Source organism: Anser anser (assembly GCF_964211835.1).
Source record: "Anser anser genome assembly, chromosome: 2".
NCBI lineage: Eukaryota > Metazoa > Chordata > Aves > Anseriformes > Anatidae > Anser > Anser anser.
This window is the reverse complement of record NC_139721.1, coordinates 26165623-26440200: the sequence shown is the minus strand read 5'-3', so window position 1 is coordinate 26440200 and position 274578 is coordinate 26165623. Positions and strand designations below refer to the sequence as shown.

Below are 274578 nucleotides of genomic sequence, written 5' to 3'. Positions count from 1 at the left end.
GCCTCCTGAAAGGCTGATGTTTCTTCTGGGCAGCCCTTGCAGGACAGCTTCCCTGACTTCTTTTTCCTCTGCCAAAGCAACCTGCTGTGACCCATATTCAACCTCTTGCTCACAAGACCACCCCAGATGCACCATTTCCTCCACTAAGAGTTACTGCCTCTGACTCAGTCGATGCTGTTGAAAGCTTTGTCCCCTTGCAAACAAGTTACATTACTTTTTGCTGCTAACACCGGCAGCATGAGGTACCTGAGAGCAGATTTATCTGAACCATGCCTAGATAGACATTTATTTCCCAAACACAACATGTACTACAGTGGGGCAAAGGAAATGCCAGGACTGCAGACACAAAAGGATTGGTTTCAGTCTGAAAGGGCTCACTTCCCCTGCACCTTTCCACTTCAAACAGCTTAGTGGAGATAATTGCTGCTTGAATACACTCTGGCTTGTAAACCATTTTTGTGCAATATGTAGCACCCTGTTTTTTCTTTCAGTATTTGCAAAGATGTTTTCGATGATAAAAAGAAACTGGTCCATAACTTGCCTCAGACCCAAACTGCACAGAAGCCTACACTGACAAAAAATAGAGATGTCAGTGAATAGTTCCCAATGAACCAAACACAAGAAAACAGGTAGGCTTTGCCTGGCAGTGCTGACTGTGTGTATTTGCCCTTATTACTCCAGGTTATTTTGTTGTTGTTTTCCCCCTGTGAAAATTGCTATATGAATCTACGGTGGCTCTTCCAGCTGGAAATAATATATATTACTTTACATTTCTTGGGAGGAGCAATCATTTGCAATTTAGTCATGCTGTGTCATTCCAGAGGAAGCAATATGGTCTGACACCTTGTTTACAGTATAATGATGAAATAGAAATAAGCCTGGTATGGTATAGAATTATCCTGATCTGAAAAAAATGATGTCTGTCAGTACATGATAGCTGCCAGATACGAAACAGGGAAGGAAAGACTGAAAGACAGATGTTCATATAATACATACATTTGGAAACTTTTCCCTCTTTTTAGAAATGACATGAATATGAAGGGAACCTCATTTACAGTTATAGACAGAGGCTCTTCACTGCAGGAGGTTTTTTGAGAGGCTGTAAAGTTACAACCACCTTCAGCAAATCTGTTTTTTCTGGTTGACCTTTAACCTGAACTCATAAAATAAACCATAGGAAACCACAGTAAAAATGAGAAAGAAGGAAAGTAGGTAAAACATCTTGGTTTGGCAGAATATGGCACTGACGTTTTGGAAAGGGATATTTCCCCCACCCCACTCCCCCCAAGATTGTTGTAGAAATTATCCTATAGACTGAACTGATGTGAGGGAAAGGGCAGAATGACCCTTTATTGTTGATTCCATTTTCTGGATGAGATGTTACAATGTGGTACTACTAAAATCTGATTGTCCAGCAATTTTTTCCTTAAGTATAATAGCATTAATTTTTTAGCAAAGCTCAAGGCTAGGAAAGTAACATAATACCTAGTAAAAGAACTTTCTATCTTCTGATAGTTTTAATTTTATTTCTGATCCTATTTTATCTCCTATTCCTTTGTATTGCTGGTGTTCATGTGGGGGGGTGAGAGTGAGCTCATGCTAAATTTCAGTGCCTGTATGTGCTCTGGGTGTCCGAGTTCCTGCTACAATGGATGAAAATCTTGTCATCAGCTGACAGCAGACCAGAGAGCGATGCAGATGGTCACCCATCAAATGCCCATGGAAGGAGGAGCTGTATTACCTCCTGGGCTCTGAAGTGCTGAAGTGTCCTCTTCCTGGGCTTCCTAGATCTCCCCCTACCACGCCAGGTGACGAAGCACCGAGTGTGTAGGTGAACACCCACCAGTAGACCCCTACATCTTAGCATCATAACCTGCTCAGTCACCCTCACATCTGAATGCTCAGTAGTGAGAGAACCAGTGAAGCACTTCCCAGAGGCACCGTTTTCTGACTGCTTCTCACCTAGCTGTTGTCACCTGAAGATCACACATCCACCTAGCTGTCTGGAGTCCTCCACAGCCCTGGTGAGAGGGTTGAGTGCAGATAGGGAAACAGTTTGGTATTCTGACACTTCCACTTTGGTGTAGTGAATCACCTCTTATAGGTGATCATCTCTTTCTGCCACCTAAAAGGATACTCAGGTGTCTAACTATTTTTGACTATATACCTGAATCAAAGGCTAGCATGATGAAACACCCTATGCCAGATTCTCTGAAGCAATATATCAACAATAGCTACAAGAACCTCACTGTTCTCACTCTGCTGGTGACAGAGGCAATATTTCAGTGTAAGGAGATCTACAAAGCCATCTGTGATGTGTCTTTGGGCAATGGGAAATGCATCACTTCACTCATTTCTCACTGATGGCTGTGTCAGAGGCTGACGGCCACCGGCACCGCTCTGGGAAGCTGCCCTCACAGAGTGGCTGGGGCTATGAGCAGCACTGAGACCTGTGATGTTCCTCATCTTTGATTTCAGTTGATAAAGCTCCAAGAGATGTAAGGATCCAGGTTGTTGAGGGCAACCTGTGTGTGGTTGACTTGGCAGCACCTGAATTAAGTATATTACATACAAATAAAATATCTTCATGTATGAAAAGTGTGATATTGGTTATGGATGAGATCTGAGAAGCTGCTGACCACAGTTCACTCTGAAGTCATCTCAGTGGCCATGCTCATGTCAAAAGTGATTTGAACCTGCTCCTTGCTCCTCTGACCTGAGCAGTGTCCAGGTACCATAGCAAACAAATGGAGGATGGTAACAGTCATCCTCCATGAGATGCTCCTACTTGCAACACTAAATTAAAAGATTCATTTTTCTATATTCACAAAATGCTAGAACAGCATAAAACGGCTACTGGGACAAAGGAAATGTGTAAGGTTTCTTCTATCGGTCCTCTACGTATGGATGTTCAAATAATGTAAATTGATAACAATTCTTCATACAGAAAGTACATTGATCAGTGTATGAAACATAATTTGATGCTTCTCAAGTACTGTAAGAACATACAAATAAAGAGAAGAGGCAGTGTACAGAGATATACAGTCTTGATGTATAATATTGCAGCTCTGAGATCTGTGGTTGTGTTGGCTGTATTTACTGCCTGTAAGCAGTCTTTGCTGTTAAGTATATTCATTGCATCTTACTCGAGCCAGCATTGCTCAATATTCATTAAGCCTACAAATTAAATGTGAAGAATTAAAATTGGATAATCTCACTATCCTGCCATCTGTTCCTCAACTTGAAAGGATCAGAGCATCGTGCTGTTTTATTTTCTCAAATATTTGTTGCAGACAACAAACCTCTACAGCACCTCAGGCACACAAGCTTCAGGATGGTGCCCAAAGCCTTTTTTCAAAAGCTTTAGAACAGTTTCAGAACAAAACTTTCAGCAAGAAAACAAAGATTTTTCTGTTAAATGGGCCTGAAGCGATGATGGAAAACTGTCCACAATGCACTGACAAACCTGACCACCAGAGGGAGGCAAATATGTCACCGCAGCAAGGGGGCAACGCAGCACATAGGTTTTTCATCAGTGCAGAGAAGGAAATGGCACGGCCAACCTCCAGCTCTCTTGGGGTTGTTTTGTAAGGGCAATGTAGGCAGTGATTCTTTTTGAACATTTTAATAGTTAGAAGTTTTCTTTAAATAGTGTAATGTAAGAATTTGGTAAAAACAAAACAAAACAAAAAAACAGTTACTTCAGTTAAAAAATTGATATTAATTTTTAATAACTTTTACAACTGACTTCAAACTTTTAAACCTCAGTACTTTGAACCTTAATACACTGTTATTACTGTTTTGTATCACCTCCTATTCCTAGAGATTGGACGAATGTCTGTGGGAAGAATTTACTGCAGTGATTATCCAGAAAGGATAATTAAAATGTAGGTAAAGTTAATACACAAAATTATTTATTTAATTATTATTTATTTTTGTCTAGAAAAGGTAAACCAGGCCATCATATCATATGACGGTATCCCTAGAGATCCATAGCCCACTGGAAATTCAGCTCTGAACAGAGGGCCAAGAGAAGTCTAATTTTAGTGCAGAAGTCATTTTTTTTTTCCCCAGACACAGAGTGAATCAAGGCTAAAGGGGCATAAAGGCCACCTCTGTCTTCTCCTTTTTGAGCTGTCGCAGCTACAGATCTGATTATTGCATAAAGGATCGCCTTTGATAATTGCAGCAAAGGATCAACCTTGCCGAGACGTGAATTTCATCCTAATGTGGAGGCTCCAGTTCTTGTTCCAGTGATACAAAAAGGTACAAGATGACTGTCGGGAGAGGTTAGTGACCCCTATTAAAATAAATAGACTGTGATGGGTATTTGGAATTCCCAGTAACTTTTGTTAGTTTTTGTTGCTTCTGTTACAGCAGGATTCACTTTTTGATCTCTGCAAAGTCCTCTTCTGAACTCTGTAAATCGTTAGTATCACGGTGGCCATATAAGATTAACTGCTCTGAAGCTGTGATGGAGCAACCTCAATTACTGGGAAGCACCTGGGTAAGAAAGGTTAATAGGAACAGCTAAGGGAAGGCACATATGACACTAAGCAGTAGTAAAATATTGTTTCAGAGGTATATATCATGGAAAATCTCTTCTTGGGTTTTCTGTTGATGTCTGCCTTGCCTAGTCCAGTCCTACAAAGGCAGCAAATTCTTGTGTGACTAGTAACTGCTTATTACATTTCATGTGTAGATTCATCCTCTTCCCTTCTCTGAAGAATTAATAATTTTTTTATATATTATTCTGTAATGGTTAGGAGAGATTTTCTGCCATACTGCGATTTCCTTTAAAACCACTATCTGTAGTAGTTTAAAGCAATTTTAAATTATGTCTGATGGATACTGAAATGATAGTGCAAAGATTTAAAACAGTCATAGCATGACATTGGTGTTTTAAAGAATTTCACAAGAAGTCTGCTCCATTAAGTGATTTATAAGGAGAATAAAAGGTCAAGGAACTTGTTCTTATTGCATCCCTGTAGTCTGAAGGTCTATTAAACTCTGAAGTCTCAGGCAACTTAAAACAAAACCAAACCAAACTGTGTGGCAGCTAATTGTGCCTCAAGGCATTTTTTTAAAGGTTACAGCTTGAGCTGGACAGGATCTGGGAGAGCTGATGAGACACCCGCCCCTCCCTGTGCACCATGGGGATCGCTGGAGCTGAACTTTGCAAGCTGAGCTGCAAACTGTTGAGCATTTTCTTTCTTACACAACAACGATAACCAGAAGAAACTTGTGTGGGGAAAAGGCCCAAATAAACATACTCACCAGGACATTTCAAAATCCTGGGCTAAAGTACATAAGCACATTGCTATATATTCAGATCACATCTAAAACAAAAGTTAGGGAAGTTTATTCAAGAGAGTACAAATTACTGGAAGGCCGCACAATGGTCTGACATATTATGTAACCTCGCATTTAGCCTAAGGCACCACCAGTCCCTTTCTGGGACAAGGTCTTGAGTAATGCTGTAAGGTAGATTGCTCCTGCGAGGGAAAGAGTCCTTTAAAATAGCCCTGTCCATTTGCAGTATGTGGTGTGCAGGGGACTGTTTATGTGTGCATGCCTATGAGGGGAATTTTGACTTCCCAGGATCCATACAGTAAGATGCTTGCATATATTTGCTCAAAGTGTCATCCTCCTCTGCAGGAGCAGACATGTTGAGATGCCAAAAGGAGTCACCCTGGTTCCTCAGCTCCCCTGCCCGCCCCTCTCCTAGACATTGCTCTTTCCACTGCAGGGAAGTCTGGGAGGATTGTCTATCCACCCAAAACCACTGGAACTTTTATCTCCTTTTTTTTTTTCCGCACAGCTGAAATGTTATAGTGTGCCGGGATGTAAATGCAGCCGTGCAGGTTCAGCCACGTGTTCTGCTCAGATGTTCCTTCAAGGGCAGCTGTCACCTGACAGCAGGAAGGGGACAGAGGGAGAGCACACACAACCTGCATTACAGGCCCAGTGCAGACTTGCTTGATACCCTAAAACTTTTTCTGTGTGAGGGTTTGATGACAGCATCACAAACACCAAGGATTTTGATTATATTTCTGCTACACCACTCTCAGTGGAGTAATTTACATCCACCCCAGAGATGTCAACTCTGTCCAAGGGCTCTCCAAGCCCTTGACTGGGAAGGAGTGGGAAATAGTTACAGCATCCCATCTGTTCCCCACCGCCACTTGGAGTTTAAGATCAATAAACACAAATGCCCTGTTCAACAATTCTTGCTGGTAACTTCCAGCTGTGTTCAGGCTTGATGTCGCCAGGTCGGCCCCAAAGTTTCCTGTTACAGCCCTTTAAAATCACTTGCCAAACAAGACGAATAGCTGTGTGGAAAACCTGCAGAGCCATGGAAAGCTAATCAATGCCTGCCTCATTCTCCAAATGCTTTATGCACTTTCAAGGTAGTGGCAAAGTCAATATCTAAACAGGAGGCCATTGCCACACGTTGTCATGCCCTTCTGAGCAATTGTTTTGATTTGCAGATGGCTTTTCTGTCCCCTGCTCTGTATGGTACAGCAAGTCATGGTCTGTCAGGCTCTGTCCAGACGACATGATGCATTGTGTTTCTTGTAGGCCCCGGTGTCTGAATCTAGAGAAAGTAGGCATTAAAAAATAAACCCATCCAGGGGAGGATGCTGATAAATGATGAGAGACTATCTGCAGAAGGTTAGATAAGATCCCTGGATTTTAGTGACAGTAAAGTAGAAGGAAGTGACAGTGAAATTCATCTTACTTAACTTTAGTCCTCCAAAAGGCATTTCATCTAAACTAGTTACCTGGGATGCATCCTCAGTTAATGGAGAAAAAGATCTCTTCAGAATGCAGTCTGTGCCTTCATCGGAACACATCTCAGACAGGAGAGAAGAATTTCCTGTTGAATGACCCATTCTCCCCCATGGATAGCAGCAGGAGTCTCTGACCAGCAGCCTAACTTCTAGAGAGTTAAAGGGTCCTCCCAGGACTCCCAAACCTCAGGGAAGAACACATACACAGTGACTTAGTGTAATAGCCTCTAAGGATGTAGGAGCTCGAGTGTCATTTCCAAGGATGTTTTAGGCAGCAAAACATATCATGGCCTTGGAAATCAAGGGAGCAAAGCTCCTATATTCCTGTTGCCTCTGAAAGTGGAATAGAAGCTCCAAAATTGCTTGAGCCTTTGGGAAATCACAGCTACTTCTGAAAGACTTTGAAATTAATGGCCTTTGGACTATACAGCCGAAGCTTCAAATGATAAGTTGAATAATCTTATAGTTTGAAAAGTTAAATGAGGGGTGAGTTGTTTTGTGTTTTTTTTTTTTTTTAACTCAACCTCCAACAAGGAATAAGTTTCCTGACTAAAACTGTTTCATAATTTCTAGACAAATTTGTCAGAACAGGATTTCAAGGAATTTATCTTTTCACAATGTCACCCCACTGAAGCACTGAAAAAGTTTTTGTTTTGTTTTGCTTTGTTTTGTTTTGTTTTTAAATGGTTCCCATTTTATTTTTTGGGACGTTTTCCTTTTGATTTCCAGCATCCCCACAGAAATGACCCAGGGTCTGTGGTAGAATCATTGGATCTCATGTGTTGTCTAGAAGGATTTAAAGTCTGGTGGCCTTGGCTGCCACTTTAGCTGTCACCAGGAGGGTCAGGAGCCAAAGCTCCTATGTCTCATGGTGGCTTTCTAGACAGAAGCTGTACCTAAGCTTATATTTATGAACAAGGTTAGTGTATACTATAGTTACTTGAGTCCCAGCACGAGGGCTTGTTCACCAGGAGCTGTTGCCAAGATCTCAAGGTTTGCCAGGGCGTTTGTGGCTTGTGTTTTAATTCAGCAGCACTGAACACTAAGTGCTTTCAGCAGCTGCTCACTGAGGAAAGAACATCTAGAGTGTCACACAAGGGCTCAATGTGGGACATCTTTCTGCACTTTCAGAATTAAAATCCAAAAAGTGATGTCAGAGACTGCAATCTGTCAGGACTTGACTTTCAAGTTCTGCAATCAGAGACAATAAAAATGAAAAAAAAAAGAAGTAGGAAAATACAAAAACAAAGCAAAAGATAAATAATCATCATGCTGGCATATCTAGATCAGATGAGCATGAATAGGAATATAATTAGAAATTGTACATAATTTCAAATACAAATGGAAATGGAAAGAGGTCAGGGTAAAAGAGGAAAAAAGAATAAGAGTAATTGTACTGTCACATGCTCTACCCACAATGCACTATATAACCAAAAGAGAAAAAAAAAGGAAAAAAAAAAAAAAGGAAAACTTTAGAATTGTTTGATTCCATTGAGGTATGTTGTCATAAATGTACAGAAACACCAGATCCCCACATTACCAAACCACGTTAGTCACCAATTCATGCAGCTGAAGTAGGTCTTGAAGGATTAGGAATAAGGGACAAAGAGTTTCTATGTGAAAGCATGGAGGATGTAAACAGACTGACCCAGGCTACAGCTATGAGCAAACTTAGTGAATAACCTCTTATACAGATGCAGGGAAAAATAATTCTCCAAGTAGCAAAGCTCAAAAATGTAAAAGGAAAGATTGTGCCAATTATATGCAAAATGTATAAAAACAGAAGAGGAAATAAAGAATAAGTAAAGGAAGACATTTGGAGAAAAAATTTCTCATAGTTAATGCTCAATATATTGAGTCATTTGCAATAACTATGGCTAGGGAAATCATTATGCCAAAGTCTGTAGGCAAGAAAAGCAAAGTGAAAATATACCATACCGAGGAAGCAAACCATGACTCACAGGAAGACCTCAAAATAATGTGTTATTAATTAAATATAAATAGTTGGAAAGAACAGGTTGGCCCTAGATACAAAGACAAAACAACAGCATACACACAAAAGCAAACTGAATGCCAAACATGCAACACAGATTATGGTATTTTAGTGATTATGCAAAGCTTCAACAAAGCACCAACAAATTAAATAATAAGATAGCATGATCATTACAGTGCTAAGATGAACTCAGCCAGACCACAACAAGGAAAAGCATTCAGATTGGAAGATTAGACAGTGCAAGCAACTCAGAAATTATGGTCTTCACCTAAAATGAATATATTCATCAACTCATAGATGCTAAACTTGGATGAATAGTTCATACCATAGACAAATTCATCTATCCAGGATGGCAGGCTGTGACTCCATGTGGTACTATAGCACTACTGTTGTCACATTAACTCATTTGGATATCCAGGCCAGACACATATGAGGAAAGAAAGCTATTTCTGAAGAGGCTATTTAGCTATACTTGAGACCACAGGCTTTAGGGTAAAAAAATGAGAAGAAATGGTAAATGCACTGTCTTGCATCTTTCTCTACTCCCACCTCCACTATGCTTGAACATCAGCATCTAAAAGGGATTTAGAAATTTTGTCTTATTTGTCCTTTTCTTTGTAATGTATTAGTACATGCTGATAGCATACATGGGAAAACACTTGACTGCCCCTGTTCTCCCAAAACCATTATGCCTGAGAGACAATAAAACAGCAAGAACAGACCAGCATGGACAAAAACTGTGTGAGTCTTACTGAAAGATCATCTTTTAAAAGGCCACTGTAACACTTTTTTTTCCCCTCCATTTGTTCTTCTTTGAGGCAATAGTGAACACTGCCAGCTGAAATCACTTCAGTGGCCACCACAGTAGAGCAATAGATCAGCTGAGCTTGCCACAGCAGTTATAGTGTCACAAGCTGTTTGGTTTAGGTGGCTGTGTTTTTAAAACCAATGAAATATGAAATGTACTTTACTTAGGACCCCAAGCTGGGATAGCCTTTTTTTTTTTTTAATTATTATTTATTATTATTATTATTATTCAGAGAGAGAGAGAGAGAGAAAGAGAAGGAGAGAGAGAATGTAGCTGTAGTGGTGAAAACCTGCACAACAAGGAACTAATATACAGTTTTCTCTAGCACTGTGCAAGCGTTGCATGATAGAAGAGGAAGAAGAAAGATGACTGGTATACCCAAACAGTTAAGTAGAGGTTTCCAGCTGTTACTTATCTTTGTGCAAGGTATACTAATTGTCTTTAGCTATTGATCTGCCAATAATTTTCCATATTTCAAATCCTGAATGATCTTGTTTTTAATTATTTATTTATTTGACTCTTCGTGATCCTACATTGCATTGCAAATGAGCCTTTATATTTTCCTGAATTATAACTCTTGCTAAAGCTGCTAGGTCATTGAATCATAGAATCAGAGAACAGTACAGGTTGGAATGCACCTTTAAAGATCATCTTGGTCCAACCCCTCTGCTGTGGTGTATTGGGTTTATGTGGCAAGGGCTTGGTAGCAGGGGGGCTGCAGTGGTGGCCTGCATGAGGAGAGCCCAGCAAGTGCCCCATGTCAGATCAGAGCCAGATCGAGCCAGCTTCAAAGGGACCCACTGCTGGTCAGAGCCGAGCCAGTAAGCAACATCGGTTGGGCCTCTAGGAGATCAGATTGAAGAAAGGGAAAACAAAACAAAACAAAACAAAACAAAACTGCTGCACAACAGCAGCTGGGAGAGTGAGGAGTGAGAAGCAGCTCTGCAGACCCCCAGGTCAGTGCAGAAGGAGGGCAGGAGGTGCTCCAGGCACGCAGCAGCAGTTCCCGTGCGGCCTGTGGAGAGGCCCCTGGTGGAGCAGGCTGTCCCCCTGCAGCCCATGGGTCCCACACGGAGCAGATCTCCACGCTGCAGCCCGTGGAGGAGCCCCCGGTGGAGCAGGTGGATGTGGCCTGGAGGAGGCTGCGGCCCATGGAGAGCCCCCGCAGGAGCAGGCCCCGGGCCGGAGCTGCAGCCCGTGGAGAGGAGCCCACGCAGGAGCAGGGGGTCTGGGGGGGAGCTGCCGCCCGTGGGGGACCCGTGCTGGAGCAGTTTGCTCCTGATGGATGGACCCCGTGGTACGGAGCTGTGTGGGAGCAGTTCTTGAAGAGCTGCTGCCTGTGGGCAGCTCCCACAGGATCAGTTCGGGAAGGACGGCATCCCGTGGGAGGGACCCCACGGGGAGCAGGGGCAGAGAGTGACCGTGAGGGAGTGGCGGAGACGAAGTGTCAGGGACTGACCATGACCACAACCCCCATTCCCTGTTCCCCTGCACTGCTCAGAGGGAGAAGGTTGAAGAGGGTGAATGAGGGGGGAAGGTGTTTTTAGTTTGCTTTTGGTTTCTCACTGTTCTAGTCTGCTAGTGATAGGCAATAAACTAGATTAATCTCCCTATCTTGAGTCTGTTTTTCCCATGACGATAATTGGTGAGTGATCTCCCTGTCCTTATCTCAACCCTTGAACCCTTTCCATCGTAATTTTCTCCCCTTTTCCTTTGAGGAGGGGGAGTAAGAGAGCATCTCTGATGGAATTCAGCAGCCCAGCTGTGTAAAACCACGATAGGGGGAGCTGTGGTCATTGCTGTTTGCTGCAAGGACTGGCCAAAATTTTCAGCCATAATTACCTAATCCATCATTAGTCTACTTAGTAATGGACTGGCTTTTAGCATGTTTAATATTCTGGGAGGAGACATCTAGAGATGTGACAGGAGGCAGTTGTATGGTGGAGTTCAACTGCCCAGCACCTCCCTCTAGACCAGGTTGCCCATCCACAGCTTCTCTGGCGAACCTGTGCCAGTGCCTCACCACCCTCACAATAAAGAATGTCTTCCTAATGTCTAATCTATGTATGTCCTTTTAGTATAATCTTAGTATATCCTTATATCTTTTTAAAACCATTGTCCTTTGTCCCATCACTACAGGCCTTGATAAAAAGTCTTTCTCCATCTTTCTTATAAGTTCCCTTTGTATATTGAAAGGCCATAATGAGGTCTTTCCAGAGCCTTCTCTTCTCTAGGCTGAACAACCCCAGCTCTCAGCCTGTCTTCATGGGAAAAGTTCTCCAGCCCCCGATCACCCTTGTGGCCTCCTCCAGACACACTGTAACAGGTCCATGTTTTTCTTATGCTGAGGGCCCCAGAGCTGAAGGCAGCACTCCAGGTGGGGTCTCAGGAGGGTGGAGTAGAGGGGGAGAATCACTTCCCTTGACTGAATGGCCACACTTCTTTTGACGCAGCCCAGGATACAATTGGCTTTCTGTGCAATTGCAAATAATAATTATAATAATATCCATGTTTTGGATCAGTTAACTTTGCAAAACACAGGAATGTGAAAGACAAAATATTAACTTTGATCCGTCTCAGTCCTGGAATAAATTTGCATGTTCAACAACTGAGCTGCTCTCAGCATCACTCAATCCACTAATGCCACAGCTTAGTGTGGCCTGGGTACAATGCTCCTGAACACTTAGATGTAATTTCTCTGCATTGTCCAATGTCTCTGTTCTCACAAACCATTGTTTAAACCAGGAGAAACTTTATTTTGAATGAATGAAAGTCCTGATATAAAGGGACCGTCACACTAAATGTTGCCACAAAGGCAGTTCCAGAGAGCACCTGCCTACTAATAGCTCTCTGTATTTCCTGAAGCCACAGGCAGAAGTGGGTGACCTTCTAGCATCTTCATTGTCTTTTTACATCCCAGGTTCACAACAAGCACCTTCTTTTTTTTTTTTTTTTTTCTCCCAGTCAGAAGCATCTAAAATGAAAACCTAGTACAAATAATTGCTCTACAGATTTAAGGAGTTAATGCTACAAGGAGAGCTTTTTCTCCCGGGGTATGTGGCCTTGCAGTGTAACTTCTCAAAGTGGAACAAACAGCAGTTACTGAAAATCATAGGAAGAAGCTAAGTACATTTCCATGCCCGTTTTTCTAAACAGTCTTGTGGATAAAACTGCTAATAAGTGAAATTCACTTAAGAAAAAGAAGAAAAAGAGAAAGAGAAAGAGAAAGAGAAAGAGAAAGAGAAAGAGAAAGAGAAAGAAAGAGAAAGAGAAAGAGAAAGAGAAAGAAAAAGAAAAAGAAAAAGAAAAAGAAAAAGGAAAAGGAAAAGGAAAAGGAAAAGGAAAAGGAAAAGGAAAAGGAAAAGGAAAAGGAAAAGGAAAAGGAAAAGGAAAAGGAAAAGGAAAAGGAAAAGGAAAAGGAAAAGGAAAAGAAAAAGAAAAAGAAAAAGAAAAAGAAAAAGAAAAAGAAAAAGAAAAAGAAAAAGAAAAAGAAAAAGAGAAAGAAAAAGAAAAAGAAAAAGAAAAAGAAAAAGAAAAAGAAAAAGAAAAAGAAAAAGAAAAGAAAAAGAAAACCACAACATAATGGTTCAGTTAATTGTAACATCTTATCTATCTGACTAAAAAGGTCACACTTATGACTAAAAAAAGGAAGAATAACATAAATGTCCATGTGCAAAGTTACTTTGACAAAAATATCTCTATAACGAAGCTTGCTTATAGAAGTGAAATATAATAATTGGAGTGAAAGTTTCAAATATCATTGGAATCAAATTAAATAAAAAATCCAGCTTAAATTAAAGTGATATTTCCTTTAGTCATGACTAGATAAATAAATTGCTTATTTATCACATATCTAGTGATACTGCTGTCCTGAGAGGTAGAAATGTAGCGTCCTACCAAACATAAAAACAATGTACTAATTACAAAAATGGAAGACTGGGGAACATCATTCCCTACAAACATGAGATCAAGAAGTCCAAATCTACCCCTGTACACCAAAAAAAAAAAAAAAAAAAAAGAAAAAAAAGCTGTTACAGCCACAGGAAAGTAGTATGTGTTGTGGAAGGAGGTTGTTAGGACAATTTTGCCAGCTCATGATGAGCTGTTACCTTTTGAGGTATGACATAGACTTTAGACAGACTTTTAACATGCAGTAATTAACCTTCCTGTAACATTTTACACGTTATATTTCTGTCTTCTGCTTAAAATGTTTTTTCACTTAGGAGATGGATTGAGCAGTTCTGGTTTGAGTCACTCTCTTTTCTCTCTTTCTTTTTCACTGAACAATTTATTCACTGTTACCATGGAAATGATTTCATCTTTCCAATAGAAGGATTCCAGCCCTGCGGTCCTGTTTTTGTCAAGTGTCCAACCCCCAACATTCCTCCTTTATTAAAGTCACTCTTAGATGAGACTATATACCTATGTCAAGGAAAAAAAAAAAAAGACTTAAAAGAGGTTTTTTTGTTTTTGGTTTTTTTTTGCCTGACCATTGAATTTGAATACTAAATCTCTCAGTCAGTTTCTTGTCCTGTATAGATGTGATATAAATACGTACTGCTCCTCCCTTCTCCATTCTTAGTGGGCAGAATACCACTGTGTGACCAGCCCCCTATTCTATATGGTCATAAATGGGCATAAATGGACATCACCCTACAAAAGAGAAATAGGCTTTGGCCCCGTCCCTTCCCTGGTTCAACATGGCAAGAAACATGGCATGGAGAGGAACATGATACAACTGAATATGTTTGTAGCAGCAGGATATAAAGCCAACCTTCTCCATAAATGGCCTGTGCTATGTGCCATGATTTTGTTTTACAACCCAAATGGTGCCTGGACTGGACTTTTGATTGCCCTGGTTTGGTTGGATTATAATGTTGGCAGTACTTTAAGGCCTATTAAACGTGCAAATCTAGAAAAACTCATGATATTTGCTTGGATTTACTGGATCGAGAATATTGCCATAATGGAAGAATTTAATTCACTAAAGACTCAAAGAACTTGATAGCACTTGAAATTTAACAGATCATACAAAACTTGACTGTTCTTTCTTTCTTTCTTTCTTTCTTTCTTTCTTTCTTTCTTTCTTTCTTTCTTTCTTCTTTCTTTCTTCCTTCCTTCCTTTCTTTCTTTCTTTCTTTCTTTTTCTTTCTTTTTCTTTCTTTCTTTCTTTCTTTCTTTCTTTCTTTCTTTCTTTCTTTCTTTCTTTCTTTCTTTCTTTCTTTCTTTCTTTCTTTCTTTCTTTTATGTGATAGTAAGCCTAAGCAGATATTTTTATCTAAACAAAGTATTCTACAAAACCTCTTATAATCTTTCAGAAGACATCAGTTCACTTCCAGAGGACATATTAGAATTAGTATTTTAGTTTTGAGGAGTCTGCTATACTCCTGGGAAAGGTAACTTAACTTTTGAGAGGTAAAGAGGAGGTGCGAAGGCAGCAGTCAAGTGCAGAACTAAACAAACCAATTTCTTCCATTTGTATAAGTGCATCAAGAAGATTTCTGGGACTGAAGTTACCATGAAAGTAGAAAGGGAAAGGAATATTAGAATATCACTTCATTTCTGGTCAGGCTTAACATCTCAGTGCAAATTTTTGGTGCCTCTCTTCCTTAAAGGAGAAGAAAGGACCCTGGAAGCGGGGGTCTAGGGAGGTTTATTTTCATGAACTTTTAATGAATTCACTGGCATTATGTTTCTCAGTGTTGGTTGGGTGCCATGATCTTCTGAGCTGATCTCAGAGCTCACTGTCCCTGGGGAATATGGGGGGTCTGTCCTCTGCTCTGCTCTCCTTCCCATCTCCCTTACTCTCATTTACTGTGGAAATTAGAAAGGAACCAGAAAAAAAAGAGATTCATAACATAGAATACTGCCAACACCTGCATATATTTAACGCATGTCTGGCTACAGAATTGTGCACCATGGTGCTAGACCTGTAGCTCTGCTAATGCAGCCATAGATTGAGGATTCCCAAGCAGGAGACACAGGTTTCAGAGAGGTGGGCTGAGAAAGAACTCTCTATTAATGAATACTTTGGCAAAAAAGGAAGAGGATAAAACAAGTGCTCCAAGTTCACTTCTTACTGTACATAATTGTATTCTAGTCAAGATACTGAAATGTCACAGAACAGAATCCTAGAATAATTCAGGTCCAAGAGGACCTCTGAAAATCATCTTGTTCAACCCCTGCTCAAAGCAAGAACAACTTCAAAGAGACATTATGTTTGTCAGGTTCTTGCCCAGTGAAATTTTGAACCTGTTTTTGTGTTTAAAATTTTCCTTTTTTAAGAGACCAGTTGAGCTTTTCCTGCATACTCTTCTGATATCTCTCATTTTGACACAGGATTCACATTGTTAATAAGAGGGAATAACAGTATATTTTTATTATTCTTTGAAATTCATTTTCCTGAAGAACATAAGAAAAAGCATTAATTTCACTATTTTATTAGGTCAAATGCCAGCAGATCAGTTCAAGCAGCTCTTCATGCAATCATGATTCAAATCACTGTTACAAGACTACAATCTGACCCTTTTTATAGTTTCAGAAAGTCCTGGAAGATAATTATCTCACATTTATAATCTTTATTTTGCTCAGCTGATTTTGCTCAGTCTAGAGGACTGTTAAGTCCTCTAGATGATGCTGAAGGGTGGTTTAGTTGTTCTTAGCTGCTTTAGCTTAAAAATCAGCCACACTCCTGCCAGTCACTGGCACTATAATCACCTCCCTACCTTTGAGGTTCAGCATGAGTTGACCGGTATTATTCTGGTTGCCTTCAGTCCTGGCTCCCCGTCGGCTCTGTCTGAGAATGAGCTTGGGCTACATACCACAATTGCAAACGAAGAGGCAAACACAACACTTATAGACCAGCTGATGGTCTATAGCAGCATACATACACACATGCACACAAGCACAATTAATCAGGGCCACATAACAGTAATGATTTCCTCACAATTTGCAGTGCTTCATCTGTGACTCCTTTGCAAAACACCTGCCCCAGCCACCATACGTGTGGAAAATAACAAATTATTTTCTCCCCTTTATGTTAACCGGCAGATTTTAAGAGGCTATTTGGGAGATGATGGGAGACAATGAAGAGTGACTTGAAGTTCAATCTGGTTTTGTTTTTTTTTTTTTGTTTGTTTGTTTGCAAGTATTGTGTGTCTAACAGCAAAATATGAGATTTCTCTTTAAAGTATAACAAACTGAAAGCACTTGGATGAAAATCTTCTGCCCTATCCACTACCATGTCATTGACTGGAGTTGGACTCAGGATTTGGACTCAGGAGTTGGACTCAATGATCCTTATGGGTCCCTTCCAACTTGGGATATTCTATGATTCTACGATTCTATGACTGTGCTTCTGATGGTAGTCTCCTGGCCTTCTCCAACACAAGGCAGTAATATTGAACACAGTGACTGGATCAGCTGTAGTGCCATCACTCCATTTGAAACTACAGCTCAAAGCAGGTTCAGCACTGCTAAGCTCCTGGCCCATCCTCTTCAGCCTTTTGGAGTGTTTTGTTCAAAACTCAACTGCTGGATGAAGACCTTTCATTAAAAAAACCCTCACTGCCTCTCTTTCTGAATACTGAAGTTCAGAAATTCCATGTTAGAGCAGCTTCTGCAGGGAAGGATAAATTACATCATTGATTGAAGACTTCAAATTAGCAAGGCAGAACTGGTGATCATGAATGAATGTGTCCTTTTAGTACTTTAGGTCTCTCTGTACATAGTATGTCATAATATTACATTAATTTTTCAGATGTCTTGTTGCCTTCTATGGCAAAAAATAGATAGTGAGAGAAGAGGCAAAACCATCAAAGATAAGAAAAGTCTGAAGAAAAAGACTATCTGTTCCAAGATGCTGCACATTTTGACTGTGTCATTCCTTTTTTATACAGCCTGGTGGAACACAGTGTGGTGGTGTGCCAAGTGCTGGTTTGAATGTCTCTGCTGGTGACAACAGTCAGGAGATGACAAATGTATCTGATAGCACTAATGGTGATAAAGGTCACATAATGTTTCCTGTTGTATTTTCAGCTGTTTACAACTTTGCAGACTTTTAGCAGTTTGAGGTTTGAGTGGAAGCTTCCCATGCTGCCATGCTGTCCTTCTGCTCATGGAGGCCTTTTTTTTTTTTTTTTCCCCAATTTATGTTTCACCTAACATAGTCTGGCTATTTCTGATGAGAAAGCTTCATTTCATGCATGAAATGAAAAGTCCTGCATCTGGGGAGCAATAAACCCTGGCACCAGAACAGGCTGAGGGCGGGCTGGCTGAAAAGAAGTTCTGCAGAGAAGGGGTCCTGGTGGACAAGTTGGCCATGAACCAGCAACATGCTCTTGCAGCAAAGAAGGCCAACAGCATCCTGGGATGCATTAGGAGGTGTGTTGCCAGCAAGCAGAAGGAGGTGATCCTTCACTACTCAGCACTGGTGAGACACATCTGGAGAGCCAGGTCCAGTCCTGGACTACCCAGTACAAGAGAGTCACAGACTTACTGAAGCAAGCACTTTACTGTGAGTGATGTTGTGGAGTTTCCATTCAAAAAAGATATTCAGAACCCAACTGGACATGGTCCTGAGCAAACGGCTCTAGTTGACCATGCCTGAGTTTGAATTAGATATCTTGAGAGGTTCCTTCCAACCCCACCAATCCTGTGATTCTGTGAATGAAAAAATCTTGCCAGTCCTTCACAGATAATTTCTAGTTTGGGAGCAGAACCTCTAAATGCCTTTATAGGAGTCACCTGGCATCAGTTGTCTTCCTGTTTTCACCAGATACCTTCTACATTCACAACACATTGGAGTTGTCAGGAATAAGAAGCCCTGGCAAATGGATTGATAGGTGAATTCTGCCAGTACCTCCCGCAAGGAGCACACTCCATGCTGGGGCTGCAAGCACTGATTACACCTTACCTTAGGTTTGTTGCTTGGGGCACTGTGGTACAAAGCTCAGAAAGAGAGAACAGGCCCCCTTCAGGGCTGCAAGGCTTCAATTGCTGGTGCCCAGGATGGAAAGAAGAGGAAGAAGCTTAGACTGACTACAGCAAAGTGATATTTCCCTCACAGATTGCAAGAGCCAGCAAACAACGTGGAAAAAAATATTAAAGAGGAATGAAAAGGAGCAATATGTCTGTAGCCTAGGGGGATTTGGAGGGGATGGAGCAGCCTGCACCCAGTGCAGGTGTGGAGGGAGACCACGGAACAACTCCATAGAAAACCCAAGCTACAGCATTTTATGATCCTAATGTGATTTATCAACTAATTATTTTAATGCACTGGTTTAAAGACAATACACGTCTTCCTCCCTGCCTCCACGCCCCATACACAGATGTGTACATGTGAATTCACCCCACCAGGCTTGTCAAAGAACCCTCTCAAGATGCTTTGAAAAACCCACTCTTAATATATAAAGTGCTATAGGATCTTTTGAGATAAAATTCTCTAGAATGTCCCATTCATCTCATCTTCCTTACTTTATGGAAGTAGTTAGTCTTTATATAATATTCAGCTCTGATTACATGGTGCAAGACTTTTTTTTCTGTCTAAAGAACTAGTTATGAAAGAAGGCTAGGTTTGGGCTTTCTGCTTTTATGCATAGCAAACATGCAATTTTGTTACCGGTAGCAACAACCAACTCAGAAAATGATTAGGCTTTTAAATGTCTGGGTTTTGTGAAAAAGCATAAACAGGAAGGTGTGGGCTGTTTCTGAGGTTATAGAGACGACACTAGAAGGAATTCAGTGAAGAAACAGAATGAGTGAGACATCTACACCAGTTTCCATGTGGACTCTGTTAAATCAGAGGAATTCCTCCAAATTTATGAAATTTACAAGATTGTAATTGAGTGTAGAATTTGGACCTGGCTGTTTTTCAGGGCTAGAGTCCCATTTAATCAAACTAACTGATAATTCTTTTGCAATTTTGAAAGGTTAATTATATTGTTGAGCAATATTTTAATTTATTCTAATTTGTCTCTTCTGGATTCGTTTGCCTAATAGTTTTGCATATCTTTACATTCATTACAGTCCATTAAGGTAAAACCTTTTAACAAATACTCATTTGTGGCCACTTTCACCACTTTCAGCTTGAAACTCATTCTTTTCCAAATGTCAAACTCTTTAAAAATCTTGGCATGAAAGGTTACCTTTCTGTGAAATAAGTCGTCGTATTCAACATTTTAGCTCTGGCATAGAATGACACGTTATACAGAAGTCTCATCCTTTTCAAGAGGAATCTTAGGGACAACTTTTTTTTTTCTTTTTTTTTTTTTTTTTTTCTTAAAATTACAGTTTTCACACCAATTTGTAGCAGTTTGTCTCTGACAAAACTAATGTGTCTACTGAGCATAGTTCACATCAGAAATTATTTAACTTGAACAAGTGGAGGCTCAGAAAGTATGCAGTCATACTTCTTGTGCTTTGGTGAAGCACCCTGCTCTTACACTCTGCAGCACAGACCCACCAGTCTCACCAGTGCTCATTCATGACCCATGATAACAAACAGCATGTATAATGACTGAAAAGACTGAGGTGCTTATGCAGGGGACATAGTCAACCACGTAAACTTGGACTGCTTACATTGACTTTCATACATGTTGTGAGAAGTCAAACATTTTATTCCGTTATTTGGTAATTGCACTGTGGTCATGCCTGCTACCCAGGTAAGCTTGTACTCTCCAAAAGTACAGTAAAAAGATGTTCCCTGCTTTAAGACTATTCTGAGTTAAAAAAAAAAACTCAGCAAAGACACATGGCCACTAAGAAATAACTATTAAAACTCGGCAAAAAATGCCACAATAGTAATATGTTTGTAGTTTTTTAGAAGCTCGATAGAAAAGATGAGGTTGTGCTTTCACATGGGTCTGAAATGGTTGTTTGGGAGAGCTGCTAATGATATCTGCCCCTTTTTAAAGTCTGGGTAAAATTGAGAAGGAATGTTTATTGAGTTAGCTGATATTTTCCAAACAAGCATGCAAAAACTACATGAAAAAACAATAGTATTTATTTTTGCAAGGTGCCTTAGGTACCTTTGTACCTCCTGCTGTTCCCAGCTCTGACATTTTCACCCAAGTTACTGTGACGCTATCTCTGAAGAGTTTTGGTAGTGGTATTTTTCTGCTATTATTCTTGTACTATTCTTGTGGCCCTGCATGCAGAAACCCCAATAATGTTGTCAGGGCAAGTTCTCATGGGGAGCATCTCACACTGGTGTGAGAATAACCCTTCTTTTTCTTCACTGTGTATTTCTTGATTTGTATACCTCACATCATATTGGAGAAAATGAAACATATTAAATAAACAAAAACAAAAATAAAAAACATGGAGCCATAATTTCAATATTCAGTAAAAGCTATCCAAAAATATATGTGCAGAGAAGTTTAATTTCAGAATTTGCACCCAAACTGATGAGTGTTAATAGCACCATAAAGGAAGACAATAAGAAGTATGAGTGTCTCACAATGAAAAATAGATACTACTAGGGTAAAAAAAAAAAAATCATCATTATTCTCATCATCTTCATCCTCACCACATGCTGCACTAGACAGATCCCACACCCAGACTTCCTCAGAGGAGGACACCCACCTGGGATCTACTTGGTGGAGGGCCACTGGGAGAACTTTCCCTCTTCCCTTCTCTATTTCTCTCTCCTTCTCTCTCTCTCCCCCTTATGTTTTTATTTTTCCCCAAGAGTAACTTCCACTGTTAGAGTGGATAGATGTCATCAGCTATAAATCCTCCTCACTAATAAGTCTTTGTGTATGTGAACCTGTCTCATTGTCCCTTGTGCAACATTACCATTTTCTCAGTTTTACTGTCTACCTTCAGAATTTCTGGGCTTGATGTGAGTTTTTAGTATCTTCTGCACTTTGACGTAAAGGTTGATTATCTGACTGAAGTGCCTGCAATGTACACTCTGTTATTGTACCCTCTATATTTGAATCAACCAAATCAGTTTCCATCTTTTCTATCTGATTTGCAGTGATCCATTAAAATTATCCTCCTTCAATATCTTGTTGAAAATAGCTTTACTCTCACTTTTGGAAGATGCTGCCAATATCTGAATGGCATCAGAGTATGACAGTTGCAATTTGTTTATCAGTGCATTAGGTTTTAACCACAGTGTGCCCTCTCATCACACAAAAAACAATTGCAAACTAAAGTCTTATATCTATATCATTTCTATGAATAATATGTATAACTGAATTTAGTTCATCACTTGATATCATTCTGTCACATGAATGTCAAAGCAAAGAAGCTCTAAAGAAAACAAAAAGAAGAAAAATTATAATCATAAGGTAAACAGTTCCAAGAGAAAAAGAGAACCATGGGCTGAATATTCATTAGAAAGCTTATTCTTTTTTTCTTCCCAAGTACTAGGGAAAGTAATATGGCTTGTCAAGACCCAATACAAGAAGGATATTAAAGAGTTGATGCATTTTTCCTGGAAGGCAGATAGGAGAATTAGCCTGCAGGCCTGTTTGGGAAGAGCAGAGTGACTGAGACATTAGCTGTAAAGAATGGCCTAAGAAGCTGCATCAGTCCCCATTTCAAGATTAAGAAGTTTTCAGCATGAAACTCAAGCACATAGACCTTACACTACCATATGTCACACTTCTAGATAACTTTGACTGAGTAAATGAGAATAATTTGACGAAACTATCTTGAATCACTTAAGATGACTGGAACCAAAGGTAACACGTTTGTCTTTTTTCAAAAGTCAAATTGTGGAATTCTGCCTTCAGACAGTGAAGGAAGAGAAGCCCATCACTGAGAAGATGTCCCATGACATGTGAGATGCAGTTCACACTGTGCCTGCAACAATACCTTAGTCAGAAAAAGTCTGAAAGCATGTTTTTATTGTAGTAACTCAGGGAATGTTGTAGAATTACTACAGCTATCGTGCTAACATCACTGTCATGTAGCCTCATGATCTGCAGTCTCTGGTCATCCTCACACCTTTGTAAAGTAGGGATATAGGTTTATTTGGCCCTCATTATAGGTCAAATTAAGAATTGAGGCTTCCAGTGAAATGAGCAAGAGAGCTGTGTGCCAAAAGGATATACTGATAGGCAAGAAGCTGATGGAAAAGGCTTATTTGATTCCTAATTAGGTTTGCAGACTCTCCAGCACTTGGTCCAGCTGAAGGAAGAAAAAAATATTTTTTCAATATTTTTCTTCTTAAAAAAAAAGTCTTAGAATCTTACAATAACTGAAATTGGAGCAGGCCTCCAGAGGTCATCTAAATCAATGAATTTTGAAGACCTCCAAAGACAGAAATTCTACCCTTAGTGCCTAATGGATTTCATCAGTCTATCACTCCTTATTTGCTTCTGGCAAGTTTCTAACCATAGAGGTGGAAAGAATCAGTATCTTGGCAGTTCTTCATAACTCAACTTACAACCCTCATAGGCCTACAAAGATGATGAAGGGCCTAGAGTGCAAGATGTGTGAGGAGCAGCTGAGGCCCCTTGGTTCATTCAGCCCAGAGCAGAGCAGGCCGAGGGGAGGCCTCATGGCGGCCTGCAGCTCCCTCACGAGGGGAGCGGAGGGGCAGGCGCTGAGCTCTGCTCCCTGGGGACAGCGACAGGACCCGAGGGAACGGCATGGAGCTGGGACAGGGGAGGGTCAGGCTGCATGTTAGGAAAAGGTTCTTCACCCAGGGGCACTGGGACAGGCTCCCCAGGGCAGTGGACACGACACCAAGCCTGCTGGAGTTCAAGAAGCATTTGAACAGTGCTTTCAGACGTGGTCTGATTTTTGGGAGCTCCTTTGTGGAACCAGGAGTTGGATTCGATGATCCTTGTGGGTCCCTTCCAACTAAGGATACTCTGCGATTCTATGATTCAGCAGTAGTCTGTGAGTGTTGCACATTGTCAAAACAAACCAAACATACAACAACAACAACAAAAGGACACAAACATTTCAAAAGCAATGAAATTGAAGAAATAGTAATAATGGTGTTACTGAAACTAGAACTATTTTTCATAGCAAGACACATACATTTTCAAAAGGATACAACCAAAAATTTCCATTTACCAAGCTGGTCCTGGGAGTATGATAGGCAGAAAAAGGTTTCAGTCTTCAAAAGTAAAAGAAGTACAGGCTGAACTATTGGAAAAAACTCTGTGACTTCAAAGCTCAAAACAAAACTTGACTGCATCAAGATCTGGAAATGTAAATCTCAAAACAAGTAAGTGGCATTCAAAAAATCCAGCTGAAACTGACACATTGCTCTGTGTCACTAATGAATCTCTTCTGAATTCTAAACTTCCTTATTGTTATTATTTTTCTTGTGCTATTTTAAATAATAAAATAATATTAAATGTAATATTTAATAGTTTAATATTTAATAGTTTAATATTTAATAAGAAATACTCATGAAAAGACTCTTTACTTGAAAAATAATCATGAACTTTCAAATGGATTTTAAAATTCTGGGATTCACCCCTCTGAATCCACATTCAGTGAATAACATCATTATAGAAATTTGCTTTGTATGGTCTTCACTTTCAGATATCACTTTTGTTTGTGCTTCTCTTTGGAGCAAACCATTAACTGAAAAGAATCCAAATAATCTCAGAGTTTTAAGGCAAGTACCTTTTGTCATGAAAAAGTAGCATTAAATAAAATTTCGTTTTCTTCTAACAATCATTTAATTTACTAGTTTAATTTTTTTGAGAACTATTCAATTATTTTAAGCCTGCTGCATTTTACAGTGTGCTGCAGATGACATATTGAAATTATATCAAGGTCATTGTTTGTGATTGACATTATCACTGTCTTTCTTTGGTTTATTACACTTTCTGTGAGCAGGAAATCCTGATGTTGTCATGTCAAGTGCCTACTGAATTTCTAGAGACTTATGCTGCCACCCTGCTTAAGCAGGAAATAAATTGCTCTTTCAGTGTTGTATAATCTGATTGGCATACCTACATTGAATGGCTTCCTTTTTACCACGACAATGAATCCCATTTCTCTTGTCATATTTCATAAATTCCACACACTTGCATTACAGTAATCTGTAAGCATTGTAAATTATGAATACGGCAAAAGGCAGTCATGGTTGGCCACTTTTTATAATGAAGGATGAAATTTAAATGAATTCCAGTGATTGCGATATATTTCCTTGTTGGCATAAAAACTGTCACAATCTCCTTCTGCCTTTTTAATGGACATGTTCTGAAATAGATATTCTAATGAAGCAATTTCCTTTTAGCTAGTTTAAAAGATTTTTGTTGTTTTTGTTTTAGAGCTGTGATGTGTATTTAAAATTGTACTACTTAAGAGTAAGGATGCACAACCTCTTTTTGATTATTATTTGGTATTGAGCAGTTCTCCTTTTGCAGCACAAGAGAGTGTTTTGTGTATTAAGCTCTTTGGGGAGAATCAGATGATCAAGTTTCAAATTTTACTTCTCTTACAAGTGTTCCTGCGTGGGGGGAAATTCTGTGATTTGAAATCACAGAATCACAGAATCACTAAGGTTGGAAAAGACCTCCAAGATCATCTGGTCCAACCATCACCCGACCACCAATGTCACCCACTAAACCATGTCCCTAAGCACCACGTCCAACCTTTCCTTGAACACCCCCAGGGACGGTGACTCCACCACCTCCCTGGGCAACCCGTCCCAGTGCCTGACTGCTCTTTCTGAGAAGAAATGTCTCCTAATTTCCAACCTAAACCTCCCCTGGAGCAACTTGAGGCCATTCCCTCTAGTCCTATCACTAGTTACCTGTGAGAAGCGGCCGACCCCCAGCTCCCCACACCTTCCTTTCAGGTAGCTGTAGAGAGCAATAGGGTCTCTCATTTCAAAAACCTAGTTCTGACCTGAACTACATGATTCATGGGATCATAGAATATCTTAAACTAAAAGGAGCACACAAGGATCATTGAGTCCAACTCCTGTCTCTACACAGGACCACCCAAAAATCAAAACATATTTTTGAGAGCATTATCCAAACACTTCTTGAAAATGTTAGTGTAAAATGCTAATGTAAAATGTTGTCCTGGCATTGAAGAAGCTCAGCAAGAAAAATGTCAGCATCATTCTTCCTTGTTACCATTGGAGGAAAAAAGTAACTTTTCAGGGCTGCAAAACCATTTAAACTGGACAAGTTCAGAGCAAATATGCAGTAAGGGCATTGGTTTACGTGGACCCTAGATGTGGTGGCTGTCTCATCTAGATTGTTCTTCATATGGGCTGTTAGCGTATGAATTAGTGGTTAGTGTGCAAACTGACACATGGCTCTTCAAAGTCAGAGAAAAATAATTTTTTTCAATAGGCTACTGATTAGATGTGGCTGAGTCAGAAGGGTATGAGTCACCACTCAAATGACAAGTGTAAATTTAGTGCCATGGGGAAGGGAGGAGGCTTTTAAATGCAAACACATTGTTTGGAGCTGAAGAAATTGAAGCCAGGTCTCCACCACAGGATTTTTCTGGCATACCTGTATTGTCTAGAGGTGTAAGAAAATCGCCCACAGAGTTGACACTGCTTTATTGGCAAAATCCATGGTGAAGACACAGGGAGGCATAAAGAAGAATGCTTGTCACAAAGCTGTTGCTATACAGGGGAAGAATATAGCTATGCTGACCAAAAGAAAAGTGTCTTTGGGTGAGATTTGTTAACACATACTTGGGGTGCTCCTGCCTCAATTAAGCCTCTCAGAAAGCAGGAATCCCTATGTCTAGTTTCAAGATCCTGAATGGATTTAGGAATGAGCTAGCTCTCAGCTACATAGCTTAAGCATTTGAAGATGAACAGATCTAGGTGCTAAGCAACTTCGTAGCCTCAGAGTCAGGGCTCAGGCATTAGCAGAGAGGGTGTTGTTTAGACTGAAGTATTGGACCTTAGTGTCTCAGTTCCCCCTGAACTGGTGCCCATGTTCTTTAGGTGCCCATGTTCTTTAGGTGCCCATGTTCTTTAACATTGTTAAAGGAAGCAGGAGAAAAGTGGTCTAGATCAATTTGTCCAAAAGTGGCTTTGCAGCATATTATTCCATAACAAATATGAGTAGATCACACCAAACTAGCACAACATTTCAAGTGAAATCTAAATAACAGGGCACTTGCCTGAGTTCCTGAGTGTCAATGCACATTTTGATTAATGAGTAAGTTGATGGAACAGAAACTCTTACAAACTGTGTAGACATCAGTGCACAACGCAGACTGTAAACACTGCTGAGGACAAGATTAGAATTCAAGACAATTACCTGAGACTGGAAAAAAAGGGTTTGAAAACAACAACAACAACAACAAAAACAAAAATCAGTAGACAGCAAAAAACAACTCAGGAAAAGAAAAAAACAACTGCATAAATACAAAAAATGAGACAGATGAGTGAAACAGTACATTGGAGGAAAGGCATAAAAGTCTGTTGTGGACCACAGAGTGTATGACAGGACTACAATCCAATGTTGTTACAAACAAAGCAAATCACCATCCCAAATGAACCGGCGTGTCATCTGCAGAACTTATGAAGCAATTCATCTTTTTGTCTCCTCATAGCTTGAGGCACTAAACTTTAAGAGAGATGCAGTCACACTAAGAAGAATAACAGGAATGCTGAGAGACTTTAGAAAATGTGGTCTATCCATCAATTCAGAGGTAATTCAGTTTATTTTTGGAATAAAAAAAGTATGAGAGAACATGATAGACATTCCAATGTTGAGAACATAGTTGAAAGGGTGATGATACTTGAATCTTCATTTCCAGGGAGTGGAAGAAAATAATAATAATTAATTTTCTAGGACAAGATATAACTTAGATATTAGGGAATTTGTTCCTAATCACAAGGAAAAGCAAGTATCAATAAACTATCCAAGATGTGACAACCCTGTTACTGGAGTTTTAAAGACCATCTCAGTACATTTTTGTAGGGGAGTATGTGAAGTTTCTTGGTTCTCAGTCAGAACAGGGACACAAACTAGCTGTCCTCTGAAAGTAACTTCCAATTTTGATATCTAATGGAAAGGCATATAGAACATTGAACCTGACTCTTCCCAGAAGCAAGCAGCAAAAGAACAGGCACAGGTTGCAGCAATGGAAATTACAATTATATAAGAGAATCCTTGTGTTTAGTTCAAAACTGGTTGCCCAGAGGCACTCTGAAATCTTCAAGTTTGGAAATTTTCACAGTTCTGCTGGACAAGGTCTTTGTTGCTTCTTTGAGCCATGGGTTGAACAAAGGTCCCATCTGAACAGAATTATTCTGTGATACTGTGATTCTTTTTTATAGCTTCTACATGGAAGGAGCATGTCATATCACCCTGGGTGTAAAAGGTTGCTTTTATTCCAGAGAAGGAAGATATTGCCTATATTGGCATTAGCAATGCATTATCTGCAGTTAGTCTGGGATCATTTCTGTAAAATAAAAGAAGTTATTGTCCATAATTATCTTCAACCTACATGAACAAAAAGTTTATTCATTAAAATACCTTTCCACTCCTCACCCATCCCCACCTCTTTCTCTTTAGATATCTAAGTGTGTTAATATTTTTAATCAGAGAAGAACACAGAAAAGAGTATTATTAAAAGCTGCCTTTGGAAAGTGACTTTACTGATTTCCCTTTGATTCTAGTCATCAGGTAATTAGGTTTAAAACTGTAATGTCAAAATGTCTGGTGAAAAAAAAAAAAAAGGCTGAGAAGCTATCTTTTATGACATATTTTTTCAGGAAAGCTAGCCTCAGACTTGAACTGAGCTTAACTACATTACTATGAGGTAACCAGAAAGGCAGAAACCTCTTTTACTATAACTAAGTTGCCTAGTGTGTAGGAGTAGCTGCTTCCTACATTGTTATTATAAAAGGTTCCTTGGACACATAACATGTTGTTTTCAATGAAGGATAAGAACTTTACTGTCTATAAGCTAGAATAGAAGTGTGCTCTTTTTAGACTTATGTGAGTGTAGATGAAAACAGCATCTGGTTCATCATCACTTGAAGCAAAGCACTGGGTTATTATTTTCAGTTCTGACTACATGCACAGCAGCTCATAAGAAGTGGGTAGGCACTCAGACATGATGGCAGAAAGCTGCTCAATCTACCTCTGCAGAGCTCTTACCAGTGAGTTGGGATGCCATCAGTCATTCAGAAGGGTTGTCCATTTTCCCTTCTGACTTGTAGGCAGTTAATCTTATGCCAGTGTTGCTTTTCAGGAGCAGAAAAGGAGGCTTGTAAAAACATTCAGGAATGGAGAGAGGCATGCAAACAGAGAACTAGGGGTGTAGGAGAGTTTTCAAACAAAATTTGAAACCTTTTAGGAAAACTGTAGAGCAAGGATGCCTGCATTTGCAGAAATACGTGCTTTACTAAACTAATCTGGAAATATCTGTTGTGATCACAGCACAGAGGAACAGGGAGGAATGTTGATACAGACAAGAGAAGGTGCCTACAACAGTGAGTGGTACTCACACACTTACCCTTACATGCTTGGTACTTGCCTTGTCCTGCCTCAGCACTTGTGAGTCTTTACCATGAGCCATTCTGACTTTTTCCACCTAGCAGAACACTAAACTAGAAGAAAACACTTACTGCGGGGTGAACAACTTCAAACAACGTGCAGAGGGTTGACCTGCTGAGGGTCAGAGCCAGTGCAGCAAAGTAAAATGACAGCACAGGTACAGGAGAAATGGAAGAGAAAAAGTGAAGTCTACACAGGGATTTGCCCTCTTCAAGGTCACCCAGACACTAAATCAGTTCAGCTGCTTAACAGATCTCAGCTTTACACACTTTTCTTGGGATGCAGCAGCTCCATAGGTACAATTTTCTCTCCAGAAACTCTAAAGGGAACCTAGAGTAACTATCTCAGTTAGACATCCAACTTTTAGATGCTTACATTAGTACATATTAGATACCTGCATCTGTATACATCTTTCAGGTGATATAACATCCTTCAGGTGATACAACATGTTCAGTATTGTATAGATATGCTGTTTGCAAGACTGTCCCTAGAATGATGTGTTTTATTAGTGGTCTGAACTCTATCTGCCTTAAAAGTGTCGTCAGTGTGAGCTGACCTCAGAAACTAGGTAGGAGAGGGGAGGGAGAGGGTAACCAGCAGCCCTGGGAACAAGTGGCAGACAGGGTTGCTGACAAAGGGCATGGAGTGACATGATAAGGAGGGATCACAAAATCAACAAGATAGGGATTAAGCAGGGTTACCTCCAGCACTTGCAGGTTAGCAAGGAAATGCCTACAAGACACCATTATTGAGAAAACCCCCAAACCTTTCCTTGAACACCCCCAGGGATGGTGACTCCACCACCTCTCTGGGCAACCCATTCCAATGCCTGACTACTCTTTTTGAGAAGAAGTAAGATATTCCCTATAAGATCCTCATATAGAATCTGTTCAAGTATGGGCTTGATGGGTAGACAGAGAAGTGGACAGAAAACTGGCTGAACAGCCAGACTCAGAGGGTAGTGGTCAGTGGTGCAAAATCTAATTTGAGGCCAGTAACAAGCAGTGTTACCCCAAGGATCAACTCTGGGTCCAGTCCTGCTTAAGTCTGTAGATGGCCTTGTTTGAGGGGTGTGGGGGGTGGATTGGACCAGATGACCTCCAGAGGTCCCTTCCTACCTCAAGAGTTCTGTGATTCTGTGATTCTATGATACCATCAGTTGGCTGTCCTTACCACAGGAACCAAACATACAGTACTGTGGATGTACTGAGATGGATATGGAAGCAATGGAGGAAACCTGTTAAAGCAGTGCTTCCTGGTACTGCTTCCTAATGCCAACGTAGTATCACCAGTGACACCTTACAAATCACACACTCCAACCTAAAGCAGATGAGTCATGGCCAGGATAATGTCACGGAATTAGGTGCAGTGCTTTCAGTTCTCACGATTTGTCTCCAAGGGCAGTCAAGATTATACACAGCATTTCACCACAACAAATGAGAAACTGATAGGATACAATAAAACAACATCATAAATTATCCCTGTAACTGGAAACAAAGACTTGAAAGAGAAACCATAAAAGGTCATCCTAATAACACTTTCAGAACAGCTCAGTTGTTTTGGGGAAATATATTTGAACGTCAGAAGAGCCCTCAAGCTAAGGCAATAACATACAGAGCTGCTATGTACTGATGGCTCTCCTAAGAGTCAAGTCGTATCACCAGCATCGCTTCTGAAATTGCCACAAAACCAGCCACCTAGAGAATGAAAGAGATCAAGTCATTCCTCCGTTAGGCTTGCTTGGGCAATAATCATCTGACCTGCTGATGCTGTCTTGTTGTACTTACATTCAGCTGAGTAGCTGAGACAAAGTCCAGACGGCCAAGTTAAGTGCATAAATCAGATGTTGCCATGCTCAGAGTGCATCCCTTTGGCATCACAGCAGGGATCCACATCACTTGGCTTAAATACACAGCTGCTCTACACAGGTCACAGAGGGAAACATCTGCCCTGAAGAACAACCCAAAAAGCCTAATTGCTGTGTAGAGTGATGCCTAAAATTGCCAGTAAGAAACACTACATTCGGTCTGAACTCAGGACTTACGTGGAGTGATTGAGGATTGAAACTAGATCTCCAATTAGTAGGACAGCTAGACTACATAGAAAAAAAAAAAAAAAAAAAAAAACAGGAAGGCCTCGAAGCCACATTTACTATGTCCATGTTAAAGCATGAACTAAGGGAACACCAGAGAGCAACAAGAAGCTGTTTTCCCAGTTTTCATGGAGTCCATCCTGTACCTCATCTTAAGCACCTACCTGAATTTCAGGATGACCATAGGTCCCTCTTGTTTCAGGAAAACAGTGGGTAAGTGGTATTGAAATTTAGCTCACTGGGACTCAGAAATCTAGAGTTCATCTAATTCATACAGTGTGAATCTGATTGTTTGTTTTAATCAGTTCTACGGATTATTCACAGGTATTTTAATGAGAACATGCTGGGTTTAGCTAATTCTGTGGATTAGCTTCTCTGTTTGCCATAGCATATATTATAGAGGAAAATCTCTTCAATCAACTATAAAAACTCTACCAGATGCAAATGTTAGTATTGGAAATAACAATAAAACCATAAGAAAATATGAAAACTAATTTTCAGCATATGATCTTCAAGTTTCTTACCAACATTATCTCATCAATGTGCACAACAGCTCTCTGAAGAGACGGAGGTCTCAAATAGAGACTATTTCACCTTTACTTAACCAGAGCTACTCTGGGGTAGAACACAGGTACCCCAGGAAACTTAGACTTAAGATATAGTCAATGCATACACAAGAAAAAGATGGCTCTAGAATGCAGTCAGTTGAGCAGGAGTTTGTGCACGTCACCTACATCAGTCTGAATTTTTTAATAGGTAATGTTCCTGTATGTTCTATCACACTCAGTGGGCAGCATCTCCCATGGTGCTAAGAGGTTATGGCTGGGTCTTGACTCATTTCTTGCCTGCAAGGAGCACCACTGACTCACTGGTGTCCCAGGGCAGACTTATTTCATCCTGACTGTGCCTATCTCAGGAGAAGAGCACAAGGTGATCTGCTGTGAGGCCTTTTGCATAGGGCTGTAATCACAAAAAACATCACAAAACATCACAAAAACAAAGACCAGCAAGAAAATCACGATGGTGCTTATAAGTCATAGAGCACTGACAATGTCATCCCCATTTGGAGTTGAACTTGGTCCTACCTACATCACTGCAAAGAACCTACTAGAACTAACATAAAAGTAGTATAACTTAGTCCTGTGTAATGTGAAAGAGTTGCAATTAAAAGCAAAGTCCTGTCTCCTTCAAACATTTAAATTACTTATCTGCCAGGGTGTTGGTGACAGTCTGTAGGTTTCTTGCTGCCCTGGTACCATTCACTGCACAAGGTGTGGAGGTGCCATGTGTGTGGAGGTTATATTCCATATTTGAGGAAGCAGAAGATACTCTGTCCAAAGCCTAAAACAGATGAATGACTTCTACTCAAAGATGAACTTAAGAAAATAGGAAACGAGAGAGTTTTGTTTGTTTGTTTGTTTGTTTGTTTGTTTTTCAGGATTTGGGGAGTATATTTCAAGGATGGGGGTTGGATGCCCTTTGTCTCTGCCCTTTGAGTTCACAACTAGCAAATTTAACTCAATGAATTGATGGGAATTATAATGAGACTTACTCCACATTGGCTACATCTGTAATGACACTGTATATATTAATGAACCTTGCCAATCAAAAACATGCAGCCCTAAAATCCCCGCAGTTTTTACTACCCGTACAGTTACAGGCTTTTGTCAAGCCCACCTCACAGCCTGTCTCCTTTAACTGCACAAAACTGACTGCTAGAGTCTCAGCACAATTATGGCTGGAAATAAACAGTATTACACAGCGATTTCAGTTCATGATCGGTAGGCATGGCAACGCCAAGCAATAAGGCTTAAAAAAGGAAATGGCCTTAAAGGGCAAATATGTGCATCTTGAATCCAGAAAAGTGGGATATTGAGGAGGTGGTTGTTTTTTTTTGTTTTTTGTTTTGTTTTTTTTCAGAATGAAACATTATTTTTTTTTCTGCCCAGTCAATTTTTAGGTTCTATTTTAAGGCAATTAACTCCTTCATTTACCTCACAAAAACCTAGCACATACCTTTTAGTATTTTCAATTTCATGTTCACGAAAGTCTTCATATTTAGTTGCCTATCGTTTGAAGCACTTGTATATCACGGTCCATATTTCTATGTGGCCAATGATATCAATAAAAAATCCCTTTCATCTGTGCTTTTACTTTTAGCCTATGATATGTTATTAATGTGTTTATTTTGGTGATCAGTGCAAGCTTGGTCCCAGTTACATTAAAATAAGAAACTCTACTGTAAGATAATGTGATTTTGGTGGCACAGTCAGTATTTCTGAAACCCAGCCCTGAGCACCTATAAAGCTAGCATCAGTCTCATTGCCTGCAATTGTTTTGAAATGTGGAGTTAGTCCTTAAAATCCTTTGGAAGCTTTCATACCACCACTTTATTAGCTTAAATTGATACTGCATTTTTGCTCTGTGAGCAACATTGAAAGTATAAAGAAATCAAATAGACAAACAGCTGTTTTTCAGAGAACTGCAGAAATTAACTATAAACAAACAAGTCTGTTAGGTCTGTCTGTTTCTGTCACAGGAGATAGATACTGGTAACTTTTTTAGGTGATCATTATATAGAACCTAAATATTTGTTTGTTTGTTTGTTTTCCTCTATTCAAAAGCCAGAGACACTGCTGCAGAAGAAAAATATACTGGTCTGATGATTTGCTCTGAAGAAATCCAAGTCTGCTGCTGCTACCTATCTCCTAGTTATTCTTCCAAAGTTTCTAATCATTTCATTTTCTGCTAGATTTTTTTCCCCTTAGGACTGAGCTTAAACCGAGTGTAGAACAGTTACTGTATCATCACTTGGATCCTTTTTTCCTCCCTTCACTAAAGATGCTGATAAAGGTCCTGATAAACAATCTGTTCTCCACCAGGGCACAAACACTGTTAATTGTTCCACGTAGCTACCTTCCTTCACTTCTTCATGGATCTTACCAAAAAGCTTGTCAGATTCAGCTAAGCTGAATCCTCTAGTTTACCTCATGTGCTCTCTAATTAGTTCTTCCATATTCTCATCTGAGACCTTGCCCCTTGGATGCTGGCCATAGCTGTGTTAGCTCACAGTTGACCTTTTCAGTGAAGACAGGCTCTAAAATGCATAAAACACTTTCGCCTTCTCAATGCCATTTTCCTTTCCATTAGCTAGCAGAAAAGTATGGGCTTTGGTCTTCCTTTTGCTTTTAATATACTGCTTGAAGCTGCTGAGGATTTCTAGTCATTACTGATATTTCCTCACAACCCCTTTTCATTTATGCTCTGTCTTTCTGATGTTGCTCTTACTTGCTCAGATTGTCTTTTTATATCTATCTTTAGTGGTTTGATCTACTTTCCACTTTCTCTATTCTCTTCTTGGACTTGATGTTAATGAAGAGTTCATAACTTAACTAACAGGATTTCTTACAATGTCTTTTATGCTTCTGCTTTGGGACAGGTTTTTTTTTCTGGCTTTAGTAGAATTTTCTTGAAGAACAGCCAGATCTCTTACACTCCTTTAAAAATCCACTGACATTTCCAGAAATGCAATACAATCCCAAAGCTGAACAACACACTCTTCATTAGAATTTTGTATTTCCTGAATACAGTTGATGCTAAGTCCAGCTAAAAGGATCAGTCTGAACATTTGCAGCACAAACAAAGCAAATAATCTCCTGCCAGGTGTCCCCATTAAACCCTTCCAAAACCATTTTTACCTAAAGAGGTCTGCTGGAAACCTTCACCAGTGAAGTTCTACTCTCACTGGATGGGTTTTTAAATGAAGAAATAATTCAATGTCCTTCCAGGAACACGAAGAATATGAAAGATTAAGAATTCATTCTTTTTCACATCTTGGGTGGGGGATTTATTGTGTTTTGTTAGTTTGTTTGTTTTTCTAAATTTAATCTACCTAACAATAATCTACCTATCAGTTTATTAATTACTACCTGCATAACTGCACATTGGCTTCTTTTGCATTTGACATTGCTTCTTTTCTGTAAATGGTACGCTTGGGGTATAACTATTTGCTGCTAGATGACAGTGGCTCTTGTGCTGGTCATGATAATCCTCTTATAGTGGAAAGACAGTCACATCTTAATTACAAATCTCTTGTTATATACATTTGCAAAAGCCATGTCAGAGAATAGATTTTAATGGAACCTATTTGCTTTTTGCTACCTGATTTTGAGTACTAAGTGCCTTAAGTGGTCCCTTTAAATTCTCCTGTATCCAGATCCTTCAACACTAGTGAACACTGAGATAATATTACAACAGGCAGCTGTCATCCATTTCAATCTCTAAACTAATCAATAGCTATGAGTCTAGATGATTTATAGCTCCTTTCACTCTAGAACATCATCATTCATATACACTAAAGACTTTATTTTTACAAGACATTTCTAGAGCACTATCGTGCTCATAGGAAATTCAATGAATAGGAGGTCAAATGAACAGGGCATGGCAGAGTCACGAGAAGAACTGGGGTTTCCTCTGCATTCTAACTCAGACCCCAAAACAACTTCTACAGACTGCAAATGTCCTCTCTTATGGAATTGCATAGGAGCTATAGAAGATTGCTCAAATGTAACTTTAAGGCTTTAAATTCATAACAGTTCACCGTGGAAATGCTGGGGCTCAGACATAACAGCTGGAAATTTAATTTGCTGTACAGAGGAGTGAGTATCTTAATTCCACCATCCATCTTATATATCTAAATTTTCTGCAGCCTTGGTTTGAAGACTAGTTTACAACCTGCAGAACTTTCTTCATTAGGAACGCATTTTCCAGCACGTTGGATATTTGGGTGCTTCACAGAAAAGCATTTTCAAAGCAGGTCATCTTACCTAGTAATTTCAGTTATCCTAAAAAGCATTACAGGGAACATCACAAAGGACAAAACTATGAGTATACTACAAAGAAGCCACTTAGTAAGCAGGCTTGAGTAGCAGAGCACAAATAAGAGCAGAACTGCGAACAGAGCAGACCTCTGCAGGAGAGGGGAATAAAATGGAACTTGATAGTGACAGAAGTGAAGAGGTAATGAAATGTAAGAATCATTTTAAATCTGTGGTTTATTTTGATTATATTGACAGATTGAAGAGGGAACTAGACTGAATTTAGAAAACAAGACCTACAGAAATTAGTGATGATCTGAAATGTAGGCCATTAAAATTTATTGGCATGAAACCAAGTCTTTGTTTTGCAACACTAGGCTTAGAAAACATCCTACTTTCCAGCCTGAAAGCAGACACCAAACCTCTACTCTGTTTTTTAAATTGCTTATGTATCGATTAGCTCTGGACTCTGAAACTTGGCTAAGTGTTTCAGAGAAGGTCTGCGATCTGTTTACCAGTGGCACTGACACCTAGTTCGCAAGACCGTCTGACAGCCGAGCTTCCTTGTATGTAATTGTACTATTCAACTCTGCAGAGCATCCTGAAATAGCTTTTGTGAAAGATGTTCTATGCAAATAATTACAAAATGCAGCTGGCTTAACAGAGTCACTCCAGTGGCAGAGCAGGTCGGTTTTTAGTGGCCAACAGCTCCCTGTAGACAGCATCTTTCTCAGGCCTAACTGCAGTTGTGTTTTGAGGGGAAGTTTTAGTGATGTTAGGGGATTTTTATCTGTCAGGCAGCCCATAAATGCTGCTGCAGTTCAGCTGTATGAAATAAACTGGATTATCTAGCCTGAAAATAAAGGCTGAGTACCTGGTGCAATCAATAGAAGAAATTAGATTCCCAATGCAAATCAATCAGCAAACCTAGACCAGAACTCATTACTCCCTTAATTCCAAAGCACTCTGTGTTAGTGACATAAACCAAACCACAAATTCTAGAAACATAACCCTAAAGCCATGGGTGCATAATTGAGAGGTGGCTGTGACTTCTCTGTGATAGGTTTTACCTTCTTTGAAGCCTTTGTTGTCTCTCAATATGTCCACACTCATCTCCAGATTTTGATTTTCTTTCTCCCACACTTCCCCCAGATCTCAAAAACTCTGATTTGATTAAACCTCATAGAAAGTCAGACTCCAAATGCGCCAGCTGGGGGCACTGGAACTGCTAAAGGAAGAAGACAGATTACAGCAGATTTAGAAGTCAGAAAGTCTGGGTGCCACTTCTCTCTCTGGATTGCTGCAATGCTACAAAAATTAATAATAAGCCATCTCCTAGGCATGCCACAGAGATCAACTATGTGTTTTTGTAATGATACTTTAGAATACATCTTGGTATGTATAGTAAAGATATTAGGATCAGCCCAGTAGCCCTAAACCCCACACCAAAAAGAGCTTTACTCTTCCAGAAACCTCCCCCTCCTTCTCGAGTTGCCAGCCTCAGCTGTTACGCCATCCCGCAGTGTCTGACAGGGGCAGCACTGTCCGTGCTGGAAATCGGGAGACCCAGCTTCTACCCCTAAAGCTGGCAGTGGCTTTTCAGGTGAGGCAGAGCACATCAGGTGATCCACGTGCCCCAGCATAAGCGATGTGAAGAGGAGGAGGGAAGGAATGACATCCTTCTCTCCTGTAGCACACCTGGAGGGTGGTCAGCATTAAAGGGGGTGTTCAAGGAAAGGTTGGACGTGGTGCTTAGGGACATGGTTTAGTGGGTGACACTGGTGGTAGGGTGATGGTTGGACCAGATGATCTTGGAGGTCTTTTCCCACCTTAGTGATTCTGTGGTTCTGTGATTCTATGAAGGATATTGAAGTGACAACGTACGCTGGGATCAGACAGGCAGTTCTGCATGCTGGTTTTAATACCCAAGGATAGCCTTGTGATGTGGAGTGCATCACGAGCCCATAGCTTAGCAGGATACCCGTGCAGACATCATGAAGGATGGTTTATACCCCTCTCCTAGGAAGCTACACTACGTTATCTGTAGAGAAGCAGGCCCAGGCCAGGGCATGGACAAGGCCATACAGCAGAGGTGGCTGATCTCCCTCATGCTCCCTGTTGCCTCCAGGCTCCATTTCAGCTTCCTTGCTGCTCTGGCACCTTGCTGTGCCTCACCCACCTGGTCAGTGCATCACAGGGACTCACCAGCCAGCTGGGCCTTGCATGTCAGGCCACAGAGTGAGGCAGAAGCTCAGCCCATGGGAATTAGTAACAGAAGGGGACAGAGTAGGGCAGCAAGTGGCAGGATAATACAGGATTTCTGCATATGAGTCTTGCACTCCAGAAGAGCCTCAGCACGTCTGCCATGGAGGCATGCTGCTGCAGGAGGACGTACAGCCACATCTCTATGCAGGGCTCCCTGCAGATGCATCTCAAACCCACCAGGCTCCAAGGCACGGCCCACGAAGTACAGCAGGGCACCGCGTCTGCTGAACAGCATGTGTGTGAAGTCCTTAGCATGGGGTAGAGCAACGCACCAGGCTCTGCTTTTTTCTGGACTAAAAAAGTGAATTTCATGCTTTAAGTGTGAGATCTGACAAACCCCTGCTAGTACCATGCCACAGCTGCTGCCCTAGTCCCAGACAAAGCAACAGACTTTTTGCCCTCACAGCCTTCTGAGCACTCAGATAGTCCCCAGGTACCTCTTGTTTTTCTCCCATTTTGGACCATAAAATGTTTTAAACTCAATCTGCAAAATGAAAAATACAGTTCCTGTCCTGCTAATGCAGGGTTTTTCATTTTGTACTCTGGATTCAGAAAATACTGTGTGTTCTAAAGCAGAATGAAAGTCATAAATAAATCCACACACAGAATATAAAAGTCTACCTTGTGTGCAAAATAACATTCAGAAAACCATATTTTGGATTGATAGAAATAGTATTTCACCAGAAATTAGATGTTTCATTCTGTTTTTGATTAACTTGATTCATATGAAATGAAAACTTGATCAGGAAACGTAATTTGAAAATAGAAAACTTCAAAAGAGAATGTTAGGCTGAATCAAAATGCTTTCTCTTTAATTTTACTTTTAAGCAAACTTTTGTTAAAATAAACACATTTAAACTGTAAATCTTACTCCAGATCACGAAGCCACATTGCTCCATTGCTTGCCTTGGGAATTTCTAACTTGGTAGCCACTGCACCTTGTAGATGTGACCAAAATCTCACAGCAAGAGCAATGTGTTCATTCTTCCAAGCTGCACTTGTTCCATATAATCAGCACTTGGTAACATGCCTAACACACATTTGGACACTGCAGGTAAGAAAAATTAATTACAGCAGAAGTCACAAGCAAGGAAAAATCAGAGGCTTAAAGGAGTGAAAAGGGAGAAAGCGTGTAAAGTCAAAAAATAGGGAAAACAAGTTGGAATTTTTTCAGGTTTGGTACTGAAGACTGTGGAGGAAAAGGGGGCTACGAGGAAGCCACAGCATCCTCTAGAGAGCAGGTCTGCTTTGGTGAAGCAATCCTTCAGGTGTCATTGGATAGGACTTCAGATCAGCAGTGCATCTCCCTGTTTGAAACCTTGCAGGTGCCACAAGCCACTTCACTGGCAGCACACCTGTACCTGGGCAGCCGCTGTTGTTATCGAAGCTCCTCTCTTTAGCCTTTCAAGACATTTTCCATATTAATCCACAACTGAAATAAATTTGACTATTAAACAAATGAGTTAGGGAGTAAACAGTTTTATTTGATTCATCCTTGACAGAAAATCTATTATTCCCTAAAGCTGAACACTGCACTGCTCTAGGCAGTGTTAAAATATGAGGTCTGTGGGCCATTCCTGCTGTCCTTACACATGCTTAGACAGTTCCTGTGATGCTCTATGTTTGTCTACACAAAGCTCATTAAAAATACTCTGAAAGAACATTATTAACTTTGCTAGTCAGTTATTAAAAGCTGAGGAAATACCAAGTTTAAAATTTTTCCCCTTGTGCCCGTTCATTTTGTTAGAGATTATGCTAATATGAACACTTTCTCCTCTCTCCTCTCCTCTCCTCTCCTCTCCTCTCCTCTCCTCTCCTCTCCTCTCCTCTCCTCTCCTCTCCTCTCCTCTCCTCTCCTCTCCTCTCCTCTCCTCTCCTCTCCTCTCCTCTCCTCTCCTCTCCTCTCCTCTCCTCTCCTCTCCTCTCCTCTCCTCTCCTCTCCTCTCCTCTCCTCTCCTCTCCTCTCCTCTCCTCTCCTCTCCTCTCCTCTCCTCTCCTCTCCTCTCCTCTCCTCTCCTCTCCTCTCCTCTCCTCTCCTCTCCTCTCCTCTCCTCTCCTCTCCTCTCCTCTCCTCTCCTCTCCTCTCCTCTCCTCTCCTCTCCTCTCCTCTCCTCTCCTCTCCTCTCCTCTCCTCTCCTCTCCTCTCCTCTCCTCTCCTCTCCTCTCCTCTCCTCTCCTCTCCTCTCCTCTCCTCTCCTCTCCTCTCCTCTCCTCTCCTCTCCTCTCCTCTCCTCTCCTCTCCTCTCCTCTCCTCTCCTCTCCTCTCCTCTCCTCTCCTCTCCTCTCCTCTCCTCTCCTCTCCTCTCCTCTCCTCTCCTCTCCCCTCCCCTCCCCTCCCCTCCCCTCCCCTCCCCTCCCCTCCCCTCCCCTCCCCTCCGGAATAGATAGATTTTCAAAAAAGCCTCAAAAGATAAGAGAGTCTGTCTCTGCATAATGGATGAAAGATTCCAGTTAGCCCAGTTATTCTATTCCTGTAAAGACAAACACCTGTGGCACAGAGATCAAACAGAAAATTATCAGCTGTCTTGGGGTACCCAGTTTAATATATCTCAAACCTGATATAACGACAAGCAAAATAGCATTTTTCACACATACAATAGGTCTCTGTATCTTTGTAGCTTCAGCTCAACAGTAATGCCATCTGAAAGATCTCCAAAGCAGATACTGCTCTGCCAAATCTTAAATCTTGGTCCCAATGCGGAGAGAACCTAGAACTTTGTAACACGATGTAATACATTTTTTTTTTCCACTTGAGCGAAACAACAACCCTATTTTTCCGTATTCTAAATCACTAAAATAGCTGAAATATTTTGGATGAAATTTAAAAGAAAAAATAATCAAGCTGAGCAGTCACCCAACACAGGATACTTCAACCCAGGGGAAAGTTTGGCTAAAATTACAAGGCCATCAGGCTTACCAAGGGAGTATCACCCAGTGCTGACAATAGGTAGGGCTAAAAGTCTTCCCAGTAATGTGAAGGTGCTTACTTTTGGACACAGTTATGGAACCACAGAGATCAACATTGCAGCACAGGTATTAGCTCTTCCTTCAAAATAACTTGTATTGCTGGGGAAAAAAGCAGCACCGTGACCCTACCACAGAGCTTGTTACCCTGCGAGTAACAGCAGGTGGCTGGTTAGTCACCTAGGCACCCAGAAATGTTTTGTTCAGAGCCCTCTTCTCACTATGAAGTAAAATTATGAAGAGTGGTGACCTGCTGAAAAGCTCTGCTTTGCCTTGGGGCTCCCCGAGGAGCAGGTGAGCAATGCTGTCCTTCCATTTAACCATAACATTTTCCATTTGGCTGGCAAGCAAAGCTGCACCACGCAATAAATAAATGCTACCTCAGCAAATATGACAATGCCTCAGCATCTGCAAAATGGTATTGCTGACAGTGCAAAGCTCCTTCCAGAGGGATCTCAGATGGGGCAAGGAAGTTTCCCTTCCAAAACGGTAGAGAAGGCCAGAAGTTAAGTTCCCTAACTTTCCAAACACATGACTGTTGTTTTTCTCTCCTTATTCTATATTTTATAAAGAAGCAGTTCTTTGAGGACGATTCAGATTAGCCCCTCCACCCTTCCCCAGCTGAATATGTGATAAAATTAGAGTCACGTATACAGAATGATTTCCCTTCTCTGCAAGACTCTGTTGCAGACCCCGATTGGTTCTTTGCCGAGGGCAACCTCCCAGTTTCTTCAGTCTTTGAACATGAATAAAGGAGCATACAAAGCAGGAGATCATATGACTCCATTTTATATCAGTTCTGTCTCAAGTAATTCAATGGATACCAGTTATAGAATCAGATGAGGCTGTTCCATATATTCCACTTAAATACTGCATCCATGGCACTATTAAATAGGAACTGGACAAAGACATAATTCATTTAATTCCCATTTCTCTCCTGTTTCGTATTCCCGTTGATCATCTTCCAAGTTGCCTTAGATCCAATAAAAAACAACTAATGTCCAAAGAGGGAAGCCCACCTTAGAGAGTTTACTACAGCACGTGGTATACTGGGAGAAATTTAGCTCAGAATAAGAGCTCGAACACCCAGTACCCTGAGACAGAAGGAAGGTAAGACAAATTGTGTAAAGCCAGGATTATGTCAGAGAGTTTGGTGATACAGACAAGTCACAGAGTTAAGGAAGAAGCACTTCTGTCCATTTAATATCCACAGCTGTGAACCCTTTCAGGAAGGGGTCTGTCCCTTCTTTTCAAGAGCCAAGCTGAACTCAGTCTTTGAATATATAAAAAATGTAGAAATATAAAACATATTAGTAATGTATGTTGTATATATAAATAATGTATTAAAAATGAACTGGATATCCACGGTCTTCTTTTATACAATAGCATGTTGGCTGTGGCAAAATTCCCAGAAGAGCGCAAGTCAGACTCATTTCTTTCCCCTCTCTAAGGGAATTTCGTGCTACAATTTCACCATTCAGTTCAAGCACCTTTGGCAGCCAGACTGAAATTGTTCTGCAGTAAGGATAAAGCAGAGTCATCAGCAGCCCTCCAGCAAACCTGTGTCAGGAAAGCACAGAACAGAATTCGGGATTTATTGGTTCCTACTGAAAGCATTGACCCTGTGCTTTCAGTGGTTAGGAACTCTCTAGGGGAAACTTATCCAGCACATTCTTGTTTAATTATATGACCCTATTCTATTTCAGTTTTTTTCTTCCTATGGTATTTCTTTCTTTTTCAGACTGCTTTTTTTTTTTTTTTTAATAGCCTATAAAAGGCAACTCTTGCTTCCAAGAATTTTTCTGCTTAACCACTCAAAGTGCTTTAAAAATGTCAACAAACAGATATTGCTAAAGTGGTAGGTGTTTCTGTGGCATCCTTTATAGCAGAAGCTGTCTGATTCATTTTACTCCTTAATGTGTGCATTACTAGCTCCAGTTGTCAACCACAATGTGACTTGAATTGTGATAGAAAATGCCTTTAAACATCAAATACTTGTTATAGAATATTATATATCATGAAAGCAGAAATAAAAGCAATGAAACCAACACTTTAATTAAGACTGTTTCTGTGTCACTGTTAGCTCAAGCTATAAATTGAATTTGGCTTCAAAGATGGCTGCTATTCACATGCAAGAATTGCTAGCATAAATGTGAAGGCTTGCTGGGCCCTGAAGTTGACTTATTGGGGCTGAGAGGGTCTAGAAGCTTTTGAGATTCCCAGTTTCAGGTTCAGATGAAGTCCCTTTGTATAGATTTTTTTTCCCCCCAGTGGAGTAACTCTGGTACAATAGGAGTTGCTGTGAAGAGAACCTCATAGGAGAGAACCTACCTACTTCTGCACATTTGTTTTCTGCACTGCCCATTTGATGAAATAATCAAAAGGTAATTCTAGTGGATATAAGCCTAGAACATCTCTCACATAGGAATTCTTCAATTTCATAAGGATTCTTCAAACAGAAAAGGTCTGCCACAGGTATTTCATATTACTTAATTTTGGATTATTCTTTTTAGATGTTATTATGGAAAGGAAAGTTCTGTAGACAGGCAGCATTAAAAAATAATTATGTTGTATGCAATTTAATCATTTAAGGAACTAAAATTATATGCATTACCATACACACTTCCATTTCTCAACAATTCTCATAACATTTGTTTTACTCACTAAATACATAAATATAATTGTAACTCACTTAGCTTTTGAAGGATTAAGGTCTCAGTGGTAATTAGGGTTCTGCAGAGCTGTTAAGTGATGCTGTATATAGATGTCACTGAAAAGAATTGAAATGAGGCATGGAATGAAAAAGTAGAAGACCTTTGCTGTAAGAAACAAATTTTAACTCCAGTTAGGAACAACGTCTCTGCTGATCCACGTATCACAAAAGCGAAGTAGCTAGTTACAATTTTGAAATACCCTGTGAGTAACAAAGTCAGAACTAGTATTTTGATGGAGCAGAATGGGAGAATAAGATGGGATAATCCCCAGAAGGTGAAATCATACTGGTAGGTTGCCAGGGATCTTAATTTTCCTAGACTTTTTAGAGTTGTGGGACTTCAAGAAGTTTAAGAAAAGGAAATTTTCCCGACAAAAGTTTTGGATTTAGAATTTAAATGCATTACAATAAACAATTCTGGGCTCTCTCAAGGGTGTTTGTTTGAGTGGGAACTGTTTTTCAATAGAAGTAGTACCTAACAGAAGTAGTACTTGACAGAAATTTTACAAAAATAGCCAGCTTGCAAGTAAAGAATTGTAAAAGCCAGCACAGTGTTTGATTATCTGTATTTTCTTTCTTTTTGGATTACATCTTCCCAGAGAGCCATTTACAGAGACCAAAACAGCCATACTTTATTTGTGAACTTCTTATAAACAGAAATATTAATTGAAAGATATAATGATGTAAGTAGATTGTATTCTGAGAATACTAGTTGAATAGGTACTAGTGTTATATGTAAGAAATATATTGCCCAGCTGGTCTTGTTCATAAGCCATGAGTACAAAAATCTGCAGTCAGTATAAAAAAGAAACAGATTCTACTAGTTAACCATTTGCAGTGTGAATTTTGTTGTAAAATGACATCTCAATGTAATGTGAGACTACATTTCTGTCTGATGGGAAGTACCATATATGAAAAGAATGAATCTTGAATGTTTTGGGCTCATTGGGGTAGTTCTTAGATCATTCAGGTTGGAAGGGATCTCGGGAGGTCTGTAAACCAACCACATATTCAAAGCAAGGCCAGCTATGAAATGTGATGTTTAAAGGAAAGCTCAGGAAACAAAATAAAAATAAATATAGTATATTCCTGCGATGTTGCTTACTGCTAGGTTACTGCTATGCTGGTCTGATCCTTTCCTAAAGTTTATGGTAATAGAAATCTTTGGCATATGAAGTCCCACTAGCTTGCATGGGACTGACTCCACATAATCTGTAGTGTAAAAAACAAACAAACAAACAAACAAATATTTAGCATCATATTAGTTAACTGATTCTATTCTGTTAAAACACAATTTTCAGCCTTCAGTCATATACTCCCAACCCTGACTCCACATGAGAAGCCTCACTGACAAGAACTTTATTCATTCTCATTAACAGGAAACAAAAATTACCACCGTGTTAGATGTTTAATGTTAAAAATCTGAAACTGGCAAGTGTGCGAAATGAAAATAATACTCTGATTTTTTATTTTTTTTTTAACATCTTAAAGTCTTGTTTTATAGAAATTAATACAGTAAAAATGAGAAACCACACCAGTTATAGTATGGCAAATCAAATTTCTCATCTTAATACATTTAAAAATGAAGCTTTCTGGTATTATCAGACTAGCTACAGAAGTGTCTGAGACCTTGCCTTTATTGAGAGATGAGTGCTTTCTGCCAGTCACCATACAGTCCCAGTACACCCAAGGACATCGTGGTAGATGACCAGGATGCAGTACATGCAGTACATGCAAAAACTCTGAATAATTCCTTGACCTACTACAGGTGGCTATAAGTGCATTAATTCCATCTGGTATGATCATAGTAACAAAGTGCAAACAGTTTTAATAGATCAAAAGTTATCAACCTCAAAACTATTAAGAAAAAAATCATTTTTAGGATAATGATGTGGAAAAAAAAATGCAACCACTTTTTATTACCATCAGCACTATATTTTATCATACTAATGGAAGCAATAAGAAAAAACAAATTTGCCCATACTAGTAGAATAAGGGCTTACAGTGCATCTATTTATCAACTGATATTAATCTATTAATCAGTGGATTAGATAAGCCATAAGAAAAAAAATAAAAATCCAATTGTTGGGATGTTGATACACTGGAATTATTGTTTGTGACTTTCCAAATCTCCATCACCAACATATTTAATTAAATGTTGCACAATCTGACACTTTTTTGTAGATAACTGGACTTTTCTTGGGGAAGAAAGATGGGATAGATCATATTGGAGCCTCACTGTACCCTGAATTTATAGTGATCCAGAATCGCTTGGGAGCTTGGTTGTCCTCTGAACAGTTCTGAAATTTACGTTAAGGAAGTTAGAAATTCATCCCTAATCTGATCTGCACAGTCCCTCTATTAAGATGTGAAAGTAAAAATGCTAAATGCTTATGACCTTATGTAGACTCCAAGTAAGAGAAATAAAATGAAGATAAATGATATAAATGATGTTTGAGATTCCCAGATAGACCCAAAATTTACTGTACCTTGTATGACGAATGAGCTCATTATTTAAATTGTGGCCAAAAAAAACCCAAACTCCAACATGTTACTACAAAGCTGAGCCAGGTGGACAGATGGGAATAATACTATTGAATACTTCATTGCCAGAGGCAATGCAACCAACAGCCAATAAATGGAAAACCTTCAACAGACAAGAGACAGACATTTCAGTTAGGAAACAGCATGCTCTGCAGGTGGTGTAGGTAGACATATTGCTTCTTAATTAAATCAAAGCATTGGTTTATTTTCTTGATTTGACACTTACTATTAGAAATGATTCTTGCTAATATTTGAATATCATTTGTTTAAAGTCCTAAAGAGTAATCCAAGATTAACCTAACAGTATCCTAAATGGAGAACAATCAAGAAGTCTCTGAAATTGAGATTTCTTTTCTTTTTTTTAATATGGACATTGTTTCTATTACTTACCTTTGTAAGTACATTTTGTACATTTTTATTTTTGTAGATGTTTTGTGTACAAGAATATGGGAAATGTGAGTGTCAACCATTGTTTTATTGTGGCTACTGGACACTTCAGATCTCAATCCTAACTGAGTGAGAATTGGGTGTATCCAACAGTAAAAAACTCATCTGTGTTTTGCCAGTCCACACACAACTTCAGCAGTCGCTTCCCAATCTTTTAAATGTTCTCTCAGATGCTGAAATGTGTCAACTTTCTTAATTAAACAAAATATACAATTGCCCATTCAAAAAAATGTAATGAAATGCTTTTATAGACACTAATGGTAGAGAATCCCACAACTGGATGTACTATTTTGCTTGATTTTCTTATTGTAAGCCTGTCAAATTTTAACTGTTCAGATTCAAACTTTTCCTATCAGGTCCTTCCTCAGGCTGGATTTTGTTGGAAAAGTTTCTGATAAAAGGACTGAACCATTGCCATAGTTAGAGGAAATGTTATGCTTATACTGCAAGGTTTTAAAAATCTATGGCTGTTTACTGAGATGTTCAAGCTGCTCTGTACATTGAAGCACATTCTTGACATTAGACAAGAATGCTCCTGTCAGGGTTGTGTCTTTTTTTAACCCCATGAAAATCCATCCCAAGCTGACCAAATGGGAAGATTTTGGAAAATCTCAGTTCACATATGGTCAATCGTGATTTCTTACATGCTGGCAGTTTCCAAAGACACCATCTGCTCTAAGTATGTTTCCTCTCTTCCCAGCATCTAAAAGCCAACCAGACATGTCATGCATCTTTCCCACAGACTGACGGCATGTTGTGCCCTATGGGGTGTGAGGTCTGCAGGAACAAAAGCATTTACCTGCAAGTGTTCTTCTTGTCTGCTGAGAACTGTTCGATGGAACTAAATCCAATATTATACTGAGCCAAATACAAGTTGTACAGAATCTTTCCCCCCCACCAGGGCATGCTGAAAGTATAAATCAGGCCCAAGCTTCACAATCCTTTTGATTTTGTGATTATATCCTTTACTGTACATGTTTTGTGCCAGTAAGGCAATGCATACATAACAGGCTATTTTTAAAGCAGGGTTCTAGTAATTTTCTCAGCTCTAAATAGAGTTCCCCAGGAGTGAGAAAGCTTGCTAGCGTTGTCCTTCCAGAGCCTCACGAAGATCTGATGAGGTATTTCCACACCGTTTTAATAGATTGTATGACTCCAACATGGCTAATGGAAACTATACAAGCTCCCATTAGTTCTCACTTTCCACCTTTTCAAGACGGCATTGCAATACTTTCCAGGCTGGACCTCCCTCTCTTTTGAGTAGGGGCATAAACTATGTGGAGAGTGAGTAGGTAGGGCTACAAAATACTTTCCTTTGTTAAAAGAAGCTCTTAGGACCAGGATTAAGTTCACTTTAACTGTTTAAAGTTAGAGATAAAATTCAGATCTCCTGCATATGTCTGTATTACTTGTCAGCTACATGTTAGCTGCTGAAAATCAGCAAAATCAGTGGAAATCCACCGAAATCAGTGGAAATCTAGTCAATACAGTCAATAGAGCCTAGGGAGTGATTTGGCTCACCCTGAAGTAGATATCAATGACTTGGTTCAGCTGCTGACACACAAGTAACTACAGCCACTTCAGATGCCCCAGGGTTTCCTGCCTGGCCTCCTGCCACAGAGCCAAAGCCGACTCTATAGGGCTGGCTGCAGGGACCAAGGTTGACTTAGACACTTCTAGGGCATCAAGTCAGAAATCTGGGGCAATTCCCATGGCACTGCAAGCTCAGATGCAGGGAAATGCATTGAAGTCTATATATCAAAGTGTCTGAATTAGTCACTCTGGGAAGCTCCTGACTATCAGTGGAGACAACCAGGCAGCTTCAGACGGAAATCCATCTGACCTGTCCTAGGATGAAAAAAGGTATTCTCTGGAGATGTCTATTTATCTTGATTGACCCTGAAGGGAGCTTAAGAGTGACTAGCTCAGACTCAAGGGAGGTATTCAGATACTTTAGGAGGGTGTCTACAAGCACTTTTGACACTACCAGGTAAGATATTGGCTTCCAATATAATATATAAGGTTTCCAACTACTTCCTCAGAACTGTGAAGGCCTCCTGTAAGCCCTGCATCATGTTTCCAAAGCTATGCAGATGTCTTGTGTATATCAGGGCATCCAAAGGCACTGTGTGGCCCTGTTCACACTCCCCTAAAGTTAACTGACCCCATTCTAGCTGTACAGTTTTACTATAATTTTCAACTTATTTTTGCCTTTCTTCTATAAAATAATGTAAAGTAATACTTTTGCTTTCCAGCCTTTCTTCTTTAAGTCTTTGAGCAGTCACTAGTATTATTTTATATCAATAAAAACTAGCTCTCTCCTGTGCAGCTCTGCTTACGTAATCTCCCTCTTCTGCTTGATCATATGAAAATGGAAGGTGTATATATATAAAGCTTAGATATAGACACCTCTTGTTCTAATATAACCTCACCTCAATATTATTCTCATACTTGGAGTGCCCCAGCTTAAAACACTGAAAGCTTTGTAAAGTATTTTACCTATTCTGAGAGTACTGATTTATTGATTGTTTGGTTAAGAAACATAGATGTTCATCATACACATGAAAACTTAAAAACAAAAACAAAAACAAACAAAAAAACTATCATTCATATTGAACTGAGATGAGATGCCCCACTTTGCAGCTTTTATCATTCAAAAACCAAATCTTCACAGTTTTTCTCAGTCTTTGTTGAGTTTCTTTCTTCCTCTTTTTCTTTATTAATCTCCCTCTTGCAACAAACTGAGTCAGTTAATTATCTTTGTCTAGATGACAGGCAGAGCATAATATTCTTTTTGTGAGTTAACACCCTCCAGGTTTTTCTGGTAACTGTGAAAGAAAGATATGAATGGGATAAGGCCTACCACACAGAAAATTTGGTATGAAGTACAGTAATAGGTTACAAATATTTTAATCCCTTTTGGAAACAGCTGAAACTACAGTCTTAAAAGCCTATTTAAAGTGTTATAAACACAGTTCTAAATAAATAAATAAATAAATAAATCCTTGAGGGCAGGATTTTGCAAAGCTAGTTTTGCAAAGCCGAAGTGCTTACAGTATACCTGGAAATGGATGAACAACATAACCAAACAGTGCACCCACAGACTCATGGTTTACACCTGCATGCAGATTAATAAAGTCAGTGCAAATTCATGCAGGTTTTCTACTCACTGCAAAAATAAGTAAATACTAGAAAGAAGAGATTTAAAAAAATATTTTAAGTATTATATTGAAACTGCTGTCACAAAATATTATCTAAGTGCAGAAACACTGAGTTTGCAATGATGCAGAACAAAAATGTGGTATGATATATACAAATATGAAAGTTAAATTTAGAAAATTTAAGAGTGAAAACTTAGATAATTAAAAACAAGATCAATGGTGCCAGATCCTAAGAGTTCAACAAAACTGCACTGTTCACTTTATATCTTATTATGATTATTCCTAAATCACTAGTCTAAGCCACGGAGTGCTCCCCTGCAGCTGCCAGAATTGCCCATCACTTTATCAAAAAGAAACACAACTTCTACTAACCCTCACAGAAGTATCAGGTTTTAACGAGAGTACTTTTCAAATTGTGTTAACGGTACAGATGATCAAAGAAAAATCAATGAAAAGCTTTTCTATGTGGGAAAGATTAATATAAAGCCTTGTTTTCCACAATGCTAGACAAATTTTCACAATTTTCTAATTAAGAATAAAGGAAAACTTTTTCATATTATAATGTGTCATCTGTAGCGGGTAAAAAATATTTTTGTCTTTTCCAAGGGCAGATGGAGAGAGAGGCCGCCCACCCCTGCCCCTGCCAGTGCCATGACACCCCAGCTGGCAGTATGGCCAGGCCTGGCCTGAGGCCTCTTCCTAACCTCACCCAGCGCAATGGCTCTTTCAGTTCTGATTGGCTGACAGCACCTGCTCTCAGGCACCCCGGCTTCTCATTGGCTGATAGATGTGGGTGCAGCCATGACCAGCCAATCAGCACGGCGGCAGAGGCCCTGCTGGAGAAGCAGCCTGATGTCATGGCATCCATGATGGCTGGCTGCCTCTGAGGAGATGGCAGCAGCATGGGGTTTGCTTGGGCTTTCTTGCTAGCAGCACCCCAGCTGCCATCTGAGAGAAAATATTTTGAATAGCACAGATTAACAGCATCTAATTTCCCACCACCAACCACTGTCACTGGTTTGGGCCACTTCCTTCGCCTGACTTTAACTTGAAATCGTTTATCTCAGAACAGATCCACAGTTCAGAGAAAGGAAACACTGAAATAAAACACCTTGCTGTCCCTGCATGTCTTCCCAATATAATAAGATCTGAATAACTGTCAAATAGGACAAATAAGAATCAAAATGTCTCAGGTGGTTTCCTTTTTATTAACGATGAGGGGTAATGCCCACATTCATAATCTCCATTCGAGGCCTACAGATTATTTAAAACTTGTGTGGCGAGTACGTGGGCTTTGTGCCATCACACCTCATGTCACTGTGAACAGCAAAAAGGTGTCTAAAATCCTTACTATTGGGATCATGAGGTTTAGGTAAACCAGCATGTTTTTTCTACAGTCTGTTAACTGAACTCTCAGTACTGGCCTCACAATTATCACACTTCCATAAATGCACGCATATGCACCTGTGTGTTTTTCATTTATAATTATGAACATTATATACATTTTCAAATGTTACTTTTCACATATTTAGCAGAAGAAAAATGAAGAAAAAGGAGTGCCACAAGGGAACACCACAGGTGCAAGGGACAGCTTGTGTGTGTTTAGACAGAAGGTGGAAGATTAGCTAATGTGAAGGTCAAAGCCTATGAATTTGCTGGTAGGAAAAAAAAAAATATGTATTTTGCCTGGGAATAGGAGGATTTAGACTGGAGCCAAAATGTTGACTGCTTCAGCTTTAATTGTTTAGAAAAAATCTTATTCCTTCTGTGGTTCTGTAGATCAAGCTGTATTATTGGCATTTTCTTAGAAGTTAGGATGAATGTAATGTCTCCAATGTATTTATTGTGTTTTGTATGCAAAACTGTCTTTGCTTTGCCTGAAAGGTTCTGTCCTTCTGTACAGATTACATTTTTATTTCAAAGTACACGAAAAATTATTTCAGTGTGATATTGTCAGAGTAATTTTGGATCACTGTGCTCCTGTGCTCTCATTTGCCAATCTCTTTCCCACACACATTCTGTGCAATGAATTGGACCTCAAAAATACATTAAAACATATTGGCATTGGGGATTAGAATTTGGGGATTAGAATTATAGTAATATGTAAACGATGGTTCTACTTGTAAACAGAGACTCTGCTTTGTGTGGGATCAGTAAGTCAGAAGTAAGAATACCACAAGTGTTCACGTGAGCTATGTGCACTGCTTTCCCACCCATACTGCCAAAGGTAGCCTTCAGTGGAAATGCATGGAAACTACCTAAAAGAATGTGAAGCCATTGAGAAATAGATTCCATTCATAGAAGAAATATTGATGGATGTAATGAGTCCAGCTCAGTAACTGCCATGATATGGTCAATTAAGATGATTCACACCCCTAATAATCTTCCAGTTTCTACAGTTGATAGCTTTCTGAGGTTCTCTCTGGGATGCTGACCTCTCTCAAGCTTGACTTTTCCTCAAAGGGATCTCCTGTTTTTCCATATGCAGATAAAAGAAAAAAATAAAAATAAAAAAATCCACACAACAGTGAATGAAAATATAAATTCTTACTTAAGAAAATACTGATATAATCTTCCCGTTTTTCTTTCACAACCTAATAGACTGAGGTTGAAAGATGAAATTCATCCTGAAAAGAGCGCTCTTTGAAGGGCTTTGCTGTGACAGAAACTGGTTTTTTCAATTAAAAATAATATAATGAATGTGTATGTCATATTCATATTTTAGCTAAGCTCACGTGAGTATGCAGGTAGCTTAGATGAACAATGGAATCGGCATCCTCAAGGGTATTTAGGTATCTATCTGCATACCCTTAAACATCTTAAGCTTTTTAAGTCTTTAAATTACTGACCTATCAATAGTATCCATTTCAAAACATGTCAGGTTAAATTTCTATTGCTGGTACCCATCCTATGATAAGAACTAAGGGAGGCCCCAAATTTTATTCCCACACATCTCAGGAAATGCCTTTCAAAATGATCTTTCTCATCCTAACATTAATGTTGACCTTTATCCAGAAAAGAGTACAATCAGTTTCTAAGCACCTCTCGTGTATCCGTATTTTCTTTGGCAGTCTAGATTTACATCTGTGTGTTTCTTCTGTAGCTCTTAAAAATGCCTTGGGTCAGTTCCTCCCAGTAACCCTCAGCTCCCTGCTGACGCTGTACTGTAGCTCCTTTTATTGGCTTTTTTTTTTTTTTTTTCCCACTATCATCTTAGCATACAGCAGTTTCTTTTCACAATATACTGGATTCCTGTAGTCATTTAGATTTAGCGCAATAATATTTTACGGTCTCTCTGTAAATGCATCAGCCAAGAATTCCTTCCATTGCTGCCAGCTAAAGATCACTTGATCACAGTTTGTTTGTTTATGTCTCATGGTTTCTCCAACAAAAGCAACCAATGAAAAGAAACACGCATTTGTTAAAGTTCCTCAATATTTTATAAAGCTTCTTAGTTAACGATATGATTTTCAAGAACAGAGAAAGGATCAGTTCTTACTCATAGAGATGTGCTTTCCAGCTCTCTTCTTAAATAGTCACCCATTATATAGGCAGCTAGGCCAACAGCCATTGTGATAAACTCCAAAGACTATTTCTCTCAGGAAGCATACTCATTGCCGTAGTGTTCCTCCGAAAGTTTCCTGTGGTCTCATCTCTCAGAGAAGATGCTGAAATACTATTGAACATTCCTGAAGTTAATAGATCTGAATTCTTTGTCAGCTGTTTTCTGGGACTGCATTAATTCATCTGTGGTTTCTGTCACTGCTGTAATGGATAGCTGAGCTTTTGGTTTGTGGCAAAAGAGACTTTGGTTCGGTTTGGTTTCTGAAGGGGAGGTAATTTTGCTTGTCAATTCTCAGCCCAGAGAGAGAGAGAGAGATGCCATTGTATGCTTGGTATGTGCACCTGATATTTGAGAGCCAGCAAGAAATAGAGAAATAGAAAGTAAACGGCTCAAGAAAATGAGAAAAGGAACTGTTTTTTGCTAGGTTGCTTCTGTAAATGTTCAAAACTGAACAAAAAAATGTTGCTGTTACTAGAAGAGGAGCAAAGAAAAATGGAAGTATACATCTTCCAAATATTCCTGCTGTCCTCCAAAAAGAGTTACTAATTTTGGAATCTTCTCAGAAGAAGACCTCATGAAAGGCCAGTGCTAAAGTAGGGCAGAAGGTTGTGTTCTAGGATGAACTCACCCACATGGTTTTGCAAAGGACTCTGTCTAGCACAGACAAGGAAAATCACATTTCTACACATTATCACATCAGAAACAGCCCTGTGGATCTGAAGACAGGTATTGGAAATGGACTATAGGAATTATAAGCTAGCAGTAACAGAGACAATCGGCCTACTACAAAAATGTTTTAATTGAAATATGTCAAATTAGGCACTGACAGCACAGGAAGATGGCACATTCGTCACCATTTATGACATGTTTTGCCTTTAATGGCAAGCAGTTTCAGTGATCTGCCAACACTCTGCTTTTGGTTTGAAAGCAAATAGCTATGCTCAGTGCTGTTGGGTTTCAGTTTAGAGCAAGTGAGTCATTGCTACGGCCAAAGATAATAGCTGAGCTGAAAGGATATTTCATAAGAACTCTTTTTCACAGAATTCACTAGGTCCCATACTACAAAAAACACCCCCTCTGTCTTGATGGAAGATGATTTTAATCTTGAATAATAACCTATAACTAGTTATCTTGAGATTAAGTGAACTACCAGCTGATAATGCTTAATATTTATGAGTTTTAAAGGGTGGCAAAATTTTATGTTCTGGCCTTCTTTTCTCTTAACTTTCTTGTATTACTGTCCTTCTTGGACACTCGCCAGCCTTCTTTGCTTCTTCCCTCCTTTGCTGTGAGAGGTTTTCATTATTTGACCTGACTTAGTTTTGGAGGAAGTTCTGATTAAAAGGAGACGAGTCAATAGTTTGACCACATCCTTTGCTGAACTTCACAAATACACAAAGGCCTACTTTCACTACTGGTAAGAACATTGTAAACGTAGCCCAATGCACGGCACCTGGTAGATTTTGGAAACCTGCATCCCACCTGCTCAAAGGAATGAATATACATTGTTGCTCGTACATTATTCATCTACAGAACCACAAATGAAGATAAGCTTGTAGCTGTTCTTGTGTCAGTTGTTCCCTCCTTCAATCCAAAACATCTATTGCTTCCTCTATTTCACAAAAAAAAAAAAAAAAAAAAAAAAAAAAGTTGAAACATTATTTCATTATTTTCCTAGAGTTCTTTTTATATTTTTTTTTTCAAGTTAGGCCAGTGTTATCTCAGCATTATATTTCCACATCCCCCTAGCCTCAACTGTCCTGGTGCATTCCCCGTTTGCCACACCTTTCCCCCTTCCCGGGCTAATAGGACAAGCAGCAGTCACAGAGAAGTTGTTGGGATCCATCATTGCAGAGCATCCTATGGAAGACTCGGAAGGCCAGCTGGAAGCCTAGTTTATATGGTCTCTGTTGGAAGGGTGTCCATAAGCCACCATTGAGGACAGCTTGGGGGAGAAGAACATAATGCCTCTGGCTATCCTATAATTGACTTTACCCCTGATTTTTTTTTTTTTGCTTTTCTCTCATAACCTGAGGATTTAAAAGCCTTGGGGGAACTAGTGGAGGGAACAGAAAAACCCGTTGCTCCAGATGCAAAAATACTCACTGCAGCTCTACATACAGCAAACTCATAAATTCAGTCAGAAACAAGAAGACTGCTCAACAAGATCCCCAGTTTTTCACAGGATTATCACAATGTGTGTTGCAACATAACATTATCATATCTTTTCTCTGTGCAGCTGTTGAGGTCACTTGCAGGAAGGATGGGCTCAACAATCCCAAAAAAGAGACTTGCAGATATTAATGAGTTTAGGATTCATCTAGAGAAAGAAAACTCTCCTGAGCAATGCAAAGAATAATATCATTCAGGAAAAGACCTTTCAGTAACATCACTGAGTGTTTTGGCAAAGGATGGCAATTTCTTAAAGTCCACTAACAATTTCTGAAACCTTGGCTTGTGGGTCTGACCATACTGTCTCCGACTTAGACATTTCACTTTTACAGCTTCTTTGTTTAGAGATATAGATTATTTTTTTTTATTTTTATTTTTTCATTTTGCCATTGAGTATTAATATTTAGATCTTGTCTGACTGTTGGCCTGGAGGGCTCCCTCAGCAGTATTTAATCTTTGTTACCATTGCAGTGGAGTGGAGAAAAGAGGTTTATGTAGACTGTAACGTTTATGAATTTTCGGAGATAGATGCTTTTGTATCTCGTGAGAGATACTAAACAGGGTTTAGTCAGTGAATCTGCACAAACTGTGTACCAAACAGTTTGTCGATCCTTTCTACTGCAACTTATTTTGTCACTTGAGAAATAAGAGAACTTTAGATATGGCCACCCCAAGAATAAGAACTTTCCTCTGCTAACAAATTCTACTCTACCAACTAAAGTAACTCGCTCTCTGCCATCAGTTCAGCTGCAGTGATATGCTTTGTATCACAGAGCTCAGGCTGCTTCAAGACCCTGGATGGCCATGTGCTGGTCTAAGTATCGCTGGGAATTTAAGCTCTTGACCCAAGGCTGAGCAGATCTTAGCTTTACCCCTGCAGCAAGTGATCACTCAGGCAGCAAACTTCCTCTGCTTTGCCAAAACACTTCAGCCAATGACCAGGTCCTCTAGGACAAAACCAAAAACTATCACAATCAGCATGGGTTTAATAGATATATATTCACTTTTTTTGTTTGTTTGTTTTTTAATTGTTATTAGGAATAATTGTTGTTTCTGCCCCTTCAGTATATCCATTTTTCCACTACAGGTCTCTGTGATTACCTCACTGCAAAATGTGCAGTGTGAAACATCACAGACTTGCTTTGAGCTTTTTCACTAAAGGACTTCAAGAACTAGAGTGGTTCCTAAGATAATTCAGGTGAGCTCCTAAGATAATTCAATTCAGTCCTCCCTTCTCTTCACGGCATGTGTCTAGAGGCAGGAAAAAAAGGAAGCTCTGAAATTTTTCCCAATTAAAAAAGAAAAAAAAAGAAAAAAAAAAGAAAAAAAAGAAAAAACTGTTTCCTTCTACATGCCTAAAGGCTAATTACCACCACTGTGCTATTAAGGCATTCTCAAAATAATTTCTTAATGACATACACCCTGCTGACATACAATAATAGCTCTGCAAAATATCTCCTCTTCACCTTTCATACTCATTCACATAGAAAACCCAGCTTACTGAATTTCTAAATGTTAATTCACTGCTCTTCATTCATCATATTTATAATTTCTTTACATTAGTAGCTGTTATGTAATTTTCAGTGGTTTAAATGCCAGCTTCGCTCACCGATCTGCATACATAGTTGCTGAGACTTCTTGAATATCTTTATGAACATGTAGAAAAGAGAAAGGCTTGTTCAGGCAATTCAAAGGATCTAGGCAGACTTCAGTAACCATGAAGTTTTTAAAATGGAAGGGAAAGCATGCTGCTTTTGCAAATGGAAACAAACAAATTCATGCAGTTTTACATCAGTTATTTCAAAAACATACGACTTCCGATTAATTTCAAGTTTATCCTATGCTCATTAGACAATCAAGAACTTCAAATCTATTCAGAGAAGAAAAAAAAAAGGCAGGAAACTTCAGAGATATCATACATCTGCTTCTGAAATTAGGGTTTCCTTAACATACTTTTAATTACTACTCTTACAGATGGGAGGACCTGTTATTTGAAACCCATTTCAGCTGATTCAGTGTGACACATGACAGCTAGGCAGTTTCATAGCAGTGGAATTCAATGGCTTAAAAATGTACAGAGTTTGTGAGCAATAAGTATCCATTTTGATGAAAGGGCACTGATGACCTGAAGGTAAAACATTCACTGATATTCCAATTAGAAGTCATTTGAATTAAAGTAACACACGGAGGTCCATTCACAGCTGAATCCTTGTTATTGTAGCTGCAAGGTAAGCAAACAAGATTAAGAGCACTTCTACAAGTCTTTGGGTAGGAACTGGCTCAGTATCATCCAGATGCAGCTGCTCCAGGGGCTCAGGGACCCCCATAGCCTTGGATTTCCTCTGGTTCGCATTTCCACTTAACCCTTCTCCCAGTGATCTTCCTCCACTGCTTTGGCTGAAACCACTTCACACCTCCCAGTCCAGTCACCTTCTTCTATCTACATCTTCCAGTCTTTTAGCTCAGCAGAAAGCAGCTTCTTCCTTGGGAATGCCCCACAATCTTTCCTGACACTTTCCCTAATTAAGTCTCTAAATTGGGATGATGTGGGGAAGAGGGGGAAGGCAGGCTATATTTAATATGAGGACCTGGAGGTGCTGGATGACAGATGGCTGAACATGAGCTGGCAGCGTGCTCAGGTGGCCAAGAAGGCCAACAGCATGCTGGCTTGTATCAGAAATAGTGTGGCCAGCAGGACCAGGGAAGTGGTTGTCCCCCTGTACTCAGCTCTGGTGAAGCTGCACATTGAGCACTGTGTTCAGTTTTGGGCCCCTCACTACAAGAAAGATATTGAGTGGCTGGAACGTTCAGAGAAGAACAAAAAGGTGGTGAAGGCACTAGAAAATATGACTTATGAGTAGTGCTTGTGGGAACTGGGGCTGCTTAGTCTAGAGAAGAAGATGCTGAGGGGAGACCTTATTGCTCTCTACAACTACCTGAGAGGAGGTTGCGGTGAGGAGGGTGTTGGTCTCTTTTCTCAGGTGACAAGTGACAGTATGGAAGGGAATGTAATCCAGATGGGCCAGGGAAGATTTACACTGGATATCAGGAAGAATTTCTTCACAAAAAGGATGTTTAGGCATTGGAACGGGCTGCCCAGGGAAGTGGCGGAGTCCCCATTCCTGGAGTTATTTAAGAGACGTGTGGATGTGGCACTTAGGGACATGGTTTAGTGGTGGACTTCATAGTGTTAAGTTGATGTTCAGATTTGATTATCTCAAGGGGCTTTTCCAATCTAAATGATTCCATGATTCTGTGATTCTGTTGGAAGGTATGTAGAGAAAGAGATATGAAAACTAATCTATACAAACATAATTAAAATGCTGCAGCTACAATATAGTTCATTATATATTCTTCACCTATACATATATATTATATATATTTTCACTATGTTATATATAGTTTTTATTAAATGCCGTCAGAGAAAAAAAATGATTCCATTGAATCATGACTAAGGAAACAAACAAGAGACTTTCATGTTTTCTGTTTACAAGCATTGATCCCATGACTTTGGGACATTGCCCTCTTTCCCTCATCTTCCCGCATCCCCAGTCACACTTAGTCCCAGCCTGTCACGGGCAGGACACTCTTCCCAGATCCATTTGTATTAATGTCTGCTCCAAGTACCTTTTCAGGTGCTTCTACATTGCCAGCACACTAGGGCTTCATAGTCTTAATGTGCAGGTCACTGCAGCAGTTTCCTGCAGTTGTTTCACCCGACACACAGTCTTGGCAGTGTTGTCATTTTAATTTTTCATACTTTCTCCTTATACAATTCACTCACTTATCAAATAATAATCCCAGGTGTCAAACCACTTATCAATTTTCTTATTGTTTTGTTGTTATTAATAGTATTATTTAAGCCTGGGTAGGTTGCACAGCCCTATAAACTCCCCAGTTTGCTTAGGCGTGGCAACACTACTCTCTTGTACCCTAAAATTAGTTTGGGAGCCAAAGGTAATAAGTGACTTTTTACTACTACAAGCTTTTTTTTTTTTCTCTTTTTTTTTTTTTCCCTCTTTTTTTTTTTTTTCTTTCAGATAAGGTTATTTTGGCAGGCCAAACTGAAAATGTTTTAATGGAATGGCAATGAAAGATTGCCTGTAATGGACATGCCTACTATGCAGACAGCTGAAGAATTGAATTTCAGCTTCTTCAAAATATATTTTGACAGGCATTTTTCTGGCTGTAAATATGGATTTGATTTAATAACAGCACTGTGTAAGGACCTGTCAAAATTGTTAATGGAAAGTAGGCAGGGATGCCAGTGCTCCTTAGCCCTCAGAATGGACAACTTTTTGGTCACTGGACTCACTGGGAAGGAAGATGTCAAGAGTGCGGACTAGCTCCAAATACTGCTTGGCTTTCTGGGCTCCTTCTTTGGCCAAGAGTCAGTTTCCTGACTACGGTATTTTTCAAAAATGCCATTTTGCATTAATTCTCCTAAGGAAAAATTCTAAAAACTTTCAGTTCCACAGAATTTTTCACAACTGCTGTTCCGAATCAAAATGGTAAATAAGTTGAAAATGGAAAAACTTGTGTGTGTGTGTGTGTAGTTCACATACTTTGCCAATCCAGAAATTTAATGAAGAGCTGGTTCTACCACTGAAATCTGGAGACATATTATTACTGTACACTGTTTCTGCTACCATGGACGATGAAATTAGCCCCTGCTGCAGCTAGTAAGAACATGGGCATTGCCTTGTAACACAACTGGGACTTTATGTAGCGAAGACAATAACTTAATAGCATAGCCCCAGCCACACACAAGCCACTAAGAGACCATCTATGTAAGGCTTGTGGTCCATTCCCATGCTCAGGCAGAGGCAATCCTTCTAATGACTTCAGGGAATGTTGAGGATTTCACAGGAAAGTGGAAAAAAATGGTTAAATGTCTGAAAAGATTTACACAAGAAAAGAATGATGCTGAAAATGCATACAGCTTAGCTAAGCAGTGACTCAGAGGGATCTGATTGCCATCCACAAATATTTCAGAGAGGTTAAACACATGGGTGGGGAGGAACTACTCAGGATAACAAGGGAAAGAAAGCAATATGATTACAGACAATTTGGGTTGAACTGCAGGCATATCTTCTCAATAGCGTGACTGGTTAGACTGTGGAGCAATTTGCAAGTGAGACGGTGGTGGTCTCAGCATTTTGGCCATTTACCGCCAGATGGGGAAAACATGTGGTGATGAATAATCCTGTTGTAGAAGTAGATGGACTTCACAGATTTTTCACAAGCTGTTTCTTTTATGCTCTCAAGCTTCTGGGATCTCAGGATGAAAAAGGTAGGAGCAGATGAAAAAGTTAGAGGCAGGTATGGTTTTACTACTCTTTGCTACTTTAATCATATCTCTAAGTAGCCACGGTTATTTTCATTTTTCATTCTATTTCATTGCTCTTTTTCACATCATCCTATTAATTTCACTTCCTCCAATCTGAAATTTGCTTAGTTTAATAGCTAAAGAACTAAAAGAACTAAAGAAGTATAAATCATCTATATTTCTTCTTGCTTAATACTAAATGGCAACCACTATGACAAACATATACTATTTAAATAGGCTTACAGAATGCTGTAATTCTAAGAAATTTATCTACGTATTTTCATCATTTTCTGTCCTTGGGTAATGACAACATTCGTGACTTACATTGGTACGGCACTCTGCTTCTGGAAGGCGACCACTTGCTGCACAAGCTGGTTTCACAGAGCATATACAAAACGCATCTCAGTCACAAGTGTTAAGGTGGTGAGGTAAGGGCTGAAGAGAGCGTAGCATTGGAGCACTATGTTTATATGGCTTGGGGAGAAGGATGCCTCCAGACGAAATAGCAGCATCACGTAGGCCAGAGCTGAGCATACTCCTTACATCAGTAATGACTTTCGGGACTGAGGGTGTTAAGTATAACATCACTACCTCAGCTTTGCGAGAAAGAATGAGAGATTTTGGAGTGCAATGTGTGCTTTATTAGGTAGAGGAAAAAATAAAGTGACATTTTGACTACTTGAAGTCAGAAAGGAAAATAATGACCCAGCACTAGGATTGTCTGTTTTAAAGTGCATTTGAAATATTGGATTTAAATTGTTTGAAGAGTATTTTCTAGGGGTGTGGAAATGCACAGCATAGTGAAGGATGTCACGCTTAGGCTGAGGCTTGATTCCTAAACGAGACAAAATATATGTCCTCACATATTTACATTACCTAAAAGCCAGCCTGTGTGATACTTGCAGAAAGAAAAATCACAATTGCCCCAGCTTCTTCCCTCAACACAAAAGGCTTCAGTGTTGTGAACCAGCATGCTCCATATGCTCTTTAACTACCCACCTTTTCCAAGCCTTACTAACAGTAAGATGTGCGTGGCCGTGGAGTCAGGCCTAGATCTTAAAAAACTGTAAATTATATTCATGCACCAACATCTCCATCCCAAAGTCAGGTGTTCTTAACCATCAAAGGCTTTCAAAAGCACCTACCTTTAAGCTTGGGAAAAGTTAGGAAGAGAAAATGTGCTTACAGCTTAGCACTTATGTAAATGAGAGCAAAGCAGGGCAGAAACTATCACGTTGTATAATTCATGTTAATTGCAATTCACGCTGCTGGATAAGTGCTTAACATTAAACAACTGCACAAAGATAGGTGAGACCAGTAGAACAGATTTCCTGGAATAAATGAGCTCCCAGGAAGAGCGTGAAGGAGATGTGCCCTGTCCCAGCCTCTCTGTCTCAGCACTCCTGGAGTACAGAGCAACACAAAAGAGGTCATGAAACAGAATGAGGACAGCAGCACTGGAAAAAAAAAAAAGCATTAAGCATCCCTACAACATGCAAAAACAGTCATTGAGGAGCAAGGGGAGGGACAGAAGATCTGAAATGAGATGGAGGTGAAGTACAGCTCAATCAAGCTTCAGCTGCTCGTCCAAAAAGGCACCTGCTGTGTGTGGACAAAACAGCATCTGGGCAGATTGCTGGTGTGGGGAAAGTGAGAAGCTAGAAACCAGGATAAACAGCTGTCACAATAATTAAACTGAAAGGTTGAAGGGCTGGACAAAGATTTTAAAAGTAAACTCAAAAAGGTTGCAACTACATTGGCACAGATTCCAGGTTTTCTTCAACACAGAGGGGCCTTCACATTTCATAAGATGGGCTTAAAAAGAAGAGGCTCTATATTTTGCTAGATGCACTGCTCTCCCCCAGTGGGAGCCTTGGACTTCTGAGTGCTGGAGCCACCAGACCCTGCACAAAGCTGGCTTCTGGTACAGGGCACCTCTCAACAGGGATACAACGCTCAATCTCAAGTTATTGGCAGAACTGATGGGGAACAGTTTCCATGGGAGCTGGGCTTTTTAAGGGGCCATGCACTACACCAATGTCTCAAGCACCATTTACATAGAAGGCACTTCTTATTTCAGACATTTAAAGCAAGATCTGGCATTGTGATGTTGTAGCAAAGTGGAGAGAGAGAAACTGAAGGTCATATGCCAAAGGCAAGGCAAGCAAAAGAGGAAAGAAAAGCCTCAGGATTGCATCAGACTCTATGTGGGCTAAATTCTTCTGTGACTCCAAGGAGCCCACTGGATAGATGCTGAACTACACTGGCACTTGTATTTCTACCAAATACTTGAATAAAAGGAGTTCATCTATCCTTCTTCCTACTCCTCCTGGTGGAAAGGCATTTTGTTATAACAGGAGCAACATGCAAAGTGATCTGCTCCGTATCTCTCACCAACAAAAGCTGAAGGCGATTGCAACTCTTTGAGAGTTCAGTCCTTGCAATCAACCAAATGCAAAAAGGGCTGGAAACTCTCAGCCATAAAAGAGAAGAAGAGAAACTTTCCAACTGTCTCAAACTTCTGTTGCACATACCTTTTCATTTTAGGCCTCGTTTAATAGAATAGAGTAGCCTATAAAAATATATCCCCATTCTACTTTCTCTTTAAGGAAATTTTCTTGATTATTTTTTTCTTTCTTTTTTTTTCTTCTCTATTTGTGCTCAATCTTATCATAGCATAATTTTTTCTCTTATCTACACCCTTCAATCCTTTTTCTTCTACTTACCTAATGTCTCAAATTCTCCCTTTGAAACAAAGACAGAACTCAAGTCTTTTCAAGTCCTTAGATCTATAAAAATTGGTACAAATCCATTCCCTGATCTTTTCTGTTATCCACTCACTTTGTGAAAGACATAAAGATATATATATAAATTAGGTAATATGTTAAAAAATATATTCATGTGGAATGCCTGAAGCAAAAGAAAATCTGATTGCCAAAAACTTGAGAAAGAATATAGAATTATCTTTAATTATTGAATTGCTTTATGTCAGTAAATATCACCATACATTCCTTCCACTCAGTGTAAAAGTTGGCCTTCTTCAAAATCCCAGATCAACAACTGAACAATCTTCATGATGAGAAATAAGTTTCATTCATGGTTGTTTGGCTTTAGTGTCTTTTAAAGATGTAACTTTCCATACCAAACAAAGATATCTCGTGATGGTGCAGTGAGCACTATTAAATACCTTAAAGAATGTGGTTTCCACTACCCCTTTTCTTAAACTGGAACCCCTCTTATCTTCAAGAGTGTAGATTAGTTCCTTTTGGGGACATTCACAAAAGAGTTTATGGAAGATGCACATGAGAAAATATAGACCATTAGTACATATATTAGTAACAATATAGAATAAAAGCAGATTCGCTGTTATTAAGCAAATTTTCAGTGAAAGCTGGGGTGCCCCTGTTTGTCAGCTGTGATTTATACAGAACTGGCAGGCATTTGGGGATGCCTGGTTGGTATCAATTTCTAATGCCTGAGATAACTGTTAACTGATTTTCACTTAATTGGCCATATGAACTCCACACTGGTTCAAATAAAGTCAGAATGTGGCCCCTAGAGTTTCTCCTTCAATTACCAGAATCAAATCTAATTTGATTAACTGTTCAAATAAAGGGATAAAAATAAAATAAAAACTTTTTTTTTTATTGACTCTGTCATAAGTCCAATCAGTTTTCTGAAATGATAATTTTAGGTGAAGGCCCATTTAATTGTAGTTCAATTGCAGTTCACTCCTTTTTTTCCCTATGTTAATTAAACGACATGCAGAGCATAATATTTCAGACAAACTTCCATTGCATTAGAAGTTCAGAAATGTGTTCATTTTACACAATAAATGTATCTGAAGAGCCATTTTTGTGTTCATCACAGATGCGTGTCCCACTGAGAGACTTTGGGCAGGCCATCCTTCCTGCGTTTCAGTGTGTATTGTGGCTCCAGCTCAGGAGGTGCATCAGTTGTGTCTGTCCCCATAGACTGATGAAAAAAGTAATTTTTCCTTATCTGGTGTATAACAGGCATTAGCAGTCGAGCAGATTGTTTGAATTTAATTAACTGAAAGCCCTGTAGTAAAGGAGAATAACTTCCAGCTGACCCAACACAAGAAGAGCCTTCTTCATGAGTGTTTGATATAAAGCCCTGGTGCTCATGCAAATTACTATCTGAATAATAAAAATGTTTTATGCATATGTAGGATTGAATAAATGAAAACTGGGAGTAGTAAACTTCAAAAAAAAAACCTCAAAGCAACTTTACTGTAAAGCTGTTGCAGCTTGTACCGACGTCTTGGACTGTTTAAGCACTAATTTCTGGAAGTAACTGGCCATTACCTGAATATTCAGAAACAGTGCAGACTTTGCCTGTTAAATTCATCATGCTTATTTCAAAATTCTCAAACCTATTTTAGGTTTTGTTAAATTCTTTTTATGATCACTATAAGAAAGGTACACCTCTTTCAGCAAGGATGTAACTGGCATAAAACTGTTGCATTTTAATTGACATCTAGCTCAAAGACATTTTGGATGCATAAGACAGTTTCAGTAGGAGCAAACGAAGAGTTCCTCCCAACCCCCCTGCTGCCCATGAACTCCTCTTCACACATGAGGAACTGAGGCCCTCTGGTTTCCTGGGAAGAAGCAAAGGTCCTCTGTAATTTAATAAGGACAGGGCTTCCTCAACAGAAGGGGAAGGGAAGGGAAGGGAAGGGAAGGGAAGGGAAGGGAAGGGAAGGGAAGGGAAGGGAAGGGAAGGGAAGGGAAGGGAAGGGAAGGGAAGGGAAGGGAAGGGAAGGGAAGGGAAGGGAAGGGAAGGGAAGGGAAGGGAAGGGAAGGGAAGGGAAGGGAAGGGAAGGGAAGGGAAGGGAAGGGAAGGGAAGGGAAGGGAAGGGAAGGGAAGGGAAGGGAAGGGAAGGGAAGGGAAGGGAAGGGAAGGGAAGGGAAGGGAAGGGAAGGGAAGGGCACACACACACCAACAAACATTCAGTTGTTTGCACTGGATTTTTTTAATGGCTTGCAGCAAGAACTCCAGGCACTGTATTAATTGTTCTTTCCTATCAAACTTCAGAAAGTCAGACGTGATGATGTAGCTCACCTAAATGCTAACTAGGAAAAAAAAAAAAAGGCAATATAATTTGCACCTCCAAATGCAAAATGAAAGACAATAAATTTCTTCTGCAAAATGTAGACTACATTTCAAAATAGTTGCTATGACCACCACAACGCTCTTAAAGAAATCTTCTTAAAAATGTCATCATCCTGCCATCGTGTGTCAATTCGAGGTACTGCTCACAAAGTCTGTACTTTGGTTCAGTTTTAAAACTTGGCCATTTTTATCACTAAAAACCCCAACCCATTGCAATATAAACATCAGTTTCTAATCAATTGTAAGTATTCATATGCTATTATGCTGAACAAGAATAATTAATGCATATATATAAATGCGATGCAGTGACTGCTTTTCTGTTTTGACTTCTGAGCCAGTGCTCTATAATAAATAGTTGGGAAACCAACAGCTAACTTGATGATGTTTGTATCATTAACTTTTTTTTTTCTTGAAGACAAGTGAGTAAGTTCAGTCTTTCTGGGCTTTCCTCCCCTGTCCCAGTCTCATTCAATTCCACACTGTGTAGAAAATCACTCCTACCCAATACTACACTAAATCAGCTGTAGTAATTAGTTATACTACATTAAATTACACAGCCTTAGCAAACTGTATGCAGTACAGTGTGGGAAAAAGAGAGGGTGATGCTTTTTGGTCTGTTTAGGCTACAGAAACCAAAGTCTCTATCAATGTCCTGTGCTTAACCCAGCCAACTCCCAGCTCTGCAGCAGAGCAATATGTGGCCACCACCAACCCTCACTGCCCTTCCACGGGGAGATCCCAAGCACATGCCCATGAATCCCCATAAGTAAGCACATCTTCTCTCCATTTGGTGCGACTGAACAGCCATAGGACTTCACCTGTCCAAAGTAACCACCCCTCAGCTTCTATTCCAGCCTCTGGGTTGAAACTCTGATCAGAACTCTTTGAAGCCACATGAATGGGAAGGTACCAGCCTCTCTCTTTGCCCACTTCTTTAGCATGAGACCGTGCTGAGTTTGCAACCTGCACCTAATCCCCTTGCTGATGGGTGCTGGTCTGCCCTATAAATGTGAGGCTGGAAGAGAGAAACAATACATTGCCAACTGGCCAAAGTGAAAGTGAATTCACGCAGCACTGGTCTGTAGTCCTGAACCAGTGAGTATATCAGTTTAACTATGTAAATTTTTATAAAATCAAACTCACTGAAATAGCTCAGAAGGCTCATGAAGAAAGCATTCACAGCTATCATAAAACCTCAAATGCTGAAGGAATTATTAAAAAAAAAAAAAAATCAATGAAACTTTCTAACCAGCTGCTACAGATGAGGGAAAACGTTCACTAAAAATGTTATTTCAAATCTCCACAAGGAACCTGAAATGTCCCTTTTCCAGCTGAGATAGTTCATGTTAACTGTCCATGTTATCCATTAAGATGATTCACAAATGGGAAGCAACACTGTCTCCAGAGCAGAGCAATTCACTATTGTCTGAGCTGATAAAATGTTTTAAATCCGTTGCCATCCTAGCATTGCATGTGTTTGTGTCCTCCCGATGGCAGCCAGCCACTGGCAAGCTCCCTGTACAGAGTTTTCTCATAAAGTTGCATGTAACTCTGTTTCTACTAGATTATATTCTCTTCCAAAGCAGTTCCCTTTCTTCACTTAATCTTCTACCCTATTTCCTTTTATGATCAGGAATGAGATTAAAGGCTGCCACAAACCATAGAGCTGATGGAGGCAATCAGCGCATCCAGCCCTCTCCATCTCTTTGACAAACTGATGGATTTTGGTGTCTCTCCTCTGACACCAAAGACCTAACTCTACAAACCATTTCTCACATAAGTAGTCCTATTGATTGCGGTAGAAGTAACTTTCACAGGTTCACAGGATGCCCTCCTTCTGCCACGCACATGCTGTAGCCATTACTCAGCTTCTTGAGCATCTGATGAGAAATGAATGTAATTAGACTTTCGGGGCAAAAGTCTAATGTATTTATTGGATACTAGCTGCATGTCTCCTCTGCAAGGGTAGGAATTCACTCTTCAGAAACAGTGAATTTTACCTCAAGCACATTATCTGCTTGTATTTTACTTCAAGCAAGTCTAAATTCTTGAACAGGTTAAAAACTGTGCCTGTGCTACGGCATATTCTTCTAGATCTAAGCTGGCATGACCTGGAAGGCTCATTTTACCCTCTCGATACCCTCTTTCCGCCATCATTCGCATCAGAGGCACCTAAGTCTCCTAATCCTGAAATACTACCAGGCATATGTAATTAATTTGGCATTGCTTCGTGCTGCAGGTTATTGCATTTGCACATTGCATATTTCACCCTCCTACCCCGCTGCCCATTTTGCAACAGGAGCTGTCATGTGTGATGAGCATTTCCAGTGCCTTGCAGCCCAGGAGGGCTCTCTCCTACCTCGGGCCATTAGATTTAAGCAAAATCCTAATAAATAACAAAAAGGTTTCCTGTAATTAGCATGTTATAGTATAGGCTAACTGGATACAAAATGCCAAGGGCATAATAGGACTTTATGGGACAGATGAGAGGGAGAAAGGCAGCCCAGCACTCATATTCTGAGCTGTCCCAGAGGCTTGTGCTGCTCATGGGGCAAGCACAGACCAGGTGAGTGACCACCTCCGATCTCCTGCAGCCGATTTGGGTCCCTTTTGGTAAAGAAACTGAACTAAAACAAAGGTGACTCAGCGGGCTGTTACACAACCAGCCAGCGCTGCTCACACACATAAGCTACATCTATAAATCTGAGTCATGACTTGATTATAGTGCTGATAATAAGGTGGGTGGAAAAAAGAAAACTCAGTTTGAAAAATAGGGCTGGTAAAGATCTCAAGAGGTCATCTAGACTACTTTCTTCCCAAGAAGAAAGAAGGATCAGTTACATGGATACAGGTGTTAGACGACATCCGCCTTACTAGATGTTTGTCAAGCTTTTTCTCAATAAACCTCTCTAGCGATGGGGACTATGCATAAACCCAGAAAATCTACTCAGTGCTTCACTGCTCTTACTTTTTTAGTCACAGGAATTATTTTATACTGTTGGAAAAATCTCTGTAACTTTATGGGTTGTTTATCTCTTCTGTGTAGTCTAGTTTGGTCTACCATTGAATTCATAAAATGGGCAGTGTTGCCCTTTATTTGAAGCATTCCAGTGTTTCATTTCTATTCTTACAAATTCTGGATCGAATATCACTGAATTCAGCAGAATGGCTCTCACAGTGCCTGTGAGTGGAGACCTTTACATTGAGCAGCGCCTCAGCAGGTATCATTTCCTTCTTTGATCTGTAGAACTAATATTGTCCAAAAGCATCCCCAGAGCATTCACATACACATTTTCTGATGTGCACGCCTGTGGAAAAAAAAATGCCATGGTACTGAAGAATGAGAATCTGCAAATATCTGTTTCCTTGTGCAAAGCAAGAAGTGTGGAATTTTCTCCACAGGTCTAAAAATAAACCACTCAAGGTGCATGCAGGGTGGGCCTCTGCAGTTTTTAACACGTGCTGTATCATTCAAACATTGATGTGTGGTGGTTTTACCCAGCTGGGCATCTGAGTTCCACCACAACCACTCTCTCACTTCTCTTCCGCAAAGAAAAAGGGGGGGAAAATACGATGGAAAGGGCTCAAGGGTTGAGATAAGGACAGGGAGATCACTCAACAATTATCATCATGGTCAAAACAGACTAAGTGTAGGGAGATTAATTTCATTTTTTTCCCTGTTGCTAACAAGCTAGAGCAGTGAGAAACAAACAAAAATAACAAAAAACACCTTTCCCTCACTTTCCTGTCACAAAAATAACTAAAAACACCTTCCCTCTTCTACTGAGCAGCACAGGGAAACAGGGAATGGGGTCTGTGGTCAGTTCCTGAGCTTCATCTCTGCCACTCCTTCACGGTCCCATGTGGGACCCATGGGCTGCAGGGGGACAGCCTGCTCCACCAGGGGCCTCTCCACAGGCCGCAGGGGAACTGCTGCTGCGTGCCTGGAGCACCTCCTGCCCTCCTGCTGCACTGACCTGGGGGGCTGCAGGGCTGCTTCTCACTCCTCTCTCCCAGATGCTGTTGCACAAGTTTTGTTTTGTTTTGTTCTGTTTTCCCCTTTCTTACTGCTCTCACAGAGGCACAAACAATGTTGCTTATTGGCTTGGCTCTGGCCAGCAGCGGGTCCCTTTGGAGCCGGCTCGATCTGGCAGATCTGACATGGGGCGGCTGCTGGGCTCTGCTCACAGAGGCCACCCCTGCAGCCCACTGCTACCAAAACCTTGCCATGTAAACCCAATACATGATGGGAAAACCTTATATGAGACAAAAATCAGCCCAGTTCATCCCAAATTTTTGATTCTATACTTCATAAAGTGTCTGAGACTTTAACAGTGTGCTTGTGCACACTGTGCAGAGGGATCGTAGGAAGAAGCTGAAGCACTGGACCATGCAGCTTCTCTCAGCCCTGTCCCCAGCTCTTTATTGAGATGATTCAACAAGTTTCCTTCAAGATACATGTTACAGAAGGGCTAGCCCTAAGCAAGCTGAACACACCTCACTTTGCATTAGCTGAGGCAATGGCCCTAACATTCAGCAGTATACACCTAGCAGATTTCCCCCATCCTCTCTGAAATTTTCCATCACACAACCAAAAGCAGACAAAAAACCACCCATGAACACATTGCACTAACCCTGTTCTCAGACAGATTCCAAACAGATCCAGACAACCAAAGCCACTCACAAAAATATCTAGCTGGAGCCGATGCTCTGGAGTAAGCACTGCCTGACTTCAGGCCAATGCAAGGTAGAATATCCTTCGTCAAACCTGGCCTTCCCTGAGAGCATGTAGTAGTGCTGACTGTCCTGTAGGACTGCTCAAGATAAGGGGCAAATGCTCAGGAAGTACTCTAAAATGCATTCAGTCTAGGAATGGAAGAAGTTGAAATCCCTCTCCAAGGGATCCTGAAGAGCTGTGGTAGGAAGTCACAGCTTCATCAAGAGACCCAGGCCATCCTCATGCAGAATCTACATAAAGGTATCAGAAGAAATAGAGGTGACATGGATCCAAACACCAACATTTGCAAAATCTCCTCATCCTTCACCAATTACAACAATGCTTTTCACTGAATTGTTGGGAAAAGATCAATTCATAGATGATTATTTGTTAGTTAAATCTGAGCTGGACTAGTAGAGGGAAACCTAGTGGAAAGTTTGCAGCCACTGAGAAAACCCTTTCTTAGCTGAAGGCAACTAACTTACAGTGGAAGGGCGTTTTCTAAGAAAATACACACATGAAAAAAAACATGTAAAGTTCCCACCCTACCATCCAGGAGTAAGTTTTTTCACCAAAACCCCAAAGCAAGAACAGCTAATGCTTTGCATCAGTAGATGTTGGCTCAGCCTTATTACATATACCTCCAGTGCTCACAGTCTAAACTGCAGCAGGATTCTGTTATTGAGCAAGAGCATTCCTAATTTCACATCTCCAAAGACTCTCAAAGGCATTCAGAATGCTGTAATTTACATCTTCATGACATTCAGTAGTACAGGGACTGGGATACTAAAATATCCCTCATGGTTCCCAGCATGCAAACATGCTGTACAATCATACTATAAATGTCTGGGGGTAATGGGGTGAACTGCATTCACATGGGAAACAGAACTTTCTTACAAAAAAGAAAAAAAAAAAAACAACACACACACACAAAAAGAAAAAAAGGGAAAACAAAACAAACAAAAAAAATAGTCTGGAAGATTTGGAGAGCATTATTCCCTCCAATTAAAATTGTCTACAGCCTTGAACTTTCTCTTGACTTTTGATGAAGAACTGGAAAATAATTTCCCATTGTCATGATTGATCTAATATTGAGCAAATATTATGAAGGGAAATTTTATTTGCTTTTTTCAAATGTCTTTCAGGAAACCAGCCTCAGTTCCATGGCTTCTCCCAGCCCACAGACAACTGCTTCAATCCCAAATGTCCAAGCCCTACCAGAGAACCTAGCAGCAACTTGAGCACCTTTTGTTGTACCTCTACCAATAAATCTTTACTGCAGGAACTCCAAAATACTGCTCAATTTCATCCGAATGAAAAACATCCAGCTGTTTTGATTTTCTCCTGAATAATAACAGGGCAAAAAGTCACCTGAAAATTCAGAATTTGAACTGAAATGTTAAACTATTATTTCATATGCAATCAGTGCTCTTTAGAATACATATTAACATTTCTTTGTTTTGGAAGGTGGCTGATTAAATTAGTTGTGATTTATCCTTTACTCCAGAGACATGTCATTCTGCGAGATGTTGTACTTCTGTGAGGTACATAAACTTTATTTAAATCAATGTCACAATTTATCCCTGTAGCTAAAATTCAACTAAGAAAAAAACAGCCTTAGTTTTACGGCAAATCATTAAAACTTTCCAGTAAGTTGGCCAAAGAACAGAAAACATTATTTTGACCCCTGTGTATGAAATTACCAATTTTTTAACACCACATCATTCACTATTTCTCTGCAACTTACTGAACAATTGTACCCCCCCACTTTTTGACCTGCTGTCTAATTCTTATTTGAACTTCTGATTCTCTATTTTTCCCCTCTCTACCATAATAGAAAGCTTGAGGCCCTTTGTTTCTGGTATCAGATTTAAATATCCTTCTGTTGTCTCTCTTGCCAGGCTGATGCGTGTTGACTGCTACTCTCTGTTATTTTGGTCTTCGCAGTAGTTCACATTGCTTTAGTTTGCTAGACTAGAAAGCATTAATTCGGGCAGCCTGATCAGGGGCTCTCTTTTGCTGTCTGTTAACTATTGTCTGTTAACTAAGTCTGTTTATGGCTTTACAACAGGTTTTTTTCTCAGATTAGCAAATAAGAAACTTTTGTTCCTTTGGAGGGACAGAGAAGCTGCCTTACTTTCATTGAAGTAAGAGTTGGAAAAGACCTGTCAGACCACCAAATAAATCACTTGATAAGTACGGGACTATTGCCTCTATCTCTGTCCCAGCTGTCAGCAACATGAACACTAGGAAGCAATTTTGTTTGATTGCAGATTTGGCTTTTATCTGCTGCTGTGACCCTGGGCAGTTTGAACAACATGCCTGAGTGCAGTGGGTTTTCAGCCAGAAGCCAAAGCTACAGCTACCTATCTTTCTTACTGCAGCATGCTGAGACAACGTCCTTGGGTGAACTTCACCAAGAGTCAAAGCTCTCCACAAATGTATCTTTTTGGGTTAGAAGAGCAATATCATGAAAGTGCAACAAGTGCAAGTGTATAATGAAGTAACACAACTAATCCTGCAGCACTTTACACTTTCTGCATTAATGATCTTTGATTCTTCATGTTAAGTACAACCCACATGTGAGACTCAGCAGGTTGGGTGTGAGCTCTTGAGAAGCAGAGCTCTGTCAGATGCCTGCAAACTGCGGAGCCAGAAGTCTCCTCGGTGTCAAGGTGGTTACTCCCCACAGTTATGGACTATGTACACAAGAAGTTAAAAGTAAAGCAATTGAAAAGGAAACCGAGATCCCTTTGCAGCCGACAAATGGTGGATGAACAGCAGAAAACTGCAAAGTCCTTTGGTTTATGTTACAGTCAGGCACTCTACAAAGTAAACTTGACCTGTTGTTACACACAAAGTTTAGTTACAAGCCTCAGTGGCAACGCCTAGAACGTCTCAGGAGTAAGGCAAGCAGGAAACTGTAGTGACTGTTTGCCTTAAACAGTTCATTTAACTGCCACCCCATCACTCTTCCCTGTTATGATCCTCCTTCTGGTTTCATCCACCTTCCCTTAAACCCAGACCACACAGAGCTTGTGGCAAGACATCATATCACTATCTGGCACACCAGAGCCTTGACTGAAACCTGCCGTGAAACAAGCAGGAAACCATTTATATGCAGACACCTAAGTTCTATGTCAGCTATTAAAATACAAAGCACACCCATATCAGAGACAGAAAGCAAATAAAAACAAGACTTTATGGTTGAGCAAGGACCTGCTGGTCAAACTGAGGCACAAGAAGGAAATGTACAGGCAGGGAAAGCAGGGACATGTAGCCTGGGAAGACTACAGGGATGTTGTCCAGATGTGCAGGGATGGGATTGGGAAAGGCAAGGTACAGATGGAACTGAGTTTGGCAAGGGATGCAAAGAATAACAAGAAAGAATTCCATAGGTACATTGGTCAGAAAAGAAAGGCCAAGGAGAGTGTACCCCCTCTGATGGTTGAGAAGGGTGAATTGGTAACGACAGACATGGTGAAGGCTGAGGTACTCAACAACTTCTTTGCCTCTGTCTTCACTGCCAGTCAGGCTGCCCATGTCTCTCGTTTCCCTGAACCTGTAGGTGAGGGCTGGGGGAGCAAAGCCCCTCACAGCGTAAACAGAGAGCAGGCTTGAGACCACCTGATGAAACAAGCCATGCATCCCAGGGTTCTGAGGGAATTGGCTGGTGTAGTCAACAAGTCTCTCTCCATCATATTTGAAAAATTCTGGCAGTCAGGGGAAGTCCCTGGTGACTGGAAAAAGGGAAACATCACTCCCATTTTTAAAAAGGTAGAAAGGAGAACCCAGGGAACTACAGACCACTGAGCCTCACCTATGTGGCTGGGAAGATCATGGAACAGGTCCTCCTGGAAGCAATGTCAAGGCACATGCAAGAAAAGGTGATCCGAGACAGCCAGCATGGCTTCACCAAGGGTAAATCATGCCTGACCAATCTGGTAGCCTTCTGTGATGGAGTGACTGCCTCAGTTGACAAGGGAAGACTGACCAATGTCATCTACCTGGACTTCTGTAAGGCCTTTGACACGGTCCCACATGACATTCTGATTTCCAAAAGCAAAAGCACTGTATGGACCCACTGCATCCTGCATGCAAATACACTGTGCAGAACATACTCAGCAGGGTTCAGAGAGCAACACCGCAGAGTTACACCAAAGAGGAATGTGGTCTGCTGCAGCACCATGATCTTACTAACCTTTACTACCTTAACATTTCTGATGCTTAGAGTGTAACACAGATACAGATAAAGTGTGAAAACTCTCACGAGCATTAAGAAAATATGGGAAAAATATAGATTTTGTGAAAATACCATTTCCCAGTCACCTTTTAAGTCCATTCTTAAGCCACTGCAAGTGTATCTTCTCCTGTTGCTGGGATTATTTCTGTTGTAGTATTTGATATAAAGAATAATATATCAGAATTATAATATGCATACATGAACTCAGTTGTGTAACTCAGCATTTATTGCACATTATCCTTTGTTGTGCTAATAGGGTTTTAGCTTTCTTCTATTTTCATTGTCAAGTCACTCAACGAAGAGACAGACACAGCAGTCATTTACACAGCATGACTAAGTTACGCAGCAGTACATATCAGGATGCATAGAATCATGTCTAGTGACAGCTGCAAGGGGAATTTCTGTATGCTGAATGCAATTAGTGAACAGAAACATAGCCAACATTCAAGCAATAACGTTACAGTAATGTGGCCTGTAATGACCCATTTTACTTTTGATCGTAGTCATTAGAGGCAGCAACTCCAGTGGTAAAAACAGCACCGATGCTGTCACCTGGCGCTTCCCAGCCTCAGGAAGCTCCTGGAGTGTTTTCACACAAGCACGTCCCCAGGCCTGTGCGTGAGGTTTGGACACATATCTTGTTCTGTCCTGTGTGGAGCAGAACCAGCTTCAACACTAATGCCTCTGTGACAAGCTACGCAAAGCTTTGGTGAGCATCATAAGTCTCTGTGCCTTTCTGAGTGCTGGTGAGCAGGACCTGCTGTCCAGGTGATGCTCGGTGCCTTCTGGCTTCCCTCTACGGAGCTGTTTTGTCCAAGCCCCTAAACCTCTTCTGTCAGTATGGCAAGATGTTGAGTTTTGTTCTGACAGCAGGATAATTACCACACGTTAGTCAGACTGCTGCAAAGTCCTGGTGGCACCAAAGGCACTACAGCCAGACAGAGAACAAGTCTACAGTATTTCACCTTCTCTAGTATCTTCATGTCTGAGGTGACACCGAGTCATTGAGGGGATGCTGGCCATTTGTGGGAAGGAAACACGGCCCTTGTTACAGCAAACCGTTTGCTATAACAGCATCCCTCTCCCTTGCTCTGTGCACCACAGTGCCCTAAGGTCTGTTCGCTCACTCCAAAACCATCCCCATCTGTATTGTTCCCAAATACACAAGTATCCAGCTGTGGTACTTCCACTCATATCCTCCAGTATTCATAACTATATATACGGGATGAATATTCAAATCTAATCTTGGCATGCCCCTGAGTAGTTCAGAGATGACAAATATAACTTCTGATCACACTCTGTTCATGTGGAAATGCCAGAACAGCTGCTGCTCTTTCAGTTGTCACAGGCAGGGAGTTAAATTACCTACTAACAGATACAGCTCGTGTAGCCCTGTACACAGCCAGCACCGAGTGCAGTGCTGGTGGGCCCTGCCTCCCAAAAAAACAGGAGATTGAAGGGTGCTACCTGGAAGACAAGTGATAGAGCTGGCCTCTGCACTGCTTGCATGAGGGGGAATTCCTCCCTCTCAACCCCTGCACTTCAGAGCTAGAACCAAGGTTTTTGGAGCACCTTCATGCTTTTTTGTCTGTTTGTTTTATCCATCCTAAAAGCCTGAAGAAGCAGGGATGAACATTTTATCCAAGGAGTTTACTGACCATAAAAAGCACCCAAAGACAGAACACAGTGAAATAGATAAACTTTGCAGCTGTGAAATATGACTCATGTGGGTGGTTAAAGAGAGGGAAAGCAAAACACATTCATCTTAACATAGAGTTTGATTCTGTTCTCTCAATTTCCATGACAAATCTCCAGGTTGTACCTCATCAACTGTAAGCCTGCACCTGTATGACAACAGCAGCTACACACCAGGAGCTGGGCAAAGAAGTTAATGGTGTTCCTCAAAAAGTCTGTTGGTTCATTCTTAGTGGCATATGTGGGGTAGCTTGTTTTTTCCCAAAAAAGTTTTTCTTTTCTACATTTTCCTAATGACTACAGTCCAGGCAGTCAGCAAAAATGTCATAGGAATTACATAGTAAGCGACTCTACAAGCAATGCAAAATGAATTGCAATGTAGGATTAGGAAAAAAAATAACAGAAGAAGCAGGTAGGACTCGAGAAAAAAAAAATCAGACAATAGTCCTTAGAAAAGAGCAAATTTTGAAAGCAAAATAGTAGTATTATGTGTGCGGGGAAAAAAAAGGACAAGACTTATTGGAGAAATGAGAGAAACAGTATTTTCTCAAAATTTAAGTCTCAGAGAAATTATTAATCATTAATAGAGAGCTGGAAAATAAATACGGGGAAAAAAAAAAAAAAAAAACTAAAAGGTCATCTAGCCTATTTTCCTAATACTCCAATATTTCAAACTGTCTCCGTTCTTTCAGTGGAAGAACTGCCTTTGATGTGTACTTGTAAGACCTTCTCTGCTATGGATGTTCAGGAAACACATGAACAGAATCAAAAAGATGTCCTAAACTCACTCAAAGATTTAATTTCAAGTAAGACTTAATTTACTGTGGAATATGTACCCTATGGCAGGTCAGAATGAATACAGTACTTGAGCAAAATAATATTTAGTCCAATTTTAAACTTCCACCGTAGTATTTTTCAGTGGTGCCCAGTGCAAGCAGAAGAGGCAGTGGGAAAAAATTGAACCACAGGAGCTTCCCTCTCAACGTAAAGAAGCACTTCTTACTTGTGAGGGTGACCAAGCACTGGCACAGGGTGCCCGGAGATGTTGCAGAGACTCTGTACTTGGAGATGTTTAAAAGCCACCTGGAAATGGTCCTGGGCATCTTGCTCTAGGTGTCCCTTGCTTGTCAGGGCCAAATGGTGACCTTCAGAGATCCATTCCAACCTCAACCATTCTGTAATTCTGTCACTTTATTGTACTTACTACTGCCAGTTTCTGTGATCCAACAGGGACTGATAGACAGCGACTTTCAGGTTCACATTTTTGTTGATCACCAAGAGAACTCAATTCCAAATGAAAGGAAACATGTTTATCAATATACATTTTCCATTTTTCTTTATTTCTTTGAGCTGACAGAATATAACTCTACCCGTAAATCTGAATAGGAATACAATTCATAGAAATGGCAACCAGGTTTTACTTCAGCACATTTGTCTAGAATCAGTGTTAAGAGCCACATGTTGTAAATGCTCTTCTTCAATTCACTGGACTGTGAAAATAGTTTGACAGTAAATCTTAAGATATTGCTTACATAACCTTCCTGCTTATAAGTTTAATTACTATCTCTTTTTATTCTGAAACTGTGGCAACTACTTAGGAAAACAAATCAATGACAAAATAATTCTTATTGACAGTTTCCTATCTGTTCTAATTCTCTTCTTACTTTAGGCCTATTTTACGATTTTGTAGGGATTAATATTCAGAAATAATTACAAGCTTTTTTCTACAGAATATATAGCCAGCACACACAATCCTCAAATATGCACCTATTCGGTCAGGAAAGATATCAATGGGTGGTTTAAAGTGTAACATTGCCCATATTTATTCATGCATCAGAAAAGCGAATGTAGCTACACAAATACCTGCATAAATATAACTCAGCAGAGTGTGAAATATATTAAAAAAAGAAAAGAAAAAGAAAAAGAACAGTCTTAAGAGGAGGATATTCTTTAGTTTTGCCTGTTGTTTCTACTCTTTAATGAAATATTGCATTCTAGAAATCTGTACTAAGCTCTGAACTTGCAAATACTTGCACTATATTGTAATGATCCTTGTGGGTCCCTTGCATCTTGGGAACTGCATTCTATGATTCTACATTCTAAGTTTAATTTTGTTAAATTATAAAATCGACTTTTGTTAAATTATATAATCTAACTGATTAGTTAATTTAGTTCTGCATATGAAATTGCACGATAGAAAATTCATCTTTCCTAGCATTCACCTTACTGTTCTCTCAGGCCTTGGTACTGAGAAGGGATAAAACCAAGTGCAAAGTCAGCACAGTCCCACTGGAGTTACAGATAGAAAAAAACTTTTGCTCTCTAGAGTAAAAGTTAGAGTATAACTCATATTCCTATTTTAGATCCCCCAAAGACTTATTCCAGAATATGAAAAAAGAAGCTAGCAATTCCCCTATTTCTCTGTGTCCTAAATTGACCAATATACCACAAACCCTGAGGAAAATGCGTAACACTTGCACCTGAGAAGTTCTCTTGCAGAGTGGAACTGCTTTTACAAGTTGTACGGTCTTAGTTTAAAGAGATTGGAGCAGAACAATCAGATAAAAATACATCTGTATGAACACCCTGATTCCAGAAGTGCCGGGAGGCAATGAGCTGGAACAATGTTTTTCACTCTGCAACATCCAAGAACTATTAGAAAAGGTCCATGATCTTTAATTAAGAGAAAGCATTTTTGGTTTGAATTCACTGCATGGAGGTTTGAATATTTTCATCCTGTAAATCAAAAGACACTCAAAATCAAATCACTACTCTGAAAATCTCCAGGAGAAAAATGATCAATTATAGGTTCAGAGTTTGAGAGAAACAGTGGATCTCTGAATCGCTACATGAAAAAAAAATCATGTTTTGACTTAGATCTGACTCTCAAAGTTAAACCAGTGTTTATATATGAGTATTTTTTCTCTTAACTTGCCTGACTTACACTTATGCAAATTCATATTGCTTTGTCATTGAGCTGCCTAATCCCCCCTAGTCTGCATAAATATATCATGGTTTTCTCTTGAGCCTTCTTGATTTAGACTCCCAAAGGATTATTCTCAGAGACAATAAAAGAAGCTGTCATATTCCCTATCTTTATTTGTCCCCTGAATGACAACCATTACGCTGGGACATTGAGAAAACTGCGTAACACCAGATTTCTTTGTTTAGCAGAGCTGAAAAATAAATAAATTGAACAAGCTTTGTGTTTTCTTTTGTCCCTTCATTGTCAGGAATTTATAGAATCCATTATAAGCATTCAAACTTTTACATATGCAGAATACTAAGAAATATTAAGAAATATTCATATTGCAGTAATGCTCAGAGCTTCTTCCTCAGCCTGCCTAAGAAATCCGTATACTCACAGGTATTCTGGCTCCTGACTCACAATACAGTTGAGTCAGGTGTAGGAAACTAGATACTTTTGAAGATTTGAGACTTGTGCTCTTACTACTTTATATGCAAAACAAGAAAATCTAGCAAGGACAATAGATATTTTCGTAACTGGCATTTTGACCTCAAAACTGTTTAAATTAATACCAACAAGATGATCAACGCTTGATCTCCAGGTGTGATCTTGTAAAAAACTGTCCCTTCTCCCAACCATTTTGTATATCTGTGCTGAAAAATACTCACAGAAATTTTGACTTTAAAGCCACCCACAGTTATTGAACGCAAGACAGAAATAAATAGTACTTTGTTTCACTTCTCCATGACAAGCTTCTCTATCTTGGACTTTTCTCTTAAGAGCACAGCAATAGCCTTGCTGAAATCCTTGCTGGCTGGAGAATGCAAACAGAGAAGCTGTAATTGCTGGAGTCTCACAACAGCTGAACAGAAGAGACATAGCACAGAAATATATATATATATATACATATATATATACATATGAAGTTGTACCCTGAAGCAAAAGAGCAGGGACCAAAGTTACCTGCTGTCATATACTTTACTTTATTTTGCATGCTTTACACTTGTTGAAGTTGAGTGAACTTCAACAAAAGTTAAATCGCTGACATGGAGAAAATGTCCAAAAGGACTGTCCAAAGCAGGGCGCTGGATTTCTGCAGGGTGTAGAAATATTCGCAGGTAAGATTTCTGAGGGAGCAAGTCTCATGAATTTGAAGGTAAGATCTCATACACAATCAAAGCTGGCTCATGCCTTCAAGTAATAAACACAGTCATATGTAAAAGCAAGATAATGAAAAGGCTTGATGTTGACTTAACCTACACCAGTGTAAATCAGAAGTGCTGAAAGTGACCTTAAAAGAAAAGTCAAACAGAGCAGTTAATATTGTTGACTTCACTAAGAAAAGCTCTCACGATACTATCCAAAACTTTTAGGAAAGAAATCTACAGTTAAGGTACAAAATAAAGAAATAAATAAATTATAGACTAAACCTAGGTCTGTAAGTGAAGACAAATTGTGAGTTCACATTCAATACCACTTTGCCAGCAGACAGAAAATCTGATGTAGTTTGAAAAAAGCCAATAAATCTGACAGTAACAAAGGCTGTATCTGTACTGGTAAATCAAATAGAGCTAAGAAACATTCCCATGCAGCAGAACCCAATTTTCAAAATGTTTAGCTGTTAGAAAAGTCTCTAACATTATTTTGACCTGGATCAACTAACACCTTCACAAAGAACCTATGGCTACATGTCAGGAGTTAGCTCACATCATGAGTATCCCTGCAGGCAGCTTGGATGCAGACATCCCTTTTTTTGGAGGTTAAACTAGTTTAACAGTTGGACACAGGCTATTCTGTGCCAGTTGGTCTTAGTGCTGGAGAACATTCCCAGACATGTTTACTTGATGAATATTGACATAGCCAAATATTCCAGGTTGTAGGCACCTGAAGCTAAAATTAGTACAAGAATGTGACCTGCAGGGCTTTAAAGAGTGGTTGACAAACAACAGCAGCACATGAACTGATAAGCTGTCCAAGTAGATGGAGGAGCCCTGAGAGGTTCCAGAAAGTGTTTTCTCCTGCAGGAACAACTTCCTTGGCAAACCACACATTTAGCTACAACTTCTTATTTTGTCACCCCAGTGACTTAACAACAGACTAAGACTGTATTGTTGGAAATAAAAACAGAAAATTATCAGAAAAGACATTTTGTTCTTATCACATGGAGGAAAAGCATTACAATCTACTTGCAAGTGCGTAGAAAAATACATTTTTTGTTAAATAATTATTTACTTATCCTTACTGTCCCCGTTACATCTGAGAGATTTTGTCCCATGTGTGTTTAATTCGTGGACAATTTCTATTTGAGTGAATACAGTCTGAGTACACAGAACAGCTGCTTCCCAAACCAGCATATATCTGCCACAGCAAAGTTTCAGGACAGCTTGCTATGTTAGGGACACTTAGAGTTGAACTTCCTATTTGGAGTTGAGACTAGTTAAACACAAATAGCATAGTGCATTTAGTTAGAACATTAAAGAGTTCCTGTTTATGATGATGGGAAAGCCTAGTATTTTGGCTCACTGAAGGCCTTCAAAAGTCCCTCATTAACAGAAAAGACAGGGTTCAGGAATGTAGGTAGAAATTAGGTTGAATCAATCTAGATCAAAAAAGAAAAAGGAGCAATTCTACTTCCAAATGCATATTTACCCCATGCAGTCACCAGATGAGCCCAGAAACACAACCTCATTTCTTTGATAATGATTAGTGAGCTTATTCTCCAGATCTTGAAGCTCCAGTCAGCAAGGGATGGGACTCTGAATCAGAAGTGTGTTATGTCTAGCGTACATGAGCCAAGTCACCTTAAGGCAGTCACTATCAGCAAGGAGAGCTCAGGGACTTCCTCATTTCATCCTGAAGTAGACAACATTTATGAATTGTATCCACCAACTCGTCTGGGAACCAAAACAACCAGAAACTGCTTGAGGGTCACTGCAGTGAACGCAGTACATATATACATGAGCACAACCAAGTTTGGTGCTGCCAGTCAGGTACTAGAGCACGCTTTATACTAACCAGAAGGAATGTAAGGATTAGGCAGATCACGTCTTAGCACAGACCTGGTTTAACTGGTACTGTCAGAAAAGATATTTGGCTGGCAGCTCTATACTTCTGAGGGCTTCAGGTTACTCTATCCATCAGTGGGCACCGGGTGATGCAGGAACCTCGTGCACTTTCAAACATTTGGAAAATAAAAATATTAATAGCTTTATAAAGAGTATATGTTTTATATAAGGGATTTCACACATACGAGCACAAAGATGTTTCCCTTCAGGCAATAGTTTGCAGTGTAACCACACACGTCCTCAGACGATACTGTAGCTGCGGATGGGAGCTCCCAAAGCGGTCACCTTATTTTCCATTGATTCTGGTCAGACCTGAAACCACTTCACGATTTGAGGGATCACTGATTGAGGCTGGTCAGTCAGATCCTACCAAGGAATGTATATAAAGGTTAGAAGTGGGCTGGAGAGAGAAGATAACATAGGACTAGGGCTGCAGATAGCAGCAGATACACCTTGTCAACATGAGCATACATCATACGCTTTGACTGCAGCAAATCAGGGGGGCTGGGGCAGCTGTTTTTTCCCTTCATATTCCTGTGGCTATTTAAGACAATAGTACAAAGTGAGAGGTGATACTGCTATCAGTAAACGTGTATTCTGCTTTACACATGGCTGACATTACTCATTATGAGCTTCTTGTTTCACAGCCATAACTCCGGATACTTTAGTTTTCAAAAAGTCAACAAAATGTGGAAGCACGAAGCTTCAAGTCGTCTGAAACATCCAGAGCTTATTAAATCTGCTCGTGGGTTGTCACCTAGGAAGACTGTGTAATACTGCAAGGGAAAACAAGCTAAAGAAGGCAGATGCCTTAACAGCTACTAATTGGAATCTAATTACTCTTTCAATTACCTTTCCTCACCACTCAGTCCCCGAGCCAGCTACTGACAGACATCAGCTGTCCACGCGGCATCTCAGCCAGCACAAACTGTATTGAGTGTGAAATCAGACGAGACACTGTTACACCAACATTAGCAGCACGTCTTTCAAACTCTCTGCAGTAGGAAGGCATCGCTGAATATTTCATAGCACACAGTTATAGCTGGCATCTCATTTTGGAGGATACAGAGACAGCATTTCTGCAGGATTCCAGTGCTGCATAGCTGTAGACAAGTGATTAGATGCTATGTACAAACAAGCACACAGCCAAATCACAGTCACGCTGCCCTAATATGGCCTCCCCCATCCTTTTACTTGCATTTGGTCCCCTGCTGTTACAAGTAATTATGTCATATAATAACTTCTACCATCAATCCCTCCCTGAGTTAAAACCCTGAGAAGGTTCCTTGCACATTGGAGGAATGAAAACTAAATACAGTCTTTACTCCCCCAGGGAGATTTTTCTATATATTCTAAGGAATTGCAAATCCCCATCCTCTGGAGAGCTACATATGACCTGGTTCTCAGTCGTCAACATTACAGCAGAGCCTGGAGGTGTCAGGCAGCTGCAGGATCCCTCTGCAGTAAGTCTGTAGCTGCTTGCACCGTGAGCAAGCCCGTGCTGCCACAGCCTAAGCACACACGAAAACTGAAACCATCTCTGTTTACAGATGAGGAACAGAAGCACAAAGATGCTTCCCCCAGATCACAGCAGACCAGCAGACAGCCTCAGACTTCCTGCTTCCAGTGTAGGGCTATTGCCACAGGGCAGCCCTTCCTTCCCCCCCCCCCTTTTTTTTTTTTTTTTTGCTTTTAAACACATCTTAGCTTTGTGGGGACCTGAATTTTGGAAGGCCACCAAGCAGTGAGACTGTTTGAGGTGTGTAGATTTGGTCAGCAGGAGAAAGGTTATCCGTGTGTGGCTTTAATGTGAGGGTTACCGCTGAGGACAGCTGTACATCATTACAATGGCATCGTGGCAGCCCACACTGCTTTCCTACAGGTGCTGCCTGATAAATTTGTATTTTTCTGTCTTCACATACTCTACCACACAGCATACACACACACCACTCTCTTCCATAGGTGGTTTGGCCAGGCTGCGCTTTGGATCTGCCTTTTTGCGAGCAGTTTCTCAAAGCACACTGTCTGTCCCTAGGGGACAGGACCTATACTCCGGCAGGTCAACTGGCAGCATGCAAGGTGGCCAAAAGCTGGTGTGACGGTGATCAGAGGTGAGACAGGGAATACCTGGTGAGGGAAACCTGGTAACTCCCCAGAAAGCAGGAAAAATTTTCTGCAGTGACTCCACGGCTGGATAAAAGCTATATCAATAAGTTAAGAAGTGCCAGGAAACATCCTCAAGCATTCACTCACTGGGGTACACGACTAAACAGTCCCCAGGAGGGTCTCCCAGCTAACCAGCATCCTCCTAAAGGCGTCCAGGCTGAGCTGGGGGTGAGCATGGCTGGGGCATTCATCCAGCACGGATGCCTCCACCCTGTTTAACACGAAAAGTACAGACATAGGCTGTTCCATGACACTATGTCTCAGTGCCAGCCAACAGCCCCAGACGCATGCAATTTATTAGTATGTTCACAGCTTAGCTCCCTGTTAATTACGGCCTGTCAACCTGCTTGCCAAACTGTACCGCTCCTCTTTAGATAGCGCTGGTGGAAGTAAATCATTAGCAGAAGAGAGCAAAGAGAAGAAAAGAAACTTTTGCTGTTATTCTCCCCGCTTCTTCCATCCAGTGCAGACCACAAGGATCCTATAATCAATAATCATTTGGTTTTCTGCACAAATCCCTGCTTGGGAAGATGCAGACAGGGAGATTACAGGCTGCAGACCAGAACTCTCCTCCCTCCTGGCCACACAGGGCACTCCCCCATTAATTAGCTGAACTCGTTAATCAGCACCAGGAAGCTCCTAATAAGACCCAGAGACTCAGTGGTGTTTGGCTGGTTGGTTTCTGTTCGTTTGTTTGTTTTAAATCTAAAGAGAGATGATTACTGCTGTGCACACAAATGGGTCAAGCTAACAGAATACAAAGCAGTTTTCTACCCCAAAGCATCCCTCTGGAAGAAAATTCAAGGTCGGGCTTGCATCAGTTTGTTTTCTTATTATGGGGCAAATCTGGGGGGGCACGTGGCAGCTGATCTTTGCCTCTTGTGCTGCAAGTGAAAAGCCAGGCAGACAGCACTGCGAGGGCAGAACGAGCTGTCAAGGGAGAAGCAGCTCCGCTAAAGAGACAGGAGCAAGTCCTGCTGCCACAGGAGTCCCAAAGACTCCCAATCCTCTGAAATCCCAGCCACTTTCCAAAATAAAATTAAAAAAAAAAAATAATAAAAATTCTGTAACAGATACTGACCTTGTCAATACAAGGAATCCATTTTGAGAGTAGGAAATGGGGGAAGGGAGAAAGACGGTCAAAATGAGCACTGTATAAAAGGCTGCCTGTCTGCCTAAATGTAGCCTGCCTACCCACCTACCTAAAAATGTCCTTATATTTTTAGTGAAAATTTTTTTTTCTTTCCTTCACTCTGACCTAGACTGCAATATACTGTTCCACAAGACGTGGAGCCATCTGTAGCTCACGTTGAATAAACACATCTTTTTATTATCTCTTATGCAGTTTTTCTCCACTAAATATTACTCTGATTATTAAAGGAATGGTATTTCAATAATGGAAGGATTAAAATATTTCACTTAATGAAACAGTTAACACAAGACTTTTCTTTGGGGGACACTGCTTTACAAGCCATTGTTCTGCAAAAAAATGCATGAGCTTACCTCTGTGCTCAATTCAGGCTTTAATTATGTTAAGTCAAAACTTAGACATTTTCCAGAAGTGCTGCTGGAAACTTCATCCCTATGTTCAAGGGGAAGGAGGGGCAAAGGGAAAGACAGCTATTCTTTTTTTTGATAATTAATATCAAGTAAATATTTGTTGAATTTATTTACTGTCTCTGCAGATGAAGGTAAAAGGAATGTTTTAATCAATATTCCTGCATTTTATTAGATCTATAAGATTTAAATGCCTTGAACACGTGGAGAACACTTGGAAAATGAACGTTTTTTTTCCTTATGCAGAATGAGGGGAGAATGTCAGATACAGTGGGGGAGTTCTCTCTCACCCCCTAATTTTGCATATTCAATGTACCATTTTTTCACCCCAGCACATTTCTTAAGCCTTTAAGTAGAAGCTAGAGATTTAATGCATTTATATATGAATATATTGATAAAATAATCTTAAATGTATATGATTACATTTTACTGAAATTTTAAAATACAACTGGTTTTGCTTTTATCTTCTCTATTTCCATTTTAATGAGATGATCAAACTAGCTGGGCACCATCTGTATTTTAATTATTAAATCCCCAAACTGTTAAGTGTACATCAGAAGGCACAAATCTAGACATAATTCCGAGTTCTTGAGATCTATGTGAAGTTAATATTGTAAGAATATTGACACAAGATAATAAAGCATACTAATTCTATCTTAATGCAAAATTTCAGCCTTGCCAAATAGCAGTTGATCTGATCTTGCACGCTGCATCAACCGGAAGGAATTATATCCACATGGAATAAAACTTCATCCCAAGCCAACTTGTGCTAGCAAATGGTATTTGCCTTCAACAATGAGTGCTTCCCTTCACTTGCTGGGAATCAGAAACATCTTTGGAAAGACCGATGTGTTTGGGGGTAAAACCAGGATGCTACTGCATACAATTGCAAGCCTGATTTGGCAGTATTTGCTTCCTGACGCTCCTCCCTGCAAAGCCACGAGCGCAGCATCTCAGAGCTAGTTTCACAGAAGCTGTCCCAGGGCCAGACTTCCAGGTTGTTTTTGTGAGGATGGGAATCTGAGAGGAGATTTTTGACTTGTAAGTTGTGCACGCAGGCATGGAGTCCCACAAAAACCCTTTGTGCAAAATTGCTGTACAGATTAAAATTGTACTGCTGCTAAGTTTCTTTGGTCAGATCAAGAAGAAATGGGCTTTAAAGTCCAAAATGCCTGTGTGCCTGAGATCACAAGACTGTTAGCCTACTTAATCTGCAGCCGCGTCCACGAACAACTCATTTCCTAACCTCTTTGTTCCGCGCCTCCTCTCTCTTCCTGTGCGCAGTACAAAGAGTACAAGCAAAATGTGTCAGCCCTACCTTCAAGATCATCTCAGACATATGCTGAGAGATCTCTACAGCAAAGCGAGACCATATATAGCAAGCGGCATTTTTGCTTTGCATTACTTTACAGCTCCAGCACACCAGCCCACATGATTTAGCTTGGGAAATTTAAGATGTTATTCGGGAGCAGGTCTGGTTCACAGCCCTGTGATTCAATACAAGGAAAGGATGTTTCACATCCTTCGCTTGTGATTTATATTAAACTAAGTGTGCTTCTGAGCTAGTTCTGCAGTTTGCATTTAAATGACATCTATGTACAGCAGGGTTTGGCAAAATTTCAAGAAAGGTTTATCACTTCAATTTCTCTTTCCCAAACTAGTGGAAAGCACGCCTGAGGCAACCCAGCAAGACACAGTCCCTCTCAAAGAGCCAAGGACACTGCTATCACAGCATCTCAATTCAGCGTGAGTGAAGATTCCCAAGTCCTGCCGAGTCCAGAAATCAGTGGGAATCAGGATCGGGAAACTGCTGCTTTCCAGAAGATGGTGTCACACTCCCACTCTGACCCTCCTGTGTCTCACCGACAGCTAAGACAGAGCAATGCAGATGCTAGCAGGTCAGAGGACAGTCGTAGATCACTTCTCAGACGTACTGGTAAATGTCACCCAGAAAAGTTCAGCGCTGCTAGGCACCAACCAAAGTGCTTTGGAAACCCGTGGTTACCCAGCTTTACACATCCTTTCAGCACCAAAGTACTTTCAGAAAGCTGGTCTCCGGGTATCTAACACTTATTACACACCAGGACTTTCAGTGTCTTGTGAGAAGTTCAAACTTTTTTCTTTTTTTAAGATATTTTTCTCCTCTGTTTGTAGAATTACCATTGTACTGCTACAGTTAAACATCTGCTACCTTTACACAATTTTCTAGATAAAATATTTGCTGGAACTGCACAGGCCTGCAAATGCTTCACAGCAACCTTGCACTACTTAAAATATATATTTGGAAGTGTGTAGGCATTTGTATTAATTGTCGTTATTGTAGACACTTATCTCTATGAAGAAAAGCGTGCTGTCCTTCCTTAATGGCTGACATTATAATATTACTTTTATTTGATATTACTTTAAACTGATGCTACTTTTAAAAAGAAAAGTTCAATAAATTCAATGGAATTTTTGAAAATTTACAAATTAAATAGCATGGTGTAGTTACTTCATTTAAGCAGTTAAATACAACAACTCAAAAATTCAATGTTTGGGGACATGTCTAAGGACTTACTCCACAAAATGGCAAAAATACATATTCAGCAGCACAAAATCAAAATTAGTCAGAGATGTCACTTGGGATTTCACATTTGTCTTTGTTCTCCAGCTGTAACGTAGCCAGGTCAGCGTTTGGAGATGCTTTTCTCCTCATCCAAGACCTTCCACAAATAACTGCTTTGCAATGGAAATCAGTGAAGTGCCTGCATTTCGTTACGACCACAGAACGACCAAACAAGATCGAGGCACCGTGCGTTGCTCTGGCCTCAGGGCTGCACGTGTAAACGCGACCTTCTGAACTGCAGTGCCAGAAATGCTGACCCAGTGTAAGGTAAAATTCTTCCACCGTGAGGGTGGGCTAAGACTAGACCAGATCACCCAGGCTTGGGGATCCTCCACCCCTGAAGATATTCAAGCCTCAGCTGGATGTGGCCTTGGACAGCCCGATCTAGCTGGATGTCACCTGAGCAGGGGCTGGACAGCATGACCTACAAGGGTCCCTTCCAATCTTCAATACTCTATAGTGCTATGACCTGGGGACAAACTGCTTTTCAAAGGATCCTCAGCAGACCAACATGACCTCACCTGAGGCAGTGGTTTCCAACTAGGATAGCATGATGAATAATTAGGTGAATTAGGTTTTTAGGAGAAAATTCAGCTCTTAGGCAAGTGCAAGCACACATTCCACCTGTACAGGACTTCCATCAAAGATACCTGAAATAATGTAAACATCATTAAGGATGGTGATATTCATTATCAGGCAGAACCAGCCTTCCTTAAGGTCCACAAAGATAAGAGGACAGAATTATTGTTCAGGTTCGTGGCATGCTACTGCAGCTATCCATTTGGCTGATCCCAAGCCATAGACCTGGCAAACCTTGTGCACTACATGCAACCCCCAAAATGGATCCCCAGACTTTTCCCCAAGAGAAATATAATATAAGCCATGTGATACAAATCTACCCAGGCATCAACTACATGGCTATCTTTCCTTTACTGTTTATTAGAGGGGATATAGTGAAGAAAAGTAGATTTGTACCAACATATCCACCACTAATAAAAGCAAATTCCTGCCTTGCTTCCAGGTTAATATTCAGTAATCTTTATGAGTCTGCATTTTCTGCAATTCCAGACTTTCTTAAGATTAGCTTGTTAATACATTCCTCTGTAACTCCCTCTCCTTTCTCTACTTGGGTTTTAACAAGTGAAAAGGATTTCAAAAAAAAAAATACATTTAATCTATTCTCTGAGGAATGACTCATTGAAAAGAGGAGAATAACCTTATCTAATTATAGCTGCCAGAATTTTACCTCCTGGTAAGTATACTAATACTCTTCCACTAATTGCAACTTTTCCCTTCCTTCCTCTAAGTTTTCAATTCCAGTCTCAAGCTGCTTCTTTATGGAAACACTTTTAAAAGTCATTACCACAACACTGGTTTCCCCAAGTGCAATACCAAGGGGTTGGGGGAGTTCAGAGCTCTTCCTCCAGACCGTGCCATTTTCCCACCTCAAAGCTTGTTTGAAGGACACAGCAGCATTGCTGTAACCATTTTATCTGAGGAAGCACCGTTTGCGAGGAGAGATATCTTTCATTAGACTGACTGGTGTAGCCGGAAAAAACAGAGATTCCTCAGCTGAAAGAAGCCAGCCACAGGAAAAGACCTGTTTAATGCTGGGCCAGCACGTACACGTAGCTGAGTCTTCTGTTTGACTGCAAACTAAATGGTAACCACACATCTGGTAAACCACTGCAGCGAGGCACGGGGGTGCTTCCTTCAGTCGTGGTGAAGAGAAACCCTGTGAAACTCAGAGTTCAAGTCACTGTGCTGAAACACCAAATAACTGTGCTCTTACCCAAACCAGAGTGAGATCCACATCGTGTTGGAACTGCTGCAGCCTTCCCACAAAAGGCAGCAGCTCCGCTTGTGAAGCACTGCTCTCTGTGTTGCTGGGGCTGCACGCGTGGCTGTGGTATCATCCCCAGGGTCCTCAAACCCTAGAACTCAGTGCAGTGCTAAGTTGTGTTGAATCACTGATTTCCAATCCGTTCACAGCACCAGCTGCAAGGACAGGTCCCTTTAGGCCTACCACAACACTGCACCCCAGCAGCTCCACAGCGGGAGCACCCTGCTCTCAGGATATCCATTTACTGACAGAGCGGGGTGAGTTTTATGATTCCTGAGGGGGGTAGGAGGTAGGGTGGAGATGGGTTGTGGGCTTTTTGGCTTTGTGTGTGTTTGTTTTTGAGAAAGCAACCTGCCTTCTCCTCAGCAGTCCCTGCCCCTCTGGCTTCCTCCACCAGCTCCACCTGAGCTCTGTGCGAAGCTGAGCAATGCCAAAAGGAAGCCTTAGGAATTCGGGCAGGCGAACCAACCGCCATGTACTTCCCCCTCATAAGGTACCAGAGGGGCAGCAACAAATATTTCTCTGCCTTTCTGATGAGAGCTATCCACGGAGCCAGCTAGGCTGCTGGCTTGGACTTTGCTGGCTGAGGTGACAAAAACAGATCCTAGCATCAGAGGTATGTGGTCAGCAGCTCTTCTGGAGCGGAGACGCTCATACTTAAGAGGCCACCTAGCTGCCTCTGACAAACTGTTTCCAGTAGCTGTGAAAGACATCTGAAAGTCATAATATGCCGAGGATCAAAGCGATCGTTGCTAACTTCCTGTCACTGCCATTTCAGCATCGTTTGCTTCCACTAGTAACGCAAAGAAAAACAAAAAAACAAAAAAATCAACAAACCACCACCACAACAAAATCCCACCCCTCTACCACCTGGGTGTTTCATCTAGTACTGAAACAAATTGTTACCGAAGCAAATTGTTACTCCCTCACAAAAATCAGAGTCAAAGAGAAATCATTAGTCTACTCCCTCACCGCCTACTACTTCTCGCATTTAACAGAGAATACTTGCAATCAAATTTCTAAGGCAGCAAGCAAAAATTTGCTATTAGAATAGTCCATCACCGCAGGCCTTCCCTGCCTTCCTCCCACCCACAAGCTTTAAGAGAAAGAGCTACAGCTCACTGGGAGCAGAGAGAAACCTTCCTTCTGCAGGCAGAGCTGAGGCTTCTGCCTTACGAAGCTCCCCCTTGGGCCAGATGCCTGGACATCACTTAGTACGTACATGTTTGCACCTCAGCTCATAGTCCTCTGTTACTGAGACGAACTAAACTGCTCCAATAGGAGAAATGTAATTGAAATGTCAAAGGAAAAAGAAACAAGACTTGCCATTCTGGCCTGAAGATACAGGCTTTGCATCATCCTCTTCGCCAAGCCAGGCACCTGCTTACCCTGAGCTGCCCAAGCTTCCTTGTGCTACATCTCAAAAATTTCCTTGTATCCGCCAAACTGACACCCAATATTCACGTCCCAAGGTTAGAACAGATCAAACCCTTTTCCTGCTATTTTTCCCCCTAAAGCAAAACAAACAAAACACTGCCATAAACCTATTCTGCTATTTTTTTTCTCACAATGTTATCTAAATAATTAGAAGAAAGACCTTGCATGCTCACTGCAGCTAATCTCACCCTGATCATTTTCCAAATTAATCAAGAGTCCAGACACAACCAATTACACATTAGTCACATGGCCAGCCAGAAGGACTTATCTTGCATTAATGAATATAATACTTGATTAAAATACAGTTTTAAATTTAGCAATACAGAATAACTTACAGAAGGAGGAAAGGGACAGAAGGACAGGAACTGTAGACTCAGTTATTCCTACTTATCACAAACAAATTAACATAAATTAAAAATCAATCAGTCCAGCAGAATAGCACACCACTAGTGTCGATATCCATGAAGAGGCTGTAGACCTATCCCATGCTGTCAGGCACATCACTAATTCTGTGGGACACGAGAGGCCAGGGACAGGTTGCTTTCTGCAGCAACCATGCATTCTCCATCAGGTGTAAAATTTGTATCAGCTTCCACTCTGCACTCCATTTCTTAGTTCTCCAGTTCAAACCATTTTCTTATTGTGTGGATGGGACTGGTACCAATTTTGAATTTATCATAATGAGGAAGTCTGTCACAGAGCTACTTCAGCTATTTGCTTCTGTCATTAAGAATGACCTCAGAGCAAATGGAGCGCATTTATAGTATTTCTTCTTACGCATCATATCCTAGGTTATTTGCAAGGCCACTGATTACTCCAATTACCTTGGTCAGTCAAAATCCAAATCCTACCAGCCTCGGACAGAATGATGAAAATGGACACAAAGCAACTGATATGTTCCACACAGCATGGAACAGCAGTTTCTCTGTTCCTCAAATTTTACCTCTCAATGCCAGCTGAAGTTATGCTAAAAAAAAAGAAAGCATAAAAATAGGATATAAAGCTGTTGGACCAAAAAAAAAAAAAAATCCTCTCAGACACTTAGTATAAAGTTAGATTTTGGTAGATTTATTACACAGTTGCTCTTCCCACAAGAAGGAGGAAGTAAAACTGGTGCCATGCAGCAGAAATTCTGTCTTCTACGTGACTTGTAATTTGGGTATGTTTTGCGTACAAAAAGCAGAAATTTCCCCACCACTGCAGCTACAAAAGCATTTGTGAATGTGACTTGTCACATATTATTTAAATTGTTCATACCATCTTTAATTGTAGGAAGACTATCTGAAAAAACTCATCACATCACTCTTACATTTAAAAATATCAGTCTTTCAGTTCATTGGCACGCTTCTCATGAGCACATGGGTACTCTTATTCTTGAATCGAAAAAGGCAGCTACAGATATCAAAATCTTTGAAGTATTTAACAGAATTAAGCAATTATTTCTTTAATAATAATTTTAAAAATGCTCTTCCCTCATCAGTAACTCACCACCCATGGAGTTCATTCTAAAATCCTAACTTGTTACTTCTTCAAGGTAGACAAGTATCTTTGTGTGCACATATAGAGACGACACTTCATTGCACCTTATTTCCAACTACAGCTTTGTAGCAACCTAGACATTTAATACATATCTCTTTAAAGAAATTGGAGTGAATTTATTGTATAAAATTATGATTGGCATGGTACAGAAAAGTTCCTTTTAATGCACATTTCCCATTAACTTGTACACAAATATTACAAGTATCAAGCAAAATGCAAAAGTCTTAAGAACTAGTTCCATACTACAAAAGTGTTCACATAGTGAAGTTACTCTGGTTACAAAGTGTCATGGAAATAAAAGCACTTCAAAATACATATTTGGGAAATGTTCTTGAATAGTCAACACAACCTTAAGTTAGTTAAAAAAACGGAAAGAGAAAACCTCTTCATAACACTACCGCTGATTTAGCAAGATGGAGCAAAATTCAGATCAGTTCATTTATTCAAGGATTGTTCAACTCCAAGGAATAAAACACTTTTAAAAAGTTTAGTTAAGAAAGGGCTCAATCATACTGTGATGACAAATAACGCCATCAAAAGTTATCTGGCTCTCTTGTTTTCACACAGGAGCTGTCAGAGGCAGAGATATGTAAATGAACACTTCCAGGTATATACAGATTGTCTTTTTAAAAAACAAACAAAAAGGGAGACAATCTGAACTTTGTTATTTAACCAGTTTAGTTCCTAAGGTCACAAGACCCAAGAACAGCCGTCTGCAAAGGATACACATTTAAATAACAAAATTGAATTTTACTACCAAGGAATGCTTAGCTGTCAAGTTATCCACGTACTGTACGTCCTCACAATAAGACTGCCACAGGTTATAAAATCTCTGCTTCCCATCTACCTTGAAGACATGCTGTTCTCTTGCTATTCTCAACAAGACGAAAATGCTTGGACCCTACAAACAGCCTTACAAAAAGGAGGCACAGTCATGTTTTGTTAGAAAATAACACAAAGACTGAAAGCATCCTCAAAAACTTACACAAAAATAACTACAAAATAAGTAATACATTATTGTTGTGTCAGATGACTTGTGTGTGTTTGAGCAATTGAACATTGGTGTGTATATCTACAGGAAACTCACACACACAACATGTCACCTTCAGGCATTATTGTTTTGCTTTTGCCCATACAGACATACATGCATACACACACACAGAAATTATTATCAGGTTATCCAGTCTGTTCAAATGCAGTGAAAAACAGTCCATAGCACGCATAAAAGGAGCATTATCCAATACAGTGTTGTCTTGCAAAAATGGAGTCAGAATTCCTGAGTCTCAGAGACATTACTGTCCTCCTCCATTACTGGATTATTTATTTTTCCAAAGAAAACCTCTAGTTTTCATTTCTTCACTGTGATGAAATATATAATAGATTGCATCTTTAAAAAAAAAAAGTAAAACTTTTAGAAAAAAACATACCAACTGAATTTTTAAAGCTTTTTAAAGGGAGGGAGGGATTTACTTATAAAATAAAGGCCACCTTCATGTAAGATTAGTAGTGTTATATCTCATAATTTTTGTTTGAAGGATAGATTTAGCTCCCTATTCTGGAAGCCTTATTACATGCAGGTATGTGAGCTGAAAAACATCAAAAATATTTATAAATAGGATTAACATGGAACAGCCCTTTGTTACAATCACCAAGGTGGTAAAACCAATTCAACAGTTAGTTGATTCATGAAGTTTCCTTCAAATAGTGCTAGTCACTGCAATCTATTATAACTTCTGCATTTTCCCTTTTCCTTTGCATATTACACAGTGTAACTTAAAATGTTATTTAAGAGCACTTCAGTCCCACAATGTAGGATTTAAGCTTGTGTGAATACATATGCATGGCTCTGCAACATTTTCAATGACTTACAAAAATACATTCAACCAAAATTTTATATAGGGTTCTCTCTTTCCCCTGCCCCCCCAGTCAGAAATGAAGGAAAAGCCAACTGGTCCCATCATTAGCAAAATAATACACTCCAAGGTCTGGAAGCAAAAGCACATTCAAGGATAACGTACATTGAATTGCGTACTTTCTCATTCATCTTTATCAGTAATAAAGTTCTACTGCATATAATTATTCAGCCTTATAAATAATGCTAAGCAGAAAAATATTTACCTCTGTGCTACTTTTCTCAGTTTATAGAAGCATTTCTCAGTTTATAGAAGCAAAGAAAATAAACAAAAAAAACTAAAGTGCAGACTACAGGCCATGATAGGCATAATAAATGACCAAAGGTGCAGCCAGACTTGCATTTACATCTTAAGTTACTTCACCATCTTCTGTTTTTTGCTAGAAGTCACTCCACGTGCAATTCAAGAGCTGGTCAGTTGGTTTGTGCCATAGTACAACCTGTAACCATTTGAATATTTTTTTTTTCAAAGCTAGTTGAATTGTCCATAGGTATTTCTAGGCAACAGCTTAGGTTCACAAAACCTTACTTTATTAATACTTAAAATCACACAATATTGACACCTCCCCCAGAGAACGCCACTGTCCTTTTGTTGCAGTATGTGGTTGAACCACCGATGCTCGGTTGACAGTCTTTAACGAGAGATGTCTTCATTTCCATCTCACACGCTACAATAGCCGCGTTCAGTTCCACTTGAGCTCGGTGAACAACGTAAAACATAAGTCCTATGCTGATAACAATCTGCAAATAAAACAAAGGAGTGATATAGGCTATATAAACTGTAAGCATGAATATAGAACAACTGTTTAGAACAAAACAAAGTCATCAATGTAAAGATTCATGGAGGCATCTACTGACTTAATACTTCATACACTGAAAGGCAGATGAACTTAACCAACAAGGGGTTCTAACTCAACGTATGCTGCTACTAGCATACCAAAACACAGACAATACATAGAACTTAAGTGTTAATTTGATTTTAAGATAGAGGTTGTTTGTTTCCATTGTCCCCCACATACCTGTTAGAAAGCAAACCCCTCACCGTATCTCTTGGCAAAACTAACTCCACAAAAAAATGGCACAGTGTACCACTAGAAAGCAAAACTGTTTTCCACATACCATGTGAAAGATAGGTTAAAATTTTAATGGTTATCTGCAACTTGCCAAACAGCAGAGGCAGGATGATGCAGAGAAAAGGAAGTAAAACTTCTTGCCCTTGCCCCGCCAGCACAGAAGATTGCAAAAAGCAGCAGTGCTGCTTCTCAGATATCAGGACAAAGTAGGACAGAACCACAGTTTCTGAACAACTTACCTGTACGGGTTGTACTTGCTTTCTAGAGGATGGGCTCTGGGGTGGGAGGGATGTTCATTTTTTTGTTTTAGGAGGAAATATTATCCAAAAGTAAGAATTTTAGTTTACATTTTTTTTGCTCAGTATCGTATTAGAATTTTTTAAACTTTCACCATAGAAATCATCAGGAATAAACTGAGACAACTTTTGCTTAGAAATCACTTGTTTAATGACATTACCACGGACTACACTTCTGAGAGTCAGCCTTTGGTTTCAATAAAACACTGGTTACAGTCTTCTGAAAAATCTGAAAATCCTCCTTATAAAAATATAAATCTTCAAATAAAATCAAGCTGTCTCATAATGACAGTCCCTTTAAAAGAAGTAAAATCTTATGACTTTTTAAAAAATGTTTTATAAAACTAGCTGAAATCTGTAACTTTCTTTAAAAAAGAAAACAAAACATAACTTTATGTTCTGTTGTAAATAAACATAAGCAAAGGTCTGGAGTCCAAAATCTGAACTTCATTAATTGGTAGGGCTATGTTTTCCATGACATTAAAGACCACTTAAAACACCTATCAGCTTGGCATCAAAGTTGCTAGAATATTATAGAGTAAAAGGACTGACAAGTATGGCCATAGTATAATTGCACCAGGAAGGTGTATAGGAATCTCTAGCCCAACCTGCTGCTCAGAGCTGTGAGATCAGACCAGGTTGGTCAGGACTTTTGTCCAGTCGGGTATTGAAAACTTCCAAGGATGAAGACTTGATCACCTCTCCGGGCAGCCTGCTCCTTGCTTGTGGTAAAAAAAAAAAAATCCCTTCACTAATTCAAGTTACAGGATTCAAAAGATTGCCAACTAAAAAGTCAAAAGGAGACTATGGATACCATATTCTGAATTAATAGGAAAAACCCTATTCTAAGGGCTTACCCAAATATTTAACCTTGACTGGTTTGAGATATTACTATCAATAGCCTCAGTTCCCTAGACGAATAATTTAAAAATACACACACAGACAACCACGAAATGTGAAGGATTTTACAGCTGTTTACTAAGCCGAAGTCCCATCAAAGCCACACAGCGAGGCAAAGCACTAGGCAGATGCCTGAGAAAAAAATGGGAGAACATCAGTAATTCCTCCACTAATGGGCTCCCCTTGCCTTACCCAGTCAACTCTTAAGAACTGCTCTCAAGGTGGTGAGCACTTCTGTTCAAACATTCAACTCACACTTACCTGAGCAAGTTACACTACACTGGCAACCCATATAACCATGAAGAAGAGTCAATGTCGTTATAAAAAAAACTTTAAGGGGGGGACGACACAGGAACAACCACTAAAAACTACTAACTCCTGAAATAACATTTCATGACTAAAATGAAAATGGATCAAGTAACCACTTATTTTCAATTTGATATATTGAAGTTATTTACCTCACAATTGCAAATGCATTTTTAATACTCAAACCTTTCTATTAAGCCTATAAGTGTGTTCCGTTTAAGATAACGACATATAAATAACACAAAACAACACATAAATGTGTTCCATTCCTAAGTTCCATTTAAGAACATACAAGTTTCAGGAGGGTGATGGGTTAAAATGGTTGTAGAGTTAGCTTTTTATCTTAGCATTGTTAAACATCAGCCTTGCGATCATAAAAGGAGGAAGATAAATGACTGCAGCATGAACTGCAAGTCAGCAAACCATGGTAACTGCTGGTCTAACACAACCTGGAAGTGCCAACAATGTCAGATGAGGTTTTAATATATAATCTCATTCTGATATGTTCATTACCTTTATGTTTACAATTGTCTCCAACTTAAGGCTTATCCCCAAGATTTACTGACTAATTATTTCATCAGCTAAGCTCATCAAAAGGTACTGTGCACTGCTGATGAATTTACCTCCTTGCAAAATTAGGATATTTCGATGTAAGCATTAGTAATATGGTATTTCCACAGTACCTTTCATCCTAAAGACCTACACAAAACTGAAAGCGTTTGGTGTTAACGGTGAACATGGCACAGGTTCTGGGTCAAAGCACCCTAAGCGCACAGACTTTTGTGTAGGGGTGGTTTGACAAGTCTAAAATTCGGCAGGAGATTACCACAGAGGGCACCAGAAGAAAAATTAACAGTGCAAATTGTGGGAGAAACAGAAAAAGAGAACACTGAGCAAGCTCTGCTTTGTATCACACGAGGTATGACAGAATTAAAGTTTAACGGAAGAAAACAAAACCAAAAGAAAGCAGAACATTGGAAACCTGTCCGTCTGGGTTATCAAGCAGTCATTAGGCCCATGAAAAATGAGTGTCATCTCAGTTTTACGCAATCTACTGAAAATACCAAAGTTATAAATTAAACACTTCTCAAACACCTCCTACTTTTCAATACCATACACCACAGCTCGGCTCTCAGACTGCAGGAGGTCAGCTGCCGCAGACTAGGGAGTTGTTATGCCAACAGAGAGCAGCTCCTAATACTTGAGACAAGCAGCTGCCCCACACATCCTATAGCCCAGCTCTTTTATGCTAGAGGCTCTACAATCTCAAAGAGAAACCAGCAGTGCAGAATCTCTACATCTCATAGACGTTCCTAAGAGCACGGTCTTCAAAGTGAAGATTCAGTGACTTGAAGAGACAATGCTATAGGTACGAAGCTTGCCTACTATCTCCAAAAGCAAAATCCTATCTCAAATCCCACCGGTACGGCTGATGAGCAAGAAATAAAAGGGATAAAGAAATGTTCCCAAACACAAGTAGATGACTGTTTCCAAGAGTAATCGCTTACGAAAGTGGACACAGAGTGACATTACTGCTACCAAACTCTATGAAATCCCTCGTATTAACTTACCTGTAAACTGAATATAAAATAGCCACTAACACTTTGTTCTGCAATCACGTCCTCCATGGTACGCAAGGTAGTGCCCAAGTATGAGTTCAGGAGCTGAGTAGGAAGCAGCCCAACTGAAGAAGCCATCAAGTAGCTGGGTAGTGACAAATCTGTAACCTATTAAAAAAAAAAAAAATGTAAGAAGCCACAGCACAACCTACATGTGTAACCCATTAGACTGCCTCTCCCAGAAACATCTGTGCCAAAAAATAAAAACAAACTTTTTACTGTCAGAGAATACAATAAAACAATATGTGGCTAGTTTTCATCTGGCTTTTTTAAAGTTACTACATTTTATTTAATTTCATCGTACATTAAACAACATCTCTGTGCAAAAGTCATAAGTAAGGATGCAATTACACCGTTCACTTAAGACGTTTATTTCTTCATGGTGAACAGAGCCCTACAATTTATGAGACTGTGAAGAAAGTACTTTACCAAAAGTGAAAGTCCAAAGCAAAAATTGATGTATATTATCTATTTTCTATGGGTTTTACAGGTATGGCAACTAATAAAAGAGGTAATTGTTCAAAATGTCACTGTACTAAATAAGATCGAGGTAAACAGAATGGCAGATACAATTTGCCTCTGCAATGGAAGTTATATAGCTCATTAAAATATATATGTATATATATATTATATATATAAGTGTCTATAGACATATAAATAGACATCATGAAGATTCTCTACCAAAGGTTATTTTATATCAAACTTCAATGAGTGAACAAAACAGTAAATATGACTATAGCTTTTGTTAGTTTTTCCTGGAAAAAAAAAACACATGAGTAACACTTCAAGATATCGTCGTCTCTTTGCTGAGAAATTTCTGTTTGTAGTCCATATGTGGACAGTTTACATGGGACAACTTACACAGCACCAGCTAACTTAGTATCAGCAACCACTGAGAATTATTAAAATCAAGATCCAAGAGTCCAATATATATTTATGCAAGAAAATGAAAACAGAATGAAACAATGGGTTAAAAATAAAATGCCTATAGAAAAGGCGATTTTGAAACAAGCAGTCTAATGAGTTTTCTAGACTATTCAGTTGATCAAATAATAATAAAACAAGTTCTAATTAAGAACAGCTCCTAACACTGGGAGTCTACATGGAAATTATTGACCTTGACAGTTCTGTACAATGATGAAGACAAGAGAATAGCAGCGGAGTTATTTATTTCATCATACTATTCTTAAAATAACCTTTGATTACTATAAAAGTCACAATGCTGGATTCTCACAGCTCTAAGCACTATGAGTGGAAAGTTTTAGGGAGAAGGAAGAGCAATGGAGGAGGAAAATGCAATGGAGCATGAAGATCAAGAATAATTCATGGGAATAAGATCCAGTAAGCCAATTCCAATCTTCACGCTGTAAATTACAGCTCCCATGGACTTTAATATATATCAGCAAGACAAATAATAAATCTCCTTCTCTACACAAGTTTAATTTAGATTTCTAATGAAAAAGCACTACATGATCATGTCAGAACTTCATATTTGACTGATGCTTTCAAAACAGTTAAAAAAAAAAATAATCATAGTAATCTGGGCCATATAATAGGGATGCATAACCAAAACTTCCCTTATTGCCAAGAGAATGAAAGAATTGCTATTAAAAGTCTCTGATATACTAATGCTGCGGCAAGATTTGCTAAGTAGGACACTGTCATTAGATCTAATGGAGCTGGGAAACTTCCCAAAGATTGTTTTAACACTCCTGGGCACCTCTTTCATTTCTGAATATGTATTAAGGACACTCTAGCTGCAAAGGAGCGTGTTTGCACATCTGTCCTAAAGCATCCAGACACCCTGGGCCACGAGAGAGACTGCTTCCAAATGAAGGAGAGGCTGCCAACAGACACGTTGGACTGTGATTTGTGCACCCCACTAAAAGGAGAGATAATGAGAGGAAAGAAAGAGTCTGTAGGTGTCCTTTTAACTCCTGGTTTGTGGGGTTTAGATCTACATTAGTATCCCTTCCCCCTGAAAGCGTAGGAAACAGATGGTGTCCCCACCTGAAAAAAATGAGACATTTTCAGTAAAACTTACACGTTATCTTATCTTTCCTTCTGCAAACCTGTACCTGTTCTAGAGGTCTGCCAAACTGCAGTCTGTGTGGCCACACCGCCAAACAGAGGCTCCTAGGACTCTGTTTCTAGGGAGAGCTCACTTCAGCAAAAAAATAACAGCAAAATCACAAAGCAAGCATGGCTACATCTGTGTTACAGGCTGCAGCAACATGTTAAAATAAATTTAAGAACAAACTAACGGCTCTGTTAACAATCGTGTTAAACAGAAACTCTCCCACTGAGCCCTGGACAGGCTGTGTCTGATAAAAACTTTCGTGCTTTCTTTGCAGCTGACCCCTTTGGTTCATTTCTGTCAAAAAACAAATGCTTGTGTTGGGATGCTGTTAGGGGGTCACATGCCTCTGGGGACTGCAGCAGACTTCTCTCCCCTCAATTCATGAGTCCACATGTTTCAGATCAGGTAGGCTTAGCAGCTGAGAGCAATGGACAATTCTGATGTTTTTCACTTACTCAAAAAAAAAAAAAAGGTACAGAATAAAAACAACCAGAAAAATAGCTACCAACTCTCCAACAAGCAAAGTAAGCAGGCTGCATGTGCCTGCAAAGCACTTAACATTTTTTGAACTCTCACTTCACAGCGAAATATTAGTGAAATGTTTCTGGAACCAGAGGCATTCGCTTGGACACTAAAATATTTAGGCAGCTTACTTCTTTTATACAATATCCCTATCAGAAAAGAAAAAAAAAATGAATTTTGATCTAGGCTACACCAGGTACTACAGATAATCAGTTTGCACATACCTATCACCAGGGAGCCACTAGCTGGAAGGAGGTGATAACCTGCATACCGTGCCCCCGTGCAGACCTACCTTCAAAACATTCGGAGATGCAGAGGGGAGAGGGCTGTGCGTGGGCAAACACTTCAGTAGGAGCTATCAGCACAGCACTGGCCACCCTGGCGGCATGTTACAGGATCAACAAATAAGCAAAACCCACTCAAAGAAATATACGAACATGCTTTCATTTTACAAGTCCCTAGGTTTTCCAGAAAGGCGTGTAAATACATTACTCTCCTGCTCCCAATACTCAGTGCTTTCCCAGAGAAGAGCAGAATGGCCTCAAGGAGTTTGTGTCCGCCTGGTAAAAAAACTAAGAAGAAATTCCTTTTTCTTAAAAAGAAATTTTCTACTCAACACTGTTTCAAAAAATACGATCCTATCACTAGTCAAATGCCAGGAAGCTCTCTTCCTTCTTCCCATAAATTTCGCCGCAATTGCAGCTGCCCACAGTGCTCAGCACACGGCGTGTGCCAGCCCTGCAGATGACCCCTCTCACCTCGAGGTTATCACTTAGTCCCCAGACCTCATGTGTCACTTCCTCCCTTCCCTTTCATTCAAGTATGCTCAGTCTCACCAGTTTACTTATAAACACGAATACAGAAAACAAGCATAAACTAGACTGCTGGAAAATTAAAAGATATTTAGGTTTTCTAAAGACTTCAGTTCACTCTTTTTTTAATAATAAGAATAAACCTTGTCAAATTCATTGCTTAAGTTGTGAGCACAGGGAACAGACGGATGGCTAGGATACCCCAAATCCCCTTACATTTTAAATTTAAGTAGTGCATTAAGTTTGCAAATAAGTCAGATTTCAAAGAAATCACAGCTAAGTCTTTGCTGGTAGACTTCTGTATTTCACACAAACCTTAAACTTGACTCAAAGTGAGAAACAGCTTTGGAATCCCAGATTTGGTGCAACATTCTTATTTTTCAGTAATGTAGCAGTTCATGCTAAACATTCTTAATTAAAAATTGAACACTGCATTATTTGACTACCCTGTAAAGTAATAAATCAGGAGTAATAAAAGCAACTCCCCAAACTAATTTTAGCAGGCAACATCCAAGTTATTTGACTTGCTCAATAATCTAGTTTCATCTCATTTCCTATCTGTTATTTTTACACCGAAACCTCAGTAAGAAAATTACTTAGCTCACAGTGCTCCGAGAACACAAAATACTGATTTACAGCATCATTATAATATTACACTGGCCTGACTACTCCACTGAATTGTTTCCAGACATAGCAGAATGGTTAGGCCCGGAAGGAAATCATTTTAATTTGGTAATTCTCTGGTCTTTTCAGATGCAGCGCTGCTGACTACTTCAGGTGAGACCCAGGAGCTATGGACAACTGAGGCACAACAGCTCCCAACTATTAAAAGGGTCCCAGTGTAAAAGCTTCATCAGGACCCTGTGCCTCGGGAGGGTCCCAGGCAGCGCTGCCTGCCCTGCTCCCCACTGCTCTCATCCCACTGGCCATGCCTGTCAAAGCATCCTCAGTCCCTTAACAACATAGATGAGTACATAAAACATAAATGAAATGAGATTCTTCTCATTCCTAACCAGGAAATGGTTAAAGGATCTACTTAAAATGAAGTAAGTGGCTACAGCTCTTGAGACTAATGCCCCAGCACCCGCATCTGCTGTTAATTTTATACGCAGCAATGGTTTCTTTGGTGTGCGGGGTAAACCCTGAAAATTCTGTGGATGAACTAGCTTAAGTTCTGCTTAAATAAGAAACTTGGTATTCAGTAACCTCACTTCAACCAGCTGATTCTTCAAAATTAAGCAAGCACTTCAAAATCAGGACTGCAAATGAGGAAAGTGTGCCGTAAGAAAGTGGCAGACCAAATTGTTTGTTTATAGGGTCTTTTCCTTAAAGCACATAGGAGTTACTGTTAAACATTAAAAATATTTCCCAATCTGGTGTGCTTTGTTTTGATTTCTCCGATTTAGCAGACACAACCGAGGCGTACTACAGCCTGAAACAGATTCTTTAGACAAAGCATTTGGGAAGAGCTGAGGTCTGAAATTGGCACTTCATCAACAGCATGAACTCAAAAACGTATACACCCTGTCCTTCCTTACTGTCTCCTTTAAGATGATCAAAAAGGACAGAAAGATTGCAAGTTTTAAATAATAAATTACTCATACAGTATGCATCTATCTTCATCTAGAAGCAGGAAAGAAAAGCAATCCAGCCTCTTGCCAGGCTCATTTGAACTCACTTTCACTGATGTACCGAACCCCTTTCCAGCTCTGTGTCCGTATCATACTGCTCTGCCCAAAATACGCTGCCTCTTTCACATGCAAGGACTTAACACCATGTATGGATTTGCTAGATGCACACTACATGCATCAAGTAGAGAAAGAACTTTAATCTGTCCACTACTTTCTTTGCAATGCAAACATTTACGTTAAGTAGGTTAGGGAGTAGTTTAGGCAAGGCTGCTTGAAAATACAACTTTTCCTCCCACTCGGATCACTTTACAAGACACAAGCTGCCAAGTCCTTCTACAGATTTTGCTACAAAGCATCTCGGTGCATCCTCCCAACGCTTAAGCCTCAAAAGGTGGCGAGCAGACCGTAACTCTCAGGCAGTGCCACCGAACGAAGTGCCTTGACAGCGTGCCTCCTCAGGAGGACATGCGGCGACGCTAGCAGGAGGCACGGGGGTCAGTTTTACCACCGCTAAAGGAAACCGAGGCTCCTCGGCTTCCTCCAGCCGACCCCGTGCGGGACTCACCGCGAAGACGGCGTTCTGCAGCCCGAAGGGGATGGGCGTGAGCCGCGCCAGGGCCACCACCTTGAGGCCGCTGCCGCCCTCCACGACGCGGACGACGGCGCTGAGCGTCGTGCTGCCCTGGATCCTGGCCAGCGCCCAGCGGGCCAGCAGCCGCCTGCAGGCCACGTGGGCCACCAAGGTGCCGACGAGGACGCCGAGCACCATCAGCCCCATGCCCAGCACGAAGCCGTAGAGGTAGCCGGCGGCCACGTTGAGCAGGATGTAGCCCCAGCCGCAGGGGAAGGACACGACGATGAAGCCGGCGGTGAAGAGCAGCACTCCGGCCAGGCTGTCCAGGCTCTCGGCCCAGAGCAGCAGGTCCCGCAGGTACTGGCGCACCAGGGCCAGCGAGGCGAAGCAGAGCGCGGCCAGCACGCACACGCCGAGGCAGCTCTTGCACCAGCAGGTGCCCAGCAGGCAGCAGGAGCAGCGCCAGCCCCGGGCCTCGGCCAGCCCGGCCCCTCCGCCGCCCGCCTCGGGCAGCTGGCACAGCAGCAGCTCGGCCGGCGCCAGCCCGCCCTGCTCGCCGTAGGGCCCCAGCAGCAGCCCTCCGGCCCCCGCCGCCTCCGCCGGGACGAAGCCGTCGCCGCCTCCTCCCCCTCCTCCTCCTCCTCCTCCTCCTCCTCCTCCTGCCGCCGCTCCCCGCCTCCCCGCGCAGCCCGCGGCCAGGGGCGGCCGCTCCCTCATCGCCCCGCCATGGCCCGCTGCGGGCGGCGGAGCCCGGCCGAGGGCCGGCCGGGGGCGGGGAAGCGGCAGCGGGGAGGGCGGGAGGGAAGGGGCCGCGCTTCGGCTGCTGCTTCTCGGCCGCCGCCGCCGCTGCCGCTGCCGCCGCCGCCGCTGCCTTCGCGCTGCCTCCCCTCGGCCGCGCCGCCCATCTCCCGCTCGGCTCCGGGAAGCGCCCGGCGGAGCGGCCGTGCCGATGTGGCAGCCCCGGCGCCGCTCAGGCAGCGGATGGGGAGGAGGCTGCGCTCCGGGGGCGGCGGCAGGCAGCGCCCCGCTCCGCTCCGCTCCGCCGCGGGGCTCGGCGGCAGGCAGCGCCCCGCTCCGCCCCCGGCCCGGCCCGGCCCGCCCCGCTCCCATCGCATCCGATCCGGCCGGGCGTGCCCCAGCCGGGCGCGGGGAGCCTCCGGAGCCGCCCCCTCGGCCTCGCCTCACGGCCCGGGGCGCCGCCTCCCCCCGGCCCGTGGCCCTCCGTCGGCCCCTGCACGCCCTGGGGGCTCCTCGGCCCGCTTCTCGCAGCCCCTTGGTCATGGAGGAAGTTTAACTGGGGGGCTGAAGCCGGCTGTTTTCTGGCAGAAGTGTGTGCTCGAGGAGACTCTGACTAGCCGGTTACTCCCAGACCCCTGGGATGTGTTGGCTGTTCATCTCCTCTACGTGAATGGGCTTCCGCAAACGCTCCATTTTCTGCCTCTCCACAAAGTAGAGACACCTCTGCCAGGCAGCATTTGGGGCTTTGGGGTCACAGCAGAGCCCCAAATGGGGAGCCAGCGGCCTCCAGCAGGCCTGGGGCATGCACTGACCCTGCAGGCGGCATCTCCAAGCCTGGGCACCCAAGGGGACTTCTGGCACAGTCGCATCCTGCTGCTTGCAGAAATGAGGGCAGCCAACTCACCCAGCCGCTCTTCGTGTGCCTGTAGGCTCCGACACACTTTTGGATGATTTGTGCTCGACTTTTGAGCTGCTGCTAGAAAGAATGGAGCGGCCTGAATAAGCAGGGAGGGCATATTTTGGATGGGTGTTTTCTCAGAAGCCTCGCCTCTGCACGCAGGCTTCGCGCTTCGCTATTGCTCTGGCGTTACTAATGATAGCAACAGCACAGAGCAGAAAGGGTTCTGTTTTCTTTACAGCATTTAAAAGTACAATATGCTCCGGTGGAGTTATATTCTTCTGCTGGGAAATTTACCAGCGTATACAAAACGAGAATGTGTGTGGGAGTTGTAAAGGTTAAAAGATGATTAAATAAAAAAAATACCCAAATCTCAAAATGAAGAACGTGTCTTGAGGAACATACCACAAATATGTTCACTTGCAAAATATGCCACCACAAATGATATAACCTGGGTAATCCAACAAATCAGCCTAAGAAAATGACAGATGTCTTTGAGCACCACAGCAGAATGAAACAATCCTGGCAGACTGTACAGCAGGGAAGCTGCAGATAAATACCCATGGCATAATCTGTTGTGTTTTTTTTTTTCTTTTTCCTTTTTTTTTTTTTTCCCTGTTATCAGTATCTGAATATGATTTGATTTTGTGTGTGCTCTTTTCTCATGATGTAAACACAGGCAGGGTGTATATCCATAATAACGGCAAGAAAACCCAGCATCCCTGCTCATGAAGGATGATGGGCATACTTACCTTCAGTAAGGCAAACTGGGGAGAAGTGGTAAGGTAGGTTCAGTAGAATACCAAGAAGACAAAATATTAATTTCTGATTTTATACTAAGATCAAATATTCCTTACAAGCAGATTCAGCTCGTGTATATTTCTGTTCAGTACGCTTGCTTCCACAGACAATGAAAAAGCCTGAATGGAGATGTCTTTCAGAGTTGCATACTTTATGCTGCCCCTATATTTCTCCATTTAAAGCACATAACCTTGTGCTCAGAGCTGTCATGAATCATCTGCTGCCACTCCTGAAGGTTGCAGGGTTCTGTATTTATAATCGCAGGAAGCAGATCTGAAAAGGACCACAAAATTGTACGAGTAACACAATGGCCCACCTCAGTTACAGTGTTGACATTAGACTCCAACCTATAAAATTATTTTATCTAGGTCATTAGTGGAGATTATTCTACTGTCCCTACAAGGATGAAGGATGGAATTCCTTGATCTCACCCACTGCCTGCCTCCCCTAAAATGGCTAATCCTGTCATCGTACAGATCCTTGGAGCAACAGCTCAGGAAGCAAAGACAACACACAGCCAGATTTTGGATGAGCATGGAGCTGAAACATCTCTGGACAAACATCTAAGCGAGGCCACGGGGGGATCAGCAGGAGCCCGGCAGAACTGGGAGTCTTTCCTGCGTGCAGAGCCAGTGCAGCCACAGAGCTGAGAGGCAGCATCGGCTGGCTCCTGCAAGTCTTGCCAGCATGCCTACTTTCTTATCATCTGAAGGGACCAAAAAGCGACCTCACCCTTGAAAAACTGCCAGCTGCTGGGCTAAATGGTCTGCCTTTCAGACTTACTAGTCAGTGAATCATAAAGTATTCCTATAGCAGAGATGAAGTAGTTGCAGTGGACTGATGATATAAGAAAGGCAAGATCTGTAAGGGAAGGCAGTTGTCTTTTGATAGACCAATCACTGTACTTTTTTTTTTTTTTTTTTTTTTTTAAAAAAAAAAAGAAAGAAAGAAAGAAAGAAAACAAGCTATTGAGCACACTGCTCCTGGACACTTTGTGCTCCAAAAGGTAGCTTTTTTTTTTTTTTTTTCCCCAAGTTAATTGATTTAGTAAATAATTTCCAACAAATGTTGTCTAACCCGTTCTTTGAAAAAACACTTCTGGCCTTGTATGCCTCAGAAATTATGTGAAGTAGTCAAAATAAAAGTTACAGATTTAGTACATGTGAGTTTAAATATTTACATTACATCAATTGGGACTGCTCCTTTACTTCCTCATGCTGAGGTACTTCATCAATCATTTAAGGTAATTTTTTTCCTCTCTTTATATTTTATTTTACTATTTGCCAGCAAATCAATTTGAAACCTGCTTCAAGAAAACATGTTTCTATAGGAAGGTGCTCTCATGATGTGGTATGTTGTACTGGATATTGAAGTTGTTTCATCATGTGAGTATTCTTCCAGGCCCGTGTTGTAAGTCCAGGATATTTTTGTCAGGAGTAACTGCTTTTTGACCCCAGCAAACTGATTTTGTCACCAGAAGTACCTCCATCTTATCTGCAGTGTTCCTTGTCATTTGTCCTCCACGTCCACGTGGAGGAAGGAGCACACACTTTGCTCATGCAGGCAAGGCAGATTTTGCTGTTTAACAGAGGACGAGTTGCAAAGAGTTGGGGGAAAATATTAACAAGGAGCAAGCTATGACCAGAGGAGGTATTCTGGTAGACCAAAGTAGGTCCACAGGCTCCAGGCTGGGCACCACTGATTTAGCCTGTTCTGGCAGGAATGTTACATTTGCATTCACAGCTTTGTCAGTGAATGAGAACTATGCTAAAGGATAATGCTAAAGGATAAAAAGCCATCATGTAGCTTTATATGAGATTTTTTAGTTATCCAGTGAAAGGTGATAGTTTGGAAGTTGTGTCAGGAACAGGAGGTGGAAGAACAAAAACAACACTATTAGCACATTAGGATCATCCATTTGTTTTTTGGACAGATATTGATCAAGATATAGCAAAGTTTGCATGGCTTTGACATGGAGTTATTTAAATTTTTAAATAAAAGACATAAACATAAAAAATAGAATACCCATAAAACTCAATGAATGTGCCCATAGAGAGTACTATTTGTTAAGCCGTAGAGTGGGAATCCAGACTGTTATTTTGCAGCTTGATTGATTAAGTGTCTACATATAGGACTTGAAACTATTACTTTATTTATAGTCCCAGCCTCCCAGCTGAGTGCCATACAATCATGTTAAAAACATTCAATAATTTGATATACTGTCATAAACTCCTATAATTCAGAAACTTGATGCATTTTCATATGTTTGTACAGAAAACGTGGTTAATATAGCAATTTTACAAAAACAAAACAAAAAAAAATCACCCACATTACAAACAGATTTTTTTAGAACTCTATGTATAGGCATGAAAGAAAATTAAATTCATTATGCAATGTGCTGACATATTTACACTGAAGGGAAGATTCTGAGACATCACTCTGGTGTTCGATATTATATAAATAGTGCCAGAGCTTAAACAAGTCCATTTCACTTGTAGTATGGAAATTTGTGGTGGTTTACAGAGTATTCCTTAGAGTATCCTAGCTGAGAAAGAGTAAATGAGAAATCTAAAACTTTGCTATACATAAAGCAAAAATACAGCAATATGCTTGGTACATTTATATCTGCTTTCAGCTGTTTCAGTAACAGAAAACTTACAATAATTCTTCTTAAAGACTCACATGGGATTTTTTCTCACAAAAGGATATCCTTAGGTTTATAGAAGAAACTTCCGCCTATTTTTCATCCCATGAGATGACTGCTTTGTTGCCAAAAGACCCCATTAGTCAGGGGCAGTTGGTGTAATGTAGTGCAGCTAGCCAAAAGTTTGGAAGTCGTGAAACTGGTCTTGAGGACTAGGCTAGCATTGGCAGCCCTAGGAAGTGGTAAGCTGTGGAAGAAAGACCCTTATTATATTCATACTGTCTTCCTGAATTGTACTGCGCAGAAGTGGGATGTACCTCACAGTGTTAACCATGGAATTATTTACTTTAACTGGGGCCACAAACAGGGAATCTATGTTCTCACGCAGCAGAATACCTGATGCAGTTCTTGAGAGTGCTAATGTTTAGAAATGTTGTTTTGCTTGGAAGGTGTTCTTTCAAAATGCATTTTAGAGGACATGAAATAACGCCCGGTGAGCAAAGCATACTTAAATAGGTAACTGTTTTAGCAAAGTAATTTGGTGAGGTTCCTTACATACAATCTCTTCTCCACTTAAAAGTAACTAAAAGAAGAAACATATCTAAATGCATACCATAGTCAGGACACTTTTAATGGGAGGAGTTTAGGAAAATGGAAATGTTAACGTATCCTTTGTACCACATTCCCATGCTTCCATGGCTTTCTAGCAGCATTCGTTGCAACAAGCTATCACATTCATTTTGATACATCTGCAACACTTTTAACTCAATCCCATAAGTAAAAGATATATCTATCTCATTTCAAAACATACTAGACTGAGTTGCAAAGCAAAGAAAAATAGACTGCATTTTCACTGTTTCCATGGCAAGGGTATAGTTCTAGCAGGTTATCAATTGAAGGTCAATTTCTCGTTATATTTTTGGACTACTGATTTTTGTAAAAGTATTTACCATTAAAGGTTAACCCAAGATCCAAAGATTCTGGCTTAACAGCACAGTAATATTTGACTGAGTTTTCCCGTTAAGCTTTTTCCTGTTAAGCTTTGTCAAGCAGCTTTAACATTAGTTTCAAGGCAGCACTGAAGCAGAACATCGTATTTGAGTTTGTGGGTTGGATAAACAAACACATATTTAAGAGTTTGCTGGTACAAAGCAGGCCATTGATCTCAGTTGCAGCAGTCAAAGATCAGAAAGAAGCTCAATGGATTTATTTTTTATATGTTGTCTTGATTTATAATTAGCTTTTAAGTAGCAAAATTTAAGGAGCTCTTTCCCATCTTTGTTGTTATTCCTTTATCTGAGAAACCACAATGTGGTAAATGCCGGCAGGCATTGAGCTGTTTTTTATGCCTCTGAAGAAGGACGAGGATTGAAAAATTTCCAGTTTCTAAAATCAATGGCTTCTTGTCTAAGCATTACACTGTATCAGGCAGTGTTACTGCAACAAAACACAGTTACATCAATTTACATGTTTACAATCCTGGTTGTAGTATATCTATTAAATTATTTGTTTTCCTTAGTTTCCAGCGAGACAAAATAATGAGTACAAACTTCCTCTGAGGGTACATTCATATTTTACATTAGATACCAGTGGAAAAAAAAAAAAACTGTTTGAAGCCTCATTTGCTTCCCATTCTAATTATTATGGTCCTAGCCCCATGCAAAAGAGCGTTTTAACTTGAAGCCCTGTAAGTCAGAGTTCAGCAGGCAGCCTGACCCTCCTCTGCTGTGTTCAGAGGAGTGGCAGATTATGGCTGAGTTCAGAAAATGGTTCCCAGTCTCTTGTAAGTGTTCTCACCTCTTAAGTGCTGAGACTGAGACATGGAAAGTGTGGAAGACCACTTCTTGCCAGCTTTTTCTATGATCTGGTGTCCACACAGCTACTCTAACAGCTGGGATCACGAACACCACATAGTTGAAAGAGCAGCAATCCATTAGGCTCAAAATAAAGATTTTGTTAAAGGCTTGGAATGTCCTCTCTTTCTTTTGAAGCATTCAGTAGTCCACAGCAGGCTTAGCAAGCACTCAGGAACTCCTAAGAGGTGCTCCACATCAAGCAGCTTAGGAGACAGACATAGAATACAAACAATATGGTTAATAGATGAGTGAGAGAGAGCTAACAGGACTTAAAGAAAATATGTTGATAGTAAACCATGTGAAAAACGGCTGTGGTTTGTTTTTTCCTTTCTTTCTTTCTTTTTTTTTTTTTTTTTTTTCCATCTCCCTTAAGTCACAAAAGGTGCTGAAAACACAGAAATGCTCTTTGGTAACTCTATATGGAGTCACACATGAGAGGCTACAAGAGACAGCACTGAGGGACAGGGGCTGTGTCCCTCTCTCCAGCCCCAAAGTACTTTGTCCAGGGCACCCTCCATGTGCCCTTTTCTGTACTTGAGGGCAGATTTTCCATAATGAGGAGGAACCTGCAAGGCTGAAAGAGACAACCCTATACACAGTAATTAAGATTAATGTGTTTGAAAAATATGAAACCTGTGTACAGAGCAGATCTCTATAGGGCACACAGCTTATGCAAGTAGGAGTCCAGGTGCATGGCAATTTGGACTTTTGAAAACAAACACTCCCAAATTGCACCTCTTACTCAGCTCAACAGGGCTGGAATAGCTGTGTTAAAAAAACCTTATGACATGTTGAAACTACTTATTGATTCTAAGATTGACTTAAACTGCTTTAACACTGATACCTGAAAGCATGTGTTTAAACTAAGGTTATTTAGTAAACCTGGTTTAAATGATGTTGTTAGATAAAATAAAGTAAAAAATAAAAATGGACACCAAACCTGATCTTGCAAAGACTTAACATGACATGAATTTTAGTCGTATAAGGAGGCACTTTGGTCTGCCCTCTTTCCGCAGCCAGTAAAATTCAAATAAAAATTGTAGACAGTTGGATACAGCATTACTAAACAAACAGAAAAGCTACATGTCACTGATAGGCGTGTTCAGGCACAGACTTCCGCAAAACTTGAAAACATCCAGAGGTTTCCACTGCTGTGCTTTACAGCTCTTCTCTTCTTCGGCTTGGACCTTGTTAGTGTAGGTGGTTGGTAGGATTTTTAAGCAGTCTGCACCATTGCTGCTCAATCTTTATTTAACAAACTTCAATAGTTTCCACTGGACTACAACAAATCTTTCAACTGTCTGACTTTCCTGTATGTTGCTTTCCCAAAACACTATATAAGCATTTACTGTTGGATTTATTGCCTCCATCTGTCCCTTGGAGCACTTAAAATTACCTTTATAAAATATGCATGCATTAAATTAAGCACATTATACATTTGAATGAATCTGCTTTAAAGTGCTTTCCAAGTCACCAAACGAAATAGGCAGCCTGCATACCCAGCTACCCCTTTAGAAAATAAACGCATCAGCAGCATACCAAAGATAGCCCAGGAAGATGTTCTCAGCCACTAAATGCAGTTTTTCCACGTTATTCCTCCCAAAGAAACACAAATTATTATACGACCCATTGTAGCAAGTCCTAATTTAGGGAGATAATTTCTTCTTCATTGAAAGTGCACCTTAAAAGCTTTCTCCAACACTGGCCCGGCTGTCTTTAAAAAACCTCTGTGTAGGAGGTAATGCGTTTGCTTGATGGTTTACTTCTTGTAAACAGAAATAGAAATAAGGCAGAGGGGTTAATTTAGACACAAAGTTAGTTTGTACAAAAACTGGGATTTGAAATCCCAGTAGTTCTTTTCTCCTATTACACAAATTTAATTTTTGTGAGTTCTTTTCCTTAACAAGTTCAAAGATGAATATATTTTTTCTTTCAAAAGAAAGTTTAGGATTCTGCACCTGGGCAACCCTGGCTATGTGTACGGACTGGGGGATGAGATGCTGGAGATCAGCCCCACGGAAAGGGATCTGGGGATTTTGGTCGACAGCAAGCTGAACATGAGCCAGCAGCATGCCTTGGTGTCCAGGAGGGCCAGCTGTATCCTGGGGTGCATCAAGAATGGCATTGCTAGCTGGTCAAGGGATTGTCCTGCTCTGATCTGCGCTGTGCGGCCTCACCTTGAGTACTGTGTGCAGTTTGGGGTGCCACAACATCAGAAGGACATAAAACTATTAGAGAGTGTCCATATGAGTGTTGTAAAGTTGGTGAAAGCTCTAGAGGGCAAGACGTATGAGGAGCGGCTGAGGTCCCTTGGTTTGTTCAGCCCAGCGCAGAGCAGGCCGAGGGGAGGCCTCATGGCGGCCTGCAGCTCCCTCATGAGGGGAGCGGAGGGGCAGGCGCTGAGCTCTGCTCTCTGGGGACAGCGACAGGACCCGAGGGAACGGCATGGAGCTGGGACAGGGGAGGGTCAGGCTGGGGGTTAGGGAAAGGTTCTGCACCCAGAGGGTGGTTGGGCACTGGGACAGGCTCCTCAGGGCAGTGGTCATGGCACCAAGCCTGCTGGAGTTCAAGAAGTGTTTGGACAACGTTCTCGGATGCATGGTCTGATTTTTTCAGGAGGTCCTATGGGGACCCAGGAGTTGGACTTGATGATCCTTGTGGGTCCCTTCCAACTCGGGATATTCTATGATTCTATGATTCCATGATAAGTTTGTGCAAGAAGAAAGCTCCCTCCAAATTTCTTCATATTTCTGTCAGTTTGTTTAAAAAATTCTGAAAACACTCTAGTTTGTATTCCTTTGTGAAATAACATTCTTTAGTAATATACAGATATATCATACTGCTCCATCTTTAGGAAAATATTAGCTTTCACCATGATGTGTGGTCCCAGTAGTAACGCTCAACAACATCCTTTATTTCCTCTTTCCAGTCAGTAACAGTGGGAGGTTCTATGTTTTCCTTCCTCCGCTGTCTCCTTCCTGGCATTCTGCCTATGGCCATGGGGTAGCAGGCATATATTACTTCTTCAGGCAGTTATACCAGCTACTTCAGGCACGCATAGCTCTTCCAATTAAGTTCTCCATGCCCCTTAGCAGCTGTTGCTTCTTTATCACTTTTCTGCCAGATGGACAGCAGGCACCAGTCCTGAGCCAGGACCAGCTGAGATGCCATTCCATCCTTACAGCAGAGGCACTGTTAAATTCCACACTGGAAACTGGATAACCTAACCAGATATATTTATTTTAATTACAATCTAGTTTCACTCTTCCTTATTTGTGGTAATAATAATTGTCTGTGAGACAGGACTAATTTTGTACTAACAGAAATACTGAAGAGCCATTACATAGACATGTACATATAATTCTTTAATGGGTCCTGAATGCAAATCCACACCACTTCAGTACAAAATTTACCTTAATCTGAAGCATTCCTAATTTTGTTATTTGTGCAGTAGGCCCTCTCAGATTAGTTTTACATCTAGAAAGACATAAAAGAATGTTGTTTAAAAAATATTTGCTATGAGAGTTACATTTTAAAGCACAAAGCCAATCTCACCTCCTCTAAAATGCACAAAATATCCATAAAACAATCATTTGATAGGAAAAAAAAAAAAAAGAAAGAAAAAAAAAAAGAAAAATCACTAAAATGTATTTGGATTCGCTTTTAATAATTTGAGCAAATAGTTACAATGTGAGATGCCAGCATTATCCCTCAATACAAAGCAGACCAAGTTACACTGCTAAACCGAATATATATACTGCCATGATAATCTGAAATACATTGTATTATTGAAGGAACTAGTAAGCTACTTGCTAATTATGACTGGAATAAGACTATGGCATGCTCTCCTATGAGCATTTCCATTCCACAATAACATATTGCAGTTAAAAGAAAGAGGCTGTGGTGCCTTTTTTCTTGACCTATGAAGTTATGAATGTTTTATGTATCACTGGTCCAAGGTGCCAAAAGAACTGCTGGATTGCTGCAAAACCATTTACTTCCTCACAAAGCAGATGTTGTAAGCCATTTTCTCCTAAATCATTTTCTTGATTGTATCTAGACACACACTCCAGCAATGACAGAGACGTAAATTACCTCTGCTCTGAATTCATGGGCAAACTAACTTGCTGTCCCTCAGGACCTCAGCTACCCTCAGGGGTAGTGACATCACACGTGCAGATGTCCCAAGCTGTCAACACCCAATCCAATTTATTTTGCTAATTCCAATGCATTTTGTGTTACAAACGCAAACTACGTGTCCGGCTTACACTTGGTTAATGTGCTAATAGAGGTTGGCAAGTGTGGAGGAGGATTATGCCTTTCTTATTTGCATGCATGTCATTAAATAGATTTAGGATTTGGTTTGTTTGTTTGTTTTTCTTTTGCAGTAGCTATTATTTTTTCCCTGGATTTTTTTTTCTTTCTTTCTTTCTTACACGGAGGTAGAAATTAAAGTATTATGGATCAGTTCCATGAAGAAATGAGAAAACTGGATGTGAGGTATTGAGCTCCTGCAGAGATCAAGTATCTTGGGTCTGTGTAAGACCTTCAGTTTTTGTGATTTCTCCCTCACGTTTGCCTAGTTGCACCTTCCTTTAAAATTTGTCATGTACTTTAAACTTTCAACCCTTCAGGTGCTTCCTGTTATTTCTATACCCACTTGTCCATTTGGCCAAAGGTAAAAGCTGACTAAATAGCTGACTACAAAGCCGACTTAGGTAATACCTTTGGAGATGGTTTCAGAATTAAGACAACTGATCATAAACTCAGTGGGTAGTGATGAAGTCAATCCCAGTAGCTTCCTGAGAGATGCGAGAAGCTGTTTGCAGTTATCCTTTACAGACACACCAAATACAGGAACAATTCATTGCATTGCCCTTTGGAATCCATGAGGCATTCATTTACTTTTTCTTGTCTTGACTTTATTTAGCATGTTACTTAGCTTAGTTCAAGCAACCCCTTCCTATCTTTGTCGGTGTTCCTTTCTCTCAGAAACCACAGATGGTGTCCATTGAAGATAATCAAGTTGGTCAGGTTTGATTTAGCCTTGGTAAATCAATGCTGACTGCTCCAAGTCTTCTTCTTCTCCTTCATGTTCCCAGAAGGCTTTATTTGCACTGTGTGCCTCTTAGAAAATATGCAGAAAGTATTTCATCAGAGTATATTTTTTTCATTGCTGCTACACTTTTCTCATCACATATTTTATGATACAATACATAAACTATGAATAAATCATTTCAACAATATAAAACAAACATAGGGAGGGCTGGATCCAACCCTGATCCAGATCTGGGCACTGGGCTGTGTGTGAGCCTTCACATTGTGCATCTGAATTTGTGTGCCATGCAGGATGAAGCTAAGGACGGATGGGAAGGGAGATGGCAAAGGACAAGAGCCACACAAGCTGTTCCCCCTCCCTCTCTTGCCACCCTGCTTCTCCCAGTAAGCCCTACCTGCAGGCTGTTGTCCTCACACTGACAACTCTTTCCCTAAACAGATAACAAAATGAAGGAGGGAGGTTAATAAAAAGACTATGCAACGAGTAGTTACATAGCTGAAGAGTTGATCTCATTCAATAGAGCATTACGACAGCTCTAGGACAAGTTATCCTCTTTGACATTGGTGGTTTCGCATGAGCAGAAAAGCCAGGAAATACAGCACCAGTCAGGTGGCTTACTAGTCTTTAATGTAACAAAAGGCTGCTTCAACAACTGGCGTAATAAAGTAGTTTTAATTCCACTGCAGCAAGTAACAAAGTTTCTAATTATGAAGAATTATTTAGAATTTTCCCAAAGGAATTATTTTCAAAGACTGCTGGACATTCTGTCTAAGAGCCCCTTCTAACCTGTTACACTTAAAAGCATTCCAGTTTCTCGGGTGTGCTGCTCAGGGGACCTCTTTTTATTTTATTGGTATTCACTAGGGAAAATAAGCAACAACCAAATCATAAAAGGGTTGTTTTTTTATTATTTATCATTACAGCAACTTGCTGTTGCTAACCTCACTGGGAAATTACATGGCAATGGTGATGACTGGATGAGTTGAGTATGGTTGACTGAAGCTGGGAAAATAATCAGAAGTCCCATGGAAGCAAACAAGAGAGAAACTTCAACAAAATGAGAGTTTAATGGGAGTTTTAGAAAGCATTCTATTTTCCTCTCTTTTTTATTTTTTTTTTATGGGGGGGGAGCACAAACACCTAACGCCTTCATGATATACGTTGATCTGCACAGTTTTGACAGGGCTATTTTCAGAGCCTAGAAGGCCCTTCTTTCTGTGTGAGAGGGAACAGTCTGCACTTGCCACCCCTGGAAACAAGTGTGGGATTCACATTTCACCCAGAGCTCCCAAGAAAGTAGGTTCACATGTGTAACCTGCATTTCTTTCTGATAACTTAAAAGCAGCTGTTTTCAAGCAGTTTGTTAAGAAAAGTATAGAGTAGGTCACCTGAGTTTGGAAAAAGTGAATGTATACCCTGTATAACTGGACAATAAACTACTCGTCCACATGTCAGCATTTTGATCAGTGCAAAGCAAGTGTAAGAAGCCACAAAATATTTCTCCACTTATTTCCTGCCCTTTCACAGAATGCAGCTGTCCCTGTGGTTTGGAAACCTAAGCAGAGAAGGAAGCTGTGATTTCAAAGCAGCACAATACGAGGGAGACATTTGATGTGGCAACAGGGGACTGATGTGCCTGCAGGTCTGCAAAAGAGTGAGAAAGTTGCCCTGCTGTTATGAGACCCTTGCAGATTCAGCACGTTTGTGGCAAAGATCACCACTACGTGGTCTGGAACAGAATCTGCGTTACCAGGAGAAGAAAAGAAGGAAAATCTGGTCTACTGAGGGGACAAACAATAGAATCAAGATTTCTCTTATCTCAGAGCTTGAGTAAGAGAAAAATGTGCCAAAGAATGGTGAAGACACTGAAAACCAAGATCTCTCAGAGCAGAAGACAACCATGCATGAGCATTAGAAGAAAACCATGCTGGAGGGAGGCCAGTCAGCCAGTCCCCAGCAGACCTTTGCGTTTGGGGGATCTCAGGAAATGTCTGAACTTCGCTGTTCTTCCTCTCTGCAGGGGCTGTACCACATTAAGCCTCATTGAAGTCCTTTCAGGTATAAATTACCACCCAATATGATTCTCCATTTCCATTTTTTTAATTAAATTTCTGCGTACTCTGAACTAGCACAACTAGTGCTCCTATTGCAGCAGTTACACTTTATTTCCTATATTTCTGCAACAGGGCAATTAAAACTTACAGAGAAGTGCTCAAACCTATTTTGAGTTTTCTAAGTCATAGAGATTAAATTTGGAAATGTTATTACACCTTGCAGCTTTGCTTCACCTTTTTTTTTTTTTTTCCTGAACAAGGCTTTAAGACAGCAGAGCCTCCTGCGAAGGAAATAATCTCATCCGCCTTCTGAATTGAACTACATAGTCCTGTTTTGGTGTGGAACAGACTAAAATTAGTACTGAACTACTAATGTAACACTGAAATAAACTCCCCAGAATACGGAGATGACTTGTAAAAATTGGCTGGAGGCTGCAAGGCTACTATAGCAGTCATACAAAAGAGCCTGTACATCTTGTACAGCTCTAGCAAAGGGCAGCAGTGGAAAAGAGAATTTTCCGAGAGCTTGTTTTGGACATCACTTTTCAGTACAGCTAAAAACATATCCAAAAATAAAGGAAAAAAAATAAGATTAAGTTATGACGTTATCATCATTAAGACGTTAATTCAGTAATGGAATAGGTTAAAAATAAAACAGGAAATTATTCTTTTGTTTCCTGAGCTTTTATTAGCTAGCCAGTGCAGAGCAGGTCCTGGAAAAAGACACTTGTTTAACAGTTGGACAAGAATCAAGAGATAAATTTGAAGGCCATCTCCTTTGCAACTTTCGTGACAGACACAGCACACAGTATGACTCCTTTAAAAGTATTAAAAGTCAATCAATTGAAAGATGCAGGCATACCTTTTAGAAGAGGCTCAGAGTGAAATTAATCTGCCAGAGCTGTTGTGTCCCACCATAATTTATTCTGGCTGTCCGCATGTGGTGTTCACTATATCAGCATGCCAGTCAGATTTTCTCAGAGAGCATATTATTAGTCTTTGCCCTTTATGAAGTCTTGGTTTTAGCTGTGTTGTATACAATACGAGCCCAAGACCTCATCAAGGACACATCCTCTATGGATCTCCCACAGGCCAGCAACTTTGGATCTTTGGAGACTGAAATGTCCATTGTGATTCCCTTGTTTGGGTCCATTATGATGCCCTTGACTGGGTGTGTACACTGCAGTGGGTGCAGATACTCACCTCTTCGTGGAGCTCAACTTCTAATTGAATTGGGCCAGGTGCACAGGTGGGAAAATACACTAGGATTTTGCAGCCTTAACTCCCTTATCATGAGAGATTTGGGCTGTTGGGAGCAGAGAGAAACGTGAATGAGATTTTGGTACAAACCTTTAGTCTCTTGCCTATCTCTAGACACTTTTGAGAAAGTTTACCCCTGTGTAAGCTTTCTCGGTAGTTATAATTCAGCATTATAACTTTGTATAGAATAGAAAACTTTCAATAACCAGCTTTAGAGCTAGGGACTAAAGTAAAAGAAAATAGGAATAGTCAGAGCTGGAAAGTCTGAGAGAAAGAGCAGTACAAACACAGAACGTCCAATAAAAGATACACTGATGTTTGATTTAGATTTTGTTGCTATTTATATTTAAAATAATCTGATTAGTTCAGGTTGTTCAACACCTGGAATATTCTCTTTACTGTTTACCAAAAATAAATTATTAAGCTTGACTCTTTGTGAGAATGGACACTGGAAAGGGAAAGCATAAATCAAATGACAGGAGAGTAGGCTTTGAGAAATACTCAAAATACTCAGCAATGGGTTTGTAAGCACTTCCAAGTGCATCTGAAGCCTACAAGAGACCGGGATTTCTGGCCCATGAACATGTGGGGCTTTGGGAACTGCTCAGCTGAGAAGGACTGGCAGAGCAAATCTCACAGGACAGCCAAATGAGAGGAAGCTCAAGCCTTTATGGTTTCTTTAGCAAGGCAGAAAATGAATAAATCTGTAATTTTGTCACTGATTAAGTATGAAATTCTCAGTGAAGTGGACAGTATTGAAGCTGTTTCCGTGCTCACAGAAGATATTTCCAGGTATACTGTTGTTCATTTTACTGTTGTGCCAACAAATGTGCATCAAATGGCTTTTCACCACTGCTTTTTTTTTTTTTTTTTTTTTTTCTCAGAACCTCTGCTGAGCCATACAAGGGAGCATTTTTTAGCATTTATGGACAGTTTGAGAATTTATAAACTCTAATTCCTGCAATATAAACACAGAGGAAAAGAGAGAAATAGAAATATCTCTCCTGCTTTGATGGCAAAAATTGTCTGTACAACAAGGAAGTCTGAATTCTTGTTTTCTATTCTTTTAATTGTCAACAGCTACCAAGTTCATACTCTGCTAAACTACAGTGTTTCAAAAATATGATGACTTATCTGCAAGAGATCTTGCCAGTGAATCAGAATATCTTCTCATCAGCTCTGACCTGGCTTTCCCAAACAACCTCATACAGTCCGCCACAGGGATGGGTGTTTTTCCATCCCCAATCTCAGACCCCATCTTCTAGATGAAATGATTCTTACCCATATTCTCTTCCTTCTGTTATCAAGAACCATTTTCATCCTTCAAATCAAAGACGGAGATATTAATTAGTACTAATTACATTGCATACATATTCAAAGGACTTGCCAGTGGGACCTGGGAAAGGAAGAGGGCAGGAGAATAAGGAGGAAAGGGAAGAGTTTGTTTGTGGAAAGCACTTCATAAGCACCAAGGACACCTCTGACTGCTATTTCTGAAGTACAAAATCAAAACAAAGACTTGTACTTGGATCCAGAATTCTGGCTAAAACTAGAACTGCTGCCCCAAAAATAGGCCATTTGGAGAAAACCTTTTAGTAAGCAGTACTCTCCTTATGCTGTTCTAAGTGGCTATGAAAAAGAATAACAGTAGCAAAGTTTTTGGAAGGAATGAAGTGACACAGGGCCATGCACAGATGCAAAAACAGCTTGAAACTTATGCAGAGAGGAAGGAGGGCCTGTGTTGGCATGACGTCTCAAAGAATGGTGAGGTGAGGTGATCAGAGCAACAGAAAAACATTATCCAGCCATGCAATTCCCAGTAACAAAAGTAAATGCTATATAATACATCTTATGTATAAAATGTATATGTACTTGTACACATATTACAGTATATATGTACGGTATATATGTAATGCACTGTATATATAGAGTGTAATATAGTACATATGTAATATGTACAATGTGTAATAATGAATAGTCAGTCACCATCTTGATAATGAAAAAGTAATTGTTTTTATCACATGGTTGTAATATAACTGGCAATGGGCTAACCCAAATAAAATTTGTGCAACTCTCATCAGAGACTAACCATACCCTTCCTCTGTATAGCTTTGCTTGAATTGGCTTGTTTTGGAAACAAAGCAAAGCTTTACCTTCATTTGGTAAAACTATGTAAGCAGCAGAACTAGGCAGCGTTTTACTCTGCCTCATGAACTATCAGTAAAGTTCCTGGAATCAGCAGATTTCCAAGTGCAGAGGTTTTAACCAACGATGCAGGGGACAGAAGTGACCTGTGGGCTGTAAGACATACAATGAAATGCCTATCTCTGATGTGTGTCCCTGTGATGTACTCCACTGGTGAAACCATTAACAAATATTGCTGGGACCACTACTATTTACTAACTTCATTGATGACATAGACAGAGGGATCGAGTGCACCCTCCGCAAGTTTTCAGATGACACCAAGCTGAGTGGTGCAGTTGATACACCAGAAGGAAGGGATGGCATCCAAAGGGACCTGGAAAAGCTTGAGAACTGGGCCCACATGAACGTAATGAGGCTCAACAAGTCCAAGTGCAGGGTGCTGCACCTTGGCCAGGGCAATCCCAGACATGAGTACAGACTGGGCGAAGAACTCAATGAGAGCAGCCCTGCAGTCGAAGAAAAGCTCAACATGAGCCAGCAGTGAGCACTTGCAGCCCAGAAGGGCAACTGCATCCTGGGGTGCATCAACAGAGGAGTGGCCATCAGGTGGAGGGAGGTGTTTGCGCCCCTCTGCTCTGCCCTTGTGAGGCCCCACCTGGAGTGCTGCATCCAGGTCTGGGGCCCCCAGCACAAAAAGGATGTGGGGCTGTTAGAATGGGTCCAGAGGAGGGTTACAAAGATGATCAAGGGGCTGGAGCACGTCTCCTACAAAGAAAGGCTGAGAGAGCGGGGGCTGTTCAGGCTACAGATGAGAAGGCTCCAGGGGGAGCTCACTGTGGCTTTTCAGTACTTAAAGGGGGCTTATAAAAAAGATGGAGAGCGACTCTTTGCTCAATCAGATAATGACAGGACAAGGAGGAATGGTTTTAAACTAAAAGAGGGGAGATTTAGATTAGAATTTAGGAGGAAATTCTTCACTCAGAGGGTGGTGAGGCCCTGGCACAGGCTGCCCAGAGAAGCTGTGGATGCCCCATCCCTGGTGGTGTTCAAGACCAGGTTAGATGAGGCTCTGGGCAACCTGATCTAGTGGGAGGCATCCCTGCCCATGGCAGGGGGTTTGGAACTAGGTGGGCTTTAAGGTCCCTTCCAACCCAGGCCAGTCTGTGATTCTGTGATTCTATGATATGCACTGTTTAACACCAGCACATTTCTGTGAGGTGTAGGTCCCCAGAGTTAAAATAAAGACCAAATAGTTGGGTTCAGTCATCACTTGCAACAGTACAGATCTAGATTAACATCAATATTAAGTTTAGATCAGCAAGAAAATGACTTGTCATTTCCTAGGAAGTCAGTACCCTTATGAGCAATATTTTGCTTACAAAGTGAGCATTTGTTATAAGAAATTTTCCCACAATGCATTTTTTTTCCTACAAACTCCTTTAGGGTTTTCAGAATATAACTATATCTTTTCAGGTAGTTAATTCGTTATTGAATTTCATTATTTTATAACTTCGTATTTTGTGTCAGCATGCTTGTTGAGTAAAGAACAAATTAACTCTGAAAATACATTTCGAATGAGTATCTCTTTGAAATGTGGGCATCTGTAAGAGTTCACATCAGGATCTTGTAATTTAGTAATCAGATCCAAAGGAAAAAAAAAATAATTATCCTTTCCATACGATGTTACACTAGCAGAATCAGTGGAAGAATGTGACTACCTATTCACCAGCCTTGGACTTGATTTCTAAACATTCTTATTGTCTCCACTGAAACTCTCAGATTACTTTTGTGATAGCATCATTCCAGTTATTTTCAGAGGCTCAACAATTGGAATTTGTAGGAAAATTCTGACTCTGAATGATGTTCTCATTCAGAATGGGAACTTTTTATAGTTTCTTAAAATGCAAGTTTCTGGAGGAGATGCCGTTTTAGGAAAATTCAAATGCATTTTCCTAAGATAACTAATTAGTAAATAGCTTTGAATTTCAAACACTGAAAATTTGTTCTAGAAAAGATCCAAATTAAGCACACAGACATTATTAAAACACTTGTCAATTATTTTCATTTTATCATTTCATGAAAACCAAAGCATTTTTCAGAAGTTTCAGTTTTTAACAAATTTCCATTTCCCAAGAGAGAAATTTTCCTGCAGTCAATTTTTTACTTTTTCAGTTTCATTCTTTCTTTTCTAAACTCTGTTCATATGACATTCGATTGTACAAGTGTTGAACACAGACATTTCTGCCACCACCACTACCACTTTTTCCGGGTATGAGTCTCTTACTCCATCTGCCAGTACAAAAGTGTATTACAACACAGGCACTACAGCTCTATGTTTATGGCATTTTATACTTTGAAGATTGTCTAAGGGTTAAATATTGATGCCAAGCTATAACAGTAAATTCTGTAAATCTACAGTTCACCTCAGTTTTAAATATAACTCTGTATGTTGGAAGCAAGTTTTTACTAAATGAGGCCCTCTTGCTTTGTGAGAGACGATCACAGAAAACTGGTAGATTAGAAAAAGAAGATTAACTGAGAAATTAGGAGGGAAGAATAAGGCTTGAAGTTGCAAAATACACAGACAGTCTCTCAATTAACAGGGAAAGCTTTCTAGAGAGTGGGTGTGCTTAGAACAGGGTGAAAAAATTATTTGGTTCTCTTTTGGGCAATACAGAATTAGAGAGAGGATGAAGTAGCACTAGGGACTGGTTGTGTAATTTCACTGTCTGCTCTTGCAAATGAAGTCGATGAGATTTCCTTTAGTCCTGAAGACAGAGAAAAAATGTAAGAAATAATGTTCAGCCATAGATGCAGGCCGGGTGCAATAGGGCCAAAGGGATTCAAAGCAAAAGATTTGCGAGCAGGAAAGAGTCAAAGGTAAAAACTGACAAATGTTTGCTGGGCTGTTTGGGGTAGATTCAGACCCAACATCTGTTCTGAAGGACAGGAATGAGACAAGTGGAAAACAAATACCAACACAAGAATCAAGGCTGAATTGCTAGAAATCACAGGCATTTATTACTGAACACACACATGGACATCTGACCTTTGCTGTGAAGATATGATCAGACAGAGCACGCACTCTGCAAACATCGTGGCTTACCCACCGGAGGAGGACGCTAGTACAAGCAGTGGCTGAATCACTGTTTGTAATATGGGAACTGACACCCTCTGTCCATGCATGTGGCACTTACTTAGTAAATAGTACACGTTGTCCTAGGGTGGAGGAGAGGATGTACACTCCCTTTGCAGCACTGGCATGTCACCAATTCAGTGAGGTGAGTAAGATCTGGCTGGAGTCCAGGATCTTCATCTTCTGCAGGCACACCACTGACCTTTCTTGAAATAGTCCAGAGTTGGCAGAAGAGTTATTCCCAGGATCTCACAAAAAGCAAAATGGGACAGTAACTCTATGCTGTCTCTTAAGTCTATGCTGGGAGTTAAGGGCTCTGCCCCAAAAAGCCATTTTATTGTACAAGATGTGAAAGGACATTTACATAACTCATACACCAGCTATCACTAAATTCAGTGTAGATGATCCTCCGGTTTGCGCCATCTCCCAGGCAGACTCCTGTTTTCCATATACATTTACTGAGCAAGTAGGCAGGATGGTCAGGACCAGGATGGTCAGTACTATTGTTTCCTGGGCTGCATCAAAGGCAACAGGGCGAGGGAGGTGATTGTCCCCTCTGCTCTGCTCTTGTGAGACCCCACCTGGAGCCCTGTGTTCAGCTCTGGGGCCCCCAGCACAAGAAGGGTGTGGGGCTGTTATAATGAGCCCAGAGGAGGCCACGAAGATGACCAAGGGGCTGTAACATCTCTCCTAGGAAGACAGGCTGAGGGAGTTGGGGTTTTTCAGCCAGCGGCCTTCCAGTGCCTAAAGGAGGTCTACAGGAAAGCTGGGGAGGGACTCTTGGTCAGGCATTGTAGGGATAAGACAAGGGGGAATGTCTTTAAACTAAAAGAGAGTAGATTTAGACTAGATATTTGGAAGGAATTCTTCACGCATAGGGCGGTGAGGCCCTGGCACAGGCTGCCCAGAGAAGCTGTGGATGCCCCATCCCTGGAGGTGCTCAAGGCCAGGCTGGATGGGGCTTTGGGCAACCTGGGCTGGTGGGAGGTGTCCCTGTCCATGGCAGGGGGCTGGAACTGGGTGGGCTTTAAGGGCACCATAAAAGGGACCTTCTAATCCAAACCATTCTACAGTTCTATGATACTGTAATACTTTGCAAAGCATGGAGAACAAACATCTGTAGGAAGCAAGCCGGCATGGGTATAACAGGCCTGCACACCCAGATGAATGAGGAGACTTCTCTGGACCAACGTCTTGATCCTGTGAGGATCTTGTCTGTTATAGATTAAAGTGGCACCAGCTGGGATCCTGAAAATAGTAAAAAAAGGAAAAAAAAAAACAAAAATACATGCCATACACCTCCACAAACTTTCTCATCTATACGGGGGTGGCAGACACTAAATCCCCTCTCAGCCAAGAAACTGGAATAGTCTAAGAATATTCACATTGGAAAATCAAGTGCTGAGTAAAGACAGATCTTGCACTTCCTTAGCTTTTTTTTTGTGCATTGCATCCTTCACAGACTTCCCTCTTACATTCACCGGAATAGAAGCTCCCTCCTTGTAATCTTTCCTGATAATTTACTCACTTTCTACCTTGAGAAAAAGAATCAGGAGCCAACAGCTTTGAGTTATTAAAGATAACCCAACTGAACACACTGTGTCACTAAGAAGAGAGAAGCATCCAGCAGACTGTGCCAGCTTCTACAAACAGTCCACATCCTTGTCTTCATATGGACAACAGAGAGTGCAGTGCTTTCCCTGCTTTAATTTGTTGTTTGCAGACATTGTTTGATCATTCATTAGCAGGTATATTAAGTCATAAACCTGTTCATTGCTTTCATAGTTTAGTCAAATATACCTCAAATACTTTGAATCCCAAATCCTTATCTGTGAGAAAGGCACAGTGTGGACAATGCTCATTGTGCAAATGGAGCTTGTACATGTATGCATTTTATTTCCACTGCTCTGATCTAACCTTTTCATGTCCTTCCAGTGGTAGAAATATAAATGCAAAATGGAGAGAAAGAAAAGAATATCAGATGGGAACCAGATGTGACTGGTAAATCTCTTTCTGTGCACCATGGCTTTCTAAAGAGTAAAAAAACCTGCTGAATGTCATGCAGATGGGAACATGAGGCTAGCTTTGCACTGCTTTAAATCTTATTTTAATGACTTGATAGGTAAGATTCAGAATTTCTTCTGAAGTGTTCAGTTTCAGACACTCACTGGGAATGACAAAGCCAATAAATAAGTTATATTATTCAAACCACTTTTGTGCTGCTAAACGATCACAATTCTGATTTTTATTTAAAAATAATAAGCTCAAAGATAATTAAAATTAATATAGGCACCATATTTATACTTTTAAATATAAATTAGAGATTTGTAAACTCTGTTTTCAAAAAAAGGTGAAATAAGTACCTTGTTCCTTCTAAATTTTAAGGGAGAATGATCTGAGTATTTGTCAATGTAATTTTAATGTATTACAAATCTCGTCAAATGCATTATTCACAAGCATGTTTGATTATTTACTTGTCTAGTTCTGAGCAAACACTCTAATGTGGAAAGTTGGAAAGATTACTCAAATATTCCATTCAACATCTCTGGTTGAGAGCCAGAATAAGGCACATTTGCTGAAAATACGCTGTTCTAGCACTTTAATTAGGGCAGACTGGAGAAAATTCCCTAAAGCTTTCACTTAGACAGTATTAAGCTGCAGTGTAACAAATAAAATCTAAATTAAAAGAAGAGCAATCCTCCCATGGCAGATTAGAGTTTAGATGGAAGACCAGAGCATTCCTGCAGCCTGGGTCATTCTGCTCTTAAGCTGAAAACAGCTTGATTTCATATGCTTTTTACAGCAAAACTACAACAGAGACGAGCAAAAATAACTGATATCCAAGATTTGAGTAGACTACAAGAAAAATCTGAGAACCACATGCTCTTCAGAGACTTGATAGTGTGGCCCATAAGCGGCAGAGAGCTTGTTTCTGTGGCTGGGGGACAGCTGGATACTTCCCAAGGGACAAAGTTCAGTACAAGCCCATACGCTGCAGTGGCACCCCACAGGCAGGACGGACCTAGCCCAAATTCCATTGATTATTTGTGACCAAGTTGGTGTACGGCTGTTGAGCTCAGCCTGCAAGCTATCCAGTCTCTTGCTGTTGCAGATGCTGTCATCCAGACCCTACATTTCTGTCCTTATTTCTAGACCCCCAATATTTCTGTCCAAACTTCTCTAGTGCAATCTGCAGCAGATGGGAGCACAATTCCTGCGGCTGCAGCCTGTGCTGTACCTGATCTGTAGTTTAATGGTGTTCAGCAGCCCAGCTGTTAATCCCCTGCTTTTCAGGAACACGATATGTATATTTGTTTATCCTCACACTGATACTCATGAATATAAAAGCAAGAGTGAAGGGAACAAAAGGAAACCATTAAAGTAGAAATAAAAATGAGACTCATGGGAACTCTGATTTCTAGTTAGAAACACTGCACATCATTTTATTATCATTTTAGCTCATGGAGGTTAATAGAAAATGAGATCAAAGGCAGCATGTGTTTACCAATGGTAGATCATGCCAGACTAAGCTTCTTTGATGTGCAAACAGATCTGCATAGGGAATGCAGATCTCATCTATCTGAACTTTAGGAAAACATTTAATACAATGCCGCATGGGACCATGTCTGCTAGAAGAATGGGAAAGGAACTCATAAAAGAACTATAAAAGTGAATGTGGTTTGGAAGAGGAAAAATGACAATCTGATTCTGCTGAAAGGAAAATAACTATACTGGAAGGAGGTTAGTGGTAGAGATCCCCAAGGATTTGTAGTGGGTTCACTCATCTATAACAGTACTTATACTTCTCCTGTGTAGAGGTGCCTGGGTTATTATTTAGCAGATACTCTAGGGCTGCTCAGCAAACAAATGCAATGCTGGCTTGGACCCTGGGCTGTGTCACCCAGCCATGGGAGCTGGAATAGCAAGCCCCTTCCCTTCCTCCCTGGGGAATCCTCACCTGGGCTGCAAGTGCTCTGTGGAGTGCTCCTGTACCCAGCAAGTGCAGGAGTGGCAATGCTTCCCGCTGTCCTCAAACATGGACATTTTCAACATGGACATTTTCAGAAGAGCTCCACAGGACTGCACAAACACAGCAAAACCTATTGTCCTAAATCCAGCTGATAGCACTGCTAGGTCAACTTTGAATTGATAAAGAAAATTGGTTCCTGTGTTGGATGGAGGCTAATAATGAACACAGAGATACGGCTTTCATTCTTACCCTTAAAACTTTATTTCTAATTAAGATTACAGATGTGACAAAACAGCAGACTGCAGTATCATTCAGGAGTAATGGAGGACCTTAGGGCATGGAGTCACAGCAGTGCAATGAATTTCCATCAAATATATTGTAAAATCATGTCCTTTGGACCTACACCAGGATTTTTGTTACAGACCAGGAATTCATCTTTTGGGATGCATATTTAAAGAGGCAAAGATACCTAGAAAGTATTGTCTGAGCTACTTCTAGCAAAGAGGAAGAAACATGGAAAGGCATTTTCCGTGTAAGCTCTTTCTGGAAGATAGCATAAAATCCTTGTCCCTTGCTTTAAAAAAGAGGAGCAAACCTGAACCAGTGCAGAGAATACAGACAGGACAAGAGAGCTGACAGCTTCTCTTAATGAGAGGAACACTCAAGCATCTAGCTTGGTTAGTCCAGCAAAATCAAGGTTGGAAGAAGAAGCAATTATTCTCTGTAAAACTATCAAGACCAAACTTCAGCAAGGAAAAAGACTTTTTAGCTGACATGGTAATATATGGGTATAAACTGGCCATGAATATGTTTAGGCTAGAAAACAGGGAAAGATTTCCAACCATCAACAAGCCAGGTTGTCTCCAAGTAGAGGCAAATAAAAGCTTATGCAATTTCAGGACAGCATGTAATCAGCATATAAAAGTCCCACCTTGAACACTGCCATGCTAGAGGAGGAAAAAGAAGCCATAAGGTATTTCTAATTTGCAGCTGGCCACATAGAAACCCAAGGAAGACCAAAATTTCTGACGGTAAGTTAAACCACCTCTTCTCTTCTTAAGGAGAGAAGATCCTCTCTAAGCACAGGTTACTACATTGAAATTAAAAAGCCATTCCTACACCCAAATAGGCAATTTCTTTGCTCTGCAGTTATAAGCGAAATTGGAATCAAAAACTCAGTTTAGCCCCTGTAGACTCAGCTGCTGCTAGTCCTAAAAAAAAAAAAAAAGAACAGCCTGAAGAGCTGAAGAGCAAGGAGACGATGCTAAGTAACTTCAGCCAACATTCAGATCCAACCTAAGCTGAACCACAGTAGCACAGGATATGTTAATAAAATAAATAGTGGTTCAGGAGAAAAAAAAAAAAAAAAGCAGGTTGTCACAATGACAACACTTGATCTCCCTGCACACCAAGCAAGGATCCTGCTGACCTGAAACTTTGGTCATATATCTGTCTGTGAAGGATTCTCTTAACAAAGCACTTGAAGTATTGCTCAGGAGTGTACCATTTAATTTGTGCTTTCTTGCCTGTGGTTGATTACAGAATCATTAAGGCTGTAAAAGCCCCTTAAGATCATCAAGTCCAAGCATCAACACTTCCAAGTCAACCACTAAACCATGTCCCTAAGCACCACATCCACACATCTCTTAAATACCCCCAGAGAAGGGGACTCCACTACTTCCCTGGGCAGCTCATTCCAATGCATAATCATCCTTTCTGTGAAGAAATTCTTCCTAATGTCCAATCCAAACCTCCCCTGGTGCAACTTGAGGCTGTTTCCTCATGTCCTATCAGTTGTCACCTGAGAAAGGAAACCAACTCCCTCCTCACTGCAACCTCCTCTCACGCAGTTATAATAGAGAGCGATGAGGTCTCCCCTCCTCTTCTCCATATTAAACAATCCCAATTCCCTCAGTCAATCCTTGTAACTCTTGTTTTCCAGTCTCTTCACCAGCTTCGTTGCACTTCTCTGAACGCGTCCCACTAACTCAGTATCTTTCTTGTAGTGAAGGTCCCCAAAGTGATGACAAGTTGTTTCACTTTTGATAAATTCCCAATCCACAAAACCTTCCAAGTTTTGTGCAGACCACAAGATGGCACAGCTGTAGTAGCTATATGTAACTGAATGAATCAGGCCAGCATTAACAGATTACAATTAAATATTGACACAGTATTTGATACCAATTAGAGATAGATGAGGGGAGGGGAGCAAAATATATCTTGTTTTGATGAAAAAGCTCTTATTTCTAATTGAAGAGCAATGTTCTTTGAGCCCTTAAACTACAGAGAAATCTGAAATCTTTTATTTTCAATAACCATCTACTTATATATTTACAAAACATTTCAAAGCAGAAAGGATTTTTGAACAAGAAAACCAGTCTCATTTAAAATGTGATAGAATCCTGCAACTTTTGGTGGAATGTTACAATGACTATGACATGGCTTTTTAGTGATATATTTTTTAAAAACTACAAAATTCTTTAATACCAACAACTCTTGCTCTCCCATAGACAACTCCATTTGCAACTACTTTCCATTTCTGAATAGCAAAAGATTTTGAGAGGAATCCCTAATTCAGTGTCAGAAACCAATGAAATTTTGAAAACAGTTTTTTTATAAAACAATCCACAAGGCAATGAATACACTCTATGAGACAACTGTATTACTAACATGGGTTTATGGGATATAAATGCACTGCTCTGAATGACCCAGAAAATATTATGGAAATTTAACCCAGTCATTACTCCAGCAATGTATCTCAGGGAACTGGATGGTGTAGGTTTATTATCTCTAGCATATGTCTTTTACTATCTCCCTAACAAATGAAGAGATGATTGGAGGTAAAGAGAAGCAGACATATGTTGAGGACTATGCAAGGAGGTGGAATTTCATTATACTTATATTGTTCTTTTTAATATTATTGAGGTGGTTTGTACCATTCACCAGCTATTTTTGCCATTTGTCCTGTACTTGTTCAGTATTTAGCATAATAGGGTGATGATCCCTGATTAAGATTTCTAGGAGTGTCTGCAATAAAAATATTAACTTTTCATCCATTTATATACTGTCATATTCATTGCTAATTGTCACAAATGCCAGAGATTTGGAGAGGTCCCATTATGGCAAAATAATTGAATTCTAAGTATAAACTCATTAAATATCAATATATGTTCATCATAAATGTCTATATCCAGTCATCTAATCTTTATCCAAAGTGGAGGAATATAGTAACTTTATTAGTCAGGTCCTCCTGTAGAAAATCAGAATTCTGTCTAGCATCCAAATGAAAAACTCTCCTTTCCAAAGTTGCTGCATTTCATCTAGGGAAACCATTCTCTGCCTTGGAAAGTGAGATGATTCTCGAAAGGCTACATTTTTTAAAATGAGATTTGAAACTTTAATTATGAAATTTTTCATTTGGGTTGACAGTCTCCCTTATTTTAACTGGAAAATGCCTGTGACTGTTATTGCTGTGCCTGGCATGATATTTGTAAGTATTATCCTAGTATAAGAATATGAGTCATTGACATTCATTGGTAATCATGGATACAATTTTCAGAACAACCTGAGGGATCTGAACAAATAATGCTCTTTCCCCTCTGGGTCTTCCCATATTTGTGTCATTTTCATGCATGGCAGCATTATATCTACTTTAGGGCTTAATCCTCCAAACAGAGGATGCAGTTCCAGGAATCCTGTAATGATGTGGGGGGCTGAGTCTTCAGATTAAAATCTTTCCCAGGGAAGCAATGCACACTTAAAGCTCTGAAGAATAAGGGTAAGGGTAAGGATAAGAGTAAGGGTAAGGATTAGGGGAGAAGGGTGAGGGGAGAAGGGTAAGGGGAGAAGGGTAAGGGTAAGGGGTAAGAGTGGGAAGGGTAGGGAAGAGTAAGAGTAAGAGAGGGAAAGGAAGGGAAGGGAAGGGAAGGGAAGGGAAGGGAAGGGAAGGGAAGGGAAGGGAAGGGAAGGGAAGGGAAGGGAAGGGAAGGGAAGGGAAGGGAAGGGAAGGGAAGGGAAGGGAAGGGAAGGGAAGGGAAGGGAAGGGAAGGGAAGGGAAGGGAAGGGAAGGGAAGGGAAGGGAAGGGAAGGGAAGGGAAGGGAAGGGAAGGGAAGGGAAGGGAAGGGAAGGGAAGGGAAGGGAAGGGAAGGGAAGGGAAGGGAAGGGAAGGGAAGGGAAGGGAAGGGAAGGGAAGGGAAGGGAAGGGAAGGGAAGGGAAGGGAAGGGAAGGGAAGGGAAGGGAAGGGAAGGGAAGGGAAGGGAAGGGAAGGGAAGGGAAGGGAAGGGAAGGGAAGGGAAGGGAAGGGAAGGGAAGGGAAGGGAAGGGAAGGGAAGGGAAGGGAAGGGAAGGGAAGGGAAGGGAAGGGAAGGGAAGGGAAGGGAAGGGAAGGGAAGGGAAGGGAAGGGAAGGGAAGGGAAGGGAAGGGAAGGGAAGGGAAGGGAAGGGAAGGGAAGGGAAGGGAAGGGAAGGGAAGGGAAGGGAAGGGGAAATACTGGTTGATTCCTAGCAGTCTCATGCTAACTGAAATGAAAGGAGCTAACTTCTTATCTTGTACCATTAGATCCTGTAATCACACCAGCAGCATTGCTTCAGGGCACTCTCCAGAGATCAACAAACTGACACCAAAGGATATAATTATTCTTTTCTTATATTAATGTAACTCAGAACTGAAACAGACTGAAGAAGTATAACCTATTTAGTTTTTAACTGAGGATAAGAGAGTCTATAAAATTTCAGAGGATAAGTATCCCATGTAGAAAACTCATTCTTGCAATTCCCATTAATTTTAATGGCATTTGTACAATCAGTCCCTGAATGCTAAAAATGTCTCTCACAGTGAAACACATGCAGTGTCACTGTTGTTTTGTTGCATCCTCTGACGATTAAGTTTGTGTATTTTGGCCTCTGTAGAGAACACACATCCTCAGGTCTTCTTTACGGTTCCCTGCTAGCACCGCAGAGGGAGCACGCTTTGAGATCATATATCTGTAGAATTCTGTTTTCCTGCCCCTACCCTTCTGTGTGTTTATAAACAGTGATGAGATTCCCCCTTGAGCCTTTTCTCCCCAGGTAGACCAGTCCCAGCTCTCCCAGCCTTTCCAGGCGAGCTGGAGGCCAGTCACTAGTGGTGTACCCAGGTATCGGGGTCAGTACCATTTAACGTCTTCATTAATGACCTGGATGATGGGACAGGGTAATTCCTGCTCCTGAGGGCTCCTAAGCACACCAGTGCCACTAAACTAGTGGTCTAGGACCTTACAGAAAGTCTGCTATATGGCCAGGACTGTAACCTGGTTATTTTGGTGTTGGGCTATCATGGTAGCATTGAACCACCCTTCACAGGCCTGGCTCTGGGATAAATACAGCATTAGTGGGATGTGTTTCTGCAAATTATTTACTGTTATTTTCAATCTCAAATTCCATCTGTAAGTAGAATCTCTCTGGGAATAATTTATGTATAATTTCTCCAAAGAAGCATGATATGCAGAAACAGGCCAAAACTTTGACTTTCATTACTAGAAATTATCTTGAATTCTAACCCAGAGTTGCAGTTGGGTAGAAATTTACCCAGGACACTAATTTCTCCAAAGCTGAACTCTGTTTGGATTAAAGATTGTGTTTCTGTCATTTAGCTGAACTGAAACATATATTTCTTCAAGTAGACACCTATTAATTGTACTCATTATTGTTAAAATCAGCAGCAGAGAACATCACACCCTAATTGCACCCCCTTCTTTTTGTGTCTTTTGTTGCATTATTCTCCTTAGCCTAGAATTGAATGTGATAACAGCTGGGGAGCAAGCAGAGCACTTGTCACCAAACACTCTGGCAGTATAAAGTTGCTAGAGATTTTTTTTGAAATAAAATGGCTCCTTATCTGCTTTTTACTGAAAAAAAAAAAAAAATCAGTCGCTGGAAAAAGATAAAAAATAAAAATCCTTTGAAGGCAAAACAGAGTGTCAGCTACCACTGTAATAGCAGGATCACAAACATCAGTCTTAAGATATTGAAGAGCTCTTGGCTTTCCTTCAGGTAAGAATTACCACAGGACATGCCACCAGGCTGTGAGCATTGCCCGCTGGGGGGGAAGGAGAGGGGTCTGCCAGCAGGCACTGAGCTCTAAGCGTGATTGTAAGGGATGAAATCACTGAGCTGGAAGAAGCCAGGTGGCTGTTCCTGGCTGCAGAATATCAACAACTGCCGGGGGAGATCAGGCTGAAAAGCAACGAAAAGAGCTGGCATCCTCGCATCAGGTACTGCTTCATGGGAGCTGTGTACCTCATGAGCAGAGGCAGCCTGGCAAACGTAGAGGGAAAATTCTTCATTTCACAAAACCACAGTAATAATGCTATATTGCTAAAAATATTCCCAATTTTCTCAAATCCAGCTAAAGAATTGTATTTGAGAAACCCAGATGCATGACCTTGCTGTTAGATTAATGTATTTAAAGCAGAGTTGCATATGAAGGATGATGGCTTGCACCTAGTAAAATATTTGGGCACCAAAGGCAGAAGTTACGCACCAACGCTTTGCCAAAGTCCAAAAACAAGCTGACATGTAAATCCAGAAGCAAGACAACCTTTTGCTTGTCTCACACAACAACATGGTAATATCAGAGCACACCAACTGCGTGCCAAAAAAGTGGTGGTTCAAGCACACCTAGAAAAACCCTGTCTCCGTTCCTGCTCACCCCAAGGAGACTCACCTTGCTCTCGCCTCCTGAAAAATAGCCTGTGCTGAAGGTAACCTGCCTTTGAAAGTTTCCAGTGTAAGCAGTCATGGATAAATGAATCCAAAATTCACAGATGCTCAGAGGACAAGCAGAGTGTGACTTTATGTCATAGTTCTTACACATTGACCCAGATTGCTGTATTGCACATTAAACATCTTCTGTAGCAGTGGGCATTTACCATTACAAGTGGTACCAGCAGTGGTCCAGTTGCTCCAGCCTAATCTTCACACCTGCGTGCTGAAATTCAGAAGCCAATGAGGCATAGCTGTCAGTTGTTCTGTTCTCCTGTTACCTACTGCCTGACTTCTCTTCCTTTCCTCCCAGCTTCCAGAAGCCCAGGAGTCCAGCTGCCTGGCCAGAAAGCTGTGCATGGTGGGGTGAGACCACCTCACCCCCTGGCCAGGTATGGCACGGCTTGGGCTTGCTGAACACACACAGGTGAGAAAGATGTGCCATTCCCAGGAGAACTGCCCTGTCCCTGGGTCTGCTGCCTGAGACCATCAACACAGACGCATGTGCAGCAGTCTCCAAAAGAAGTACTCCTCTTTTGCTAGTTTGAATTCAGTAAGCTATTCTCTTTTAAATATCCCTCTGCTCCAGCCTGAAAAAATGGAGCCTTAGAAGCAGGCATTTAATGACAGGTCACTTTCTATGCTTGCATCACACTGAAACGAAGACCTACACTTTAAGCTGAACTTGCTGTTCAACTACTATAGCTTACACCATTTTTTTGTGTCTGTGTACATATACATCGATATGTGCTTACTTCTGGCTCAAGCATGAAGCAGAAAGCCTGGCATTTTTCTCAGTGACAATTCTCAAACGCTTTTTCATTCAATACGTGTTACTCATATGTGGGCATTGGTGTATAGACATGGAGTAAGTGGGGAACTGTAGTTATTTACATAATTCAACAAATATCAGGCTCTTGAATAATTATCAGCCCCTTAGAATTGCTCTGTAGTCAATAGCTTGTTCAGATACACTCTGGAACAGGACCCTAATAGCTCGAATTAACCCGTTTATGGAGCCTCCTTACCTTCTTCAGCAAACTTCTTCAGCAAATAATTATTGACTAAAGTTTTGTGATACAGCTGGCCCTATGATCCCCCTTCTGAAGGAGAAAGGATTTGAGGTTTATGGTCTGCTCAGGACCATTGCTTGTATCTGAGTCTGATAAGTACTGTGAACTGGATTCCTTTGGGTTTGGATTAAAAATGAAATTATCTCTAGTTGCAGACTGTCAGTAGCTATTTCCTTCTACCTTTTTCCTTTTTTTTTTTTTTTTTCCCTGGGAATGTTGCAAATACAAGGAATGAAAGTGTTTCTCTTTCACTGTGCTGTTGTGCTGTTATGCTTCTGACTCTGTCATGTTTTGATCTTTTCCTTTGTTCCTTTTCTTAGATCTTTTAAGTAAATATCTGGCTTAGGCATCCAGCCACACAGCAGGCTACTTCTCAACATGAGCCATAGTCTCTGTTGGGTGCCCCATTACAGTCATTTTTATTGCACTGTTTGCTTCCAAAATGCTCCTGCAGGGCTGGTCATAAACAGAATGATGTGCATAGAGCAGTCAATGTGGTATATTAATTAACAACACATATCTTATGCATTGCACATGTCCCTAAAAAGTTGTCTAAAAGCTACCAAATTGTCTGGATGTTTGTCAAAGTGTGTGAAAATAATAAATAAATAAATAATATACATAAATAAATAGATAAAAACATGTGTTTTACATCTTGTAATGAACAACCAATATTCCACGTACAATGATGCCCATGTAGTTTACCCAGGCACTTTTAGTGCACTGCTGTGCATTACTGAACCGGTAATACTGACTCAGTAATTACAACCTTTACTACATTTATATTTATACTGATCCTTTTCCATCCCAGGAGTATTTTGTGTCTCCTACAGATGGAAAGGAGGGGGCATAGAGCAAGACTAAGGTCTATAGCTGCTGCTCCAAAGTCTGCCCAAGATCCCAGGAGATCCCAAGCCTTGCATTTCCTGCTGGCGGTAAGTCAGTCAAAGGCACTGAACTGCTAAGAAAAAATGGTGTTGGGAACCTATGTGAAAACTGGATTGAATGAGTAGGCCATCAGTGATTTTCCCAAACAGGTATAGGAAGAGCAGCAAATAAACAAGAGAAGATGAATAAGAAAAGCAAAATAATGTTACAGTGCAAGCTGTATGGTTTGCTCTTGCAGAAGCTCTTATCAACATGGAAACCATCATCTCCCTGAATTCCCCGTATTTAATTACGACTTTATGCTAAATATCTTTCCCTGGTGAACTAGAAAAGAGCTCCAATACAGACAGCATTCATATTCACCTGCTGATGTACACCCTGCGTCCTACTTGTCTATGCTGGATTCCTGTTGCAGAGCACTGTGGCTGTGGTCCAGCTCGTGTTTGGGTTTCCTTTCCACCAAACAGTGGGCATGGGACCAGAGGGAAAGGAGTGGGCTGTGGGGCCAGGCTCAGGTCGTGCCCCAGGAGGGATCACGGCAAAGTGAGCTCCTGGGGCTGGGAACTTTGGGGCAGTTTTCATCTGATGAACTAGACACTAGGTGGTTGACACATTTTGCCAGGCACACCATCACTGCTTTTGTGATTTAGTTCATTTATCCTTGCTGTCACTGGCACAGATCCACTGTGGAACGGGACTCACTTTTCCATCCTCACACTCACACCCACAGAAACATGGAGTTGTGAACACACTGGCTCCTCAGTGAGGTCAGGTTAGTCCATATTCAGGGCACAAGGTGATGGAAAAGAAAGGTGGCTTCTAACATCCTCTGCTACTGCTCATATAACAAGCCACGGCCACACATATCATGAAATTTCTCTGTTGTTGTAGCTTGTTATAGACAAGAAAAGCCATGAGGGAGCACATGAGTAATCAAACCAGAGGCTGTCTGGGGGTTGGCCTATGGGGCACCAGACCAGGCATTCAGTCCAAGATGAAACAACATGTTTTCAGAGGAAGAGGGACATCGTATTGTGCTAACTCAGCTCTTTTGGTAAGTACCATCCCACTCCTACAGTCAAAAAAGGACCATAGAGGGGATCCATTTCCTTTGCTAGGGGCAAAGAGTGCCTTTCACTACAGACCCAGGGGCTACTGTAGCGTGGGAACTGCTCTTCTGTTGGAAAGGTTATATTTTGACATGAGGATTATATAGCGCTCTTCCTGACATTTAAAGGCAACACACATAGCTACCCATCACAGAGTGATTTAGAAACTGTATTAGAGAGTTAGACAGCTTACATTTCCTCAGTATAAAGGAAGCTTTTATATTTATCTCCGTGCTGATGGCTCCTGCTGCATAGCCCGCTGCACACTAAGTATAAGGTAGCTGTTGCTGCGGGTTTTCATGTGTTTGTTTTTCCAGATAAAAGGGCAAAATCATTAGGTACCGGCTGGCCACTTCTTTTCCTTTCACATGAGCGAAGATGCTGATACAGTAGGCTGGTTTCTAAATGAAAGTTTAATGATGCGTCACACAGCAAGAAAAAGAGGGAACAGCTTTATGCTTTATCCTCATACGCACACAAAACAACTCCATTTCTTTTAATAGATTACCAACAGCACAGCTTTGTGGCTGCTTGTGGCTGCCCAAGTGACCAGATCATTGTGTGCTGACTTCTGCTTCTGATATTTCAGCAACCCACCACGCTACACAGCACCAACCACAGCTACACAGGCTGCATTCCGCCTGCCCTCCTCCCCATGGCATCTTGCTCAGAGATGGAGGGAATCACTGAATGCACTGGGGAAGCCAGTGAAATTCAGAGCTTTCGCCCTGCTTGCACTATTAAAATTGAGATAATACTTCAAAAAATGTTAAAGTGGTATAGAAAGGTGTCATCAGTAAGTTATATGCCTACTCCACTCACAAATTTGTTTGCTAGTCTGTACCCTAAAGCTAAATGGTGTCTAACAATGATTACTCAAATGGTACTTCCACATTTCTATATCATGACAAGGTGGGTTGCAAAGAAGTCGTTTTTTTTTTTTTTCTTTCTTTCTTTTTTCTTTCTCTTTTTTTTTTTTTTTCAATAATGGAAATAAGGCTTCCTTATATAATAAAAACCCTATAAGTTTCATTTGTTTGTTTTTCGTCTTGCTCTAAATGTCAATTTTTACCCTAAAAATTTCAGGAATGCATTTTTTTTTTCTCCCTGGTTTTAAGTATGTTTTCTCCAGACGGATATAAAATATGCACGGTAAATGTTAATATTAATCAAAGGGGAAATATATTATTTCTTCAAGAAATGTCCTTTCATTCCAAGATAGAAATTAAATATGCATCACTATTCCTCTTCTTCTAATAACACTTAACAAAAAAAAAAGCCCATACACAGTCTAGAGAAGTTTTTCCCTATCTCCATTCACAATCCTGGCTCTAGAGACAGCCTTCAGACTTTTTTCTTTTCTCTGTCTGGAAAGAAATGGCAATCTATACTTCTGTCATAAGAAGCAGATTAAATAAAAGCCTTTCAGTATTATTAAAAAGGCAAAAATAACCTGAGATGATTTTCCATCTCTTTCAAGCCATCTGTAGTAATATACAAATTTCTCTCCTTGTGAAATGGCTTGTCTTTCCTTTTGGACGAATCTCTCCCTGTTATGCCAGATTTTCTTTTGAAACCTGAAAACAGAAGTGGAAGAAGCAGGAGCATCCGCACAGAGCGAGCCATGATAAAATAGCATTGAGACCCAGTCTTAAATTGACAGCAATGGTGAAAATTGAAGTTAAAGCTTTCAGCACATGGTGAATTCCCCCTTACACGAATAATGTCTCAGCATGTGCCTGAAATTACACAGGGGGAGTTTCCCCCGGAGATGTGCTCCCCATCAACCTGTTATCCTCCTCCTCCTTACCTGCCCTCACCCTGAACACCCACAGCTCCCCACTTGATCTAGCCTAGAATGTGCTCCCAGGTGCCCCCTGTCCCAGTGCTACCAGTGCTACCAGGTCCCCTCTGCCCCTGATTTTGGCCAGGCCATGTTGTGGGGCATATTGTAGTCAAGGACCTTATTTTCAAGCCTTTGTGCTTTTGTAGAACTCAGCTTATGTTTTCTCATGGTGTCTGTGTTGGAGAAGTAAGAATACACATAGTCCCGATTGCCTGTCTGTGCTGCCAAGACCCCAAAGGATGTTCAGTTTGGGGTCTTGTAACTGAAGTGAGACCTCCCCCAGGTGACCAGATCAGAGGGTAAAGCAGCCAGAATGATGGGGAAAGCAGAAAACCTGCCCTGACAAAGGAAGTCTGCAAGAACCACATTTCTTTCTTCAAGAAAAATCAGGTTTAGCCATGAAAGCACATTCAATACACAAAAATGCAGCTGTGGAGAACACGACAAGCTCTTCCCTGCAACCACAAGGGTGAGAAGAAGAAAGAGGTGTCCTTTGAGTGCAGCCAGGAAAACTGAGGGAAGACCTCCTAAACTGGAGCACACCACTTGGGGAGAGGTGTCGCAGGGCGGGCTTCCAAACAGAGGCCATTTGATCCCTTGAGGTCTTTGGGGGCAGTTTCTCTTTCTTTCCCTTTTTCTTTCTTTCTTTCTTTCTTTCTTTCTCCTTTTCTTTCTTTCTTTCTTTCTTTCTTTTTCTTTCTTTCTTTCTTTCTTTCTTTCTTTCTTTCTTTCTTTCTTTTTCTTCTTTCTTTCTTTCTTCTTTCTTTCTTTCTTTCTCTCTTTCTTTCTTTCTCTTTCTTTCTTTCTCTTTCTTTCTTTCCCTTTTTCTTTCTTTCTTTCTCTTTCTTTCTTTCTTTCTTTCTTTCTTTCTTTCTTTCTTTCTTTCTTTTTCCCTTTTTCTTTTTCTTTCTTTCTTTCTTTCTTTCTTTCTTTCTTTCTTTCTTTCTTTCTTTCTTTCTTTCTTTCTTTCTTTCTTTCTTTCTTTCTTTCTTTCTTTCTTTCTTTCTCTTTCTTTCTTTCTTTCTTTCTTTCTTTCTTTCTTTCTTTCTTTCTTTCTTTCTTTCTTTCTTTCTTTCTTTCTTTCTTTCTTTCTTTCTTTTTCTTTCTTCCTTCCTTTCTTCCTTCCTTTCTTCCTTCCTTTCCTTCCTTTCCTTTCTTTCCTTTCTCTCTCTTTCTCTCCGTCCTCTCTCTCCCAACGACTTGCCCCATAGCACGGAGGACGCACACGAGGACCCAGCCACCGACGGGCGGAGCCTGCGGCCCGGCCCCCCGGCAAAGCAGCCATCCCCGGGGCCGGGGGAGCGGCGGCGGGGCCGGGAGGGGGCCGGGGGTGCCGGGGCTGCCGCCCCCCTTCCCCTCCCGGCCCCGCCGCTCCGGGCGGTGGCAGCGGCTGCGGCGGGCGGATGGCGGCGGAGCTGGGCGCGGGGCTGCGCATCTTCCGCGATGTGAGTACGGGGCACAATTGCCGTCATGACCCCCAAAGGCAGCAATTGAAGGCGTTTGACGGATGAGGGTCTCTCTGTCTCTTTTTTTTTTTTTTTTTTTTTTTTTGCGGGGCTTTGATTTCCTCCTCAGGGTGGAAGGGGGTGAAGCCGGGAAAGGCTGTGTGTCTTTTCCTTTTCCTTTTTCCCTTTCCCTTCTCCTTTCTCTTTTCCTTTCTCTTCCCCCTTCTTTCCTCTTCTCTTTCTCCCTCTCCTTTCCCTTCTCACTCTTTCCCTTTCCCTTTCCCTTTCCCTTTCCCTTTCCCCTTCCCCTTATTCCTTTCCCTTTCCCCTTATTGCTTTCCTTTTCCGTTTCCTTTTCCCCTTTCCTTTCCTTTTTTCTTTTTTTTTTAATGTCCAATATCTATGCTGGGGAATGAGTTTCCTTCCAACAGCGTGCGTGTGTCAGGAGAGCAGGTTAGCAAGTTGGGGCTGGTTACGGGAGGCACTGGATGAAAACACTGTCATTTTTCGAAATGCAGTGCTTGGATTTTTACTTCTTTTTTTTTTTTTCTGAGCTTTTCTCTAAGGAGTTTATCACCCTGCAGAAGTGTGGAGTTTTTTCCCAAAGTGTCCCGTTAGGCCCTGATGGATTTGAGATGCCCAGGGTCGATGTGCAGAGCGGCACTAAGCCCTCAGCCCTGTAAAAGGGAGCCGAGCAAGGCAGCAGCAGGAGCATTTGTCCATCGTGCCCCTCAGCGGTGCTGTGCTGGACCATCGCCAAGGGCTCAGCATCTCACAGGGTGCAGGCGCAATGGTTTTTGTCTAAGCTTGCCTTGTACAGAGCATTTTTTTGGTCCAATGCAAGTCCAGCATAAAAGGCAAACTCCAGCCCAACAATCTCTAAAGTATCCTCTGTCCTTCAGGAGTCTTAAAAAATCTTATACAAGTGTACCTATGTACCTTCATACCATTCACAGCCTACCAATAGCTCTGACCTAGTTCAGACCAACTCTTATACCAGGGTTAGTCCAGAACTTGAGCTGGAAAGGGCATGTTATGTATTAAAACTTGTCTTAAGGGCCCTCTGTCTAGATTTTTTATGTAATGCAACCACATTCACATCTCAAGGCTTTTCCCCAAATTATTTCAAACAGCATCTTACTTAAGCCATGTCTGCTCACCTACTGATTTCTCTAGCCTCTGTAAGAAAAAATTTAAAACGGACTCTTTGTTGACTTACTATTTCCATTCAAGTGTACAAGGAAAACACAGCTTTTTAGTCTCAATTATTTCTTTAAAGAGAGGCAGAAGAATTATAGGCATAGATTGAAAAGACAGAAGAGAAACAGGGTGCCATGAAAGAGTTAAAAAACCTGGAAGTGGAGCTTGCTCCCAGTTTAGTTCAATACACTGGGTTGGGAAGCTGCAGATGGGCAGATTATCTGACAAACTGAAAACTTATTTCACCCAACATAAAACATTTCATTCAAATCAAAATCACTTGTGTAATTTTAGCAATTTTTAAACCATTGTCAGGTTTTGATTTATGGATTTGTGCCATTCACAAAACTAGAAAAGGGATGGGGTTTGAGGGGCTACACCTGCACTTCTGCTCCTACACGCAAAAGAAAAGCTTGAATGCTTGAATTGAAATCCCAGCTCTGCCTGCTTGAGAGCAGGGACTGGTTGCTGGAGGCCCTTCCTCCTGTGGGAGCACACTCATATCGCAGATATTCTGGGGTGTGCAGCTCTCTGATGACCCCTCATTGAAATACCTCCACCTGTAGAAACACTTAGACCAGTAGCAAGAGATTGCGGGTAGGGCTGCATGGAAAGGGCAAATGCTGAGGTCCTGGTCCCACTGGGAGTCAGGCAGAGACCTAGTGGGAGTGAGCCCTGATTTGTAATGCAACCTTCTCCCTGCCTTTGTATCAAAATTCCTACCAAGTGTTCAAACAATTTTAACATTTCCATAGGATGGCAGTGTTATTTTTTCACCAAAAATATATTTATCCAGATTTTTTTGCCACCTTTAACCCTTATTTATAGGGCACTGCTAGTCAATTGAAGCTCCCAACCCTACACATCCATAAGATGGAGCAGCCAGCCCTCTTGTTCACGTAGGTGGCTTGCCCAAGGTGTGAGCTGCATCGCCTGGTGTGGCCGTAGTGGACGGTCTGGCTCTGCAAGGGCCATTGCTTCTTGTGGCACAAGCCACTCTTAATCCGTTAATAATGCTTGGGTCCATGCTGGGCATATTTATCACCTCTCAGAAGCACACCTTGCCCTTTCTCATCAGAGATGCTTGCACATATGCCTAGCGTGGGCAGCTCAGCCCAGGCACTCCCCAGGTGAGGAGCAGGATCCAGCCCTAGCCCCTTTGATATGCATCTGCTGGGGCGCACCCACCGTTCCCTTTTGTCACATGTAATTGGGCAGAACAAAGCCCAGTCCTTTCCTTTAGATCTCACAGCATTAGTTTTCTCTGCTGTCTCCAAATATCACAAATCTCTCAATTTCCAGCTGGAAAAAAAAAAAAAAACACAAAACAAAACAAAAACAAACAAACAACCCCCCCCCAAAAAAAAAAAAAATTATGCCAAACCTTTCAGTGCTGTAGCTCTCTTTGCCATCCCTGCTCACATACAGCTGCTCCTCTGGAGCACCATGCAATCCTGGCAGGTGGGCACACTGCCGAGCACTCTTGACTTTTCCTTCGGGTGACAGGAAAGGAAAGAAGGTTGCTTGCCGGTGATAGGGGAGAATGACTAACAACAACCCCCCACAAAATCCAGCCAAACCATGAATCTAAGATGGTATTTTACGTGTTAAAGACTCTGGAAAGATTTTATTGTATTCTAATAAAAATGCTTTGAATGCTCTTTCTTTTGCTCTGCATTTAGTTTTTTGGCCAAATGGTTTTAGTTAGCATTAGGAGGAAATTTCCAGTCTAGAGTAAATATTTAAAAACTCTGAACAGTCCAATCCTCATGCTGAAAGCTGATTTATCTGAGAATACAGGGTGGGAAGGTGTCATCTCGCAAAGTTATGGCATACTGCGCATGCCATAAACTGGGCCCAGTGCACAGTTCAGCTCAGAGGCCATAAATGAAATCATGGAAGTGGGTCACAGTTTTGCTATTTCCTCCTGCTTTCCCTCTCCCCTTCTAAACCTTTTTTCTACTATCAGAGCAACCCGAGATTTGCTCCTACGCAGCTGACATCGCTGCCTCCCGCCCCCAGTCTGATCCCTTCGTGCCACCCAGCTCCTCTCGTGCCTTCTCCCCTTGCCTCCCCCACCCACCCAGGCCCCGCGTCTTTCTCACCATCTCGGATGCGCAGAAGCATCCTCACAGTTACCTCCCTCACTCTGCTTCCTTACACTGCTTCTCTCTACCCCAAGTCCAGAATCACCATGGCCATATGGAATCAGGTTTTGTGCCTGGACATCACCCTCACAAGCTATATGCAAAACAGAAAATAAAGCTGGTTTTTTTTCGGTCTTGTTTTTCTCTACACACAGCACAGGAGGAGTTAAAGAAAGCGATACTGTGAGAGAAGGATTGGAGGCATGCTAAGGGCTTTTCAGTTTTATGCAGTCTTGTGAAACATGGTGCAGCACTCAAACTGTTAATGCCCATTAAACACAGCACTGTGTGCTACTAACCCATGCTAAAAAAAAAGTGATTCCTCTCTCTCTTTTTATTTAGATACTGAGAAGAGCAGACAAGAATGGTAAGACTACTCACTTGTCTTCTCCCCTTCCTTTAGAAAAAATATTCATCACTGATACAGCCTCTCAAATCACACTTTAAACATCCTCACAAGAAAAACAGCCATCTCTCATGTCATTTGATGCTTTCTGTAGGCTCAGTGCAATGTATATCATCATGCACTGATCCTCCTGATGTGTTCCTTAAGGACAGATCTTTTGCTTTCACGATTTGGCATGTGTGTTTGATTTGCACTTTGGCTGCATGTGGGTGTTTTCTTAGCGACATTATGTTCCTAAGAAGTTTTGAAATATTTGGTAGTAGCTCCATCTTATTACTTTTTTAAAACACCAGAGGCCATATCCAGCAGTCACATTTGTGTTTCCTACATTTTGCATTTATATGTTTGTTCTGCATGTCAGCAGGCAGAGTAAAGCCTTGAATTCGACTTGTATATTTACAACACAGAGCTGTCATTTTGTGCCACGTCCCTACCAGAGAAATGACACCACTGCCACAGAGAGTGTGAGATGGAGTGTTATGAACTCTGCTGCTACCACAGAAGGGCTTACCCTATTACACAGATAACCAGAGACAGATCTTACAGGATAGGAAGGAAATACAAGCTCCCTGTTATTTATCCCTGCAATACCAAAGTACAGGACGAAGGTAGACATGACTTCCTGCAGAAGCACGTGCCGGACTTTGGTCTTCTCCTGAAACGCTGAACCCACAGCGCAGGGAGGTTTAACCCTGGTGAGGAACTCCCAGTCAGTCCTCAGAAATCAGTTATTGGGCAGTTTTGACAAAGTTCACCCCGCTGTTTGAAGGCACAACAAATGCCGTTGAGAACATAGAGAGGCTAGCTTTCCAGGAGGCTGCACTGGGCAGTGAGGGGCTACCAAGCAGCTTGGTGGTACAGCCAAGCCTGTCGAATAAGAGGGCAGTCCTACCCCACAGCCCACCTCTGACAGTGTGCCTGCTCCAGCTTGTGTGCAGCACCCGGCATTTCCCCATAAACCACGGCAGGCCCATCCAGAGAGCTCAGTGCTCTGTCCCAGCCCTGGTGGATCCACAGCACTTCAGTGGTGAGGACTTCCAGTCCTATTTCAGGTTACCCCCCGTTTATTACTTATACTTTACTACTAAAATAGGGGAAACAGTTCACACAGTCAGTGACAAACTTGCTTGTTCCAGAAGCCACATCAGCCCCAGAGACTTCAGTCACTGGAGTTCACAGCTATATATGGATGCTTTACAACATCTTATTGGGGGAAATGTGGCTGAGATCAACCACTTTACTTCAATTAATTCGAGTCCATAAACTGGAAATGGTTTCAGCTCTTATGTGCTTAATTGTGTTTGCTCAACCATCAATTGCCTGTGGGACTTCCACTTTGCTAATCTAGCACTGCACAAGCTCCTGCCACATTATTAGGGAGCAGATTGGCTTTAAGGCTGGGATGTTAAGTAGCTTCTTAGAAAGGTTATTGGAAATTTGAACACATATCTAACGTGTTTGCACTGTTGTCAACACAGATAATTAACTCTTGTTAATTAATGGGATATTTACAATTTCAGTGTTACCTTTCTGTGCTACAGAAAAACAAGTATTGGCTTACAGTAACAAATACTAAGTTCCTGTCCCTGAAACGATCTGTAAAGTTCTCCCATACACTTTTAATAGGACTCACTCAGAGCTGCCATATTCATTCTCCTGTGAGATTATAAAAGCAGCTAATCATTAAAAACCTTACTAGGTACTTGTTTGACAACAAGAAAATAATGCATTGAGAAAGTTGGATCGAACTGAAAGATGGGAGCATTATAAGAGAGAGTGTTCTTATCGTGGACTTACAGACTGTGAGATTTCAGGTTTGCCTTCCACAGCAAGGAAAAAATTAAAATAAAATAAAATAAAATAAAATAAAATAAAATAAAATAAAATAAAATAAAATAAAATAAAAAAGAACTCCAGAGCCAAGAATTCTTGCTGATTTGTTGTTACTCAAACATATCACAATGATTTATGACAACTGGGCTTAAATGAGTAACTACTTTATCAAATAGTCATTCCCCCATTTAAAAGAAGCCATACAAGCTCTATTTCTTTGGTGGTGGTGGCTTCTTTCTCTGCCAGCCCAGGTACGTGTATCATTCTATTACCAGTCCGTTTCTGGAAATATCCACAGCTTTCTCAAGATGATCAGCTTCATAAACTCTATTTGTAGTTCATGGCTGAGCAGCTCCACTCGGTATGGATCAGATCAACACTTCTCCAGCAGCTGAAAAGGTCGTGTGATTTTCTTAGACGGAGATCATGGCACACAAAAGGGATATCACATTTCTAAGAAATATATGGTTCATAATATTAACGAAAACCCTGAGGTAAAAAAGCAATTTCATAAAGGTGAGATGTTGCACATCAACATTTTTATAAAAGGAGAAGTTTCGGTTTTGCATGTCAAAGTGAAGTTTTGGTCTGGTTTACTTTACAAAACTCCATGTGTTCAAAGGAAACAATGTGGATTTGAACAGAATTAATTTGGAAAAAAACATCTAAAGGAAAGTTCTTCATTTAATTAATTTCTTTTGCTATTTAAAGCAAAATCAAACTCACTAAATTCCTTTCAAAAAGTAAAATCCTGTCCCCACCTAGCAAGGGGGAAGTACAGAAATATGCGAAACTGGAACTGCCAAATGCAGTCTTTCTTAGGCAAGGAAAAAAAAAAAAACAACCCTCATCTCACAGTCAGCAATGGTTGCCGCATGTGTGTGACCTTCTGATGTGCTAAGAGGGACCTGAGGCACCCCATGAGCCTTGCAGTGGTTTGCCAACAAATGAGACAATATAAGTTGGTAAAGGTCACCCTGGGGCCTCTCCTGCCCTTGCAGCTTTGATGTGCACCCTGCTTGCATGGCCTTCTACAATAATTCCTTCCTGTTAGCACAGGAAGGGAAATTCAGATATAGGCTCTCGCAAAAATCCTGTTGTGAACAGTCTGACTGTCAAAATGCCTGTGTCTCCCTTTGCCTGTGTCATGGGGGTCATTTCTGTTCCTGTCCTCCTGTGGGAAAAGGAGGTTGCTCTTGCCTTTTGGCAGTGTTTCTACTTTATTATCTCCAGCTTGTTTGTGATGGGAGCCTGGCTGCTTCAGATCTAGACCCATACGGAGGTGGGAAAAAAATGATCACAGGCCCAGCAGCATGTTATGCTCCACAAGTTATGAATTGATATTTATGGTCTTCTTCCAAATGTATAGCTCCCACCCCTAATCCCTTGGCTCAGCCCCGAGCAGGAGTTAACTCAAAGGGGCAGCTCTAATACAGCAGGCCCAGAGAAGATGGTTTGTATGCAGTTGCTGTCATCGATCTGCAAATACAACTCAACTGTTATGAACAAACACTGAGACCCGGAGTATAAGCAGTATCTCAAATATCCTTAAAGCTCCTAAGAGGAAAATATTTGAAAACACCAAAGGTAATAATTTCTATAGAAGCAGAGACTTAAAAAAAAAAAAAAAAAAAAAAAGGCCTTAACTGGAAGGAGCACAGCAAACATTATGCTGCAGGCAGTCAAGAATAACTGCAACCAAATGATGAGGGAAAATTTAAAAAATGACTAGACAGAGCAAGACTAAGTCTCCAGAGAAGGCTGAACCTAAATATCAAATACCCAGCACAGAACAGCAACAAAATGTTATAATACCAAAATCAAAGCATTTATGTTTGGTTTATTTTTTTTCCTCTGGCATTTCAAACACGCACTCACTCAAAGCTTTTTTTCCCTTCTAAAATATATAAATTTTAATTATTTAACTGAAATAGAACCCGTAAAATGTAAACTGCAGCCAGATGAGGCTAGTCTTATTCTGTCATATGTCTTCATTCAGCACCCGGTAATGTCCATGATACAGAGCAGGGACGTAACATTTCTTTTTAAATGTAGAATTCAAACTGTATAAAATAGTGTTATAATATCAACAGCGTCTTCTCTCCTGCCTTTAACGTAAGAAACAGATGAAAAGTCCTCCAGTGCCCACCGTAAAGAACCCACAACTCCAGCAGCAGCAAAACTGTTGTTGATTGCAGTGGCCTGGGGATTTCAGTACAGCTCTGAAACCATGCCTGAAATATCAGCCTGGCAAGAGACTGTTGGTCATCAGTAAAGGATTCTGTAAAATAAGGTAACAGAGTGCAGCGGTGACATCCTACAGCTTCCGCTGGCTTCAGCAACCAAAGGGACTGATTCACGGAGTGCACACGTGAGTCACCTGCCAGGATTTCCACAGAATAACCAGAAAGCCACAGAGCTGCACCTGCGCTGTGATCAAGAGGAAATCTCACAACTCTCAGTCTAGACTCAATTTGGCAAAGGTCAAAATAGATGTTTTCATATTCATTATTCGCTGACGGTGTCATTGCAGAACAAACACTGGCTCTGCAGATGAGTCCTCCGGCAGCTGTGCCTGCTGGTGGCTCCAGGTGAGCTCTGGCACAGCTCCCACCTGCCCGTCTGGCTGCCTCCCGACAGCAGTCCTCAGGTACTGATTTAGCAGCTCTGGTTTGTAACCCAGAGTGCTAACTTAAGCCATCCCTGAGGACAGATTGAATATGCTGGAGAGAGGCTGGGGAAGCACCTCAGGGAGGTGATCCTTTGGATCACTCTAATGTGGACCATCAGAGTCAGTCTGGAGGCTTTATGAATATTTCCACTCATGGGAATAAATTTTATTTTCAAGGAAAGGTTTAGAGTTAGACCAAAACAAAGCATGCCATGTCCCTGATTTCAGTATTTTTTCCTAGTCCAGTATCTCCTCATTGGGAGCCCCAGTGTCCTGTCATCTCACGGGATCTCCAGCTTGCCCACAAATTGCTCCAGCAGCTCTGCTCAGTGGCAGCTGCAGCAGTGCCTGGGCTCTCCCCTCCATACACATGGGCTGACCAGATATGTCACAACATGACAGGGTCCCAGGTCCTGTGTGCCCCTCCTTGAGAAAAACGCCTACATGCAGGAATCCCTTGGTGAAGCTCTAAGTGACGTGATACCCAGAAGGGCCAGGTCTTAATATCACAGTGGCTCTGTATGAGCTGTATGTCTAATGGATCCCTTCAAAGAAAATATATCCTGAACTGGAGTCAGAACACAGAAATTCTTCAAACAGCTGCATTGCAGATTTGAGCTCCCAAATTGTTCTATCAGTACTGATAAAATGGGTGTTGTAAGGCAAAGCTCTCATAGCACAGACTCCAGGGGCTCTCACCACGCTTTCCAACCATCTGGGTCCACAGGCACCACACCAGCCCAGGCTTTGCCCAGGGTGGGATTCTCCATCCCACCTCCCTGGGACCCTCACGTTCTGTGGGGCTGGACCCTGCACTCCAATATCCATCAGCTGGGCTCCCATCAGCAAATGCCATTTGGGGTGCAGACACACAGACCTGCCCTGCACTCAAAGCACATTACTGAAGCCACCACACTCTGCAGCTTATCTTCTTCACAGCTATGTTGGGAGTATTTAAATGAACAGGCTTCGGCCAACACCAGGTCTTCTTCCTGTTTATCCCCTGGGACCACTAGGTTACTTGTGCTAAACTTTTCCTGCACAAGATTCTACTGCATCAATCTACCTAAATACATCTCAGAAACATTATTTCTGGTTATATGAGCACTTGATACAGATCATAGTGAAAGAAAGCTTAGTGCATTTGCCCGAAATCTTCTTAGGTCTCCCCTTATGCCTGGAACCTAGTGGATGTTATCAGCATACTCTCTGGCACACTGAAATTCGTTATTTTGTTAGCTCTTCCTTGGTCTCATTCCAACTTATGTGCTATATACCAATACATCAAGTTTTCTGCAACTTTTTGCATCTGTTTCAGTGCTTATCCCCCATTTTATTTGTGTATAGGGCTGAGAAATGGCAATATCTTTTAGCTCTGATCCTAACCTCTTACGCATGTCCATACAGCAGGTATTTACTATCAGTCTGCTTGGGCTGGCTCTGCTTTTAGACTCCCAGCCCACCAGGGTGAGTCCTGGGATCAGCTTTAGTGCCTTGGGGTTTTCCTTCCCTCAACTCTTCCGAGTGGAATAAGCCAGATGAGCTCCATCTGACATGGCTCCTGCTGCGTAAATGCTGGTTGGAAGCTCATCTGTGGAGCCCGCAGCTTCACATGCGCTGTGTCAGCAAACATGCTCTCTGCTGGGGAGGGCTTGCAGCCCTAACCAGAAGCCCAAAATAGGTGGGAGTGGAAGCTGTTCTCTTGCCTTCTGGCTTTTGCTAGAATCTCTGCAAGACACCCTGTTTTCCTTGCATCACTGTAACCTCCTTTGCTGGCTGCAGACTCATCATTTGCCATCATCTTTGGTCATGGAGACTCCAAATATGTATTACTAGAACCTTTTGTTCATTGTTTGCTTGAATTAATTTTGCTCACTGAAGTCATCTTTCAACTCAGAAAGAGAGTACATATGTGGATTTCTTCTGTCAGACGTGTTGTCCACTGAAGTCACGGATGATTCAAAACAGAGTCATTGTGTTTCTGGAGTGCTGGGGGATGTTGCTTGGGCCTATTTTGCACATAAAACATCTATTCAATAGAAAGATGAGTTTTAAGGGAATAAATGTAAGAACACGATTGCATCCTGAAGGAAGGCTCCTCCGAAATACCATGTAAATATAAAACTTGCAAGTGCTACATGGGGAGATACATTTTATTGTTTATATTTCTGTCTGCCAGCTGGGAGCCTTTGAGCTCCAAGGAGGTCAAGGAACTGTGCTTGTTTTTGAAGAAATTATGCTTTTGAAAACCATCAAAGACACGCAAGAGCAAGCAAGGCTTGCAAAACAGCTTCTTGGAGATAATGTTGCCAGCGCAAACATTGCTGAAGGCTGATTTGTCCAAGGGATGTTTAGCTTCAGAAAAGTTTCTCTTTCACAAATCATCCATCCCCTGTCACTTTGCCAGTGACAAAGATTGAAGCATCTGTAAGAGACGTTCCAGCTCAGCTGCTCTGAAATGCTTAAACTGGACAGGATTTATCTGGGACTTCGCTTTGTCTGAGCAGCGAAGCGTGCCCATGGGGAGGGAGTGCTGAGGGGATGGAATGCATCCTTTAAAATAAAAGTCATGCTGGAAACTAGAAAAACATTGGCTAGGCAAACATGTCTTCAATTAAACAATACAAGGAATACTTGCTAGCAGATTGGGTCTGAGCTTCATCTGAGCACCAAAGAGATGCTGGGGTGGCCTGGGCCACCAGCAGATCAGACCCTAGTTACACTAGCTAAACAGTTATACAAAGTTAGAGAAATAACCCAAAAAATCAGTTGTTTCTTTTTTTATTATTATTATTTTCAGTAAATGCGACTGCTTGAAGTCTGTAAGTAAGCAAATAGGTTCAAAGCTCCTTAGTTTTTGCCAGCAACAACCTTAGTGATGTGTCAGAGATAGGCCTTTCAAAGTCCTATTGAGAATAAATAGCAACAAAGCAAAAGGGAATCTCTGCTTTTGGATGATAAAATACAAAGAAAATAGCTAAAGTGCCCAGTCTGGCTGTTGGCAGATCAATGATTTTGTGGATTGATGTAAAGCCAATGATCCTGAAGAAAAGAGATAAATAGGCAGATGTTTCAGGTTTTTATTTATTTTATTTTTTGTCATATCCAGTCTGTTCTATGAGTAAACTCATATGTTTACCTCAGGAAAGTTGCTGACAATCACTGGTTTCTTGGGTGTGTGTATAAGTCGTGCAAAACACCCTGCCCAGCAGAGGCTAAAGCTGCAGAGGCAGTTTGATTAAGCAATTGATTATATCTGTAATAAGCCAAAGGAAGCATAGCTGTGAAAATTAGCTTGTTTCAGTACGCTTGGTATTTAATATTCATTCTCTGTAACCAGTGCCAAATGGCAGATGTATTTAGATTGCCAATTAGGTAATCATAGCAGTTCTGTCAAAGAAAATTGCCTACCTTCAGCACAGTATTGTGCCATCTTGGCTTATAGCTCTTCTAGATCTTGCCATTATATTTTGATCATAATGATGATTATCTCCAGCTACAATCTGTCTTTTCATATGAAACATTTCAAAATGTTTTTGTTGAAGCAGACGTTCAATTAGTCCAATTTGAATCCTCTTGAATATTATGTACTTGAAGCCATATATTCAAATCAAAGAAATTATGAAATAAAAACAAGTAAAAGAGTGAAGAAACTCCTCATCTCTACTCTTCAAATGTTCATGCTGCCATGCATCATGTAGTTACAGGGTTCAGATACTGCCTTTATAATGAAAACTTCACCACTATAAAATTAAGCTGCAATATTGTGAACTAATTTGGTGCCTAGGGCATCTTAGCCTTATCCTCTACAGTTGTTTTGTGCCTGTGAGTGAATCATTAAGTTACTCAATGAAGAAAAAGAGCCGAGTGAACTCAAATTTAGTGCTACCCAAACGGAGTTATAAACTCTTAGGCTCTGAACTTACTGTCTGTGCTTCATACAAAGGCTCAATAAGTTTAGATAAGTTAATATTTAACTTTTAATTTACCGCTTTACCATTCCAACTTCTAAGTATAGCAAAAGGTGGATCTTCTTTCTGTTGGTTTTGTTTGCTGGTTATCAATCTTGCATTTAAACCTCAGTCGGATACACTAGTCAACAGGGATCAAATTGCCATAACTCTTTACATGGAGTTGTGGATTTGTCTCAGCCTGACCTAGGGACTTCTGCTGAAGTCTCCCCTGTCCAGAGAAGACAAGAGGGCACTTCCTCTTCAGGACAGAAGTATCTGCTGCTACTGAGGGATCCCTGATCAAATCTCATGGGCCTCAGAGGGATCAGCTTTTAATTTATAACTTGTTTTCTTTTACTTTTTGGTTTTTTTCCTAATATCATCTCCCTGCTGACAAGCATTGGTTGGTTTCTGGCATCGTCTTCTATACAATGTTATTCAAAGACCCATCTAGGCTCTAGTTCATTTCAGCAACCAGAATTATCATACATTTTTTCCTTTAATTGGTTCCTTAGCCTTAGCCTGGAATTACATATTCAAGAAAAAAATTAGTTGTGCTGCCTGCCATTTGTTAAATACTCATTTTGACATGATCAGAGACCTGAGTTGATAGAGTCTAATGTTCTCTACGTCCCAGAGTCTTACTTTCCAGAGCAAACAATAGCCTGAGTCTGCTGCTTCTTTCACTGCAACCATGGCCAGCCTATGGGCGGGACAGGCTGTCCAAATTGTAGCACATTTTATCCATTTATGATGTCATTAATCAAACAACAACAACACAACAAATAAACAAAACTAACCAAATAAACAAACCATGAAAAATCTGTGTTTATTAAAAAGTATCTTTGGTATAGTATCTTCTCTGGAATTTCAGACATGCCTAAGGGAGGTGAAGTACAAATATGATCCTTACTTCAATGAAACACTGCAGTATTCATTAGATCACTTTAGAAAGTGTATTAGTATAATAGTATAGTAGAAAATATAATAGATACTTTAGAAAGTATTCATGGTTATGCACAGACTGATCTGACAAAAGGAGGGTAGAACCTCAATATAAAGTGGTAACAGCCTTGAAATACCAGATAATTAATCTTGTCTTAATGCATCTCAACTCAAGGATTTTGTCTCATGTAGTCAAGGGCTTGCTATAATTAAAGCTAAATTAAGACAAGGATGAAACAGACTCTGCTAAATAACGTAGTAGAGATTGTAATAAGGACTCATTCCTCTTGATTCAGTGTACATCTGTTTACTGTTCTTCTAAATATTGTCATATGGTACTTCCCCTCCCTCTGAGTTCCATTAGTCTTGTAGACATTTCCCAACAACATGAACATGTTATTGATGATGATCAGGATCCATGTGGAGATTGTTTTTGTCCCAAACAAACATTAGCACCAGGTACTCAGAGAATAAAAAGTCAACTTTTTCATAGTTGTGTTTCACTATATATTACATGGTCAATTTGGATTCTGTCTGAAAATCCATCTGCAGATCTCGACTGACTTCTGATATATGTCCAAAATAGTTTTCTCATTCCTAAAGTTTTGTGTAATCACCAGACAATTTACATGCTGGCAAATAAAATATATTTTCTGTGCTGACCAAGAAAATGAATTGAAATTCTTTGTAGTGGAAGAGGACATGAAGCTGGCTTCTTATTCCATTCCTATTCTGGTCAAGCTTTATAAATTTGTTTTGTTAGTTCCACTCCAAGCACAGACCTTTTTGAAAAAGACATATTTTATGAAGAAAGAGAGAATCAAAATGCTGCAAACCAGTGCTGTGTATTTATTAACATCCTTAGGCAGAGAGGACAGCCAGGGTCAGGTCCCTGATGCTATTGAATTGTGCGCTTGAGTCTCAGTCTCCCATGCAGGAGGCAGTGAGCAGAAAGAAATAAAATAAAAATTAAATTAAATTAAATTAAATTTAAAAAAAAAAAGGAAAGAGAAATAAATAGATAGCTCTATTTATTTCAGTGACAGCTTCTTTGAAACACCATGTTCCTTCAAGAAATCTTTGGTTTTACAGTTTCCTGGGGTTTCTCTGTCTCTGGAAGCCACTGATCTTCCATGCAGAGGTAGGGACATGGACAGGGAGCAAGCAGGAAGAAGTGTGGAACAGCATGGGGAGAAGCCACGATGAATGGGTTACGAGCAAAGACAGGAGGATTGTCTTTACGTGTTTGTCAGTAAAGACTTACTAAATCCAAACTATCTTTGTTTGAAAGATGAGAAGGAGGAAGAATAACAGAATTATCAGGCAAACTGAGAACTGAAACTACAACAGCTGGTGCATTTAACACGTTCTTTACAAGACTTGATTAAATATATAAAGTTTATACGTTTAATCTGAAGAGCAAGGGTTTTTTTTTAATAGCTTCCTCTTCTATTGCTTGAAGTAAAAAAGCAAAACCACAAATGAAACTATGTCACTTTCCATTTCTTCTTCTTTTTTTTTTTTTTTCTTTTTCCAGATGATGGAAAACTATCCTTTGATGAATTCAAAGCTTACTTTGCTGATGGAATTCTGAGTGGAGAAGAACTACATGAACTTTTTCACACAATCGATACACACAATACTGAGTAAGTGTCCACTTCTTACAATCAAAGTGCTACTGTCTGCACCTGAGAATGGAAAAAAGACATCAGGATGGTTTTAGAAAACAAGCCTAAGAAGAAAGCTGATTCAGGGAAGCTAGACTGTGTCATACTGCTCTAAACCTTACAACTTCACTATTTCTAAACATTTCAGAAGTACACGTATGTTCTGATAACTGTGATTTGTGCACTAAAGAACATGGGCTGGAAACTGGATGCCTTCTGTGTTCTCCTCTCATGTCAATAAGGACGTGGGTCTGTGGCTTCCTTCAGGCTTAAATATGACTTTCTCAGCTCTTTACCACCTTCACAGAAATAAGTACTTGGACAATGATTGCTTTGGTTATTTTTTTTCCCTGCTCAACATCTGGTCCAAGTACTCATTTCTGTGAAGCACAGTCAAGAATTGAGAAACTCATGCAAAAAAAAAAAAAAAGCCATCCTGTCTGGTGCTGGCATGGGATACCAAGTGTTGGTGTCATCAATTAGGCAATTTGGATGTCCCAAGTACAGTTGGGCTAAACAAGGCAACAGGCTGAGGGTACAAAGAACTTTGCTTATTACTTTCAGTAGATCCAAAATTGTGCCATTACATTCTCTCTTGTTCTATTTATTTATTTTTTTCTTATACACAGTGATTGAAGAAGAGAATGAATTTCCTTTTTATCCCCTTTCTGGCCATCAACAGTTATTCACAGCAGGTCTCACAGCTCTTGTTAATTAGGAGGGTGTTATTAAGCTAGTGGTTTTTAAACTGGACTATTGTGGTAAAGAAGGTTGTTTATTTCTTTCTCTTGGAGGTTACGGAGACATTGGGTAGCAATCCCAGCATGGGTTGTGTTTCTCTCTACAAACAGTGATTACACAGAAAGTCAGTATTGCTTTTCCCATCTGTGTACAGCAGAGTAAAGTGTATGAAGATGCTATCACAGCCCAGCCTCCTATGTTCTCTATAAGAAAACCCTGGACAGTGTAATAGGACCTTATCTCATCCATTGTCAAACTCAGCTGTGTCCCTGGGGTTTATCTTACTTTCCACAGGCAAACAAAACCCACAGGCTGATATTTTCATGTATAATTCATGTACTTCGTAAAAATCCAGACACTAACACACAGTGAGATTTTACTGCATTTCTTCCTCACACTCATGAACTCAGCAATTACCTTAATACTTAGGACTTGCACATTAACCCAGGTAGCTCCAGACTGGCCTTTCCCCTTGGCTAGTTCCTGACAGCACTCTCCTGTGACTTTTTCTCCTTTGGATATCTGTACTACATTATTGCAACCTTCCTTTTCCCCCTTGTCCTCAGCTTCTGCTGCTCTTCCTCTGTAAACATCCAGTTCCCATGGCTGTTGTGAATCATTAGCCCTAAATATCAGCTTGGGCCCATTGCCCTGGAGACCTATAAATGACCAGATGTGATGCTGGCCATTGACTTTCCAAGTGCCCTTGCAGCATAAGGCCTGAAGTTTTGTGGGAAGCACTTCAAAGTTCATTCTTCCAAAGCAGCCTCACTCAAGCCCTTGTGTGCTTAAAATCTTGTCCATTTTTTTCCACCATTATTAGTCTAATAAAATGTATCCTCTCCTTACAAATTTTGCCTCCCGTCAGTCTAGGTGGAATTACTCTTCTTTTCCAGAAAGTGTGAAGAAAGCAAAGAAAACAATTGAAGTCTGAAATCTGATCAATATTTCACAACTGTATGCTAGAAAATATGTATCTTAGTTTCTGATCTTTTATGAACATCTTCCAGGCAAGTAAACATCAAAATTCTAAATAAGCTTTTAGGTTTTCATTAGCCATTATAAAAATGTTTATTAGGGGTGGGGGGAACAAAAACAAAACAAAACAAAACAAAACAAACAACAACAACAAAAAACAATTAAATGAATTCACGTTAACTATTCAAAGTGCTGCTAACTTCAACTTATTTAAATATCCAGTCTACATAGAGAAGAACAGGTCTTTGGTGTCAAAATGGCTTAGTTGTTTTTTTTTTTTTTTTTTTTTATCAAGGTGTATGAAGTACTTTTCATTTGCAGTATTTTCTGTGTGATTATATGAAGACATGAGATGCCTATAGTTAGGATTCCTTCTTGGGATCTGTTCTATGCATTCCTAAAAGCGTTCACATAGGCACTTAATTGATATAAACATAGGGATATATCCCCTAGGAGTTAATGTCTATATGACTCTGTGGATCTGTTTCTTAGCTCAATTATGCTTCTGTAAATCAGGAATAGCCTTCCCAGAATCATTATTTTTCAGCCCACACAAAATGAAAGCATTGGAGTATTTTTCATAAGGCCATCCTAAAGTACCCATTATTGAAGACTCTCAGTACTGTGATGCTACAGAGAAACAGGTTTCCCTGATATATCATTCACCTTTGTAGACAGTACAGGAGAAGGAGCAACATAAACAGATTATGTTTTAGCATAAGAAAAGAAGAGAAGCCAATCATTATTTACCTAATTTACCACATTATCCTAAAGTACTTAAGTGCTATAAATTTAAGGCCAAAGGCTGCAAAAATACTGCTAAGTAATTATGGACTGTGTACAGGAGAAATAAGTGCAACATTTTAATTTCTTCAGGACTCTTAAAACCAGTGACCAGGGCTGAGGAACAAATACAATGTATGCAGTCTATCTAATCCTGGCAAAACGAATCACATGCTTCTTGGAACACCATGGGAATTTGCTTAGCCTATTACCCTTCACATCAATTTTTATCCCTGTTATTCAAAGACTCATTCATACAGGTTTGGACTTCCTCATGTTACCACATTTGTGCATGAGAGTGGGTTTATGTTACCGTGATTGTGTGTGTCTACATTTGTCAGGGAACATCCTGAATGGGCCAAATATCCTCAATGACCATGTAAGAACTCTATAGAAAAAAAAGATAGATGTTTTATGCCTATTTTTCTTTTCTTTTTATTTACAATGCTTTTTTTTATTATTATTATTTTGTAACATTTGTATTATTAGTATTTGTAAGTTGGTTTTTTTCTATATATTGGAGAATACCTGCATCTGAAGAATATGTAGGAATATGTAGGAAAGTGAGAATAAAATTATGGTTTTCCTCCTGGGAAATCAGGGAGGCTTTGTCAAAGGCTAGAGTTATTAGCTGAGAGCAGGTAATGCAAGGGGCACAGCAGGCATCAGAGAGAGAGAAGTCTCACTGACTGGGAAAAGTCTGGCAAAAAACATGGCACAAAAGTCACAGAGATTACGTGCAGTGAAAGATCAGATTTTCATGTATTTCAGAGGGTTGAAGAGGTGGAAGACTAGGAAAACCTACTAAATTACCTTTTCCAACCAGAATAAAGGGTACTTTCTTTTGCCTGGTTATCATTTATTAGAGAGTAGAGCCTAGCTGTAGATGATAAGAAAATACACTTAAATTTAAACAGTAATAAGAGGCTTTTTGATTTTTTTTCTTTTTTTTTTTTCCTTTTTTTTTTTCCTGAAGTCTTTAACTGATAAAATGCTTAATGCCTGACTTTGGAGCTGAAGAGCATTCTACGCCACTTGATCTCTCTTTAAGAGAGGGGAGGCTTTAAAAAGAACTTGTAAAGGCTTTCCTTAGCACCTTTTTGCTTTTGAAAACCCTGTCATCAGGCAGGCAGCAAGATAAAGCATGCCAAATATCAGATGGATACAGCAAAGAGAGACAGCTTGGGCAGTATAATAGGAATTCCTTATTAGGATAGCTTTCCAACAAAAATCACATGAAGCAAATATAATAAGGAGGCTGAAAGTTTACTCACTGGCATTTGCTGAAAAGGACAGATTATGTAAAATGTCTTAAATTAACCAGCTGGCTAAGAAAAGCAGCAAAATGTTCATTGAACCTTGGAAAATTTTGTAATGCAAGCATTAGAAGAATCATGTGCATATTAAATAATCCTAAAACTATCTATTATGTGATGTTTTCATTTGAAAATTGCCCAAGGGAATGAAATGATAATCTTTGTATGTGCCTGTAATCTCCAACTAGTTCATGTTTTTTTTTTCAGTCGGGGAGGATGAGAAACTCTACTTAGTTATGTCTCCAGTAGAAGATTTGTACAGGTTATTTAGTCTTTTTTATCCAGTTGAAATGCAGACCCTGTCAAACTCTGGGCAAATCATGTATCTTCTCTGTGCCTCACTTCCCTATTAACCAAATACAGACTGTAGCTCCATTATCCTAGGAATATTTGGTAAGGATTGAGGTTATGCAGTGTTCATGCACTGCAGTGATTTACACTGCACATAAATGCCTAGGACAGATAGCTAAGGACGTATATCACGATCTGATAGATCATTTCTGGAGTACCTCAAGACCTCATAGCCAATTTGCCACAAGAGCAGACTTCAGGTTGTTTCTACGTGCACTAAATCTTTTAACTCTGCCTGCATTCAAAACCTCACTTTCTGTGTGCATGAGTCTTTGTGCTTCAAAGCCTGAAGATAGAAAATGGAAGCTGGCCTTGGAGTGATTTCTGTGGATCTCAGGAAACCTGAATTCCCTTCTCAGCTCTGCTACAACACTCTTCCAAAAAGAAAAGAAGCATAAGTATAAGGTACTTCCACTGGTTTAACACCCTTAAGGGACCTAAATTAACCAGCTGTTATTAGCTAACCAAGATAATGCAACACACCTGATACAAAGAAGACAGGCTATGGAATACCTCTAAAATGAGTGGTCATCATTTTCAATGTAATAGTAGGACAAAAATAGGGGGGATTAACTTTCCAGTAATTAAGGTTGTGTCTGCCTAACTGACTATGATTGCTGCACCTTGCTGTTTGGTGTATACAGTTCTTATCTTTTTAGAAAGAGTCATTTGGTGCTAAATTGACCATAATAACCAGGAAAAAAGTTGAGTTGGAATTAGATATCGCTGTATAAAATTTCCAAAAGATAGGTAGAACTGGAGGTCACTATGCTGGGATGAATTTATATTTACAATTTGTCTAGGACCTGCAGTACAGGTCATTCATCCAGGGGAGATCATTGCTTTTACTGAAAGTTTACATTTTATATGGATTTTTCCTCAGCACATAATTTGGAATATTTATCTTGTGATCTATGAGTGTGCTATACGTAGACTGACTTTTTTCTTTATTTCATAAAATCTATGTATGTTTTTTATAAAATCTTAATCATTAAGTAAATATGAGGAAAGACACACCATACAAATTGATACCTTGATACCTTCCATTACCTTTTTTTTGTTTACAGATGGAAACACATGTACAAAATAAATAAGGAATAAAAGAAATTAATAATGATGCCATCACTAGACAGCCAGATTAGGTGAAGTAGTGTGTTCATGAAAAAAGGAAGGTCTTTATTCCCCATGTTTTAGTACTTCTATATTTTTTACCTTTCTTGATGATGTTTTAATACAAGAACTATATTTGTAAGAGCTAGCAATCAAAAATATAAACTGTAAACAATTAAATCTGTGGAGGACTCTTCTGTCTACTGAACCTTAAAGCAATATAATAACTAGTTCATAGGCCAACTACTAGATCATAGAATCATAGAATCTTTAAGGTTGGAAAAGACCTCCAAGTTCATCTGGTTCAACTGTCCCCCTACCACCAATATTACCAACTAAAACATGTCCCTAAACTCTGCCCCTAGATGCACAGTTACACCAGATTTCCCCCCATGCTCAGAGTAGCTCATACCTGTTCACAAGGGCTTCACATAGTTGTTTTTCTTTTTGTTGTTGGTTTGGATGGTCGTTGTTGTTGTTGATGGTTTTTTTTAGTTTAGTTTAGTTTTGTTTTGTTTTAAGCGTCCTAAAAGACCACACAGAAACAAGAGGAGACTGGACCACTTAAACATTGAAAAAGTGACTTTCAACTGAAAGTCTCTTCTATTTCTGCTTTCCATGATCTCACGAAACCTTTGGTCAATGCCTACTCAATCACACACCATTAAATTGTGTAAAGCAGTTATTATGGCAAGTCCTGGCTCTGATGCCCGCACTCCACCCTCGTGAGACAAGGCTTTGCATGGGTGCAGCAGGGATTAGGTCTGGGCAGTCACAGCCGGGTCTCCCGCTGCCCCTGAAGGACCGATCAGGCATCTCACCAGAGGTGACACTGAATGCCTTGGCTTGTTGCCTGTTCTTGTTTCCTAGTGTGCAGCACTTAGCACTTGCATCTACTGATAAATGGTGTCCTTCCTGTATGTAAAGACCCCTTAAAAAAGTAGCATAGACAAGAAATCAACAGCAGTGGTTGTTCAAGAGTTCAGCTTCAGCCTGTGCTTGTGCAGTGATCCTTCTCTCTTATTCATAACGTTTTAAACGTTTTGCAGATACCCCGGTAACAAGCACACTGTGAGCATCCAGGCTACATCTTAAGCTCTCCTGAAGGCTGTTAGGAGGCCAAGCTAGATCCTGCAGCTTGTCGGGTAGGAGCCAGCTCACCATGGCATGAGCTAGACCAACATGAGGGCATGGCTGTGCGAAGGGAAGGAGCAAGAGGAAGAGCTTATCTTTGCCTCCCAATTGGACACATATTTGGGGAGGGTGTTGGAAGCAAGTAGAGGTGCTGGAAAGGCACCAGAAGTTTTTTTTTCAGGGCTGACAAGGAGGGTGACACCAGGCAGCTCATGGAGGATGTGCTCCGAAGGCCATAGCTTGAGAAATTTTGAAGCCGAATACCCACATGTTCTGCTGTCTTGCAGCATTCTGTTTTTTTTAACTCCTCTATCAAATGACCATGAAATGTTCATTTTGACTGGGTTTCAGTTTGTACTGTCATGGCAGAAGCATAAATGACTAGATACATCTCAAGCCAAAGGCTATCAGAGACTGATGCTCAAAACTATCTGAAGATGGGGAAAGCAAGCTGGTGATGTTAACTATAAGAGACATTTTATCTTTACAAAAATTACAAAGGCAATATTTGGGAAGTATAAAGCTGACAAGAGAAGAGTGGAGTTGTCTTGCCACCTTAAGTATTGTGGTTCTTACATATTCTCCTAAGTACTATACTTAGGAGCAAATTGGAGCACAAGAATATTTTACAGATTAATTAGGATGAAGAATCATTGAATGTGACTGGCTTTTGCTGACTTTCAACTTTGAAATATTAAATAATATTTTTGGTGACATTTCAGTTGTTCTTTTGTTTCTTGGCCCTTTTGAATCACTATATCACCAAATAATAGTAAATACCTATTACTAAATGCCAATACTGAATAATAAATATATAATACTAAATACCAAACTCAGATCCGAAGATCTTCTTCCTTCTGCATCAGGAAAATAAGTGGTATTTTTATTGTAAACTTGATATTTGAAGTACTTCAGTAATGTGTGCATTGCTTCTACTACCTAGTTTATATTTTAATACTTCTATGAGCTCCCATCTGTTTTCTAAATCCAATGCATGTGTATGCTCAGTGCAGCTACCTGGGGGTTGTAGTACTGCTGAAGAAGCTGTTTAAACACAATTATCCCAACTCAGAAAATCCTTACTTGTGGGCTTAGCATGCTCTCAACAATTAATAAATTGCATTAACTGGAATTCACATCTACCTTTACTGAACACTAAGCAGCTTGATTATGCAAGAGAGTATTGCAGCACAGTTCAGCTTCAGAGGAGGTAATTCTGCAGAAGTACAGCTGTTTTGTTTACCTATATTATTGTCCTTAAAGCAGAGGAAAGTATTAGCATCACAGATCTTTTTATACATGTTTAGAATTAAGCAGGAGAATTTTGAAATTTGGGGTTAGTGGGGTGAGTGCTTTTACAGCTCATTTCCTTCGTAAATCTGCCCCTGATAAATTCTCTCAGCTGTGGCGAGTCCGTGTTTCAGCAGAGCAAGAATCCTTGAAATGGTTAATGGCTCAGTGAACAGGTTTTAACAGTCTTTGCAAATGTACATCTCCATTTTGCTCTTACCCTTCTCCTTTCCCTCCCCCCACTCATAACTTTCATAGAAATTGTTTTTTGCATAATGGCATCCTCAGGGAAAAGGTGTCAGAAGATAATGAGAATATTTGGCAAAGCTACAAACTAAGAGATATGCAGAAGATCTCGAGGGGATTCAGTCTGCAGCACTGCTGGAGAGATAGTGCGATAAATGCTTCGCTGATTACTGACTCATATGAATCAGTGGGGAATCAAACTTGTTTTTCTCACTTTTCTCATTGGCAAAATTAAGTCCTCAGCCAGGATCTCAGTTACAAGGTGTGCTAGGACTATTGAGGCAGACCTGGGGCACACAAAACCTCCTGAAGGCAGGTATTGCATTAAGCCTTTGTGTGTGCCACAAGTTAAAGAAGATAAAATACTCACAAGCCAGAGACAAGTTTGGTGAGGGCCTGAGAGCTTTGGCCACCAACAGCTCCCAGCAGATGCTGGGCATTTGAAAGAGTCCATCACACTGCACATGTAAGGTGGGACTTGCTCTTATGAACACTTGCGTGTGTATGTGTCAGCAGAGTGCCTGAGTCTACCTCACAGTCAGCCTGAGACACCAGCTCAAGGCAGACAGGATGACACCGAAGGTGCACTTGGACGTGAATGGTGAGGGAAAGATGCTGGAGCATCTGAAACAACGTCAGGTGCCTGCACTATGTCCAATTAATCAAGCTCCTTCTGGCTGGTATGCTGAAAATCCCCCACTCCATTGAATACACCAGGGCTCCTTTGCATAGCAGGGTAGGTTGGATACTTGTATCAGGAATAGTGCAGCCAGCAGGACCAGGGAGGTGATCATCCCCCTGTACTCAGCTCTGGTGAGGCTGCACCTTGAGTGCTGTTTTCAGCTTTGGGCCCCTCACTGCAAGAAAGACATCGAGGCCCTGAAGCATGTCCAGAGAAGGGCTATGAAGCTGGTGAAGGGCCTGGCACACAAGTCCTGAGAGTGGCTGAGGGAACTGGGGTTGTTTAGTCTGAGGAAGAGGAGGCTCAGGGGAGACCTTATTGCTCTCTGCAACAGCCTGAAAGGAAGGTGTGGGGAGCTGGGGGTCGGCCTCTTCTCACAGGTAACTAGTGATAGGACTAGTAGATAGGACTAGCACCGGGGGGGGGGGTTACGTTAGAAATGAGGAGACGTTTCTTCTCAGAAAGAGCAGTCAGGCTTTGGAACGGGTTGCCCAGGGAGGTGGTGGGGCACCGTCCCTGGGGGTGTTCAAGGAAAGATTGGACGTGGTGCTTAGGGACATGGTTCAGTGGGTGACATTGGTGGTAGGGGAACAGCTGGACCAGGTGATCCTGGAGGTCTTTTCCAACCTTAATGATTCTATGATTCTGTGACACACACTGCACATGTGGATGTCTACACTTAGGACTCTGAGCCCCAAAGCGAATCCTCCTCCCTCCTCCTGTCCAGGTCTTCATTAGCAGAGCCCTGCTTCCTTCACTGAGGCAAAAGAGAAGTGCTGAGACTGTCTGCTCTAACAGCACATTCCAAAAGGATGCCGACCTGATGCCTGAGATGGAGGTGTTGGTTAGCATTATCCTTGCAGCCATGGGAACCATTCCACCTGCACTAGCCTACAACCCCGTACTGAATAGTGTAACTATGAGGAAATGCATGCTGTATGGGACCATAGAGCTTCCTTCAGGACTCTGGTTGTAAAGATGATAATGACGAGTCCTCAGTAATTTGACAGTAGTCTAAGGATAGTAATTATCTGTCCCTTGGATAATGTGCTTTCGTTTCACTTGAGAGGCATATTTTGGTCTCATGCTGTTGATGATTTATCACTGTCCAATGCAAGTACACAGAAAAAAAAATAATTAATTTGGAAATACAATCAGGAAACAAAAAAGATTTATTAAAAAACAGCATGAGATACAGACAAACTCTATAATTACATGAACTGCAAGAGAGTGAAAAGTATTTTTGCCAAAAAAGAATTATTCCATGAGAAAGAAAAATGTAGGAGGAAACAATACATCATTTTCTGACCATCTTTTAAAGCTAGATCTTTACGTGGTTCAGCACTGATATGAGGAAGGTGTGTTTGCTACTATTTAAGAGAGATAATTGCAGGTATTGGCTCTAATTCTCATAATTTTCAAGACAGTAGCTACAGAAATCAACCTGAAAATGAAGTACAGATAAGAAGGAAAGATACTGTTCAGAAGGAGCTGATACAGTTTAGTATTTCATGACTGAACAAAATAAGTTTAATGAGAATGACTTACACAGTTCTGACATTAACACATATCCTCCGGTCAGACAGAAAAGCTGCAAATAGATTTGCTTGTAAATTTTTCATATGAATGGTTATTTTTAATGTAAAAATCAGTTTTCTGCAGAAAATAAGAGACTCACTCACACCGGGAAAATCAAAATGTAATGAATAGTTTCAATTGCACTGACCTAAATGGAGCTGACCTAGAATGCTTCATTTCACATCAGTTCTTCAGAAGACAGCATTAGTGTCTTAGAATTGAGCTCATTGCTTAATTGTAGGTGTAGTTTGAGGGCCTGGTCTCTTCCACAAATCCAAGTTTCCCAGAGAATCACAGCAGTTTAGTATCTCTATCAACACATGCATTTACAAACACTTTAATAAACCAATATGGAACATTATGTTTTGGGTAACAATGAATTGTTGAATCTCAGTTAAAAAAATAAAAATAAAAAAAATCATTTTGCAACAAAACCAAAAGTTGAAACATCATTTTCACCTACTGAAGGGTGACAACTCTAAAATTTGCCTAGTTTGTGGCAAAAAAGCCACCATGATGGTGCTTCTCATCTCCCTGTTTAGGTCTGTGTGACTGAGAATCTGTTAAAAAAATCATCCCTTGCACAGTTCTTTACAGATTTTAGTAACAACAACTTTTAACGGTATTATTAAAACTCTTTTAAAAATGGAGATACTAGGATTGTTAGTATTAGGATCAAAGGCTAGTATCAGGATCATTAGTATTAGGATCAGAGGCTAGGATCATTAAGGTGGCTAGACAAGTTCATTGTATCCTGGACTAATGCAAAGGACTAGGGTATTTTTAGTTGAGTTTTGTCAGGAAAAAAAACTTTATTCTCTCCTGTAGTCCTGCCACATGCAGAGCATTAAGTGACAACTCTGAAGTTATCGCTTGGTCTGGAGCTAAGTAAAAGCAAACTAGATAATTATTTAGTACAGAAAAATATGGGGCAGTAAAACAGCCATCAGCTCCACTGCCCGAGTCAGAGCTGTGAAAGCCAAGCTGGCTGCTGTGTTTGAAAGGACAGAAGGTGTATGGTCCTGTTAGCCCTGGAGTGAAGAGCAGCAGTGTCCTTGCAGAAGTGAAAAGTTTGGCTTCCCAGGGATCAACCCCAGGAGCTCTGCCCCATTTCGCCCCTTCTTCCTCTTCTCCCTTTTCTGTGGCAAGAGGCCAATGCCTCGTCCTGCTAATGGCAGAAGATAGTTTTGCCTCCACTGATAAGAGACCTTGAGCAAACCTGAGCAAAAAAAAGTCCTTGATATTGTAAAGGAGCTGTGAAGCAGCATATCCTTAAAATGGAAGGGCACATATTCTAAGCCTTTGCACAACACTCTGTAGTGTTGGAGCACTTATCTCATTTGGCTGACTTGAAGCAGAATGGGATGCAAGACCTGCAAAGAGCTTACAGCTTTTTGGCTGAGAGTGTCCACAGATGATTGTTTAGCTGCCCTTGCGCTGTCTAAGTAACATTTCATTCCTTTCATTCACAAATTATATGCCTCTACTTAACAATAGGAGATGCCAGCCTCCAACTTTCCTCCCTGAAACCAAATTTATCAGAGACATGCAAATGGGACCAAAAAAAGGGTTGGTTCAAGCCTCTGAAATCAATCCTTCTCAGTCTTGAGAGTAGACTTGAAGAAGAAAGTTTTATCCTTCTCCAACTATGACAGTAGTAGCAATGAATTTCCTAAATGAAGTTAGTTCATAAAATCTTTCCTATAGTATTGGATTCTTCAATAATATCACTGCTTTAGATGACAGAGTGCACACTGCGTATCATTCCTGTGCTGAAGAGATGGCAGTGACGCCTCTCATGGCCCAGGGAAAACATGCAGATCTCCTGGTACCTCTGCCTAGAGGTGCCTTTCATGCCAGGGTCAGTATGTGTCAGGTCAGCTGCTGGAGCTGTGGATCACTGGGTTCACATCGGTGGATGAGTTGAGCAGCTTTGACCTTCCCACTTTGGCTGGTCCCACCCCATGGCTGACCGATGTGGGCAGAACCCAGGAGTGCCCACAGCTGCTTTGCATGCCTACGTGTGGGGCTCCTTCCAGAGGTACCACAAACAGGCACTTAGCCCACAGTTCACTCAAGTGAACTTGCTTACCTGTCTGCCACAGAGCTACAGGTAACATCAACCTTGCAGTCAGTCAGTGGCATATGTCCCTTAAGAAGTGTTCATGTTGTTAAGTAGGGAGCATTGTAGACAAAAGGCAGGCACGTAAAAGGACCGCATTTAGTAGACAGAAAGCAAATTGAGAACAGAGGTTTACAAAAATGATTGTGCTGACATGACGTGAATGCATTTGGCTGCACCCTGTGCTTTGGGTGCTTATCAAGAGTGGAGTGCTGGAGCCTGGATGTGAGTCATCCAGCAAATATTGCAAATTACATGTTCAGAACTGCCAGATTATAGGTCTAAGCAGAAGCATCCTTGGCATACATACTCACTGAAGTGACGAACAGGTGCCCACTGCTAGTACTGAGCTGCAGAAACAGCCCCTTGGTGTGTACCTCACTCCTGTACTATTAAATATATTCCAAACTTATTTAATTGCTTCTGTAGCATCCTGCAGGGTGCTCAAAGTTGTTTGTGTGCAGAAAAAGAATGCCTGGGTTTGTTCACAACTGTGTTGCTTGAAGAAACATGTTATTATTTCTGAAAGAATGAAATAATCAGTGGCAGACAAAATTATAGTGTCCCTGCCTAGAACAGCATCCCCTTCAAACAGGATGCCAAGAACAATGGAGCTTCAAAGGGTATTTATAATAGAAAAGGAAATACAGAGAGTTCGCTAGAGTGAAATCCATGCTCTTTTTGTCATTTCTATGTACTGTCACAGACTTCCTGAAGGCCGTTGCACAAATCACTTTGGACAGTAATTTTGTAATTATTCAGGTGCCCAATTCTAAATGAAAACCAATCCAGCATCTAAATACATTTCCATTTTCAGTCGTAGTCCATTTTGCAGCTGCATCGCCTTTGTCAATGGAACTAACAGAGATGTTCCGATGACAGCAATGCTGAAAGCCTCTGAGCCATATCGTGGTGCTATACCACTACCACACTGCTGAGGATAGTGCAGAATAAGTAGGACCAGAATGGATTTCAATATGAAATTTGAAAACAGAGAGCAAATTTGACTGGCTAACAATGTTAAAAGTTGTTTGAAACTCAGCTATCAGGATGCAAATTAGAAAATTCAGAAATGTTGTGTACAAAGAGAAGTCATTAGGGCAGAAGATGTGAAAAGGCAGAAAATATTGAGACAATGAACAAAATGTATGAAACATAACAACCTGTCATGTAATATCATAGCATTTTGCTGCTGTTTTTTGACTCAGGTATTTTTCCAAATTTCACTGTCTCAGTCTGCATTTGAGGAGTGAACATCTGGGGTGTTTCAGAAAGGACTGCTGAGTTCTGGAAGTGATTGCAGTTTGGTTGATCATTGATGCCATAGTGATCCGTGGTGAACAGCTTTAAGGATTTGTAGACACTTCTTCCATCAGATAGTTTGCTGACCTAAGTTAAGTTCCCCAGCTTCAGCACTGATTCTTAAAGACGATGAATTTCACTATACCTGCCACCAAGGTCATTGGAAAAAACAAATGCAAGACTCATTTGTAGCCATTCCACTTGGCCCATACAAATTCAGTTCAGATGACCATTAGTTAATAAAAGTTTTTTGAAAGGTTCATTTACTTCATCAATTAAAAATGCTCAGAAGTTTTTATAGCCCTGACTATGCAAGTTTGTAAGAACCCAGGATCCTGCAATTTTTGTCTGTTTCTGTCTTTCTCCTGAATAAAAGCCAAATACATGAAAGTTGACATTGGAGAAATTGACTTTAAGATAATACTGTGTCATCATTTTATTAAAGGTCAATAAAAAAATCCCATTAAAAAGATAAGTGAAAAAATCCTAAGTGCAATCAGCCGTTCAATATTCACCCATCAGCAAGATTCAGAAAGGACATTCATGCTTTTAAGTTTCTTTAATAATCAGCTTCTCCTCCCTGGGAAAAAAGTCAATATGATAACTGTCAGAATTGAGCTGTAGGTCAGACGGTTTATCTTTGGACTGTTAAAACCTGAGAGAGAAAAACCGCTTAAAAGTTGATCAGGATGAAATCTATGTAAAATAAACAATTTTGAATTTTATAGAATACTTGCATACATTTATGTATTTATATTACATATTTATATGTATTTCCTAGCAATATGGCAATACAACTATTATTTTTATGTCATTAATTTCGCTGCTACATTTTGTTGCAGTTACTACTGGTGAAACTGTTTTGTATGGCCAGAAAGACTTAGTAATATTTTGTGCTGAGGGGCTGTGTCTGTTTCTGTCCTTCTGTTGTACTCCATCTCATGGAGGACTATTGCCTGGTGAGGAATGCAAATAGGAGAAAGACATTGGGTTTTCCCTCGTTTAGCATGGAGGGCTGAGCAATCTGGGCTGTGCTGTCCAGCATGACAGACACAGAAGAGGAGTGCAGGTGGGGGGAAAAAACAAAAACAATTTCTGGTGATGCAACAAAAACCATTACTTTGCTCATTAACCCTCTATCTATCTTCTTATCTTTCCAGCAATCTTGACACAGAAGAGCTCTGTGGTAAGTTCCTTGCTGAGCAAGAACATAATCTACACCAGCAGCAGCCCTGTGCAAGTGAACACACCATGTGTTATGATACTTTTTTCTGTTTAACCTTTGTAGCTCAGACAGAAAATATTTAAATTACACTGAAAGAACTACACTGGAAGAATGCAGACGGTTTATAATTTTTCAGACTGTCATCCATTAGAAGCAGATATTACCTTGAAAATATTTTTTCTGTATCCATGCTTCACATTTTCTGAGCTTTAAAAATATCTTTCTCTGTTCTGATGAAAAGACAGGTACCCTTGTTTCCCATTCATATGAGATATTTTTTTCAAGTTAGTTCATTGCTTTCAAAGGTAGGAGTGTTTTGGTAATTTTGAAAAAGATTTTCATATTGCTATCCAACTGGAGGAAAGTAATGAACTTTCTTCCGGCTCGGTTCAGTAAGAACAGCAGTTTGACTGACCCCCCGTTTGGCCCACTGACCTACCTCTGTGCCCTGTTCCAGGCTGTGAGACACGAAGCTTTTTCCCTGAGACCCTGCTTGCTTTCCCCCTGGTTTTACGGCCCCTGATTTAGGGGCTCTGCTTGCAGCAGGGAAGAATTCACAGAAAATTTCTGCAAGTCCTCCCACAAAATGTCAAAAAAAGTCATACTTGTCAAAAGCAGCCTATTTCTGGGGAAAGTGGCAAATAGTGGCCTGTTGAATTTTCCCAAGGTCAATAATACTGAAGACTTTCAAAAGCTAAAAACGCTGTAGATTTGAGTGCTAGCCCATTTACTTGCCCATGAGGTGACTCTGCTCACGCTCAAGAACCTACTGTACTGAGAGGCATCTCATTGTGTGGCTTACAAATATAGAATGACTTTGACAAAGTGAATTGGGCTGTGATGACTTCTGCTAGCTGAGAATCTGACCAAAATTAGCCAAGCCTGGCCAAGGAATAACATGGCTTTTTTCCCACAAATGATTTACAGATTTGGGGATTTTTTTTTTTAATTTTTTTTTTCCCCCCACTGGAGGCATGCTCAGTACCACCACCCCACACAGCCCAATCCCACCAGTTCACCAGAGGGTTTGGCAGGGTCTCAGCCCAGCGTTGACTTAGTTTTCTGTCTGTTTTGATTAAAGATGTGCAGCTTCAGCAGTCCTCTTGATATCTGAGCTCTTTAGCTTCCTTGTAAGTCTTTCACAGGTTGCCACTAGGGTGTTTCTCATTTGTGAATCTGGTATTGAGTTTACCCAACACGTATTTAGTCTCCAGCTTCCTCTGACTTATCTCCATAGCTCCTCCAAAATGAAGATTCATTTCCAGGATACTAATGCACAACACATTTTCTCCCTAAATCATTTCATTCAACCACTCGGCAGTACCAGCTTTTGTCACCAGTATTCTTGAAACCTCATGCTTTCATGACTCCCTAGAGAAACACTCAAACCCCTTAAAAGCCTCAAAGTATTGCTATTTATTATTTCAAAAAGCTCCCATCTAAGCTTGCTCTTCCTGTCTGTCATTTAGACGTTATTTTTCATCTTTGTCTAGACATTCTATGTCTAAATGCCTCACTTGACACAATCACTAGCTTTAGCATGGTTTTCTTTCTTTTTTTCTTACATTTTCCCTCCTGTGCCTCCCTCTGCTGTATTTCACTCCACACTGACCAAATGAGGTTTGCTTCCTCTCAGTGTAACCCCCTGCCTCTGAGCTACCTTCCTGGTTTGGATCCTTCTGAGATGCCTCACAGGTGTCATACCAACCTTCCTCCTTTCTCACGCTCTTTGGTTTAATATTACCTGTGTTTACAGACAACATTGGCCACCTCTCTTGGCTAGTAGATTCCTTGTATTAACATAAATCTCTTTTTCCACACAATATTAACCATCTGACAGTATGTTCCATTGACCCTGATCTACTCCATAAACATCAAACAGACCTACTTAGTGTTTGTGTGCCTTTTTAAAAGCTTTTTAATTTACATAGTGGAATCTCTAAAGCCTATTGATAAAATGGTAATTGTATTTTCTTTTATGATATTTTAGTCAGACACAAATATAAGTAGGACATTAGTAAATACAACTTTTACACAGTTTTGCATGTGTTCTATTCTTGATTTATGTCCTATGATTTGATATTGTCTCTTTCTGATAAAATATCCTTTAATTTGAACAGGTATACAAGGATATTCTACAATTTATGTTATTTCCACAGTTTTTGATAAAAAATATTTTGTATGCATCATATTTACTGAAAATATACTCACAGTAACTGGGGCCAGAAGCTTAACTGAACAACTCAGTCTCTTCACTTCTCAGAGAAAAACAACTGGTCTCAGCTGACTCCAACTCACAACAGCCCTGGCTTGATCTCATCTCCTCTAAGGGCTTTAGCAGAGTTATTCATTTTTGTAATAATGTGAATATAATGAGATTTAGTACATATACATGGAAACTTAATTTCCTTCTAGTAACTATAAGTAGATTTCTAAACTAAAAATCCATTTTAGAAATAAAATGTAGACTTTTTGGAAATAGGTCTATTTCAGCTCTCAAACTGATACTTTAATCTTTGTCAATTTTTGCAATTCATCTATTGAAAGGAAATGTTTTGAAGCACTGATTTTTTTGATTTTTTTTTAAGTACTCCAGGAATGGTTTTGAGGGAAATATTAACAAAATTTCAAAGTAAAATCATCTCTTTCATTGTAAGTCTTGCTCAATGTATATTTTTAGATAGGTAATAGTAAAATTATAACTGATTTTAGAATTCATTAAATTGATATTTAAGGAAGTATCAGTTTTTCAGGTCATGAGTAGGTGACTTGGGTTTCTTCTTCTTTCAGAATATTTTTCGCAGCACTTAGGAGAGTATGAAAATGTTCTATCTGTCTTGGAAGACTTAAACATTACCATACTGAAGGCAATGGACAAAACAAAGAAGGTAGGTAACAGTTGTAAGGTCTTTTCTTTTTGTTTAGTTGAATATGTATCCAATTTTTTTTTTATCTAGACAAAGTTGCTAATTCATATTTAAGTTCTTCCACGTATACTTGGTTTTGTAGCGAAAGTCCAGGAGGAAAAGGCTTGTCAAAACAGTCAAGTATCACAGCTGTAAAGTACAGTTTGGATATAAGCAAAATTGTGAATTATCAGAAGGATGTTCTTCATATTGTAGTATCCAGAGAGGGTTCCCTGTCCCAGGCCAAATTTGGGAAAGTATTATCAACTTTTGAAAATAGTCTGAATTTGAAATAAAAAACATCAGTAAAAAATTCAAATACCAAACTACGCTACTGACTGACATTAAATTAGGTAGGCAAGTATCTTCTGGAGACATACTGGGGCATTGTATTAGTGTTATTGTTAAATATAGACTCTAGTATAGTTTAAAAAGATTTAAAAGGACTGTGGTAGCTCAATTCACTGCAGTCATACCTGCTCATGCCTGCATCCCAGGCATCACAAGTACATAAAGAGGTCTGGTAATATGCTCTTTTTCCTTGTCTACCCTCACCACAGGGCTACTGACTGGAAGGCAAGCCGCCAACAGCCTAAAAATTTTAGCCTAAGTATTTGGTGAGATCCCATGGGGGAAAAAGTCTGTATCCTTCAGTCAAACAGCAATCAATGGGGAGAAAGTTGCGCTTCTCTAGCGAAGCTGTTATCTTTGGCATTCAGGCATTTGCAAGAGTACAGCACTCATACATTTTACATGAACTGCCGAAATAAACCCCTGGAAGTGTAGCTTGTTTATTTAGAGCTTTAGCCAGTGAGCTGAATGTCTCTCAGTTCACACTGTGCATCTTCCATCCTTAATGAAGTGAATGCGCACTGACTCTGCCTCGTTGAGCTGGACGATAAAGAGGAACAGATTAGTTCACGCAAGCTACACAGAATTCAAAAAACAGCAACAGGAACAAAAATCACAATTGCTTGATTAGCCACATGTATAAAATGCTGCTAAAGGGCAGGACACATCATATGATAACTACTGGAAGTAAATAGAGCACAGCATTTAAGAATTACTTCAGAAAATAATTACAGAGGAGTCCCAGTGATCAGTTGTAAGAAGTAAGCATTGGCCTGACTAGAAAATGGACTAGAAAATGTTATCAGTATTATTCTCATCTTAAATCCCAAGCACAGCAGGATACCAGCTACTAGGAAGAAAATTAACTCTATCTCAGATGAAGCCAGGACACCTGAGTACCTAATCAAACCATTGCAGTGCAACTATTAAAATTCCCGTCTTTAATATTCCAAGCTTTTATTGAAGTTACTGGTCTAAAATCTGAAAAACATACCCACCTAAAATCAGATCTGGAGGTTCATCCAAACCTAGTTAGTGTATTTAGATAGAACAGATAGATGATGTTCATTGCCCGTAGGACACAAGATGTTACGTAGCTCCTAGCTCAAGTTGACTCCCCAGCCCAAATGAGCAAGTACTCTGAAATGAGTGATTGGTACACAAAGCAAAGGCTGGACTTCCACTCCTAATACAAAACACAGCTTTGACATGGCTACGCCATTGTACCAACCTGGTTCCTTAAATAGACACTAGGTATTATTAGTCCTTAAAAAAGTCACTAGAGCATTTATTACCATCGTCTAAGCAAAAATCTAATTGGAAAAATCCTATATAGAAGAGAAGCCCCAAACTGAAGACCTACACACTGAGAGCTACAAAGACATGGCAAATCTAGAGTGGCTGACTCAGTTTCTAATGACCAGGATGAAATTTCCAAGGACCAAATTATCTCCTATTAGAAACCAAAAGGTAAGTCCAGGCCACTGTCCTTCCCAAATCAATAAATGGCATATAGAGGTTTCAGTACTACATCTCATTATCAGCAATAAAACACAAAGGTAACGCATACTGTCAGACGCTGTAAAAGGTGAACATTTTACCAGAATACTGGCTATATCTAGAAAACATTTTCATTTATACATGTCAGTGTCCTTTGGTTGACAGTAAAAACTCAGACTGAACCTGAACTCCACTCTGCAGGACGTGAGGCTGACTACAAATCAGTCTTCAAGGTTGCCGTCTGCTTTCTGTCCCCTTTGACTTTACATGGATTTGGGAAATCTTGGTGCCTCTGTCAGGCTCTGCTAAACTTTCCCAGAGAGAGTACCATTTCAGATTGGCAGTCTTAAATATCTTGGGGGGAAAGGAGCAACTTGGTATTTTATTCATTTTGTTTATCCAGTTCATGGCCAGATGAACAATCACCACTTGGTCCTTCCTATAGGAAATCTCTGCTTTCCAACCAATTTTTATTGCTGGTTCTCAGTAGATACTTTGCATTAGAGGCAGCTGCAGATCTGGAGCCTGAAATAAACTGCTCAGCTTGTTTCCAAGGAAACCCCTGAGAAAGATGACATGTCAGTCTTCAAGGAAAAGCTAAACAGCAGATCAGAACATCTGAAAAATATTAAAATGTAATATATAAGTGTTCCTTATTCCAGATATAAAACCCCAAATTAAAATAAAAAAGTATCTATACTTTTTGGCATACATATATCTAAATTTGATAAAACCAAATTGTGTGAAATTATTTGACTCATATCCTTAAATCTAGTACAAAAGGATACACCAAAAGATCTTTTGTACATGAAATAGATTTGACTCTTCACACTGTCTTGTGGGGTTATGTTTGTTTTTAACTCACCACGAGTCTTGGAAATCATATGCAGTGATGAATAAATACTTCAGGTTTTGTTCACAAACATTCCCAACCTGTTCAGCCTTAAGTCATAGAAATCTCCCACAAAGAGCAATTCAAGTTTGGCTTGATTACAGACCCTTAGTTTTAAATCATGATCAACCAAATTGTCCTGGTTTCTTCAAATTGTTTCCAGGTGTAGATATTTTTGAACCAACAGATTAGCAGATAACTGACTCCTACAAGGCAATTAGAGTGTAATTGCTGTGTACTTTATTGACCTCTGTGATTTGAAAAGGTTGTCAATGCAGCTTTCCTAAAATGAACTTTTTTCCAGTCTTCCAGTCCTGTACTATCTGATAAATGAAAATATTGAGTCGTCTGCAGGAGAAAGCATTCCAAACTTCCAACAATATCAAAACACTTTGAAATCAGGCTTTCTTTGCCGTTCTGGGGTCAGATCCTTCCAGCCTAATCAAACTAAGCAGCAGCTGACTGTTTTGGTAGTCTTATTCAAGCAAGTGTGAGTGTTCCCAGATCTTGATGTGGTACAATGAGTAGGAGGGAAGAAAAATCCTAATTTCAGATTTTTTGCTGAGATAAACACTTACAGGCCAGCACATCAGATGGGAGAACAGGAAACCCTCCTTGGTATATGAATGGCTAATGCTCTGCTGCTTGAAGAGAAGGTGCTAAGCTAAAAATGTAGACAGAAAATGCAGGTGTAGAAAGGAACGCCTTCTAGCAGGGAAAATATTTTATTTATTTATTTATTTATTGGTAATTGCAAACTTTACATTAATATACAACATACTTTAAATACAAAAGACATCTTACTAGAGGATGTCTGGTAGCTGTAGCCCTTCTGTTTTGGTGCTGATCCCTTGCGTTTTATCTTTATGCAAGGAAGGGTAACGCGCCTGTGGATTTTTAGAGGAACTTGTGCTATTTAATATTTCATCATTTCTCTCCTCAGGATGGAGAGTCTGCACAAGTTGCTTTTCCAGGAGTGGTGAGGACAGACATCATTGGTATCGCTTATTTTTCTTGTACCTGCCAGGTTGATATTCTCCTGATCAAAGTACAAGCTGGGATAGTTCTGTTTATCTTGTTTGTTTTTCATCTTATGTACAGGAAATATTAAAATTTAAAGATTCAACAAATGTTTACAGAGGCACTGGAAGGCTTCTTTCTTTTTTTTTTTTTTCCTTCTGACATCTTTTATAACAAGACACAGAAGTATATTCAATTAAAATATTTGATCTTAACATTTCCATTAACCAAATAAACATAACACTTCTGGCAAGCTGCATTTTTATTCCAGTCACATAAAAATATTATGAAGAGAAACTTTGCAACTCACAGCATACAATCAGTCACTGAGTAATGAGGTACATAGATGAAAATAGAGCAGGTATTTCTAGGTGCTTGACATGCTGTTTCAATTGACTTCAATGGGCAACTTGTGAACACTGAAAATCAGAAACTAACAGATGAAAGCATCTGTCTTCCATAAGTTATCACACCATGAAAGTGCTGCTATTTGTCAGCTATTCAGTAAGAACAAGTTTTGTTCTCTCATTTGTATTCCTTGTAGTCTATAGTTACGGCAAATGCAACCCGCTGATGGTGGTGAACTAATCTAGACTCTGAACATGCAAAAGTTCATTTAATCACAAAAAATATAATTTTCATATGAAATGAAGGTGGCAATGTAGAGGTATTCAGGGGGTTAAACAGAGGCATCTAGAGATATTTTATAAAACCTGGGTTCTTCAGTATGTCCAGGATGTCTGCATGAGCCTGGCAAATAGGACACAGGATCTCCAGGAGACCCAGGAGCATCAGGAAGCCCTCTCTGGGTACCAGCCTCCATTGTAGGTACCTGAATAGCTCTGAGGTTTCTGAAGCATTTTTTCCCAGGGGAGAAGTCACACAGAGGAAGACCTGGTGACAGCTTACCCTGGTCCAACAGTTCCTGTAATGAGAAGTCAAAACACCCATCTACAGTCCTTTTTTTTTTTTTCTTACTAGCTGAAGCACACTTCCCTGTACTCCTGCCTCCATCCTTCCTCCTTGCCAAGAACAAAGGGTCATTCTCCAGACAGACCTGGTCTCCATGTGTCCCCATGTGTCCCCATCACTGGCATCCATGCAGTGAGGTCTTAGAGGGAAGCAGGAGCCATTTCAGACAATTTCATATGGCTGTGCTGCTGAAAGTCTAACCATACCTGTCTGGTAGCCAAGTGACTGTACATGGATGTGGATGTGGATTTCAGGATGGGACATGCTTCCTTCTGCATGATTTCCATGGCTGTTGGCTTGAGCCTCTCCTAACCCATTACTCTACCATGGACATGACAATGGCCCTGACATACACAACTCTTAACATACTGGGGTAACAATTAAAATTCAGACTTTTTGCATCAGCCTGTTGGTGAAACAGTAGAAATTGGGAGTGGTGAGAGCAACTGACCCTGAAAGAGATGCTCACTTGGGAGAGCAGCCCTAAGTGGCCATGTGGTTGTTCCTTTTTCCTCGTAAATGCAGAGTCTGTGTATCACTCATGGAGCTGTCTCCAAAGTGACTTAAGACCGCTAGACCTGTTGTAAGAGTGATCCAACCTCCAGCAAAAAGCTGCATATCTAAGCTGTTTCTTATGTTATATTGGGAATACTTATTAGATCAGATATTTTAATTCCAAGAGCAAATTATGGAATAGATTCTATATTTTTAAAAAATGTAAACTACAACTGGCTTTTATAGTTAACAGTGCTTATAAAATGAAACTTTCATCCAGTGGGTAAGAGTGGAGCTTGACCCTGTATAACTTTCTGAAATGCAAATCCAATAAAGCCAGCATGTGTTAATTGGAGCCTATTCTGTACTAAGCCCAAGGCTGATCATTTCCATGCAGTCCATAAAAAGTGAGATAAGAAGAGAATATTACTTTAGGCACTGCTGCCTCATCAACATAACACATATTCAGTCAGATTCTAAAATAGTTTTAATGCGGGGTAAAAAGTATTTAAATAATGTGGAGCACCCCCCACACGCTGTAGATGGCATTTGCCATCTATACTAACTGTAACACAATAGCAACCTCCTGGACAGACTTGTCAGCACAATAGGATTTTTTTTTTTAAAACAAATATTGGAGAACTCCCCCTTAATCTTTTCCTCTTTGTCTTATTTCATTGTTTTCATTCCATATCTTATACTGCTTTTCTTCCTCAAAAGTACAGCAAGAAATTTCCTCCACAGATGAAAGCTGGAAAGCACTTTGGCCAGATCAGGTGCTATATACTTTTTCAAAACTGAATCAGAAAGAAATGACCTCTGAGTGTACACTTCTCCTTTAAATACAATTATGAAGGTTTTCTTTTGGAGACAAAAGCACTGTAAACTTACATGGAAAGGAATGGCAGACAAACATACAAAATGAGGGATGGGATGCTGCAAATTTTCTCCTTTTCAAACCGCAGTCTGACAATCTTTTCTTTGGAGGGACTTTTCTTCCCTCCTTTGAAACTATTTTGTGAGGGAGACCAAATTATCTGTCTGATAGCTGGGGACCAGACTCAGCAAGCTAGCAAACAGCTCTTAAGCAGCAATAAAAATGACTGCTTCATACCAAGCATTTAAATGTGCAAAACGTTTTTAAAAAAAAGATGGAAATGAAAGATAATTTCTATTCTCTAGAGAAGTCAAGTTCTGAAATAGTCTGCCAAGCACTTGGGACAAAAAGAAAAACAAAACAAAATAAAACCAAAACCAACCAACCAACCAACAAAAAACAAACCCACCAACATTAAAAAGAAACAAACTGCTTTTTACACGTTGCTTATAATAATGTAGAAAAGGAAGTGTGTTTTATGCAACAACAAGATGCTGCATTCATTGACTGACACAGCACATCTAATTCTTTGCTTCTATGAAATCATTTATTTTTCTGCTTTGCTCAAAAAAAAATCAAAGGAAATCAATGTAGCCTTGTTATTATTGGAAAACTTCTTGAATAGTCTAAAAATAAGAACCAGTCAAAGTAAGAGAGAAGATTGTAGGAGCTGAAACAGTAATACAGGGACATGCAATTTAGTTACTGATGGTGCATTTATAGTAATTATGTAAATCACTGCTCTTTTGTAGGTTGATACCCATTATAAACCAGAATACCTTGATTTTTTTAATTGCATATTTGAGTAATAGTAACAGTAGCTATTATGTAAATTATAATCCCAAACAAAATAACTGTGAAAAAAAAAATAGATAAGCATATGTCAACAATAGAATTCCATGTCTAACATTCTGAGTGAAAATGAAGTTTCAAATTGTTTTTTGTTTTGTTTTGTTTTGTCAAAATCTGTGTTAAATCGGCTGGCACCAGTTTTTGCCCATGAGTAGAATTTATTATCACATTTTATAGAATCATAGTCTTAGTCTCTTTGAAATTGCACTTTTTGCAAATGCACCTTTATCAGAATCAATGTAAACTGTATTACATCCCTGCTACCTGAGAATAATGCCAGGCAGGTATTAGTTTATCCTGCTTATTCATGTACTAGCTTTGAATCCAGTTCATTTGTTCCTTACATTCATCACTATATTTTTTCAGGTCAGTTTCAGTCTAAAATACCATAGCCATCTAGTATTTTGATGTTTTAAAGTGGACAAAATAACCAGATTCCACTGGAAACGAAAAGCAGAACAAAAAGGTGCACCTTTTATTCTTTACAAAGAAAGATAAATCTTTTCATGATGAAGATTACGTAAGAGACTGAAGGTAGACAAGTGAAGTTCAAGACAGAGGGAGCAGCTGTGGAAATAAGGCAGTATGCAATGACTATTTTTAATAGTGGAAGGCAACTGATAAAAATAGATTACTGCAACCTAATGCATTTCTTAACTGTTCACTGTTAATTCTTCTTGTATATCTGATTGCTTCAGGTTATCTTTTAATTACAGTTAACTATTTCACTAGTTTAACTGGCAATATATTGTAGGTCCTTCTGCTACAGTGACAAGGGATTTTGATTATTATAACTATTTAAAAGGTGTTTTGAATCTCATAATTATCTAGAAGGTGTAAGACATCAATTAAAAGATCACAGACAAAGGAGAGAGATTCAGGAAGAATGAACACTTTCTCAATTCCACATCAGAAAGCATCACAAAATATTTATTATCTAATACCACATCAGGGAATTAATGTTGAAAGATTTTCTGTAAATTTGTGGTTTTCACAGAGAAGACAAAGGGAAAGACGGCCAGAAAGCAAGTGAAAGATGTGGCTGCCTACTCATTAGGCTTTATGTGCCCAGAAGCTGGCATCATCACAGAGAAAAAAAAAAAGGCGGGGGGGGGGGGGGGGCATGAATTCTTTGGCCAAAAGAAGAACGAAAGAAGATAATTTTAGTAAAAATAAATAAATAAATAAATAAATAAATAAATAAAGTTCCTTTTTAATTCTAGAAAAAAAAAATAAAGATCAAAATCCCTTACATACTGCTCATGCAAAGAAATTACAGGTGTGTTCCCAGTCCCACCTCTGTTTCTCACAGGCACATCATTCAGCTGTTATATCAGACCAAACATATCCCCTTTAAAATATTAGCAGTGTTCATAGTTACATCTACATAAGGAGAGAGGATTCTAAAGAAAACTTTGTTATACTGAATAAACATTAAGTCCTAAAGACTAGACTTTTTTGTCTGAACCCTGAAGAATTGTCAAAGGTTTTGAACAAAACAGAATTGAAAGGGTGGAGTAAGGCTGATGCCTTTGATGCAAGTTAAAATTTTGGTGGGAATTTTTCAACAATCCTTTTAAACTCAACAAAGATAGAAAATGGTAACAACAATATATCAGAGTAATAAATTAACTTGTCACTAAGCTCCTGCTGCACTTATCTTTTAGGAATTGCTCCCATTTGCAGGCACGGTTGGTTCTCATATTCTCTTTTCTCCAGCTAAAATAGCTATAAAACTGATTAAACGCAGTCTACAAAGAACCATCCAGAAGTCTTTTCTTTTGGCCATGGATGTCATGACCTAAATTCTATGGGTTGATTTCTTTGTATTCCCTAATTTCTTATGAAACAGACTTGCCAGGGGTTAGAATTGGAGTCTGGATCATTTTTACATAAATTTGTATGCTCAACTGTTTATCAGCTGTTTGTAAACTCACCTGAGGAGAGGGATGTTGGTGACAGTACTAAATATATATGTATGCTAAATATATCACCAGAATAGTGATATATCTGCTAGGAGGCAGAGAAAATCCTATGACTGAACAGCTATTTTTATCTAGGGACATCATTAAATGAAATTTTAGAATTTCATTGCACACTATTTTCTATCTAAAAAATTTAATATAATGATTGTTATTGTGAGTCAAGTCAAATGCAGATTAACTCAAAAAGCTTCAAGCAATGAATTCTAAGAACTTGTGCAAGCATATTCCAGAGATTCACCCCTTTCCTCTCTTTCTAGCTCCTTATCAGTGTAATGAAAACTCTTGGGAACTCCTTTGATCTTTTTTGATCTTTGATACTTACTGGGTCAGAAGGAGACAATGTTCAAATTTTCCTGATAGTAGAGATATGCTAAATAGTCTTAAACATATATATATTAATTAAGTTAATAACCATGCCTTTAAGCATGAAAGTGTGAAAGTGCATAGAAATAACTTCACAGCAGGAGGAAAAAAAAATCTTTTTTTCTGACAGGAAAAATCATTTTCCTGTCAATATCTATCAAAACCCCCAACAGCTTTGACACTTTACTTCTATTCTTACAACTTTCTACCAGTAGCAGTGACATTACAGATATTTCTGCTACCCCGATATGAAACACAGCAGAAACACAGCTACATTTCTTTCAGCTACCTGGTAGTCTTAGTAGGATTTAAATAAGAGTTACTTTTTATTCATGCATGAATTCTGTACATATTATTGTTGTAAGATGAGTATATTACCCTTTCAATAATCCCAGTAAAGGAGAGTGGTAGACTGTGCTGTGATACTTTGGTGAGACTGCTGGTAGACTGTGCTGATGGATACTTTTCATAGAACCATAGAATATGGTTGGAAAAGACCTCCAAGCTCACCTGGTCCAACCATCCCCCTACCACCAATGTCACCCACTAAACCATGTCCCTAAGCACCACGTCCAACTTTTCCATGAACACCCCCAGGGACGGTGACTCCACCACCTCCCTGGGCAACCCGTCCCAGTGCCTGACTGCTCTTTCTGAGAAGAAATGTCTCCTGATTTCCAACCTGAACCTCACCTGGTGCAACTTGAGGCCATTCATATGTCATTGGTCTTAGATCAGCATTGTAAGTTGTTATGTCTCTAGACAGAATTTAAACATGCAATTTATTTGAAATATAATACCTTAATAAACTTGTAACATTTGTGCCACATTTTAAAATTGAATTTGAAAGTACTTAATAGTTTGACATATTATGCATTCACTCACTCTTATGAAGAGGATACTGTGAAAGTTGCATTTGTGTGCAGTCATAAGACAACACAATGAAATGAAAAGGTCATGAATTGTTTTTCATTTCAGCACAGCTACTCTGCTTACTTTTATATCCTCATTTTAAAATCGTAACCCGGGGCACTATCCCATTAACGTAGGCTCTAAACATACAGGGCAGGTCTACTGCCCTCCTATGACCAATGACAATTTAAATAGATTATTCCTTACTGATTTTGACTCAATGATAAGAACTTTTCAGTTGCTTGGGGGTGTTTTCTGTAAAGACATGTAAGTAATTTTTTATGAAATTATGTTGATACAACACATAAAATAGGAAATAGAAAACTGCAGCCATATAACAGTAATAAATGCTATAAGTAGTGTTACAAATAAGGTACAAAAATATAAAATAGTGTTATATAACATAAACTAATATATAGTAAAACAGCAATATAGGAAGGAGAGGCCAAGGGAACTAAATTTGTTCAGCCTGGAGAAGAGGCTGAGGGAAGACATAATTCTACTACCTGAAGGGGTGTTGTAGAGAAGGCAGCACAATTGTTCAGGGGTGCATAGCAAAAGGACAAGAGGCAACAGCTACAGCTTGCAGAAGGGAGAATGCTGACTAGACATATGGAAAATAATTTGCACAGTGAGGATGTCACAATGCTGGATCAGGCTGCGCAGAGAGATAGCAAAATCTCCAACTGCAGAGATGTTCAAAGCTCAGCTGGACGGCCCTGAGCAGCCTAGCTTAGAAGTTGGCTCTGCTCTGTACAGAGGCTGGGCTAGATGACTGCCAGATGTCCTTTACAAGTAAGCTTGTGGGTATTTTGCCTCAGATCCCACCCATTCTAAATGAGTTCAGTTTTCTCTTTCTTCCAGCCATGTTTAGTTGGCTTGCCCCAAGTAAATGAACACAGTAATCCCCCTCCTTCCCCATCTCAGCTTTCTCCTTTTCTGATAAATGGGTCAGTGCAGCACCAAGTCACCCATGAGGCTGTGGGCTGGAACCAGGGCTCAGGAGGATCCAGAGAGTCACTTAACTTGTAGCAGCTTTGAGATGTAAACTCCCTTAGGAGACACCTAAGCCTTACCTACTTCGCCTTTGTACAAGGAGAACCTTTTCTGCACCTTTTAAGGTAGCTGTAAGCCAATTTTAAAGACCACGGTGACCTTTTCCACAGGGAAATCACTCATTATACGTATTTTCACTAGCATTAATAGAAACTCATATCTTAGCTGCTCACAAAGGTCACAGTCGTCTGTTGATGAAGGCGATATGGAAAATTGCCCTCATTCATTCACAATCAGTAAAACCAACAACCAGAGCGATATGTTAACACAGACTTATTTCATTTGGACTGCCCAAACTGTTGTGCGGTATAATGTGTATGCTAATGAACTGTAATTTACAGTTAATGACATTCAGGAAACAGGCCATTTTTCTAGTTTACGTACAGAGGCCATCAGTGTGTCCCGTTATTAATTGGCAGTGCAGTAGGCTAACAATACAAATGCTCTGCTTGCCAGCTAAGCTGATTCTAACGTAATGTGCACTTAATAAATCGGTACACACTTTTCTTAATTCAAAATTAACATCTTCTTTCATCTGGTGAAATGCTGTAAGAGTGCCCATTTAGCAAAATGGAAATTAAAGCCTTTTTCTATAGGAAAGAGAATGGTGAAGTGACAACAAAGCACGGCTGGTAATTCCTCATTGCTAAGAATTGGAGTTGAGATGTAATTTGAATTGTAACTGAAAATTTTTCCCTCCATGGCTTGAATTACGATAATGTTAATGATTTATATACGCTAAGTACCTTCTTGCGTAATCTTTTTTACAAAAGAATTTTACGAGGACCATTAGGAGCAGTTAGCTGTCAGTGGGTAGGAGTTTGGACACCAGCAAGGTGGTCAAACCTTAACATCCCAGTTACATCAAATCCATGCAGAAGGGATGTTGCCTGTTGAACCCTTTGATTGGGGCATACAGAGAGACCCCATTCAAAGCAACAGAAATATTCCCACTGGTTTCAGTCTATGAATTAACCATGTTTGTAAATATGATGGAAAATTATATGGAAATTTAAATTATATCTGTAGAAATTATTTATTTATTTACTTTTTAATTCTCTCAGTAATTAAAGAAAAATATTGAATAGCCATTTGCCCAACTGGCAAGATGTGTTGGAAACACCTATATTTTGGTAAAATATAAATATAATGAAAGAGTCGTTGATAATTCTAGACTCCCAGAGTTGATGTTAGCATCTTGCCTAACCTATCTTTTCATAAAGACTCTGTGTACCTGAAAAGGTAGCCCTAAACTATTTTCAGAGATCACAGGGACCTTTTCCACAGGGAAGCCTTTAAAGATACAACTAAGGGACAACAGAATGAGAACAAAAAGGACTAACTCCTGCTGTATGCATAAACCTGAAGTCAGTCTTATTAAAAAGCCATTAAGAGCTTTCACATGCAGGAAAGCATTTCTGAAGGAGTTAGGAAGCAGCCAACTTCAGACAAGTGTTGGCAAGTATTACATAGCTAATGTTTATATCATCCCCTACCAGCAAGGGCCTGCCTGAGCAGTTTGCAAAATGATGTGCATTTAAGCTGTAATTCAGCATGCTGGTGTCTTACTTACCATGACTATGAGCAGGAAGCTATACAGAAGTATCTGTAAGGATTACTTTTTGGATACACAGAATTTTAAGACACACTGATTATCCTCCTCTCCTTGTGAGATTGCGTTGATATTTAAAAACTTATAAGAAATGGGATCTCAGCTGCAGGGTTTTACTTAGCTGCTCATACTACACAGATTCGCACATGTTGTTCTTACCACAGAGAATCAAAACTGTGGAAATTGAATGATCTCTGTCAGGTGCAACAGAGTCTGGAATCAGTTGCGGTGGAGGGGTCAGAAAATTTAGCAAAAGGAAAAAAAATTAGCTTTCCTGTTGCATAATAAGATGTACTACTCATAAAGGTTGCCAAAATGTTCTTTACGGGACTGTTATGAGTCTCAGGTATTTGTGCAAAAGGTAGACAGACAATCTGTCATAAGTATCTCTCTTTTAAAAATTTATAAATAAGAAGTTTTAATTGAAGAAGAAGAATATAAATAAGAAGTTTTAATTTGATTCATTTGAAGGCAGAAGAAATAAATATAGATGAGTATGAAGGTCCTGGCTACATAAGTAACTCTGATGGTTCATGGGTGGCTCAACATGTAAGTTTTCTGTAGCAGAAGTCTTCCAGCAAGAACCAGCTTAATAGCCTATATTGTGAATAGAGAGAAGGTGCTTTTGAAGCAATTACCATACAATATTTTACTTGACATTTAAATTTCAAAACATCCCATATTTGTGTTCTGATTACAAACATGTACATGCAAAAATCAAGCAAATTCAAAGAGAAGTCTAAAAGTCAGAAAGACATTTCAGCTGTAATTCACATTGGGAAGACGAGGGGAGAGCTTAAAATCTGATTCCTTGTGTGATGGAGAGAGCAGCTCTATGAATTTTTCAGACATTTTTCTGTTTTAAGCCTGTATTCAAACATGGAGCTGATTTTTTTGCAGATCTTGATGGGATCAAGTGAAACTTTCAAAGCAGGGCATGACTTACACTGGCCCAGAACAAGACAAAAACTAGATTCATTAACAAGTTGCAAGAAAAGCCCAGATGGGCATCATTGTGCTGAATGTTCTACTGCCTGTAAATGCTGAGGGAGGAAAACCTGGAAGAATGGGGAAGAAAAAAAAAAAAAGAGGGAAGGGAAGGGAAGGGAAGGGAAGGGAAGGGAAGGGAAGGGAAGGGAAGGGAAGGGAAGGGAAGGGAAGGGAAGGGAAGGGAAGGGAAGGGAAGGGAAGGGAAGGGAAGGGAAGGGAAGGGAAGGGAAGGGAAGGGAAGGGAATTGGGAAGGGAATTGGGAAGGGAATTGGGAAGGGAATTGGGAAGGGAATTGGGAAGGAAATCATGGATACAAGGAACCTGGGGAAAGAGGTGCAAGGGCTTTAAGTCAGAGACTGGTCTGAACCACTTAGTTCTACCAGAAATAAAATGTTTCTATCAAAGAATGATTACAACGGCAAAATCTCTGTAATTATCTAAGCAAAATAGGCACAAATATTTTTGAACACATTAAATATATTGAAAATGTAATTGTTCAAAGAAACATTATAGACTGATAAATATAGGTACAATAATAAGCAAGTTTCAACTGAAAGAACACTTAGACACATTTCATATAATTAGGAAATATGTAGATATACAGTTTCAAAAATAATTAAGCAAATTACAGGAACAAAAGTCCGTCAAGGACTGCAGCATTCAAAAGGCACTATTTCTGGCACTGGCAGTCCTTGAGCCAAACTGCTGGTGCTTTTCAAGGCAGCATCCCTCAACACGTGTCCTGCTCAAAGCCTCTTCCCGTAATCCATGGGAGAGGGACAGGCCACTAGACTAGATAAATGTCTTTTCACAAGAGTCGATGTGAACAAAAATTTTAAATTCACTTCTATAGCTGTCAATCGTATCTTGTTTTTTTTCGTACTTAAGAAGTAATGTGGTATTGCAATCAACTGGAGTTAGGAAATGTAAGAAAAGGTGGATTTTTTTTTTTTTATTAGAAACGATGTTGTAGAAGTGTGTACCTGGGCCTCTCTGAGCTTGGGTGGGTTCAGCGTCCATACCTGGAAATTCAGAGGTCCTTTCATCCATAAGCATACAGGTTGCCTGTGCAGTTTGCATGTATAAGCACCAAAACATCCAGCTGCTTCCTTTCTGAACTAAACCCGAATCTTCCCTCTCACATTTCTAACACAATAGGCAGATCCTTACCTTTTCTTTTTCCTTTTTTTTTTTTTTTTAATTCAATTTTTAGGACTATCAGGAAGCTTCTAATTTGGAGCAGTTTGTGACTCGTTTTCTTCTGAAGGAGACACTGAACCAGCTTCAGTCCCTCCAGACCTCCCTGGAGTGTGCCATGGAGACCACGGAGGAGCAGACTCGGCAGGAAAGGTCAGCAAACTGCAGTGACGGGCATGAGGAGTGAGTGGGGTCACCACCGACCTCCGAGACCATTTGATGTTTCATTCAGCACCCTGATGTAGGGAATCACCGGAGAAATAAGGATATATTTTTTATTCTGCAATGGAGCTCATTGATAGTAATAGGAATTTTCCTCAAATTGAATCCAGGCAGTTTCCACTCTGATCCTATGTTGAGCTGCATGTAGGGCTGAGGAACTGCTGAGAGTGAGATCATTTTGTTGCATCCTAGTCTCTGCTCCTTTGACTTCTTATAAAACCCATTGACTATTTAATATCAAATGCAGAAGCCAGAGCAATGCAAGGTGAAGAGGTCTGAAATTACCAACATCGACTGCCTCCTTGTTTGCTTCTTCCAGCTTTATGTCTTTTTTTGTTTGTTTGTTTGTTTTTTCATTCCTGGTTGCACAACAGTCCCAAGATTGAGAAACAGCCAGGGAGTTGCTTGTTACAGCTTCTTGCTGTAAAATGGGGCCCACAGTATTGGTTTACACCTAAATCTATAAACTCTCCATCACCTGGGCAATCTATACCCAGGTTTATCTGAATTTAATAGCATCACCTCATAGATGAGAATTTGTAGGATCAAGGATCAAAATATTTTTGAAAAGGAACTTGGCTTCACGGATTTGTTTTCCTTGGTATGTTACTGTTTAAGATGATAGGGAAAGCAAAGTACAAACTGTTTTTTCATGGGCAAAGATCTCAGTGCTTCGTATGTTTCAAAACACATTGCTTTTTCATGCTTTTTCTTGGAAACGTCATTTTCTTGATTGCTTTGCTGTTGGATATGAAGTTCCTGAAGTACATGGACAACATGCTGGGTGGGGTTTTGTGCTGGCAGCTTGACCACAGGATCAAGCAGGTTTTGGAGGATGAGGGTGTACAGGGTATGCACAGTATAAGTACCCATATATTCATGTATACTTCTTTTTAGGCTCCCCACACAATTAGTGGGAGAGAAAGAAGTCTCTAATGGCCAGTTCAGAGCTGGAGCTTAACTTGGATGCTCTAAACCATCCTCTGCAGTAATCACAGGCTTCTTCTCTGACTTGCCTTTTAGGATAGCCCCTGTAGAAAAAGTATCTAGAAAAAAGTGTGGGAAGTATCTTTGTAACTCGACCCACTAACTTGGTGTATAGAATAAGGAGCTGTGATACTTTTGAGCCAAATATAATCTTCCCCATTTTCTGAGGTAGCAATAGAAACGCCAGACAGACTCAGCGCTTTAACTACAGCTATTTTGGAGAAAACTGGGTTAGTTTCTACTGCAGATGCCTGAGACCTTTTGTAAAATCATCTTTAATTATGCTTAACTTAACTGAGGGGCAAAATGTCTGAGAGTCTTCATGCTGGGAAACTGCCATAATTTGGCTTAAAGTTAAGAGATTTTATCCTGTTTGTGTGCTGCAGCAAGTTCCATCCTAAAATATCTCCTTAATATAGTTAAATCTTCTCAATTTAAAGTTCATCCCTCACTTTCAGCTCCTCTTATGATCCCAGTTCCTCTGCAGAGGTGAAAGAAAACTCCTGTGAACCACAAGACACTGTGGGACTGGCTCCTCAGGCTAGGGCAGATCCACATCACTGTGGCAGACCTCGAGTTTTCCTTCCCTAAAAGATAGGTTTATGACATCTTAACTTTCCTTTTTTTTTTTTTTTTCATTCTTTAATGACTAGCAATCTAGTCTAGTCACTGAAGACACTAAAAGCACAAGTGATTATTTGTAGTGAAAATCTGGAAAAGAATTCAGTAGTCTCAGTAGGTCTGTGTCCTTTTTTAATTTAAAGGGGCAGATACAAGGACATTAAAACATGCTTGCGAAAACAAAAAGAGGAGACATGCTCTCGCACATGCATTAACTTATGAACTGTCCTGTGTTTCTGTGTAGACAAGGTCCAACAAAACCAGAGGTGCTCTCAGTTCAGTGGCCAGGAAAACGTTCAGCTCGAAGGCTGCAAAGGAACAACAGCCTATCGCCAAACAGCCCTCATTTTAACACAGGTAAGGCATGTCACATTTTAGATATATACAAAACATATGCGTAAACATACACACAGAGAAAAATATATGTTTGTCTTCCTCTTAAAGCTTTAATATAGATGTGTGAACTCATTCAGGTACTTTACTGTCAGAAATCAACCTTCAGTTTAATACAGGAAATATTAGCTCAAACTGTAGGGAAAATAAATATGTAGCCAAAGATCTGAACCAAAAAAATATATATGTATGTAAATATGGGCCAAACTGGGATATTGTTTTGGGACTGTTGGTTGAGCCAGCATTTCTTCCGTAATATTTATAGCCTGTAGATAAGAATGAAAAAGTGAGGACATAACTTACACAGAAGCAAATTCTCATGGGATGACTTACATCCCAGCTGAGGGGAACAAACAAAAAACAGAAAAGGAAAATACAAAATCTGAAGGAAAAGAATTATTTCATTTATTAAATTGTTAAAGGTTATACAAAAAAAATCTGATATGGCATCTGTGGGATGTATTTGAAAGTAATCACAGACTCCCAGAGTGGCTGAGGCCGGCAGGGCCCTCTGGAGCCACCCGGTGCCACCCACGCCCAAGCAGGGACACCCAGAGCAGGGTGCCCAGCACCACGTCCAGGCGGCTTCTGAAGGGCTCCAAGGAGGAGACCCCACAGCCTCTGGGCAGCCTGTGCCAGGGCTCCGTCACCCGCACAGCACAGAAGTGCTCCTGGTGCTCAGGGGGAGCCTCCTGGGGGCCAGTTTGTGCCAGGGAGTTTGTGTCCTGGCACTGGGCACCACCAGACACAGCCTGGCTCCGTCCTCCCTGCACCCTCCCCTCAGGGATTTACAGGCAGTGATGAGATCCCCTGAGCCTCCTCTTCTCCAGGCTGAGCAGTCCCAGCCCCTTTCCTTCTAGGAGAGCTGCTCCAGGCCCTTCATCATCTTCGCGGCCCTTTGCTGGACTCTCTCCAGTATGTCGAGGTCTCTCTTGTACTGGAGGCCCCAGAACTGGACACAGTCCTCCAGGTGTGGCCTCACCAGTGCTGAGCAGAGGGGCAGGATCACCTGCTGATGGTACTTTGCCTGATTCAGCCCAGGGAAACATCAGCCCAGGGTAACATCAGCATGTAGTTTTCTTTCTGTGTTGGATTTCTACAGTATCTTAAGAAGAAAGAAAATCATTCATACAGACAAAATCATGCTTTACCTTAGTTACTCCAAAATGAACATTGAAGTAATGGCAGCACATTCTTTTCAGAAGAAAAATAATTTGCAAGCTAAGTTAAACATTTCTACAAAATAAATAAATATACTATGTTCCAGCATTTAGTAACATTTTACTCTTCATTATTTATGTTTTCCAAAGGCTGGACTGAGGAAGACAGCCAGTGGATGACCCAGATAAACAGACTCCAGAAGCTGATTGACAGGCTGGAAAAGAAGGTGTGCATTTCTGTTCTTCTGGTTGTTCTCTCACTCTCAGTAAAGATTTATGATGCGATCCTGAAACCACAAATGCTCATCAACATCCCAGTGACAATCTTCCCAATCAATAATGCCTGAAACTTCAACACCGCCTAAGTGAGCTAACACTCATTATGTGCCTACATTTTCCTTTTACCTTTTTCATTCCTGTTTCATGAGAGCACAATCTACTAAATATTTACAGCACTTATTTTTGGAGCTGACAAATTGTCAAGCGTCTTTAATGCTGTATGTGCACATACTGTATGTACACAAAGCACACTCCATGCACATAACAGTAATAATACAAAAAAACAGCATCCTGGGATAGTTAAGGTTGTCACCTGTGTAACACGGTTTGGAAAAAAATGGCTAAAATAATAGATAAAGCTCAGGCTCCATGTAAAGCTACGAGATTAACTAATTCTTTGATTTTCTGGATAAAAACAAAAATAACTCGTTATGACAAAACAAAATGGCAAATTAAAAAATAAGCATTTTATTTTGCTTTGAGGTATTTTAACCCTTCCTATGAAACACATAACAACTTGAAAATGGAAGCATAACTTCAAATGAAAAAAAGAAGAAAAACATAAATTTTGAGCCAAAAGTTTGGGTTTTGTGCATGCTTTTCCTTCCTCAAACTCAATCCAACTCCATAGGCAAAGTTTTTCTGATTAATTTAATCAAAATTCTAAAAAATTCTGAAAAAAATATTACTGGTCATTTTTATAACTACTTGTTCCCCATCCACAAGCCCCACCATGAGAAACTGAGTACACCACAAGGAATACACCACAGGCGGACTACTGACAGCCTTTCACACACCATTTACATCACCATGGACCCAACTATTTATAAACATCTGAAATCACATTTCTGTATGACGGGAGGATATTGTTGCATTTACTTATGCTGGAAACTCTGGCAATGACCTGCCTCTGATCCAATGATACCAAGGCTTCCAATGGCTTGTAAAAGGATGAGTAGCGTTAGTCTGTACAGAAAATGTCTATTTATTTTGTTTTCACTCATATTTGTTGCTATCTTAGGTTTTAAAAGTCAGTTTATGTTTCTGTGTGGTGAGGGTTTGCCTGTTTGTTTGGGCGGGGATAAAGAAGAGCAGGAGAAAAAGCAAGGAAAACTGCCTAGTGAAAGGCTGATTTAGTGCTGTCTAACTCAATCTGTCTTCTGTCAAACGTGAACTTAACCATGAATATGTCTCATAAGTCATCTCTTTCCCTCAAGTTCTAAAGTTATACCAAAAAAAATATAATCTTGCTATCTTAAGAGACAGTTTGCAGTACAACTTGAGTCATTCCTTGCTTCTTTTTTCCATAACCTTCCCTAGAAAAAGTTTGCATTGAAAAAATAGGAGAACCACAGGAATACGCATTTTCCCTCAGGGACTATCTGAGGTGCCTGCGCTGACAAATGAGCAATTAACACTCCCCCCCACTCCTTGATGTTCTATGCAAGGCCTGCAGGAGGGGTACAGCTGCACAGCAGCTCATGTGTGGCTGCCGCTGCTGGAGTCCCTGTGTCCATCTCAATTCCACCCACACACCTCTCGGGGGCTCTGCAGCCAGTACGGAATTTGTGCCGGTGAAATGCCTGCTACCCGAGATAAATCAATCCTCATCCAGCTGTAGGCTGATTTTTTATTTTTTTTTTTATCTTGGTGACACAAGAGATGTTTGCAAGAAGAAGCGAAGCATTGCTAACACTAATTTTTGCTCCAGCTGCTATTGCAAATAGTTGTGGAGGGGTTTCAGGCACTAGAACATCCATATGTTACTGGGTTAGAGAGTACTGTGCGTCCCTAGTACAAAAATGTTAATTTTGTGTGCTCTGCTAGCTGGTGTTTGCATGAATCACTGACTCGTGGAGCGAGCGCGCATCCAGTTGTGTGTTCAGCCAGCACGCTGCTTCCTCACTAAGGCATCTGTTTGCTGCTGCTCTGTCTGTCCTCGGAGGCTACTGCAGCAGAGCAGAAATCTTACCTGAAACATTGTGAATGTATTTTCCATGCTAGAAAGTAGTTGCTTATAAACAACACACCTAAAGAAGTTTCATCTGTATAAAGTTTTCTGATGATTTAATAGGAGCTGAACATTTATTTCAAATTACCATCCTTGCTCCTCTCCATAGTCCATGTGATGTCTCTCTTCTCTGAATGAAGTTCAACGTACATTTATGAACAAGCAGATTAGCTACAAATGAAAAACTACCTGCTCAACATTGTAAAAAAATAAAATAACAATAAACTTTACAAACAGCCTGGGTTGAATTTAACCGCTGAAAAGCACGAGATTCCGCAATGCTTGTGTTTGGCTTACAGCTAATAAAGAAGGAATTGAATTATAATTTCTGGAAATATAACAGAAGCCAAGTATTGGAATAGTTTGTTAAAAGCTAAGACCAGAATACATCTGTAGTATTGCAGCATTGCACTTACACTTTTTTTTTTTCTTTTTATCTGCCTGAAAGGACTTAAAGCTTGAGCCATTTGAAGAAGAAGTTTTGGAAGAAAATGCAAGATCTGTAAGTGTTCTTCAAGATAATAAACGTTTGATTTTCAATGCCAGGTATTAACATGACAATCTCAACTTATCTCTGTTGAAAAAGAATCCATTTTAGTCAGCAGAATACATTGTGTAAGAGGCAACACAATAAAATTTAAAATACCCATGCAAAAATCTTATACTGTTTTTTATATTATTTTCAGAGAATACACTCAGACAAAAACTCAGCTTCTGTTAAAAGGAAAAAGGCATCATTGGCAAGATTTATCAGATTTGGCAAAAGAGTCTATGAGGTTTTAGTTTCTCTGCTCCTGATCATCTAACACTACGTACATATTTCAGATACAGTACAGTCTCCCTTCCTGCCAAATCTGACATAGGAAACCTTATCAAGAAAGACGGGAGAGCATCCAGCATAAAGCAATAAACACAAAGTCCCAGAGTGACTGAGGCCGGCAGGGCCCTCTGGAGCCACCCGGTGCCACCCGTGCCCAAGCAGGGACACCCAGAGCAGGGTGCCCAGCACCACGTCCAGGCGGCTTCTGAAGGGCTCCAAGGAGAAGACCCCACAACTTTGTAACTCTGTGATAAAATAAAGAATTTTATGGATCATCTATTTTATTTTTTCAAATGCATTTGATTTGCATTTTGTTAGGTTCAAAGCCCTGAATATAGGAGCGCTAATGTATTTGAATATTTTTGAGATTTCAGAACCAAAAGAGATTATACAATATTGTTAGACAGGTTGCTTGTGAAATCCGTGAGACAACAGTATTGAAAATCAAAGCAGAAACGAGTCAAAATGTGTGCAAAAGGTCAAGATGTGCTAATTAGGAAGCACATGGACTTTCTTTACATACTTCATTAGTAAAGTTGACAAGCTTCAGTGGCTGAATCAGTGTGTAAACTACTTACGACAGCCAAATAATAATCACACTAGTTCAAAATAAATAGGTCTTGTGTACTGCCTAGTGTTTATGAAGATTATTCCTTTTTACAGAAAGGTGGAGAAAGAAAACCTCTCTATTCATCATCTGGCACGAGCTACCTTAGGCATATTATTCAGTCAGAGGTCTGAAATGTAAAAGGCTACAAGAGCACCTCAATGAAACATCTCACTGCATCCAGTTCAGGTTATGGGAATTTGTTATCTTATACTTCACACCTGCCTGTGTACAGATTCATCCACACGTTGACCTTTTTACTGGATATCCCAAAGATCAGCGTTTGCTTTGCACTCTTCCAACCCTGGCACCCAGGGTTCAGACAACTCTCAATTTTTCTAGGGTGGACACTTATTTGGGATGTTTCTTTTCTTTGTCTAGGTGTAAAAGCCACTCCCACAAGCAATTCTCCTTCTCTATTTTAGAGCTAAAACAGGGAATGCAAACGTCAAAGGAACTTCTGTGGGTTCTCTTCGATGATCCCATTTTCTGTTGTTTTACACTAGACTTTTCATTTAAAGTATAGGGAGTTCATAGGACGATATGGCAATATTTTTATTTTTATTTATTTTATTTTTTTTTGCACCAGCACATAATGATTGTTCAACGTCAAATGTCCGTAGTAGAAGAGGAAATCGAGGAGTTCCGTCTTGCTCTGAAGCAGTACGTGGAGTCTGCCTCTGCTCAGGGCGGCTGCTTGCAGTAAGTACAATGCTATTGTCCTGGGGCCAAACACAGGTATATAATCTATTTTCTTGAATAACCTCTAAGCGGAGACGGATTATTAATGAAGAACCTGTAGTATCTTCTTTTCTGGCTGGTTATGCATGTGTATTAAGATAGAACTTTTCAAAGACACCAAAAAATCAGAAAGAGATGTCAAAGTAGATGTGTGAACTATCAGCAGTCGCACAAAATCCAATGAATGTAATAAAAATTGAATCTTGGTGTGAAAAAAATGCATTCCCGCTTCCATGCACAACCCCCCTGCCAACGCCATACAGGATACCCCAAATATACTACAAAATTTTTAAAGGCTCTGCAGGTCACCCGTTCACAGCTTCTGGAAGCTCCTAGGGTGTTCGCATTTACTGGAAAACTCATTTGCCATCCAGCATTTGTGCTCACCTGGTAAGCGAGCAACGTAGCAACTTGCTTGCCACTTCTTTGCTTGGAAGCTTTGAAAATCTTTCCCTTAAGTTGTCATTAAAAATAAAGTAAAATAAAAAATCATTCGTAATAAAGAATGAAAAAAAAAATAAAAAAGCAAAATTTTCATTAAAACAAAGTGTATTTTTGCTTTGTTCCTTTAAGAATGAACTAAGACATTAGAACTGAGTTAAGAATAAGTTTCAGTGACTCACCACTGTACTGAATTTCTAAATTTAACAGACTTGAGAAAGCTACTAACATACACATTACCACTATGTGTACCACTATGACTATGTAGACCACTATGAAATAGATATTTTTATAGTGTGTACACAATATGGTTCCTATATATTCAAAGGCTTCAGCGGCTGCCTGCCACATCCCTAATTTATGAGCCTTATTGCTACAAGATCATCACACTTACGGTGATCATATCAGTAGTGTTCATACAAACCAGAAAAAGAAAAGTAACCTGGAAGAACAAATGTTTTCCTTCTGAACATCCAACAAAACGCTGCAGTAATGCAGACCTGTCAGGGACAGAGCTTACACCACTTCAGAATGCAACTTAACAAACGATGGCAAAAACTTAACTTTCCTTCCTACGTTTACAGGCAGTTGGTAAGTCTGCAATGCCACCTACCGGATGGTTTTCAGTTTATGCCTTTGACATGATTTTTTTTTCCCCAACAGTTCTTGATAATTTTTGATATTTTACAATGTACTTTTGCATATAGCAGGAGAAATCTAGTCAGTCCTATAAACTCATTACCTATTATGGTGCTAAACGTAATCAGAGACCAGTTTTCAAGCACATCAGTAGCAAGATCAGAGAAATCTCGGGTACTCAGAGAAATACATATGTATGCTTTTTGTGCTATACAGCTAAACACCACTTTGAGTACCCAACTGCATAATTACCCTACACGTTACGAAGCTGATATGCTCAGGATAATAAGCAGGATGATTCTGTGTAGAGGATGAGAAGTATTTCATGGGTCACCTTTTACTCATGATAAATAACCTGAATAGCATAAAAACAAGTAAATAATAGCAAGAGTTATTATTTTCAAAGCTTATCTTCCAAAGACATCGACCTGTCTTTATGCTCTGCTGCTATTTGCTTCCAAAGCACCTAGGGTACCTCTCACAGAACAGGGCAGACTTTTCATGAAGTAAATCCTCAGTGACGGAGCACAAGTCACTCTGTAAACATCCTTGAGCTGTTCTCTATGTGCAACGTGCTGTATTAGTTGATTTGCTTTGAACCACAGTAGTCTGATTAATTTTCTGTATTACTGATTGGCATTGCTTCGGATAAATGACACTAACTAATGGAGCAATATGAAAAATGAGCTTCATAAATGAGTCCATCATAAAAGTTACTGGGATTAAAAGTTAATAAATAAAAAGCCATGAAAGCACCCTTTAAAATCTCATAGCTTTTTTTTAAAAAAAAAAAAAAAAAGCTCAGATAATTTGCAGTTTTCTTCTCAAAATTCATGCAATGTTCAATTGTTGTTTTGTTGTTGTTTTCTTTCAAAAATCCCTGTATTTGATTCATACTCTTAAGGCATGTGGGAAAAGATGCATATGTGCAATAGCTCTGTTACACTTGACTCAATCCGTTCTGCCCTCCATTTCTTAGTGTTTCCATACAGAAACTTCCAAATGATTCCCGCTTCATTGTCTATGAGTTCTGGGAGAACAGCAATGCCTGGAATAGGTAAGTTGTGTGGGTTTTGTTTCGTTTGGTTTGGTTTAGAGGGAGAGAGAAGGTTTTGAAGGTTAGAGAGCAATTGTGTAAAAGAACTGAATATGAATTAACTACTGCTAATCAATCTCTTGCTAAATATATAATACTTCAGGAAAAAAAAAAAGGAAAAAAAACTTTAATTTCTATTATACTGTAGGTCATAGACAAAAACAGCAGAGAGACGCAGCCAGTTCCAGACTGAAAAAGTCTGAAAGTGTATAGAGAAAGGTACAGCATCACATGGGTAGTAGCTGATCAGAGACGAGTAGGGAAACAACTTCAGCATAGTTCAGTGGTGATAACGCAGGATGCAACGGGGGCCAACGAAGGAGAGAGGAGGTGCATCACCACCCTGCAACACACGTGAGCATGTGAGCAGTCATGGGGAGCTCTGCCAAGGTCTCCCAAACCCACAGCACAAAATCTCATCAGACAGATTCCCAAAATGTCTCTTTGGGGCCTGAAGGATTAAGTTGTGGTGATCTAAAATCTTACCAGCTGATTTCTAGCCTGCAGCAGGCAGATAGCTAAGAAAATGAGCGGAGACAAAAAGATTTTCCATAACTAATATTAAAAATAAAAAACAACCCTAAGGTCCTAAATCTGTAGGCAGAAACTGTTCTGAAAGCAGATGGAGAAGCCTTAGTATCTTCCCTTCTGAGCACAGCCAGGCAGGTAAGTTTACTGTCAGAAAGACCGAAGAACTCCAGTAACACAGGTCAACACATTTGGAATAAGGACTGCTATACTGGGTCACAACCAAGAGGTGAGCATTAGAGTAACAGTTAACAGTACAGAAAAAAATACGTATTTAACATAACATGCAAGAATGACATATTCTTGCATTATCTATAAGATGGTCTCCTCTCCCACTGTCGTCACTGTCTAAGTTTTGAAACACAAAACCTCTCTTATGGCATGAATTGTAACCAATCTGGTGCGCATATTTAGTCCATTAAAACTTGATATATTCTCATTTTTACAATGATTTAGCCACCTTCAAACGAATTACAGCAAGACATTCCAGAGAAGTAACGTGGACTTCTTGGAAACTCCAGAGCTCATTACAACAATGCTAGTCCCTGGTAAATACCGTTTTTTCACAATATTTTATTTATTGTATATGAAGAGTTCTGTTATATTAGTGTGTTCCTTGTGCACGTCTACTGCATAATAGTACCCTTAGTTAGCTCTGCTTTTGTAAAATATGGAAGAGAAAGGGACTCCAAATGTTTTTTTTTAATTATTATTATTATTATTTTAAGTGGAGAGACAAAATGCAAGAGCAAGAATAAAACCCACAATGTTTTATTTCATACAGTGCAAAGTATTACAATTGCACATTCTATTTAAGAAAACATCTAGAATATCCAATACTATTTGTGAATAGTAAATAGACCCAATTAAAGATTTTCAGGCAAAAAAATGTCTCCTGATAAAGACTCAGTTTAATTGTATTTACAATGATAGAAGGGAGCCTTAGTTGTTAATAATTGATACTTAGTAACCAATTTACTGTACATTTTTCCTGCTATCATAAAGCATGGTGAGAAAAACAGAACAAAACAAAAGGAACAGAAAAAAAACCACCTAATTTGGAAAAGCAGGGTGCTAAAGATTCCAGATTATTATTTCTAATGCAAACCAATGAGCACACAGCATCTTCCTTTTCAGAGAGATGATAGCTAAGAGACACAGTGCAGGGCCCTGATTTCCAATATGTCTGACTACAGCCTAAATTGAAAATAATAAAAATCCACATAATTAAAAATAAAAATACCTAGTCCTATACCTGAGGCTCCCTTAAATATATATATTAAAAAAAAAAAAAAAAAAAGGCAGACAATAAATTTTCAGAATTCATGAGCCTGCAGTTATGTCAGGGATTCCTGCAGTACTAAGGGGTTGCACTTAATGAACCAAGAATCCCTTCAAATCTTATGTCTTAGTGGAAAATTGCTGGATTTAAGAGAAACTTGGCTGTAGGAAAAAATGCAGCACTTTCCTACATCTTTGTGTCCAAGAACCAGACTGGGTATGACCAGGAGTGGTTTGCTTACCGCTAGGGAAAATACGATTAATACAAAATAAAATGTAACCACCATTTATAAATGACTAAATACAGGAGTGTCTGAAATTGGATTCAAAACGCTCCTTAGAGCATCCCCCCTGCCCGCTAAGAAGGATTTCGGTCCCCAGCTCTGCATCCTGCCAGTTGCCATAGAAACGCCATCTCCCAACCTTGGCTCCTTACGGGGTGGTGCAGCGCAGAGTGATGTGCTCACGGCTGTTTTCACAGTTTTGTAGATTATCTATAATGTAGAAGTCTCTGTGGATATCTGTAGGATATTTTTGTTTGTTTGTTTGGTGGTTGTGCTGGCTTGTTTGTTTGTTGTGTGTTTTTTTGGGGGGGGGGAAGTATTTCCCATACATGAGCTATACAAAACATATTTGTATGTGACAGTCAGAATGTGTTTGTGAAGCAACAAATGCTGGCTGCAATGCTACAGGTGGGTTTTATGGAAGAGTTTTAGACACAGTAAACCGGTATCATCGTAAAATCAGGAAGAAAAAACAAAGCAATCTGTTCAATGAGTACATAGATAGACTATTCTACAAACAGATTTACTCTAGGTCAGATGCAACTATGCCTTTTCACACATCTGGGTAAGTAAGAACTGATCCAGTTCTATATCAGAATCTGAATCTGACTCAACAAAAGCTACAACCTGAGTCTTCACTCCTCTGATTAATCCTAATGAATACTTACCTGGCTAAGAATGACTCAGGAAGACGTGTGCTTTCAGGACTATTAGATCCTAAAGGAAATTTGCTTACTATCAGTTAATAGAAACCATGACCTATTATAATCACCTGCACACCTGTTAATTGACCAAGTCGCTTCAGGCCAATCTATTCTTCCCCTGTATGGAGAGGTTTTGTCCCTGAAAGTATACAGTTTTCATAGCGTTGCATATATAATGAACATTTCTTTAAACCAGCAGCAACATATACATTATAGCTATTTAGGATTTTTACTTGAGGTAGAAAAAGAAATACTGCTTATGGAAACAAATAAATGAACTCTTCTCCCTTTCAGCATCGTGGTGGGTCCTCAACAACAACTAGAAGCTGTGGCTCCAAGTAATGTCGTGTTGTGTTTTTCATTACAATAACATCAATTTAGCAGTATACAGGTGTGCTAGGTTAGAGATTTATCATGTGATACTGCTCAATATTATGGATGCGATCTTTTCCATTTTAAAATGGGGAGAATAACATGTTTATTGCCTTCTGTTGCTGTGGCTAGTTCAGTGAAATAATGCATTGTAAAAGCTTAAATAAGACAACTATGCTAAACTGTTTACGGTGTACATTTAGTCCAGACAAGCTATCACAGAAAAGTGCATCTTGATTGGCGTGACCAAGTATTTGTGAATACTTTCAGTCTTATATTAATAAACAATTGTTACTTAATGATGTTGTTTTCTCCTTTTACAGAAGAAACAGGCATAAACTTGAACACATATTTTCATAAATGCCTGATGCTTCAGAGAAGCTGTAAGTCATTAATTAGGAGAATAAACGTAGGGACAACTTTCTGTGTTAATACAGAACTTCACTCATTCGGGAAATTTACTGCCTGATACAAACCAAGGCAATGCCATTTTCTCTTAACAGCCCCTATTGCCCCTGTTCTCTCCCCTTCCTCGCAAGAGCAAATGTGTGCCTGTCTGCCAGGCTGCTTTGGATCTGCAGACGTAATGTGTCACAGCTGATGTGCTTTGAACCTAATGTCTTGAGCATTCAGCAAATCCTTCTGTTAGATCAGCTCCTAACACTAGCATTTCACTGAGAAGTCATTAGAGAAACTGCTACTACAGCATACACAACCACAATCCTGGAAGCAGAAATGTTTTCTTCCCTAACGAGACTTGCTGTTGTCCCTTTGTACCTGTCACTTCTTACTTTTCCTTCCTGGGCAGGGTGGCGTGTGTACTGCTCAGATGCCAATCTCACACCTCCGCGACAGGTTGGCAAGCTCTACACACTAAAAGACCACTCTCTCCACTCATCTAGCAGTCCCTGGTTACAAACAGTACCCAAAAATAACTCGAAAGTCACATTCAATAAAATATCTTCTTCCCTGTAGTGTTTCTCCATTTTTGTTTCACCTCAGATATCATGCTGACACATGCAATTAAAACTCGGGAACTTAGACTAAAAACAAGCAATCTTCATTGCACTATGGTTCTGTAATCTAGAAGCTGTGGACTGGACTGAGCCCAAAATTCAGAAAGGTGTCACACTTAGGTACTTGCATGTAACCAAGGCATCTTATCAGTGGTGTTCTGAGTTAAAAATGATTGCCTAAACAAAAGCATCTCGTGCACGAGGTTGGGAATCCCACCTTGCCTCCAGCTCTTAGCTGAGAAGGACACAAGTTTCCTATAGGCTGTGTGTCATTTACTCCAGCCCCATGGTGCTCCTTCAGCTATTCTACAAGACTCACAAGGCATAGATGTCTGCCTTTAGGCAACTGAATCAAACCCTTGGGCAACAAAGTCAATGCAGCCTGGTTCTCTGAGCAAACGTGGGTGTCAGAGAGTGATGGCTACACACTTAAACTTAAGTGTGCGCATTTGATCCAAATTTCAGCTTTAAATCTTACAGCATCGCAGCAAAAGTAAATGTTTCTGAGTCCAAAGCTTTCCCATACTGAATTAGTATCAGCTGCAGCTTTCTTTTCCATCACTGGTTGCTTTAATGACACAGACACTCTTACGTACAGAGATACTATGTGATCCAACAACAGATTTGCTTATCCTGAAAAGGCACCCCAATAGCCGCATTACACTCTGAAATGACAGATCATTGATGAGTTTAAATCTTTCTCCTCTGTAGCAAAGTAAAATTAAAACTACTCATTTTCCTGAAGGTCTGGCTGACTTATATACTATGCCATAATGTCAGCCCAGTGTACTGCATGGTTTCTTGTCACTACTGATCTAGCAACAAAGGAAATGCAGCGATGTCTAATACTGCTGCAAGCTTATTTGTTAAGTGAAAACTAACACGGTACAGTCAGGTTTGTCATGGTTTTACTTTTCTGTTGTAAGAAATTATCTCCTTGGAGCTTCGTGTCAAACAGGTGCTAGAAGAGAGAAAGACATTCAAGTAGGCCACAAGTCCTCCTAATAGAAAGTCTCCATTTGCTTGCTAACACTCAAATGAATCATTCACAAGAACAAGTTTGAAAAGTTTCTGTCATTTAAGAGTTTTGAGAGAGCAACAGACAGAAATTGCCTTCAACGCATACTGGGGAAAAAGACCCACAGGACTACAAAAAACTACCAGTGATTAAAAACAAACAAACAATCATTCTTTGTAACATTGCTTACCCTATCAGGTTTACCTGATAGGTTCTGGTAGCAGCGGTGCTGCAGGGGTGGCCTCTGTGAGCAGAGCCCAGCAGCTGCCCCAGGTCAGATCAGAGCCAGCTCAAGACGGCTCCAAAATGGACCTGCTGCTGGCCAGAGCCAAACCAAACCAGGGAGTGATGCTGCTTGGGCCTCTGGGAGAGAAGATTGAAGAAAGGGGGAAAAAACAAAAACAAAAAAACTGCTGTGCAACAGCAGAGGGAGGCCCCTGGTGGAGCAGGCTGTCCCCCTGCAGCCCACGGGTCCCACACGGAGCAGATCTCCACGCTGCAGCCCGTGGAGGAGCCCCCGGTGGAGCAGGTGGATGTGGCCTGGAGGAGGCTGCGGCCCATGGAGAGCCCCCGCAGGAGCAGGCCCCGGGCCGGAGCTGCAGCCCGTGGAGAGGAGCCCACGCAGGAGCAGGGGTCTGGGGGGAGCTGCCGCCCGTGGGGGACCCGTGCTGGAGCAGTTTGCTCCTGGGGGATGGACCCCGTGGTACGGAGCCGTGTGGGAGCAGTTCTTGAAGAGCTGCTGCCTGTGGGCAGCCCCCGCAGGCTCAGTTCGGGCAGGACGGCATCCCGTGGGAGGGACCCCACGGGGAGCAGGGGCAGAGAGGGACCGTGAAGGAGCAGCGGAGATGAAGCGTCAGGGACTGACCGCAGCCCCCGTTCCCCATTCCCCTGTGCCACCTGCTCGTGGGGAAGACGTAGAAGAGGGCGAATGGGGGGGAAGTTGTTTTGAAATTGCTTTTACTTCTCACTGTTCTAGTATGCTATCAATACATAGTAAATTACATTAATCTTCCTATGCTCTTTTGCCTGTGACAATAATTGGTGAGTCATCTCCCTGCCCTTATCTCAACCAACGAGCTTTTTTTCATTATATTTCCTATCCTTGTCCTTTTGAGGAGGTGGAGTGAAAGCAGTGTGGTGGAGCTCAGCTACCTGCTGGTATTAAACCAGCACACTTGCAAACAATACACAAACAGAATATACTTGCAAGCTTATTTTAATTAACAATTCCTGCTAAATATATTTATATATAATTAAAAAAAAAAACTAGTTTATTACCTAAATTCCATAGTTTTAGGAAAAAATCAAGGGTCTATCAAAGTCAACTCGAAAGTTTTCTGCACTCTTGCAGTTAATATCCAACATAGTCTGATTTAGCTTCCATTTGCCACTGAAGTTTAAAAATTGCCTTCACCACCCAAAGTATGTTACTGCAGGTCTGAATGCAGGTTTTGAAGATGACTACATTTGCACAAAATAACAATTATTGATGCTTGTTAACTGAAAGGTGCTGTAAAGAAATAAACTAGTGCTTTCACTTTTAAATACTATTCTAATTGAACAAAAATATGTTCTGGTATGCACTTTACTGACACAAGTGATGAAAACCTGTCTTGTTCCTCAATGGTACCCATTGCTTCCTCTTTGAAAAGTCAAGAACACTGGGCAATTATTTACAACGAGCTTCAAGAAACACAATGCTTAGACAGTTCCCCTGTTCTGACCTGTGGTAAGAAGAGTTCTCATTTTAGGTAAACTCTTAGCAACAAGATACTGTGTACCTTGAAAGACTGTGTGCATCCACAGAATAGTAAGGCATGTCCTCTGTCAAGAGGGAGATTTCAAGTGAAGAGTGAAAGCAAGTGAAGTTCTGACAAAAAAAAAAAAGAAAGAAAGCTACATATCCTAACACATATGAGATATAACGCAGTATTTGTTGTTCCATTATTACTGGTAAGAAAGGAAGTCAAGAGCAAGCAAGAAGCCTCAGTCAAGTACTGGTTTAAAGTTTATGGTCAGACAAACCATATAGCCGCATAACACAAATGCAGAAAAAAAAATTCTGTCGCACCAAATTGTAAAATAATTTATTTTCACTGCAACTGTATTACCATCTCAGGTACTACAAAGTAGTTTGCCTTTTAGAGCATTCTGGGAATTACAGATAGGAACAGGCATTTCCACAGATTTTGTAAGGTCCCCTTTTCATCTCTAGGCACCTTTAAGAATCTTGAATTTCTACATTGTATGCAGCTCCTTCACTGACAAGATTTCTCATCTTCCAAACTACCTGTCACTTCTTGCATACGTCAACAAGAGGGTTGCTGTTTTCCTGCAAGACAAACAAACCCTCAAGTTACTTCAGCAATAAGAGATCATTTCAGCCAAGTTTCCATGAGTCGACTTTCATAAGCCTTTTCTACCCCATGTACATTTAACAACTTGGTATTTTTCAGATTAATTCATAGAATGGCTTAGATTGGAAAGGATCTTAAAGATCACCTAATTCCAACTTCCCTGCCACGGGCAGGAACACCTCCCACTAGATCAGGTTGCCCAGGGCCCCATCCAGCCTGGCCACGAACAATTCCAGGGGTGGGGCATTCAAACTGTTCTACTTCCATTAGCAGTGGAGACTTGATCTGAAATCTTCCTGGCATAATTTGTCAACACAGTAATGTCAATACAGCTCAGATGCTGAGCTATGTACATGTAGGGCTGATCCTATTTCTCAAAAAAAGACAGTGCCTTTAGGGACAAACGCAACCCACAGGTAACAAACTGTAACAACACATCTCCCTTGTAAAAGTCACTCTAGGAAGCTTCCTCCATCTGTAATTATGGCCTTCACTTATAAATGGGCATATACTTCAGTCACGACCTCAGAGCCAAAAGTTTTAAGATGGGTAAAAGCCATTTAACTATTCAATTCAGCAGGAAACTCTTGATAGCCACGGGCTCCTGAAATACAAGCTACTGACATGCTGCAGTATTGCATGTTTTTCATCAGGTACTCGGAGGGCTCCTTCTGCCCCTTTTAAACATTTTTTTAATTTATACATGCATCTCATCGATCCCTCTGGTTTCTATGTAGAAAAATGGGTGCTGTGGGATTAATCAACACTAGGGAATTTTCGCATGTAATGACAGGGTCTGCTGCATGAAGGAAACTCAAGTGAAGAGGGCCAAAGACGGATAATGAAATAATTGAACACCATTTACTGTTCAGCTTAAGTAAATTGTCTTGCAGTGCACTCCTTTACAGGATGTCCTTAAAATCAGTCTGTATCTCTCCTATCCTTCTAGAAATCACAAATGCTATGAGTAAGATTTTATTTTTTTTAAACTAATGGGAACTTAAAAATACAAATATTTAGACTTAGACATTCTGTAAGATCTAAAGTGAGAGACAGCTTTCACACAGCTTTCTTTTGCATGAGAAGGAGCCTGAAATCACTGACTAAATTCCTTCACTTTACTGGCTAAAATAGTTTTGAATTTATCTTTACTTCTTCAATTCCAGGTACTTTCTCAGATTACGTGGTCGAGAAGTATGAAATGCTTTTCTCCCATTCATACATTTTAAGAAGCCATAAGAAAAATCTTTAACAGGCTCAATCTGTTTATGGGATATTGGGCTCTGAGTATTCTTATTTGAGATAAATCCCCTCTTGGATAGAAAAATTGCTTATTCAGTGTCACTGTTTTAAGGGGGTCTTCACACCAATGATTCCCACACTCTGATCAGACCAAAGTCTCTTCTATTTCCATGCTGAAAAATCAATTTTGTATTTCATGAAAGTCTTATCACTGTTTATCAATAGAAGCAGTCGACACAGAAGAGGAAATAATGCAGTTCTTTGCCTGTCCCATAAAATGTTTGCTTATTTTTTTCTTCTAATTTTGAAACGTGTTTTATTACTCCTCATTTTTAAAGTTCAGCGTGCACCTTTTCACACTAACCTCTGAAACCTGCAAGTAGGATCTATTAGCTGACAGACGTACTGGTTTTGGCTGGGAGAGAGTCAACTTTCTTCATAGTAGCTGGTACAGTGCTGGTTTGGATTTGTGACCAAACACATTTAACGCACGTGGTTGTTAAAGCTATTGCTGAGCAATGCTTACACACTGTCATGGCCCTCTGTTTTTCACCCTGCCACCCCACAAGTATGCTGAGGGCGCACAAGAAGTTGGCAGAGGGCTCATCCAGCACAAGAGCCCCAACCTGGCCAAAGGGATATTCCCTACCATATGATGTCACGTTCAGCAAGGCTGGTAGGAGAGGGGCACAGGTACATGGACGGACACATTCAGAGCGATGGCGTCTGTCTTCCTAAATAACCATTATGCATGAAGAAGCCCTTTCCTGGAAATAGCTAAACATCTGCCTGCTGATGGGAAGTAGTGAATAAATTCTTTGTTTTGTTTGTGCTCGCAGCTTTGGCTTTACATAGCAAACTGCCTTTATCTCAACCCATGAATTTTCTCACTTTTTCCCTTCCAATTCTTTTGCCCTTCCCATTTCACTGGGAAGCAGTGAGCAAGCAGCTGTGCGATGTTTTACTGCCAACTGGTGTTTAACTCACAACAGGCAGAGTAAAGGTATTCCTCAAATAAGTTCAGCTTCTGTTCTGTTCAGGTTCTTATACCTGGATTCCCATACAGAACAACTTCACATCCCCAAGTACTTCAAAATTTTTAATAGAAAGTGACTAGTTGGGTAGGGCACATGCATCAAAAAATTATTTCAGTATATGGCAACAGGAATTCTAACAAGATTTATTTAATGCCTAGACCACTTCCTTAAATGAAATTGAAGGGGGAAAAAGAAAATTCTGACCCAGACTAGTGACACTGTATACAATGTACATAGGAAAACTGTACAACAAACACCCACAAAAAATAAAATACTTTACAAGGAGAACAATTACCGGTATGTGCTATGTCAGGCAAAAGGAGGGAAAAAAAAGACAAAATGTAGCTGCAATAGCAACTGCCTTGACACCTAAAGTCTTAACATTGTACATGGAGACCACCAGAAACCAGGATCTGAAGACGACTTGGCTGTTTCAGAATAAAAGAAAAGGACCAACTAAAGAAAGACAGTATCAATATTTCTACATATCAATATTTCTAATAACTACAAGTTGAAAAGAGTTTTCTATTAAAATAGCACATCAAAATTATAAAAACAGGATAATGAAAAAACGTTTATACAGAATGTCATAAATGCTTATTACCATGTCACTTTGGCTTCCTGTTCATCTACCCATAGCTTGTGCTGAAGACACCAAGAATGATACCTAAGTGATACACTTCATGCTGTTACGTAACAAAATCCAGGCTAATAATGGTTTATAATTTACATCCCCATTTGCAGCAGAGTAGAATCAGAGAACGCAGTTATTTTTATCTGTATGATAAACTGGCATATGCAGGTGGGGCTTACACGCATACAACACAACGCAGAGTAAAAAGTTTAAAAGCAGACCTTGCAAACAGTAAGATAAGACTTAATAAGATAAGAAATGGCTAGTGAAAACCTCCACGACTGTTTTTTCATAACTTCATTTAACTGGAAAAACACACTTACTGGTTTTTCAAGTACAATTGGATGATCTGGCAGAAACTCTGGCTTCTTCTGAGAGAGTGAAACACTTGACAGCTCCAGAAGGAAATCTCTGCTGTATTTGATCCTTTCTGTGAATACATAATTAAGTTCAATGTTGATGTTTAATGCATTCAAGTTTGGAATTCAGATAACTGATCTGGCTTTTTATTAAAAGGGTGGAAATGCTGTATGCATGTAAAAATCAGTACTAAAAGCAGTATTAATTTAAGTCTGACACTGGACATCTGTAGTAAATTACAGAGCATCTCACTCTTAATTCTATTAAATTGCCTTAGTTAATCAGGAGGACTACTCCAAGCTAATAAAGGTTTGTTGCTTTAATACAAATGAACAAAAAAAAGTGAACCCAATTTTATGCTACAGACAGACTCCCTATAGCTTGTTATAATTAACCACAAGTTGGCCTTTAAGCCCTAGAAGACAATCTCCATAAGTCTCTTTGTAACTTACACCAAAGTGGCCAATGTTTCTGTGAGACACGTAAAAAAAAACGAGTCACTCTCTTCTTGGAGCTTTTACATGGTTGTCTTTCAACAACTAAAAAAAAAATATGAAATCTGCCATACATAAACTGGCAAACAAATTTGTACCAGTGAAATAGTTCTGAGAGTTTTACAGACTCAACAACAGTTAAGGGCTTTGCTTAGAATGAGCATGTTAGAACTCGAGTCTGTAGCACTATCTCTAGCACAGCCTCAGGTATATCTACCCATGGTCCATTTTTTAAGCAGATACTCTTTAAAAAGAGCAGAAAAAGAAAGAAATGAGGCAAGAAATGGACAAACTTCACTTCTTGTCCTAGGTGACAACTATAGGTACAGCTAAGATGTAAAACTCTGTAAAAATTGAGTTCCAGTGGAAATTACACACTGTGATGCAGGAGAGGGGAAAAAAAAAAAAAGAAAAAAGAAATGAGGAGACATTTATAGGCAGTAGCTGAACAAGACGACCTCTAAAGTTGTGTTACGCTGAAAGAATGGATGACAATTAACAAAAGATTGAAAAAGTGATGGCTTATAAAGACCAGGATCTGATGAGAAACAAATTAAGATTTTGTAAAACAAAATAGTCTCTACACACAAGCAAAATCAACAGGAAAGGATCAGAAAGCCTGCACCAACAGACAGAAGTTGCAAAGTCCAGCACAGAACTGTACGGTCTCGGGTACCACAATATAAGAATATAAAGCTATTAAAGAGCATCCAAAGGAGGGCTACAAAGATGGTGAAAGTTCTGGAGGCGAAGATTTAAGAAGAGCAGCTGAGGTCCCTTGGTTTGCTCAGCCCAGAGCAGAGCAGGCTGAGGGGAGGCCTCACGGCGGCCTGCAGCTCCCTCACGAGGGGAGCGGAGGGGCAGGCGCTGAGCTCTGCTCTCTGGGGACAGTGACAGGAGTTGGGCTCGATGATCCTGGTGGGTCACTTCCAACCTGGGATAATTTATGATTTTATGATTCCATGATTCAAGTTAGATCTAAAGAGCAGGTAATGTTATTTACCAGGATCAAAAGAAATAACTTTACCTTCAAGTCAGGAACACACATCAGTGGAGAATTACAGTTCAAGAACCTGGTTGACAATAAACTCAGACTGAGGAAATACAAGAAAGACTCAGTAAAATTTAACGTAATTCTTTAAATTCTTAAGAGCAACAGAACAAACTAAGTCTCCGGGTTGAAGGATTGTAGATTACAGGTGACGAATTTAGATGCCTGTTTATGTGCATACATTCACAGAAAAAATTATCTCAGTGAATTGATGACCTAATATGGATCACTATCTCAGTTCCTGTGGTATGTTTAAGAATGAAGAATTAAGCAGCAAATGGTGCAGAGGACAGCTGTGAGAATAATTTTGGAATCTAAGAATATTACTTAATGTAAAAAAAAAGTAAATGTTTGGCTTTATCCTACCAAACCGTGACCAAGAAAAAAAAATATATGTTTTATGACTACTGAATGACAAGCAGTACAGAAAGAAAAGAGTCACTCTGAAAGCAAGAGGAACAAACCTTAAGGACAGTGTTGACAAAAGAACAAACTCGAAGGGACTAAATCATGGAAGAAAGTGATTTCTAGCCATCAGAATATTAGTACTTCAGAAGCACTGCAGTAAGAGCAGGAAGAAGCCAAACTCTTAAATTCTTAAATTACCTGCATGCAATAATCTTAAAGATTGTATGCCATGACTGCTGCAACAGCAGAGGACTGACCCCCTGCAAGGTCAGAGGATGCAGATCAGGCCTGTACTTCCACACACACAAGCAACTTATACAAAACCAGGACTTGCATGAAAAAATGTTTACACTCAATTTTTACAAGACAGGAACTCACAAAACATTGCCCAGACACATCTTTATACACAAGCAAGTCTACCAGTGGAGGGTTCCCACCTCAGTTATGGCCAAGTTTTACACTTACTCTGGAATGTCACATGAAAAACAGTCAAGTTTCATAACATTCACATATTGTGGTATAGAAGGAAGACAAACTCTCAAATCCGAAAAAAATAATATGCAGCAAAGTTCCTTTATCTTCCACCCAGAAAATACAAATCTGACAATGATCTGCTTGCAATATTTTACCTTTTTTTGTCTCTAACTCATGCTGGTTTGGTTGACGAGGCATCGTATTTTGAGTTAAGATCTTCATTTCAGTCATTTCAGATAACTAAAACAGGAAAGAAAAAGTTATGTAAACTTTTTTTTTTTTTTGAATATATTTCACAAACAAGTTACGAAGCTTGTTGTTGAAGATATTAAAATGAGGATATATGTTTCTGGGTTTCTTAGTTAAAAGAAGTTATAGCAGAGTTTTAGCATTCTAATATTTTTTTTCTTTTACAAGCTGCCAAGATCTTAGACCTTTTACACTTTCTGTGAACATTAAAAAAAAAAAAAAAAAGAAAAAAAAGGAGGATTCAGGTGTTGTTGTTTTGTTTGTTTTGTTTTACTTTTCATAATTTCATAACTATCCTCTTTATGGAAACAGACTTGCACAAATTAAACCATGGTCAGAACTGTAGTTATTAATAACAGCCAATGGATGAAAGATGACGGTCTTGTCCATACACAGAAAAGAACTGTAAATAGGAATAGTGTTAATGTAAAATGCCTGAGAGGTTTCACGTGAACCCGTAGGACATTTGTTACTATTGGTTACACACAAATAAGGACACACACATTCTTTCACATTCTCTCCAACACCTACATTTGTCAAAAGCAAATCTCATTTTCTGGACAGAGATAACAGTCAACATTTGTGCCTTAACTGCACTACCTAGCTTTCACGGTGTGCTGACTGCAGTGCAGTCAGAGACTAGGAATTGTGAAATGGCAAAATATTTCTAGCATATCAGCTTATCACCACTCTACTCATACTCCCATTTCTGTGGTTGACAGTTATCTTTTCCTGATTTGTCTAAAATTTCTGGGGGAAAAAAAAAACACATCTGAAACATCTAGGAATTTCAGATGAATAAGTTAATAGAGAGACATACTGCTAATTCTAACTGATTTGTAATATTCAACCAGTCTTGGCAAGTCTTAGATATTAAGAAGCTCCTTCCCAAGTACAATAAAGGAAAGAGTATTAATACATTCTCAAGGAATGTGTTAATACAAGAAAAAAGCATGCATAATTAACAACAATGCGTGAGACGTCACCACAACAAATTTGTATTTCTTCCTGCACCACGCTCCCCTCACATCACTCTGCCAACTGCTTTATAATATCGAGATTTATAGTATTTTTGGTTTTCAACCCAAAACTTAAATATTTGAGTATCACTCACAAGAACACTCCCAAACATGTTCTCATCTGAAATACATCTCTGAAGAATGGAATTCATCTATAAAGAATACCCCTTGAGCAGTGCATGTCTTTCTGAAGCTCAGCATCATTTTAAAACGGTATTTAAGGAGTAGCAAGTTAGAACTGATACTGACTGTTGGAGGCTTTTCAAGCCTTTTTTTCCTCTACCTCCAGTAGATATGAGGTAGTGGACTCAACACTCTCCAGATCTTTTCTTTAAAAATTATTTGCATACCATAAAGGAATAAAAAGAATTCTTTGCTTTATTCACTGTACAAGATCCAGAAGAAGTCCCATCCAGATGCTCAGACACTGCCACCCACTGAACATCAGTTTGTCTGATAAAACTGTACGAAAGCAAAAGGCAGTTTCACAGCTAGTATCTGTTGCAAGCAGCACCCGTAGAGAAGGCCCAAACTTCTATACTACATGCACTGTGACACATGAATACCTGGACATTTACCACAGGCTACAAGTCTCAACTAAATTTTTTTGTTGTTAAATTTAAATCAGTTCATTCACAGTTACCTGTTCTGACTACTCATAAATTGAGTACAGAACAGCGTGGAAACTACCAGTTTTATTCTGTTAATCCTCGTAAAGCAGAAAAATTGCTAACGTCTTACTAATAAAATGTCTTCTGTACTAGAAAACTGACTGGAAATTGCCTAGAATCAAGGCTAATACCTTCTACACAAGCACTGTCACTGTGCTCATTATCAGCAGTAGATCTTCTCTATTTTTCTAGCTCATTATCAGCAGTAGATCTTCTCTATTTTTCTAGGCTATAATAAGTTCCTTGGATGGCATAATTCACTATTCTTTAGATTACTCAGAGTTAATGTTAACCTTTCTGATGTGCCATAATGATGTGGTTTTTTTGTTTGTTTGTTTTCCTGGCAGGTATCTAAACAGCTTTAAGCATTCACATAAAATACCCCTGAGTAAAGCAGCTTGGGGAATTCTGTCGCCATATTCTTCCTAGTTCCTTCACTGCTTCAGGTACCTCATTTGTCAGAGCTGGCTTATTTTATTTCTACAGTTTATTTTTCTAAAATCTATCAATGTTAGCGGCAAATACAATCTGCTTTGTTTTTTACTTCATGTTTCACCAAGCCTTCCAAAGCTAACCTAATTTTCCTGTATGCTACTCTACGCCAACTTGAATATTTATTCTTTGATATTTAGCAGGTCAGTACTACTTAAGACCATTTAGTAATATGAAGTGTTACATCAACGTATTCCTGCTTTGTACCTTGCGGTGTGCTCCTTTATCTTGTGCAAAAGGAAATGCACTGGGGGAAGGGTGAAAAGGGATAAAGAAAATTAAAGATTTATGACTGCACAGTCAGAGCACTACTACTATCCTGCCAAAGAGGCAGTAAGATTTAAACCAGCTTTAATACAATTATAATTTTGAAGAACAGGTTCTTGAAGTGAAATATGTATTTTGCTCTAGGAATGGGAATCACATCTCACCATACCAGCAGCCAAAGAGCAAATGCATAACAACATACAGCTTTCTCAGATGATCACTGATGTTTTTTAAAACACAGGAGAATGTTTGGCAAGACACCAATTTGCATGCAATCATGCTTTAATGGGTCATCAGATTCAGGTCTTGGTATCTTCAGAACTGGCTACTACACAGTCCTTTCTAAGAAAAATACTCTGTGAGGCTGCTATGCCAGCCTCTAGGCTAGTGCTGCCTGTCAACTAAAAGCAACAAGTTCACAGAGTACTTACTAATCAGCTAGTATTTGGAAGTACCTACAAAACAGCTGACAGTGAGCATTATTTAAAAGCCTTCTCAGTATCTTATGCTGGAGAAAAGGCTAAAATTAAAGAACAAAAAAAACTCTACCATCATCAAAGAAATGCAATATGTAGCTACATGTAGCCAAATACTAATGAAACTGAAATTCAGTACTACTGCACTGCAGCCCCCAGGACTATTCTAAATGTTTGTTCTCCTACATCCACACTGCTCAAGAGACAAGTATAACTGTTCATTTCCCTCCCTGTGATCAAAGATAAATATGTAGCAGTAGTAATTGTAGAGTTCATAGGATAGGCTGCCAACACCTTAACACACACCCCAGAAAAAAGGAAAGAAAAGAGAAAGTCAAAGGCAGATTCCAGAAGCTTCATACAATACATAAAAGGACAATAGGATTATTAAACTCACACTAAAACAAAAGATGAAGGAACAGATACTTGGCGTTACCAAAAAAAAAATAAATTCAAAACTTCCAGTATGTTCTGAGGGACATTCAAAGCAGAATCAACAGAAAATCAAATTCAGACTATAGAACTTTAAGCACTGCAGGTGGAATACTATGAACTTCAGCTTGCAGAAAACAGCTACAACAAATTTCATGTTTGAAAGACATTTTGTAAGATGCCTAAAACCAAGTATTTGGCGGCAGTAAAGCACTAGAGCTCTTCTGTTTTTTGAATGCTAAACCCATTTACAGCCCAGTCCGGCACAGCCAACGAAACTGAACTTAGAACACACACACAATTTAAATACCTAGTTTTCTGAGTTTGCTGCCTCAAATTGATTTCTGCCTGTGCTAACTCATATGTACATATATTTCTAGTACTGTTTTTTACACAGAGTGAAGAAAGACTGAATCTGTGTACTTTAAAAGAGCTCTCTCTTAAATTCAGTGAAGATGAAACAAAAGCCACACAGACTTTCAAAAGACTCTTACATAAGTAATTTGTAAGATGTATTTTTTAGGTACTACACAAATATCGAGGCACTCCTCAAAGCCTCAGTTCTTTGTAAACACTTCTAATGATTTTAGTTTATAACATACAGATTCAAGGACATTGCTAGTTGGGGAAATACCCCGTCCTTTTCATTTGCTGACATAAAGGATCAGCTGACCTCCAATTTATGGTACTCCAGAACAGACTCTTTCATCAACTTCATCATTTAGTATTTACTCAGTACTCACCCAGTCAACCTTACTCTGCAAACATACTTGACTGTTGCTAGGTAACTCAGTCTGAAACTCGAAAGTAATTGTTGATGCTGGTGAAGATAAAAGAAAACATTAAGATAAAAATACTCTAACTAGACTCTACATTATTTTTGTGATACCTGCCAGCAGAACGTTACTGAAACCCAACTGCAAAGCGATTATACAGGCATCTATTCACAAGTTAAAAGCTCTGTGAACATCGTAATAGAACTTTCCATTTCTTCCATGAACTTGAACACAAAGTAAGTTTATGATGTCACAGCTTCTGTCCACATCAGCAATGCTGGCATTGTTTCTCTAGCTACCAAAGATTTCTAACTTAGTAATAGCTGTAATGAATAATATCAAAGAGGCATAAACAGAGAATTAAAAAAAATATATATAATACATACATCTTATATAAATACCACGTGGTCTTTATCAGAAAAAAAAAACTTGTATGAAGGCTAGATAACAATGGTATGGTGCAGTACTTTGTATTTGCAATAGAATTAAACAATCCATTTGTTAACTTACGTGTATTTATTGTTTTCAACAGTAGGAGTCAACTAACCCAAGAAATCTAAATCTAATAGGTAAGACTGACTGAGCTTCCTGAAGTATCCTAGAAATTCAGATGCCAAACTATAAGAGTAACACCAAGAAGAGTTCTGCATAAACCTGATGTAGTTTAAAATCAGATTTTATCACAGAGGTGATGTAGTGAGACCAACACAGAGCACAACAGTTATGCATCACTGTAGTGTGAACAAAGCAATAAAAATAATTAAATAAATAAATAAAAAAGACAAGAAACCTTACACACCCTTCTTATTTCCTTAAATAAGAGTTTTGGCTTTGTGAGTTACTCACCTTGTTTTGAAGGCAAATGACGCACAGGTCGTGCTGGCTGAAGGGATTTACCAACAAACCTTTTAGCTCCCTTTAGCATTTTGAAGCGTCACACTTTAAAAAAGCAGCAGAAATCAACACAAAGTATTCAGCTTCACATATGGATGTTAAGTTAGAAGAATAGTCTATCATTTGTTAGTCACATGTGACAAGAGCATATACTATTTATTAAACAATCAGTCAGGAAAGAAAAGCAAGTCCTAACAGAATCTTTCTTAGATGACAAAGTAAGTTGGATAAAATTTGCAAAGACATAATCAGACATTTCCCTTATTTTTCCCTCCGACTGAGCTGCCCTAGCTGCTTCTCAATAAGATTTTTTGTAGGTATGGCAGAAGGAGATGGGGATACATGATGGAAACAAAGGCATTTTCTAACAGTTACCTTAATCAAAACGGGGGTAAATTAATTAGCACTGGTCTTCCCCTTACAGTCTGCTGGCTGTATGTTCTTTATATGTACATACATGTACTTCCATAATTGTTTTTTATTGTCTGGTTTAGTTAAATTAATACAGATTTGCATCTTCCCACTAAATTTTACGGCTACAGAAACACCAAAAGCCACTGAAGTTCGCCACTGTAAATAAATGGCTACTCATAACTAGTGCTTAGTCCTTCTCCTTGCCACTGAAACAACAACCAGCACAATAGTAACAATACTGAAATTCATTTTTTTTCAAAGACTTTATAACACAAAGGAAGAATTGCAAAAACAACAACAAAAAAGATTCAAAGGAAACTATAAAGTTCAAGAATGGAAACTACAGAGATATTATCCAATTCTGATATGGAACAAGATAAAAGTTAGGTTATTTAAAATATGAATCAGTCAGTGTTCCCTCTCATTTCATATGGTCTCTGCATTATAAAAAAAAACAAATAAATAAATAAACTGTTCATTTAGTACGTTACAATCTTTTGAACACTGAACTTTTACTATTTTCAAGTGAGTTTTCCAACATAAACAATTTGAATCCAGATCTAGCAAACCAACTGTCAGTTACTATCTGAATTAAAATAGTCAAACTGAAACGAGGGGAAAAAAAAAAAAAAAAACAGATCTGATTCCCTGTTTTCCCTACCTTCTCAACTTAAAAAAGAAGGGCTTGAAAGCTGTAGTCAAAGCAACAAGGAAAATTCCTGCAGGTGAATGAACTGAGACTACTGACCTGGAAGATAAATTTCATTTTCTCCAGATTAGGAACGCTTATTTAAACTACATTTATACTAGAGACTACATTTCCACATAAAGCAATACAGTAATATTTGCTGCATCAGAAGATGAAAAAAATACAAGCTTTCCTCCATATCCTGGTTGTAAATGACATGCATACACTTTTTCAGAACAGCAAAAAACGTGTAAGAGGCTGGGTAGCTTCTCCAATGAAGGAAACCTGTATTTTTTCAGCTTTCTCCTGTAGATAGAAACAAGATGACTTGTAGTGATGACAAAACAACACAATTCTCCTCCTCCCCCTCATCTCTGCTCCCAGATTTCAAAGAGGACTATGTCTAGGAAGCCACATACTCCCAAAGCAGGCAAAGAAGAAAAAAAATGAGAGAAGTAAGTTTGGGAAAGGGTGAAATCCATTACGGTATTGAAATAGTTCCACATCCTCCTTTTTAAGTCCTTTCAGTAGAAGGAGGAGGCTAGATGAGCTCTCAACAAATCATCTAGCCTGATCTGGATTTACAGAATATCACAGTAATTATCCTAGTAATACAATATCTTAATAAAATCAAGAAAGTGGTGAAAAAATAGCTTTAGTAGCTGAGAAACAAACTGCCTCCAGGAGAGGCCATCACTACAGGGGCACCTGCTGCAGCCCCAGGCCTTCCCCTTGCTAAGCCCACATTGCTTCTCAAAAGTTTATTTTTTTTTTCACCTCCTGAGAGGAAGGCCCAGCAGCGAGGAAGCCCTCTGCAGAAGCAGTAAGGTCTGGCAGGATTTCTGTGTGATTATTTTTTGAGCATCTGAGGAAGCTGGGCATTCTCAGCAACGAGCTCACTAGGACTCCACAGGGACAGTATGGGTCAATGGTTCCCTGAAAGAGCACTAATACAACTCTTATAAAAAAGTCCCCCAAGCCCCGAGGTGGGCACACGAGTACAGAACAGAGATCACCCCCCTTGCCCAGAGGGGCTCCCTGTTTCAGCCTGACCCCACAGCCCCCCGAGATCCACGCTGTCACCCACCATCGCAGCACCACCTCAGCCTGCCCCAGCCTAGCCCAGCCGCCATCCCCCTCCCCGGCTCCCCTTCGGGCCGCGGACCCCAGGGGGTGCCCAGCCGGGCTGTGGCCGCCCCCCGGAGCGGCTCCCCTCGCCCCTCGCCTCAGGCAGCTCCCCTGGCCCCACGGCGCTCCCTCGGGGCGGCGGCTGTGCCACAGCCGGGGGCGGGGTCGCCGCCGGCCGTTGAACGGTGGCCCGAGGCCGGTCAGGGGGCAAGGCTCCGGCCTCGGGTGGGAGGGAGGGGGGGGTGTGCTCCCCAGCCTGGCTTCTGGCCAGGTTGCCGTGGTGGCCATAAAAAGCAAGGTTTGGGGTCAGTCGGTGTCTGGGTGTGGCTGAACAGAAAGGGTTTCTTCACATGGTGCTGCCTTGGTGTGCTGGCAGCTAATGAGGTGTCCCACTCGTTCAAAAACGCAGTCTGTTTGCTGCTCAAGTCACTCATCCCTCCTACAAAATAGAGTTCTCATTCTTCAGATATTACAGGTTAACAGTAGAAATAAGGAGAAAATAAGTGACTCATCCTCCCTAACTACAGCCATCCAGAAAGAAAAGGAAAATCCAGAGGCTGGAGAAAGCAGGCAGGTGTTTTGTGAGCCTGGAAATTGCCCGTGCCAACCTGCCCAAAGGTACCAGCTCCTCACACAGGTACTGGGCTCTAGGGAACTGCCACCAGCTTCTCAGGCACACAAGTGACGGTGTCCTGCACGGTTTTGAAATGTAAATATATTTTTGTTGCAGTCTGTGATCAACAGCAACAGTGGATAAGGCCTGCTAACTACCAAGGAGGCAGACTAAAATTCACTGATGTTAATTTCCTCCATTCCAGGTAGTCACTTTATTTGTTACTTAAGTACACAATCTTAATTAAAAATCCTTTTTTTATTCTTTATATATATATATATATACACATATATAAAATATATGTGTGTATATATATAACATAACACTTACTGACTCCAGAGATTCAGAATAGGTGACATTGAGTATACAACTTCATTACATATATAGCAGGTATATAGGTATATATAGGTATTTCAATAAATTAAATAGTCATTCAATTACTAATATCCATTGTTAAGACTTAAAAATCTTAGTTTTTATATATAAAGACTTATTTTGTTTGTTTTGTTTGTTTCACCAAGCATCTTGGTTTTTCTTTGCTGCAACCTCTGAATTTTGTGTTTCTGAAATCAGGTGTGCGGAATTGGATACTGGCCCTGAAGTAGCGTCTGATAGATAAAGATGTTGTGTACTTGGAGTCTTGTCTCATAACACACCATCTTCCAGCTCGTTTCCTGGTGCACAGTGCACCGTCTCATTCTTACACTGATGCTAACCCACGTGCTGCCATGTTGATATGACTTGAAGTCATTTCTCCCAAGTGTATTATACGCAGACGTTTCTTCTGACCCATGCCATCTATTCTCCCAAGACTGTCATGTAAAACAGTTACTTCCTTTCTCATGTCAACCATCTCCCTTAGCTAAATCAGCACTAATTACTAATATGTACGTACAAATAAATATTAAATATCTGCTGCTACTCCAGAACAGCTCCTGACAGAAAAATCAATGAGGCAACCAAGACGAAGGCACAGTTTCTCACAGGGCTGTTGTGCTTTTGTAAGAAGTGTGTCAAGCACTGCAAAACAGATTCCCACACAATCAGCACAATTTTTCTTGTGGTTGATGTATCAAAATGATACATGTACAGTGATGTAGTCTCACATATCCTTCCAGTATTTTTGCAGGGTTAAATACGCTAAGGATGAATTAAAAAGTAAAGACCTTACATGTATATTTCACAGGGGCTGTAGGCTGTGCTGCTGCTGTCAATGTATAATAGAAGGAGAACAGGCAGGAGCAGAAATAGGGCATGAAGTGGAAAGAAGTTGTGTGCGCCAGCTATTTTGAAAGCTTGTTGCTCCTGGTCCTGCTGGGAAGATGGGAATATTAGGGCTGGTAATGGCTGTTTTGAGGCACTGACCATCCCAGCAGGAACAGTTATCACCTCACACGCTGCCACCCGTGACTTGGCAATACCAGCAGTAGCAGTGCGACCAGCTTTCCAGCATTCTGCCACAGGCAGAGAGGGAGCACTGGACCACAGCCATTTTGTAGAGCCCAGCAACCTGCTGTCATACTTTGCCTGTGACTAGAGAGCATCCTGCTCCTGACTGTGGAAACTGAAAGCATAAGCTAATGTTTTCTTTTTCCACTTTGTCCACTCCCTCCCAGTTTTCCTGGTGCTGGTTCCACCCTAGTAGAAATTTCTACTTCCTTTGATGTTATGGTCTTACATTACTTGTTGATTATCCATTGTTCTCTCAAATATCCGATATACACAGTGATTAATTTGAAGAAACAATGCCAGATTTATTCATGAGAAATTAATTATATATAGCAAAATAGATAGAATAAAATAAAAATTGAATAGAATAGAATAGAATAGGATAAAAAAAATAGAATAAAAATAGATAGAATAAAGCTTGTATTGATGTGTGAGCAAAATCCACATATAAAGAAAAAAATATTTAGCTTCTACTTGGTGAACTAATAGAAGAGATTATTTCTTTTTTTAATGTTTGTGCTCGTGAAGGCTGCATCACACAGTCGCACTTACTCCCTCTAGTAGATACAGTTCAAGAAAACATAAAACATTTATGAAAGACAATATCCATATTGCACGTGTAAAAATGAGCAATTGCATATCTAAATGAGCATGTAATTGTATTTTAGTTTCCAAATGGATGGCAGGTAGTAGCAAAGTAATGTCTTTGTGCTAAAATGAAAGGACTCTTGGGCTAGCCTGGAGGCAGACTTGTAGCTGCAAGTTTAAAAAGACATTTTCAGTGTAATTTGTCAATCAGTTGTGCAGCCAAGTGCAATCAGTTTATTTGCATATGTAACTGATTTATTTAGCATTACTTGTTTGGGTGAGATTTTTATTTCTAAAACCACTTTCAAAGTAAATTCAGCACAAAGGAAAAAAACATTATTTCCAGTGTTATATGCTTTATTTGTCAGTCTGTAGAAAAAACACTGCAAGACGTGTGTATATGTATGTGTGTGCATATAGAAGATTGTAGTTGTATTTTTGTGATACAGCTACTTTGTGAAGTGACTTCTTCAGCTGAACTAGTGGCTAGACTTGTGGCGACAGCACAAGGAAAGAATGCAAACGCTTTTTTACTCCCACCTATTCCTGACGTTGACCAATTTACTATAGTGATGATGTTCTCTTCTTTTTCATAGATTTGAGAATTGAGAATATTAATCATGATGATTAATCTTATTGACCAGAGGAACTGTTGAATTAAAAGGAGGAAGCTATTGCTGCAGTTGTACAAAACATGTAACTAAACATGTAACTAAAAAGAGGTTTGAATGTTTATGATACTGTGCACATTAATATATGCAAATATATTTTCTTCACATACAAAACTTTCACTTCTGTCAACTCTCATGCTTCTCTTTCATTACAGTTATGTGTTTTGCTTTAAAGTTAATTTTCTGAGATCATTAATTGTAACAGAGTCTCAACATTTTTCTTCCAAATTTCTAATTTTTGTGGATGTGAAGAATCTTGAAAACATGGATCAAAATAACCACAAAAATACCAATAAATGCCCAAAGGGCAAATAAAAATAATTTTATAAATAATAATACAAAAGATATATAAAAATTAAACATTCATTATTTTAGGGAAAGACTGCCTTGCTTATCTCTCATCACTGAGAGCTGGCAGTACTGAAACACAGAGGTTAATTACAGAATCTAAACTGAATGGTGCCTTCAGAGCTGTATGAACTGAGTATTCTCAATGACTGTAGACACTGAACATCATAATTTCAGCTGACCTTATTTTGTAGGCTCTGAGAATCACCTGCACTTCCAGCTTCACAGAGGGGATCCCAGAAGCTACTGGCAGGAGAATTAAAAGGCAGAATGGCCAATGGAACCAGCAGGATCTGCTATGTCACAGGGGTTTTACATCAGCATCAGGGGCTGCTGCCACACCAGCACTGGTGCTGCACGCTTCTCAGAGTTGCCCCTTTGGTTTTGGGATGCTAACCTTTGCCTCTTTTGAAGGAACTAGCGTGTGGAAGGCACATCTCAGACGCAGAGCTTTATTTTGGTATAATTGCATTGGATAATGTGGAAGAAGATGCTATAGGACTGTTAATCCTTGAGAAGGAAAACTGCTATACTGCTCCTAACAGCTTAACTGCCTTTGTGTATGTAGGAGGATATCCATAGACAAGCAGAAAATATTAAGATACCTATTGTTTGCTTATTTCGTATTTTGTATTAACAAAAGCAGAAGAAAAGGTAGGAAAGATTTGTGGTCCTAAAAATATTCAACTAAGATTGAATGAACGAATGCACGAATGAAAATTCATCCACATTAAAACTATGCATTCATGTTTCTCAGGACTGAGATGATGATAATCTGTTTATGTCACAGATATGGGCAAAAGTAGTTATCAAAATTGTTGACAATTTTACTTTACATGCCAAATAGGAAGTACAATTCCAACATAACTGTTATGCATTCAGATGAGTGTATATATTTATAAGGGTAAGAATAACATTCATGAAAATTAATCCTTTGCCTGGAAATCAAATTTGCTTTGTCATCCTAAAATATATTTTTTGTAAAATGGCTAAATGGAAATTACCAAATATTGGAATGGAAGAATTCTGACCTCTTTTAGCTTTTCCTAAATGCAGGGTAGGACTGTTTTATAATGAAACAGAATAAAGTTTCTTACATATATTGCCATTCAAGTTTTAATTTATTTACAAGAGATTAATATTTCTATAGCTTTTAGTTTAGTATCTGTCCTAAGCCAGTTCCCTCTGCTTTTCTAGGTGGTAGAGTATATCTGACAGTAATGACAAACTACCAGACAGCAGCCAGAGTGTAACTTTAGCACTTACTGATCTTCTGCATTACATAACGTCATCTCTTGTTCTGTGTTTTTCTATGTACATGTGTATTGGAGTTTTAAAAGCACTGTACAGCAGAAGTGCTTTCCAGTCCTTTCTGTCTTTGCACCTGTATTTGTGCTCCAGAATCACTCATGTGTCGTGTAATATCCAGCAGATATGTGCTAATCTTGGAAAAGGACTGTGAGAACTACTGCAGCACCCTGCAGCCTCTTCCCAATTCATGCCTCCAACTCCCTCTGGGAGCAGGGCACGGACAAAGCAGGGGGTGAGCCTGTGTCTTGCCTAAAACTGAAACAGTACTGGGGTGCACTAAGGGAAAATGAATGCTTTGTGGGGCTTGGCGTTCCCTACTGGGGATTACCCAGCTAATAGAAGACAGAAACAGTGCTATTTATGCTGCGACACACTTGTCGTTTACTTATGCTCAATCACCTCAGCTTGCCACTTCAGCATAGCAGTGGACCCATCAAATTTTGGCTGGTAACATAACTTGGGATAGCAGGTTGATCTGGCCAAGTTGCTTTTCTCACCCAGATGCTCTGGGCTTTATCCTGTAGCTTACTGTGCTCTCCTTAAATTCTGACAAAGGCGGGGGAAAGGCAGAGGTCACCAAACAGCAAATACAAACAGGGCACAGGAGCAGACCAGAAACAAAATCATTGTTGATGCTATCAACCAAACAGAGGTTTAATCAAAATCACACCAAAAGTAAAAGTAGTGCCTAGAAACTTTATTCTGCAACTGAAGCCCTACAACCACCACAAGGATCAAAGTTAATTTGATTTTTTGAATACCCAAGTCTGTTCAGTGTGTAGATTGGAAAAAGTTCTTTGTCTGCAAAACGAACCGCAGAAGTCTTTGACATTACTGAGAATGAGCACGGTATTTTTGTGGTCCCCCAACTGGCACAATCACAAGGATTTTAGACTCATTGCACTAAAATAAGAAGAAATCAAAAAGTCAGATCAAGTTCTCATTTCTAAGGAGGAAATACTGTTTGTTAATCAGTCTGTTCTCTGAGCATACACTCAGAGATTTAAATTGTAAATTTTATCATCTTCTTCCTTTGCCTGCTCTCAAAAATCAAATCAGCATTAGCAACAGTCCAATACACTTAATGCTGCATTAAAAAATACGAGCTATTTCGGGCATAACAGGATTACAAACTGCTCTGTGGTAGTGTGTTGGCTGTCAGGGCTGAAGTTCCTGCTCTTATCACCGCGCTGCTGGCTGGCTGTGGGGCAGTCGGGCTCTTTCTTTGGCTCGGAAATGGGCAGTGTCACACACACTGCAGCACCAGTCTTAGGTCTGCTCGTGACAGCAGCACTGCTTTATCCACAGCCAGTGAAGCGTGACATAAGAATTCTCCACTCCTAACCTGCTCTGTCTTCTTCACACTGAAACCGCAGGGAAATGCAGCAGATCACTTGACGAAGCCTGAATTAGAGGTGGCAATATTCTTTCTGTAATCCGTCAGGTGGAAAACTATGGATTAGAAAGCTTTCATTTGCTCCCTCACAAAATTAGATATATGCCAAGCTTTCAGTTTGGATGTCTTTAAATATATATATATATATATATGTATATTTTCTTCAAGCCAATTGCACTAAATTGTGTGAACTTTCGCTTTAGCTCCAGACCATTTGTAATGTAACTTGAAACAGAAGGGGCTGCACAGTATGTTTTTTGTTCTGGTTTTATGAAATTGGTTTGAAAATGACAATATATTTAACAATTACATTTTCTGCATTTTACTTTAAAACAAAGATGAAGAAAAAAGATTTATTCTATTTTTTTTATTTTTTTTTACTTTGGTAATGTGGTAAAAGCATTCTTGTTAAGCTTCCTCCTATAAGCACAATACCAAAACTATGTTGTGTCTTATGACTGGGCCATTTCTGCCTTTTCAAAATAAATTAGTGTGCTTGTACATCTGAGGCTTTACTATAAATGACAGCTGCTACATTATATTTTTTCTAATTGGGAAGGAAAGCCCATATGTAATGTTTGTGTCTTCTTTTCGCTAACAGTCACAAAACATGCTAATTTGCTGAAAAAAAAAATTGCACTTTAAACAAAGCTGCAAGTATTTTGAATAGAAATGCAGATTCTCCTTATTATTTTTTTCTGGAAACCTGCAGCACCTGCTTTGTTCAGCAATATGTTAATAAGATCTCTTTAGTGTTTTTCTAATCAGAATAAAATCAATGGATTTGGGGACAGTTCTCGTGCTAGCCCTGTATAAGACAGTACGTACACAGTGATGCTTACAGGGTGAGTTTCATTAACCTTGCTGGGGCTAGTGAAGAAGGCTGACAGCACACAAACTTAGGAAGAGATTAATGCATTGCAGTGATGAGAACCCTATGGGTTGTGTTTTTTTTTTGTGTGTGAGCCAGATCTCTGGGCAAAATCTAAGCCATTTCATAGCATGCTTTGATTTTTCATTTACCATGCATGCACTTTTAACAATTTTTCTTAACTCTATCCAAGTGTCCAGTTTAGACAATCTAAACACAATATTACATAGAATGGCTTTGTAAAGTGGCATTAAATTATTAAATTTATAATTTAAAAAATGCAAAATTAAGATTGCTCTTGTAGCTCTTGCTCCTCAGTTGTTTTGGCCATTGGGTGGTGGGTTTAACTCCAAAATTTATATTGGCTCCCCCCTTCCTGGGACACACAGGATGTCCTCAGGCACTGTCAAGCTCAGGGCACTTCTGCCAGGAGTTCCCAAGTCCCTCGGTCACATAACACGGTGCTGATGGAGGACTTGTGGTGATCATGAGTACACTTGAATCTCAAGGAGGGCTCTTGCTTCTGCAGGTGTTCCAGCTCTTGTTAGCTGACACCGGGTAGACTGATGCAGACAACGGCAGTTGCAAAGACTAAAGCCCAGCTCGTAGCCCAGGGTCTCTCCATCCTCATCCTTGGCTTTGAAGTCAGGTGGATAGGGATTGGAAGTACTAAAACTTTGGAGGGATGCTGCAACCCTCTACGGACTAGATGCTATGCCAAAAGGCATACAACACACAGAAAAGGAGCCGTCTGCATAAGGCTTGGCTTAAACAGAAATCAATGTTATCAACAAATTATCAAGTATTTCTTCCTCATTTTCCATAGTGTGATTTCCTCTATTCCTGTTCCTTGGCCTGACTCTCACAAATCGTGCTTCCTGCATCTGCTTTTGTATCACTGTCCTCATGCAGGCTACTTCTTCATTCTGACTCTCCTTGTTATTTCTTTTCTTCCTTCTTGTTGTCAATGAGATAGTCCACAGCACTGGAGGAGGCACTCTTTTCCTTCTCTCAGGTATGGGAGGAAGAGGAGTTACAGAAAGCCTTCTGTATTTCTTGTATCTCTGGAATGAAGGCACTGATTTGACCGATTCAGAGGAAGCAGGAGTTGTCCAGTACAAAACACATTTCCTGAGATTTCAGCTGGCATCTTCTAACAAGCATCTACTGAGAACACAAGGGAAATTTTTCAGTCTTGTAACTCAGCCGTATTTCAGCACACGTTCTCAGGAGAGTTGAAAACATGCTGGACAGAATGCCAACTAATCTTGTGAAACTGTTTCAACATATCGGGTAGGGATAGCTGGAATTTTCTGGCTCCGTTGTCTTATTTGAGCATAAACAAATAGAGAGTTTTCACCCTGCTCACATTCCTGGAAAAACCTGCACTATTTAAACTGAAACTGCACAGAAAATATGCCTGAGACAGACACCTGTGATGGATTTATTTTTATTTTTTTTTGACTAAAAGGTTAACGTTTGACATTACAAGCATCAAATCAGAAATAAAAGACAGGTAAATCTTAGAGAAAGAAAAAAGTTAAATATAATTTTGTAAAGCACACTTTCCAGTTCATTGGCCTTCCCATCAAAATAACAATAGTGTGCATTTGTGTTAAAGGGTACAGGACCATTTTCTGCCTTCTAAATAGCAAAGGCACACAAACTGCAAACAGCACTGCAGGCTCTTACAGCCCTCTTCAGCACAGATTAGGGCCGGCTGAGTAATTTTTTGATGGGGAAAAAATTCAAAGAATGCCAGTTTAGCAAACTCAGATTTCTGAAGGGCAGACTCCTACGGTGATTGCATTTCCAGTGAAACACAGACCCAGACCCCACTGGAAAACCTGCGTGCTCTCTGTTGGCTCACCTGGGGGGCGTTTGGGGTGCCTTTCCATGCAGCCTGCTCAGGGTAAGAGGCTCCAAGCTTGCAGAGCTTCTCAGGAGGTGCATGATACCTTTCAGACTGATATTCGATAGAAATTCTATTTGAGATTCATTCCTTCAAGGTGCTTTATGTTTTATGTCTTTGAACACAGGCATCCCTTAATTAGACAAAAATTCAAAGTATTTCAAGAGTTTGAGACTGGTAGATTTTACATACAGTAGTATCAGTTACAGATATAAAATTGAAAATGATACAAAAAATATGAAAACCTCATTACAAAAAAAAAATCAAAATAATATTAAATAGGAAAATTTGGGGGGCAAAGAGCATAAGATCAAATTCTCTGCTTATTTTCTATTTAGGTAACTACATTAATTTCCTTAATAAAGGTTTGAAAACATAGCTAGAAGGACATTACATGTATAAGAGACTTCATTAAATACCAGAGAAAATTTAAAGATATTGCTTTGGAAATACTAGAAATTCAGCCTGGTCTTACTACGAAGGTAACGTGCTGCATGTCTTCAGGCCAGGACCCCTGAGCCTAACAGCAACTTCTTTCTCACAGAGCATCTACTCCAGTCAGTCTTGAAAATCCATCAGCCACATCATTTTTCCTAGTACATATTCCAAGGGAAATAAACAGCATGCCCTCTGAGGTGTTTTTCTAACCCCAGGCCTCTGTCCCTGCCCCAGTTTTTTTTAAACACTAAGAAACATGCTCAACTTTAAGCAAGCTGGAACACCAATCATTTCATTACAAATTGATAGAAAGCTATACAAAGAGCTATTATTATGTTTATTCTGAAATAAATCGTTGTTTCTCCATAAAGAGATGCACTTTTATTGAATAAAACCATAATATGCAACTGTCCTTACGAACCCATGCTTCTTATCCAGTTTTGTCTTTCAGCCATTGTTTATAGTTAGCATTCTTAATAAAGCCACTGGATAATCATTTTACGAAATCATTGCAACAACATCTGATCCATCATCCAGATCAGCAGTTTCCAACCCATTACGCTGTCAAGAGCTGCTACGTTTGTTCACGAGATTTAGCTGAACGCACTTCTTGCTAATAATCTGTTAAAAAGGAACCCTAAAAACAGCTGTGCAGGCCCAGACCAAGGATCTGTTTAGCCCAAATGTCCTTTTTTTTCCAAAAGCAGCCAACTGAGAATGCCTGCAGATGAATAAAAAGCAGACAGTGACAGGGGGATACCTCCCTAGCAGACCTTTCTAGCTTCCAGTGAAGTGTAACACGACAAGCCGCGAGCTAATCAGGCTAACAAATAACATCATTGTTCCCCAAAAAAAGCCCCTTTGTGATTAAAGCTGTAAGGAACTGAGTCTAGATATTCTTCTGTGGTGGCTCAAATAACCATAACAAAATCTTGCAAGTAATTTCAATTGGATTAAATTCCTCTCTCCCCTCTCCTTCGTGACCTCCAGCCTTTTGTTCCTTCATCTTCAAGCAATCAACTGCACGTCAACCACGCCAACAAAATCACTGAAAGTAATCTGAATCGAGGTGGTTTCAAAGTTATTTTCTACTAAGCTTTTTCCTCCGGTGATGTTCTTAAAGTGCAATCGCTGACAGCCCTCTGACAGTACAGCACTGCTGCTGAACCACAGCACGGGGACAGACAACAGTGAAGGGCTAAGGAATGGGGACAGTTTCATCTGACCCGGCTAAGAAAAATGTACTTTTAACTTTATTAGAAAGAAAAGAAACCTTGGTATTGAGAGGGCTTAACGAGCATCCAGCTTTAAAAAGTTATGCAGTATACCAAATGCCATGGTTAGTTTTCTATTGCAAAGAGAAGAGCAGTTCTCATTTCTTCAAGGCTGATTTTTTTTATTTTTTGGGGGCGGAAAGAGAAACCTCAGACACTGCCATTACAAACCAAAATCACACAAAGAAAATAAGCAGGAAGACAGGCTAGGTTAACTGAAATATTTGAAATCTCAGAAAAGCAAACAACTTGCTCCACAAGTGAGTGAACCAATTGAGTTTGCTTTCAATACAAACTCACGTTTTCTTTCCTATAGTGTTACCCTTTGTAGTCCCCAATGCCACCCCACTGCAGTCCCTGAGCTGTGCTATCGCCCAGCTGATGCCAGTTGATTACCTGGGCCACAAGGCAAAGGGCCCTTCACTGGCCTGCCCTCCAGCACAGGCACTGAGCTGTGGCTCTCTTCTGTGAAGCTCTTGTTTTGCACACTTTAATTCTTCTATGATTGAAATAAGAAAGGATTTTAGATGTTATGACAGAGTACTGATGAGCAAATACAGTCAATCTCTATTTTTTTTGGCCAAAAATGCAAACCAGCAAAGTAAATTTGATGTTTCACATTTTTTTCAGGAAAAAAAAAAAAGAAAAAAAAGGTTAATGCAAATCAAACAGTCATTACTTGTCATTCTCTGATCTCCACATTTTTCACATGCAAAAATCAGAAAATGAAATCCTCAGTGACTTTCAACAACTCTGGGAAAGAAAGTTTTCATGCATTAAAAAAATAGAGCTTGGGCTTTGTTTTATTGCTTTTTATTTAATTCCTGATATGATCTAAGGGGAAAATACTGTTTCACTGTTAGGGTGATAAGTTGATAAGGAGACCTTCACAGAGAAAAAGACTGTACAGGTTGATCACAGCAAGAAAAGCACTGCATCAATCTGGCCCTCTGGAACTTGGTTCCAGATCTGAGGGTCTTGGTCGAAAGTGCTTTATTTTCATGATGACCTAAGGTGTATAAAAAAAAAAAAAAAAAACCACTTCTAATTATATTTAATGCATCTAGAATTTAATCTAATAATTGATTCAAAACTTACAAGTCAGTGGTTTAGGCATCAGAAGCTACCAGAAGTACCTCAGAACTAATGGGATGGGGAACAAGGCTATGAGAGGTGCGACTTTCCCTCTCCCGGTACAATTAAGCACATCGATCCCATTCCTAATGGGCACTGCTATAACTTCATGGCTGCCTCGCAACAGCATTTTAACTTTCCTTACTGTAAGAATGTTTTGCCTAAGGTTCTAGTCTAACTTAAGACTCCTTTTCAATCTATGTCATTTCTTTTCCGTGTCCACTTTTTATCCCGATTGTGTGTTGCAGCCTTGTCTTTATTTGAATGTTCCCTTGTAAAAAGCATGAGGAGGCTGAGAAGACCGGTATCTCCAGTTATCCTTTTCAGTTTTCCATATTAGAAGCAATCAATTGTTATCTTACTTGAAATGCATCATCCCAAACTGGAGATAGCGATTCAGGTAGGGCTTTTGTAACACATCAGAGAAGCAGAAATATGTTTCATCGCCTGGTCTGTGCTCCCATCCCACTGTCATGCTGGTGAAGGCATTTTAGAAAGCATTCCTTCCTTGCTATGGAATTTTGCAGTGGAATTTATTTATTTGTACTTTCCTCTCAATTTAAGAATTTGACTTTGAATCCAGCTGGTCAACTTGCTTTCAGTTTGTATTGGCTTTTTATCATGAATGAAACACATGATGTGAAGAACATACAAACCATACAAGACCATTAAGTATTTCTAAGTGGCAAACACGTGCCAACTACCTCCCCCCAGTTTGATAATTTTGAATAATTTTACTGCTATATTTCACAAACTGGCTTAGAAGAACATTTCACAAATATTTTTAGAAGCCTTGCTGATGATTAGAGGGCATATTGCATTCAGTGCAGTATTTTTGCCCTGCCTTGAAAGGCAGTTAGCTTGATGTAACACAACAACTCATCTTTGCTGCTACTCACGTATTTATTTTTTCAAGTCCATATAGTTAGTTACAGGGATTTTCTAACATTTGGTATTAAGCTGCTACCTTGTCTTTCCCTCTGTGTGTGAAGACACACACTGTTTGAAAGACCACAAAAAAAGTAAATATTGCTCATCACCCAGTTTCCAACAATAATGGCTCCAAGGTTGTTTCAGCACCTTCTCTAAGCACTTCATAATGAATTTCTTATCTGGCTGATTTGAAACCTTTATCTCCTTTTCAACATGCTACTGATGTCAAAGATCTCCTGATAATCAAAAAAGCAAATGCTTTCAGAAATGCTTTCTTCTAATCTTTATTTTTAAAGTGAGATATATCACTATTGATGAGGGATTCAAACAAAACCATTAAGATGCTCATAGTGGGTTCATAATTAGAAAATAGGGTTTTTAAGGTCTGAACAGTTTTTAATCAGTTTGTATAAAAAATCTTGGGTGGGAAGGAGGGGAAGGAGAGTAACAAAAAGGTGAAAGATAAAACCTGAAAGCACAGGAGCCCTTCACTGTGAGTTCAGAAAGCCAATTCCCCTACCCAATACAAAATAATACATCCCAGAAGAGACCATTAAGATTCAACAAAATAAACTAGTGATTAAAAACAAACCTTCAACTTCTTCAGGAAGGACAGGACAGGATCCTTTAAGTTTAAAGCTTAGAGGAAAGTTTAATGGACTGAGATGTAATCTGGCACAGAAGACAAGGACTGTCTGCAAACAAGCCTGCTCCACAAGTTACCAAGAACTGGAATAGATCACAGTTCCTTTGATTTCTATATTACCTTTTTTATGTGTTTAAAAATCATGACTTTTCTGTACCAAAAAATGGTTGAAATGTAATGACAATGTTTTACATTTTTATAGAACTAACTACAATGGTTTACTCTGCAAAAGGAAACAGTAGTAAGAACTTTGTCTGCATCGAGAGAATAGCACAAAGAGAAATTATGCTGTCCATGTATCTTCCCTTCCACTCAAAATGGATGAGAAGAAAAAGGAAAAGCATGAGCTAGGAAATAAAGTACAGGTTAAAAGAGGGGAGAAAAAAGTACAAGTTTCTTGATTGATTAATCTAACATAGCCAGCTTTTTTTTTTTTTTTTTTTAACCTCTTAAGTTACAAAAGCAGTGGATGATTTTCTGTACAGCCCCAATCTACTCTTTTTCAGGATGTAGTGTGCAGGTAGTATTCTGAAATACAAAACAACAAGAAAAAAAGTATTCAAAGGTTTAAGATGCAAAGGAGCACAGTGATCCACAGACTACATCACCATATTCCCCTCAATAAGCCATTGACTAAGGAGAACCTTGCTAACCTCAACACTGGTCTCATCCCTTATTTATTTTCTCCAAATTCTACCAAAACCATCAGCAAGACAGCAGCTTGTTCACGTTCCTGAAGCTGCCATTTGGAAAAAAGGCAAAGCTCACTCCTGTTGCACAGTATCTATGTTGTTTCTACATATTATTAATGAATTCTTCCACTTCTGTATTTTTGTTTATAAATAACAAAATATATTAAGTTTGAATAATAATCTTTATTTCTTTATTAGTTTATTTGTAAAAGGTACAATGTAATCCTGAGCTACTGCTTTTATACATTTAGCATCATACAAAGACAGATCATTTACAGTTTGATCATTTACATTTATTGTGCTCCAAAATCCGTATCTGAATAGCATTTTGTCCTCGGAGAAACACAGATAATTTAAATTACATGTATCCCTGAAACATCCACATTAATTTACTCATCCAACCCCATTATCTAAATTACTACAGTCTAAATTACTCAGGACATTCCTTCTGAATTTAGCAAAAACTTGTTTAAAACTGTAAAGATGAGCAGTGCAAGAACTGGTCCCTCAATCCTTTGTGAATACATCATTAGAAAAAGCTTTCTGTTTCCGTATTCTCTTATTAAGTCAGTGCTAAATTGACTAGATGTACTTTTACTTACTTTGGAATGATCCAAGTAATGCTCATTTTCTTACTACAGCAGTAAATGTGAATTTACAGTGTCTCCCTTTGCAGTGACCAGTGCGTAACTCTCCCAAACAGGGAAAATCTGACATGATCAAAGGAAAGTAAGAGGCAACCCATCACCACCTTATAGTCACCTACGTGACACTGAAGTATTTCTAAACAAGTCATATGAAATGCTTCCCTTAGACCCTGTAAAGGAACTTGCACAAGTAACTGGAGTTCCATAATCCGAGCATGGCTTTTAGGATTTGCCAGTTAAACCATAAAAACAAAAACCCACCGAAGTCCCAGGATCCTTGAGAAGAAAGCATTTATCCTAACCGAAATCCAACCCTGGGTAAGTGGAAATTTAATTGGACTACCAAAAGAGCATCTCTTTACCTGAAAATCTCAAAGCATACAGTGTTTACAAATGTCTCTCTAGCAACAGTGTCACAGTCTTTTGAAGTACACTCGTAACTTTCATTTCCTGAATAAGGTCACTATGATCTTAGGCAAAAGATACAGTAAGCAGTTCAAGCAAAATGCTTATTGCTTAGGTTTTAAAGCAAGCCACTTTAATGTAATTTTAGTTAAAATGTTAAGTACAAATGTGAAGCTACTGTAGAAACACTTATAAACACTCTCGCTTTTGAATTCTTACTGATCATCTAGAAAAATGGCAGACTGATTTTAACATAACAAAAGAAATGTAAAACTTAATACTGTCTGTTGAAATAAAATTCAACACCTATAAAGACAGAGTTATGAACATGTAAACACAGCTTTAGTATTCAGAGCTAGGGAATCTAGCAGCAAAACAAACTAGTTGCATATTATGTAGTGCAATGAACATTTGTTCTTAGAGACCCCCAGTCTTAGAACTACTTTGAACAGAATGGAATCCTTACAGGAAAGATTTAAAAGTGTCCAAGATGTAATATCCAGAATTACTAGATGCTCATCTGCTATAATCTAACAATTTCTCTATGCAAGACTGTGCTCTGGATAACTGACTTTTATGGCTCCCCAGTAGCAGGCTCGAATGAGGCAGATTAAACCTAAGAGATAAGCAATAGCCCAAGAAACATACGTTGCATGAAATCGCCTGGCGAAATCTTGCGTACCAACCTGAAAAAAAGAGAAAATAAACAGTGTGAAACACAGCACTGCCTGCTCTTCAGGGAAGAAGCTGTATTAAGAAGTATTTCAGCATCTTTTTCACTTTGTTAAGGATCAATCAAATATTTTATTAGCTCAATTTTACGGTCATAAAATTGGATCGTGATCATGAGCTTGGAACGGACATCAGGAGGTCTCTAGTCCAACTTCTTGATCAAAGCAGGGTCAGCCAAATTGCTCAGTGTTCTAATTTGGTTGGGTCCCAAAAATTTCCAAGGATGGAGACTGCACAAGCCAAGCCTCTTGGGCATACCTCATGATGAAACATTTTGATCAAATTCAGGAAGGTTGTCAAAAAAATAATCTGTCTCTATTTCTGGGTGCAACTGTTTTTAGTAGGAAAAAAATGGAAAAATCCTTCAAAACTCATTTAAGCTCACACACATAAGTTATTTAGGTTGTAACACAAGTTAGAGGTATAGTGACAATCACACATGAGTCCAACTACTGGCATTTCTCAATATTTATTTTTATGATTGCGGGGTAAAAAGTTGGCTCTAGTTATCACTACCAGATACTTCAGCATGAAGTAAACCAGACAATCTTCTGAGTAACAGAATAATAGCAATGTGAGTCCTTGAGTTTGTAAATAGCTTATTATCAGCTTTTACTCCTTAGAAACATGTGTTTTCCTTTATAATTTGTACAAGTTCCAACTCTTTTGGAGTCCCATTCCCCTCCACTGCAGGAAGACTTATATTTCTGGCTATGCAGCAATATGTATTTCTGGAAACCTAGAAGTTTTGAGAGCCCTAGCGAGAGCAAGATGTTCTGGTATTTCTAAGAAGAAGTAAAAACTATTCTTCACAGAAAGATGAAAACTCAAATTTACCACCAGACAGAAAAGAATCTCAAAATGAGTGAAGATCTTTTAGGAACATTTCATTTTTCTAGCTAACTCAGATGATTAAGTCCATGGTTTTAACAGAGATGACAAAAATACACAAGTTTAAGAGGTTTTGCCTAAATGCTGGGGGATAGAAGAGGCAGTCAGTCCAGGGAGCTCCTCTGCACTATTGCAAGTATAAAACAGGACATCACTCACAGTTAATCCAACTCCAATGAAGATGCATATCATTCCGATTGTAATATATGCACAGCAACGTCTCCGAGGCAGTGCACTTCCAACAGAAGAACTGTTAGAAAATAAATGGTACTTTAAATTCAAAGAGAACCACACATAAGTATCATCAGTCTAAATGGGGGGGAGGAGGGGAGAGAATGGTAATACATATACACCATTTTGAATTGAAGAGAAATTCTACAAGTATACCAAACAGTGAAGGAGAGTCCACGTTTGTTTAAAGGGGCACTATAGATGAAGGGGGACAAAAAAAAAAATCTCAATATTTAGATACTTGCAACAAAGAGTAGTAACACACCTATGGTTTGTGTGCATCCACATCTAGGATTCACAGTGCACCCAGGTAAGAATCTTGAGTAGCCTTTGGACTGCAAAACCCAAGTTTGCTTTGAAGCTTCAGTGTGGGTTGTAAGACATCTTTTAGTCTTTTAATTCACCAATACACGTTTCTAATACATCCACTGCATCTAAGTACCAGGAAATGAGTTCTGATGCCCCAAATTGTCTTAACAGTAACAATCTGCACAATTTATTTACTGGAATATTTCACTCAGTATTGTGAATTGGCTAAATGCTACTCCATTTCTTGAATAGTAAAAACACAAACAACAACCTTCTCCCCAAAATGTTTTAGTCAGAAACATGAGAAAAAACTTCTCATGTTCAGCATGAGAAATTCCTCAGACATTTAAGTCAGTTTTAGTAACTACAAAAATCTGACAAGTTATTTTTGCTTCCCAATTTTCTTTTAGAGTTCTGCTGCAAGCTGAATTAGCTGTGCAAATCACTGCTGGCAACCAAGGTAAATAAATCCCTTGGAAGTTCTGTCACTCATCATCTAGGCTATAAACTCCAAGACAGACAGCAGTCTCTGCCTGCTGCATTAAACAAACTACAGCGCTTCAGCTAAACTGAATATAAAATGCTAATAAAACGTTAGATTTTTCGCTACAGGTTAGAAAGTTTTGGCTAGAAGCTCAGTATTGGCTGACTTAAGGTTTATTTGTCAAGCATTTCCAATCACGTACAGCTATACTAATGAGGAACATTACTTGATTCCATTGAAATACAGAGAACTGAAAGAGCCAAAGAGGTCGAGATGCTTTCATGAAACATTTACCATCTGTCTTAGAGGTAGTTTCAAAGCATCCTGAAGCATGTTATCATTAAAGTACTTGCTCCCACTCTGGGAGATCGGCATGCCTTTGGAAATACTGGGATTCTTGTACTGTGTGCAAAGATGCAAGAGAAAGTCATTTTCATCCCATGATGGTTCAACATATTTGAGATAAACACGTAACAGAAGAAAGCCCTGCTGGACTAAAGTAGCGCATCTATCATATGACTGACCAAATTTCTGGCTCCAGTTACTTAACCACATAGTAAGGCCTCATATGCTTTGCATGTGACTAGAATTTTTTAAGCATTCACCTTAGAAAGCCTTCAAATAGATTGGCTTAAGCAGCTTTACTCCAATATTATTCCTCTACAAGGAATTTCTAAAATGCCCCAGGAAAAAAAAAAAGTCCTCAAACTAGCGTGCACAGGTTGAGCTTCATCTTGTCAGGCAAGGGTTGTATATAGGTACTGCTATTTCCCCAAATGGAAATTCCCTCACCCTTATCACTGGTTAATGGTCACTATCAGCAATACTTCTACAGCCATTCTAGAGGAGGAATGTGTTGTCTAACTCCAAGTTACTGAAGGAAAACTAAACCGAACAGAAGCTGTGTAAAAGGGAAGGTAGGGAGTCAAGTCTGTAAAAATTGAGTTGATGAGCACTGAGCTTGCCAAACTGATCATAGGTTCCTTCCTCCTGCAGAACTTGCCAGCTCTATACTGAAAGTTATTTCCATTCCGGAGCTGGATAACTTAAAATCAGTAGTTCCTAGCCAGCAAGCTGGTAGAAATGTCATGCTTAACACACCTAAAACATGCATGATATTTAGTGCACTCCATATTTCACTGGAAAAGTTCATTTTGGGAAAGAAACCTTCACTTTCAGAGCTGTCTGACTTATGATCCTGTTTTTGTAATCATAGTAGTGAAGGTGCCATGTTTATTTTCCATTCATATTTCTCTCAAGCTCTGCCCCCTACTACCCATAAAAAAAGTCGGGGGAGAAATGTCCTCAAGTGATGGAGGAAAAGTAAAAAGTCTTTGTTTAATTTTAACTGCATGTTTTTCCCTCCTACAGAAAGTGAAGTTGAAATACAAATAATAAATTTCTAACAAGCATGGGAATATTCAGCAATCCCGATAAATCAGAATTTATTTTTCAGTGATACTAGCCACTGGGCCACTCTAAATAGTGAGGTTTCATTCTACCTACCCCAAATTAGACACACAATCATACAATCTAATTTTAATAAAGAAAGCTGATCCATATTACAAAACATACAAAATGCACTACGTTTGACAGTCAACTTCAGAAATAATAAAACTAGGGTCAAAGAACATTTTTCAATAGGAGAAGCTGTTTTCATTGTGTGACTAATGAGGGTGAAGACACTACAAAGCCAATGAGAAGGCAGCAGTCCACCTGCCCACAGAAGCTGTGGATGCCCCATCCCTGGAGGTGCTCAAGGCCAGGCTGGATGGGGCTTTGGGCAACCTGGGCTGGTGGGAGGTGTCCCTGCCCATGGCAGGGGGCTGGAACTGGATGGGCTTCAAGATCCCTTCCAACCCAAACCATTTTGTTAATCTAAAATCCTGTCTTACCAAGCTACTGCTTAGTAAGCAAAGGCACCTGCAGACCTTTACGCAACAGTAGCAGATACAGAAGAGACACCAAAGCCAATTAAGCATCAGGTGGTAGTAAGTGGAAAACCACAAGGGACAGAGTCTATTAAAGGAGTGGCCCAGAAAAGAACAGAGGGCCTCTTTATGTTCCAAATAATAGGAGTTATTACCATGATTTCAGATGTGCCTTTAGGAGTGTTTTTAAGAGGAAAAATCAAAATGACACTATTTTGAAGGTGAAAAGCACTGCTGGAACTAGAGGCTGCAATAATGCCAGAATCCCAACCTCTCTCTTGCTTAAAGGTCCTGCGGGTTTTATGGGGGCAAAAAATAGTAAATTAATTTGGGTTCCTTTCCTGTGGGAAGGTGGGAGAACAGGCTGACAAACAACTGGTATTTTGAAACACACAACACTACAACAGTGAAAGAAACAGTTTAGCCCCCTGTTCTCAGGTCATTGTCTATACAATAAAATAAAAACCTATTGCAACAACGTCCTCAGTAACTACATTTGTTTGTCCTGATGCAGTGGATAACGTGCATGTTGCTATGACTTCCACAAACACCTCACCCACATTGGCATGAGCAGCTTTGTAATCCATCTCCAAAAAGATTTGGTGGGTTACCAGAAAAGTGATTTTAGCCTGCATCACAGCTCATTTCCTGTATTTCCTAACAAGTGTTTTTTTTCTTTCCTTTTTTTTTTTTCTTCCCTTTTCAAAAGTGATTTTTACATGTAGGAAAGAGGACAGAAAATAAAATAAATAATACATTTGGGACCACAATGGTGGCAGGTAGAACAACCAGGCCTGAAAGGATTTTCTATTTAATTTATGTACTCTGAGCTGCAACCATTTCATTTTCTCTGAATGTTGTTCATTACTGACCTTCCTGCAAAATAAATCTTGAGTATCCCTACAATTTTACAAGGTATTCTTGGTGTTAAGATCTAGTTTGCATCAGCCAGATAGGTGGTCACAAACGAGCCATTTGCAGAGATTCACTGCAGTTTAAGTTTGTGGAAAAAGTCACGAAAAGTATTTGAGAATTTCAATCTCAACAGATGTCTTCTTGAAAGCCTTACTGTTGCAGTACTTGAGGTGTCTTTTGTTTCAATCTATACTATCCTTTTTTAAGTGACAATCACCAACTGCTTCAACAGAAGAAACGAACACTTTTGCATCCGACCCGTCAGCTACTAATGAAGAAAGTTTTGCACTAGCTGGCAATACCCCAGGTTCCCTTCTGTGTACCTGGCTACAGATACAGCGACCTCGGACAAAGGGCTGAGAGAAAGCAGCAGGTCGCTGCGGTTGTTTATTCCATCACCGCGGCTCAAAGTTCTGCCTCACCTACGCTGTGCCCTAAATCCATGCATTAGAAGCGTTTATGCTGCTGGAAGTGCAGAACTCCTGGCCATCACATCGCAAAGGCAGGAAGACACCAAGCAATCCATTCAAAGTTAAATTATAGTATTTACTGATTTGCATCCGCAGCTCATAGACAGAAATGGTTATTTGTTAAAATCTGTTTTGTGTTCTGCAACTCAGCTGCTGCTTAAGATGTCACTTTCCCAGGCTGCATTGCAGAGATAGTCCAGTTTTATTACATACACACAGCATGCTTTGCACTTTGAAGACAAAATGCTAAGGGATCTTTGACTCCATTTATTTTTTAAAATACAAGTAATATAAATCAACAGCAGGCAGGCCAAAAGATCACATGGTATAACTTTTGGGAGGAGGAAAAGAAAAAGAAAACTTCCGAACAGCAACAGCCCAAGAAGTTAAACAGCAAGTCAATTATTCTGTACTTAAGGACAGTCTAAAAAGAAAGATGGCATGAGGTTAGCTCTCAAGTGTTAAGTGATAAGAAAATAAAACATTAACTGCAACTAGTTTCAAAACAAACAAACAAACCCCACAAAACATCAGCCCTTCCCCCAGTCCTGAAAAGGAAAAAAATGAATGTGACTGCAGCCAGTAAAAACAAACAAAAAAACTGCAAAGCAATATCTCACCAAGATCCTGAGTTTATTTGACCTCAGCAAACTCAAACACATCCACTGTTCCGTACCCAATCACTTACACTCCTGAAGTTACACATACCACTACAATGACTTCTCTATCAAATACTCTGCTAAAAGATTTTTATCACTTCTGAAGGCCAAGCTATGCCAACAGCTCAAGTACATTTATTCTAAGCCTCCTGTTTCCTAAGGGACCTGCTAGTTTTCCTGTAACACACAACTGCAGTTCTCTGTTCTCAATATATAAAGCACTTGCTCCTTTAACTGGAACTTGCACTTCCCTATCAAAGGAAGGCAAGTTTGTAAATTAATCAGCAGGACAAGCAAGCCTCTGAAGTAAGATTTTTAAGTTGTATTCCACACACTCTGGTTGACATTCCATACAAATCTGAAGTATGTTGGTGCTGTAACTTTTAAATTCAACATTATTTCAACCTAATAATCCAATAATCTGTATATGCCAATCCAATAATGCCATCCTCTCCTAAAAATGGCAAAACAAATCTTCAGAACAAAAAGAAAAAAGAAAAAAACAAAAGCCAAACGAAAACAAGCCATTTTATAGCTCTCATCTTCTAATTTTTCTCTGACAAGGAATACTTCCCTCTTACTGAAGTAATAGCAAAAGAGTAGACGAGTCGCTCCAGTTTATAAATATTAAACTAGCAAACTTAGTAAGATGCTTAACATAAGGTAGTTGTTGAGTTTATGAAATCAGTAAAACCTCTTTGAAATTGACATGCTTATTTCCTTTCAGTCATTCACAATAGGACAATTTAAATTCTACTTCAGACATGTTACCTGATTAACTGCATGAAGGAGTTTGAAATGAAAATTTCAAGGATGTAAGAAAAATATTCCTAGCCGCCGTTAATTTTAGCAACCCATTTCTGTCTATTGTTAGCAGCTTATTTTTGTCTCTGACAGTTCAACCATAGCACTTTAATAAACCCAGGTTGGATTTGTCAAAAGTTACCGACTCATACATACAGTGGAAAATTCATGTGCACATAACATGCTCTTTAGCCTTGAAATTCAAATGAACATGGCAAAAATAATCAGCATGGCAAACAGATTTTACTCCAAAGACTTCTATGGAAGAAACTGGTAACTTATTTTAAAGTTAGATTGTGTAATCTTGCTTTCGTAAAACTTACATTTTTTTGCAGTGCGGGCATTTTGCTAGCGTGTTAAACCTCAGTTCCATCCACTGTAAAAAGAAAAAATAAAAAGGTTGCAAAACTGGCCTGAGAAAATGTTTGTTGTACTTCATGTTAAACGTCACTGTGAAAACATTTTTGCTTCTCAGGCTTTCCTTGACTTGTTTCTTGCTTTCTTCCGTAAATGGGGTGCCCTTTTGTCACTGGCAACATAGGATTAGGATTTCCATGCGAAAATTTCCCATGACTTGTCTTAGCATTACAAGATTCACTTGACGTAATGTGGTTTCAGCCACAGGCACAGTATGGGCAACATAACATTAATACAGTTTTTTTCCCCTCTTACTTCCAAGTCTATGAACATCCCCTGAATCAAAATAAATGTGTTTTCTTTGGCATAATTACCGATAAATGCATTTTCCCATCTTTCCCCAACCCTTGCATCACTTGGGAAGGCTGAGTTAAACATTCAAAGATTAAAGAACAAGGACACCTATTTTCTAAAATACAAGTTTTACACAAATAAAATAAAGAATGCTATTGGCTACTTAGCTAACATTTCAAAAAGGTGATACGTAAAACCATGCACAGTATAGTCACAACCATCCATGAACAGACTAAAGTCTCTCTGGGAACAGCCTCAGCAGAAGTAACACCTAGCACTACCTCCACCAAAGGTTGCAATCCTGTACCTGTTCAAAAACAGCAGCATTTCTTACACTGCCTTCTGTGGTAATACGAGTATTAAGCAGGCATTTCAAAGATGTTTGCCTTGAACAAGGGTATAACACCATCGCTCTTCACTCTGTAAGTAGTTATAGGGTAATTGCAGCTCTTCCCTGCTGCCTTTCCCAACTGGAGGTAGTTAGCACAGTCTCCTTGTTAAGCATAATTCTCCCCTCCACTCATAATTCATGCAAGAGTCACACTGCAAATTACTAGCACCTAGAAGCTACTGCCCAGGATACTAATGCCTCCATTCAGATCCTCCTTATCTCTGTGAGAAATCAGAAGTCAGTCCACTGAAGCAAATTGTATTATTTTAACTACTACAAACACAAATCAAAATCAGAGCCCATACATACAGGCCACAGAGAACATGGGACCTAGCTACGCCACAGCACCGAGAACAAATTTATGATCTTCTATGCAAGCAAACAGAGGATGTGGCCTGTAATGCCTAGCCGTACTAGTAGTTTTTTCTGTGAGCAAGGATCTGGTTCATAATGCTTACTGTACATTTTTCCTGCCTCTGTCCCTCAGTTTTATTTAATTCTAATGGGGAAAGTTCTCCACTATTTCCCCCCCCCCCCCCCAGTTCTGAACAAGGACTCAGCCAAACTGATTTAACACAGTTTGGTCTGATCCCTAAAAGGATACAATGAAAGCTTCTGTAATTCTGCTCCCACCTGAGCAACTCATTTTATGAGCATTAAAGCTAATTCCTTTAGCAGGAACGTGGAAGAAGTTGATTATTTGCATGCATCCGTGCCAGAAACTACCCTCATTTCCCTTAGGTGTCCTCAGTGACATTGGGTAACACGCAGTGGTCTGTACCAGAGGTAGCACCAGGCCTCTTCAGCGATGGTTTTTCAGCTACTTAAACTGCAATTCCAGAAATAGAAGCCAGTCTAAACCCAGGGCTTACATTTTGCGTATCTGTAATTCAGCTTCACTTCTGTATACTGTTTTATTCCAGAGTAGGCAACTGCATTTCCAAAGTTACTCATTAATGATCTTTCTATGGTTTTATTTAAGATTCCTTATCAATTATTAACCACAATCATGAGCTGATATAAACTCAAATGCATTTGAGCTTCAAAAGCATTCAGGTTCTGTTTTCATTACAGGTTACCTGGAAGTACCAGGAGCACCAACTATTATGATGCCTTCTGCACACACAGGACATACTGGTAGGAAGAACAAAAAAACTAACAACATTCAAACTACAAGAATTCAGATCACATTAGTGAAGTAAGGAAAGGTCATTTTTATATGTCTATGTGTGCTTACAAGTAGTTTAAGTTACACTTATAGCTGGTATTTTTAGGGACATGCCAGAGTGCTTTGAAGTGCCTGATGTTGTTCCATGGTGTTAATAAAATGTGAGTTTAGATACATTAGCTTTCCACAGACAACTGCTCCCCCTCCAATTGAAACAACACAATAAATGATTACCCAAATCACCAATTAGGAGACAATTATAGAGAACTCTTACACATTTCAACTGGGGATAAAAAAAAAAGAAACATCAGGTGGGGGAATTACTAGCAGAACATGACACAACTTTCTACCTTCTGAGCCTAGAATAGTTCTCAATGCATTCAGTACAAGACAAAATGAGCAAGTGTGGTTTTTTAAAGTGACTTACCCAGCCACACACAGGTGCTTCTGCCAAAAAAGCTCCTCACCTAACCCCAGTGCCACCCCAGGAGTCTCTTGGGAAAGCAAGACACCTCTGCAAATTTAAGTTCTTTAGAAAAAAATGAAATGTTTTAACTTTTTTTTTTAATTAAATTATTTCTAACTACTTTTTTATTTGATTAGTTCTACCAAACAAACTTGACAGAGCACAGTGCTTATCCTCCAGCCTGTGCCTTACGCAGTCTGCTCCTGGTTTCTGGCCCTCAAGGGTCTCTGGAAGCAGGAAGGTCACAGGAGGATGGGGGGACAGGCCCCTGCTCCCACCTGCCACCATTTCCAAATGCAGCTCAGCCCCCTGGCTCCGATGGCTACAAATCAGCCGCAGAGCCCCTGGCAGAGGGATGCAGGCAGTGATTTACTGCTGGCAGGCGCAGTAACTCAGCCACAGAACAAGTCCAGAAGCTCTCCAGAACGCCCAAACCAGATCTGTCTGCGATTTAGCACAACGGTTAAACACTTGTCTTGACCTCCATTTCTATTCTACCACTTTTTCCATGCGTCCAACTTTGAAATCTGCCAGAAACAGTGGAAACGTTAACACAAATAAGGCTACTATCAGGTTATCCAAGAAAAAAAATATTCTGATGAACAAAATGTAAATAACTACCGTAGTTCAGCTATTGCATCACTTCAGTATTAATTTATTTTCCCAGTTGAGAAACCTGAGGGTGCTGCATAGCGTGTTTTTAATAAGTTAAAAAGAACACTACACACGTGGTATGAGGGAGCAGCCCATAATTATGTTTTTTATAACAAAAATAACCTCTTTGAAAGGTGGTAAGTTGATACTCTTAGAAGACAACACAGGAAAAGCAACTGGCAATTTGACTTTCTCATCCCAGGCATTCTAGCTTTGCCTGTCTACTACATTTATATATAAAGTTTATATATGGATAAAGTCTATATTAAATATTATGTATGTAAAAATAATGTATTTCTCCCTACATAAAGTTTATATATATAACATATATATATATATATATGTTTATATATAATCTTACTGACAAGTGAATCAAAGGAGATACCTTATGGAGTTGCTGAGAGATGCATCTAGTGTTACACATTTGTTTTACAGTGTGGACATGCCAAAGTGCAGATATACCCTCACAAAACTTGAATTTCCAGATTTCCTAAAGCACTGCTACTATATGTTGCTTCCCTGCTCACTCCCAACCCCAAGCAATTTGCTGATTTTTCCTAATGAAAAAAGTTTATTTGGAGAACCTTAAACTTAATAATGGAAAAAGACAAGCAAAGAAAAGTGGGAAAGCTGTATAAAGTAAGAAAAAAGGTTTTATTTCTTGATTCTCATAAGAGAATACAAGACTCAAATTTCTAATGATTTTGAGGGTTTCTTTTTAAAACACTGTAAACCAGCCTTACCAGCAGATAGGACTGTGAATTTCAAAGTTATGCAGTTCATTAAAGCAACCATCAGATCTGAAGTCACATGCACAAATTCCCAATTAGAAACCTTAGCTTTTTAAGGCCTAATCTGGCACTTATACACAATACTAACCTTTTGTGTTTTTTTCTCATATTATGCTAACTTTTCACAGCAGAATTTCACCCTAAGTAGTTCGAAGTGTAAACTACCAAATTAACTTGGCCTCTCCACATAGAGAAAGAAAATGGGGCTAAAATAAAAACCCCATGCTTACGAGAGCGCTCAAAGTTAGTCCAACAATTTACTAATGAGATTTATACTTCATGACTCTACTAAAAAAAATATTAAACCATGGAGATTTTTTTTCTATTAAGAAAACAAAATTTAATACCATAACTCTTTTACAGCATTACTTTTGCCTATGCAGTTTTGAAACACCACTGAACAATATAACTATATTACAAAATAAAATTATGACTCTGTATCAGACTACAGTGTTTTTTTATGCAGGTACCTAAGGTGGTAATGTGGTACTATACTAAAAAATACCTAAAAAAAGGCCTTTCTCTTCCACAGGTCCAGTAATTTTCTGTTAGTAACATTATTTTTAATATTATATTTTTACTAATTAAGTTCACATGCAGACTTTCATTTAAAAGAAATAAAAGCAAACAGAAAACCCACTCCAGCTATCTCTAACTATAGACTACTGTTCTTCAGTAGGGCTTATAACAGGATTAAACATATATATGTTTTTAATATATAGGCAGAATTACTAGAAAGAATTTCTTAAGCATCTAATGGTTTCTCCGATACTACATTACTTGTAAATTCACAATCAAATTCTTATTTCCCCTTTTAAAAAACTAAGAGCCATCCCTTGCTCCCTGCATTCTTCACCTACCACATCAGTTAAGCCGTTATTACACACCCCACTGAACGATGAGCCTGATGCAAGGATTTGAAGGAACATGTCTATTCCATTACAGAGCCCATCACTTTCTCTCTCTGCTGATACACGACAACATGCAGTGCCACCTTCCAAGCTTCCCTTTTCCTTTCATGAAATGCACTCAAGTACTCCCTGGCCCTCACATATCTTACAGTCCTTTGTTTCAGGAACACAACAACACTCCAGTGATAAACACAGGTCACTCAGCTGTATCACTGATCTTAGCCATTTCCCGTAACTAAGAAAACTGACAAACATTTCAGCACTGCTAGGTAATAGTTAAACCTTACTTATCGCAGAGAGTGTTCCCAACTCAGAATTCAAGTACAGCAGACCCTTATTGATATAAAAGAAAAAATGCCTTAGCAACAAAAGAGTATTCTGCATCCTTCCACTACAAGAGCAGGAGAAACTTTCAGCCTTGGATATAAACCATAATCTCCACATCATTAACAGCTGACAGACAGACTAATGGTTTAGTGCTATAATCAACAGAATTCAGGGTCCCATGCAGAAAAGGTAGAAACTATGCCATCTCAGCCACAGCAGAACATAGCCATCATTGTGAATCCAAACGGAACCCAGTAAGCGTAACTTCCTCTTCCAGCACTGTCAACTCTTGTACCTCTGAGAGGAAACAATGACTTTGGGCTTTACCCATGCACTCACAGGAAAACCAATACACATTTTCTTGAAATGCAAAGATTAACCAATACAGACTAGATATCCACAGCAACATGAGCACAGGAGAAGCTTTAGTTCCTCAAAGATCCCATAGAGTGAGACAATACATTCTTAGAAGTGTTTACAATAGCCTGAGCAATACCATGTTTTGGTGAGGAGAATCTGGTGCTTTACTTACAAGGAATGTATTTCCACAGTGCCCACACACCACTCTAGTTCCATCTGGTTGAACTGGCAAGGCAGGCTGAGCTGGCTGCTCTTCTGGGATCAGCATTACTGGACCAAGAGTAATGATGCGTCTACTGCGTTAAGAACATTAAGTGTACACGTAATTAAGCAGGCAAAAGGATGATGCACTGAAGCAATTAGTTCAGTCAGTCACTACCAAATATGTTATACTTTTAAGCTACAATAGTATTTTTAAAGAGATGATGGACCACATTTTGGTTTTTCTCTAAGGTGTCTTCATTCAGTTTCAAAAACATTCTTTCGCTATCAGCCACACAAGCCAGAACCCTGTACAGATCAAAGACGTATCATATGATGGTAGAAACACTCCTCAGGAAAAAGAAATCTTAATAACTAGGCTGAGCAAGCCTGTGAAATGGAATGTACATGCCTATGTGAAACATGTTGAAAGAGTCCCTGCTCTTTCATAATCTAACTCTTCTTCCCAAGTCAGATTCTGCTTCTTCCCACACTACTGACAAACAAGTTAACATAAGCAGCATCTATGCATTTGTATGGTAAAAATACTGTTCAAATTGAATGAATTAGAGGAAAAACACCCTATTTTGACTAAACACAATTATTTCACCTGAAGGAAAAAAATTAGATCGTAAGCATTTGCTTTTATGTTCAGTGCATTTCCAACTTAATTATACAATTTGTCATCCAAAATGACAGTACCCACATTAAGAAACAAAAAGCAAAACAAGGATCAGACTTCCTACCATGAAAAAAAAAAAAGAGAAGGGAAAAATGAAAGTATTATTTAACTTATACTACATCTTATCTACACTTATGCAACCAGCATCGTAGGCTGGATGGCCTTCCTTCAAACTAGAGCCTTCCATTTACAGCAAAGAGTTGGGTAGTATGCTTCAAACTACTCCAATTTTACTTGTCTTTTAATAAGACAAATACACAGGCTATCTCAGGAAAACTGCTGAGATGCAGTCTTTCAAGAAGTCTTTTAATAAAATTGGAGACCTTCTGCTTCAACCTGTTTACCAAATGTATGATGCATTACAACCGAAGTTTCCCAGAACACTTTCCCCTCTACAAAAAGATTCCCAATGTTATTGGTTTTCCCTAATACCATAGTAATCAAAAGAAATTAAAAAAAAATCCTCCCCCTCTCCCACCAGGTCTCAAACTATGACTCAAAACCAGAAGAGACAACAGACTGGTGACTAGGGCACTCTGTGTGGTAGTCTCTATTCAACTATCTGCAGACCCAGCTTTCATTTCAGTCTCTCCTATTTGGGCTGAAACACTCAAAAATGAAACACTCCTACCTCAGTGGGATCTTTAACACTGTAAGCCCAACAGTAAGAATGCCAACTATGGCAATCACACTTGTTCCTATTCTAAACGTTGTGTAAATTAAAGTTGAGAGTTAGGAAGAGATTGAAAGCTCAGTGTAACAAAGAAAGGAGGACAGGACCGAAGCCAACCTACTGCTTCCTTTTCTGTTTCATTCTGAAATCCCCACTCTGCATCGGGCAAAGTGAGCAACCTGTGCATTTGCAGTAATTAAGTTTGCAGGAAATTATGGATGTTACTCTTACCAGTTTGGTCTTGGACAGCCTATTTTCCGAGAGGTATCCTTACAGATAAGAAGACAATTACACTGACATCTAACATACTTCTTCCCTGAAGGAGGGTTTTTGATTGGCTAAACAAAAAAAGCACAGAACACACATGAGAAGTCACAGCAATTCACTTTCTTCCTCTTAAAAGTACGAGAAAACAGAACAACTTAAGACTGACAAGATCTTCTTAACAGAGGAATACAGTTCCTCTTACAGATGGAAACTTGTGAGTCAAGAAAAAATTAAAAGTTTTTCCTCTACCTCCCTCCCCCCACAAAAGAGGAAGAAGTGAAAATTCCACACAAGAATATTTTCAGTAACAAGAAATTCTGAAAACTAATGGAAAAAAGCATTCATATTTTAGCAATAAAGAACACCAGACTTAAACTCATATTAAAAAAAAAAATAAATGAACTTTAGTAGTGGTATATTTTTAAAAAATAACATCAACATATCAAAAAATCCTCTTTGCCTGGTGTAATGGCTTTATTTAAAAGTGAAAGGATGAAAGTCTGGCTCTCAGTTATTACCAGAATATGCAGACTTAGCTGAACTGTCATATTGTTTTAAAGTGTATTGAACTCATCTTCTTCAAACCTGGCAGTCAAGTTTCTGGATCTCTTTCATACAGAAAATCACAAGTCTCAAAACCTGGATAATACTGTGGCCTGAAACATTATATATTGGCAGGGAAAGTGAGTATTAGTGTAAGGTTCTCTACTCTTGCTTTTAAGTGAAAAAAGAAAAAGTTTTCCTACAGATTTAAGGAGTCTTTTTCTTCTAGATATAATTTAAAGTGCTTCTCCTAAAATACGATCCAGTATTTTGCAAGAAAATGCCCCCAGTAGATCTGGAGTGCCTCAGTTATCAGATCCCCAAACTAAAACCAGATAGGAAAAAAAAATAGAAGCAGAAGCTCAAAAGCCAAAGACTTGAATTAAGAAAAGAGGAGGAGGAGCAAAAAGGTCTGCGATCACTACAGTAAGTGGAGCAGAACCTGTAATTTCTGTGTTTCAAAACTGTTGTGTAGTGGTTTGTTAGCATGCTAACAAATTGACCTAGTAGAATTTCAAGAAGAAAACACACATCCAGGGAAAAGCGTGGGTTAAATAACTTTGTTTCTTCCAGTCGAAAAATAATGAAGTCCTCATTTCTCTTAATCCCACTAAAAATAATTTCAGAAAACATTTTGCCCTTCTTTACGGAGGAGTAATTACTTAAACAAAACCTTTGCTTTTTGTCCCCTGCCTCTGAATGAAAGCCTGCTGATGTGGCTGGTCAGAATACGAAGATTTGTTCTAGCTGCTTAAGGCAGCTAGTTGTACCAGCAACCCTTGAACTTGCACGCCAGGTACACTAGCAGTGGGTTGCACTGACAGGGCATCAGCAGGGATGTCAGCCTGAGGCTCACCCTTTGTAGGTGAGGACCTACGAATGACACCGTTCAGCTTCCCACCGCTTCCCTCCACAGAAAGAAAATGCTCAAAATCCATTTTTTACCGTAGCTTCATTGCACACTGTGCACTTAACCACATGTTGGTGTAGCTTGCCATCCAAATTGATTAGTGACTGGCACACGCGGCAGTTAATTACAGGAACACCACTGGCATCTGGACTTGCAATGGCAGTATATGGAGGTGGAAGCTCTGCTGCAAGAGATCATGAAATCTCAGGTGAAAAATCAAACTGGATCCTAAAACAGTCAGCAAATACGGTCTCTAACAGCCACAACCTCAAGGAAAAAAATGAATTAAAGGGAAAAACACATGGAAGTTAATGATTAGTATAAACATAAGACAAATAGTATATAATATTAAAAACATTATATAATATCCCCCAATTCTGTGTAACAGTACATCAGTCATAGCTCTACATAAAACTTATCAGCAACACAAAACCACCAGAAATCATCACAGATGGGTAAAAATAAAAGTCCTGTTAAAGAGGAAAAATTATGAAAATGAATCACTGTAAAGATCAAGGTATTTAGCCCCAACTAGCTCAATGCTCGGTGCATATAACGGAGGCCAGGAGTCCCAGCATTTAAAAAAGAAAAGGTGAGGGCATACACAGCAGATCCCACAAGAGACCAGGACATCTCCTGGATGGGAAATGCTCCTTTTTTTCAGTTCCAACAAAAGAACACCTTGAAAATAGATGAACTGAACCTTAATAGCTTCTGCTTTCAAGGGTTCCGGATATTTTTGTTGACCAAAAGCCAAAGTATGGATGCACAGGGGGGTTTTTAGTCACTTAAACTAGAGTAGCACAACAAGGAACACAGAAGCCTTGTGCTTCTGTGGAAGAGCCAATTTCAGCTCCCGAGCCCACAACAAACGAGGGAGGAAACGCTCAGGATCCTTCTCAGTTTAAGAATCCTTGGAATAAAAACAATTCCACATAAACTCTCACAAGCTTACTACCACAATTATTTGGCATGTAACAGGTTTTATTTCATCAAGTTCAGGGTTCTTCAGGTAAACAAACAAGGAACAGGCATATTTAGTAGTTCATAGTTAACTTTTTTTGAATATAAACTTGGAATACTCTGCAGCCTTGGACATCAATAAATTATTTCAGGATTACATCCAACGAGCCACTGAAGTCTTCACAGAAGTAATGAGAGATTAGCAGTCTTTCAGCTTATAAACAAAGCAGTATCTGCTGAAGTGGAGGGAAATCACAGGCTACTATCAAAGCTGACAAGCCCAAGCATTAAATTTAAGCCTGTAAGGAGGCACACATCACTCCTTGACTCTGTTTTAACATCCATGTTGCAAACTGGAGGGATTTAAGAAATTCCATCTGTCCTTAAGATCCAAAACACCATCACAAAGCTTTACAGCATCTTCGTTGTTCCATGCTCTCTTTGCTACTTGGTCCACAAACAATCCAGCCCAGCACTTCATTTTAACTCTCACCAGAGACAGGTGGACATCTTGAGGATCTCAGGATAGCATCCAGCATACTTGAATTGATGAGACACAAAATTCATTTATATGCAGCAATACAATTCTGATGTAATCGCACAGACTGATGCTCCACGACTTGAGATAGGGAACTTCACACCTTCAGCTTTGACATCGTGGTTGCAGAAACCAACATCCTTAAGAAATATCAGGTAACAGAATGTTCTTCTGATTTTTTTTCTGTTTCTGAGAAATTACAGCATACAGTTGAAAAATTTAAGAGTAGCTTTATTTTGCAATACTGCGATAGTGGATTTTCAGTATGAGACTGCCACATACAGGGAAAAAGATATAGCAAGGTACAAAACACAAAAACAGGAAAACAAAACACAAAAGCAAAACAACAACAACAAAGAATATCAACTTATAAAATAAAGCAAACATACTTCGCTACCCAGAAACAATCTCAAGCCCACTAGATCATAAGAAATGCAGAAAACAGTTCTGAAATTTAGACAACTGGAAGAGCAGCATCTTAGCTGTGAGTGTTCAAGTTAAGGTTGCTGCAAGGGGCTTGCTGGCCATAAGCAGGCTCCCTGACTGCTTCTGCAGCTAGCAACTGGTACGCTCCCTGGCTACAAGGAAAAGGAGACACAAAACAAGGAAAAGGCACCTTCTTCAAACTCTGTCAAGAAATTACAGCTCAGTCCCAGCTGCCAGGTCACTTCTGTAAAGCAACAACCAGGTTGCAGGCCTTCTTTGCATGGTTCTCTCCATTTACAGTGAGAGTTTTCAACTCCTGGCAGCGGAGCACAGGGCAGAGGTATTGAGGAAAGGCAAACAAGGGTACTAGAGAGGGGAGGGAAAAAAAAAAAAAGGCATATCCCCAAGCCTTTCAGCTTTCTGTGATCCTGGAATACTTTAAGAATCTGCAATTATACTCTTCCAGATATTTACAAGATTCTATAACCTCCCTGTAAGCAACAACTCCTTGGATTTTCGAAGTTGGTCAGATAATGTATGCAAGCACTGAGACAACCACTTCTCCAGCCTCATACTGGAGCTGCTTGGCTTCCAGGTAAGCAGCCTCTTCACTCCTGTCCTGCTGCCTCAGCAGATTTACAATAGCAAGCAAATAATGGCTGCTTTTCAGGGTGGTGCTGCAGCAAATAACATTTGCCATAGAGCAGAAAGCTGGAGGTATCTTGGCACTGCAACCTTCATGTTTAAAGAATTGCACTTGGAAAAGCTCAGAAGAGAAAAACTACCAAAGTGCCCCCCCACCCACCCAAAAAAAAAAAAAGTGTAAAGAGAAATACAGTGGGGGAAAAAGCTAAAAAGGAAAATAAAGGAACTGTCTTGTCTCAGCTTTCTGCTCATTATCCCTTACTAAAAATGGTAGCCACTTTCAAATCATATTAACATATGTACTTGGTATGACTTTTGTCTCTCTGTTTTTTTCTCCTCTTTTTTAGCAGCTTAAATTACAGGCTAACATCTAAAGGAACAGTTCATGAAGGTCCACTGTGCTGGATGTGAATGGTTGGTAGACAAATTTCACATACATGCTGAGGTTTCAGAATGCATCTAATGAGATACTGAATGTCAGTATTCTGCTACTGACATTCTAGTTTATTGCCATGTTACCATTTTTTCTTCTAAAAAAATAATAAACCAATAGCAATTAGATCAGCAAGAGTAGCAGAGTATCCTGCCATGCAGTACAGCTTACTCTAACTTAAAATTCCCTCATCACCCTCACAGGAGAGAGGGATGCAATGGAAGAAAACACATATTCACCCTTAGAAAATTGCTGTACTTGGGCACTTTCCTCCTTTTATATTCCAAAAGGCAGGAGCCACAGGGAACTGCTTGCAGCTTACCTTGGTCAAATATAAATGGGCTTGTTGGCTTTGGAGGGGTAGTTTTTTAAATATAGATGCTTTATGCTGAGCTGGGAGGGGGTGGAGGTAAAAAGTTAGTGATCTATGTCAGGGACTGGTAGTTAAGGACTGAAAAAGCCTGAAAAAACAAAACAACTGGGAAAAAAAAAAAGAAAAAGAAGAGTAACACAATAATCGCTCTACTACAGGAAGCAGAGCTGACGGTCCCTGCCTTTGTCCATGTGAAAAGTTTCTTAAACACCGTGCCCTGTGTCCACATCTAAAAGATTTTTTCTTGCTCACTGCCATGGCCAGGAACAAGCCATGGCCAGGACTCAAGCGTTCAACCACCCACCAACTTGTGCAGAAAAGGGTCAGCTGGGTCCCAGCTGCAGCCCAACAAGGGAAGAGGAGACTACTGTGAAACCACAGCCTCTCTAATTTAAAGCTCAGGATTACATATTGGGCACAGCAGATAATTACAAGTATGGGGATAAATCTATTAGCGTACATTCAGGTGGTAGTTTTGGGCAGTGAGGGCTTCTTCCTCCTTCCTCTACCTCTCAAGCTGCATGGCGTTCTGGTAGTGTCAAGCAAGGAAGCACTGCAGAAATGGGCTTTAAAAACAAACTCCATTTCCCCATGAGAATGTTTCTTCACCCTGCTTGTGTTAGGGAGAGAGATAAAGACTGCCCGTTAGATAAGAAGGCTGTTTAGCTGGCACACCCCAGGAGCTGCTTTCTCTGAGGGTAACTGGTGCACACAGGTACAGAGCAAGGGAAGCAGGGCTATTTGGTCCAAGTGACCCCTTTGCAAAATTTTGCTTTGCAGACATTTTTCTTCAAGTTTTATAAAGCAGTATGTGTGTATGCGTGTACATATATATATATACACATACATATATATATATATATATAAAGTGGTACTAGGTTCAGTTGCTTGTGAACTGATTAAACGAGATTCTAAACTTACTCGAAGTTGGTATTTAAAAAAAGCTTTACAGTCCCTCCTCGCTGAGAACAAGCTGCTTATCTCGAGTACCACACCCAGCCACTGCTGCCAAATTAGTTAACAGGAGTTACAGACACAGCAGGACAGGGGTACTAACCAAAATGTGCACGTGGGGTCCAGTTTGTTCCTAGGTCACACATTTTAACCCAGGTTTAAACGTGAGTCGCTGATCTGATACGTTTTCATTACTTTTCAAGTATATAAAGGCTTTTTTTTTTAATAGATTGAAATGTACATGAAAGTAACAAGGATTCCTGAGAACAAAAACATCGAGTAAGGAGACTTCAAACTACAGTGGATGTCTGGAATTTTTAAGCTACAAAACCTCAGGGATGGTGGCAATCCTACACAACTTCATTGCAAACATAATGATAATAAAAAAAAACACTCTCTTGTTTTTCAGTCTGGTACTTGTTTGTGCAAATGGAAGTTACCCAGCCATAGCACTAACTGAAGTACATGTTCATATCAAGGCAAAGAGGCCTAGCTGGCCACTAGTTTAAATATTATTCAAAAGGCATACGTGCTCGCTTGTAGCATTCTAGTTACATACATATGCAATAAATCTATACAATTATATAAAAACCCTTGAGAAATAGCCAACACACTGGAGCCAGTGACAGCAGGACTGTAAGCTTACATTTCAAAGGCCAGTAAAGCTACACTAATCTTATTCAATCTTAAACGTCAGCTTTGTTTTCCTTGATTTCTGCTGTGAAATGTTTAAGTGGATAAAAAAATATATTAAAACTGAAGGCTTACAAATCACATTAAGCTTCATAAGTAAAAATTTTCACCTGGTTACTAAATATTCAATATTGATCAACAAGATGATTTCTGTAAGTCTGCAGAAGAAAGTTAATACCACATCATTTTAAGTCCAGATTCCAGATTCGTATCTGTGTTTTCTGGCTCTTCATAAGAATAAAGCCCAAACCAGCTATGGCCTTGAAATGAGTTTGCAAGGACATCCCAGTGATCGTGGGCATCGACCACCACGCTGCAGTGGGCTCCCTTACCACCGTACCCGGCTGCCAGGGCACAAACCCATCTGCTGAAGTGCTCCGATGACGGCCAGGGATGAAACAGCGATTTGGGTGCTTTATTTGCCCTGCCTGGACGCTTTAACGCTGTGCCTCCCCCACTCAGCGCCCTGCAGCTCGCCCTACTGAATTCAGGCGCTCCGCGCTAAGCATCTTTGACTTAATCCAGCTCCTAATTAATGGGAAAACCAAAGTCCCACAATTACCTCGCAAGCTCCGACCTGCGAGCTGGTTATGAGGCAGACTGGTCCGGACCTGCTCTGCGACTGTAGGCGGTTATTATTGCCATTTTTTTTTTTGATTATTTTTTTTTTTAGGGAACCCAATCCGGCGCAGCGCACGGCCTACCCGGCCCCACACGGCGTTACCGGGCCGGGGTCCCCCCATCTCCCCCGGGGTACTGCGGGGGGCTCGGGGCCAAAATGGGGGGGATCCGACCCCGCTCCCCCCCACCCCTGCCGCCCACCCACAAAGGCCGGCAGCGGCTCCGCGTCCCCGGGTCCGTCCCCGCCTTACCTCGGGGGCTGGTGTCCGGCAGGTAGGGCGGCGCGGTGGGGGTGACATTGCCGGAGCTGGGCGCCGAGAGCAGCGGGGAGCGCTCGTCCACCCCCTCGGCAGCCATGGCTGCGGCGGGCACGGCCCTCCCCGCTGCCGGCGTGCGGGCGGGTGGGCGGCCGTGCCGGGGAAGAAGGAGAAGGAGGAGAACGAGGAGGAGGAGGAGGAGGAGGAGAAGCAGCGCAGAGGAAGGGGCTGGGATGAACGGGCCGCGGGGAGGAGAGAGGCGGGGGCTGGGGCAGCCGGGCCTGCCTCCGCCCGGCCCCCTCGGCGCCCGCAGGGCTGGGCCGCTCCGCTCCTGTCAGCCCCGGCAGGGCCCCAGGAGGGTCCCCGGGGACCCCCACTCCGACCCCGGCTGTCTCCAGGGGGCTGGGGGCTTCCCCCGGCCCGGTACCCCCGAGAGGGAAGGCGGGGGAGGGCTGAGCAGGAAGGCGTCGCGAGGAGAAGCGTAACAATCTTCAAAAAAATAAAGAATTCCACACCAAAACCTGCTTTTGAGTTTTTATTTTAATCGTTGTGATTATTATGGGTACCAATATCAGAGAAGGCCGGGGGGGGGGGGGGGGGGTGTTATGGGTGGCTTGGCTGTGAGCAGGGTGCAGAGGGGGCCTGGCTGAGGCGCTGAGGGGTGACCACGGTGGCAAACTCTTAAAGCCTGTTGAAACGCGAGGAGATAAATCGTGTTAAAAAACCTGCTGCTCAACCGAGCAGGAGCTCCTTGGTGTCACTGAGCTCTCTGAGGACATGAGGACTTCATTTCCTTCTGCCTGAAAGCCTGCTCAGGCACCATCTGGAAGTCTCAGGCAGAGAAGGGGGAATAGCCTTTCCCAGTGAATTTTTCAGCCCATATTGACATAAGACAGATGTTTTTCATCTGTGTGTCATGTCAATCCATTGTCCAGAGGTCAGAGATTGACAGGCTGCGATAACACAAGAAGAGGCTACTTTGTACAAAATCAGACTTCAGCGATGGCTGCCAAGTGGCACCCCACATCCCAACCGTGCGGTTACCCAAAGCCAAAGAGCTTCTTGAAATGTTTTATACGGAAAGCACTGAGATGTTTTCATAAGAATTGGGTAATGAGTCACAATTGGAAACCTTTATCAGATGAGATTGTGGCCTGAGATTTCAGTAGCTGCTCATTTTTTTAATAACATATTTTATAAGATAAAATAGTATATGATTTTTAAAATGTCAGTGGAAGCAGTTTTCCACAAAAGAATTAGAATCTAGGAAATCAAGCTTATAAATAGACCGATGAATTTGAAGGCCTAGGAGAAATAATCAAAAAATTAAATAGAGGCTGAAGTATTTCTAAGATTTAAATGCTTCATTTATAATAACTAGAATATGGAATAAATAAGCTAAAGTAATATTGAGATGAAAGAACAATGTTTTCAGAGATTATTTGAATGCTTCTAAAAAAAAGGTTTTGTAGTAAATTTTGAAATACTCTTCATTCTTTCCAATTTTGGACAAAATAACATTTTAAAATGTTATTTCATGCAGGAATATACTCTGAGTCTGAGCTAGCTCTGATGTTACCACGTAAGGAATAATATACTGCAAAGCAACTGGTTGTTTGGCCAGCTGTCTTCATCACGTAGGAAATGCAGTCATACCATGGCAACTGCCCTTCCTTACAAATACGGTAAATAACCTGAAGGTGCTTTTTTGGTATAAATTTGATACAGCTTTCAGTTTCAGTCAGCTTAAAAAGAACTCTTTCAAGATCAAGTCAACAGTTAAAGACTTTTTTTTTTTTGGTGATGAATTTTAGGGATTTTTAGGATTTTGTGCCCCCAAATCCTTTGTCTCGCTGAGGTACTATTAGGCTGATATTTGCAGGCCAAAAATAGTAATATTACTCATCAGGGTGTATCTTCAGCCCATGGTCTTGATACCACATGCTCCGTTTTCAACAAATACAGAGGCATAAGCTTTATTTTAGAGTCCTAATACAGGAGCTGGCATTTACAACCAGGTTTCTTTATCATTTTTCTTGTTTTGGGAAGGATAGAAAATATATTTTATTTTAAAGCTGTCAGCTAGTCAGCAGTGAGTTCCGCCAATACTCAGTCCCTCCTGCTGCAATTACAGAAAATTGACCTCTGCCCTAAACAGATGTTCTGTGCCTCAGAAGACGACTGAAAACCCTGAGATCACTCCCAGCTGCCCAAAGTGAGAGCTATGTCACAACTCAGTGTGACAGTTCAAGCCTGCACACACAGGTGAGAATTGCTGTTATTAAACATCCCAGCGTGCTGACCTATTCTTTGAAATATGATTGTCATCTAAATAAGTACAAAAAAGCATTCCTCCAGCTCCTGGGATTTGACTTGTCAGAGACCTTTACACTTTTTAGTCACCTGAGCTGCTAAGCAGTCTAAGTAACAGCAATTAGGGAACAGCTCAGTCATTTGTCTCCGTTTTTCAGTATTCTGAGTCTATGCACCTAAGGATGTCCCAGTGTTGCAGCCTGACGTGTAGATGTGCTCACACTGTGCAATCTCCAAGTGAAGTTAGGTGGACCCAGCTAGTAACAGCAGGAGGTACCAAATGCTGCCCAGTCAAACAATATGATGTATTTGGCTAGTAACAAACATTCTTTGAATGTTACTCAGGCTGTAAATGGAATAACTCAATCATTGGGTAAATGCTTAATTACATGTTTAATTATACCATTGTGCAGTTCTCCATCTATGAAAATCCTGCCTTGCTCTGCGGGTGTGATGCTCACCCTAGAGCAGCCCTGCTCATGGCTCAGCTACTCAGAGGATAAGTCACTACTCAAATTTCGTACCAGCGCGTTACTAGTACATGGTGCAAGGAACAATGCGCGTTTTTCTACCTCATTGCCCCTAGGCTCCTCTGAAATCCAGGTCACTGTGCACCCAGCGTGTGCCTTGGGGTTGTGCTGCGGTACCTGTTCGCGTTGCCAGTGAATCTTGAAGGTCCTCAGCAGTAAAGGCCAGGTGATAGACAGTGGCTCCAACAGGTCCTTAGTTTTGCAGAGATTTATGGGCTGATACTACTATTTTGGATATATAGAATAATTTTTGGAAGACCTGCCTAGCTGGTAGCTGTTAACAAAGGGAATTTATGCTATGCACCAGGCAGCTATGCCTGTATTCAGCATTAATCTCAGAGTTAAGGAGAGTATTTTAGATGTACGACCTGTGAGGAAAATGCCTCCATATGTTCAGGTAAGCTGAAAAACACGCTACTAGAGCTTTGAAAATTTTACAGGCAAATTAACCAACGGTACCTCTGAGAACAACCTTTCAAAAAGTTTCTCAAGGTGTTTTCATCTGTGTCACAGAATTAAATCATTCACATACCTGTTCATCCCACCCCCATATTGGGTTGTTTTGTATAAGCTTTGGTACCAAATGAGCAAGGGCAGAGCAAGACAGATGAGCTACTAACAAGGGTTATATAGAGGCATAAAACAGGTTAAATAGAGTTATAAAATTAAAAGGACATAACATAAAAGAGGTCAAATAGAGGCATAAAATTAAAGGGCCTTATCATATTCACTTTTACTATTTCTAATAAGTTCCCTGACTTGGTATGACCTTTTGAGAAGCTTGATAGTACTCAAGTTTTAATTTTCTTTATTTTGAAAATATTATCATTCTCAGTGGTTATTTTTTCCTATTATTATTTTCCCTAAGTAAAAGAAAGATTCAAATTAGTTTAGTATAAGAAAAATCACTCCAAATGTTGAAGCTCAATATCAAATGCAAAAGTATTTGTGTCTCAATACTTTTGACAACCACAATTCTTTGTTAATCTTGATTTCTTAATAAGTAGCAAGTGCAAAAAATATTGTACGGGGTCCATTCATTTCCTACTGACTTTTTATAGGTAACTTTGTAAATTTATGTGTCATATTTAAGAATAAATAATTAGGAACATATATTTAATAAATTTAAGAAATATATTTAAGAACAAATAGTGACCTTTTATCTGTCTGTTGTTATTTTCATAATAATGCTTAGAAACTACAAGCCTAAATGTATTATGATAGGAGTCGTTCAAAGACACTGAGGAACCAATTTCTCCCTGACCATTTAAAAGAAAGAAAGAAAAGTTTAGGCATGATAAGGGTTATGCACGTTCACATAACATCTCGCTGGTAGTGTAAGAAAAGGAATATAGTTTTCCCAAGGGGCCTGTTTCCTAATTCTAATTTCCTAACCTTTTTCCTAATGGCTGAAGGAAGAGGAAAGAAAAACCTAGGATTATTTGTTTCACCCATGACCCATCTCTGTGCCCCAGCCATCATGGCCTGATCAGTTTTCAGATACTGTCCAAACAGCATAATAATGTAAGTAGACAGAAATTAAATCATATTAAACATCTTAGCCTTTGGATGATAAAATCACACTTAACAATGTCTGACAACAAGGAAAGGCCTATCCAGTACTGGGTTTGGTAAAGAATAAGACAGTAAAAGAGAAAATAAATATCTGCCCTAACATGCTTGCAGAATTTCTGTCAGCTCAAATCCTTTTTGAAGGATCTATGGCTAACTGTTAAAATATCTCAATTTCTAGAGATGTCAGAAATTGACATTCAGGAAGCCGAAGATAAACTGTGCGACTAAAGCTTTCCAAGATTGTTTTCTATGCCTTTGTATTACTGTCTCTTTTCCTGTGCTACTGAAATAAATTAATTTCTCCTCTGCTACTTGACAAGTATACTGAATACAGATAAAAGGAACAATGCTTATTCTTACATTTTCCCAGGTCTGCTACATTAGGGAGACAGTAAAATATAACAAGACCTGGCCTGTTTTTAAAAGCTGTAATTCAGAGAGGTGCATAGGAGCAACATGTACAGCATACACGAAAGGTGCAGAGGTTTTCCTTCACTGCAAGATTGTCTGTAAGATAAAGTTTTACATTGTACATGGTCTGAGAACTGTAATGACGTTATTGTGTATAGTATGAAATACAGGATGTAATGATTAGCACCAGGTATAAAAATAACTAAATATAGGTTTGTATATATGGTTTCAGGTATGGTAATACAGTTCAACAACTATGATACAGTATGCATGATAATATTTGAGAGCGTATTTTGGCAGAGTTTTTGGAAAACACTCCTTACTTCCTCTCCCTTGTGCTGTGCTTTGTGCAGGCTTCTGACTCGAGGCACGTTTGTAACTTGGCATTGCTATGAGCAACCACGTGATAACCTCTGGAACTGTTAGTAGGTTGAGATGTTTACTTTTTTTTTTTTTCTTTTTTTCTTTTAATTCACGTGTCTCTGTCATTTATTCACACATAAAAGTATACAAGCACCATGAAAATGGGAACATAGTGCAATTGCATATTTATCTATACTTGGGACAAGGTTGATTCCTCTCCATACAGCAGAAATTAGTAAGTTTACACAGCACAGGAATTAAATGTGAATCTCTAATATGCATGTATATGCTTCTATTATATGAATTGTATCTCTAGTCCCATCAGCATGGTTGTGGGGTAAGTCACCCTCCCACTGGCAAAACAGAGACACAGAACATTATCTGATGCAATGATGACTTAAGAGGTTGGCAGCGGCTAATGGTGCAGAAAGTGGTTGTTCTTTTCAGCCCACTCCTTCCCACCTGCAGAGCTGTAAAGGTAGGAATAGGACACACGAGAGCAGCAGGGAGGGTCATGCTCCCTGCAGACTCAGCCTCTGCATGTTGCTATCCTTTGTTACCAAAAGTGACGGGTAGCTTTTAGCCAGTGACTCTACAAGTCTATTTCTGGTAACTTCTTATCCTATGTATTCTATTTCTGTCATTACAGAGCGTTCATGCAAATGTATGTATGGAGGTTGCTGTTACAAAGCTACAATTTACTGGCCCGCATTAATTTTACTACAGTAGATTATGACAGACAGAAATTACCATGGTAAAGATGTCTTCATTTACACAAAGGGAGACCTCTTCTATTATTCCTAACTGGAATTGCTGTTCTTGTGAAGTGTATTCTTGTTATTATCTTTTCCTGATTACACATCTGTCATTTCTTTTACAGTCTTGGTGCTGTTCTAGCTAACCATATTTTTAGAATAATGGAGGAATTTTCAGTCTCTGCTCAGAAGTAGTTCACATTGGAAAACATAATCTTGATTGGCAGAAAAATTGTTTATGTGATTAAATTTCTTTCCAGCCCAGCTCCATATCAGTCTATTACCATAACTGCTAAGCCTTTTCCTGGTCATCTTGAAGACACAAGCTGCTTTCAAAAATCTTAATTTAATATATTCATTTCCTCCTAATCACATTGCATATACTCAAGATTCCTTCATTTAATATGCATTGTAACTCAGTAAGTACCTATATCTTGATCCCTTCCTTCTGTAAGCAAACATTCCATTCATTCAGTGATCTGTCAAATGTTACCCTACTGTTGCTTTTGAATAACTTTTTAATTCCTTTTTTCTACTTTCTTTTGGCTTCTTGAATGGATGGATATTATAGAGTGAGCTTTTTTGGATACATACTTCTAGATTTGTAGACACTTCTATGTTTTGGTATTATATATGATTTCTATTTTATCTTTAATTTTTGGTTCTCAGTGTGGGGCTTGGTGTGGGGGGATGTGTTCTTATTCTTTTATTTGAGTTTTTATTTTTTATTATTATTTTTTTTTCAATTGGAGTTATTTTTCTAGTCAGAAATGCCTCTGAGGTTTTGGTCATAAAAATAAGCAATATCAGGCTTAGTCAATGGCTAGATAGGAGACATCCAAGAAAAATAGTTGAAAACCTAAAGTTACTTGTGGTGCTTCAGTAGATGGCACTCTGCTCTAAGGAGGAACAGAACTGCTGCACACTTGTGGTACTACGTGGAGACAAAGTAATAAAGAAAAAAGCTTAAAACTGAAGTCAAGATTACGAAGGCTTTTGATCATGAGGTATCCCATGACACATATCACAAGAATAGCAGCATCTTGGTGAAACTCCAGTTTGGGTAATTATTCTTCTGACTTGAATTCCCTTTGCCATTTCAGTCTCAAAGAGCAGCATTCTTCACTTTCAACCAGAACGTGTTTCATGCAGCATTCTAACTGAAGACTTGCTGCATTTCAGGAGTGGGCGAATTAACATAAATAAGTTTATGATTTGTCCAGGAGAATAAAAAAAGAGTAACAAGGCCAGTTGTTCTAGATACTTTTGTGTGAGCATCAATCTATCTATACCAGGTAAGTAGCAGTCTCACTGATGATCTAATGCTTAGTAGGTTCATGACAATATTTCAAATTGTATTGCGGAGATGCACATACATATGGATTGTATATATTGAAGTGGCACAGTGCTGCCTTTTAAACTTAACTGCATTTGTTAACATAATTCTCAAATGTGATCAAGACTAGTCATGTTCAGCTGGCAGTCTTTGAATCACCAGCACTTTGAAAGTAAACATTTGGAATCAGACTGGGGGAGTGAAACACTGGTTATGGCCAGTCTCCAAGATAAGCTTTACTAGGGGGAGCTGCCAAAAGAGACATTGCTGCTAAAGGAATGTGCAGATGTTGGAAATCTGACTGAATGAAAATCTTGAAAAGCAGTGGGTGCCTTGAGGGTGGCTCTGTTATGGCTCAGGGTTCTGCAAGACTTCAGGGGTTAGGAAACCTCCACGTGACTTGATGGGAAAGAAAAGGGGTGCATTTGTGTGGGGTGGGGAGTGAGTTTACTGTAAATACCCAGATATTAAATTGTTTGCATGCTTGCTTTTAAATACTGGCTGCACCTACAGAACCTCTTTTGTTGATCCTTTTCATAAAGAAATAATGTAGTTATACAAACAGAGTCCTATTGTGTATTTCTCAGCGTGTGATGCAGGGGTGGAAATAACAATAATAACACCCACCAATAAAAGGAAATTATAATTAACTGCAAAACACAGTAGCAATGAGAAAACAGATAAATTAGAAGCCTGGAGGGACTCCAGCTACTAGAAAGCTGAATTTCCAGCTCTAAGAATAAAAATAACAAAATATTTTTTTATCTGTATCTAGATCTTATCAGTACATATTGAAAACAGAAAAGTGAAAACAGAGATTATTGAGGGAAAAGATGTGAGAAGTGAGGGGCTTGCAAGGACTAATGCCTGAACACTAAAGAAGCTGATAAAGGCTCAGTGAGTTTGGTGCCATCAATTCGTACATGGGAAGAGCATTTCTTAAGCCAAGAATTTAAGGAATGAATAGATAATTACATTAAAGAACTGGCAACTCTGACATCCATATGTGAGTTTGGGCATTCGTTAATTACAGATGGGGCTGCTTGCTGGAAACATGATTTCAGTTTACCAGAAAGACAGCTGGGAAAAAAGCTCTAATGCTGGAGACGTGTCTTGAAGAAGGAGCTGAGCTTTCCAGGGGAGGAAACAAAATGGAATTGCATTGAATCAGAATAGGAATTGCTCAGCACTAAAGCTGAGCAACCACACAACGCAAACTGAAGGAATGTGTTAGACAGAAACACATACCACGAATACATACATCATAGTCCAGTATATATGCAGTTGAACACAGGAAGAAGGATTGGAGGAAAATTACATAGTATTTGAGCACCAGAGAAAAAAAAAAACGAGAAAAAAAAAAACAAACACTTTCTTCATGTTGCAGTGGCACAATACTGATGCACTGCCAACAGATAATACTACTGCCTAGCACTGACCAATACAGGAGATGATATCTTTGGGCATATTGTGGATATGTGATTAGATCACAGCTGAGGAAGTTGTTACTTCTCAATTATACATTCAATTATAGAGGCTGCTAATAAGAGAATCACAGACTATGGTGGAGATGTAGTTGTTAATGAAGATTATCACTGCTGGAAGGTACAAAGAGCAAGATAAATTCAAGATAGATTTGCCAGCATCCTATTACCTTCACTCTTATGATGGAAAGTTTCAAACAAGCCAACAAAGCATGAACAAAGTGGAGTGTGACAGGCTGTAAAAAATAAGTAGTACCTTGATTGAACAGTTTTCAAGAAGCAGATGCTAAAGGAAGCTGTAGTGAGTGATGACTGATGTGGGCAAGGCGTGATTACGGTCAATGAATATGTATGGCAAATTTAAGAGCTGACACCAACTGTCATGGAAAAGTTGGGGATAAGAGCATGTTTGATTAGAGGCAGAGACCTCTACTGATTAAGTATGATCTTACTGTGATCTTTTCATCTGGGAAAACAGAACAAAACAGAACACAAGACTTAGTTGCTCTAGTATATCTCTGCAAAAGTTCTCTTGGTGCACATCAGCTTTGGGGCCCAATAATCCAATTTCCTTGTAGTCTTGCCATTAGGTTCCTCACTTAAGCTATAATATTCTGCTCCCTCACAGTGGAGCTGGAAGATGTTGCACTGTGATCCTATTTAATATGCACATAGTAGCTTCCACATCACTTATTTCCTGCAGGTAGCTATTACAGTTCCAGGTAGTTCCCTGTGACTTCCTTTCACAATCCCTCCCCAATGACCTACTATACCATTTGAGATCTCTATTATGCTATCTGTTATAGATCACTATATATATATATATAGAAAACATTTTTTTATGAATTTTATAATATCTATATTTTCTGATATGTCCTTAGCACCCTAGCATTTGAAAGTGATCAGACACAGCATCATCTCTGGGCACATGACTAGAACAGATGACAGACCAAGAATGAAAGCAATTCTCAGCATATTTTGAGAGGACGCTGAGAGTTGAGGAGCGCTGGAGTTCAAAGAGAGACACTGATTCAGGATTTCCACGGAAGTGGAAAATAATTCAGTTCTGCCACAAATTCAAGTCCTAAAAGCAACTTTCCATGAAAAAAAAGACACACACACACCAAAACAAACAAACAAAAAAAAAAAACACCTGAAGGAGTAGTGGCAATGGTTTCTGCAAGTATCACTTTCTTTTAAGTACAGAAAAAGATTTTCTGAAATGTTTAAGAAGAGGAACAGGCATAGGCATCAGCTTTGTTTATTTATTGCTTTGACTTTGAGGAAACTGCTAGATTTTCTTTTTTTCTCCCGTATGATTTTGCTGACAATAGACAGCAAAAGTACAAAGAGTTTTGGCAGGTGCTTATTAACAGGTTCTATAAATCTAGAGGTAAAACTTCATAAAGCAATTTGAGAGAAAGATTGGAAGATGGCTGACGTTAAGTACCGACACTGGTTTGAAATGTTGGAAGTTGTGCTTTCAGACTTGGAGCCCCACAGACATAATGTAGAGTTTTATGATTCTTCTGACCTATTCTTTTCATTTACCAAATGCTATATTCTCCATATGTTCTCTGCCTTTTCAAATAATTAAGTTGTGCTCATTGTTTAATTATTCGTTGTTTTATTTCATCTCATCAGTCTCCACAATTCGGTCATAAGTCACTCCCTGTAGAGGGTGTTCACTCTAACAGGCTGGAAGTGCAAACAATAGTCTGTTGCCAAACTCATCAACAACTTAATCAGCTCTTTGTTTGTAAATGTTGAACATAGTGTGATAGTTTTCTTTGGAATGAGTGCAATGTCTTTGCATGTCAGTCAGAGTATGAGTGTATTTATGTGCCCTACTCTCTTTGGGATCAAATTGCAGAGTTTTGGAGTTCGTCCATCTGCTTTGTTAATCTTTTTTAACTGTTTCCTTGCCCCAGTACTCCTGTTTTCCCACTCCATGTCCTTATCCCGGTTTGCCCCTTGCTTTTGTCTTCAACATTGATTCATTAATTCTCTCCGTATTCTGATTCAGGTTATCCTAATTTCTTCTTGCAACCTTGCTTGTTGCCAGATCTATCTCCCTACTCCACCTACTGAGGATAGGGATCAGTGATTCCTCGTCTACTTATCCAACTAGTCTTAGTCCCATTGTTCACCTGACATTTTGAAATTCTCTTCCCTCTGTCAAACATGTCTTCTCTGGTTTCCTCTTCCATTTTCTCTACTAGCTTCCAGACCTTCCTTCCTCTTGTCACAATCATCGTCCTTCCCTGTCCAACCATCTCCTCACTAGGCCAAAGCACTTTTCACAATTTCCCTGTCCTTCCTCTTGTCTAGGTCTCCAGACTCCTTTTCTGACTCTTCTTTTCCTTGTCCTTATGGCACTTAAGCTGGGCCTTTCTTCCCTCCTCAGGTACCCAGCATATGTGAGCATAAGAGGTGAGCTCCAGTAGTTAGCCCTGTGGAGGGTAACTGCAGTCAGTTACCTCTTGCAGGTAGAGGACAGGTCTTGCCTGTGCTTTAGCCTTGGCCAGAAGGTGCTCCTCCAGCCTGCAGGACCATTTATGCCCTGCTGGAGCAGCATGAAGGGTTCTGGCATAATTTGAGAATAAACATTTTCAGCAAGCTTACTACCAGCCATGTTCACAATAAAAGTGTTTCTGATATAGCAAATTAAGAATCTGTTTCGGTGGCCCCTTCGTTCTTGTGCTCAAACATTAAACTAGTAGGCCAAACACTCCTAGGTATGTTTGCTTTGTACTGTGTTGTAGGTGAAGAACATACTAACACAGTAAAAATCTTTAGTGAAGATTAAAGATATATCTCTAAAGAGCTATATTTCGCCATTCCACAATCTAGATAATAAATATAGATCATGGTGAAAATTACCACAGTGTTGTGGTTTAACCCGGCTGGCAGCTAAACACCACACAGCTGTTTGCTCACCCTCCCCCCTCCCTCTCTGGGATGGGGGAGAGAAATGGGAAAGTGAAGCCTGTGAGTTGAGATAGAGACAGTTTATTAAGACAGGAAAATAATAATAACAATAATAATAATAGTGATAATGATAATAGTATTATTAATAATAATGTGTAAGAAACAAGTGATGCACAATGCAATTGCTCACCACCCGCTGACCGATGCCCAGCCTATCCCCGAGCAGCCGGCCCCCCACCCTGGCCAGCCACCCCTATATATTGTTTAGCATGACGTCAGATGGTATGGAATACCCCTTTGGCCAGTTTGGGTCAGCTGTCCTGGGTCTGTCCCCTCCCAGCTCCTGCTGCACCCCCAGCCTGCTCGCTGGCAGGACAGAGCGAGAAGCCGAAAAGTCCTTGGCCTGGTGTAAACACTGCTCTGCAACAATTAAAACATCAGCATGTTATCAGCGCTCTTCTCATCCTAATCCAAAACATAGCACCCTACCAGCTACTGTGAGGAAAATTAACTCTGTCCTAACTGGAACCAGGACACACAGCTTCAAGGGGTTTGGCAGAGAGTGGATTATTGGCCAAGGTTCTTGCCAAGACTACACCAGCAAAATCTGATGACATTCAGTGCTGGCCCTGTGAAACCTGATTGACAGCCTCTGCTGAATGCATTTAAGTGACTACTGGTACTGGAAATCCCAAGTGTCCAATTTAAAAAAAAAAAAAAATCTACTGAAAAGCAGGGTGAAGAGCTGGAGCTGGGCCTTTTCTTTTTACTTTTTATTTCTGAGCATTTAGGTTGCATTCAGGTCACCTTTTGTCAAACATAGGTCATATCTCTTGGTCATATAGCCAAGAAAACTGCTTGCAAATCCAGACTTATAGGTTTGCATAAAATCTCTCTGTTCCAAATGCTGAGATTTAAGAAGGCAAAACACTGTGAAACAATACACTTGTAGAGGTTGGCAAAATTGTTCTACCACTAACATTCACCTTTCTCAATAGCAGTCTTCATAGAAATCAAGGACATCTCCTGGTAACACCCACATTTTCTCTGTGATCCCAGTGTTTGTAAGATAACTGAATAATGAGTGACCCTGAATCTGTTTGCATTTGCAAAGAGACCTGAGATTATTTTTACACTTTCTAGTCCAACAAATAGAAAGGTAAACATATCAGGCTTTGTAAGCTCTGAAATGTCAGCTCCAGAAATAAATCCCAGTATTTTGTTTAACTGATAAACATGACTCATTACAGATTTAAGTGATTGGATTCGCATTAGGTCCAGACACTTAGATTTATAGAATAATAGAATCATTTAGGCTGGAAAAGCCCCTCAAGATCATCAAATCCAAACATCAACCTAACACTTCTAAGTCCACCACTAAACCATGTCCCTAAGCACCACATCCATATGTCTCTTAAATAACTCCAGGGATGGGGACTCCACCACTTCCCTGGGCAGCCCATTCCAATGCCTAAGCATCCTTTCCGTGAAGAAATTCCTCCTGATATCCAGTCTAAACCTTCCCTGCCATAACTGGAGGCCATTTCCTTGCATGCTGTCACTTGTCACCTGAGAAAAGAGACCGACACTCTCTTCTCAGGTAGTTGTAAAGAGTGATGAGGTCTCCCCTCAGGCTTTTCTCCAGACTAAAAAACCCCAGTTCCCTCAGCCACTCCTCATAATTCATTTTTTAGTTCCTTCACCAGCTTTGTTGCACTTCTCTGAACATGTTCCAACCACTCATTACCCTTCTTGTAGTGAGGGGCCCAAAACTGAACGCAGTACTCAAGGTGCAGCCTCACCAGGGCACCAGTACAGAGGGAGAATCCCTTCCCTGGTCCTGCTGGCCACACTATTTCTGATACAGGCCAAGATGCCGGTGGCCTTCTTGGCTACCTGGACATGCTGCAGGCTCACGTTCAGCCAGCTGTCAGCCAACACTCCCAGGTCCTTTTCTGCCAGGCAGCTTTCCAGCCACTCTTCCCCAAGCCTATACCTGTCAGATTGATGTTGAAGAAATATTAGGAAACAGTTTCATGGATGAGGGATCTTAACTGCAGATGTCCTGCTACTAAAATCTGTTTGCACTGTTTCCAGAAAACATAACTAACAACAGGAAAAGCTCATGTAGCTCATTTACAGATGTAAGTGAACTTTCAGATAGTGCTCTGATCCAAGGCTGGCATCTTTAAGATAGAGGTACGGCATAAACAATCTAAACATCTTAACGTGCACATATACCATGTCAGGTTTTAGGAGCAAATTAAAATGTGCTATATTGATCCTCATATTATGCGGAGGCTTCAGTGTAATTCAATGTATACTTCTTAATTTATGCAGAATAATTGCAAATCTTACTACAAGCTGATTTATGACACCGAGAAAAGGAAAATTTAGCTACTTCTTATTCAATGCCCTGGATCAAAAGATCCAGAGAGACTGGTTACATAGCGTATAAGTCAAAAAATTGTCAACAAAACCTCAGTGAAACAATTAAGACACTTTAAGAGTTTTGTGTATGGCTACAACCAAGTCTGTAATTTACTTCAATGTCCAACCAGCAAGAAACATCTGGGAGATAACGGAGGGAAATGAGATACACATTTATCAAAAAGTACTAAGACAGCTTCTTTGCTTGACCAACGTTTTATACCATTCAGCTGAAGTAAGATGTGGAGGCTTATTACTGCTGTCGTGAAAACTGCCTGCTACGCAGCACTAGCTTACTGATATTGGTACTGAAGATACAAAATCTAGATTTTCACATTGCCAGAAGTACTACAGGTTCCACCCTGACTTACTTATAAAATACCTATGAACAAAAGGTCCTCCTGAACTTCAGCATGCTTACTAAACACTAGGAAACTACTGGGAGAAAGATACCAGAAATGATGTCAAAGTATAATATTACAAATATTACAAATATTACTAATATTTACAAATGGAAATATTACAAATTACATATTACAAATATTACAAATAGCAATGGATGCTTTCATTTTCAGAAAATTAATATGAAAAAAAAAGAGAACAAAACAGTTTGTAAATTCACTGTCCCAGTCAGCTGTTATCAAAGGTAACCCTCAGTCAATGACTTCAGTGACTAACTTGCCAAAGTTGAGGCACATTTCAAAAGCGCCCTTAATTCTGAAAATTTCTATTTTGACACCATGTAAGCCAGACGATGCTTAGTACAGACCATTTTATAGCTATCATTGGTTTGGATGGGA

General features: G+C 40.0%; 4 protein-coding genes and 3 long non-coding RNA genes across 22 annotated transcripts; 2 read left to right on the top strand and 5 right to left on the bottom strand.

Annotated features, from left to right (window-relative positions):
* The first annotated feature begins 84693 nt into the window (after nucleotides 1-84693).
* On the top strand, nucleotides 84694-89310 carry LOC310893359. Of its 3 annotated transcripts, none has more exons than XR_014578929.1 (3): nucleotides 84694-85928; nucleotides 87354-87539; nucleotides 88342-89310. It is a non-coding gene; the product is annotated as an uncharacterized lncRNA (long non-coding RNA). The 3 variants fall into 3 exon arrangements; XR_014578930.1 differs by having other exon boundaries at nucleotides 87354-87721; XR_014578931.1 differs by having other exon boundaries at nucleotides 84698-85928; nucleotides 87354-87459.
* A 4889-nt stretch (nucleotides 89311-94199) lies between these two features.
* Nucleotides 94200-106959, bottom strand: TMEM64 (transmembrane protein 64). The gene is given in 7 exon segments (XM_083824794.1): nucleotides 94200-96757; nucleotides 100163-100318; nucleotides 105821-106481; nucleotides 106483-106597; nucleotides 106600-106672; nucleotides 106674-106718; nucleotides 106720-106959. Coding segments are annotated over 7 exon segments (1470 nt in total). The 5' UTR covers nucleotides 106945-106959; the 3' UTR covers nucleotides 94200-96562.
* A 3438-nt stretch (nucleotides 106960-110397) lies between these two features.
* On the bottom strand, nucleotides 110398-147177 carry LOC310894559. The gene is made up of 3 exons (XR_014580005.1): nucleotides 146800-147177; nucleotides 146079-146187; nucleotides 110398-112969 (listed from the first exon to the last, which is right to left on the bottom strand). It is a non-coding gene; the product is annotated as an uncharacterized lncRNA (long non-coding RNA).
* On the top strand, nucleotides 143308-226020 carry NECAB1 (N-terminal EF-hand calcium binding protein 1). Of its 8 annotated transcripts, none has more exons than XM_083824796.1 (13): nucleotides 143314-143494; nucleotides 147184-147208; nucleotides 158187-158295; nucleotides 173110-173135; nucleotides 175965-176062; nucleotides 191172-191308; nucleotides 193230-193342; nucleotides 194689-194765; nucleotides 197277-197330; nucleotides 198845-198957; nucleotides 201056-201133; nucleotides 202157-202248; nucleotides 225802-226020. In XM_083824796.1, the coding sequence occupies exons 1-13, from the start codon at nucleotides 143453-143455 to the stop codon at nucleotides 225867-225869; spliced, it is 1032 nt and encodes a 343-aa protein (XP_083680922.1). In that variant the 5' UTR covers nucleotides 143314-143452; the 3' UTR covers nucleotides 225870-226020. The 8 variants fall into 8 exon arrangements, with proteins under 8 accessions (XP_083680928.1, XP_083680924.1, XP_083680922.1 ...); XM_083824797.1 differs by lacking the exon at nucleotides 225802-226020 and adding an exon at nucleotides 204264-204636; XM_083824795.1 differs by lacking the exon at nucleotides 225802-226020 and adding an exon at nucleotides 203289-204248.
* On the bottom strand, nucleotides 176647-179747 carry LOC310894558. Of its 2 annotated transcripts, XR_014580004.1 has the most exons (3): nucleotides 178797-178942; nucleotides 178115-178549; nucleotides 176647-176971 (listed from the first exon to the last, which is right to left on the bottom strand). It is a non-coding gene; the product is annotated as an uncharacterized lncRNA (long non-coding RNA). The 2 variants fall into 2 exon arrangements; XR_014580003.1 differs by lacking the exon at nucleotides 176647-176971 and having other exon boundaries at nucleotides 178157-178549; nucleotides 178797-179747.
* Nucleotides 208301-222099, bottom strand: LOC310894557 (uncharacterized protein C8orf88). Of its 6 annotated transcripts, none has more exons than XM_083824804.1 (7): nucleotides 222036-222099; nucleotides 220784-220870; nucleotides 219661-219753; nucleotides 218782-218858; nucleotides 214588-214672; nucleotides 211969-212075; nucleotides 208301-208707 (listed from the first exon to the last, which is right to left on the bottom strand). In XM_083824804.1, exons 3-7 carry the CDS (start codon nucleotides 219737-219739, stop codon nucleotides 208669-208671), a joined length of 387 nt encoding a protein of 128 aa, XP_083680930.1. In that variant the 5' UTR covers nucleotides 219740-219753; nucleotides 220784-220870; nucleotides 222036-222099; the 3' UTR covers nucleotides 208301-208668. The 6 variants fall into 6 exon arrangements, with proteins under 6 accessions (XP_083680930.1, XP_083680934.1, XP_083680933.1 ...); XM_083824808.1 differs by having other exon boundaries at nucleotides 220784-220874; nucleotides 222054-222092; XM_083824807.1 differs by lacking the exon at nucleotides 222036-222099 and adding an exon at nucleotides 221898-222002.
* A 10361-nt stretch (nucleotides 226021-236381) lies between the features above and the next one.
* Nucleotides 236382-259910, bottom strand: PIP4P2 (phosphatidylinositol-4,5-bisphosphate 4-phosphatase 2). Its single transcript, XM_083824803.1, has 7 exons — nucleotides 259645-259910; nucleotides 253783-253931; nucleotides 252259-252365; nucleotides 250644-250767; nucleotides 245016-245068; nucleotides 239049-239139; nucleotides 236382-237952 (listed from the first exon to the last, which is right to left on the bottom strand). Exons 1-7 carry the CDS (start codon nucleotides 259748-259750, stop codon nucleotides 237809-237811), a joined length of 774 nt encoding a protein of 257 aa, XP_083680929.1. The 5' UTR covers nucleotides 259751-259910; the 3' UTR covers nucleotides 236382-237808.
* Between the last annotated feature and the right edge of the window lie 14668 nt (nucleotides 259911-274578).

Coding starts and splice junctions, on each gene's coding strand:
- LOC310894557 (XM_083824804.1), bottom strand. CDS start 219,739: ATGCTAAAGGGAGCTAAAAGGTTTGTTGGTAAATCCCTTCAGCCAGCA. Junction 218,859..219,660: donor TCATTTGCCTTCAAAACAAG/GTGAGTAACTCA, acceptor TATCTTCACCAG/CATCAACAATTACTTTCGAG. Junction 214,673..218,781: donor TGCAGAGTAAGGTTGACTGG/GTGAGTACTGAG, acceptor TTCCTGTTTTAG/TTATCTGAAATGACTGAAAT.
- PIP4P2 (XM_083824803.1), bottom strand. CDS start 259,750: ATGGCTGCCGAGGGGGTGGACGAGCGCTCCCCGCTGCTCTCGGCGCCC. Junction 239,140..245,015: donor TGCCCGCACTGCAAAAAAAT/GTAAGTTTTACG, acceptor ATTTTCTAACAG/TTCTTCTGTTGGAAGTGCAC. Junction 237,953..239,048: donor TCATTGGAGTTGGATTAACT/GTGAGTGATGTC, acceptor TCTTTTTTTCAG/GTTGGTACGCAAGATTTCGC.
- NECAB1 (XM_083824795.1), top strand. CDS start 143,453: ATGGCGGCGGAGCTGGGCGCGGGGCTGCGCATCTTCCGCGAT. Junction 158,296..173,109: donor ATCGATACACACAATACTGA/GTAAGTGTCCAC, acceptor TTATCTTTCCAG/CAATCTTGACACAGAAGAGC. Junction 198,958..201,055: donor GCTCAGGGCGGCTGCTTGCA/GTAAGTACAATG, acceptor TCCATTTCTTAG/TGTTTCCATACAGAAACTTC.